The 288,358-nt window shown below is 32.6% G+C and overlaps 13 protein-coding genes and 1 long non-coding RNA gene across 18 annotated transcripts; 3 read left to right on the forward strand and 11 right to left on the reverse strand.

Annotated features, from left to right (window-relative positions):
- Positions 1-6,040: 6,040 nt before the first annotated feature.
- LOC132720506 (uncharacterized) lies at positions 6,041-14,029 on the reverse strand. Its single transcript, XR_009624357.1, has 3 exons — positions 13,901-14,029; positions 13,427-13,673; positions 6,041-6,107 (listed from the first exon to the last, which is right to left on the reverse strand). It is a non-coding gene; the product is annotated as an uncharacterized LOC132720506 (long non-coding RNA).
- A 3,961-nt stretch (positions 14,030-17,990) lies between these two features.
- On the reverse strand, positions 17,991-34,822 carry LOC132720523 (uncharacterized). Its single transcript, XM_060704676.1, has 21 exons — positions 34,325-34,822; positions 33,824-33,951; positions 33,185-33,274; positions 32,627-32,810; positions 29,274-29,404; positions 28,728-28,918; positions 27,779-28,043; positions 27,136-27,286; positions 26,613-26,654; positions 25,906-26,019; positions 25,251-25,456; positions 24,819-24,966; positions 24,010-24,210; positions 23,505-23,617; positions 22,768-22,996; positions 22,328-22,443; positions 21,518-21,670; positions 21,115-21,211; positions 20,447-20,640; positions 19,471-19,633; positions 17,991-18,777 (listed from the first exon to the last, which is right to left on the reverse strand). The coding sequence occupies exons 1-21, from the start codon at positions 34,530-34,532 to the stop codon at positions 18,068-18,070; spliced, it is 3,834 nt and encodes a 1,277-aa protein (XP_060560659.1). The 5' UTR covers positions 34,533-34,822; the 3' UTR covers positions 17,991-18,067.
- A 2,248-nt stretch (positions 34,823-37,070) lies between these two features.
- LOC132720514 (serine/threonine-protein phosphatase 6 regulatory ankyrin repeat subunit C-like) lies at positions 37,071-37,715 on the reverse strand. Its single transcript, XM_060704668.1, has one exon. It carries the CDS (start codon positions 37,713-37,715, stop codon positions 37,071-37,073), a length of 645 nt encoding a protein of 214 aa, XP_060560651.1.
- On the reverse strand, positions 37,636-52,432 carry LOC132720516 (uncharacterized). The gene is made up of 18 exons (XM_060704669.1): positions 51,983-52,432; positions 51,139-51,283; positions 50,457-50,638; positions 49,829-50,022; positions 49,054-49,315; positions 47,660-47,819; positions 47,056-47,097; positions 46,289-46,402; positions 45,711-45,916; positions 44,165-44,363; positions 43,744-43,932; positions 41,625-41,737; positions 41,013-41,241; positions 40,245-40,513; positions 39,464-39,551; positions 38,881-39,074; positions 38,190-38,351; positions 37,636-37,774 (listed from the first exon to the last, which is right to left on the reverse strand). The coding sequence occupies exons 1-17, from the start codon at positions 52,430-52,432 to the stop codon at positions 38,229-38,231; spliced, it is 3,159 nt and encodes a 1,052-aa protein (XP_060560652.1). The 3' UTR covers positions 37,636-37,774; positions 38,190-38,228.
- Positions 52,433-56,031: 3,599 nt separating this feature from the next.
- On the forward strand, positions 56,032-81,407 carry LOC132720524 (caspase-8-like). Its single transcript, XM_060704677.1, has 13 exons — positions 56,032-56,160; positions 57,183-57,433; positions 58,228-58,429; positions 66,336-66,571; positions 67,070-67,141; positions 67,515-67,613; positions 68,273-68,460; positions 68,664-68,829; positions 71,780-72,298; positions 75,378-75,476; positions 76,467-76,769; positions 77,073-77,262; positions 78,735-81,407. The coding sequence occupies exons 2-13, from the start codon at positions 57,211-57,213 to the stop codon at positions 78,865-78,867; spliced, it is 2,430 nt and encodes an 809-aa protein (XP_060560660.1). The 5' UTR covers positions 56,032-56,160; positions 57,183-57,210; the 3' UTR covers positions 78,868-81,407.
- A 2,477-nt stretch (positions 81,408-83,884) lies between these two features.
- Positions 83,885-92,026, reverse strand: LOC132720525 (uncharacterized). Of its 5 annotated transcripts, none has more exons than XM_060704679.1 (3): positions 91,666-92,026; positions 85,849-86,066; positions 83,885-85,553 (listed from the first exon to the last, which is right to left on the reverse strand). In XM_060704679.1, the coding sequence occupies exons 2-3, from the start codon at positions 86,064-86,066 to the stop codon at positions 84,581-84,583; spliced, it is 1,191 nt and encodes a 396-aa protein (XP_060560662.1). In that variant the 5' UTR covers positions 91,666-92,026; the 3' UTR covers positions 83,885-84,580. The 5 variants fall into 5 exon arrangements, with proteins under 5 accessions (XP_060560662.1, XP_060560664.1, XP_060560661.1 ...); XM_060704681.1 differs by having other exon boundaries at positions 91,662-92,026; XM_060704678.1 differs by lacking the exon at positions 91,666-92,026 and adding an exon at positions 91,120-91,220.
- Positions 92,027-94,323: 2,297 nt separating this feature from the next.
- On the reverse strand, positions 94,324-97,739 carry LOC132720527 (uncharacterized). Its single transcript, XM_060704684.1, has 2 exons — positions 97,420-97,739; positions 94,324-96,896 (listed from the first exon to the last, which is right to left on the reverse strand). The coding sequence occupies exons 1-2, from the start codon at positions 97,635-97,637 to the stop codon at positions 95,987-95,989; spliced, it is 1,128 nt and encodes a 375-aa protein (XP_060560667.1). The 5' UTR covers positions 97,638-97,739; the 3' UTR covers positions 94,324-95,986.
- Positions 97,740-100,976: 3,237 nt separating this feature from the next.
- On the reverse strand, positions 100,977-108,080 carry LOC132720507 (uncharacterized). The gene is made up of 6 exons (XM_060704662.1): positions 108,069-108,080; positions 107,539-107,612; positions 106,548-106,607; positions 105,539-105,595; positions 104,837-105,040; positions 100,977-101,433 (listed from the first exon to the last, which is right to left on the reverse strand). Exons 4-6 carry the CDS (start codon positions 105,591-105,593, stop codon positions 101,243-101,245), a joined length of 450 nt encoding a protein of 149 aa, XP_060560645.1. The 5' UTR covers positions 105,594-105,595; positions 106,548-106,607; positions 107,539-107,612; positions 108,069-108,080; the 3' UTR covers positions 100,977-101,242.
- A 31-nt stretch (positions 108,081-108,111) lies between these two features.
- Positions 108,112-110,991, reverse strand: LOC132720517 (E3 ubiquitin-protein ligase SH3RF1-like). The gene is made up of 3 exons (XM_060704670.1): positions 110,618-110,991; positions 108,987-109,156; positions 108,112-108,320 (listed from the first exon to the last, which is right to left on the reverse strand). The coding sequence occupies exons 1-3, from the start codon at positions 110,740-110,742 to the stop codon at positions 108,112-108,114; spliced, it is 504 nt and encodes a 167-aa protein (XP_060560653.1). The 5' UTR covers positions 110,743-110,991.
- Positions 110,992-114,431: 3,440 nt separating this feature from the next.
- On the reverse strand, positions 114,432-134,369 carry LOC132720518 (uncharacterized). The gene is made up of 5 exons (XM_060704671.1): positions 134,225-134,369; positions 133,386-133,439; positions 132,512-132,568; positions 120,613-120,816; positions 114,432-115,216 (listed from the first exon to the last, which is right to left on the reverse strand). Exons 1-5 carry the CDS (start codon positions 134,367-134,369, stop codon positions 115,026-115,028), a joined length of 651 nt encoding a protein of 216 aa, XP_060560654.1. The 3' UTR covers positions 114,432-115,025.
- Positions 134,370-164,417: 30,048 nt separating this feature from the next.
- On the reverse strand, positions 164,418-166,929 carry LOC132720509 (tripartite motif-containing protein 59-like). The gene is made up of 2 exons (XM_060704663.1): positions 166,592-166,929; positions 164,418-164,707 (listed from the first exon to the last, which is right to left on the reverse strand). The coding sequence occupies exons 1-2, from the start codon at positions 166,714-166,716 to the stop codon at positions 164,596-164,598; spliced, it is 237 nt and encodes a 78-aa protein (XP_060560646.1). The 5' UTR covers positions 166,717-166,929; the 3' UTR covers positions 164,418-164,595.
- A 15,431-nt stretch (positions 166,930-182,360) lies between these two features.
- On the forward strand, positions 182,361-183,843 carry LOC132720519 (uncharacterized). Its single transcript, XM_060704673.1, has 5 exons — positions 182,361-182,451; positions 182,655-182,847; positions 183,010-183,242; positions 183,426-183,583; positions 183,787-183,843. Exons 1-5 carry the CDS (start codon positions 182,361-182,363, stop codon positions 183,841-183,843), a joined length of 732 nt encoding a protein of 243 aa, XP_060560656.1.
- A 4,387-nt stretch (positions 183,844-188,230) lies between these two features.
- On the reverse strand, positions 188,231-192,898 carry LOC132720510 (uncharacterized). The gene is made up of 3 exons (XM_060704664.1): positions 192,790-192,898; positions 191,588-192,292; positions 188,231-188,880 (listed from the first exon to the last, which is right to left on the reverse strand). Exons 1-3 carry the CDS (start codon positions 192,836-192,838, stop codon positions 188,603-188,605), a joined length of 1,032 nt encoding a protein of 343 aa, XP_060560647.1. The 5' UTR covers positions 192,839-192,898; the 3' UTR covers positions 188,231-188,602.
- A 31,910-nt stretch (positions 192,899-224,808) lies between these two features.
- Positions 224,809-227,733, forward strand: LOC132720511 (uncharacterized). Its single transcript, XM_060704665.1, has 4 exons — positions 224,809-224,873; positions 225,450-225,719; positions 226,597-226,748; positions 227,138-227,733. Exons 1-4 carry the CDS (start codon positions 224,813-224,815, stop codon positions 227,468-227,470), a joined length of 816 nt encoding a protein of 271 aa, XP_060560648.1. The 5' UTR covers positions 224,809-224,812; the 3' UTR covers positions 227,471-227,733.
- The last annotated feature ends 60,625 nt before the right edge of the window (positions 227,734-288,358 follow it).

Consider the following 288,358-nt stretch of genomic DNA (forward strand, 5'->3'; position numbering starts at 1 on the left):
ACCTTGAAATCACACAAAAGATCCTCGAAAAAGGCCATACTCAAATGGAGGTGGATTCAGTACACAGCGTAGTGGAGAGGAAAATAAAAGAACAAGAATGTTTATGTGCCACAACAGTTATGTTGACTTCATCAAGGAAGCCTGTCCCTCTAACCCATATATCGTTGAATACGTTGGCTACGATTTTTTCAAAGCATACTCGGAGTTGGGCTACTATGTTTCAATTAGACCTGGGACTAGGGTTGGAGACCCAGTGGTTAGTGACATTAGAGTTCTTCACTACGAAGCAGATGGTTCTGTACGCTATAAATTGAATTATAGAGACTCATTTAAGGAACTTCCAAGAAAATCTAGAAAATCTTATGTTAAACATACAGAGATAATACCAAAGTTGCACGGTGGTCCTTTGAAGATAAAGAAAACGAAGTTCGACCATTTACAGGCACTTAAAAGTGTTCTTCCAATGGATTATCATGGGTTTTATGACCACCTGAAACATGATTCTTAAAAACATGAGAAAACGAAATGTATACAGTGTTTCGTTATGGGACCTTAGTTAAACTATAATTTTCTCTTGACAGTAATATGAAAGTGCCATTTTATTCATTTGAAGTAAAAAGTACTAAATTCATAAATAGTGAATTTAAAGACTGAGAAAGATTGATGTTTCAGTCAATAATGAAGTTAATTAATTTTGTTTGTTTTATTTGTTCAAGTTGAATTTCAAAGTTTTAAAGATTTGAGTGAGTGAGTGCGTGTGCGTCTGTGCGTGTGCGCGTCGCGAGTGTGCGTGCGTACGTGTGCGGTGCGTGCGTGCGTATGTGCGTGTGTGTGTGTGTGTGTGTGTGTGTGAATGCATAAAAAGACTGAGGAAAGTTGATGTTTAATTCAATTGTTATGTCAAAAGTTAACAGTTTATTAACCAACTCTGTTTAATTTGTTCAAGTTAAATATCAATACTTCAAGGTTTCAAGTTGGTTAAAAAAAAACAATGTTCATGAAAATGATATTATATTGTTATTCTACTTCTAAATAAATGCACTTCTTTGATTATCCCTTATGGTCAAAATGTCGTATATGCTATTTTTTAAGGTCAAATTGTCGTACACTCTATATGTCAAAACTGATCAAACCAACTCATAAAAATCAATTATATATTAAAACGTACTATTCATGTTACCACTATACAGGAATTGTTTCCACAGAAGGTTCTTTTAGAAAGAAAGAAATCAAAAAAATGTTCCTCCTGAAAAGTAGCAAAAACTGTTATACGAGATTTTGACCCCCCAACGACGATATAATTGTTTATTTATTTGAATTGTTGGATATGGAAAAAATAAATAATAAAAACTAGAACTGCCACTATCATGGCGTGAATACCCCCGCATACCACTTTGTCAGAATCAACAGTGGCCATTTAGAGCTCAAGGACAACCTCCCTGCCAAATCTGAGGTTACTAAGCCAGTGCATTGCTTAGTTATGTATTCTACATGCTTCAAATGTGAAAATGTCAAAATCATTACATTGCGGACAGGACATTCTTTAGCAATTGAGAAGAAAAGCTTTTTTTGTCAAGGTCCCTGTGACCTTGACCTTTGACCCAGTGACCTCAAAATCAATAGGGGTCACCTTATAGTCATGATCAACATCCATGCCAAATATGAAGACTGTGGGTCAAAGGAATCTTAAGTTATGGGTGGACAAACTTTTTTGAAGTCAAAAGTCCCTATGACCTTGACCTTTGATCCACAGTGACCTCAAAATCAAAAGGGGTCATCTACTAATCATGACTAACCTCCATTCCAAATATGAAGACTGTGGGTCATAGAATCTTAAGTTATTGGGCGGACAAGCTTTTTGAAGTCAAAGCCCCTGTGACATTGACCTTTGACCCAGCGACCTAAAAATCAAAAGGGGTCACTTACTAATCATGACTAACCTCCATACCAAATATGAAGACTGTGGGTCAAAGGAATCTTAAGTTATTGGTCGGACAAGCTTTTTGAAGTCAAGGCCCCTGTGACCTTGACCTTTGACCTGGTGACCTCAAAGTCAATAGGGGTCATCTACTTATCATGACTAAGCTCCATGCCAAATATGAAAACTGTGGGTCAAAGGAATCTAAAGTTATTGGGCGGACAAGCTTTTTGAAGTCAAGGCCTCTGTGACCTTGACCTGGTGACCTCAAAGTCAATAGGGGTCATCTACTTATCATGACTAGCCTCCATGCCAAATATGAAGACTGTGGGTCAAAGGAATCTCAAGTTATTGGTCGGACAAGCTTTTTGAAGTCAAGGTCCCTGTGACCTTGACCTTTGACCTGGTGACCTCAAAGTCAATAGGGGTCATCTACTAATCACGACTAACCTCAATGCCAAATATGAAGACTATGGGTCAAAGGAATCTTAAGTTATTTGGCGGACAAGCTTTTTGAAGTCAAGGCCCCTGTGACCTTGACCTTTGACCTGGTGACCTAAAAATCAATAGGGGTCACCTACTAATCACGACTAACCTCAATGCCAAATATGAAGACTATGGGTCAAAGGAATCTTAAGTTATTGGGCGGACAAGAAAAAACCGACGGACAGCCGGACGGATGGACGGACAAGCTGATTCCAGTATACCCCCTTACAACTTTGTTGTGCGGGGGTATAATTAAGAAAATTTTTATCAAGTGAAAAGCTTCCATAATTTGTTTTAAAACAGCCCACAGCAGTATCTTGACACCTAAACTGGCAAAAATTTTCGACATGCAGTGTGGGGGTCAAGACCCCCTCCCGCACCCACCCCTGTCTAATTCATTAAATGTAGCGCTTAAAAAAAATCCTGGGGAATTCCCTGTATTGTAAAAAATATTAAATTCTGTTGTTGGACATTATGTACCGGAGGGATTATGCCAGACTCTTACGAAATTATTCAAGGAATTCAGTGCTGAAATAGTTGAGTAACGGCGTCCGTTTTCAAAAGGACTGAAATGCAGATTATTTATTTGAATCGCTAGATTTCACTGACATTCTCCCTTATTAAGATCGAAATCCTGATCATTAAAATAATACATTTGATTATGCTTACATGTATACATGTGTTTTATTTTTTGTGACATTAAAAATCTCAGTGATTTATTCTTATCTGTTATAATCAATAATGTTTTTGCAGGGAAAAAGGTATGAAAATTGTGCACAATTAATTTTACAACAATTTTCTTTCAGGCAAAGAGCAAGGGGTCAATATATTGTGCGACCTTGACCAGGGAGAAAACAAAAACGACCAGTCTCAGCTGTTCATCCAGGAGGCTGTGTTGACTATTGGACAGTGTCTGAGGGACAACCTGCTAGAAGATGTACATGCATCACCATGGTACAGCATAATGGTGGATGAGACAACAGATGTTGCATTCCGTAGTGGGATGATAGTTTATATGATATGTAAAGAATGAGATAATATGAAATATAAATTCTTTCAAAGTAAACATTAAACTAGTACTTGCAATGTATGTTTATGTGTGTTCTCTCCTTTTCTTGATTTACTTGTTGATAGTACTTGCAAAGTTTAAAAAAAAACATTAAAATACTACTTGAAAAGATTTTTTGACATACAATTTTCAAAATATTTCATTAGATATCTAAAAGATGGGTGCAGCCAGACAGAGTTTCTGTCGAGCGTACCTCTAAAAGATGGCAAGGCAGATGCCCATTTCGATAGCCATCCTCCAGCGGCTTTCATCGTAAATCCTTACTGTTTGGATGCTAGGACCGCCAATAGAGATAGTTGACATTAACTTCATAGTAAAAATCTGGCACAAGGAGCAACCTAGGCGTAGCCAGCTCTAGGCATGTAACATTTCATGAAAAGTCAAAAGATAACTAATTTACTAATATTAAGAAGCATTTATGTATGATTTTTTTTCTGTTCAAGTTATAGAAATGATAATCAAAATATGTTAATCAACTGAACACCTTTTGTTTGCTTAGTTTAAACTTCCATTAAACATGCACCAAAATACACCATTCCATTGTAAGGTATCAAAAAAACTTCTCACACCTACCCCCTCTAAGTTACTCTAAAAATAATTTCAGAGGAAGGCCTTGGTCATGGCTATGAACAAATATAATGGTGAATATGGCCATGTGTCACACTGGGAATATTCAGGGTCCATCTGTTAACACAGAAAGGTTATGTGAGAGTGAGAGGTGCATGTAATATCCCTTTATTCCAGAATCTTCCATTTCCAAGGACTACAGAACCTTTGCTGTCAAATACTTCAACACTAAGTCAATGACTCACAGGAAAGGAAAAACAGTGAAAGGGACAAAAAGTGTATCTCATCTTGACAAGATATATGACCCAGTCAACTCTGTAGTACAACGCTATATGCAATGCAGCATGGAATTCTCTTTGGGAGCAGAAAAGTTTCTAGCTTTATGGTATACCAAAGATTCCTCCAAACAGGCCTACACTCTACATGTACTACCTTACACAGGTCATTAACGTGAAGATGTGACTCCATTGATTTGTACCATAAAGAGACCATAAAGAACTAATTGGAAAGAAATGCCCAAAAGTATGCCCTAAATTTATAGTAATACAATGAACTTAACTGAAAGTGACAGAAAAGTTATATTTAACAAATAACATTACTTGGGCAAAGTGAAGTATTTATGTGTAAATTTAAACTACTGGTGTTGCTACTTCATACCTTATTTTCTAAAACACAAGCCATTTAAATATTCTTTCCACACTTCAAAATACTCGAGTATCATTTAAAGAAGCGTGCCTTTAAATTCATTCTAAATTTCATGAAAAATCTTAAAACTGTGAATGTAATCAAATTTACACATTCGTGACATTGCAAACAGCACTTAAAATCTATGAAAATTACCAAAAATAGGTCAGATTTAGTCACTGAAAAAACAGCCCTTACCATGTTAATAACACAGTAGAAACTGGTGATGAGTACTGCAAAATTGGTCATTAACTGCATATGCAGCATATCACATGTAACTTATTTCTTGAATTGAAAATATTTTTACTTGTCTGTAAACCTTTTCTCTATGCTAATTTTCTTGAAATATATTGACTTATTTTAAGGCATACAGATTCAAATAATCCACCTAAACGAGTTAAACTAAATACATATTCTATAACAGTCATACCAGATTAACTTTTTTTTTTCGATTATCCTGTTTGGTTTACCTAAAAGTAAGTAATCATGTTTTCCCTCCTTTATGCAATCTAATATGTCTTACCAAATTGCTCTTCTGATTGCACAAGTACTTACAAAAGACAAAGTTCAATTGACTGTCACCAGTATGTATTGACATATGTCATTTCGAACTGCATTTCTGTGTCATTTTATACTGCATTTCTGATCACACCAGTAACCACAAACCCCACATTTAAATTTGTTCCCTTCTGTATGTTTCCTCATGCAAGTATGTCCATCACATCAATGATTTCATTGGTCGAGTAATTACAGACATCACATTTTCATCACTTCTCCCTAAAATGTAATGTCATATGGCGTTTAAGGTTACTATTTCGATAGCTTGAGAACTCAAGCTACACGCGTAATCACAGTCCTCATATTTATTATATTCGGTTTCTTGCCAGTATGTTTTCTCACCTGCATTTTCAGATCACCCTTTCACTTACTTGCATAATCACACATCACATTTAAATGTAAACTTTCTTTTGTTGTTTTTTTTCATGCTGTGTATTATCAAAAGTTTTTAATTGAAATATTTTGTGTGCAGAAATAACCACACAATTTACAATGTAACGCCAGCTCACCTTTTTTAGAATAGGAATAAATACCATTGTTGTATGGTGCCTTATCCAAGAGGAAACTTAGGGGAGTCCTCAGATCTTCTAATAAAGTTCACATGTAGCAACACATTTCATCCCCTGCGTCTGCCAAACTTTTGAATTTTCAATCAGTACTGTTTTCAATTTCATGAAAAGTTGTCTTCCCTGGTGGTTCTGCAAGTGTTGTATTTCTTGCATAATTAAAACCAGTTACCTGTCTTTATTGGCCACACAATATCGTTTTCTGCAGACAAACTGATGATTTATGAATGCAATCCCCTAGCATTATTCTTCAAAAGTTCTGTAACAGAAAACAAGTATTATAATCCTAACATCAAGTTAAATCTCATAGAAGCTTTTAGTTTTACTGTGTCCAAAAATGTGTAATTGTTTACAAGTAAATACTTTTCCTAGAACATGCGATTTGTTATGGCTAAATTACAGACAAAAGTACAGTAGTTGCTTGAAAATATGTGACGCAATTTTATGTTTCTTAGATTATTGTAAAACTATATAGAGTAACAACTAACGAAATTGAACTTCAATAAATTTTTCTTCAGTCAGAATGTTTTACCGATTTGTCATTTTTAAAAATTCAAAATCATCATAAGTATTTCACCGTTCCGGTATAACTTTATGATTTGCAAATAGTGCCTGCCTTGCGTCTTTTACTACAAAACTTGTTTTTTTTACAATTAAACAATGTTATAAACATTAAAATAAATTTATGAAAAGTTATTATTATCTTGTTAGAATAGTGTTCATATTTATTTATTTGAAAAAAGCTATCCAAATTAAGTTTGAGTGCATAGGACAAGTAAGTTATATTGCAGGTTTTTACAAGTACAAGGCAAGGGCAAGTACATTTTTTAAACAAGAGGGCCATGATGGCCCTGAGGTCGCTCACCTGTATATAGGCCCCCGGAGCGAGGCCAGTTTAAACCCCAAGGGCTTTTATTTGAACAAACTTGGAAGACACCCATTAGAAGATGTTTCATGATGTTAAGTTTTTACTATACATATATAATGAAAAACAATGACCTCCCCCCCCCCCCGGCAGGGCTAATTTTAACCCAAGGGCTTTTATTTGAACAAACTTGGTAGACACCTATAAGAAGATGTTACATGCTTAACATCTAAGCTCTAGCTCATTGGGTTTTTTAAAACAAGATTTTTTAATTTTTTACTATACATATATAGTTAAAAACAATGACACCCCTGGGGCGGGGCCAGTTTTGACCCCAGGGCTTTTATTTGAACAAACTTTGTAGACACTTAGTAGAAGATGTTTCTAGCTTAATATCTAAACAGTAGCTATTTGGGTTTTTTCAAAGAAGATTTTTAAGTTTTTGCTATACACAATTAAGGAAAATCAATGACCCCCGCGGCGGGGCCAACTTTGACCCTAGGGCTTTTATTTGAACAAACTTTGTAGACACTCACTAGAAGATGTTTCATGCTTAATATCTAAACTGTAGCTTTTTTCGTTTTTTCAAAGAAGATTTTTTAAGTTTTTGCTATACACATATAAGGAAAATCAATGACCCCCAGGGCGGAGCCAATATTGACCCCAGGGCTTTTATTTGAACAAACTTGGTATACAACCATCAGAACATGTTTCATGCTAAATATCTTAGCTCTAGCTCTTTGAGTTCTTTAAAAGAAGATTTTTTAAAGTTTTTACTATATGCATAAAGGGAAAATCAATGACCCCTGGGGCGGGGCCAATTTTGACCCCAGGGCTTTTATTTGAACAACCTTGATAGACATTCATGAGAAGATGTTTCCAGGGTTAGAATTTAGCAAGATTTTCTACTTGCAGATTTTTGCAAGTGATCAAATGTTTAACTGGCAATATGTGGTAGTCAACTGGCATTTCCATGATCACGTATCTTATTATTATTATTATTATTATTGTATAATAATACACAATGACAATGTATTTTGAACATCTGGTTTGACAAAAGATAATAAACTTGAATGTCTATTGAATATCAGAAACATCTTTATCACTGGTTAACACAGATGTCTTCTTGTAACGAAACAAAAACATTTCAACACATTAATTTATAAATGATAAACAATTGTTTAGGGATCAGATTAGATATACCAGAGGAACACCCACTGGTGACAACGTGCAGTTATAAACTTGTTCATGTTATGTAATTTCTTAGGACCTTCATTAATTTTCGCATATTTTGTACTTGATTACACCAACAGCCTGAAAACTCAGAGGTACTGATCTACTTTAAATAAATAAATATTTCAGCTTAAAAGTAAACACTTTACAGAGGAGTGCTACGCATTTACAATGGACCCTGATTACATCTTGGATGCTCTAACCAATAGTGTTTGGCTGTTATAAATAGTCCATCAAAATATAATCACAGAAAAAATAAATAGAGCAACCAAAAATTTGTTTTTAAGTTTTTTAAGGTAAACTTCATCAATTACTGCATCTGACACAGTCAACATCATCAGTTTCTGCAGTGGGCAGTTGCCAAACATCATCATCAGCCCAGAAGATAACAATTATGTAAACGTCCAAAAGGAACAGTCACTTGCAAATAAATGCCAGCTAGAGTAATTTTTACTGGCATTATTAGATTTTAACTGGCATTTTGCCAGTATGCCAGCTTAAATTCGAACCCTGGTTTCATGCTAAATATCTTAGCTCTAGCTCTTTGGGTTCTTTAAAAGAAGATTTTTAAGTTTTTACTATATGCATATAGGGAAAATCAATGACTCCCTGGGGCGGGGCCAATTTTGACCCCAGGGCTTTTATTTGAACAAACTTGGTAGACACTCATGAGAAGATGTTTCATGCTAAATATCTTAGCTCTAGCTCTTTGGGTTCTTTAAAAGAAGATTTTTTAAGTTTTTACTATATGCATATAGGGAAAATCAATGACCCCCTGGGGCGGGGCCAATTTTGACCCCAGGGCATTTATTTGAACAAACTTGGTAGACACTCACTTGAAGATGTTATATGCCAAATATCTAAGCTCTAGCTCTTTGGGTTTTTTAAAAGAAGATATTTAAAGTTTTTTTCTTTCGGTTGCCATGGCAACCAGAGTTCTGCATGGAATTAAATTCTTTGAACAATTTTTAAAGGTGACCACCAAAGGAACATTCCTGTGAAGTTTGGATGAAATTGGCTTGGTGGTTTATGAGGAGATGTCATTTAAAGTAAAAGTTTACGTACGGACGGACGGACGCCGGACGAAAAGCGATCACAAAAGCTCACCCTGTCACTTTGTGACAGGTGAGCTAAAAACTAGAAATGTGTCATCATGCCACGGATGCCCCCGCATGCAGCCAAAATTTCAGATGTTATAATATTTAGTTCCAAATTTGTTTGCACAAATTATTTTTTTCATTTGCAGTTCAAAGCCCTTAAAACTTTTCATTGTTAACACAAACCATTTTCATACAATGTTCAAGGCACTGAAATTATTCAGTCTTGACCTTTTGAAAATAGCATATTTCATATTTGTAGCCAAAATAATGGCTACATAAATTTCCACAAAAGTATGAGTGCTGAGACTGAAAGTTCAAAATTTTTCCAACATTCAAGAAAGATAAGTTTGTCCAAAATCATTGAACCACGACCAAATTCAAACTTTTTTTTTTAAACTGCTTATTCCTAAGATGTATCTATATTATTTTCAAAGTGAAAGGGATATAACCATGACCAAATTCCAACCTGCCCATTCCTTTGACATATCCATATGTCAAATTTGAGTTGAATGTGTGCAACCGTTACTAAAATAATGAACGGAAACTGATGATGAAGGAATGACAGAATGACGGAACAGGGTAACACTATATGCCCCGGCCATTACATGGCGGGGGCATAAAAATCCAGCCCTGACCTATAGTTCAGGTAAAAATTTACAAATAGTTATGACTTGTTAACAGCCTTAGGCTTGGTACATTAAAATATATATTAGTGGTGACATGGCAGAGTGGTTAATACATTGGATTTGGACTAGTAATCTAATGATTGCTAGCCGCATGGGTTCCAACCGCATAAGGGGCAAGTTGTTGTTTCCTCGAAAAAAAAACTTCACACTCCTATAGTCATTGCCCAGTGGGGGTGTAACAGTATGTCAAAAACCATATTGCAATATATTGCCATTTTGCTGAAGCAGGGTTTTTTTCCAGTATTTTGGGAACATGACCCATACCCTTGAGATTGGGAATTTTAGCGGCATTTTGCCCAAAATTGGGAAAAAGCCCACAACATTTTCAAGTTTTCTGAGGCAATATATTCCTTTTCTTATATTATAGGATTAAGTTCACAAAAGTAGGTCTCTGATTTTCAAATTTTTGAACTGTGTTATTGTATGGTGTTTTGACTTTACACCTCCTGGATGTTTCACCCCTGGATGTTTCACTCTCAAAACCCTGGTGTTTTCATCACCACTTTTTAAATTTGATAAATATATGAAATAAATACCATTATGGGTTAATATTATATATAATATAACACATACTTGCAAACAATTACATTCATGAAGAAGATTTTTTTGACATAAATATAGTGAAATTTCCCTGGGAAAATAATTATAAATATGAGTTCTGAAAGAATTATCAGCTATAAGTCTACATGTATATATTATTTCATTTTTTTTTTGTTATCCAAAATTTAAAAACCATAAAAATATTGATTAAATAAAATATGTTTTTATATAACAGATAAGAACAATTAGAAGTGTGAAACAATTTTGAATAAAGCATTATAAACACAGGTTTATTAATTACTAAATTAGCACCTTTAGAAGTGTGTAACTAATAGTTCTTTTTAGTTTTTATAAAATAGGAAATAAAATTATATGATGAAAATAACAGTGTTTATTTTAATGTTATGTTATTGTATTGTGCATACATTATAGATATAGTAATTGACTCTGAATAAAATTTAGTAAATCTTATCATTTTGTTTTTTATCTGTTTTTCATACATTGATACATATTTGGTAAATTTTATTTGAACAAGAATGTCATTTTTAAATAAATTTCTTAATTATAAATTTCAAAAAACAAATATTCTCTCAATGTCTATCATGCAAATTTATATGATAATGAGTTATCTGTCATCTGTAGCTGAAAAAAACTCGCACAATTTGCAAAAATACCAAACTTTTGCACCACTATAAAACAACAATGCATACTTCAACTCGTATTTGTTGGAACTTAATAACATTTGATCATTGACAGGGACAACTGTATCTGATTTAAACTCGTCGCTAGAACTTTTAAAACCCCGAGAAGTAACATCATTGTGGTAACTCACGGTCACCGTTGAAGGATTTCCCATTAGTACTTGCAGTTTCATTCGCCGTTACCGTTTCAGAAGTACAACTCTTTTCCGAGAGAGTCGCTTGCGTAAACATTAAATCATTTTTTTTGTTTTTATCAGTGCTTTTTTTTAACGTGTGAATCATTTTGATTTACTTTCACTTTCGAAGGCCGTCGGTATCGTAAGACGCTCGATAAACTTATACTAAGAAATCAAGCGTCTACTTAACACGTGGGTTGTTTAGACGCCGGCTATTTGCTTAATTTTACGTTCCCCCAAAGATCGATTTTTAAAAAATTTTTCTTTAAGTTTTGGATTGGGAATTTTTGTATCAAAATTGGGAAAAAAACATACTATTTTCAATTGGGAATATGACCGAATAACGGCTATAAAATCGGCCAAAAAAAAACCCTGTGAAGGGTTTTGCAATATATTGCAATACGTATTGTTGTGTATCTGTTTTGATAACATTGAGTCAGGGCTCTAGCTAGACCAAAATTTTAGGGAGAAGTGACTTCTCCCTCAGGTCCTATCAGAGAGAAGTTTGACAACATAAGGAGAAGTGAAAAAGGGCTTAGCACATTGATTTGATCTATAAAAAGGAGTTTTACATATTTATTGATAATGATATTTGAAGTATAAATTCTAAAACCCTCTATCATCAGACCATTATAATGTTTTCTTCCTGATTAATTCCACACACCCCCCTCCCTTAAGAAAATTATCATTGTACAACACATACTGGCAACATTCTCAATCAAAATTAATGTAAACAATACCTTAAGGAATTTTCATTAATAAACTACATTTTAAGTGCTATTGGACACATTTTAACAAAACAAATTTTCCTTTTGGTAACTTTATTTTTTCATCGTAAAAATCGGCATCGCGAAAATATGTGACAAATGAAAATTTGTCTTTTTCCTGCAGAAACACTTGTAATTCTAGTTGTTGTCGATTTTAATTAAATTAAATTAAATATTCAATGATCATTTTAAGATTATTATTCATCCGCTATTGCAACAGGCATTGTAAAACAAAATTTTCAAATTTGTAGTTTACCGCATAATTTACCGACGTTTATGTAACTTTTTGAAGACAAAGTTTACTTGTTTTCGACTTGTCCAAAATTGGTCTAATGTGGGTCAATAAGTTCTTGAACAAATTTCATTTTTACTATCAAACAGGTATCAAACCATTTACTTGTGCTTCTGTGTGTATTAATTTATATGCAAGTAAATTTACACGGTCTGTGTGAGGTTGCGTGTATTTACTGTCACATATGGTAAGAGCAATTCCTGGTGTAATCTTCTTACACTCGCTGATTAAATAGTGACAGGTGTTAAAAAATGTGATGTTTACATCGGCGAATTAAATGGCAATAATGTCCGATGTATCTGCATATCATGTCACTTCAAAAATGTGTAAATTGATGTCAATTATCGGCAGTAACTGTGCGTCACCAATTCAATTTGATTTATGCCTGGAGGCGAGGATTAACTTAATTTAAATGCGCTGTATGATAGCTACAGTATATGTACATGTGGTCAGTAAAAAAGCGCGGCGAAGTTGTTTTCGCTTTGATGTTCAAACTCGGCGAAGTTCTGAAACTTTAGGCGACTAAGTCGCCCAAATCGCCCAGTTGCTAGAGCCCTGTGAGTAACATTATAAATGATTATATGTTATTATGATATCAGAGACATAGATATCTATTTCTCTGTTGTTATTATTATATATGTAAATATTCTAAGTAGAAACTTAATAAAAATGTAAGGACTAAATTGAAAGTAAAGTGTCATGCAATTTGATAAACAAAACTAGTCTTGCGTGACCTTTCTTATCTGGACCGCTGATGTAAATTATGCAGCTGCTTTTTGACTTTTAAGTGTACTAGTTATCGAATATTTTTAACTTATGTTGGCGCCAATAAAATCGCCAATTAAAGATTTTAGGTGAAATTTGTACGAAATTAGAAGGCAATTAATTGAAAATTATGATTTTTATAAAATACCGGGTTTCCAAATATCATACCGCGGTACGATTTTTATTTTTTCATGTTGAAAGGTATCGGTATAACCACCCTAATTGCTCAGTACTGGTTGATTCTAGTAACAGATTTGAAAATGTGTCTATTAGCGTATAACAGTATAAGTTCTTACACAATCAAAAAAAAAATGGTTTAAGTTCCTACACAATCAAGCTAAAAAAACTGTATTAATTAATAAGTAAATATTGAAAAGAAACATTATACATACTATTTTTTTAAGAATATCATATGATATTTTAATTTATTTAAATACAAAATGTATAGACTACCATAGGCTGACAATTTGGTCAGCTGACTGAACCATCTTCACACCTGGAATTCAAAGATTAGCCATGAAGCCAAGTCCATATCTGGCAGTGACACTCAACAGCTCAATGGCTCGTGTTATGCTCCAACTTTGAAATGGAATAGAAATGCTTGCTACTTCCTGAGCCACTGTTCCTGACCTTCAACACGTGGCCCACACTGTCACATGGCCAGTATTTCTGCCAAATCAAGTCATGCTTTCAAGACTCTCTGAAAATAATTTGAATAAAAACTTTGTTTGACCAAGTAAACTAATATTAATAATTTGAAAACAAAAAACAGTCATGATTATGGACGAAAGAACTTCGGGACGTATCGACGACCAAAGAGTAAACCATGATTTAACTTCAAAACGCCAATAATAAAACTTGCAGAAGATTCAATCTTAATTGAGAATCTAATGCAAAAGAAATTACGTCGGGAACAAATCAACTTACCAAGACATTAACACGAAAACAAAATTATCGTGGAAATCGTGCGCTTGCTTTGCAGCCAATCAAATTCTGTCACTTTCGCAACATTTTGGGGGTTTCCGCCAAATTTTCGAAACGATCGCATCATCTCGGTCTTTTTCGTCAAATTCCGGCAATCGGACTATCTCGGCTATTATTGACATTGTCGGGTTAAGCGAAAATAAGATAAATCACGGAAAAAGCAGTGAGTAAATGAATAGATTGTCAATATTTTTCATATCTCCTTGATGAAAAATTCATTTCAAAAATTTGTTTGATTTGATTTGATTCTTTACAGTAAAGATAAGCATTTTTACAAATATACAAAGTTCTATAGGCTGTCCCACCAAATTTGAATATTCAATTTTTTATGTAAATCTTTTTAATTAATTTGCTGACGTCAATATATCTGTACAGTAGGCATGTTTTTATTTTTTTCAGCCAGTAATATGGTCAAAATGTTGAAATTATATTTTTCCCGTTGACTGACGTTGTAACTTGATTTATCCTGTCACTTGTATCAATTTCGGCCCGATAACAAGGTGCCGTATATTTTTACTGATCTACGGCACTTGATCACGTGGTATGCATAGTTTGCCGGACTACTTTTCAAGAAAAAATATAATTATTATTATAATGTTGGACTTTATGTTCTGTGTGTAGAATAACGAATTTTGGAAACGTTGATAAAACTTTGTTTGTTTATTTTATTTCACTCTATAATTTTTCAAGCGAAATAAAAATTATTAAAAGTGAAATAAATGTAAAACTTAACTCGTTTGCGACATTAAAATAGCGTACATGATTTGATTGTTTTGCACGTGCTGTTTGGCGCTACATTGTGACGTCACGTAAACAATACTTTAAACGTCTGTACAGCGTTAACGACTGAATAAAAGATATTGGTGTTCGAATTCATTTTCTTAGTTAGACCATTTTCTTTCATTCTAGATAGTCTACACAACAAAATTCGACAAAAAAATGTTTTTATTTATCACATTTTTCAAACAAAATGGCGCCCTCAATGTGAAAATACACAGGGAGATAATAAGAACGGCTAGTGCATTGTTGTAGAATAATGCACACTTCGGGCCTTCTTTGTTTATAAAGAAACATTTCCGATATTGTGATTAAAGGTAGTTTGCCTAATAAAATTCTTTAAAAAAAAAAACGGTGACAGGATAAATAGAATAATAGATTTATGCCGTAGATGGAGAAAGTTTATCTGGCTCTGCTCCGGAATTTATTGGGTTCGCCTTCGGCTCACCCAATAAATTCCTCCGCCTCGCCAGATAAACTTTCTCCATCCACGGCACCAACCTATTATTCTCTATGTGACGTCCAAATCACTTCATTGGTCTTTTTCTCTTAAAATGAAAATAAAATACAACAGTATATCATATATATTTAAAATGGCGTCGGATGTCATTTAAGGTTCGTCTCACAATAAGCGTGAAATGTACTCGTTAATTTTAAAAAATTGATTATTCTTATCTACTTAATGACCAATAGCTAAATGTTATCATTAAAATGAAAAGTACGTGAGAACAACGTTGGTGTCAAAAAGGCAATTTTATCAGAAAACCATTGTTTAAAATAATTAAAATCATTTGAAGTGAAATACCAGTAACTATGGTATCATCATGGTAAACTGTTGTGTTTTATTTTCATTTTAAGAGAAAAAGACCAAAGAAGTGATTTGATTAGATAGTTTATAAATCAAGTGCGCGTATCTTGAATAACGCGTCGTAGGGATACGGGAACACTAGCTAGAGACTAAAAAAAAGAGGTTCTTCCCTAATGTTTAATTTACATAATTCTGTAGTTGTCTGAATTGTGTGACTTGTGTCCATTAGTGGATACTCAGTCCATTCAAAATAATTAAATTGACCAGGTCCGATGGGATACAATAATATGTTTTTTAATAATAAGCATTTTCTATGTATTGGACTCGTACCTTTAATTATAATATTTTTCTATATCTTAAAAAGTTGGTGAAAAAAAAGGTATGACTAAATCATGAATACTTTCATTATTGGTTTAATAGCAAAAGAAAGACAGAGAGAAAATAGGCCATTCAGACAAAAAACATTGGATGCTGATTAAAAGTAATTTTCTTTTCAAATATATGAAATGTAAGATTTCTTCATATTTTCAAGGCTTATAAATAATTGTTGACCCATGCAAAACATTATGCTGCTTTGACCTACCGGTATCTTATCAACAACATATCCATAACTGCACTATTGAATGCATGCAACTGCAAGCCAGATGCTATCATAAATACACAGAGGTGGGCTTATCGGTTATAGGCCACTGCGCATCACAGGTTTTTTATGCATACATTATTGACATGCGCTATTATATAATAAAATACTATGCTACTGAGATATCAATTAATTTCTTTGCCGTGATATAATTATTTTATAGATTATCTAGGGAAATGATATTGCTAATTTGCCAAGAAATGGAAATGAAATAATAATCTTGACCAACGAATTAAACTTGTCAAAGCGACATGAGATCATTTTTAACTGGCATTGTCTTTCTCGATGTCCAGTCAAACTGTTCTCGCCTAATCAATCAATTAGGCTATTAATGATTAATATGTTATCAACTACATGTATATTTATTTTAGTGGAAAATGTATGAAATATATTGTATGCTTTATCATTATTTCAATATTTTGAATGCAGGACTTGTGGTTTTCAATAATATATTGAACAGCAGATGATGATCAGACTAAAAAAAGTCAAAGTATGGCATGCAACTTTTAACAAAATAAGCTAAATCATCTTTTCCACTGGATACCAAGATGAAACTGTATGCATTACACTTAAAACCAATTTGAACTATTAATATCAGAGGTTTATACAATCAAGATGTAACGTTGGACCCTTTTAACATAAAATAATCTGGTATAAAAATTGAACGATTAAATATTTTGTATAGAGTTTCAGTATTTAGATCATTTTTTTTGTTTGCGCTTCAATAAATTTGTGATAAAATGCAATTTTAATGACACTTGTATTATTTCCCACAACGATATATTACGATATTCACCCATTATTTACAGAGAACGACAACAGATATGCCTCTCATACATTAGTTTAGACATTAAACATCATCGGAATCCACTGTTCACATTCTGTATATACTAATTAAATACTGATATACAGTAAATTAACTGGGTTACCGAGGATGGACATTATTTATTGTGCAATTCAATAAAAAAAAAACTAACGACTTTGAATTAACTAGGTAATATAATTATAAGCTTTATTCATACAAAAGGATTTAACTCTTTATATTAATTTGTACTTACACTGGCGAGGGGCTAGGGAACAAAAGCTAACCAGTTAATTAAACAGGTAGTCAATTATGCTGCTATAAAAGATTTGTATAAACAAATGCAAAATAATATACAATTTAAAAACACAACATCTTTCATCACTTTATTTCTATAATTCAACTAGTAGAATGAACAGCATTGCAAATATATCAACCTGTGTATGTAGATAATACAATTAAGTCGTAAACGTAGTGATGCATGGACTAAACTATATCATGCACAATTCTACAGTGATAAGTTTAACAACAATCTATACATTTTATGTCCATGAACTACTTTCAGATTAGGTCATCCTTTTAAATCCACGGAATCGTTTTTTTAACATCAAAAGAAAATAATTAAGTGAATATTTTAAAAATAAATAAGTTTTCATGCACAATTATTCTACAATGATAAGTTTAACAACAAACTATGCATTTATGTATATGAACTTCTTTCTTATTAAATCATCCTTTTAAATCAACGGAATCGTTTTCAACATTAAAAGAAAAAAGATGAAGTGAATATTTTAATCAGAAGGATCTACATTGCACATATAAAGAGTACCGCAATTTAACATGTTTGATTTTACCACAAAATACCTTCTTATCCATTTAAATTCAATATCACAGTACAACATTATTTTGTTAATCCTTCGCCCCAGCAGATGATATTGCCTTGTAGCTGAGCCTTTATACTATGATGGTTTCTCTTAAGCATAACGGTGGCCAAATGCAACGAATTTGGTCAAATTTACGTTTGGAACAATCAACCCAACACCACCAGTCCTCTTGCTTGTTCTACATACGCTCAGCATTTACTTAATTCTTAGCAAGGTATTGTCTAAGTTTATTTTCATATTTCATTGAAAATAGTCTAACTTCCTCATACTCGTCCCGGTTTCCGGCTTGAATGAACCAGTTACATCGCGGCATCTGAAAACAGGTTTTACCCGTTCCTTCTTTCAGAAACCGGTACTGATATTTTTCGTCCACGTTAAAATCATCAAGTTTTACAACAAAGAAACGAGTGTGAACGAAGGTTCTCTGTTGGGTTTTCAAGATGGTTGGCTTCACTTGTAACACTGTTTGGATAAGTAACTTTGTAGCATTTAGGTGACCACATCGTAGGGCAAAATCTAGAGGGGTCCAGCCATGTCTGTTCCGTGCTATAAGAATAGAATGCATCTCCTTCGGAAACGCTGTTAAAAGTTTACTTATGATGTTTGCTTTTCCATTTGCTGCACATATGTGAAGAACGTTATTTTCTTGATCGTCCATGGCTAGCGGATCCACCTTCTTTGCCAGCAGTAAATCAATAATTGTCTCCCTTCCCCAGCCCGCTGCAATGAGTAGTGGTGTGAAACCTAACGTGTCTTTAGCATTGACGTCAGCTTGTCTTTTGAGCAATATTTTGACGACCTCTATATTGTTCCAGTCACAGGCATGATGAAGGGGCGTCTGTTGTGTTGCGTCCCTGTCATTAACGCTCGCACCACTTGTCAACAAAAGCATGACTGTCTTCAATTTACCTAAATGAAAAGATAAATCAAATTAAACCTGTATACAATACATCCCGATTGTAAAACGAATCATTCATACACTTTCTTTACGTTTCTTACTTTTACTGTTAATGTCTGAATAGTTCATAATTGAGGCGAGATCATGAACTAATAAGTAAAGTACATCCGCTAAATTTGTATTTGTATATTATAATCAAATTTAGATTTATACACTTAATCTTCATTTTCATACATTTTGACAATATATAACCGTACCAACTGAGCAACTGGCACCCGAGTGTCTGGCCAAACGTGTACAGATAGATGTTCGGCTTGGCTGCTATGGCTCAGTGCCAATGGCAATGTGACAAAATACTTCTAAATTACATTACATTACCAGACCATATTGTTACATTAATTCAGTTAATTTGTCTTTGTTTGTTGTTGTTGTTGTTGCTGTTTTGAAATCAAACGTTGTTTTCAAATACATTTCACAGTAGCTAAAAATTACAAATATTTCTAAACATTTCCTAGGAATATTTTGAGAACAAAAGGTCGTTTTTATTAAACTGTATCGAAACTTTAGCAAACAAAAATGACTTTATAATTTAAAAGAACCGACAATGAAAAGTTATTGTGATAGTCATTATCAACAAGTTTATTTACTCCTTGAAAACAATCTCGGACACATATCAGAGTTAATATAAATTTCAACAACAGAACCTGCTTTCACGGCCTCACACAATGGTGTTGTGCCAGCCCTGATTGAGTTTACAGCCACATTGTCCTGCAGTAATAATGTTACAATCTCCTGAGTTTCTGTCCGGATGCCTCTACTAGCTCGAACCAATGCCATGTCCTTCTGTTCATTGCTCCATTGCCGCCTCTATATATTACATCAATGTGGTATTTAACATAAGTATGTATAAGATTGAATGTGAAAGAAATTATTTCGGCATAATTCCTGTCGTGTCTGATTGCTAGTCATCAATTCAGATGTCATCTCGAGATCATCAAGATGGTGAGCTAATTCAAACACGAGCACATTTAAGCCTGGAATGTTTTTGGCGCAGATATTTGACCCTCTGCATAACATAGCATTTGTCTGCACTAAAAATACTTTAAACTGGATTTTGCCATTCATGAAATGTGCATAAAACTTTGCAACAGAAAATGTAGCACATTACATTCAAGGTAAATATTGTTATCATTTTTATTTTCGTTTATAATAGTCCTTACAATATAGACCTTTCCCAACCATTTTAACTTTAGTAAACACCAGTATATAGCGTTATTCGAACTGTTGTCAAAGCTAGACTGAACTGATTTACACATGTATTGCATCAACTGAGAACTTACACAACCATCTGTGCGATGCATGTACATGGTTCGTGCAAAACGTGATTAAAAGCGATATATTGGCCTAGCTGCATTCATATTTGAACAAGCCTCGTAATTCAAGACAACTAAAGACTCACAACTATAGCATATTTCATAACATGTCGTGTTTCATTAAAAACATTTTTTTACTTTGGTAACTATGTAATAAATATAATACAGTAAACTCTTGTGTATTTCACTAAAAGTCATGTTTCATAAAAAATGTTTTTTTTTTGTTTACTTTTATAGCTCTATAATAAATCTAAATATAAAACAGTCATATATAAATATAAAACAGTTAAAAAGGGAAAAGCCGTACATTAAGAAGATCTCGCATGACGTCAACTGAGGTTATATACTCTTCCTCCTCCATCAGTTCATCCGGCGGTTCTATACCTGTCTTGATAAGCTGTTTGTAAATGTCAAAACTTCCACGTTTAACTGCCATACATATTGCCGCCTTCAACTCGTCTTCACACCATTTCTTCTTAATTGGTTTCTGTGCATGCACGTCTACGAACGTTTGAGAAAAATAACAACATAAAACTGTTCAATTATACATCTATAATGTATATATACAATATTATTGGTCCAGAAGGCGTAACCTTGTACATATTGAAGTCATTATGACATTGTCACTTTTCGCGTAATTTCATTATCACAATTTCATTATCACTTTTTCGTTTTTAGCGATTCCACCATTCTGCGTTTTTAAAATCATCATTTTTTAGGTATATATATATGGCATACTAACACTTATGACGTTTTTATCCTAATTTTCTCTATATGAACAATAATTGAAGATGCGTTGAAGACTAACAGTAGAATTGTCGTCTGGAACAAGTATACATTGCTAAAATTGTGGAAGGAATATATATGCTAATACGTTAGGGCTATTATTGTTTAAATTGATATTTTATGCCAATAAGTATATCGACTTATTCAGGGCAATTATATTGAAGTTTTTTTTGTTCACAATTCTTTTACCTGTTGCTAATATGGTCGCCACAAGCTCTACATTCGGAACCTCTTGGTCTATTGCACCAAACAATAATCCAACATGTCTGCGAGAGCCTTTTCCCTCCTGGCGATGATATTGAAAAAATAAATGTATAAGTATGAAGACGAAGACATATGATTTTATAACAATTGTATATGTATCCATTTTCGGTTTAAATAGATGGAATTGAAAGCAAAGTTATATATGTCTCTTTTTTCCATGAAAAAAAAACAAACACATGTATTACGTATATCTTTAAATATAAGAAAATGACTCATTAAAATCACCTAAAACAAGAAATAAATCAAGACTAAAAAATCATATTTCATATATGAAGTGTGAATCTTATTTTCAAACATTTACTGAGGAAAGTAAAACTCAAGACAATACCAGCATAGTCCTGTCTTCACTTAAAATCAACTTCTCACAATCGTCTTTTTGTTGGATATAATTGAAAAAGAACTGAATGAATCTCAGATCCTTCATAACTCTATGCTGGGATATCTTCTTAACTTCACCACTTGTAATGTAATGCTCAAAAACCTGCAAATACGAAAAAACATTGTAGAATAGGAATTATGACCGCTATTTGTACCGAGGAATAGTTCGTAACTTTCAGTGATGCTTCGTTATTTTAGCAAAAGAAGTAATTTTGTCCAAGAGGTAGCTATTGTTCTTTTCTTTTTATTGTTTTTTATTTTCTACAAGCATATAAAAAGACCAAAGAGGTAATATCTAATGAAGATCTCCTTTCAGAAGCGATAGTGACTTTATTCCTTTATCAATATCAACAAAATACACAGAAGCAAATGTATTTACCATCAACTAGTTTAAAAGTGTTTATATTTGGATCTGTTACATTCTACTTACAGTCTTTTTCAACATATGTATAGACTATTTCAACATATTTATGGTATATTTCAACATATTTATAGTCTATTTCAAAATATTCAATTCAAATGTTGTATTAGAGAATTTAAGGACCTGAATTGATACGACGGCTTTTAGCCGTATACTCCAGGGCTGAATGAGCAGGTGGGCATGCATGCTGTCAGAACTCTATTACCTCAGAGTCATTACCTCAGAGTCATTAGAATTACATCGGTGTAATTAGAATTACGTAAGTGTTATAAGATTTACATCAGAGTAATATTAATATTATAATTATACACTTGATACAGATAAGTACAATATCATTACCTTTGCTAACACTAGGAAGTTTTCTTTCTTAACTCTCATCATGAAGATCTCGTCTGGACGTTCCTCAACGTTCTCATCCGTGGCAACAAAATCCATCAAAAATGGTAAGGTACATCCTTAAACAACAAAACAAGAAACAATTAACACGAATAAAATTTGTCAAGTAAAAGACACAAACATGTTATACATTACATATGATGGAGTGTAATTTGAAATAAACCAAATATGCTAGCGCTTAAATGTTAAACATCAGTCTTGAAAACATTTTGAAGGATGATCGGACATATTAACAAATATATGTCTGATCAATAAATGGTCACTGTCATAGGCTAAGTATGGGAATTTGTGGATTTTAAACTAGCGAAATAATGAGTACATTAATGCCTCTGTTTGTATATTACTAAACGTTGAATACTAGTATACTGGCAAAAAGTATATACCTTCAAGTACTTCCTGCGGATGTCTCTCTCCAAACGAGGCCATGACAGCTTCCATGATGCTCTCGTGTGAAAACGTGTAACACTTCCGGTCATTATAAAAGTTTATATACGGTCGTACCTGATTTTCTAATGCGTTAAGAGTAAACTTATTCAGGTGATCTGATATAGGAACTCTTATCAGAAAGGCCAGGTCTAAAACCTTTGTTTTGAAGGGTCCATCGGTAAAATTCTGAAATATGAAAGAAGGCTATTTAACGGCTAGGTATTGCTGGTAAAGATGTCAAAGATATTTGCAAATATGGATGCTATATTTCAGCCGGATTTGCTTTCGCATCCTGTTGCCTTCAGATACATACTTAAGATACCATTGTAAGTCCCAGCTTCAGAGCTGAAAATGCGTGAAGAGCATGATAGACAGCGCATAAGACTTTGGTATCTTAGCTATACATGTAGTCTAAAAACTGTGCGCTATTTAAACAAAGCTTTTTACACCAAAGCAAATATAAAGTCTAATAATAAAACGATGCACACTTCAAGGTGTGACACAACAATTATTGAATATATAAAATATAGATACCGTTAAAACACAATAATATATAATGTAGCATACAATTACCGAATGACAGTGTATTTACATTGGATACGAACAAATGCGCATGCGTGGCAGAATATAGACTGCTATAAGAGTCGAATTTATGAATTTAATTTTTCCGTTTAACCAATAACATGATGCATACTTGTAACTGGGACTGGAACAGTATTCCGTCTTTCTGGAACAGCAGAACGACCAGTGCGAGATAGCCATATTTGTCCCCATCGTATAACTTGTCAAGTTGATCAAACAGCAATTCTGGTGGAAGCATGCAGAAATTCAGACATTTTATATACGACAAGGTACGACAATGAGAAAACGCGAATAACCTTTAATAAGCCAAATGCATTTAAGGAATCATCACTTTAACACTAATGCCCTACCTCCTAGGGGCGTGGGTTCAAAACTAAGAAGTGTGTGTCAACTTTTTTTCTTGCTTTCTTTTTAATAATGAAGTTTCCAAAATATCAAAAGCAACGGAACCCACAGACCAACCTTAGCATAATGATCTCATGATTTAGATTATTCCTTTAACAGCCGTGGTACATAATTTGTATGAAATAAACTTTAAAATTTCAAAGCAAGGCTAAGAATTAAAGATTTGACAAAGCAAAGGCCATAATAGGTCTTTAACTTCTCGTTTCTTATACCTATTGGTCGTTCGAAAAACTGGGATCCTATTATGAGGAAGGTGTCCTTTTTCACGAAAAGAGCACAGCACTGAGGATAACCGAGTTTGGAATCGTGATTTTTAGCGCCTTTGTCTATCTCTGACTTTGACACCATTTGTACTTTGTCTTCTGCCATCAAATGTTTGCCGCAAATGTTTCGCTTCTCGGTCATTAAAAGTTCTGTGAATGTTAAATCATAGTTAAATAGAATGCAGGTTATAGAAAAGGAAATAGAGATATTTATTGTAAATATGTGTATTGTTGATATTTTTTTAATTGAAACGATTAGCAAAACGAATGACAACCATCAGAGGATGATAAGGTATCGGATTTTTAGGTAATAAGATGTTTTAAGTTCATGCAAGATACTTGAAAAATGAACGCTTTCCACACATGACATTTTGTTATATTATTCTTTTTATTAAACATCAGTCAATTCAATTCCTTCCATGTATGCTACATTTGATAAAAGATTTTTTAACACCAAAAAATGTACCCATGACATGCATCGGTACGTATACCTTGTTCTGTTTAAAAAACCGTACATGGTATAGATACTTATTGCCGTCACAGATGGACGGGTATTGATTGAACTATTCAAGATCAATGTAATGATAATTTCTGTCTTAAACTTTTATTCCAGTGTGGTAGACCAGGAAAAAGTAAATCTGAAGACAGATAACATGGAAGAAAGAATCGTGTTTATATCTTTTCTGCGTGTAAGAACGTTAAAGGGGAATACTAGAATATCTAGCGTTACTATGTACAGCAGTGGTAAACCTTCTTACCAACAGAACTGCAGTCCACAATTTTATCCTTAGCAAACAATTTGTATTTACTCAGCTTCGAGTAACATTGATCCAGGATGTTGTGACGTATTGTGATGATGACGCGCACGCCAGTTCGTTCGTTTGTATCCATACAGTTCTCATAGATCTGCAGAAAAGAACAACAACATTCAATGCGTTCATCTAACGTCATTAATGGGTCTTATGTGAATAAATGCAAGACATCACATAAATCTACAAGGTTGAAATCCACTTAACTAATATGGCATCGTTCAAGTGGAAAAAATCATATCTAAACCAATAATAAACGGTATTTTTGACGCTTTTCTCAAAAGCTATCGGCGGAACTCAAAACCTTACAAACCCACTAAGCAAAATAGAAATAAAGCAGAATAAATAAGAAAAAAAATAACAAAGAAAGTTAAAGAAAACCTGGTCAAACATTGACTCCCATTCACTCAGTAATTTCTCATCTAAAGCACCGCTGCCAAAAATATCATCCAATAATAAAGCGCTAACAGTCCTTGGTTCAACGTACTGCCATTGATCCGGGTTTGTAATCAGCAAGCAATCGTCTTCGTCAAAGTTTGAAACCATCATACCAATAGCCGTCGTCGTTTTCCCATCGCCTATATTTCCTGTAAGGTACATATGCACGTGAAAACATTATATTTCACAATTTATCATGTTTTATAAAACTAATAAGCGTCTATGTGACATAGATCTTCGTGCCATTGTATTTTCATGTTCACACCATCGTGTTTTTACCATAGTGCCACCGATAGCGTTTTCACAATTACCGCATCATGTCACGATCATTGTCCAAACTTAAAAGCGTAGTCAGACATCTAGTAAGAAAATTTAAAATAATGACAAGATTATGTACGATGTTCGGTGACTGCATTTGATAGATTAAACACCACAGAAAAAGCAAGCGATTTTATTGCAAATTGCGTTGGCCCGAAAGGCTTATTCCGTCATCCTACTGGCTTTTTCAGTTCGACAAAATATTTTAATATAAATAATACAAAGCCTCAAAGCAGCATGCTTTATTTCAAGCATATTATGGGACATTTCTTACAATTACCTTTAAGGATGACGAATCCATTTTTCATGAGCTTCTCTTGAGCTTTCAGATATATCTTTGTTCTCACAAAGATTGAAGGAATTCTGTGAGTTTGCAGAAATCTTCTTGTCATTTCTAAAATAAGAATTACATTACAAAATTTATCATTTATTTCAATGACCAGTTAGTTATTTCTTCCGAAAAATCGTGGATACCATATACATGTGCATGCTAGGTGAACAATTTGGATTAAAAAATTGACATATGTTCATACATGTACTAAATTACAAAAACATTTAATATTTTGATATAACACAGTTATACCATCATTCGCAATATACCTCTGACGTTATAAGCCGACATATTGACACATTGAACTACTTTCAGTCACGTGGTAAAAAAATGGCGACCTCTATCTGCTTCCTTTGTGGCAAAAATGATAGTCTTAGAGATATGTTTCTTTTATACAGTTAAAGAAAAATTGAAAACAGTCAAATACCCTTCTAAACCAATAATAGACAAATTTGCAGAAGTTTGAAGCTGGGTTCTTCTTTTCTCGCGAACGAACACTGCCTTGTGACCCGTGTGGATTGCAAAGGTGTATTCATGTTCTACGTACGAGGCCTCTTGTCTGAAGCTTACGGTAAGAGCCGATGTATTACGATTGAAATATTTAGCGTTCGTCACAATCGAGCTGAAGCTAAAACTAATAAGAAAAACATGCTTACCTTTTCTCTGCTTTAAAGATTCACCGGACTGTTTTGCAGGGGCTGCAATGTAGATAATTTAATGTAAAAATTTGCTGAAAGTTTAAAATATATGGTGGAATTTTTGTGCCATTTTTGAAAAGTATGCAAAAAGGGCCTAATGTCGAAATACTGAAAACGCGAGAAGGCAAAATATGTATTTCACGTTTTAACTGTTGGCTTCAGCTAGGCGAACAAGCAAACAGAAAGGCAACAATTAAAAAGAGAAGAATTCTGTTAAAAGGCGAAAAGATAAAACCTATCGCGGTCTGTTCTTTCAAAACAAAAACATAAATAAATAAATAAATAAATAAAATTAGTACATAATGTGCATTTTTCTTTAAAAATACCTACACACCTACCTTAAAGTCACCTAAGCCGGTATCAGGGTTAAACTATCGATAAAGCTGATTAATACATATGAACAGGATCTTGAATTAAAACTAGCAAAGTTTGACAAATGTTATCATACACTTTAAAAAACCCTTTTACTATGTACATATACCTATCTGACTATCCCCGGTCTCCTCTGCCCACTGTGTAAGCATATCCAAGTACTGCTCCCTCTCAGAATATCTGACCACACCCACTTTCATGTCATCTATTATTGCAACCATTTCCTCTCCCTGGCGCTCCCCACATATTCTTAGCGTGACCTGATATATCAAAATTTATTATTTCCATGAAGGGTTATCTACAGAAATAAAGTTTCAACAAAATCAGCAGCAACCTTTATGAAAGATTGTGCATGTAGATGATTTAGTAGTTGACGTCATGTTATGAAATTCCATGTAAATGTAATATATATATATTTCACCTTTAATTATTTAACGTTTATAATTATACGCTTTGATTTTCCTCTAGTTTTTCGGCAAATTGTGAATCTATATTATTTTTGATTTTTTAAGAATCATTTCTATTCTAATTGCACACTCACAGACATTTGGACTATGGAGCTTCAAGCGCCTTTAAATCCTTATTAATTATATATTTTTCAGTCCAAGGTTCCAAGCAAATAAACTTATTAAAAATGTTGATTTTTTCAAAACAGTTAATTGATGCAAATGATAAATATATGTGTTGGGATTGACAAATACAATGTGTATGTACAATTTATTACCCAAGTTGTCTCTTTTGGGCTCACTTACCTCTTTTAATTCTCTAACTTTGCGGTCATATTCGTCGTCATAAAGCGCCGGCGACGACAGGTTGATGAGAAAGTTGCGATAGTCTCGTAATCTCGCGATATCTGCTGTTTCGCTGAGATCAGTTGAGAGTGGTTTCCGTTTCCATATGAAATCATTCGGGCGCTTGAGAACGCATATAAAACGAAGGAACCAGAACACCAAGGCTGAGTCTAATTCCTCCAAATTTGCCTTCGTTTCGTCATCGTCCGGATACATTATATCCCATCTAAATAATAAATTGACTTGTAAATTCTAAAACAATCAACAGTTTTAGCCAACTTTGAGTAAATGCATTCAGAAGCGATGTTTGAATCCTCCTTCACTCAGGGGTAGGTAAGAATCTTAAAAAGGGTTGAATTTGTTCATTTGAGGAAGTGATCTGGCTCATTTGTGGAAAACATTTATCAAACCCTATTAAATGAATGCAGTGAAAGGCAACTGAAGCATCTCTTCACCAACAAAACATTGGAAGGCTCATTGACCATCACATATAACTGAAATTACAACGTACTTTCACATCAAATGACGCTGTTCTTTTAAATTTGTTGCACTGTGAGTTTTATATGACACATTTCCAGCAGCTTTACTGCCGGATGGGGATCTCAGATGCCCCTCTGTGCATTTGTTTTAGCTACGAGTGGGCAAAGGCTATGCTCATATAGTTTTAAATAATCCATGACAAGTAACATACATCATTTTTGATTGAGACTCTTGTATTGTCGTGTAAGCATGAAAAGACAATTCTTGAACGTTCTTTAAAATAGATTGCATTTTTCTCATACAAACTTCATCTGACAATTTATAATGACTCAGTTCTTGTTTAAAGATACGAAAGATCAAAATTAATTTTAGATCTATTTAATGCAAATTCTAAAATAAGATAAATAAGATAAAATAAATGTAAAATAACCTTCTTGTGATTAGTTTATATGATGATGCAAAACTTTTCAGTCTTCTCCGGTTAGCTGCTAGGAACTGATGAAGTTTCTTAGGCGGCTGCTGTTTTTCTAGATGGTTGTAAAACGCCAACCTTAACAAGTCCGAGCCCACTTTAACAATCATTTTGGCGAGCCTGATGTAATTAGTTTCAGACTTTGAGAGCTGCAAATATAACAAAGATATCCAAAAAGTAACGTGGACAGAATGTAAATAAAATTAATGTCATTTGCAGGTTTACTTTTTGGGTATTGAGAGCACATGAACTTATCAGTACGTGTGGTGTCGAGGCCGAGTACCAGTGATACAGCAAAAGAAATAGGTGTCCGCATATTCTCATCATATACATGAACTTATATGAACTAATATACAAAATGTAGCTTCAAGTACGTAAGATCACATTAATGGGCGATATTTACGGACATCACACATCATCATTGGTATTGTGAGTATAGTCTCAATAATATTTGCTTATCTTTGTATATTAATTTTAAGAAATTTGAAAAAGCTAATTTTTAACCTTTTGCTTTGGTTTCTTGATATTAGCGCCAGGCTTTTTGACTAATTCTTCAGCTTTGAAAGTCGTCTGCACAAGAGGTTTAGACGATCCGGGCTTTCCTTTTCGTGATATTACCGGAAGTCTTCTTGAACCTTATGGGTAATAAAGTAGTTTTAAGTTAGTAAAAAATACAAATTTAAAGTTGCGTGACATTGCATTACACGAAACAGTGGGTATATGTATATGTGAACTTAAAACTAGACAGGACTGATTTTGAGAATTTGGCTCCCTATAAGATGCTAGAGGCATTTTGTAGTACAAGTGGTATCTTGGTGTATTTTACCTATTTAAGGTTTGCTGAATCCGATAAAGGTGGATACCAAATTGAAAAACTTGATCTTGACCATTGAAATGGCAATTTAAAATGGCCGCCAAATTTCTTTATCATAAATGGATGATATAGCAAATAAAACTTTAAAAAATTAAGGAATGGAAAAGCCTGAAATTTGTCACAAAGCATGTTCTGGTAAAAACAAATTAGACACCAAAACAGAATTAAAACAAAACAATCCAATATTGCCGAAAAATCCAAGATGGCGGACATATTTTATAGGCCAATAGAAGTTATATTAAAGATAGTACTGAAAATGTTTAAGCTGATCACTACACTCGTCCCTGCCCTATCTGCTAGATATAGAGCTTGAAAAATCATGTATTTTATCTGGCACTCTATGCAAGCATATAGTGTAACTACTCAGATTCGTATTAATGGGTCTTGGTGTTCGTTTTCTTGTTCAGTCGTCGTCTTCGTTCTTTTGTTATCGTCACAGTTCTCTTGTTGTGAGTTCTTCTGTTATTTTTGCTCGTGATCTTCGTTGTTCTGTAATCGGTAATGGTCTCAGTTGTTGTCTAGTTGTCAGTTTTTCTGTTATCGGTCCCTGTCCTGTTCTGTTACCGGTTCTCGTCTCTGTTATTCTGTTAACAAGTCCTCCTATTTTTTTTTGTTATCAATCCTTGTCTCCGTTGTCTTGTTGTCAGTTTTGTTATCGGTCCCTGTCTCTGTTCTTCTGTTATCGGTCCATGTCTCAGTTCTTCTGTGATCGGTCCCTGTCTTTGTTTGTTTGTTGTCAGTTCTTCTGTTATCGGTCCCTGTCCCTGTGCGCTTGTTGTCAGTTCTCCTGTTAGCGGTCCCTGTCTATGTTCTTCTGTTATATGTTCCTGTCTCTGTTCGTTTGTTGTCAGTTTGTTATCGACCCCTGTCTCCGTTCTTCTGTTATCGGTCCCTGTCTCTGTTCGTTTGTTGTCAGTCCCTCTGTTATCGGTTCCTGTCCTATTCTTCTGTTATCGGTCCCTGTATCTGTTCGTTTGTTGTTAGTTCTACTGTTATCGGTCCTTGTCTCTGTTCTTCTGTTATCGGTCCTCGTCTCTCTTCGCTTGTTGTCAGTTCTTGTCTCCGTTCTTCCTTCTGTTATCGGTCGTCGTCTTCGGTCTTGTACTTTCGGTACTTGTTTCCTGATCTGTTAAGGTCTTCTCTTGTATCTATCGTTGACGTCATTCTGTGTCGATGTCCTGGTTTTGTCATTCTTGTAGTCATTTATTCGTTCAGTGGAGTAGCGGGGGATCGAACTCACGACCCCTTGACTTGTAGACAGACAGTGTTACCACTGCACCATAGCGCCCGCTCTGAATAATAACCATTTTTGAAAGTCCTTTATACATTAAATACTATTTCAATGGCTAACAAAGGATGTATTACAATTATATTTTAACACCTCTACTATGTAGCCAACCCACGTGACTTTTATATATGGTCAAAGAAAATATTACTCGATTTATTACAAGTAATATTTTTATAGATAACTTTGCTGTTATAAGATTTTATGCTGATTTTGCGCAAACTTAATCCCGCTTTTGCATGTTGGAACAACAATATTTTATTTATTTGTATACAGAGCCTAATTGCTTATTTTGTATAGTCTTATTTTTTTGACCTGTCAATTATGAATACATTACAGCACTCATTGAAATATGAGATTCCACTTCGATTTCATTAGTAAAGTTTACGAGAATTAATATGGAGTATATAGAGAATATTTGTTTGTTTGTGTGTAAGATGAAATTTTATTTCATCGAGTGGGCTTTAAAAACAGTATTTCCACGAGTGGCGAGTCAAATATGTCGAGGTGATGGTGGAGGCAAGACATGTCGATTTTTTTTATAGCTTATTGTGAAGTTGCAGTACATGAAAATCGGGCACATGACAAATCAGCACATAAATAAAACATTCTAGTGTTCCGTGGTATACATCTTTGATACGTGTCATACCTCCTTTCCTTATTACAATGAAATTTTACTAGATTGATATCCATCGCTGGTTTGTTTTTAGCAGAGAATGACCTGTGCATGTTCAAAGAGGTTACCGTTTGAGCAGATTTTGCAAAGAGGGTACCGATAGGGATATGCACCGTGAGTAAGTTTTCTCCTTTTTATTACTTTTGACATTTAAGTTATTTATCAATTTCAGCTTTGCTTTTCTCTAAACAGCCTGACATTGTCAGAATTGTCAGCAAAAATAAAATTGAGGTACTTCAAAGGGAAAATCTTAAGAAAGTAGTTTCGTCATTGAATGTGTGAAATTATATTTTGATAATTTTCACTGTAAAATTATCAAATATAATCTCACGGATAAATCAGCAATCCACTGAAAAGCATAAAATAAAAAACTATAAAACTAAAGTTAGTGAAAGTCATCGTTACTTCGGCAGTAGCACAGCCGGTTACGTGATTGACTGATGTGTGAGAGGTCTATGGTTCGATTCCTTCTGTTGCCTTTTTGAATTGACATTTTGAAGGTCAAGGTCAATTTTACTTTCTTGGTATCCACCCACGTCGTCTTCAGCACACCCATTTTAGGTTGAAAGACTCAAGGTATTACTTATACTATAAAATGCCTCTAGCATTCATATTTTCTTAAAATCAGTCCTGCCTAAACCGTTTTAATGGGTTTCTCTCGTGCGATAAGGCAACTGGTTCAACGAAAGTTTCTTGCCAAGCCAATAAAGCGGACGATTTAGAAATATAACGAAAATGCATTACTTTTTGCTTATGAATAAAAAAATGTATTACTTGAGATATTCGAGGAAACTGAAAACTCCGAGTTGAAATACTAGTAACACGCCGAATTTTTCATTTTCACCTACATAGAATCCGGCAACAAACATATACAAAATACCCTTCCCAAGATAAATTCGCGTTTTGCTGCTGACTTTGTATGGAATGCATTCCGATTTTGTGTAAGGACAATCGCAACTTTTTCGGGCATTTCCGCCAGTCTTAGCCGAGGGCGTTCCGATTGGTTATTGATTGAAACTTACCTCTGGTAGAAGACCCTCTCGGTGTTCTTATTTCCTTGAAAAGCGTTGACTGTTGCCTAGCAGCAGGGATCCTGCCGTTTCTCAGAACGAGGTTATTAGACATGGGCTCTGGTAGTGTCTTTATATTTCTGCTGTTAGTGCGGGGCGTGCCCTGAAGTATCGCTCTCTGTGGCCGACGTGATGTCTATAGAAATACAAACAAATATAAAATATTGTTATATTTCATTGTCAAAAAGTTAAACCGCTTGAATTACTGATTTTTTAAACACGCAGTTCCACTTTATGAGAAAAATATTTCTTCCCACTATGCCACATTATCATTAACTGGATCGTCTTTTGCACCACGCAGATCACAAACAGTCACGTGACGTGGTATAGGAACTGTGTTGTGGGTAAGTCTACAATTAGCCAAAAACAAGCCAATCAAACGTTTTCATCATAAAAGATAAAAGATGCACAAAGTAAATTTTAGCTAGTCAATGAGAGAAGAGCCTAGCGAAGCTTAATCAGCAAAATGAATACCAACCAGTGAAATTAGAAACTAAAGTCAATACGTACGAGGGATTGTTCGGCACCACTTCGTCCGCCTCCCTTGCCCCTCCATCCTCCATCGTCTTCATCACTTGATTCAGCGCCATCTAGTGGCACCTGTTCAATAAATACATCTGTTCATTATATTAAATACAGTTGTAATAGTCAAGTTTGACAAGAGAAGCTAAGTTTCGCTGGTAATGGAATGTAAGCATTTAAATATATGTGAATTGATAAATTCCCTAGATAATATCGTGAGTGACCAAATTTGACCAGGTTAATTGACTATTCTTGACTGTGAGTTGTGTGTGTGTGTGTTTTTTTTTTCAAGCACATCAAGCATCTCTTGGGTTTCAAAAGCTTCAGAAAATAAAGCTATTAAAGTGATATATTTCGACTGACGTTGATAAGGAATTTACTTCCATGGACTTTGGTTTATGCTATTGCATTTGAATTAATCATTTTGAATAATTATTTTTTTAGCAACTTCTATTGACAAGACCGAAAAATAACTGCGAACATGAAGATGTAGGCATACCTTTATTAGCAACCTAGATGTTAAAACGTGTTCACCTCGTTAGAATAAAACCAATAAAATCATAAACTTCATAGTTTTTTTACATAACATGTTTAATGGAAATATAGTAAAAGTTTATACATCTGTACCTCTTTCTTTGTAGAAATATCCGGTAATGGAGTTGTCGTCCCTGCACGACCATCCGGGGACTGTCGTATAGCAGTCGATACTGTAAGCGTTCCTACGTTACCACCACTCTGTCTACCCGGATCATTCCCTTGATATAAATATTAAATAATTATATTTCTCATAACTTAAGTGTTAAATTTATCTTTTTTTTTTTAATAGAACAAACTTGAGATTTTAAGTACAAGTAATTCGATTTCCACGCTTTAGCACTAAAAGTCTTGCAATTGAATCGCAGACATCTAAGCACATTGTAAAAGTCCAAAACTGTGTTTATTGCTTGTTTGTTTGGATTTTTTGCTGTACTGGAATCAATTGTAGAAATATTTATTTTTTATTTAATTTAGTTTATTTATCTATTTTGCTTTTTTTTCTATTTTTTATTATAAGCTTATTATTATTATTATTATTTATTTTATTTGTATGATATTACCCACTGAGTAAGATATATGTAAAATCATTACCAGGTGAACCAATCTGATTCGTGTATCCGTCCGTGTCTGCGTTGTTTGGGGTTTGAGAAAGTCCCCTCCCGCCATTTTCAGTATCATCATAGAGAATATCTGCTGATTTCCGCGTGCCAACATCCTCGCGATCAGTGAAACCATCAGCTGTATTTGACGCGCCAGATGCTACTTCACGATTGGCTAATTGTTGGTCTGTTGACGTCATCTTTAATTGAAGCAATTACACCAGTATCCGCTATCGCAATCCCAATTATACAGTATCCAAACATTTAAGAATCTATTTGCACAAAGTATATTATGCAAGAAAATGCTTCCGAATTTTTTATTTCGTGCATACGATATTATTTAATTCCATTTACTAGTACCTCATGAACTCACATTTAACTTTATTCGTTACATTTTTGTGTTAACATTTAATTTTGTTTCACTATTCCTGCCAAGCTAATTCATTACAATATTAAGTACTTAAATCAATGTGGAAATAAAAACTAACGGTTATAAAAAATATTTGAAACGCACTTAGAGTAAAGTCAACTGTTTTATCGCTATTTTTACAATAAAAAATTGAAAGTAATCTTTCTGATCAGTCAGTAGAATAATAGTTAATTGTTCGCTTCATTGCTTCTTCTCATAACGGTACCGCAATCAAATAGATCTTTCACGGCGTTTGTTCATTACACTTACATACTTTCCGTATGTCTTTATTGATTTAATACTTTATTCATTAAAGTTATTAGTACTCCACGTTTTAAATGTTGTTTTTAACTGGACAATTTATTATTGTTTATTTGTGACCAAAGCACGAAAATGTGCAGTATTATAAACTTGTCACTAAGACTATTATAACGGTTATATGGTTTAAACATATTTATTTAAGTTCGATTGCGAAACAAGTTCTTGCAACTTATATTAATCACTTTCGAGTCCGCTTCCTGAAAGCAAAACGTACTGGTGTCATATGAAAAAAACATGGTCGTCACCCAATTAGAGCTCAAAAACCCATGATTCCTGCGTTGAGCGGCAGACACCATAACCAACAAGCCACCGCTCCCCCATACTGTTATATGGCCTCGTCTTTAAGCAGTTACTAGCTATATAACAAGCAAATGTGGTTCTATAATCGTATAAGCTTTAAACATGTCTTAAGAAGTTATGTTGGAATGTTTAATTGACTAATACATTTGTACATGATTTCTACATGATTTCTACGAGTTTAAATATATTCTTACATTGCATTTATTCAAATTACCCGCATACAAAAAGTACCCAACATGTACCAAACTGTGCAAAAATAGTCTTTCCTTCGTTATTATTGGAGTTAAATTGTGTTTCATGTTCACTCTTATTATACGCATTACTTATAAAGCAGTCAATAGACTACCACATTTTTATGGAAATACTATTTGATGTTGATTCTTTAAACAAATAAAACTATATAGTTTTCACTCTTTTTAAATTACAGTCAAACCTGTGAACAAAGGACAAACAAAGGAGAAACTGAACATGACCTTTATAGACATGTGGTCTTTATTCGAAGGTTATTTTTATCGGTGAAGGATTGTCGAAAAAATGCCCCGATTTACAGGGTGACCTTTATTCGAAGGTGGTCTTTAACACAAGTTTGACTGTATATTGTTGTTATATAAACAGTCACTTTCAGTGAATAACAGTTAATACTTGCTTTTCTGTTGATTTATCATTCCAATCAATCACTACCAGTCCTATAATCATGATAGTTTATCACATTTTCTTTTGAAACAGGAATGAACATTATGCCATGTACGGTAGAGGTTAGATTACTGTATTGTAACATGGCCAGCGATTGGCTGCAAAAAGTGCAGGGGGGAAACCGTAAAATTCAATGGGACATCAGGTGATTGGATGAATATATGAAAATGTATGGAAAAAATTAAGAAACTAACACTGAATTATTTTCTTAAGAGAATGAACTGTTTCATAACTGTTTAGGGTAATTTTTTCATTTGGATATTTGCATTTAAAAAAAAAAGAGTATACGTCAGGCCTGTGAGCAACAGAAAATTTCAGTTAAAAGAGGGGAAATATCTTTGAAGACATTTTGCGAAAAATTTGGCCCGTCAACTCTATAAAACAAGATCAGTTAATGTGTCAGGCATCTAATTCTTCTTAAAAAAAATCACGTTTTTAACATGAATACTCAATTTTAAGATTGGTTAATGGTCATTTCATAAATACATGTAATGTATGTCTATGGGAAAATTAATACAGTAGTCTGACCTAGATAAATTCTTTTATTTCCTCCAATAATGTAGAATATCCAACATATACAACATGTACAGGACATGTAATATTATATTGAAAAAATACATTTGTATAGCATAATACAAATATTATTATAATACTGCAAACATATGCAATGTCTGACTTTTTCCACAATACGAAAACTGAATACTATTGTATATTTTAGAAAAACAACGGTTATATTAATTTCGGGTATCCATGCGTACTCGTTAGGATCACACTTCATGTGATGAATGTAGTTCAGCGGAATCAGTTACCCATGGGTTGTTTATACACAGGTGAAATATGAAGGAACACATAATTGTTAAAATACATTGTATTCATAGTACAAAATGTACATATAAAGCCATGCACTTGCAAGACTCGAACACAATAAGTACTATTTTTGAATCTTTTTTTGCTTTATTACAACAACGTAGACTGTGATGCAAATTTCATTTTACAAAAATGCTCAATTCATTTATCAATTCTTTGCAAAACGTAATTTCAGCCTGTCTTCATACTTTGATACAAAATGTACAACTTTGTCGTAATCGTCTTGAGTCCCAGCCTCAATGTACCACTTTCCTCGGGGGATCTGAAAGCAAACCTTCTCCAGATCAATGTCAACAAATCTTTGCAAGAATTTTTCATTTTGGCCCAAGTCTTCAGGTTTTACTATATTGAACCGTGTATGAACGAACGCTTTGTGTCCGGGTTTTTGTTTATCGATCTGCAGAATTGTGCGGACCAAAAGCTTTGTAACGCCAAGATGGCCGCATTTTATCGCAAAGTCCAGCGGCGTCCAGCCATATTTGTTTCTTGCTATCAAAATTGGTTTGATTTCATTTGGAAAACGGCTCATTACGGCGTTCATAACGCCAGTGCGTCCGTTCGCCGCACAAATATGCAGAAAATTGTGTTCAAATTCATCAACAGACAACGGGTCAACCCTCTTTGCAAGGATCATTTGCATAATTTCGTCTCTACCCCATCCAGCGGCTACTAGGAAAGGAGATAAACCGGAAGTGTCCTTGGTATTCACGTCTGCTCCTTTTTGCAACAACAATTTTACGGTCTCTACACGGTTCCAGTCACAGGCATGATGTAATGGCGACTGGTCATTCATGTCGCGGTCATAGATGCTGGCACCACATAGCAACAAGATTGAGACAGTTTTTGCATTACCTGAAAATATAACAAATGACACTGATAATATCAAATTTAAAATCTCTGAGGCAATATGCAAATACTTGAAAAATCATAATATTTTGTCACCAAACTCATATAAAACGTCCAGTCTGACTAATGTTCAGATCTATTACTTAGATTACCACCGTATATGTTTCGCCTTCATTTTTATTCGGAAATCCCGAGAAAGCTATTTTTCGCCATGCAATCAAACTGTTCTTTGCAGATAGGCATTGGACGAAATATCAAATATATTGGTGATCATCAGATCCGAATACGTTGCGTTATTTGGGAGCTGATTTAATCAGATTGATAAAACGTCATACCGGAAGTTGGTAACTCAATGTTAGATGTTAGATATAATGTTAGCTTTATATCAGTCTTATCAAAACGAAACCACGACTAAGCTCACCTGCTTTGACAGCTTCACATAGAGCCGTTGTTCCACACCTTATGAGCTGACAGACGCATCGTGTTGCAGCAGAAGAGACACAATTTCGGATCCGTCATGTGACGTCAGTCGCGAGGCCTTCACAAGAGCAATATCCTTCTGCTCTTTGCTCCATGGGCGCTTCTGAAAGATATTAGAAAAAGCATTCTTACAATTCATTTATTTCATTATTTTGAAATGTTCATTCAAAACTAACTTATTACTTTTGTGAAATGCATCATTCAAGATGTAATAAAATTTAAACATATAACACGTTTAAAGGCACATCATACCTAAGAAACAAATAATTTTTTACTTCTTTAGAAAGGGCAAACATAAATTTTGTTATGTTAAAATACTTGTTTTAAAGAATGTTTGATGCTTGTTTCCTGAAGAAAGTAAAGAAACACGTAAAATAATCTGTCATAAAAGTAAAAAATGTAAAGTAGTATTTTGACTTCCTTACAAAATACTAATTCACTATTACTGTACTTACTGCCAAAAAGCAACAGATGAAAAATATAATTCAGGTAAGTGGACAATGAGTAACTTTTTGGATAATGTAGAAGTTGGCCAAAACTAAAAAAGTAATTAAGAAATAAAAGTAAAGGCATGTCGTGACACCTCTCCGTCAGGATATAAAACAGAGACCTGCAAAAATCGGGAATCTTACCCACAAAATGTCGGACACTATGTCAATCGACGTCAGATATTCTCGGTCGGTGAGCAGTTTATCGGGAATGTCAATCTTTGTGGCTACTAGAGCTGCGTATATAGAAAAGTTCCCTCTTTTTACAGCAACGCACAGAGATGACCTTAATTCCGACAGACACCATTCAGCTTTTACAGAACCGTCCACATGGCATCCTGTATTTAAATAAAAAAAACAAGTTTAATTTCATACGTTTCTATTCTTCAAGATTAGGGTCGTTGAAGTACTTAGAATCACTTGGCTCCTGGTCATTCTGGTTTTGAATCCCGCTCGCTAAGGGCTCAATTGTTGCACGACTACGTAACATTCGAAAAGTGGTTTTACTCGGGTTTCCGCTTGTGCTTGAAGTATAGCACAGAGTAGCACCTTTGGTAAATCTTTACAAATTACGCTAGAAACCATTATGGAGTACGGACATAAACTCAAGTATCAGTTCGCTTAAATTTTTTTATCCAAAACATGTTTATAATCTGTTAAAAAGTGACCAAGCCAGTTGTTAGTATGGCTAAATATTTGCCATTAGGGTATTTTTATGTAATCTTACCCAACTTCAGAATGGCTATTGCAAGCTCAGCGTTTGGTTTTTCTTGGTCAATGGCACCATATAGAAATCCTACATGCCGTAAATCTTCCTTAAAATATAAAGATAACCTACATCAAGTCTATAATTGCTGAATACTTCGCAAAGTTTGCATTTGATATTAATCACGCCAACTGCAAAATACTCTTATCTCGAATTTCACTCTACCGAATACTGTTTTTCACATATACCGTTTATCACGTAAAAATATCTACCCTGTAACTATAATAATTCTCATATGGGAACACGAACGTATTATACTGTGAACATTTTACCCACAAGACGCATCGAATCCTTTTCAGTGGATATATTTAATTCTATATGACGAATCTAACTGGTGGTACTAAAATTTACATTGGAAAACAAAATGGTAGACATAAATTTGAGTTTCATTAAAAAAGATGAATTAAGCTAGTTCTCACTGGCAAAATAAGAAATATTGGAAGAACATTTAATGGGCGGCTCTATAACGTTGTTATTAATGAAAAACTTTGAGTCGAGAAAAAATACTTGTTCATCTTATATTTCATTGGGTTTTCCACCTTCAATTCTCTTCTAAATCAAAATTCAATTCATTTGAAATAAAATTAATGATAAAATCAAAGTGTGACTCACGCAGTTGGGAAGTACGTTTCAAAGCATTTGATAAAAACCGATTGATTAAAAAATTTAGTTATATTACATAGCCGTAATGTTTGCTCAAGCATAATTTGAGATAAGTATAATTTGAGAAAACAAAACTTGCCTTTTCTGAATTATCTAAACGTAAAATAATCTCATGGACAGAATCTTTCTGTTTTACGTAATTAAAAAAGAATGCCCGAAACTGGGGATCCCTGAACGCTCTGTGTTGGGCGATTTTCACAACGTAACCGTAGCCCATGTAATGGTCAAACAGCTGTGCCAGCAGCATGAATCGGGGCTTCTTCATCCTCATCATAAATATTTGATCACGTGGTACGCCAATTTTCTCTGACGTCGACACATAGTCCATGATAAACTGAATGGCACAAGCTGAAACATTTTTAGGTAGGAAATTATTTAAAAATACCTATCAAATATGCGACAGAAGCTAATGACGCTGATTATCGGAAACTAACGTTGACTAAAATTAAACATAGTTTTCGAAACAAGATCTATGAGTGTAATTTTTACAGGACATAATTTTCTTGAACAAACTGATATTACGGAATTCTTTTGACGTTATCCTTATTTTTATTTGATGAAATTTGTTTTTCTCTTAACCTAAACTGCGGAATTTCATGAATGGACTTGCCAGGCGTCCATTTGTCGAACGTTCCATTATCAATTTCGATTCGGGGAAATCCAGATTTAACTATACAAGCAATAGGTCAGACTGTACGGTCCTCTGGAGTTCCTTCCCCTTACATTACATTATCTACTTTCCGTATTTTGTAGGCACGGAACCAGACTAACAGAACGGTGGTAAAATCATATCACTTCCGGTTTCAACATTTATCTTACACAACACTAATGATACAAATGTAAATACTTTCGAGGACATGCTGCGGATGTCGCTCAACAAATGTTGACATCATTATCTCAAGAACGCTCTCGTGCACGAATGTGTAGCAGCCGATATCGTCATAGTAATACACGTACGGTTTCAAAGTGTTTTCTAGTGACATTAAACATAAGGCGGGTAGATTTGCTGATATCGGTATATCACACACACCAGCCATGTCAATGACTTGTTTCTTGAAGTCTCCGTTCACGAACTCCTTTAAAAATAAACATTGAGAGTTATTCCCCTTTTATAAAATTTCGGCCATGCTAAACCATAAACAGATTAAATCTCTTTTTGTTGTGGTTAAACATTTTGTTGCCATTAAAACATTGAATTCAATTGATGTTTAAAGCGCAATTGCTATTACGAAGTTATTTACCAAACAAATAAATGGAAAAAAGTATCTTTAATGGGAGATAACAATTGAAGACATAAACAGAATGGTAGCCTCATTTTCATTATTTTTCATTATTTGTCTAAATCTTATCCAGCAATCTGATTATAGTGCAATGGAATATGTTCTACGGTATTCAAAAATATTTTCATTTTATTTATCACTTTATTAAGATTGTCTCAGAAAAATATGAGTTACCGTACCTGAAGTCTCTTGACGAAAAGAGCGCCACCTGGTTGAAACATCATTACGACAAGTGTAAGGTACCCGTACATGTCTTTGTTAAACAAGTCATCCAATGAGCGTTGTAATATTTCTATAAATAGAATAACTCTATGCGAGAAAGTCACGAGAAAAAAACAAAAAGACAAACACATTTTTCTGAATGGAATCTTTTGATGATATATCTCTCTTTATTTCTTTTTGTTAAGGAAGGCTTGAAAATTAAAAAAAAAAACTACATTGTTTGAACCTACCGTCACATTTACAAACGCCGCAGAGAATGGCGAAGACAGGCGGAAATCCACGATTTAATGACGTACGGAATAGCTTAACTGTATAAAATTATTGCAATTTTTGTGACAGTTATCAACATTTTATGTGTTGATAAAGGATCGAATTCTTAAAACAAATACATTGTATCGATAACAAATTTTATTTACATAGAGGATATTTCTTTGTTTGTGTGTAAGATGAAATTTTATTTCATCGAGTGGGCTTTAAAAACAGTATTCTCACGAGTGGCGTAGCCACGAGTGAGAATACTGTTTTTAATGTTCACGAGATGAAATAAAATTACATCTTACACAACAAACAAACAAATTTTCCTTTTATTTTATGCTTAAAAACAAGTTAAAACGAAATTTCCATAATATTAACGTCTGTTTTCCCCATTGAGAGCCCCATTTAGTAGGAATTTCTCATTAAATACAAGAAGTCTTGAGCTGAAAAATAAGTTCGGCAATCAACGTTAAATGACGGTGATATTATTCATTTTATTAAAAAAATATGAATGTTCGCTTGTTTTAATAATAAAAACAAACAATTCTTGTAGGAGAAAAAGTCCAACCATCCATCCAAATTTCTGTTACTTACTGCGAATTTATATTAGACCTGGCTTTGTTAAATGTAAGCGGCAGCCATTTTTTAAAGTTGTGTATTTCACGGGAGGAAAATAATTGTGTTTGATTCAGAGGGATATCATTTGGATTTGTTAGTCATACACCTTTTTAAAAGAAAGAAAACTTATTTGAGGATTGTAACAGACAAAAAATAAGTGTTGACAGATGTGAAAACATTCAAAAATGCAGATAGGAAAATGGAAAACTTGGAGGCTGGCTCAGGAACGCTGGGTAGTTTACTTATTCTACGAGCATACGACAGTTATTGCTCTTAGGATACTTTAATGTGCCCAGATGTCATCAAGAGCAGTTTTGCATGTGGAAGGAATGTATTTTTCAGACTGTAAAAATTGAAACAAAAAAATTTAAAGACGAAATTTGGTGATTGGAATTTGAATGAATAGAAGTAAGTTTTCTTCTTTTTATTACTTTTGACATTTAAGTTATTTATCAATTTCAGCTTTGCTTTTTCTTTAAACAGCCTGACATTGTCAGAATTGTCAGCAAAAATAAAATTGAGGTACCACATGGGGAAAATCTTTAAAAAGTAGTTTCGTCATTGAAAAGTGTGAAATTATATTTTGATAATTTTTACTGTGAAATTATCAAATATAATTTTCACGGATAAATCAGTAATCCACTGAAAAGCATAAAATAAAAGTATCTATTCTATTTATTGAAACAATAAATTTGAAGCACTTGCTCCTATTGCGAATGTTCATTCAAATTTTTTAAGGCTACGGTCATGCCTCCAGATTAACCAAACTATTTCAAGAAGATCATACTGGAGAAAAATGTATATTAAGATTTAAAGAAAGACTGATTTTTTCAGAATTTATCACCATATTTCTACTGCATGATGAACGTAATAAAGGCTATTTTTGCATATTTTGAACTCTCTTTGGTAATTGTTAGTGCCATTTGCAATGTGTTAATTATTTTACTTGTTCAATTTACAATATTTAACTTTTAAGTACATTGTAAAAATAAATCATGGAAATTAGCATAAATTTGGATAGTATGCTGCGGGGAATCGACGGAAATAGCTAATAGAGTGTTCTAGTTAGTGTCCGTCCTTGTCAATCCCAATCCATCAATTATTACCAAGTTTCTCCAACATATGACTAAAACGATTTATAACTCAAAAACCTAATATATATATACCTTTGCTGACTACTAAATTGTTTTAAACTTAAATTACCTATAGGCCGCTCAAAGAACTGTGACCCTAGATCGAGAAATGGTTCTTGACTGACAAAGAGCGCACAACTTTCTGGAAAGCCCAGTTTGGATATGGGTAGTTTAGCACTTTTGTCCACTTCTGTCCGAATCTTGTGATCTGCGACAATGTGTTTGGATAAAATTGCCCGTTTCTCCGAAAATGTAAGTTCTGAAAAAAGTTAAATATTTTACATTTTACCATATTGTAAACAGAAAGTAGCACATTGAAGAATAAAACTGTTCTCATATATACAGAAAACGGAACCTCTCTATGATATTTAATATTGAAAGGTTTTAGTAAGTTTAAAGTAGTATAGAAAATTCATAATGAATCCTTGGTTTCCTTTCATTTTTTACACTGTTCTTCTTTTGGGCCAAGAACGCTTTAAACCCACACTTACCTATTGAATTGCATTCAACAACATTTTCTTGTGCAAACAATTTGTATTTCGATAACGTCGGCCAGCAATGATCGAAAACGTGTTTTCGCATAGTTATCACCACTTTTGCGCATACACGGTCTTTTCTGTCAGAAGCGCAAATCTCGCAATTTCTCGGGGTAGTAGAGGTTCCTTTCTTGCCGCTACAACCACGGTACATCTGTAACAACAAACGTTTGACAATAATGTTATATAAATGGTTCGATATAACACGGTAATCGGCAATGTTCGGGCATTTACGTGTTGTCCTTTCGAAGCCGACAATTTCGATTATCAGGCATCAATAAGGAACCGAAATGTCTGCTTAATGAGGGGAACAAATGATATCACAACACAAGTGTAACCATGTATATTATTAAAGACCATTAATGCCACAGAAACGCATTTGTTCTATTTCTCAAAAGCTTTATATTTTTGATCTTATGTAATAGTTTTCAAAAAGTAAGTAACAATGTGCCTTTAAAGAAGTGCCGATAGATCTTGACGAAATCAAAATTTTAGTAAAATTTATCATAAATGAATCAAATTATTCTGTACACGATATGCTCGTTTTCTACTAATAGAATTTCAATTTATGTTTTCATTTTTTATGATATTGAAACGTTTTCAGAAAATTCTATTATGAAGTTGATTATGAGTCCGAGTAATCTCCCCTTTACGTGATTTTTCTGGTAGTCATCAGATATGAAGGGTCCTGCATTGAACAATGAATAAAAGATGTATACCATAATTATAATAAATTTGCATTCAAATTTCTTATATTTGGTGAAGAATAATATTCAAAAATATAATATATTAGGTCTTTTTCTATGGTGGCAATTACTATCATACCACTGCTATACAAATCAAAGCACAGAAGGCGCTGAATTTGTTAGGTCTCAGAATGTCAGAAAGGTGAAGGTTGTGAGATTATAAACCAATTTGTTTTTGTATAGTGCCACCAATGCTTTCCAGTGTTTTAACTGTAGTAAATTGGCTATAAGACTAATTGCAACACTGATAGTCAATTCAATGTTTATTTGACTTTAAAAAATAAAATTTAAAAAAAAAGTTGCCTCAACTGGGATTTGAACTCGAGACCTCTCGATTCATAAGCGAGCGTGCAAACCCTATCTTAACGGCCCGAAGAAAACCATATCATTCTAAATTAGGGTTTGTAACTCTTATTATTTCGACGCTAAACACGGATAATAAATAAATAATAAACACGGTAAATAATCATGGAGCTTACTGTAAGCATGTATATCTATAAAGAATGAAACAATATTCGACCATTCGGGAACTACTTTGCTTGAAAATTAATGCGCCTGTCATTTGACAATCTTTACGCATTGATCTCCCCTGAATTTTTCTGCGTTAGTGTACATAAAAAGGGAAGTAACCGCTTCAAAAAAGTGGACTACTTTAGGCATTTGCAATTAACAGCATTCGGCTCTGAAATTTCGCTGCCATTATTTGTTTGGTCTGACGACCCAAACAAATAAAAACAACAACGAAGGGTTCTCACCTCATCAAAATAACCTTGCCAATCACTTAATTGTTTCTCTTCAAAATGCATGCTACCCAGTAAATCATCAAACAGTACGACGCCCACTGCATGTTTGTTAATGTATTTCCATTGTTCCGGTGACGTTACAAGTAACACCTCGTCTTCTTCGTGCAATGCCGCCATTAGCGCCAGTGCCGTTGTCGTCTTCCCCTCACCAGTGTTTCCTGTTGAAAATATATTCACACTTTTAAATAAAGCAATTTACAATGAAACCTCTTCAGAATGGCCATTTGCAAGGCCAATAACAATTTTACACAACAGTATCAATTCCTGTATAGGTAAGCAATACATATACTTAATAAAGCTGTCAAGAGCAACACTTCTCAGCAATGACCAGAGTCGTTGTCTCCGACCAGAAACAATAACGAAAATAAGTGGAAATACGGAGATTACCAAAATCACCCGAAGTATTGACAGACGTGTTTTAGCTTGAATGCAAAATTAAACCATGGGCATTTTCATTCATAGGTAATTTTTATTCACAGGTTTGTGAAGGAAGCAAAAGGTAATAAAACGCTGGGGTAAATAATGTTTACCTTTAATAATTACAAATCCATTCTTTTGAAGCTTCTGCTTTGCCTGCTGATAGAATTTTGTTTTTACAAAAACTTTTGATCTGTTAAATCTTTTGAGATACCGCCGGGTCATTGCTGAAATAAATGTGATTAAATGAACGAGTGAGGTAAAAAATGGGCGGTTGTATTTACTTTGAAACTTCTCTTTACTTTCTGATTTTTCTTAACATAGAATGCACATTTTGCCCCAGAAACCAATAGGTTTTTCCTTCTTTAGAAAGGGCAAATATGAGTTACATAGTGTGTAAATAATGGTTTCAGAGCATTTTATATGCTTGTCACCAGAAGAAAGTAGATCTCAATGTGAAGTTATTTGTTATGAAGGTAGCAAAACATAAACAAAGTAGTAATTTGACTTCCATACAAATATATTAAACCACTATTATACCTCTACTAGTCTAATGCCAAAAGGCAACAGAAGCAAAAGATCATTCATGTATATGGCCAATGAGTAACTTTTCGAAACTATATAACAGGACTCCTAAAATAAGAAGATTTTGAGAAATAAAAATAAAAGCATTTAGAGGCATGATTCATATAATAAAAATGCACCGATTTGAATTTCAAATTTTAAGTAAAAGTAAAACATCGCAAAGGAAAACATTTGTGCATGCTTCGATACCAAAGTTGCTTACTTTTTTTATGTCACACGTTTTTTCATGCGAATACATGTATGTAATTAATGACATTATACAATTTACTAGAAAATACAGTCATAATTTATATACCTTTACATTCTTTAACTGTTTCCCAGTCTTGTTTATTCGGTGCTATTAAATGATAAAAAAGAACATACTGAATCAAAAAGTATATTATTTCATTTCTAATTAAAAATCCAATTTTTTTTTTAAAATGTGACCAATAATATGAACACATTTGCGGATGTTTCTAAATTCAAAATTTCACCATTTTTCATATTTGAATTTTGAATTCTGCTTAAACCGGTGCTAGGGGGCGTGGAAGGTAACTTGCATGTTCCACATTGCCGTCCATGAACAGTTCTAATTAAACCGAGCCAACATTTTCTATTTTGTCGTTTTGGACTTTTTTAGGGATTCCGTTTTTTTTTTTATTTTAATTTCATCTTTCACCGTAGATGTGTTTTTGTTAAGAACTATTCATAATTTGATAACAAAAAAACAAAAACAAAAAAACAAAAACAAACAAACAAACAAAAAAAAACAACAAAAAACAAAAAAGAAAGAAAGAAAGAAAACCAACAACAAAAAGCAATAATGTATTAATTTTAACAATGTGTATAAGATATATGCACCTCTACTGAAATAGTTATAATAATAATAATCTAAATTTCAATAATTATTATATTTATACCAATTTTATCGATGTATCGATCACGTGTTTCCTCCGCCCATTTTCTAAGTATATCAAGATTCTCGTCACGGTCTGTCACTTTCACGGTAAAAGACTGTAGTTCGCTCAGAATCCCATTCATCTCTGACAGTCTTTTTCCCGTACTTAGCCGTTCCATAACCTGAAGGTATTGAAAGTGTCATTAACTCAAAAAAAACAACTTTTGTAATGGACTCTAATTTTGTTTTTCAAATACCTATTAAAGCACGATTTCAAATTTCGCTTAGTTAGTCGCTTTAAATGCGAAACAATAATAAAATGAAATCATGACAGTCATCCAAAGTTCGTGCTGAAGTAAAAGCCAAAACAATAAATGCAATTTTCAGTTTACCGAAGAAAGTGTGTGGCGCCGTTATATGTCGCAACGACATCTAGTATAATACCCTTAAGGTCGATAAAACCGCCGGCAAACATGCTTGTAGGTGACAGACCGACACAAAATATATATATAAAAAATCTGATCTGAGATTTAATTTTAATTGAATCTCTCTAGAATAAACTTCTCAGTGTGTTAGATCCATCTCAAGCTTGTGTCGTAGCTCAAAATATCGACATCTGGGTTGTTATGAAAAACGTATACATGCACATGTGTTTTATCACAAATGGGGCTTTTTGACATGAATTGTGGTCGTCAATTTATAATACCGACTAAGATGACTTTAATTTCAACCATTAACTTTGTACATCACAGCAGATCCTTTCCTGTTTTATAAGGCTAATATTGAGTTGAAAACAGTTGTTATACATAAATTTAGATATTGTGACATTAAACGGTAGTGCTATGAGCCTATGACATTTAACGGTAAAGGATAATGATGCGACATTTAACGTCATCATTGCGACATTTAACAGCAAAATATTTTGAGACAATTATCGGCGGTTGCGACATTTAGCGGCAATGGTAAGACATTAAGCTTCGTTATGACATATAACGGCGCCACAAAGTGTATATTGAAGAATTACTTGTGAATTCCGTAAGATAAATGCCGATGTATGACTTATGGTCCATGTGTATTTCAAAGCTGTACTAATATAAGCAGTAGAACTTATTTTGTTCGTAATATGAATGTATATCGTATTTCACCATGTATTTTTTTATAACCCACATGTAATTAATTTTATCACCCAAACACATGTCAATCAAATATTGCGGAACAGACCGTGTAAAGACTACGCAAATTATTCTCATAATTCATCGAGGCGGTGGCCCTGTGCAACTACTACATTATCCGAGCAACCGGAGCCTCAATATTGTTTATCATGTTAAAAATACAATTTGTATTATCTTTGTAATGATTAAAGAAAATCTTCGGCAGTTTATATGCCTTACAAATATAACAATAGCTCTACTGTACCGATTTAAATTCTTCTACTTTCCGCTCATATTCTTCGTCATAAAGAGAAAATTCTGTAGCGTTTATCAGCCCATTTCTCATGTCACGGATTCTAGTGATGTCGGCTGCTACACTTGTATCATTCACGGCTGGTTTCCATTTCCAAATTAGGTCCGTCTGCTTCTTGAAATGACATACATAACGCAGGAACCAGAATACGAGAGCGGGATCCAGGTCTTTAAGTTCCACTTCATAACTTTCGTAATCAAAAAGAACGTGCCATCTGTAAATTATACAAAAATGTAGACTTGTAATGATAAAAAAATGATACTTTAATACTTGCAAAAGGAAAGGATTTACTAAAGAGAATTTATTTTATCTTGGAACCAAGTTAATATATCAACATATGAAAGGCCCGAAAATATGATAAACCCTCTGTGATATTTTAAATTTTACCATTTCACTGACAAATGCAAAAACAAACCAAAACAAAAACACGTCAACGAAAACATAAAACAAAAGAAAAAAATACCATAAATTCTACAAAATGAATGCAATTTACTATTCTGATATTAAGAATGCAATCCATGTGTGTAACATCTCATCAATGAACATTTATAAAAAGTGCATGCCACAAGAATTTGAACACGCGCGGACAAAGGTCATTTTTCCGCCAAATTTTAGGGTAGATAGTGTTTTCTTGCCATCACCAATTAAATAAACGATGGTGTGGAAAAAAGTGGCTCACATTCAATGTGTCAGTGAACATACAGTCACCCTTGTGCAAAATCTTAACCTATTCTGGAGAAGTTTCTGGGTGGATGCGAAACTGATAAGCCTGCGTTTATAGTGCTGTAGAAACTGTTGCAAGTCTTTCGGTGGGTACAACCGATCTATATACGCTTTCAAGACATCTCGTAACAACATCGTCCCCAATACGACTATTACCCTGCTCATCCGAATAAAGTTTGTCTCACTTTTCAGTAACTGCTGTAACGTAAATAATTTTAGAAAAAAAGTAAATGGTCAAACTTTTCTTTTTGAGATTTAATTGGACAATCTCCTTACAAATTACGGTAAGGTGTTCTAAGCCGATGCTATGGAGTGAGCAAAAGTAGCAAGTACATCATGTGATTCGTGAATAGACCTATTCAAACCGAGTTTTCACATTTTTTCTATATATTGTTTCATTAACAAATAAACATAACAAAAGATTTTATCAAGAAAACAACAATCGTGGGTTTCCTCGAATAAATCCTAAGCTACAAAGACAAACGTGTAACGTTATACCCTCACTGGGCACTTTTTGTGCTTATTTCCCGATATAACTGTTATATAAAACTTCTTTATATCCTCAGATAAACTGGAACAAACCCCAAATTACTCACGAGAAGCTCTATGAAAAAGAAAAGAAATATAATTACAGCAAATTTTGGAGGTCTTGTGTAGATTTTGGTAAGCCTTATCCTGTTGTTAAGAATGTATCGGTATTCATAGTAATGTTTGGGTGGCGAGTTCGATATGCGCTTTCTTACTGGACGTCTCTTTCTGGTTTTACGAACATCACGTGATGTTATATTCGGAAGCTTGACAATTTCTCTTTTTCCTGAAATAAAACAAAAGAGGGGTTTAGATATTTACAGAACAAGAAAACAAACAGTCAGTATAGAATCTGGTCAGACTGCACAAATATATTGGCTTGTATGGCTCCATAAGGATGGCAAAAGCAATCGAAACATCTTGGCTTTTATCAATAATATCCGAAGACTGACTGAAATGTCCGAAAAGTTGCGATTGTCACAAAAGCTAATCTTTTCGGTTCCAGCAATGCTATGAACCAATAGTTAAAATAAACAAAAGGCCATTTCCTTTTTAGGGAGGTCTTTGAATTTTTCAATGTTTCTGAAACTTTTTTATAGACTTTAATTAAATTCTTATTTTACTGGCAGGACTTTTAAAAACTTGTGCCTTAAATTCTACCATTCATGATCATAAGGTCCAAACAAACCAGTTCGGATTCATCTGTTTCTTTTGAATTCTAATTCTTTTACAATACACAATAAAGCGAGATTTCAGTAAAAAACTAACTGGTAAACCCTAACTCACTTTTTGAACGCACGGGCATGGAACGTTGAGACGATACGACTGGTTCGTCCCAGGCGGGTGTGAATCCTGGTGACGTCTTAGTAGGCTCAAACTCAACATCGTTCAATATGCCTGTTATTGACACAGGTGGCGACACTGTGTTCGGCTGAAACATAATTATGCAATGTATTGTATATTTCAATATTAATTAAGTATAATTGGTAGTATTGCCTAAAATGTGGTTTCTACAGCTATTCTGGTTAAACGCATGTAAAATGTGAGCAGGTTTCATCGTAATTATACATGTATCTCGACGTGTACTTGAACAAAAATAATATCAAATTGAATATAACGATTATCAAGTGCATGTAGTATACAGTTCTGAAATGCCCTAAAAATAGCTTTATTAAATTTCATTGAATTTATTGAAATGTTTTAGAATCTTATCATAACTTTACGCACAGTTAGCATTAACTCTATTTGAAAGACCCTGGCATTAATAAGCTAACTATGCGTAAAGTTATAGTAAGATTAAAACATATAATTATTTACGCCACTTGGACTTTTAAGGGTTAAATGTGAGTCGACTACTTTGACTATCCAGTACTGGAATCATAATAATGATACTAAGAAACATGATCGTGACCCGTCTCGAACCAACGATTCATGGGTTGAAAGGCAGGTACCTTAACAGCAATGTTAAACCTCACCTCTGGCTGACTTTGTTTTTATCTAAATCTAAACCTTTGGGTCGAATGATGTTATTTTATTGAATTTTAATATTGTCAAGTAATATACGGTTATAAATGCACCAAACAGTGATTTTAAATCCTTTAAAATTGTTGAAAGGTTTTTAAAAACTTACTATCACTGGAAGAGACAGGGTACTTATTTCCTCACGTTCTTTGCTTGTTTTCGGCGGATCGGTGTATCGAAAATTCAGTCCATTATCTTTAGAGCGAGTGTGACCAACATTCTTTGACATATCATTCGCGTCGTCCTGTTCCTGTTCAACGGCGTGCGGTTTAAGTCCTGCTTCAATTTCCTGATCACTTTCTTTATTAATTTCTATTTCAGTTCCTTCATCAACTGTTTTTTCAATTGCCGTATCAATTTCTACATCATTTACGTGACCGGTTTCTGTTTCTTTAACTATTCCAATATCAGCTTGTTGATCAATTTCGTTATCGATTTCTTGGCTAATTTCTTTACTACTGTCTTTATCAACTCCTTTATCAATATCTTTATCAACTTCTTTTGGATCAGGATCAGGTTCTGCAACTAAGTCCACTACATGCAGTTCAGTCTCGGCCATAGCTGGAAGTGTAAATTAAATACTTTGATCTTACAGATTGTACTTTATAGCTTCCAAGCTCTACAGGACGGCATGGGCTATGTTCCGACATATAAACTCTTCAATCACCGTAACTATGATATTGTACGATATCATGAATATTGACTATTACCATGCTAAAAAAGATATGTTTACATTTTTCATTTCAACTTAAAAAATAACAATTATTAACTATTGAATTTCTGGAAAAAAGGGGAAATTACTTGCCTGAAAATATTCCGCGATTCCATGAAATAATATTGAGCTTAATGTTGTGACTAAACTAAGAAAACAATAAGTTCACTAGGCGAAGTCAGTTTAAAGTTCTATCATTCTTTTAAGGATATTATTTTCTTGAGCGTGTATAATTAGTGTTGACATTTCAACTATTACTTTTGTTCTATGTGTATTGATATCAGTATGAAAGTAGTGCAAAACAATACGCTGTAATTTAATAGCTATGTTTTACAGGTTGTATCCATAATACGCCGGTTTAGTTTAACTGGTTCCCTGATTACTTACATCAGGCCATGACTTTTTAAATGTACTCTAAAATGAAAGGGAACCAGGCTGAATATTTGAATTTAAAAGTGCTACAGGTGTTTTAATTTTTAATATCATAAAGTCTAGTCAACTTGTAACAAAATATGTCAAAATATTTAAAAAAAAAAAAAAAAGGAAATCAAGCACCCAACTTGGCCAAATGCTCGTTAAAACATGAGATACATTTTGACCATGGGACCATTCATATATGCCGAGATGGTCGTCATGGCAGCCGTTTTCACACGATACAAAGTTAATACCTCGTGTCTTTAAGATCTTATTATACTGACACTTATATATAAAGAAACGTATCCCACCTTCAGTTTAACATAGGAAATTGTACAGTACTACTTACAAATAAAAGATACCAGTTAATTCTTGTCAATATATTTTTTTTCTATTACCATGGAAACAGTGATAGCAGTTTCAATGTATTATTTTCTCATATCCGGATTATTTTGATTCTAAGTAGACTATATATAACTTAAATATTAAATGTTTTGTAACCAAAGGAATTGAATTCAAGTTATAGTTGACAAACAATATGTTTCTTCAGAAACTTTCTTGTCAAGTTCGGATCGTTACTTATACTAGGCAATTGATACGCCATAAGCATTTTTATGAAAGTGCATTACGTACATGTGTGGTAAGAGAAATTGCTAGCAATCATTTTATTGATGGACTAGAAGACAAAATGTCAAATAACCACGAGATACGCATTAAAATGCCAACAACATGAGCAAAAATGTTTCCATTTACCGTATAAGAAGTATTCAAGGTCCATTTTTTCGCGAAAAGAAGTTAATAAGCTACATTCACACTAGTTCCTAGCCTGGTGTTCTACGTTCTCAACTCAGAACAACTCTTCTGAAGATGACATACAAAAAAGAGAGGGAAAATGGGAACAGGTATTAGCTTTTTATTCCAAAACAGAATTTTGCCATAATAACAAAAATGATGTCTACACACTTATTCCTGTAAAATGCGTGGCCAGTTGGAAGCTACAATAACTATATTCTGCTAGCACCAAAATAAATGTTACTTATCCCATGATACAGTTCTACTGAAAAACAAGAATGCCTGTATATCCACAGTCCTTATTACAAATCGTGTTGGAATTTAAGTTGGTATTTACCAACCTTACTCACAGTTTTATTTCCCTTCTTAAAGTTTGGGCCTTATTTTTCCTAATATATTTCTTAATCATTATGTTCGTTTTAGGTATTCGTTCTTTAACTCTATGTTCCTATACTTCTGTAAATTACTCTTACTATTTCCTTGGCATCTATCGTTGGTTATGTTTTCTGTTTACTATTGTGCTCTTTTTTCCCGACACCACAGGTGTTGATTGGTCACTACCCCAACCCTCCTCCTATCCATTCTACAACCCTTCTACCTCTCCAAAACAATTCCCCGCAAAAAATATAAATGATACATTGTAACATATATATTTGTATCATTTCTTATTTTGCGGGAAATGACGAAAATTGAACTAAAAGCATATGCATGTATCAAATATTAAAACATATTCTTAATGAAAAATACTTCAGTTTAAATTGTTTTTGAGAGGTAGGCCTAAGAGGGTTGTAGGGTGGGTAAAAGGATGGGGTGGCAGTAGTGCCAAACACCTGTGTCCGCAACTATGCAAAGATTAATCCAGGCAAGTTCTGGCTTTAAATGTAATTTAAACCAGTTACGCTATACATACCCTGGTTTAAATTTGCATAAATAACCAATCGGGCCTGTTCTTGGGTTCCATACCAAAACCAATACTTAAATGCACTCGAGATGATATGTGTTTTCAATATGATTTTGCCTGGTGTTTCTTTTTAGAAGTTTTAACTTTAAGAACAGTGTACTATCTTTAGGAATACCGGTGTTAGAATCCTCCAGCATATTATTCTAATTCTCTCTCTAAAAGCTACATGTACTTTAAACAGTCTTTGATCATAATAAGCGGTTTTCTTTGTTTATGTTTAATTTACGATGTATCTGTTCTTTTATTCAAGTCAGTTATGGTTAACATGTCTTTGTGAATTTCAATTTTGAAATAACTTTATGCATATATGCATAATGCTTCAAAGTTTGACGGAATACAAACAAACAAAATGGAACGAACGAACGAACGAACAAACAAGAGCCTTATATTATGTCCAAGCAAGAACAAACGAACAAACAAACAGAACAGAACAGATAAATGAATGAATGAATGAATGAATGAATGAATGAGAATGAATGAATGAATGAATGAATGAATGAATGAATGAATGAATGAATGAATGAATGAAACTAAATAAATAAATAAATAAATAAATAAATAAATTACATGCACCTCAATTCAGGACATGTTTCCCCCTGTGTTATATAGTGATGCCTTATCTAAGCATTGTAAAGTTTTTAATAAAATTTGTAAATAGTTGGTATAGCAATTCATTTTGTTATGGTGAAAATGATTGATTTAACCTACCATGGTTCCGTATCGCAGACTTTGAATTACGTATGTGTTTTTTTGTTTGTTTTTGTTCATGTTAAATTAGATTAATGTATTTGTAACTGCGAAGCTTAACCAGTTATTCATTAATTAGATTTAAACAGATCAGTATGCGAGGTTAAAATGATAAATTCTATCATTTCTGTTACTGTAAAAATATATTATGTCGATAGTTTTGTAAAACTGGAGTTAATATTTTATGGATTTTACGCAGAATTTTTTTAAAAAAAAACAAAAAATACTTAACCTAAAATATTTTTCCAATGAAACTGGTATAGGACAAGTTTTCATGATAATTATAAAAAATGGAACGAATTGTTAAAGTTTATGATGGCAAATCATCATTAAAGAAGGGCGAATGTTAATGGTGGCGAATTTTTATTCATTCGGAAATTCTCGTTGATTATCAAACTCCTCACACTGATAACCTCCCTTGGCAGAATCTGTACTGATAAGGGGAGATCACTGCGTAGGTTTCAAGGAGATTGGTTGATTATGCGTTGCAAGTAAGACGGATATGGCCGAGAAGTTGCAAAATCTAATGTCTCTTGAATATCTATTTTTAGATTTGGAATTTCCCTCGGACATTTCATAGAAAATTTATTTGGTTTATATATAAAACAGAACTAGTATTTCTTGTTACTTATAGAATATTAAAGATATTTTCGTTACACTGGTAAGTGTCTTTATTAGATGATTCAAATATATTGTTTTATTTTTATGATTAAACATTAGAGGAAAGGAACATAACGTTCAAAGTGAAAGTTTTGCTATTTGATCACTGTTGATAAAGTCAAAATAGATTCTATATTTACCTGCCAAAGCATATTTTCGTTCTGGCCCGAATTTCGCTTTTACTACGTAGAGGCGAGATATTGCCCAGACACAAAATAGCACAATATCTCGTGACACAGTCTACTATTTGATAGATCTACTTAACTTGTTTACAGTGTTTCCTATCTTCATTGATATATAATACCCAATTCATATCCTCCTCGCCTTTAGGCCTTATAATCATATCCTCCTCGCCTTCGGGATAATAAGGTGTTTAAGCATCAACTTGGTAATTTCTGTAATTCTTATATGTTCAGTTTCACATATTTGGATTTCCCTGTTGATGTGGTCAGGGTCTTTGAAAGATCAGATGTTTTACTCATTTTTTTTGTCAGAGTTTAAAGTCTGTATATAGTTACTGTACATGACCTTATTTATGGACACATTTAATTTAATTTTTCAACAGATTTTTTTTTCAAACTTGTCTGTTGTTAAAATTTTAAAGTGACATAAGTTTATTAATTTGGTTTGTTAACAGGGAATAAAACTGATATTTGATGTAGGAATATTTTACTTGTTTTTACAAGTAGAACTACTTGAAATTTGTATCATGTGACTTTGATGATGTTGTTTTTTTCTTTCTATTTTATAACAACTGTTATTTTAACAATTTTTTGACTTTTAGACCTTGTTATTTATGTTGTAAGTAAAAACAATTTACCATCTATTTATCTATTGATATGATTATCATCAAGATCATTTTTCAGAAAATGAAATCAAAAGTTGACTCAAGATATATGGAAATATAAACATCAAATGCTACTTTAACTTATTTATCATGTTAAGCTATGCAATAAGAATATAAGAAGACTTTCTTTACAATTGTTAGATAATAACAAAACTGTAGCTTTCTTATTCTTTCAGTTAAAGTAGACAAAAACAAAACTCAAGAATGAGTGCAACTGTTTTACCAAACTTGGAATCCTTACATACGGAGGACCCGCCAGGTGATGAGGACACTGAAGATGTTCAGTGTGATTCGCTACGATTATTCTCACAGGAGCCATCAATTACAGCCATAACAGATTTACACCAGCGTCTGATCGACATAGATGAAGAAGTAGGTGATGACGAACTGGAAGGACTCAAGTTTCTTTGCCGTGATCACATCCCAGGTATTTAATATCAGTTAAATTAAATTTTAATTCAAATTGTCAATTGTTTTTATTTCAATTGTGTTTTTTTTTTGTAATCAAAGTGCTAAATGGACTCTTGCAGTTTTACGAAGATAAAAAGTTATTACCACCTATTCAATTACTCACAAATAGTGTTACAAACAAAACCATGTGTTCATTTGTGTAAACCAGTGCCTATGTATTATCTTAGTGCCAGTCAGCCAATTTGCATCAAACTGCCAGTCAGCCAATTTGCATAAGACTGTCCGTATAACTGTTAGTCAGCCAATTTGCATAAAACTGCCAGTCAGCCAAAATGCATAAGACTGTCCGTCAGGCAATTTGCATAAAACTGCCAGTCAGCCAATTTGCATAAGACTGTCCGTCAGCCAATTTGCATAAAACTGTTAGTCAGCCAATTTGCATAAATCTGCCAGTCAGCCAATTTGCATAAGACTGTTCTTCAGCCAATTTGCATAAAACTGTTAGTCAGCCAATTTGCATAAAACTGCCAGTCAGCCAATTTGCAAACTGTAAACACTGGCATGTTCATCATTTTTTGATTGCTTGATTTATTTGTGTATCATGCAGCCTACAGTACAAAGTTTTTACTGGCAGCAAACTAACTGTAAGGGATTTTATGATTTAAAAAGTTCAAGAAAATGTTCAAGAGTATTTTTTTTTATAAATATAGTAACATTAAATAACAATTGACTGTAATTGTCCAGTCTTTAAATTAGGAAAAAAATTATGTCAATTTACAGAAGAGTGTATATTAAAATATTTTGTTTCAGTCTCCAAACTAGAAAAATCACAAACAGCATTGGAAGTATTTGATATAATGAAAAAGATGGTACTGATAGAGTCAAACAATGTAGATTATCTGCTAGAGTGCCTCGGACGCGTCCACAGATTGGATCTTGTCAGAAAACTCGGTTTCCAGCCTGATGCTGTCAGGAACCATTTACAAAACTTTAAAAAACTTTTACCATTCAGGTAATGAATTTGGTGAACAATTAATGTTATTTCTTAATTATTTAAAAAGTAATACTTAAGGCTTTTTTGATAATAATATTCTTTTTTCCAAAATAATGTAAAAAGTAATATTGAAGGCTTTTTAACAAGGCACTTTTTGTATGCCATTTATAAAGAAGTGATTGTATTATATACATGTATGAGTTGAAGTTTTGATTACAGAAGAAATATGTTATTCAAGGTAGAAATTTGTTATTCAAGGTACAGTAGAAATATGTTATTCAAGTTAGAAATCTGTTATTCAAGGTTGAAATATGTTATTCAAGTTAGAAATATGTTATTCAAGGTAGAAATATGTTATTCAAGGTAGAAATATGTTATTCAAGGTAGAAATATGTTATTCAAGGTAGAAATATGTTACTCAAGGTAGAAATATGTTATTCAAGGTAGAAATATGTTATTCAAGGTAGAAATATGTTATTCAAGGTAGAAATATGTTATTCAAGGTAGAAATATGTTATTCAAGGTAGAAATATGTTATTCAAGGTAGAAATATGTTATTCAAGTTAGAAATATGTTATTCAAGGTAGAAATATGTTTTTAAGGTAGAAATATGTTATTTAAGGTAGAAATATGTTTAATATTCGAGTTAGAAATATCTTATTTAAGTAAGCAATATGTGTTAGGTAGACATATGTGTTATTCAAGGTAAAAATATGTTATAAAAGGTAGAAATATATGTTATTCAAGTTAGAAATGTGTTACTCAAGGTAGACATATATGTTATTCAAGGTAGAAATATGTTATTCAAAGTAGAGATTTGTTATTAAAGTTACAAATATGTTATTCAAGGTAGAAATATATTATTCAATATAAAAATATGTTATTCATAATATCTGAAACAGACTCAGTCATTGTTACTGTAACTGTTATATTGTCCTTTTTACTCTGCATACTCATTGGCATGTTGCCAATTTGATTCATTTTTTAGTAACAAGATTCTTATAATTAGTAACAAATGTCATGAAGCATAGCCATTTTTTTAGCACTTGAATAGACAAAATTTTGATTCAAATTTTCCTGATGAAGGTCATATAAATGACTGAAACTAGTAGACTCCAATGAAATATTGTAAACTTGCCCAGGTGTTGACGTGTATTACTCTTTATTTTGAATTTACATTGGTTGATCGGCATAATTATGTAATGTTAGTTAATTTTAGTAATAATAGACAGTAAAAGGACATAAACATAGGCATTGGTCATTTAAATAAAATGTAAGACAACAACCTCTGGTGAACCTGTAGAAATGTAATGCAAAATTCCCATGCATGAAATGATTAATCCGGGAAGTTTGTCAAACTGAGGAAAGACATGTCTAAAATATAAATGAGCCGCATCATGACAAAACTAACATAATGGGTTTGCGACCAGCATGGATCCAGACCAGCCTTTGATCTGTGCAGTCTGATCAGGATCCATGCTGTTCGCTTAGAAACCCTATAACAAATAAAGAAACTGATAGCGAACAGTATGGATCCTGATCAGACTGCGCGGATGCGCAGGCTGGTCTGGATCCATGCTGGTCGCAAACACATTATGTTGGTTTTGTCATGACGCGGCTCAAATGTTATTAGTTCTAAGGAAGAATTTATGATGAAAGGGGACATGATATAGGATAGTGTTTTATATATTGCACTGTAAAGAAATATGACACTTTAATAACAATTAAATAACAAAAGGTACTTAGTGCTCGCCAATTTTTTTAAGCCAATCACCGACGAGGATTTTTCAAATTTTCAGGTTTCAAATCTTAATAGAACAGATTTTATATAAACTGGACGTTTTATTTTATAAAACGCAAGTGGGCGGAGCTAAGTTTCGACGAGCGCTAAAGTGAAATATACGCATGTGCAGAGATCTTGAAGTTTACTCCTACTAATCAATATTTATGCATCATGTTTTTTCCGTACACGCACATGTATATCGTCACTACGGCATAGAATTAAAAAAAAAAGGTTAATTGAAATGAAAACAGGCAAAATAACAGTTAAAATGTTTTATTACTTACGGAACCAGTATCATTTTATAATTTCCAAATAAAAAGTGCACTTATTCCAACAAAGTATGTATGTAATATTTCTTACTTTTTATGTAAATATTACAGCCCGTGCCGCTGCAAAACCGAAAGTAGGGTGTTTTTATTAACCAGGTTTTCCGAAGGAAAAAACTGGTTATTAGATTGAGGTATGTCGGCTGGCGGGCGGGCGGGCGGATGGGCGGACGGGCGGGCGTTAACAATTTCTTCTGTGCGCAACTCCTCCTACATTTTTCAACGGATTTTGACCAAACTTTCACAGAAGCTTTGTCATCAAGTGACCTGGCGCATATTGTCGGGGTTTTGTGATTGGATAATATTTGACCTAATTATGGCCCTTTGTTTTTTTTCCTTATATAGAATATATAGTGAATAATTTCTTCTGTGCCCAACTGTTCCTACATTTCTCAATGGATTTTGACCAAACTTTCACAGAGGCTTTGTCATCAAGTGCCCTGGCGCATATTGTCGGGGTTTTGTGATTGGATAATATTTGACCTAATTATGGCCCTTTGTTTTTTTTCCCAATATATAGGATATATAGTGAATAATTTCTTCTGTGCCCAACTGTTCCTACATTTCTCAATGGATTTTTACCAAACTTTCACAGAGGCTTTGTCATCAATTGCCCTGGCGCATATTGTCGGGGTTTGTGATTGGATAATATTTGACCTAATTATGGCCCTTTGTTTTTTTCCCAATATAGGATATATTAGTGAACAATTTTCTGTGGGCAACTCCTCCTACATTTCTCAACGGAATTTGACCAAACTTTCACAGAGGCTTTGTCATCAAGTGCCTTAGGGCATATTGTCAGGTTTTGTGATTGTATAATATTTGACCTAATTATGGCCCTTTGTTTTTTCCTTATAACATATTATATAGTGAACAATTTTTAACATGCGCAACTTCTTCTACATTTCTCAACAGATTTTGACCAAACTTTCACAGTAGCTTTGTTATCAAGTGCCCTGGGGCACATTATCGGGGTTTTGTGATTGGATAATATTTGACCTAATTATGGCCCTTTGTTTTTTTTCCTTATACAGATTACATAGTGAACAATTTTACCATGCGCAACTTCTCCTTCATTTCTCAACAGATTTTGACCAAACTTTCACAGAGGCTTTGTCATTAAGTGCCCTGGCGCACATTATTGGGGTTTTGTGATTGGATAATATTTGACCTAATTATGGCCCTTTGTTATTTTTCCTTATACAGAATTTATAGTGAAAAAATTCTTCTGTGCTGAACTCCTACATTTCTCACAGATTTTGTTCAAACTTTCACAGTAGCTTTGTCATCCAGTGCCCTGGCGCATATTGTCGGGGTTTTGTGATTTAATAATTTTTTATTTAATTATGGCCCTTTGTTTTTTTTTCCTTATACAGAATATAATTACAGTGAACACTTCCTCTGTGGCAATTCCTCCTACATTATTCATGTTTTACATTGCACATAGTTACATTGTTTGTTGCTTGTATTTGTATTTCAGATACAACATATTTATCTATAATGGTGATAATTGAAAACCTGGTTTCATGGCATTGCCATGTTTCTTGTTTACATTTACATTTATTTTTGACAATATAGAGCAACGGTGGGTAATGTCGACCCTCGTATAATATCGACCCCCTCCCGTTAAACTTCATTAATGAGTTTACAATTAAGGTTATGTTTGCTGTCGATCAATTATTATTGATGATGTCATCGATTACGTTTTACGCGGCCATTTTGAATGTTCTCTGAGCAAACAAGATTCACGACATTTTCCATTGTAGAATCGAACAAGTTTTAAACAGCTCCGTTAAGGTGAGTGAGTTATTATTTCATGCTTGTCATATTTGTAAAATATTGTTTGTTTAGATATTTTTAACTCCGGATAACTGTATATAGTCTTTAAATGTGATTTAAAATGATCTCAAGGTTATTGCTTTTACTTACAGAGGATCACGCGGGGGTCGAAATAAACAGAATATTATTTCAAAATCTAGTTATATCGACCCCATCGTAAAATATTACATAAACTTGTAATCGAAAAGATTCTTTGCTGGGGCAAGATGATATTTCTTAGTTGCATGACTAGATCTAAACATGTTTAAAATATACACAGAGTGACATACAATTTATATACTGCATTGACAAAATATAGATTTTTTTCTATTTTCTTTTTTTCTCATTTTCAGGTATATGTTTGAAAAAGAATGTCATCGCAGATTTGTGCTAAGAAAAGGGTGCAGTACAAGCCCGAGGCAATGGCTTTAGCTATACAGATGGTTAGAAGTGGCCAAATGAGTAGGAAAGGAGCGGCAAAGGCTTACGGCATACCTAAGACAACGCTATTGGACAAACTTTCTGGTCGAGTACCTGAGTCTACTTCTCTTGGACGGAAAACTGTACTCACGCCGGCAGAGGAAAACGTACTTGTAGCTTACGCTAATTTGATGTGTGATATTGGTTACCCGCTTACAAAGAAGGAGTTTGTTTATGAAGTCCAGCATATTTTAAACCTCGACGGACGTGAAACACCTTTCCGTGATAATCTACCGGGTAAGGACTGGTTTGTTGGCTTTCAAAGGCGTCATCCTGAGATGGCATTTAGAAAGCCTATGTCTCTCGGGCATGAGCGCGCGGCAGTTACAATAGAAAAAGTAAATAATTGGTATACTGGTGTATATATGTATTTACAAAAGGAGTTTCCTGACACTTATGATGCATTATTAAAAGACCCGCGCCGTCTTTATAATGCTGATGAAAGCGGTTTCCCGCTGTCAGTAAAACCTGGCAAAGTTTTGGCTCCGTCTGGTGCAAAACATGTATATAATGTTGTAGCTAGCACTAAAATGCAAATTACTGTTATGGCTGGCTTCAATGGCTTTGGGGAATACCTGCCACCAATGATTCTTTTTCCTGGGGAAAGACTCCGTGATGTTGGTTTAGCAGGTTTCCCGGAAGCCATTTATACGACAACCCCTAATGGTTGGATGACTTCGGACACTTTTGTTGAGTTTCTAAAAGTCCTTGACCAGTCCTTAATTAAAACAAATATTGCACGTCCTGTACTCCTCTTTGTGGACGGACATTCCACCCACATGACACTAGAGGCTGCTCAATTTTGTAAAGATCATCAAATTATATTGTATTGTCTTTTGCCAAATGCTACACATCTCATGCAGGCAGCCGATGTAGGACTCTTCTCACCCTTGAAGTCCGCCTGGCAAGCGGCTGTGAAAACCTGGCAAATGTCAAACATTGGCCAGGCGGTCACAAAGAAAGACTTTCCAGGCATATTTAAGCAAGCTTGGAGTAAGGTAGCTACCTTCCAAAATGCTGCAAATGGCTTTCGTAGATCAGGTTTGTTCCCCTTTAGTCCCGAAGGTATAGACAAGACAAAACTTGGTCCTGCTAGATTAGTTTCCAACACTCAAACAGTAACTCAAAACACTGTTACTGATTCTGAATCAAACTCTGTTGAAGCTGCAAATTCAAGCCATGTGTCCGATGTGATTGTCAATGTAGTAGGCTCTTTATCAAGCACGGTTCCCCTTTCTACTGTCAACAATGATATTTCAATTACGTCTAGTAACACGTATGTAAAACCCGACGTAAATTCCCGATTTGTTGACACTGCACAACAACTGCCTGTAAGCACTCATTCAGTAGTCTTTCCTGCCAGTTCTATTTCTGCTATAATACAATCAAACACCCTTGTGTCCCCTGAGGTTAATACTTCAGATGCTGTATCATCAGTCGTTTGTCCTTTACTGCCTATTCCCCAACCTTCTTCATCCAAAGGTCTATCAAAAAACCCGGCAACGGTATCTTCTGCATTTCAATACTTACGTGTGCCAGAAGTAAAACCAAAAAAGAAAATTGTTCAGCTCCGGCATAAGTTGCCGAAAGCGTTATCAGGGGATGAAGCATTAAGTATGTTGAAAGAAAGAGAAGATCGTAAGAAAGAATTAGCGAGGTTGAAGGAAGAAAGAAAGTGTCAGAGAGAACTTAAAAGAAAACAGAAAGAAGAAGAGAAAGAAAGACGCAAGCGAGAAAAACAGGAAAACCTTAAAAAGAAATTATCATCAAAACCAAAGAAGCAAAACTCAAAGAGTAAAAAGGTAACTTATAGCTCTGAATCTGATACAGATATGTCAGATAACGATATTCCATACATGGATCACGACAGTGATGATTTTGAGGAGAGCTTTGTCGATGTTTGTCCTGTATGCAAAACCTGGAGATCTTCTGAAGAATTACAAGAAGCATGGATTTCTTGTGAATCATGTTGTCGGCAATGGCATGTAGTGTGTGCCGGCTACACAGATTCAGAGGTCAATGAAAGCACGTTTGTCTTTGTGTGCAATGCGTGTGAGTGAAATGTACTCGTGCATATGCAACTGTTGTTTTTGTTGTTGTTGCTTGAAACTGTTATATTTAAGATAAATTGAAATTGAAAAGAAAAAAAGAGAATGAAATAGATATCTTCAAGTGTAATTTGCGTTTGTATTCTTATTTTTAAAAAAAAGTTATTCATCATGTTTTAGAGGTTTATATTTAAACTGCCTGATATGTGTTAAGGTCTTGTTTATATTTAATAAACATAAATTATGTACATGTAGTATAATTATAATGAAATTGTTGGGTTGATAATCGCACTGTGTTATTAACGATACATTTTCTTTTAAATCTTATAGCCTTGAATTGTGTTTATTTTTAAAAAATTGAAAGGGGGTCGATATTAGCCGAAAGGGGTCGATACTGACAGTGTCACGTGTATATTGGAAACATATGCCACTGACATTAAGAAGGTAAAACGGACGACCGTATTGGTTGGAAACAACCAATAGAAAAAGCTGGTTCATATGCTTAGGTCATATGCTACTAAATTCTTAAATCAACATTTCATTGAATAGTATCGCGTTAAAGGGTCGATATTACCCACCGTTGCTCTACTGCCATTTGTCCGAAGATGATATGTATATGAAATATTAAATATGTATGATGCATATATAATCAAGCTACAGGGTCATTTCAGCCCGAAAAATATGTCGAGGTGACGGGCGAGGCAAGACATGTCGACTTTTTGTAGCTTTTTGTAGCTTATTGTGAAGTTGCAGTACATGAAAATCGGGCACATGACAAATCAGCACATAAATAAAACATTCTAGTGTTTCGTGGTATACATCTTTTCTACGTGTCATATCTCCTTTCCTTATTACAATGAATTTTACTGCATTGTTATCCATCGCTGGTTTGTTTTTAGCAGAGAATGACCTGTGTATGTTCAAAGAGGGTACCGTTTGAGAATATTTCGCAAAGAGGGTACCGATATGGATATGCACCGTGATATTGTCTGATTTACCTAGACAGAATGCGGGAATAAGCTATGACCCGAAAATGTGTACCGCTACCTCTTCCAAATTTGGTTATGTATACACATTTAGGCTATCGTGTGACGTCATGCAGTGTGTTGGGCGGAAAAAAATGGGCGGAGCACTAAGCCGGTTAGAGTGCATATTGGATGTTCGCAAGCTCCGCTCCTTTTTAGCTTTCTTATTTACGAAGAACACCCAATATGCACTCTAACCTATACATGTAACAGGTGATTATCCGAAGCTGAAACCTGAAATTCACTTAAAAGAACTGCTTCACGGGTTAGATGATCTAAGGGGGCTAGTTGATGTCCGGCATGAACTGATGGGGTTAATTGAATCACCAGAACAACTAAGTGGGTTAGTTTATGTAAAGGGGTTAGTTGGTGCAGTTTTGTACTTAGTTGACCTTTTTTTACACTAAGTTGATCTATTTTTAAAAGAAGTTTATCTATTTTTAGAACATTACTAATGGACATCATAGAGGACCTCGATGACAAGGAAACAGAACAAATCAGATTCTATCTTAGAGGAAAAATTCGCAAGAAAATTCTGAATGACAAAAGGTCGCTTCTTCAATTATTTGTTTTTATGGAACAGGAGGGGTTATTGTCACATGATAACCTTGACCTTTTAACAAAGGTCATGGAGTCGGTGAGAAGGGGAGATCTGGTAGATAAGATAAGAATATATCAAGGTATGTTTTTACACCATTGTGTTTGTCATATAAAATCATTTTTGTTTGTTTTAGCTTGTATGTAAGTCAGTCAGTTACCATGGTTACAACATGATAACTCTTAAATAAGGCAATAGATTGTAATGATTTTAAGTTAGCAGATGAAATAATTTTTGAAATGGGGCCGTGGCCGAGTGGTTAAAGAATCAGACTAAAAATCTAAGGATTGCTTATCGCCAGGGTTCAAACCATGTCAGGGGAAAGCCGTTGTTTCCTTGAGCAAGAATCTGTACATTCATTGCTAAGAAACTGGTTGGTTCCAGGAAAGGATTCGAGAGTGTTTTAATAAGCTTAAAACTTCCAACACAGTCAAATTAAAATGAACTAAAGTAGGTGAAATAATTTGGCTTCAGACCACTTATTTTTCACTTTATTAAGATGTCAGGTTGGGGTATGAATGCCTTTATGTGATAGCTCTAGTTGGAAGTTGTATATTAGTTATTATAATTATATTTTTAGGATTGGAACCACTTCAAAGACAAGGTCCAGGATTGAACCCAACCGTACCTTCACAACAATCTCAGCCTACAGGTAATATTTACCACTGTGTCATTATTTAATATAAAGATACATTTGTCTTTCAGTATACTAAAGGAAATAAAATTGGTATAATTCATAAAAAATATACATGTACTATGTTTAATCGCAGGACTGGCAAAATCTGATTTTGTCTTACTAAATGTCCGTTTTTATGAGAATCAGTTCTTAACTTGCCCGAATGATATTTATAGAGTTAATTATTCAAAATTTCCACTTGTCCATACAGGCTGCGGGACAACCTGGGCAACATGGACAATTGATTTTGCCGCCCCTGAACCATGGAATATTTCAGTAATAATAAGATTTTTTAAAGTTGTACTATTTTGAAGCTTTTTCAAAACTTAAGAGTTTCATTTTTTTCTAGTACCAAGTGGGCAGCCAAGTAACATTGCACGGTCGGTGAGTGCTGGCACCATAAGCTTTAATAGTGAAGAAAATGAAACTACGGAAGTACCAGATAGAAGTTAGTATTGTGTTTGATTTTGATCTGAAAGCCCCAATATGTATTTATATTTTTATTTTTCTCTATATTGAAAGTATATTGTGACTGGATATCAGCATTTCTGGTCTTTTATGAGTAGAAAATACTGATACAAATTATTTTATAAAATGTTTTGTTCTAAAGCCGTTCTCAATTATCAGTTTAACATTTTCTGTTGATATAAGTGTTTTTTGGTTTGTTAGGGTGCAGACTTTAAATTACTTCCCCTTGTCCTCATGCTGAAGGCTTTAATGCTATGATAAATGTAATATCCTTACATTCATGCTTACAAAAACAGATAGGTGGCCTATACTTTGAGTGCAGGTTCCTGCTTATGTCTGAATAATACACTGCAATCTCCTGGATTAGACCCCTATTATGTATATTTCAGTAGTAAAACTTGTTTTAAACAGACCAAAATTAAACAGAATGAACCTTATATTATACTCCTGGTTAAGACACTAGGGTTTGTTTCAAAATATAGCCCAATACTACGACTTGCATCATCAGTTTTTCAATAAAGACAAGGCTGAAAATTTGCCATATGCCCGTTCTAGTATCGCCTGACGTAAAGCTCAATATAAAATAAAACAAAATAAGAATTTTAGAATAATTTTTTTTTTTATTTTTCATTTCAACAGGAAACATCCCTCAGCACCTCCTGGATCAGATAGTCACAGATCTGACTCCCCAGGTAGAAGATTTGGGTATTGAACTTGGCTTTACAAATCACCAACTGGTACAGTATCAGCGCCAAATACCAGAACCAAGGGAGCGAACTCTGAAGTTAATTCAGGAATGGGAAACTAATGTTCAAGATAAAGGAAAAGTAAGTATATCTGTCATAGATATGCCTCAATTACCTCCCTTTGCCAATATAACAATATTTTCATGCGCTTACTGATGTCTGTGTTTCTATTTTTAGATTGTTGCTATATTGTGCTATTCACTGACAAATTTCTTAATTTTTATTTTTAGATTGTAGCTTTTGTTTTGCCATATATCAATTGATGTCTTTTTTTGTCTATTTAGATTGTGCCTGCATTATGCTATACACTAACAAAACTTGGGTGTAAGAAAAGTGCTGAAGATTTGAAAAGATGGACGAACAGCTTAAATGAACCAACTGTCAGACCGGGGTCAACTGAATATCAACCAACTGGTCCCCCTGGTGACGGTGATAACGTTTGTGTCAGTTGTACGTTGTCATTTAGTTATATTTTGAACTTTCTGCAAAATTTATATCAAAGACTTTTTCAATTTACCATTTGAGCTTTTTCATGTTTTCCAACTGATCTTGTTTTATCTGCTATGACATCTTTAAACCGCTGCCACACCATAATGCAACAAATGGCAACCATCATCTTTTGCCCTTGACCAGAAGGTATATAAAGATGAGTACAGAAATACAGGTCGCATAACTCAGAGACTTGTAATCTTAATGTTGGGGGTTTGATTCCCGGGCTGGCCAACTAAAATTACTTTTAAAGAGACTTAAAATCAAGGTCCCGTTTATGAGTGCTTAAGTACTTGGCACGCTAAAGAATGAGGAGAACCTTCTGGAATTCAGGCATCTTTCTGTATCTGTATCTTGCACCATCCTCCAAAATCTAAAATGACTGATGCACTAATAGAGGACTTGCCCATATGGGCAACAGGTGGCGAGTATAATTAAACACATATAAACAAACACAGGCAGGTCAGTGATCTGATGAGTACAATAGATTCGAATCTGGTAATCAAAACACAATCATTGCTTTTATTTTGTTTAAAAGTCAGTTTACTGTTTAAACTGCTTAGAATTTAGAAACTGTTAATGGTTATTAAAGCAGTTTAAGCAGATTTTTCTGATTCTAAATTTCAGTATTTACATATTTTGTACTTTGATTGTGTTATACAGTTGGATTGTGTAGGAAACTATATGCTTATAGGCACACTTTCTAATCCGTCCCTGGAACCAACCAGTACTGAGCAATGAGTGTAAAGTTTCTTGCTCAAGGAAACAACGACTTGCCCCTGACAGGGTTTGAACCCATGTGGCTAGCGATCATTAGATTACTAGTCCGATGCATTAACCACTTGGCCATGTTGTCACATGTATTTTTAGCTCACCTGTCACAGAGTGACAGGGTGAGCTTTTGTGATCGCTTTTCGTCCGTCGTCCGTCAGTCGTCTGTCCGCCATCCGTCCTTAAACTTTTACTTTAAATGACATCTCCTCATAAACCACTAAGCCAATTTCATCCAAACTTCACAGGAATGTTCCTTTGGTGGTCACCTTTAAAAATTGTTCAAAGAATTTAATTCCATGCAGAACTCTGGTTGCCATGGCAACCGAAAGAAAAAACTTTAAATATCTTCTTTTAAAAAACCCTAAGAGCTAGAGCTTAGATATTTGGCATGAAACATCTTCTAGTGAGTGTCTACTAAGTTTGTTCAAATAAAAGCCCTGGGGTCAAAATTGGCCCCGCCCTGGGGGGTCATTGATTTTCCCTATATGCATATAGTAAAAACTTAAAAAATCTTCTTTTAAAGAACCCAAAGAGCTAGAGCTAAGATATTTAGCATGAAATATGTTCTAATGGGTGTCTACCAAGTTTGTTCAAATAAAAGCCCTGGGGTCAAAATTGGCCCCGCCCCGGGGGGTCATTGATTTTCCTTATATGCATATAGTAAAAACTTAAAAAATCTTCTTTTAAAGAACTCAAAGAGCTATGGCTAAGATATTGAGCATCAAACATGTTCTAATAGGTGTCTACCAAGTTTGTTCAAATAAAAGCCCTGGGGTCAAAATTGGCCCCGCCCCAGGGGGTTATTGATTTTCCCTATATGCATATAGTAAAAACTTAAAAAATCTTCTTTTAAAGAACCAAAAGAGTTAGAGCTAAGATATTTAGCATGAAACATGTTCTAATAAGTGTCTACCAAGTTTGTTCAAATAAAAGCCCTGGGGTCAAAATTGGCCCCGCCCCGGGGGGTCATTGATTTTCCCTACATGCATATAGTAAAAACTTAAAAAATCTTCTTTTAAAGAACTCAAAGAGCTATGGCTAAGATATTTAGCATCAAACATGTTCTAATAGGTGTCTACCAAGTTTGTTCAAATAAAAGCCCTGGGGTCAAAATTGGCACTGCCCCGGGGGTCATTGATTTTCCTTATATGTGTATAGCAAAAATCTTCTTTGAAAAAACCCAAATAGCTAGAGTTAAGATATTAAGCATGAAACATCTTTTAGTGAGTGTCTACAAAGTTTGTTCAAATAAAAGACCTGGGGTCAAAATTGGCCCCGCCCCGGGGGTCATTGATTTTCTTTATAATTATGTGTATAGCAAAAACTTAAAATCTTCTTTGAAAAAACCCAAATAGCTACAGTTTAGATATTAAGCATGAAACATCTTCTAGTAAGTGTCTACAAAGTTTGTTCAAATAAAAGCCCTGGCCCGGCCCCAGGGGTGTCATTGTTTTTAACTATATGTGTATAGTAAAAACTTTAAAAAAATCTTCTTTTAAAAAGCCCAATGAGCTAGAGCTTAGATGTTTAGCATGAAACATCTTCTTATGGGTGTCTACCAAGTTTGTGCAAATAAAAGTCCTTGGGTTAAATTGGCCCTGCAACGTTTGGGGGGGGGGGGTGTGGGGGCCTTTATACAGGTGAGCGACCTCAGGGCCATCATGGCCCTCTTGTTAATTAAATGACAGAATTCAAGAAGATTAATGTATAATAAGGTAGTACTTTACAGAACAAGTTTGAAATATATTTAAAGTCTTACTGTAAATCAAAAGAAATGTCAATGCTGATGACAAAATGGGCGTTGGTTTTATAGCCATTAAAAGGTTGGGTTAAATGGGTCATTAAGTCATGTGTGAATGATTGTAAAAGTAATAATTTATAGACTTTATGTGTACATGTTTCAGGGTTTTCATTACTAATAGATTAGTGATCAATATTATCGTTGGAAATGTAGTTAAGATTGGTTGTATTTTCAGCCTGTTGATTTAAATTTCCCCTTTGTTCCTTGGCCAAAATTGGTTGTTTTCTGTGGCACATCTGAAGCCTCATATAAAAATGGAAACCTTGCAGATGAATTAAGTACATGTGGTGCATAGTCTGTAATTTTGGATGTATTTTTTTATCTTCTTTTTTTCAGTAAGAGAAGCCCAGCTAGACTCTGTACGACAGCAAGTGGCATTGTCTCGTCTGCAGCAAAGGGAACCTGATGTGAGACAAGCTCCGCCCCTTCCACAAGGTCCTGCCTTTGCCAATGTACCTGAATTAAGACAAGTACTGCCCCAAACACAGGTTCCAGTCCCTGGACAAGTACTGCCCCCAACACAAGTTCCAACCCCTGGAAATATGACGGAATTTAGACAAATGAATGGGCATCAGCAAATATTGTCGAATGTGATCCCAGCACAAAATGATGTTAATATCATAAATGGTGGAATTGCTGTTTATAAACAAGGTGATAATTATCTTGTTAATGCAGGAATCAGTAGAGAATTGGCTCCACAGATGGTGCCATTGGAAAATTTTATAAAAGGTCAAGGTCAAAGTCAACAGATTCAAGGTGTAGGTAACAGTCGGCAGATGGCACTTCCGGTTGTTCATCAGCCTAGCCGGCAAATACCGGAACTCCCCGTGTACCCTATGAACAGAAGACCAAGAGGTTTGTATACGTAATTATTATATCTGTTTTAAAAATACCTGGATTGTCAATTAATGTGATATGAGCCACACCATTACACAACCAACATAGTGCGTTTGTGACCAGCATGGATCCAGATCAGCCTGTGCATTCACCCAGACTGATAAGGATCCATGATGTTAGTTTACAAACCCTAGTACTAATAGAGAAACTGATACCGAAACTGATAGCGAACATCATGGATCCTGATCAGACTGGGCAGATGCGCAGGCAGGTCTTGATCCATGCTGGTTGCAAACGCACTGTGTTGGTTTTGTCATGGCGCGGCTCATATATTGATAATTTGTAGGATTTAAGAAAATTTGATGAATTTTTCTGTTCTTTTGGATGAAGTAATAATTTTTTGCTGCATATTTTAGTGATTTCCTTAAACATAATGTATTTTAGAAAACAATGTACATTTTTGTGTACCATTCAATTTTCAATTGCCATTATAATTATACTAGTCCTGATGTCTGTAGTGTTTTTTTCCCCTACATTGGGAATGGTGCCGTTTCCGGACAGATTAGGAAAAAATCCATCGGTTTGACTCAAATTGGGAATTTTATATTAGATGCAAAATATTTATTGGGAATTTCTTTTATCCAGGAAGACATGAAAATTTTGCATAATATACACTTGAAAACCATGTATTATTAACTTTAATGGTTATTTTTGCTACTTGAGGTCAAAAAATAAAGATAATTCTGTACTTTTCAAACTACTTCTGTTTCAAGCTCAGCTCAAATGTTTTTTCAAAACTAATGATTAATTGCACTACATAATGTCCTGTGTCATAGAGATCTCAGGTTTGGGTATTTTTAGCAGCTCTTGTTGATTTTAAATCAAATGCTTAGTGGTTGTTTTTACAATTTCATGTTAAATTTACATTGTTTAATAATCTAACATTGATTATTTATTGGTTTTTAATCTTTTATACTGGACTTTCATTCATATATTACCTTGACCTTCAAGGTCAAATGTTGAAGGTCAAATGTCTAAATTTTATGCCACCACAGCATCTGCGATTCACCTGTGTGTGTGTGTGTGTTTGTATGTATGTGTGTTATATAGATTATTTAGTGAACTTAAAAAATCTTCTTGTGAAAAACCACTAGTCCAATTTCAACCAAACTTGGCAGGATTGATCCTTGGGTGAAGGGCTTCCAAAGTTGGTTAAAGAATTTTATTCCATGCAGAAATCTGGTTGCCATGGCAACCAAAAGGAATTGTAAGAATAAATTTAAAAAATCTTCTTGTAAAGAACCACAAGGCCTAGAACATAGATATTTTGCATAAGGCATTGTCCTATAGGCCTCTACCAAGATTGCTCAAATTATAGCCCTTGGGTCAAAATTGGCCCGGCTCCCGGGGTTATTGAATTTTTACTATATGTACATATAGTAAAAACTAAAATATCTTCTTGTCTGAAGGAACAAGGCTTAGAGCTTTGATATTTGGTATATGATATCATCTATAGGTACTCTACCAAAGTTGTTCAAATTTTGCCTCTAGTGTCAAAATTAGCCCCGCCCCGGGGGTTATTGATTTTCAGTCACTTATATATATAAATAATGTACATAAAGTAAAAATTTAAAATCATTTTGCCTGAAGGTACAAGGCTTAGAGCTTTGATATTTTGTATATAATCATCTATGGGTCCTCTACCAAAGTTGTTTAAATTATGCCTCTAGTGTTAAAATTGCCCTGCCCCAGAGGCGATAGTTTTCCTTATATATACATGTATATAGTAAAAACTTGAAAAAATCTTCTTCTCTGAATTGACAACGGCTAGAGGATAGATATTTGGCATGAGACTTTCTACCAAGATTGTTAAGATTATAGCCCTGGGGTCCAAATTGGTCCCTCCCTGGGGGTCATTTATTTTCACTATGTACATATAGTAAAAAATTAAAAAATCTTATTGTCTGAAGGTACAAGGCTTAGAGCTTTGATGTTTGCTTTATAATATCATCCATAGGTCCTCTACCAAAGTTGTTCAAATTTTGCCCCTGGTGTCAAAATTGGCCCTGCCAGGGGGCATTGACTTTCATTATGTACACAAAGTAAAAACAGAAACTTAAACAAATGTTTTTTGAATTGGAGAAAGCTACAGCTTAGATATTTGACATGAAATGTTGTTTGGTGGACCTGTATCAAGATTGTTTGAATTAAACACTTGGGTCAAAATTTTGCCTTGCCCAAGGGGACAGTGACCTACTTTCTTGTCCTTTGATGTACAGCGTCAAAATTTTGCCTTGCCCAAGGGGACAGTGACCTACTTTCTTGTCCTTTGATGTACAGCCATGAAATTTGGACTATATGCACATTTTTATTTGTCAGATTGAACTTTGATATCAGGTGACCTAGATTTTGATGATGTGACCTACTTTTTTGTCCTTTAATGTGCAGCTATGAAATTTGAACCATATCATATGCACAGATTAAGATGTAAAGTGAACTTTGATATCAGCTGGCCTAGATTTTGACAAAGTGTCTTACTGTGTTGTCCTTTGATGTACAGTCATGGAATTTTAGCCATGTGAAATATGACCTTCACCACCAAATTCACTAGACTCAACTGCATTGATAGATTCCTACTCTTTTAATCTTTTATTTGAATAACAATAGATTTAACCACTAATCTAATAATAAGAATTAGATAGGTCAGTGATCTACGCATTATGGCAATCTTCATTTGTATAGAAACAAAAAAAAATCTGCTCCTACATTACTATTTTATTTTAGTGTTGTATTAATGCGGTGGCATAGCATTTTTCACAAATGCAATCTTGTTCATTTTCTTGTTTTGGTGATTTTTGCTAGTAGTAGTAGCTATAACTTTGTTATTTTTGAATGAATTGTCTCCAAACTTGGTCATAATAATTTTTTAGGATAGACCTTTAAGTTAACCAGACAGACTTTCACCTTTAGTCATAAATGACCTTGACCCTAAAGGTCAAATTATTTTAATTGCGTAACCTTGACCCTGAAGGTCAAATTATTGAAATTTTCATTTTTTGTGTACCACTGGCTATAACTTTAATAATCTTTTATACAGGATGGTGTGTAATTATAAACAATAAAGAATTCCATGTAATTCAAGGAGATAACACAAGTAAGGAGATGCCAGCTAGGAATGGTACTGACAAAGATGCAGGTAAAACAGCTTTTATTACATGCTTTTTGGTTGTTTATAGAAATATATCAGTGAAACTGATATTTTCACTGTTTGAAACAGCGAAATTATCAATTTGATATTTTCACTGTTTTTAATTTAAGCCCCTTAGGTTGTTTCAGTGAAATACCAGGTGCAAAGTACTGCCTACTGGAAACCAACTAAATGACGTGATATCGTAAATGACGTTACGTTGTATTATAAATTGGAAAGCTTTTCATTTAGTATTAGGTTAAAATGTCTTTTTAAACATTTCTTTGCATATAATAGAAAGAAAATTTGTTTAGCTTAGTGTAAGATCGAATTATATTTCACCTGCGCCACTGGTGAAATATACCTTTTGGTGCTCACTAGGTGAAATATATTCTGATCTTACACTGAACTAAACAAATATCCTCTATATCATAACTCCCTTAAATTCCTACACAAATTGTTTCTGACACTTTACCATGGATACATAGTTGGTGCACAACCTTTTTAGTGAATTAGATTTCAGGGCGGGCATAATTATTTGTCCATATTGCCCAGGATGTCCCACAGCCTGTATGGAAAAGCAGAAATTATCAAGAATTAACTATCTAAATATCATATGGACAAGTATGTCAAATTCAAGTTTTGCTGCCCCTTGATTTGATTTTTGTTGCATGATACAATGTTGAATGTGATTATGTATGCTTGTTATATAGGTAATGTTAAAAAGTTAATTAGAAATTAAATTAGAAAAAGGAATTAGTTAATTAGAATGAAATAGGTACTGATTTTCTTCATACACTTCTGGAATAATAGGTTTTACAAGTTTTATACTCAGTTCTACACTAATTTCATTGTAATGTGCATTCAGTTTTGTAAAGTCAGTTTTTGTCTTATTGATATTTTTAGAATCATTACAGCACACATTCTATATTTTCAGAATCATTACAGTAAGTATTCTATATTTTCAGGATCATTAGAGTATGTATTCTATATTTTCAGAATCATTACAGCACACATTTTCGAAGCTTGGTTTTATTGTGCGACGTCGAGACAACCTCACTGAAACTGAAATGATGACCTATTTAATTGACATCGCACACAATGTAGATCATACTGACTTTGACTGTTTTGTTTGTTGTATTCTAACACACGGAGTGCTAAATTATCTTTATGGAAGCAACGGAAAACTTGTGTCCATTAAGGATCTTACGGAAACTTTCCAGACGAACAGATGCCAGACGTTGGCGGGAAAACCAAAACTTTTCTTCTTGCAGGCTTGTCAGGGTAGAGATAAAATGTTAGGTGAGTCATCAGTTAGTAGTTATTGTTGACTGGTTAAGATCACTGAATTAAGATTCGCTCAACCCTGACTGCTGGGGGTTTGAATCCTGACAGGGATTCTACATATTCAATGAACCTCATTTACATGTGGCTACACAGATTCAATACCCTAATAGTTTATGAAAGTTGGTATTAGAAAATATTGCTTTGAAATGAAAAGACCATTCCAAATAGTTAACATGAATATGATATGCAAACATTATTTTATGCTTGTGCAAAAACTTCATATTTATTTTTATTTCGTTAATTTTTTATTTTCGTTAGGTGGCTCTGAATTGGAGAGAGATATGCCCCGACTTGAATCTGATCAGGGAGATCGGGAAATGATCCCTAACGAGGCTGATTTTCTCCTAGGATACGCAACGGTTCCCGGCTATGTGTCATTCAGAAGTAGGAACCATGGTTCCTGGTACATCAGAAAGCTTTGTGAATTACTTGAAAAATATGCAAACAAGTAAGCCTTTTTTTTGTTAGCATTTTTATGTCGTTGATATTCGCCCGCTAAGCTTGACAGTGAGAGAATCAGATAAGTAATCTAGGAGCCACTGGTATTATACTCTAGCTAGGCAAATATCTGAGTAAGACTAAAAAAAAAGGATTGGAGCGCCACACTCAATACCGTATTCCAGTATATACTGAGGCTCTTGAATGATTAAATGCCCTTGAATGATTAAATGCTAAAATCTTGCCTTTTCACCCAATGGTATGAAATTTGAAAGATCTAATTCATCTTTTCACACTGATTCAAATATGATAATGAATGAAAAATGTAAGAATCAGCAAAAATTGTCTTTTTTGTGATAATGATTTCTGCAAGCGTCTGGAGGTACTGCTTCAGTCCTGCATTGAGTTAAATCCCAAATATTCTGTTATTCATCTAGGACATTGTGTATATTGTGTATATTAAATGGTCATTTATCTCTAAGCGCTTATTCAGAAATAATAAGGGATTAGTAGCCGATCACTTGTGGAGAAATTGGTAATGACTGGTTAGTTATCCAGTTATCCAGGAAAGTCAGTGAGGTAGATGGAATGCTGAGTTATGACAAAAAATGTGTTAAAATTGGCATAAAGAAACAGAAAAAAAGTCATTATTGAGAAAAAATGGTCATTTAAGTATTGTTGACTCTGATAGAAAATATAAAATTACATTTTATTGTTGTCATGGACATTTTATTGTTGTCATGGAAGGATGGCCTACTTGTATAAAATATTGATATGGAAACAAGGTTTAATCCTGTCTGGTATGAATAAGTATAATTGGTTGGCCAGTTTTTATACTCTGATGTTATGTTTTTTAATGATATAAAAAGAACATTTCCAAATTCAATGCTGAAAATAAATTTTGCAAAACATACATACAGCAGGGTAAGTTCAATTTGGAAGCTATACATGTATTTATTACATGAAATCACTGTAATTCTTCATAAAGTGTACCCTCTTACATAAAACATGATGACCCCATAAACCCTATACATGTTACAGGCATTTCACAAAATGACCAGCCACTTCAGTCCTTTTTATACAAAATTCTTAAATTTCATAAATTTTAGAAAAATGCCTGCTTTTAGAAAATGCCTGTAACATATATATTGAATGGATGACATCATTTTTAATGTGTGACATCATTTTAGATTGGTGACATCATTTTAAATGGATGACATCATTTTAAATTGGTGACATCATTTTAAATTGGTGACATCAATTTAAAGTGGTAACATCATTTTAAATTGTTGACATCATTTTAAATGGATTTATGACATCATTTTAAATGGATTTATGACATCATTTTAAATATTAATGGATGATATCATTTTTAATTGATGATATCATTTTAAATGGATGACATCATTTTGAAAAGTTTAAGCGGGTTAGTTAGTGTAAGTCTATTTGAAATGACAATTCATGTGTGATCCTGTGTTTCAGGTATGACTTGATGAGCATCTTAGTAGAGGTTAACAGGGAAGTGGCTGGAGCTAACGCGGCAATGGATGGAGGCTTATACAAACAGATCCCAGCTCCATTAGTTACCTTAAGAAAGCAGCTCTACTTTAAATGAACTTTACAAAATGGAGCAGTAGTTGCCATGCAAGAGTCCATGGAAACCATGGATGTTGGACATAAGGAAATGAATCCATGAACTTTTTCTTGTTTTCAAAGACAACAGACTAATGTTTTTTTAGTGAAGAAAGGATGTGCTCAGTATGTTGCGTATTTTCGGTATGAAATTTAAAGGAACTCCACTGAGGTCCAAAAGCCTAAAAATATGAAAATTTAATTTCTGAAATATATCAGCAGGGGGGGACTTAAAACAGTTACATGTATATATTAAAGATAGTAATGAAATTTTGTCAGAAAATAGTTGTAAAAGTGTATTTTTGTGCTATTGTAAGCATGATATGAGTGATAGGTGAGTAAACAGTGAGTGAAAATTGAGTGAAAAGCGTTGCAATGCTTTTCAATTTTTGGTCAATTTTCACAATATTGAATTAGAAGAAGTATTATGGAAAAACGGAGGGAGGGAATGATTAGTGATTTTGGACACAAGTTACTGGTCTAGACCAACATCAAATGTAACATTAATCTCAAAAAATTATATCCAGTCCCATCATTTCAGTGGAGTCCCTTTAAGACACTTTACTGATTTATGGTATTTTGTTTTGTATATAACGAGTACTTGCAACTTTTTATCTTTTCTCTTTGTACATACAGTCTGCCCTTTCATGCACCACTTTAGCATAAAACAGAGCAGACCTGTGATAAGTATCAAAAATTAGAAACACTTTTGAAAATTAATTTTGCAAAAATGGAGCTAGTGTCATGATACACATGTTGGTGCCTTCCTTGGTTAACCTTTTTGTTTTGGTCAATTTCTAAGAAACTTTCAAGGCTGTTTACCATATTTACTTGTCTATTAGACAGATCACTTATAAGATGGGGTCCTTATTTTAACTCAAATGGCACTTTTTGTTAAGACATTCTTATAAGACAGGTAGTATTTTTTATAAGAAAAATTCTACTGTACCTCAGTTTTTAATAGAAAAATTGTCAAAAATCATGAAAATGAATAGACAGATTGGTTGGAGTGATAACCATTTTCTAAAAGGACTCGGGGGTCTAATAATTACTTAAGTTACTTAAGGTACATCAGTTTTATATATCAATTGAGCTGATAATTCTAAAACTGATTTTTGCAAAATTATGTCCAAATTTAGACTGATTTTTTTATTGCCCTAGTTAAACTTTTTGTTAAGGTCCATTTCTCAAAACCTATTATAGATATTTACTTTAAGCTTGTTCACTATAAACACTTGCAGAAATATTCCTTCTTTCTTATATTACTTAAATTATACTATCTAGCGCTGGGAAAAGTGGAGTGTGCTTAATACAAACAAGCCATGTTAGAGCAATATTTATGCATGAATAGTGCTATATGTTTTTTTTTCTCATGAAATTATTTATAAGAATATTGAATAACCTACATTGCCTATCTCCCTTGATTTGCTGCTGATTTAACTTCCTAAGCTTGTAAAAAAACCTTGACATTTCTGTCAGAAAGTTCAATAAAACACCAAAGTTAGTTGAAGGATCCAACAGCTTTGGCTTTCTCTATTTTTACAATGAACATATTTTGTGATAAAGATAAAAAAAACATCATTATGATCTTGATAAATATTGATTGTTGAGCATGTTTTGTGACCAAGATTAATAAAGTATCGGTATGATCTGGATCAAGAAAATATATTGTCTGCTCTATGTTTGCAATGAGCATGTTTTATGACCAAGATCAATAAAGCATCAGTATGATCTAGATCAAGAAAATATATTGTCTACTCTATGTTTGCAAAGAGCATGTTTCGTGACCAAGATCAATAAAGCATTAGTATGATCTAGATCAAGAAAATATATTGTTTGCTCTATGTTATCATGGATTTATATTTGTAATATAAATCCATGATGTTATCAATGAACATGTTTTGTGACCAAGATCAATAAAGCATCAGTATGATCTGGATCAAGAAAATATATTGTCTTCTCTATGTTTTCAATGAGCATGTTTCTTGCAACAATGATCTTGATTAATAAATATATATTGTAGGTCTTTGTTTGCAATGAGCTTATTTCGTCATTAAGACCAATAAAGCATCGGTATGATCTGGATCTAGTAATTATAAACATTGTGTGTATTTTTTGATTAACATTAAGAGTAATCTCATATTTTCAATGCAGAAAATAGTTTTATAATTATTTTTATAACTATGATATGTTTTCCTTTCTTTACATAGTTCTCTTGTTGCGTCATTTACACGTTCATTTCAAACTTACCTAATATGACAAAGCCATGTAAACTATAATATTCAAAATCATTGTTGATTGTCATATGTCTTTTTGTTGCTATATAAGTTACATGATATGACTTAAAGATTGATTGCAGTGATAATTAAGATGCTGTTTTTATCTGTGATTGTAGATGTAGCTGTACATGTTTTTGATATAATCATGGCTGTAAATAACGCCGTGATATAACTAATGAAAATTGTGTATATATTTATTGAATAAAAAACTGTACAAAAACATAAAATGAGTTCATACATATTATTTGAGTTTGAGTTAATTCATTTACCAACTTGGCAATATTTTATTTAGACAAAGGAGATGGGGACTGATTTTTGTTGTTGATTTGTACGCCGCACCAACACAGTAGAGGTTACATTTCAGCTTTACTGGTGGAGGAAGACTTAAGGTGCCCCTCCGTGCATTATTTCAGGCACGAATGAGTACTTGAGTAGAACCGCCGACGTTCCTTTAGCTAGCTTGATAGCTTCGTCACATGAACGAATCCAAAGTCCCTGGTGGTATTCGGACACACAGCGGCGAGAAGCAAGTAATTTGAAGTCAACGACCTTAACCACTCGACCATGGATGACCCTTTAAATAAATTGTCGTATATGATAATAATGCACACGTTTCGAGTAACATAAACTCAAAGGACATCTAATCTGGCCGATTAACAGTACTTTGTACGATACTGGGAAAAACTTATTTCTGTTCTTAAGGAAATTTGTTCAATAGCAGATTAGTATTTTCTTAATATGATGTGACAATACTCATTTTTTATCACTATGTGAATTGTATATATAATATATTGACCATTCGAGAGCTTTATCAGGAAATATTGGGAATGGGAATTTTTAAGTAAGTTTTTTGTTTTCTTTATGTAACCACATTGTAGGGTTAACAATATATAGCATCAGTCTCGTATGTAGACAGAAGTCAACATGTAATCTTGAAAATGGTGTTCACTAAAGTGTCTGGAAGCTTCTACAGATGCGTTCATACAGCGGTTATCGTTGGGACACTTTGGTGCCATCCAATAAACGATTGCCATATTTATTACATAAAAACTGTCAGTCGTATTTATTTTCCTGTACAATAACAAAACGTATCGATCAGCTAGTCAACTTTCCAAGAACGGTTTCAAATAGGTGCATTTCAATTAAAAAAGTCATCCATCACCATTTAAAAAGTAAATAAATGAAATCTGACTGAAAAGTGACTGCACGATTACGTTTTAATATTTTATTTGTGTCCTGAAAATAGAAATACCATTTGTGTAGCTACATTTGCTGAATATTCTCTTAGGTTATTAATGATACATGTGTACGACTGTCATATAACAAATAGTGACATTAATTAAAACATGCCTGTGTTTTCAATGCGATGTAATAGATATCCCCGTACTGCCTCTTTCCGATCAGCTAACAGATTTTTCAACAATAACTGACAGTGAAATTATATATAAAAAAATTCTCTTTCAATTCTGCAAATATTATCATTTCAGCTAATAAATGCACCAACTTTTTAAAATTTTACTTGAATTATTACTATGAATCGAGGACAAATCATAACTGACCCATTTTCCTATTCTTCAAAATTTCACAACCACTTTTCAATCAGTTAACAAAATATAAACTGTACCACATAAAAAATGTCATACAATGTTAAAATATAATTAGTTCTGTATTTTGGAAAATTTTTGACAAACTCAACTTCAGATAAATGGTAATAAACAATTTTAACCTAATTATAATGCCGTTTTTCACTCTAGATATTTATTTGCAGTGGTAAAGCTGTCACAATTGGGGTATGAATGTACATTTCAATTTGCATAACAGAAAAAGCATGTTCTTGTGAAATTTTTAGGATCTTAGGGTCTATATGACCCCATTCTAGTGACTGCTTACTGAAAAGTTATCACAGAGAATGCTTTTCCTTGGTTAAGTGACTGTTACTTTACTGATGTATTACCTTCAAATTAAGAACTGTATGGTAAAATATGTACATATTAAAATTACAGCTTTTGAAGTGCAGTATACATTATGACTTCATGATATTAAAACAGTTGTCCAACTTAATATCCATTTCTGCAGACTGACAAAAAATTGAGTCTGTATATCAATTATTTTTAGAAAATTATTGCGATTTGAAACTGTGTAAATAAAGGATTAGTGGAAAACACACGTTTTACATATTTTGAACTAAAATGCTAGCATTTTCTTTTTTTATCGCCTAAATTGACATTGCTGCTGATAAATTTAGTCAAGGGGAATACAAGATGTGCTTACAGTTTGGTTCCATGACAAATAAGGTCAAAAATAAAAAAAATTCTAGGGGTGATTGAAAAGTGGTTGTGATTGAAAACTGGCAGTGTGTGGATATAGCGACAAACGCAAAGTTCCTTTAGATAATTATGCTCTTTCGCCTTGAAGCTTATGTTGAATGCTCTATTTTATGTACTTTTTTATTTCATACCCGGTTCTCTACACCATGTATTCCGTTCATTTTTCGACGGAATTTAATAACGCTATCGTTTGCCGCACTGATAGGGTATAGACTTTTTACAATACGAGCTGTCCATAGAAACGGATGTTTCATTTGGCGCATGCGCATTCTGCGTACGGCAGAAACGCAATAACGATGATCACAATTTATCATACTTAAAAGCTTTTGATCAAGCAAAAGTAATGTTTCAGATTTATGTGAACACTTTTTTTATAAAGTATACATTCTTGAAACAATTTAAACTTTTTTTATTATAAATACATATTTGCTTTTGTAATCAAAATGAATGCATATTTCAACAGAAACATACCGATTATGAAATATTTTATCATAATCACGATATCTATATCAACCTTGATAACGTGGTTAACTGTCTATAGCGGTAATTATTGCTCAGTCGCCTGACCCTCCACTAGAATGTAAATCCCTCTTTTTATATGCATCCTCAGAAACTCAGACTATTAACCGTATCAGTATTAAATGTAGTATATACGGAATGTGTACCGTGGGTTCCGACGATGTTTTATATATTCAGTTACTATAGTTAATACTTTCAAATAGTGGACCTCCATATCATTGTGGTCAAGTTCGGTGACTTCCAGTCTTGTGTGCATCACCGTTTAAATAGTAAATGTAATGGCATATCTACCACTTGGTTTCCCGATCTTGCCTAATTTAATGAAGGGAGGGACATCGTGGTTTTTACCAGTGTAGACTGTGAAATTACAATATTAATATGAAAGCAATGGCATGAATTATAAAGGTTAATCAAAATACAAAAGAAAAATAAAACTATCCCAACAACATTTTTTGCCTTCTGTAGATAATTCACATTGCCAAATATAATATTATATTTAGTTTCTATACTATTCGTATCAATGTTAATATACTTCTGAAAAGGCATTAATGCTAAAGTTAAAAATCTGTCATTACATCCACGTGCTGGCTGGCACGTGCTTTTTATGAATCTTATCTGCAACCGGCATTGACCTTTCACGGTTTAGATTCGGCTTCTGTAAGAAGTCTACTTCTTGCGCGTCCTCGGCAGTAGAACTCTTTCTCTGTTTTTGACTTTTATTCACCGGCATACTTACTTCAGTATAATACGGATTAAATAGTATTTTGTTTTGATTCTTATAGAATTTGGAATCCTTCGGATCAGCCGCTTCCTCGTCATATAGAAAAAGCGCGGGCTCACTGCACCGCCTTGGTTCACTGTAGAATGTAGACGCATAACTGCTTCCGTTACTCAAAGGAACCGAATTTCCGGTCTTCTTGCGAGTAAGGATACCTAGTTTCTTTTTCTTTGATTTTGTCGACTTCGTGATTGTTTTATTCATTACTATTTCATCTTTTATTGCCATGTTTGTGATAGGTTTTAATACAGGAGGTTTATTAGCAACGATTTGCCTATTAGAACTTTCTGAAATTGTCATACTATCTTCAGATTGCATCCGTGAAACTCTACCATCTATTTGCAGCAAATTTCTGTTTTTTAAAGTATGCTCTTCTGATAACTCCTTTATGCCATCTTTGCGTTCCTCCTCAATTACATCGTGATTCATATCTTTTCTAATAGAATTAATTGTTTTGAACACTTCTAGATCAGATTCTCTATACATTTCTTCTGAATGAACATCTGCGAGTAAAACTTGTCTCCTTGCTTGCACGGAGCGCAAATATAAATCACAGTCCTCGTTTTGATTATCTACCATTACACCATTTTGCCGGACAGCTACCTCAGTATAGGTTTTTTCTTGTAGCCTTTCGTTGTCTTCAAAGTCATCACCTTCATCATAATCATCCTCATTGTCAGCATCGTCTCTTACAAAAGCCTCATTATAATATGCACAGCTTGCAGTAAAATCAAGATCCGGGTTATGGGTGTTAGTAAGTATAGATCTGAAAGGAAAAAAAACCCCTGAAACATTTTAAATCAGAAAGCATTACTGGAATATATTATTTAGTGATTTTACATGTTTAATGCACTTTAATTATACAGAATGCATAGTACAAAATAGTAATACATGTATATTCCATGTAAGAAAAATCATATTAAAATTATACTTCAATATGAAATGCAACAGTGACATTGAATTATGTTACATAGATGGTACTCCGGCGTTGAGTTTTTCAATCCTTATTAACAAAAGCTGAAAAAAAAAATCTAAAAGCTTTAAAAAACTAATACAGATACCTAGCTCTTGTGATCTTTTTGTCAGTTACTTCAAGGTCGGGTCGAAGTAGCCTGAAGAATCGGTTGTATTCGGCTTCCTTCCTTTTCCTCAACATGAGTCTTCGATGGTAGAATGCAAAAGACATGGCAAGGAATACAAGTAATCCAAATGCGGTGACTGTTGGAAATAACCAACCAAAGGAAGACTTTGCTGTGACGTCACCATTGTCGTCAGACATCTTTTAAAAAGAAAACACTCGAAAATGAGAAAATGGAAACAAAAAATGATTTTGATCAACGTGAGGGCTTACAAACCAATGGTTCTTAGTTTGACTTGCTTTTAATATGGAAGCTAGTATGGGTCAAATTATAAATTCATTTATTTCAGTTTCAATACTTTTTGTTAAAATATTCATCCGGTCTAGATCAGTTGATTCTTTTCATTTGTTCTAGTTTTCTAAAAGAGTGCATTAAATCAACTGAGTGTTTTAAATGTGTGATGAATAATTGATAAGTTAAAAACTTCGTTTAGAATAAGCAGACATGTTATATGTATGTTGGCTTTTTAAAATTTGTTTACTATTTTTTACGTTTATATATAAACTATAAATATTTTGGAATACAGTCAGATAATGATTGGTGATCACTCGGAGGCAATGGAAACCAGAATATTATATTAGAATTGCAAACTCGGTTTGATTGAGTCTGTACATAAGAGATAATGTTACTATGCAACATCTGCCTCACGCCCCTCTAGCACCGCCTTAAGCGGTATCCAATCTTCAAAACGGACATGCTGAAGTCAATGATCCCGAAGAACAAGTAAAATATAACAACAGTGAAGTGATTGATGTACGGGGCACCCATTTTATACAGCTGCCACAATTGTATAACCTGCTGGCACTCCTCAATACAGTCTTTTGCCACCAGTATAGAGCCAGCACGGTACACCCTTCATAATGACCATGCAGGTCAACGGTTTTGGTAGCATTTTTTTTGTAATAGAAAACGCAGCTTCCCATACATAGTTTATTCATTCTTTTATCCAAATTAGAGATATTCAGTAACAATTTCATCCATTTCAATGAATATTTTACTCAAAGATGAGCACAGTAAACTTAAAGCTACATTAAATAAATATGTAAAAAATACTTTGCCGTCGGCCTAAAAACCAAGCATTCTACAGTTTCATTAACCTTTTTAACAGTATTGTTGTAAATCTCATCAAACATTGTTCTTAAATTACGATTTTAAACGGAAAACTCCACGATAACACTAAAGTTCGTATACGAATTTTAACATGCACTAGGCATGGCGTTCAGAAAAGAGTTATCATCTCATAAAAATATCAAATTTGTATGAAAACATCCGTTACAATGCGGAAATATACCGTTATTAAGTGATAAATAAGTGATATCTTAATAACGTTAATTACAAATAAAGCAAGTGGACCAGATGAAATTAGTCATAAAATGCTAAAAGAAACAAGATATTCTGTCTGTGCTCCACTAGGTATTTTATTTAACAGATCTCTAGTCGAAAATATTTACCCTAATTCATGGAAATCAGCAGTTGTAATGCCAATATATAAAAAGGGCAGTAAAAACATGCCTATGAATTATAGACCCATTTCTCTAATAAGTTGTGTAGGTAAAGTATTTGAGCGAATTGTTTTTAAGCACATTTATAATCATTTACATGTTAATAATCTTATATATCACCAACAGTCTGGGTTTTTACCGGGGTCATTCCACCGTTTTTCAACTTATTGATATTTATCATCAAATTACTCAAGCCTTTGACAAAAAACAATCTACATGTATGATATTTTGTGACATTTCGAAAGCATTCGATAGGGTATGGCACAAAGGGCTTATATTTAAATTGCCGGCAATACGGTATTGATGGCGATATATTAAATTGGTTGAGCAACTATCTTTTAAATCGGCACCAAAAAGTTTTTGTAAATTCAACTTTCTCAAGTGAGAAAATAACTACTGCGGGCGTTCCCCAGGGATCAGTCCTGGGTCCGTTGCTATTTCTAATCTACGTTAATGATATTGCGGATAATCTATTAAGCATAACCCGCCTCTTTGCAGATGATAGTTCGCTGTCGATTTCCTCTAGCAATATGAATTTTATAGAAAAACACATTAAATACCGATCTACATACTCTTCAAGAATGGTCCCATAAGTGGTTAATTAAAATTTAATCCAGATAAAACAGAAGTAATGTTTTTTTCCTTAAATGATGAACAACGCCCTTCTCTATCTTTGAAAATACCCAACTTACTTATGTAAAAATGCATAAAACATCTTGGACTTACATTGAGTGAAGATGGAAAATGGCACGAACACATTAATAATATTATGACATCAGCTTCTAAAGTTCTAAGCTCAATGCAATCATTGAAATTTAAACTCAAACGAAATACATTAAATCAAATTTATTTATCATATATGCGACCAATCCTCGAATTATGCCTCCACTGTTTGGGATGGCTGTAATGAAAATGATAAACATTCTCTTGAAAAGATGCAATATGAAGCAGCGCGTGTTGTCACAGGCCTAACTAGATCGGTATCTATAGACCGTTTACTTAGAGAAATTGCTGGGTATCTTTGTCAGATAGAAGAATTATGCAAAAATTAATAATAGTTTACAAAGCCCATCAAAACAATGTACCAAGCTACTTACTAAATCTTTTCCCAAATAGTGTCGCTAATTCTACTCCATACTTCCTCCGAAAATGATAACAACTATGTGACAATCGCACGGAGAACACAAAATATTCGCAAAATCTTTCATTCCTTCATCCATAGAGTTATGGAACAATTTGGATGATCATATTAGACATGCGGCTTCTCTTAATATTTTTTAAATCTCGTCTCAAAGAAATTTATAAACCACATACTGTTCCTAAATATTTTGTATACGGAGATCGAAGTTTATCTGTTATACCATGCACGTATTAGAAACGAATGTAGTAATCTTAATGCGGATCTTTGTAAAAATCATCTACGAGATAACTCACTTTGTAGCTACTGTACATCCAGTATTGAAGATGCCGAACATTACTTTTTTAAATGTCCCAAATATAACGAAATAAAGAGTGCAGTTATTCCGCTCAACTCGCAGTTTCCATCCTTTGAGCGTAAAGACCCTTTGTTTGGAAAAAGAATCTCTTTCTGATGAGAATAACTTATTTATTTTTGATAAGGTACAATTATTTATTAAATTATCGTGTAGATTTGAATCTTAATTTTTTATATTATCTGTACTACTTGCCACGATCAATTGATATCCCTACTTACTGAACTCTATCCCCCTTTTTTTTTTTTTTCTTTTCCTTTTATGTAATGCTTTTCTTCTTCTTTCTCCTTGTGCATTTTTCCCTAATTGCTCTACTATCATACATTTTGGTTTGTAACTGTCTTATTATTATTAGATAATTCAATATATCAGGGAAGAACCGTTTGCTGATGTTGTAAGAACTCGTGGTTCAACCCTTTTGCTACTTTTGTATTTATACTATGATAATATAATGTTATAAATGTGTAAAAAAAAGAGCAATAAAATATGTTTAAATCAATACCGTTATTCCCTGCGGTCTGGAGACCGCAGGGTATTGGTACGCGTTTAACTTTTGAGGCATGGAGGAGCACGTGACCTGTTTTCGGTACATGGAGGAGCATGTGATCTGTAAACCGTACATGATTGGTTAATTGACCTTTTCGAAAACCTAGCTAAATAACGTTTGCCGGTACGTTACGGATTTAATATTCGTTTATGTTTGTTGATTTAATATTGATGTTCGGATGATCCGAAGGCGGAGTTTCTTATGCTAACAGAAATTGTACTTCCGATTTCGCCACAATGAGGTCGCAGATATTTATGCTTATAAAACTCATTTTGGTTGTCTTGACGCCATAATAAGATCTGGAGTCGATATGAAACCCAATTTATTAATGAAATTTCGCTATTTCTTTTTTTATGAAATTTATTTAATTTAGCTTTAAAAAGGATTGTTCTAAATTGAAAGCCCGACAAATCGTTACACAAATTCAGCAAGTTAAAGGATAATAAATAAATGTTGAACAATGTTTAAACAATGATACAGTAATTATATTGATTTTAAAACGGAATTATTACTTCCGAGTTTTTGAAACGCTTTGTGATAAAATAATGCTTTGTACACGAGACACGTGAGAATATAATTCTTTGTACACCAGACAAGTGATTATAAATTATGAAAAAGAAAATTCCCCTCCACCAATTAAAAAGATTAAAATCCGTTTTATCTAAAGAGTATTATATCTTTGTAGTGCTGTTGTAGCAAAATCGAGTAATTTCTTAGTTTCTAAGCATTCCTTTAATATCTCTCTCTCTCTGCGACGCACTTTTCCCTTTTTCATGTGTCCTGCCACAGTTCCCTATGAGTACTAAAAACGCTGCTCTATCTAACATTACAATAGTAAAAATAAGACTTGATATTAAGTCTGTTATTTCAAAGCTATTGGACTTGCGTTTCCGAATTAAAAGGCATTTTTGGGTTTGACTCTCGGCGTTCGATTCACCAACTCGCCTTTCCTGGATAATCAGCCATAACAAATTTCTCCGCAAGTGACTGATGATTTCTAATCAGTGGTGAAAGACATATGACCATGCGACTAATATCCGAGATCAGTTGACATGGAGAAATAACACAGCTTGGCTTGATACATTTTTTCCATATATCCAAAAACCGTCCCAAAATTCAATAAAAGTTGTTTTTTTAAATGATAATAATAGTTACATATATTCTTTTTTATATCCATAAACCTTCCCAAAATTCAATAAAATCTGTTTATTCTTCAAATGATATTAAGTTATAGTTTCCATTTCTCCTTATTATTTTCAACATTATCCGAAAATAAGTTCATTTCAATCGTTACTGAGTATTGACTGAACATTACGCTATGTTGTATTATATCATTATAGTAATTTTTATATAATTTTTATAATATAATATATTAAAATTGAAAAAAAAAATCATACGTGTTATTATTTTAAGTAAAATTAAATAACCAAACACACATATATACCTTTGTTTTTATCCATTTATATTATTAAATAATCGAAATAAATCCTATTTTGTTTGAAACGTTATTCTCGAACTGTTTGTTTAAAGAACCAGGAAAAAGCTTTAAATCAAAACATAATTCTACCACCTGTATAAAATAAACATCGAAATACCATAGCTACCTAGTAACAAAACAAGAATCGATATATAAACTTTATATATTAATTACCACCGTGCCGTTCTCGGATCCCATTACCCCCCGCATTGATACAGACTGAAAGTCAGTTTTCACCGTTTCCAGTCGACTGCTCAGATGAACTAAGTTCTATTGTTTATTTAAAACCTACTTTATCTATAATGCATGACGGCATGGGAAAAGCTATCGGTTTAAATAGAATTTATAAATGATATATGAAGAAAACGTGATACTATCTTTAAAAAAAGCGTGAATTTCAAAACCTTTAACAAAGGTGTACATGTGCTTTGGTTTGTACTTGTTGTTGATATTACGTTCTGCGTATCTATTCATCCAACAGTTTTATGTTGAATTTTAGAGATATGTTAAATAATACGGTCAAATGGTCAGGTATAAAGGTTAAAAGAATATATGATATATTTATATCAGAAAATGTAGAAAAGCTACTTTCAGAATAAATAAATAAATAAATGTATAAATAAATGAATAAATAAATAAATAAATAGAACAGTATTTTGTCGACTCCTTGACAACCATGCTCCTTTGCAAATTAAAAAAAACATGCAAGTACTCACTTACGTTTATTTCACTTCCAGTGAGTTATCTTCACTGCAGTTTTCAATGTTTCTAATGAAAAATCCATGCTAAAAGATTTAATCACGACAAATGACTCAGCAATATTCACTATTTATTTTGCATGTGGCAGAATCACATAAATTTATAATCTAGGAAAAACGCAGATAAACTATACGTAGTTTTAAAGTAAAATTCATAATACGTTCTGATGTAGGTATTCTTGATCGAGTGACAATAGAGGCTAAAACTGTGTCGCGGAGTGCCATAAAAAAGCGTTTAATGGATACGATTGAACGCTCCGTCGACTTCCTTAACAACGGAAGTAACATTCTAATCTAGAATATTTACGAACTATTGCTTCGCAAACAATTACTATTTGCGCACTGCAATATACTGTAAGGCCCTTTTTCCTGATTTCGATCATATGTTTTTAACCAATAGTGAATTCTGCAATGATTTAACCAGAAGCTATCGGGCCATTTCATGCAGAACAAATCAAATACTACTTCAACGGCGGTAAGAAAATCAGTTGAGTCAAGGTCACCAGTACTAGAAATAGATTTTTACACTTTAAATAAAATATAACGACATAATCATAAGAAGCTTCAACAGACAAACAATTCGTAAAAGTTTTCGTAAAAGTCAAATTTTCAAGTTTCGTATTTAATATTCATTTAAGATTACCAGATGTTTGTTAGGTCACAGAAATTATTACTTTTAAACAATCATATTCTAATAATACAATGTCAGCTTTATGAAGTGAAAAGATCGTTTTTTTTAATGGAGTCGATACTTCAGTTACCAAGACCATTGCAAATGTGGTAAACAGACTATCCCATCCAAAATGAACATCAATTTCTGCGTTGTATAAAACAAATTAAAAAAAAACGAGATCGAATGATAAAAAATACGTTTAAGTAAACAGCGAAGTCATTTTCATAGATTGTCCTACAAATTTGCTAGTTTTCTAGTAAACGTAAATTTTCACTTCACTATGGCATGTCACTGTTGTTTCCTCTTGGTAGCCATCGCTGAAATAGTCCCCCTTTTTTAGAGATTTGTTCGGAAAAGCGCGTGCATGAGATCGGCAGGATCGTTTCGTTATTACTTTTTTTTTTAAACTATTATGATCTACATGTATATCATTTTAATTGTATAAAGCAAAACTAAACGAATACCAGATAAAAAGTATCAAATTAAATCCGGGATAGTTGAATTTCATTAGATTTCAACTCTGGGACAGATGGTAGCGTTTGAAGTCAACGACCTTAACCACTCGGCCTCGAACGCCCCAATTAGAATATATTGTGTCCGAAAACTGGTAAAATGCCAAACAGAAAAGCGCACCACTTGGCAAATATTGAACAAAATAATTAAAATTGGGTTTTTCACAATACATTGGGACTGTCTATAATCAATCGAATTTAAACTACAAAATTTTCCCTTTAAAAATTGGGATTGTCTTGCATATTCGATTTTTGGGGGATAATCTTTTTTTCTCCGGGTGGCAGTTTTTGCAACGGTTAAACATTTTCAAAGGGTTTTTGGGAAATTCCGTTTTTTTTTTCGTTTAAAACCCAAATAAAATTTTAAAACAAAACAAAGCTAAAAAAAAAAGGTTTTTGAAATTAAAAAATTTCAAAGTAGGGCTTTGTATTAGGGCAAAATTATAGGATAAATTTTTAAAAGTTTATCAGTTTATTTTTAGTTTTATCAGTTTTTTATATTTCTGTTTTTATAAGTTTTAGATCTTGACCATTGTGTTAAAACGTTTTAATAAAGTACTACAAAGAGTAGAATATTTTTTTATGATCAAGAAATAAAAGTGGGCCCTTCCCAATGTGACTACAGCACCGCTGACCTAGATGCAGCAATTGTCGCGGCCCTCATCAATAAACAAACTTTATTGAATTTAAAAGTTAACATTTGTATAAATGAAACATAGTCAGTGTCGAATAAAAATATATGCCTCACTTATCAATTTTAGGTATTTTCTACCACTAGTAAATTAAAGCTGAAAAAAGTGGCCATAACTACGGTAGTGATCACAAATGCAACACAACAAAACAGACTTGTAGGCCTAATAAGAGTCAACATCCGGTGATATCATAATATTGTATTTTTACAGCTGGCAAAGAAAACTAAATGAGGCGTAGAATGAAGACGTGTGGTCCAGTTAAATATTTTATTAGGACGTTGAACATGTATCATAAAACGTTATTGAAGTGCGCTATTATTTTGTTACTAAAATGACTTGTTGTAATGTATTTTACAGGAGAGAGATTTATATAAGCTTTAAGCTTTTTACTCAAATCCTGGTTGTAATTTATGCAATGAAATTTTGTTTTGAAGTAATAAATATTGTCAAACCAATGTGCACGATTTTACATAAAAATAAATTTTATCGATCGTCTTTTTAAATTATTAATCATTTTATCTTCAATAAAGTTGTTTTTCCGAGTTGTAAAATCGATAACAGACGCTTACTTTATCTGATAATAGCTGCAGCAATACTTAACTTCTTTTTTTTTGGTGTGGGGGAAAAGGGGCGAGAGGGGGTTGGGGTTTACGTCGCACCAACACAGTATAGGTCATATGGCGACTTTCCACCTAAAGTTACTGGTAGAGGAAGACCTAGGCGTCCTTCCGTGTAATATTTCATGCACCGACGTTCCTTAGGTAAGCTGGATAGCTCCTCACATGAAAGAAGAATACAAAGTTCCTGTCTATGTGTATTTTACATAAAATAAAATACATCTTTTGTAATTTTATTACAAATATACGAATAGTCCTTTTGTTCTTTGTAAATATTTAACTGAGTACATGCATATTATAATACTTAAGAATAGATGGCTAAATGAATTGCTAAGAAAAAAAGTAACTGTCGATATCTTCCGGCACTTAATGTTAATAAGTTGTTTCCCTTTGATTCATTGCATGCATAACTCTATTAGAATCAAAGCACAGAAGGCGTTGAATTTGTTTGGGTCTCAGAATGTCAGAAAGGTGAAGGTTGTGAGATTATAAACCACAGTGCCACTAATGCTTTCCAGCGTTTTAATTGTAGTAAATTGTCTATAAGACTAATTGCAACACTGATATTCAATCCCATGTTTATTTGACTTAAACAATTTGAAAAAAAATGAGTTGCCTTAACTAGGATTTGAACTCCAGACCTCTCGCCTTCTAAGCGAGCGCGCAAACCCCTCGGCCACGGTGAATTTTAAATTATGTTAACGGCCTGAAGAAAACCATATTATTCTAAATTAGGGTTTGTAACGACGCTAACTGTTGTTTAACACAGATGTAAATAATCATGGAGCTTACTATAAGTATGTATATCTATAAAGAATAAAACAATATTAGAAATCTTCGACCATTCGGGAATTATTTTGCTTGAAAATTAATGCGCCTGTCATTTGACCAGCTTGACGCAGTGATCTCCCCTGAATTTTTCCCCTGAAGGCACTGAAAGGGAAGTAACCGCTTCAAAAAAAGCGGACTACTTTCGGGATTTGCAAATTAACAGCATAAGAGTCTGAAATTTCGCTACCATTATTTGTTTGGTCTGACGACCCAAACAAATAAAAAATCATATGGCAATATTCCAAGTGACAGTTTCGAACATTTCACGGTAGAATAATCTGTACATTTATCTTATGATACATGATTCCTTCCTCCTCAACAGTCTGTTTTCGTGTAAATTCCAAAATAGGCAAATATGTACAAATGTACTTTGACAAAATTCCAATAGGTCGAACTCAGTATAAGAGGTCTTTGAAGATGTCCCATCCTATATAAAATCAAAGTTCTGAAGGCACTGAATGCGATGGACATGAATGTTGTTTTGTGACAGGAAGATGAAGGTAAGCCTATCCCTTCCGAGGCGTCGCGGAGATGGCATGTGCCAGGTCAAGCTCAAGTCCATTAAAGACTGCACCAGTGATGTCGGCTTGATTTGTCGTGACTAAGTTGGGAGTGTTACAGATAGCTTCCTGGAAGGTCAATGCCTAGGACTGTCAACTCTCCTAATTGGTCGAATTTATCTGGATTCAGTCAAATGATTGCTCATTTCAATTCTAATCTACGAGTATGTATGTGATGTTGCAAAAAAACCGGATTACCACTATAACAATTTATTATTCATCAACTGATGAATCTTGAATATCGTTGTAAAATGCTGTAAATTAGTATATTCACTTGATGTTTGATGAATAAACGGTTTTTTGTTTGCTCTGGGATAACATTTAGTGTACAATATAACATGACTCATTTCTTCAACGCAAGATATATTAGAGAATCTGTTATACGTTTCCATTCGAATTTACATCCATGAGTTCGTTAGCATGTGCGGTTTAGCACTATAATTTGCAGGCAACGATGTTTCTTGATAATTATAATTACATTCTTTGTAAATATCTATTTCACTCCCATTTTCGACGGTTCGTGCTTTTCCCTTTTTAGTTCTTTTTATAGGCATATCTATGTCAGTATAATATGGATTATATATTTGTTTACTCTGATTTGTAACACGTTTTGCATCCACATGATCAGCGGTAGCTTCATTACATAGAACAACAAAGGGTTCAGCATATCTCCTTGACTCACCGCAGTAAAAAGATGTATTGATATTACCTTCAACTAAAGAAGTAGTGTTTCTTGTATTTGAAATTCGGCTAAGCAATCCGCGCTTCTTTTTCTTCCGTTTGACTGACTTTTGTTTCAATGCTGTTATTGACTTGATCTCCTGGCTGTGTTGCGTATTCTTCTCGGTAAAATCATCCCGAGTTTTCAAAACATTTGTTCTATCATTTTGATTCATATTCGGTGTGCTTTTATAATGATTATCTATACCTTTATCAGTGTTCTTAGATATCTGCAACTGTTTTCCTTCATGAACTTCTCGAAAAGAATCTGCCAGATGCATTCTTGTGTTATTCTCATCGGTGTTAGACTCTCCGACTATTTCTGATTGTGTGTTATCTTGCTTAATCAGATGGACCGGGGTCATGCATTTATTACACAATCCTGGTTGCATTTTTACATAACAATCATCCTTTTGTTGTCTCACGGTTAATCTGGCATAGGATATTTGCTGTTTATTTTCATTGTTTTCATAACTTTTCTTCACAGGATCAGCAGAGTTATCTCTAACCGCTTCATTGTATTGATCAGTCTTTCCCTCTTTATAAGACGAATAGGTGTCAAATGTATTGCTCGTAGTAACGGTCAACCTGAACATGGAGAGAGAAAAATATGCTGAAAAGTTAAGGACAAAAACACTGATTGTAATCATCTTCGAACTTTATATGCAAGGTCATATAACTACGGTGTCCCTTTTTTTTTATAGAAAAACATAAATGCAATTGTGTATTATTATTCCATATACATAATCATAAATAAGGGTCTTTCATGAAATAGGTAGAAAATATCCGAATAAAACATTGCCGAATAGGATAATACAAGACATAAACAATAGCCTATTTTTGTTATTTTTTAAAACTTTGCAGGAAAAGTTTGAATCTATATTCTACCATTCAATTTGAACTTCAAATACCGGAATATGATAATTGACAGCCCTACTTAAAACCACAAAGTAGTAAGGCCGGGCGATATACATCCGATAGATAAAAAAATGTTATTTTCTTAATTTTTGGGGATATTTTCATTTTTTCGAAGAAGACAAAATGTCGAAAGCTAAAGAAAAGTGTTTGTTTATATTAAACTGATTATACAAGTTGCCCATGGCTACAGTACCTTGGTCTTATTCTCTTATTGTGAGGCACGTCAAGATCCGGTCGAAGAGATTTGAAAAACCGCCTGTATTCTGCTTCTTTCCTTCTCCTTATCATAATCCGTCGGTGAAAGAGAGCAAACGAAAAGGCGAGAAATAGAAGTAATCCGAATGCGGTAACAGCCGAAAATAACCAACCGTAAGAATACTTGCTCATTACGTCATCTCCATCAAGCGTCATCTATGAATAAGTAAGAAATATATCGTCTTCCTGGAATTGTGAACAGTGTACAAGAATAAAATCCAAATTGTAAACTTTGCACATTGATATTTCTATAAAATAATAGATCTATATACTAACATATTAAATATTAATGTTATGTGAAGTAGCGATTACCGAACGTTTCATTATGTTTTGTAGAGCAATTCCATGTCAGTTTCGTTGTTTACCCAAAATGTAGATCCTAAACTGTTTGCTTTATTTATTAGTGCCAATTCTCGCGATTCTTTAAATTTACAGACATATAGATCCTTACGAAGAGTTTTTGTTATCAACAGTGGGGGGAAGGTGAGAGAGTTCGTAGATCCACCGAATCAATAGTTTGGCATTATTAAACGACTCAAGTGTTAAATACATACCAAACAAAGTCAGCATGAGTTAAAGAAGAAAATGAAAGAAATGTTTACGGGATATGAGGAGAAATGTAATGCAATGTTTCGTCTTTATTGTACAATTGTTAATAAATAGTTAATTTGAGTTTTTAAATTTAGTTATTGCTCAACATTGTTGAAAAGAAATTAAAAAAAAATGTTCTTAGCTCCAGGAATTATCTAATCACTATTCATATTTGCAATGTTGAAATAAACAGAGCATACGAGATGTATACGACGTAGACAACTTAATATATTATTCTTGTTTTATTGACTTTCTAAAATAATTTTCTTTTCAACGAAAGTTGTTTCCCTTTGTAACAAATATCCATTTGCATACTGTTATTAATCAAAAGTTCTTTCCCTTGATAAGATATTGTCAAAAAATTATGTAATATTGGAAACGTTGATAGTATGACATTATAAAATTATGCACTTTGATAATGATTAGCAAAATTTAAAACTACAGTTTATCTTTACAACATGCATCTTTTCTTTTCTTGTTATCATAGTGCATTTATTTCTTAAAAGCTTACACTACCCTTTCTAGTTTGGAAAAACACGTCGATATCTGTAGCTAGTGATTGTCCGTAAATAAATAAATAAATAAATAAAGAAAGAAAGAAAGAAAGAAAGAAAGAAATAAAGAAAGAAAGAAAGAAAGAAAGAAAAAAGTTGAGGGACGCATCGTACGTATAACACCAATGTAAACAGGAGCTTATTATTCTATAAAAAAGTTACAACAAATCAGATAACGATTTTACATACGATTTCGATTTCATATAGACAGATTGAAATCGGTCTTAATATGTAAGTTAAAACATATTCGTTACAACAACATAGTTACACATTTTGAAAGAGGTAAAAACAACTATTTTTACACAAAGGTCAGAAAAATGATAATAATAATTTAAATGGAAATAACTTTTATGTCAGATATTATTTGGCGTTTTAGATAATGAATCCTATCTTAACATGATATTAAAAGAAAAAAAAACATGAAATATAATGATAATTGTATCATACCATATTATTGTTGCTCACTACTTTCGTATTATCCAGAATTAAAGTGTCAACGTTCTCGTGGCTGTTTCGAAACTGTAAACTTTCCTCCTTCAGATCATTTGTTCATAAGAAACTACTTATCTCAATCTATCTTGAATAGCTCTGTCACTTTATTTAACGATTTTTGTAATGATCTGAAAGCTTCGTGATTAAACATCAAACATAACTGGCCATTAAATCTAAGTAAGTTTCTAAATTGCATCTTCTTAAATGTTGGCTACGAATATCGCCGAAGTGTATCGATTGGTAAATAATAAAATATGGAACGCCAATTCTATCTCGTATACAAATATAGTTTATTAAAAACAACACAATGTTATACTAGTATTATGTGCATTTTTATACGTCCGTTATAGAGCACGTAAGATAATGCATGTGGTAAAATAGGTCTAAATATAAGAATATATTACATGTATTCATACACACCTTGTTTTATTTTTTACTTCGCGAAAAACTCTCGCCTAAGGCACGTGTTATATATACAAAAAGCCGTTCATATAGAACCATACAAGTATAACCTGTCAAAAATCTTTGTAACAAATAATATATCCGTAACGTAATGACATCAAAGAGTATACCGATATACAAAACGAATTTTCTTCTGGGGCATTTAATACTTGCAGTTAAAATAGTAAAATATGAAACAGTTAAATAAAGCATGCGCAAAATATGGAAGGTATATGATGTACAAACCAGGAAAGGCGGTTTTGGGCTTCCATACAAAAATAAAATACGCAAATCGTGATTGCGTATAGGAATGAGATGTTCACCGTATTAACAGAAAGCCGATAAAACGTTTTATCAAAGTAGTTCTTTAACTTTTAATCACGTGACCATCAATCACGTGATTTTGCAATGATAGCTTAATTAGTAGTAATCAGCTATTGTCAACAAACTTGAACTAGTCAGCTAATTACGTTTCTATGGTAACATGGAAATGAACTCGAATGACATCTTGATCCTTTGCTGATAGTTCTCCTGCTAATGTTTGCATACTAGATCAAGTGTCGTCTGTTCAATGTCGTCAGCTTCAATATCGTCTGCTTTATTCACGTCTAACTTGACCAAATAAAAGTTACTGACTCTCTGGTCTGGCGCGAAGCATGAAATATGCAAATTTCTACTCATTCACAAACAAAAACAATAGTAAAAGGGACGTGTCTTGTATAGGTAACAAAAATGACCCAAACCCATGGTATGTAAGCTCTTACCTAGGACAGTGTTTATGTATTGTGGGTCTAATGATTCCTAGGACAGTGCATTTTTTGTGGGTCTCAAGATACCTAGGACAGTGTATCTTCCTGTGTGGGTCTAATGATCCTAGGACAGTGTATATTTTTGGTGGGTCTCATGTTACTTAGGACAGTGAATCTTTTTATTGGCAAAAATATACATGTACCTAGGACAACGAATTTTTTGTGTGGGTCTAATGATACCTAGGAGTGGGTCTAATGATACCTAAGACAGAGTACTAGTATCTTCTCTTGTGGGCCTAATGATACCTAGGACAATGTATCATTTTTGTGGGTCTAATGATACCTATGACGATGTATCATTTTTGTAATTCTAGTGATACCTAGGACGATGTATCATTTTTGTGGATCTAATGATACCAAGGACGATGTATCATTTTGTGGATCTAATAATACCTAGGTCAGTGTATCGTTTTGTGGGTCAAATAATACCTAGGAGTAGGACGATGTATCATTTTTGTGGATCTAATTATACATAGATTATACTGAAACACGCAGTTGACGCTTCAAGTTAATTAATAATTGTTTAAATAATTTATCACTGAAAATATACAGATGGCATATTTCAACAAGAGAAAGATCAAAAAAGAAAAAAGACAACAAAGTATTAAAAGATATATTTGATTATTTGAAAAATCATATCACAGAAAAAATAATCACAAATTCGGTCTATGAATAAGACAAATTAATGTAAAACATTATTCTAAATCATCACAATCATCACAACTGTTTCAAATACGATTGTTTCGTTGAGTATCGGTTTATTTCTGTAGATATCATGCCCGCTTTCCTATTTTTAGAACATAATTGTCGCGTGAGAGGATGTTTTCCACTGTGACGTAATCATTGAAAAAATGGCGACTTTTAAAAATGCTTATTATTGATGTATGTTCTCGTCGGATCTGTCAAACTGGACATAACATATATAAAATCCAAATGCAACCAGACCTATCCAGTCTATTGCTGTAAGAAATAAAGCGAAGTTTATGAAATGTTTGTTCCAGTCGTTCACATAAAAGGGACATTCGTCGATCATATCGTTCCTTGAGCCAAATATCCACACACTTCCTGGAATATTACAGAAAAAAACAAATGTTATATTATTTTTTCTTTCGTGATAAAATAAAGACCTTGACAATAAATGGAAGTAATTGATTTTGACAATAAAAGGAAGTAATTGATTTTAACAATATAGGGAAGAAATTAATTTTGACAATAAAGGGAAGTAATTGATTTTGACAATAAAGGGAAGTAATCGATTTTGACAATAAAGGGACGTAATTGATTTTGACAATAAAGTGTAGTACTTGATCCTGACACTTAAATAAAGTCATTGATCTTGCCAATAAGGGGTGGTTGTAAATAATACAATTTTCAACTTTGAAAATTAGACAGGACTGATTTTTAGAATTTGGTTCCCTATAAGATGCTAGAGGCATTTTGTTGTACATGTGGTTTCTTGGTGTATTTTACCTATTTAAGGTATGCTGAATCCGATAAAGGTGGATACCAAATTGAAAAACTTGATCTTGACCATTGAAATGGCCATTTAAAATGACCACTAAAATGGCCGCCAAATTTCTTTATCATAAATGGATGATATATCAAATAAAACTTTTAAGGAAAGGAAAAACCTTAAATTTGTCACAAAGCATGTTTAGGTAAAAACAAATTAGAAACAGAATTAAAAAAACAAAACAATCCAATATGGCCGAAAAATCCAAGATGGCGGACATTTTTCTATGGGCCAAAATAATAGTAATATAGAAGTAATATTAGTGCTGAAAATTTTAAGGTTTACACAACTTTTCCCTGCCCTATCTGCTAGATAAGAGTTTCAGTATTTTTTCTGGGGCCTATGCAGCCTCGATTTTTGAGGGGGGTACATTTGTAAAAAGTGGCATGCAAAATATACCTTTCTCTGCACTCTTGGGGGTTTTTTGTTACCGGCCGTTTTGTGTTACGGGTTTAACAGTCCTCGTCTTGTTATTCTGTCATCAGTCCTCGTCTATGTTACTCTGTCATCAGTCCTCGTCTATGTTATTCCGTCCATCAGTCCTCGTCTATGTTATTCTGTCATCAGTCCTCGTCTATGTTATTTTGTCATCAGTCCTCGTCTCATCAGTCCTCGTCTATGTTAATCTGTCATCAGTCCTCGTCTATGTTATTCTCGTCTATGTTATTCTGTCATCAGTCCTCGTCTATGTTATTCTGTCATCGGTCCTCGTCTATGTTATTCTGTCATCAGTCCTCGTCTCATCAGTCCTCGTCTATGTTATTCTGTCATCAGTCCTCGTCCATGTTAGTCTGTCATCAGTCCTCGTCTATGTTATTCTGTCATGAGTTCTCGTCTCATCAGTCCTCGTCTATGTTATTCTGTCATCAGTCCTCGTCTATGTTATTCTGTCATCAGTCCTCGTCTATGTTAGTCTGTCATCAGTCCTCGTCTATGTTATTCTGTCATCCGTTCACGTCTATGTTATTCTGTCATCGGTTCTCGTCCATGTTAGTCTGTCATCCGTCCCCGTCTATGTTATTCTGTCATCAGTTCTCGTCTCATCAGTTGTCGTCTATGTTATTCTGTCATCCGTCCTCGTCTATGTTATTCTGTTATCCGTCCACGTCTATGTTATTCTGTCATCGGTTCTCGTCTATGTTATTCTGTCATCGGTCCTCCTCTCTATTATCAATCCTTGTCTTCGTTGTCTTGTCAGTACTTCTGTTATCGGTCCCTATCTCAGTTCTTCTGTTATCGGTCGACGTCTCTTTGTCAGTTCTTGTCTCCGTTCTTCCTTCTGTTATCGGTCGTCGACTTCGGTCTTGTACTTTCGGTACTTGTTTCCTGTTTCGTTTAGGTCTTTTCTTGTATCTATCGTTGCCGTCATTCTGTGTCGATGTCCTGGTTTTTTCAGTCTTGTAGTCGTTTATTCGATCAGTGGAGTAGCGGGGGATCGAACTCACGACCCCTTGATTTGTAGGCAGACAGTGTTACCACTGCACCATAGCGCCCGCTCTGAATAATAACCATTTTTGAAAGTCCTTTATACATTAAATACCATTTCAATGGCTAACAAAGGGTGTATTACAATTATATTTTAACACCTCTACTATGTAGCCAACCCATGTGACTTTTATATATGGTCAAAGAAAATATTACTCGATTTATTAAAAGTAATATTTTTATAGACTTAGTTTATTGTTAAATATAAGTCAAGTAAACAAAACATAAAAAGTGATTTTTTCAATCTTAGTTTAATACCTTAACGCGCTAGAGAAACAGTACTGTATGTAACTGTTAATTGAGCCATAAGGCTTATAATCGTTATATTTGGTGGCCAATCTCATTAAAATCAGATCATATTGAATAATCATTGGATTTTGACAAGAATAATTAATTGCATCATATTGTATCATAGTTTTAATGACCTATTTTAGTACTTTTAAACGGCCATTTTGAATTGACCTTTTTGAAGGTCAAGGTCAATTTAATTTTCTTGGTATCCACCCTCATCGTCTTCAGCATACCCATATTAGGTTAAAACACTCGAGATATTACCTGTTTTATCAAATGCCTCGAGCATTCATATTTTTTTAAAATCAGTCCTGTCTAAATTGTGAAATGTAGAATGTCATAAAAACATCTTAGACAAAAATAACCGTTAATTTATTTATTATGTTTTAGTTTAGTCTTTTTTTTGCTTTTCTGTCAATGGAATAATACCATTTACGGTTTGCTCATAATGAGAAGTTCTTTAAACAACAAATACCAGAGGTCCACAAATGTACATTGCAAACGTAAACATAGTTTTAACTTCCATTAAAACAAAAAGTTTTTTGGAGTGATATTTTTCTAGTTCATGTGTCTGCCTGTAACAGGTTGTGGGTCCGAGCACGTCTTGGATCGCAACTATGCATCATTCTATGACAAAAGTAATAGTAATTTCCAGGTAGCGGACTTTTTTTTCAAAAAATATGAATGCATTTTTAAAATCGAGTTTAAATCAATATCTAATAAAAACAAACTTTTTAGTATTTTTTTTGAAATTAAACTGATTTAAAGGGACATGACAGGACTGAAATATTTTTTCGAGATAAATGTTCCATTTGTTATTGCGATAGACCATTAACTTGTGTCCGAAAAAATTCAGATGAATCGCTCACTACTTTTTTCCTGAATAATAATTTAATTTTGAAAAAAATGACCCAACGCTTTCTACCCAAATCGAGCGCACAAAATAGGATTTTTAATTTATTTTTGAGTACATTTCTTAATCATCTTTTGCATATTTTCCTGTTCTAAGTGCCCTGGCTCTTTTATATAAGAAATTCAAATTTTATGAATTTAGGTATTTGGACATCAGCCGTATTCCATTTCCTTTAATGTCACATTTTTAAAATAAAAAGTCCTATATGCTTCGCTATGATTAGAACGGACGGGGCTTTTAATAGAAACACTATATCGTTAACTTACCAACTATCAGCCAAATAAGCGAAAATAAGGACTCTAAGACGAGGTATACTTCAACGAAATGATTGTCCATGGCATTTGTCAATTGCTTCTTACATCCCAGTAGTAACAGCATGAACCAAAATATGAATCCAAGAATTGATTTCACGAACAAGTACTCGGCTACTCTTCTTTCATCTGGACAATCAGATGTCAACTTCGCAGCGCCTGTAAAATTTATGTACATGTCCTTTAAAAATGCTATTTCTGCTTTTCCGGAGATTTACGGAAAAGGTCGAATTGAGCTGAAATAAGAATATTGTATTTGCAAAAATTTCTACCGTTACAAATTACATGTGCTGTTTATATTCTATATTACAAAATATGAAACGTAACTTATCACTTTCTTTACTTAATGGACTTATTATGGAAGTGTAGTCTTGGTCGCTTATATAAACATTGAAAGTCACGGGAATTGACGAACTTTGCCGAATTTTAACGAGTTTAAAATGTATCAAACTGAGCATTACATACATCTGTCTTTTTTTAGACATATTTTTGTTTGAGGGCATTGTGACAGAGTAAAAATTTGGAAAAGTTAATTCTTTAAACATATCATCATTTGTGTCCTCACACATAGCCGCATAGAGAGAGTAAACCGTTCGTAACGGTACAAAGAAATCCGTTCCGTGTTATATTCATAAATGATTTAAACATGTTACTCACCTGCAACAAATCTAGAAAATGTTATGACCAGGAAAATAAACGTAGTTATAAGCATAACTGGAAAACAACAAAAAATACAAGTTAAACAACATGTAAAGATAACACAGTGTATGTAATATATTGTATGAGATTTAGTTTCATTGAAAATAGTGATCATAATATACAGTCAATATATATTAAGTAGCAAAATTCTTCCTGCAGTATTTCGCGACATCTTCGTATAATGACGTTGCACTATTATGATGTAATAAGATGATTTTTTAATGGTACCAACTCTGCATCATTAACATTTTGTAGCTACTTTACCCTTCAAAGATTTCTTTTTGATAGTTTCAAATTGATACACAATGTCATGCTTTTATTTATTAAATTTTAAATGAATTTCCACTACTGTACTCCATGTTTCACTTTTTCCCAAAACCATTTGCATTTGAGAACGCTGTGAACAAAACAAATTTTAAATAGTTTAACCCATTTTAATCTTAAAGGCACTTTTTTTCCTGAAAAAATACATTTTTCATAAAATTTTCTTTAGAAATTCAAACTTTGTTTTTTTTATTTTTTGTTTAAGGAAATTTAGATCTTTTTATAATGTTTAACGGGTGAGGAAAATAGGCTAAAATTTCAGTAAAGTATTGAAAAGGGTTTAGAAAAATGCAAATAAAAGTGGGTTTTTTTGACTTCCTTTAAAAAAATACAATTCTCTTTTATTATCCCAAATTTTTAAAACAAAAGCAAAAAAAGAAAAAGGTAGTTAAATCTTTATGACAAATAAAGTTTTTTGGGAAAACTGGGGACAAAATAAAAAATTTTAAAAAATTTTTTGGGAAAATAACATGATAGCATTTCTGAGGCATAATGGGCCTTTAAACATAAAAATAAAGCATATGTAAATAGCAGAGCCCATTTAACTTCAATCAATGATTGAATCAAAACGTCATATGATTATCTATACACGTATAATGGGTGCCTTGAAACATATTTTAGGAGATTTAAAATTCAGACTTACAATTCTTGTATTTATTGATAAAATTACCAATCACTTTCCTGATTCCTTCTCTGGTCAATTCTGGAAATAAAATAAGTTTATTACTATGCTTTTCAGTGATTTATAGAAATATATCAGTGAAATATAAAACTGATATTTCACTGTTTGAAACAGTGAAATTATCAATTTGATATTTTTCACTGTTTTGAATTTAAGCCCGTTACGTTGTTTCAGTAAAATACCAGCGTGCATAGTACTGGAAACCAACTTAATGACGTGACGTCGATTTTTATTTGGCGCGTTTTTCATTCACTTCTTTTTAAACGTTTCTTTGCATACAATAAAAAAGACAATTTGTTTATTTTAGTGTAAGATCGAAATATCTTTCACCTCGTTAACACCAAAAATTCATATATCACTCGTGGCTGCCCCACTCGTGAAATATACCTTTTGGTGCTCACTCGGTGAAATATATTCCGATCTTACACTGAACTAAACAAATATCCTCTATTTAATTTACAAAAAGTAAGTTTCCTTGTCTTTAAAACACTTTTTGTTTTCCGACCGTTGTTTTGAATTTCCAGTCATTATAACACTTTATGAAGAAATTAATTTTGCTTTTGCTTTTATAATACATATCGGTCGAAGTAGGAATCAATATATTCTGTGTCAAATACATATTTCGTCATTTTATTAAAATGCATTTAAGAGCAAATTTTGAATTTTTCTTTCAATTATGTTACTTTCATGTAGTCAACGAATGTAAGTGGTATTTATGTATCATGCTATTTTAATACATTATTAATTACACATGTATTATGAAACAAATGAAATCATTTATTTATTTATTTAAATTCAAATTATTAAATGCACGGACGGACGAATGGAAAGACGGAAGGAAGGCGAAAAGCATATTCTTGAAAAATTACGGACAAAACAAATTGGAATAAGTCGTTTGTTATTACCCATTATTTCGATGTATATAAATGCTAGAAGTATAACATATACTTACTAAAATATTTTATAGAAACAGTTTTGCACTTTTGGAAATCATCCTCTTCGTTTTCGCTCGGTATCACTCTCGGTTCCTAGTGTAACAAAAGAACGTGTTTAGTGCAAAACAACTGGCCCCGAACAAATTCTGTCTACAAAGAACACATGTAATTTTGGCTAAATAAGGTCAGGTCATTAGGCCCAGCGCCATACTAAGACTCCTGTAGAACTGGAAGGTCTATTCAGAGGCACTTCATGGCTCCGTGAAATCAATGTTATCTCTGTTTTTGGACGGATAAAGGTCATATTGCAATACCATACCGCATTTAAAACGACAACAGATTTTCCAGGGATCGTGGGTGCGAGCCCACTGCGGTCAGGACACTGTTTTCCTCAAATTAACCCCCAGGGTCTAACGAACGACCGCCGATAATTATACAATCACTTAATCTATCATCAAAAATCCGAGCTAAAAAAATAAATAGATAAATACTAAATAAGATAACCTTAATTTAAATGAACGCATTATTTTAAAAAAAAATGAAGGTGTCCTGACAACTGCTGGTTGTGTTGTGGTCCGCTGTACCAGTGGTCAATTTATTCTAAGGTAGTGCAGCTTTGGGAATGAAGGAGGGAACCATGCTCCAGGTGGTAGGTTCCCTGGAGGTTGTGAAGGTTGTTGATATTGTGCAGGTTGGCTTGGTATTGGTTGGTGCGGCTGTGACGGAGGATAAACGGGCGGAAGTCTTGTCGGTGGAGGATCTAAGGGTGGAGCGCTTGGGTGAAGTGGTTGGTTCGAGCCTGTAAAAGAAACAAGTATTAATGTTGATGTTTTAATTAATAAACAAGAAAAATTCATATTAAAAACCGTGATAAATGTAATGAAACAACGGCGGCTACTTCGGGAATTACAGTGCCCCGTTCTCGCTACTTGAATTTCTATTTTTTATGAACAGAAAAAGCACTTAGATTTGTTATGCATGTTTGCCCATCACAGATCACATGCGAGTCATGTTCAAAAGTTCATGAACAACTAACTAACTAACTAACTAACTAACTAACTAACTAACTAACTAACTAACTAACTAACTAACTAACTAACTAACTAACTAACTAACTAACTAACTAACTAACTAACTAACTAACTAACTAACTAACTAACCAACTAACCAACCAACCAACCAACCAACCAACTAACTAACTAGCTTGGATACCTAACTAAGTAACTTGGATATCAAACTAACTAACTTGGATACAAGCGGGATTTTACAGCTGTAATCAATTAATAAAGGGACAAAATACATACTGTAAGATATAGATAGGACTTTAGAGGTTGTTCCCCCTTTTCACGGACTCTATAGCTGCCGCGCTTCTGTAATATAATGCAATAAGCGTTGTCAATAAATAATGCGGCAGCATGTTATATTATAAACAATCAATTTTAAATGGGGATGATCTCACTCATACCTGGAGCATTTGCTGGCACGTTAACTGTTGGAACATTTGCTGGCAAGTTATCTGTTGGAACATTTGGCGGCTGGGATGCCGACAGAAGTCTTTGCATAGTAATGTTGATAGGGAATCCATTGGGAGGAACGGGGTGGACTGCCCGACATTCTGGGCAAGGCACACTTCCCCTGAAACCAAATAAAAAAATTATTGACAAACAACAAGAATTCATATAATTACTTATTATGTAATTACGTGTAAAATAGAACAAATTATTAATAATACATTCAGTTGGACACAGACGGATTTGTATCGGGTGTGCTGTGATAAAATAAGGTTAAATCATGAAGGAGTCTATAAAAACCGATTGAGGATACACAAAAGTTATATTCTATAACAACAATGTCTGTCATTTTATAGTTTTGTTCGTGTATAAAATATAAATGTTTGTAATGTTCACGTAGGGTATTCCTGTAAATGAATCTCTTACAAAAACATTCATTTTCACGTTGATTTTATCATGTAGTTTTTGTTCTAAGATTAGCTGGCGTAGTTTCTATGTTTGGTAAACTTTTACTGCTCCCTATAACAAACATGTATATGGTCGCATATTTCTATAGGTTTTGTGTAAACACGATAAATAAAAGATATCTTTTAGCCTAACAAGATATTTTTATGTGAGATGGGTAAATAACGAATTATCAAATAGCCCATTCTTTCGTTTAACCACGGATCTTTAGTATAAATCTGTGATTTAACATAGCACATAACATAACTTTTCAATGAACACAGCGTAACTCAAATATTTACTTTAACGCATTTTATGAATGAAATTGCCGTGTTTTTCGGTATTTTTCTTAAATCATACACGTGTTAATACACATTTTAAGAGGCAGATTAAACTAAAAAGAACCATTAAAACAAAAGATCAAAAATGCTCGTCTGGTTTATTAACAGTTCGATGACCTCTTACTGGAGCTATAAGTAAATAAACTTTGATCAATAAATTTGATATCGTATGAATCATCGTGTTATAAAGTATAGGTAGCGGTAGTGTCAACTTTTCAGGTAGAAGTTCGGGTATTTCCGCAACGCACACCCGTAACATATTTTGTAATACAATAGCCCAGTGATAGATAAAAAGATATAATCGGGTTTACTTCATTTACATACGGGTATTAGTTTTAAGTATTGGTTATTTCTAAATGCAAAATGTGTCAACTGAACTTTAAAAATGCACCATTGTTATAGACTTGGCCGTTCAGAAAAAACCCATATCGGGTTAACCTATCTATCAATATATTGAAATCTCTAGACTAGGACTCCCGTTTTGAATAATATCTAATCAATACTAATTTATAAATAGAGAGACGCACGTAATCCATTAAAGTAAATAAAAATCTTTATATAGACGCTCACTGAATGAATTCATTAAAATTGATATCTTTCCTTTCAAAACGACACCATGTTGATCTTTATTTACACAATACCTAAATATTTAATTAGAAATTATAACTGCAACTGCTGGTTATATTAATTCTTCCAGTCACGTGTGAACATGTAAATACGCCTTAACAAAACTTGTATGAATCCAATGAATAATAATTGTTAAGCGGCCTAAATATAAATTGTTCAAAGTTTAAACTTACCTTTGTGTAATGTTTATAAGACAAGCAGCACAAAATGTATGTTGACATGGCAACACTTTCGGTGTATCAAACCTGTCCAGACAAATCGGGCATTCTAGTTCCTGTTCCAATCGTTGTGACGTCATTTTCAAAAACAACAACCAACAAAAAATGTCTGATTTACATCCAATATATCTCTACAATTTAGTTGTATGTCCTAAATTTTCAATTCCAATGTAAATTATAAACAGTAATACAATTATGTTAATACCCAAGTTTCAGATAAATGTGAATGTTTTTTGTTAAATCTTTACTCCGAGAAAGCAGATAAATGTAAATAGTGTCAAATGAATTGTATAGTCGGACGAGTTCGACTGGTTTTGATAATCGATCAATCGGTTTATAATAAACACTACAATCTATGGCATTTCTAAAGTTTAACAATAGCGCAAGAGTAATTAAAATTGGTAATACGATCAATCCGTTTAATGTATTAATACAAAGAGGAAGTAAATTTTTTTACGATGAAAAAAAAATCTTTACAAAAACTGCACAAAACCAGACTATGTTTAATTCAGTCAAACGGTCAGAATCAAAGGGTAATACACAGATGAATTATTGATATGTTAGCAGAAAACTTATGAACATTGACGAATACGGCACTTGAAAATCAGAATAAAGTGATTCCCAAGAAGTATTAATCACAACAAAATTTACATGAAAATTGCAGACTCGCTTTGATTGAGTCTGTACATGAGGGATAATTAAAAAGTGCAACATCCCAAACGCGCCATAGCACCGGCTTGAGGGGTACTAAATTTTCAACATTAAAATGTGCTGGAATCAATGAAGTCTACATCTAAGGGCCATGCTAACAAACTGCTGACCCTGTTAAGAATTTGGATTTAAAATGACGACAATTTTCTATGGGCGCAATATCTCACAAAACATACGTTTTCTAGTGAAATTATTTCAACTTATGCTCCATGTTGTCATTTATTTGCCAAAACCTGGCCAAGCGGCGGCTTGAAAGGCAGGCCCTTTGCTTGGCGACAACATCTGTTATCAGAACTACCTCCTTCATTATTATCACTGGTTACTTACGTTTGAAATGGTACCGATTGCCTGCCCTACAGTGTTCTTCTTTAGGCGCAAAATTTATATATTTTGCCTAAAATCGGAGAAAATGATCACAACTGTGTTTTTCAAAATCAAACATGTTTGGCATGTCTGGTGACATGTCCGGGTCTGTACCCAATAGCGTAAGCTACATTTTATGCCTGGCGGACTGATGGATCCTCATTAAACATACTAAATATAAATAATACAAGAACTGGAAACAGAGTCAACAACGTCCACCATCTAAATGAAGTTTTACATGAAGAACAAACTTTTAAAGTGCAAAATCTTGATCAATGCTGGATCTGCAATTGCAACAACAAAATAAATAGAATGAAATAATTCCCGTGTTATGTGTCAACAGAAATACATTTGTATAGTAACTGTTGTTATCTCTAATTTAAAACCACAAAATGTGACAAATACACGATCAATACCGAGTATGGTCTGTTACAGGGTACATTTCGTGTCTGGTCCGTAACTTTTTCATTGATCAAGCTGCTTGGACCTGACTTGGCAATACTCTCTGTAACAGACAATGTTAAGCTTTGACCTCCAAGTGTGATCTTGTCCTTTGAGGTAGGGGAAATGTTGTCTTATTATTGTAAGCATTTGTGCCAAGTTATTTCAAAATTCCTTGATTGATATAAACGCTATGGACTGGACACAAAATATGACATATACCAGACCATGTCAATATTTGATCTCCAAGAGCGATCCTGACCTTGAGGGTATGGGTCCGGGTGTTGTCCCGTTATTGTGAAATTTTGTGCCAATTCATTTGAAAATCCCTTGAAAGTTATTTCAAAATCTCCTGAGCGATGAAAATAAATATGGACCGGCAAGACCGTGATAAACTTTGTCCTTCAAGTTTGACATTGACCTTTAAACTAGGCGTCTGGGTGTTGCGAACGACACATCGTCTCATTATTATAACAATTATTCCAAGTATTTTCAAAATCCCTTCATGGATGAGAAAAGTTATGGACCAGACACGACATATACCCTCCAACAGACAATGTTGACCTTAAATTACAACCTTGACCTTGGAGGTAGGGGTATGGATGTCAGGCATGACACATCGTCTTATTATAATAAACATTTGTGCCAAGCTATTTCAAATTCATTGATGAATGGCTTAGTAATGGACCTGACACGGAAGTGTGACTGACGGACAGACGGATGAACGGACGTCCATTTCTACATTCCCCCTTTTTTTCTTCTAAAAGACGGAGGACAAAAAAGGAAAAAAAATATGACCAGATGATATAAATTTATTTTCTTCGCTAGATATTTTCACATTTCTAACTAAATCATGCAAAGTTTAAGAAAATTCTGTCCATTAGTTTGAATATTTATTCTTTGCACGTGTAAAAAATATATAATGTACAGAAAATCAAGATAACACATCTATACGTTTCGACTTCAATATGTTTTCATTGGGTTGGGTTTCATGTCGAACCAACAGAGTATAGATCACATGGCTTTACAGGTAAAGGAAGAACTCAAATGCCCTTCCGTGCCATTCAGACTCGAATGGGCACCTGAGTAGAACACCAACGTTCCGTAAACTAGCTGGATATCTTCCTTACATGAGGGATTCCAAAGTCCCTGTTGAGATTTGAACCCACATTGATGAGGGACCTTTGCAACGATAATTTCTGAACTGTTTGAAACATACTGCAGTAATATCGTTAAACTCACAATTATGTGATGATTGTCAAATGAATCAAATCAGCAGATTATAATGATATCTTTATTTTAAGGCCCACTATGCCTCAGAAATGTTATCAGTTTATTTTCTAAAAAATGTTTTATTTTTGGTCTCTTGTTAGTTTCCAAAAATATTCATTTGTCATAAAAATGAATTATCTTTTGCTTTTGTAGGTCTGTTAGCATTTTTTATTGGTATAATTGTAGTGAATTAGTAATTTGTATGGAAGTCAAAGATTAATACAAAGAGGAAGTAAATTTTTTTTACGATAAAAAAAAAATCTTTACAAAAACTGCACAAAACAAGTCTATGTTAAATTTCAGTCAAACGGTCTGAATCAAAGGGTAATACACAGAAATTTTTTTTATGTGAGCAGAAAACTAATGAACATTGACGAATACGGCACTTTAAAATCAGAATAAATTGATTCCCCGGAAGCATTGATTACAACAAAATTTACATGAAAATTGTAGACTCGCTTTGATTGAGTCTCTACATGAGGGATAATTAAAAAGTGCAACATCCCAAACGCAATATAGCACTTGCTTGAGGGATACTAAATTTTCAACACTTAAATGTGCTGAAATCAATGAAGTCTACATCTAAGGGTCTTGCTAACAAAATGCTGACCCTATTGAAAATGACGACAATTTTCTATGGGATGAAGAAGTTCTACTTTGTTTACATTTTGCTACATTAACGACACATTACTGTATGTATAGGACTACCTTCTTTACTTGTGTAACATCTAACATGCTATGAATCCTTGACCCAAACATTATAAAGTTCACGTTTGATACTTATATTATAACGAATACAAATAAATGGATATTTGAGGCATAATGTGCCTTTAAAAGAAAGTAACACATGAAGATATACCTATACTATTGTAAAAAGCAAATAATCTATGTTATAATTGATATATAAAACACATACACAAAAAACAACACAACATCATTAAACAATAGCGGCAATTCAATTGTGTCATTAATTGTGTGTAGTAAACTTAATTTGTTTTGAAATAACACCCCTTTTAGATACAAAGTCATAGAATTTTTATTTACAAATTATTTACCAACTAAACATGCATTATATGAGGGTCAATTTGGTAGGTAGTTTGATATTCGAATAAACAACTACCTACTAGATGGTAGTTGGGTATTCGCGCGAATAACAAACCGAGTCCCCTGATAGACACAGGGAGACATAGGGTGTTTCAATGTTAAAGAACACATATCTTGCTATAAATGTATATCCGTTATATTAAAGTACTTTCTGTTTTGTGGGGAAACATGCAAAGTTCGAATTACCAACTACCTTCTTGTAGGTAGTTGGGGATTCGCGCGAATAACCAACCAGCTTGGTACCATACTTTATTCTTTGTTTAAAAATGTATGATATGTTCGTTTCAACATTTCATGCTGGTGATAGTGGATTGAGTTACCAACTACCAGCTGTTAAATATTTGAGAACTACTAATAACCAACTACCAGCTAGTAGGCAGTTGGTTATTCAAATATCCAACTACCAGCTACCTCATGATAATTATAATCAGCACATTATTTACAGATGTTGGTAAATGTTCTTCAACGAAAATCAGACGGTTGGTTGAACTTCCGTACGGTCCCAATAAACATAACCACAGTATAAAACAAATACAAGAACACAAAACCAATCAAGTCCGACAAGAAATGCAGCAAAATTGATAAAATGGTAGTCCCAGTCATCTACACGAAATGGACATTCGTCAATCATATCATTCCGGGCACCAAATGTCCACTTACTTCCTGGAATATCAAAAGCATATTAAACGAATTAGACCTTCCTAGTATGAACAATTATGAATTAACAATCGAATGAGCGGACGGACGGACGAACGAAAAAACAAAATAAATATAATTATAATTGGAATGAATAAATGAATGAATGAATGAATGAATGAATGAATGAATGAATGAATGAATAAATAAATAAATAAATAAATAAATAAATTAATGAATGAATGAATGTACGAATATTAAATGAGTGAGTAAGTAAGGAAGTGAGTGATTGTTTAAAAACTTAAGAGCCAATAGATGCTTTTCATGAAGCAATTATTACCTCCCCTGGCCGCTATTTTGAGGGTCATTCCCAATATAAATTATTTTATGCCTCTGATAATTCTAACATTTGCATGAAAACTGAGGGAAAAATCTTTTTCTACGTGTAAAAAGCCTTAAAGGTGAAATATAAAAGTTGCAGTTCCTGCAATTGCAACGATCTCAAACGACAATGCGAAACGACATTTTCCTAATGTCATATCGTATGTCGCATGTCGCGGTTTTGTTTGAGGGTCGACGCGCGACAATTGCAAACGACATGCAACAATCTCAATGACGCTCGACAATGCGAAGCGACATTTGAAATAATATCGTATCGCATATCCCCCTTTCTACTCTTGGAAGGTAAAAAATATCCTCTTCACCGCCTGTTTCCCCGGTAGACGGGCGACATGCGAAATGTCGCTTCGCATTGTCGTTTGAGATTGTCGCGTGTCGTTAGATAATGTCGCCGTCGCATTGGCAGGGTCGACACAAGACAACACGAGGTGACATCGCGACGAAATGAAGTGACATAGCGACAATGCGATACGACACTGGACAATGCGAAGCAACATCGCGATATATCACGATTTTATAGGCGACATTTTCAAGAGGATATCACGACATTGTTCAATGTTGAATGAAATTGTTGCCGTAGTTTGCGATTGTCGCTTTGTAATATCGCTATGTCATTTCGCGTTGTCTCAATTACATGTTTTAAGCAACCGCAGACAATTATATATAGTTGGGCTTCCCTCAAGAAGCGGCTAAGTAATTTATATCATTTAATACCATAAACAACAAGTATGTAACCGGGATACCATTCACAGCCATGCATCCGAAATGTATGATCTTTTTATACATAAAAAATCAACCTATTACTACCGATCTCTTCAACATATTTGCACGTGCCCTGCGGGTTCGAGCGAAAGAAGTTCGACAATATATTTCTGTTATCAATAACAGCAAATGTCTTTGACATATAACGAATATTTTATCTATCGAACCAATGTAAAACTTTTCTTGTTTCTCTTATACTAAACGAGTACTGGCCGCCAAAGTAACAAAAAACTATTCATTTGCACGAGGTCGACATCGATCTTGGCTACGCAGAAAATACAAAGTTACTGTTGCAATCGTTAGAGATAATATAGTTCGATAGATAGGTAGATAATTTGACTACATATTGCATAAATCCTTTTTATTAATGCGGTATCTTTTAAAAACCTGCGAGGCGATAACCCTGATTGGGCACAGACACCTTTTTATGGGAGTTGTTACCCTTGTTTATATATTAGTATAGTGTAATGGAATGGACTTAGAATTAATTTCTGTGACTTAGGATAAATGTTTTCTACCATCAAACAAATATTTTTAAGAACATTCAATGAGCCGTACCCCTTTGTTTCATTTCGAAAACAACCCATTATCCATATCGGAATTATGGCGGCGACAGCTTGGTAGTATACCACAATAGTTATTGCCACAGCCTCGAATGGGAAGGTTAGAATGATGAATATTCTGAAATTAATGGTTCCTTGTCTTTAACCTGTCTTTTCAGCCTCAAATAATATGTTGTGGTTTCTAATATGAATTTATGTTAGAAAATGTGGCTAGAATTAACATGTCGTAAATTTTCTTTTTTATCATATGAATTTTTTCACTTTCTTATATGTTGTGCAGTTTTGGAGACGAATTGTCCACGTGACTTTTATGGTAACGCGTACAGACAATATGGCGACCTAAACACCTCGCTTCAAACGTGTTTTTTAGGTAATTCTTTATTATGTTCCTTTAATTTACATACGAGACCTGTTGCAGCCTACGCGGAATAAAGAATTGCTGTCGCTTATACATGTACCTTATTTTCCACCTCTGCACACCTTATTGTTTTTACAAACACTCAAATATTCAACAGGAAATTTCAATGTTGTCAATTTTTTTGCTGGGTATCATTCACGCAAATATGTATTTTTTGAGAAATTGATGAAACAACGTGTTAACAAGGAGAAAATGTTAATAAAATGTCTTTATTTGAAAAAATAATTATTACTCATGTTGAATGTTGACTGGTCATTTTCTTTTCCAGTCAACGAGGATAAAATTATTTGGGTAACGGGCACGGGTACTTTTTATTGTTGAAAACTCCCACAAAATATTTTAATTGCAAGCAATAGCTTTGCTGGTTATAGCCTAGATATTTATTTAGCAAAATCATGATTGATACATTTATAATATCGGGGAATTTTAAATAATATTAAAAATACACGTACCGTCAAAGGGTCCTGGATATAATTAAGCACCTTTAGGTAGCAAAATACATACTAAATGAAATTTCGATATACATGTTGTCATGTAAATGAATTAATCGCAGAAATTAAAACAAAGTCTCAAATATTAGTAGGACTTCTTGTATTTCAAATTTAGCACAATTACAGTTGTCATTGTTTCATATTTTACAGATATGGAATGTTCCAGCTCGATATTGTTTGTGACAAATGTAGGACACGGACATGTCTTAATGACCACATAAACAGGCTTCTTGGCACTGGAATTAAAATTATATATGTTGTGGTAAAACATTTTACAGCCGAGCAAATCGGAAACGTCACCGGAATGGCGTTTTACTGTTAGTATTAAGATTTTAAAGACATTCAAATCATTTTATCACATAGTTTGTAAAATAAAATACTCATTCTAATATTCTGTTGGTTATTTTCTTTTTTGCTTTAGGTAAAGAAAAAATATTGTTTTGAGACATTGTGTTGAATACCAATAAGATACACGCAGTACCGCGTAGCCTATTATTTCAGCCTATTTCAGGGGTCCTTAGTTTCACGTCTGTCAAGGCTGGATAGAATGGTAGGATACTACATCACCGTTCACCTGCAAATGCACCTGGCTGTTTTGTTTTGGTTTTCTTTTTTTGTTTTTTTTGTCGACTCGAAGATAAAATTTTTTTTTTATTCTAAGAAATCGTTAGAATATAAAAAATAATGTAGCGCGCCAAAGATTGGCTTGATATAATTAAAAACAAACGTTTAAAAACCTACTGTCTGATTTTAGAGGACTAAACTACTCATGTCAGTCTTTGGTGCGCTACATTACTTTTTGATGTTCGAACGAGTCGGCGGGATGTTAACATCCGATTGCGAGCATTTTACAGGTGCGTAATGACGTAGTATTCTACCGTTGGTACATGTATGATTTGGTGTCGGCCCACAGAAATTTCGTACTCTTTGTTCTATAGTTAATCAGCTTTATTCTGGATTCCACTTTTTTTTGATGAATTATATACTGTCTTAATATTTAAACATCAACACTATCTCAGTCAAATGAGGCCCGATTTATAACATGTTCACCATCTTCTTTTACTAATCATCTACTCTTTTGTAACACTGTTGAATTTCACCACTTTAGAAACACCACCTGACTGCTGGCGGTAGTACATCTTTAATCCTTCCGCCAACAAATGAGGTCCTGGAGGAATACACAAACACTACTTTTTAGAAAAACTACGCAGATGTAATAAATACACTTTAAATATGACATATCAAACTAGAGATGACTTAAATTGGGCCACTTTAGAATTGAAAAGAACTACTTTCTAGGACTGGGATTAATTCCGTTCCGGGGTGAGTGAGATCATTTATCCTTGCGTTAATGTTGCATAGGACGGAAAATAAAACATGCATTAACGGATAAAATCACGCGAGCTGAGCCTTTCTATAATGGTTGACCCAGGGCGCCATGTATAATAGCCGGCTGCTATTATAATTTTTTTATGTTCACGTATACACATCTTTATTGTTCAACTGAAATAGCCAATTTAGAATATCAACACACTATGTGTCCAAACATTAATTAGTCTTTTATGTAACAAGTTATTTCTAAAATTAGTGTATGTGTATTTTTTTAAATATATTTTTTCTAAATCTAAAGCAAAAAAGAAAACTTAATGATATCAAAATGGGTCTTTATTTTACAAACAGAGCGATAGTATCTAGTGGACGTATAATTGAATGTTATTGAATTTTAATATTAACAGTAAAACGCCATACCTGTAACGTTTCCGATTTGCTCGGCTGTAAAATGTTTTACCACACAATTTTGTAAGGTCCTGTGCCGAGTAGCCTGTTTATTTGGTCATAAAGACCTGTTAATTCATCAATATCGAAACTGCATTTAACATAGTCCCGTGCTTAATTCTATTAAGGGCATTTTGGTAGTATTTTTTTTATATATTTCAAAATTCTATGAAAGTTTAAGACTAAATGCATCATGATTTTGTTAAATCAATATCTAGGCTAAAACCAGCAAAGCTATTGCTTGTACGTAAAACATTGCACGGGAGTTATCAACAGTAAAAGTACCCGTGTCCGTTACTCAAATCATTTTCCCCTCGTGGACTGCAATAGAAAATGACCAGTCAACATTCAACATGACTTATATATACATTTTCAAATAAAGACATTTTATTAACCTTTTCTCCTTGTTAACCCGACGTTGTTTCATCAATTTCTCAAAAAATACAAATTTTGCGTGAATGTTACCCAGCAAAATAATTGACAACATTGAAAATTCCTGTTGAATATTTGAGTGTTTGTAAAAACAATAAGCGCGGAGGTGGAAAATAAGGTATAGGCGACAACAATTCTTTATTCCGCGTAGGCTGCAACAGGTCTGGTATGTAAGTTAATGGAATAGAATTACCTGACAAAAACGTTCGAAGCGAGGTGTTTAGACCACCATATTGTCTGTACGCGTTACCATAAAAGTCACGTGATTCCCTACCGTGTTGTTGGTAAGACATTGACGGCCCAAACTTGTAATTTAGTGTGGATTACTACTTTTATGTCACAAAATGAAACCAGATGGATGAACACGTGACACATTAATATCATCACCACGGATGCACAGCGAAAAATGCCCAACCGTGCAAATTCAATACTGCAATTTAGCCACGAATCAAAATACACAAAAAACTGTTTATTATAAGGTACGAAATTTCACTTCAAAATAAATACGCATTGGAATGAAACAAGAACTAAAAATATAAAATAACAAAAATAAAAAAGAAACTAAAAAGCAGGTAACCATACCGATAATGAGCCAAATAAGCGAAAACAGGGATTCAACATCCAGACTTATTTCCACAAAAAGATTTTCCATGGCATCCTTCAATTTTTCCACGCAACCCAGTACTGCCAAGGTAATCCAGACTAATAATCCAAAAAGAGATTTCACCAACAAAAACACGGCTACATATTTTTCGTCTGGACAATCGGATGTAATCTTGACAACTCCTATAGGAAAACAAAACATCATTTAGAACATCTCTGTCAGATAATTCAATATATAAAACTGTACACTCATTCTTTAGGTTCTTTAGTTTGATATTGTTTCAAGTTCGGATTTTCTCGAACATGTTAATATCAACAGCCGATTAATTTTGAAATTAAAGTTTTAAAAGTGATTCCAAATTTTAAGTTTATTACACCCCCCAAAAAAAGTACAACAACAACAACAACAACAACAAAACACAAAAACTAAAACAAAGAAAACAACAAGAAAATAAAAGAAAAGGGTCATGATGGCCCTAAACTCGCTCACCTGAATTTAGGAACTCTCCATGACAAAGAACAAGTAATATTGTTAAGAATAAACGAAAGCAGATTTAAAATCTAAATCTAAAACTGATATCAAGTTTATATTTGTATCTGAAGTTGTGCATGTGTAAGATCATCACTGGTTACTGTTGCGAAGGGAAAACAACAGGTTCAAAAGATATGTAAATATAAGGAAAATCAATAATCCCCTTGGGGGACAATTTGACCAATTTTATCAAACTTGGTAGACACTCACCAGAAGATGTTTCATGCTAAATCTCTAAACTCTAGCTTTTTGGGCTTTTTAAAATAAGATTTTTAAGTTTTTACTATATACATATAATAAAAATCAATGACCGCCCGGGACAGGGTCAATTTTCACCGCAGGGCTTTTATTTGAACAAACGTGGTGGACACCCATTAGAAGATGTTTCATGCTAAATATAAGTCATGGTCGCACTTTTATCAGTAATTATTCTTTCTGAATCATGGTCTGTGACTCTGGATAAGACAATGACGATCACTATTGCTATTATTATTATAGAAAGTTAAGGCATAGAAGAGCTAGAAGAAATAGTGGTGGTTTAGTTATTTATATAAAGAAAAGCTACACTAATGGTATATCTGTTGTCAAAAATACCCATGACACAATTGTATAGCTAGAAATTGATCATTCTTATTTTTCACTTGATACATATATTTATTTGTTTGGAGTTTACCTTTGATGACTTGTTTGATTTATTATTTGATGATGTATTATATTTATGATTCCTAGTGATTAGAACTTATGAGTTGGTATTTCCTTTGTAGTTTGAAATGATCAGCTAGATTTTTATAACCCTGGTATTTCTTCAAGACGGGCCCCAGAAGATAATGTATGCAATGCTTGTGGGTTTCGCATGCTTGATTTAGAATTAATGATACAAGTTTGTTCACACTTTTTAAGCAATATTGAATTAGAACTGGTTTTGAATGATGAAGATTTTAGGCGGATTAATATATTTCAACTGTTACCGTTGAACGATTCACCGCTCTTCCTTTTAATTGATATTAATTCTAAGATAGGTAATCAAAATATAAATGATTATGAAAATACCTCGGAGTGTACATTTTATAAATGGTCAGTTAATGACAAGATAAACTTTAGATATGATATCACTTCAAAGCTTCCCGAGTTTAATGCTCTTTTACAAAATAAGGGTACTTTGGGGACCTTTCTATCGATAATTTAGTTGAGGGTTTTTTCTCATTGACTGAAAGAGGGGCCGAACCGTACTTTAAACAATCGCGGTTGTCATGCAATATGCATTCTACATCATGCAATAAAGAGTGGTTTGATCGCGAGTGTGTAGAATCAAATAAACTGTATATTTTAGAGCTTAATTCATTTAATGGAAACAAATCAATAGAAAACAGACAATTACTTTTTGAGCGTAAACGTTCTAATAAACTTTTAATGCGCAAGAAATAAAGAGCGTTGAAGACTAAAAAGGCGTGTGAATTATGCGAAATTCGTAAATCTAAACCAAGGAAAGTTTGGAAACATTTTAAGTCAAAACTTTAAAAGTGTTCCAACGATGTAGAACCTGAAGAATTTTGTCAGATTTTTTCTAGTTTGTTCAATGACATTTGTGATTATAAGATCTACTCGTATAGAAGAGGTAGACAGTTTTATCTCTGAAACAGACTTTAATGTAAATAACCCGTCTATCGAATGCTTGAATATGCCTATAACGTTTAATGAAATACTAATGATTAAGCGAAATAAGGTGCCATGTCCTACCGGTACTTAATTAAATGAGATTTTCATCATACTAATCGGCCATATCACGGACTATTTTAACACTTTATTTGATTTCGGTCATTTCCCAAAAGTATTTTCTTATTGTTATAACGTACCATTATATAAAAAGGGAAATTAAAGGGTTCCGAATAAGGTTTACTGAGGTATAACATTTAATAGTAATTTTGGTAAATTATTTACAAAGGTATTAACGGGTTGAAAAATGGGCGCCTGATAACAATATATAGTCTGTTAAAAAATGGGCGCGTGATAACAATACATAGTCTGTTGAAAAATGGGCGCGTGATAACAATATATAGTCTGTTGAAAAATGGGCGCGTGGTAACAATATATAGTCTGTTGACAAAATGGGCGCGTGATAACAATATATAGTCTGTTGAAAAATGGGCGCGTGATAACAAGACATAGTCTGTTGAAAAATGGGCGAGTGATAACAATATATAGTCTGTTGAAAAATGGGCGCGTGATAACAATACATAGTCTGTTGAAAAATGGGCGCGTGATAACAATAAATAGTCGTTGAAAAATGGCGGCGCGTGATAACAATACATAGTCTGTTGAAAAATGGGGGCGCGTGATAACAATATATAGTCTGTTGACAAAATGGGCGCGTGATAACAATATATAGTCTGTGTTGAAAAATGGGAGCGTGATAACAAGACATAGTCTGTTGAAAAATGGCGAGTGATAACAATATATAGTCTGTTGAAAAATGGGCGCGTGATAACAATACATAGTCTGTTGAAAAATGGGCGCGTGATAACAATATATAGTCTGTTGAAAAATGGGCGCGTGATAACAATATACAGTCTGATGCCCAATTCAGTTTTCGTTCAGGTGTAAGCACCGTTGATGCAATTTTGTTTGCACTCTTAAGTGGAACAAATACTATCCCAAAATTCACGTTTTTGTTGTTGTTTTATAGACATCAAAAAAGCTTTCGATTCAATCTAGCGTAATGCACTTTGATCTAAACTTTTACATCCTGGACTAGATGGTAAATTGAAAGAATCTGTTTATATTTACATGGTAAATACGCTCCTGTAGATATATCGATAAATAACTACAAATGTCTGTTTACATTTGGATTCAAAATATTCCGGATATCGATCACTCGATAGTGATTGGTTATTGATTTGTTATTGTCAGAGAGGAGGTTAATCGAAATAAATACAGTAAAGAACGAAAGTACATTCAGAAAAAATAAAAACCTGACAATGTTTATTTTATTATTATTTTCAGGAAATCGATGACGGAAATGTAAAAACGAATGTTGGGCATAAAAAAAAGAGATGCATGCACAACATTGATATGCATTTTGTTGTTTATTAATTATGTTTAAGTTGTTAAATTACGCAAGTTCTATGGAAATAGTCAAATTCAATTTATCATTTTTGTGGCTATAACGTTTTGACTACGTGTAGATTTTTCATTTGATTCAATATCGGTTGTGGCCACCTCTGCCTCTAAGTAGTGTGTCAACGCGTCAACGAATAGAATTGACGAAACGTTGAACAAGGTTATTCGGAAGATTGTTCCATTCCGCTATCAATGCATTTGTCAGTTAGAGGATATTCTGTGGGGCGTTTTGTCGTTGGACATTTCTGCCAAGCACACCCCAGATACGCTCTATCGGATTCATATCTGGAGACATTCCTGGTCATTGCATGGTATTGACGTTGGCTGAAGCTAAGCTAGCGCGAGTTATCCTCGCCGTGTGAGGACGGACGTTGTCTTGTTGAAACACAGGGGGACCGTTTCTTTGCATAAACGGAATAGCCTCGGCATTCAAGACCTCGTTGATGTATCTCTGGGGGTTTAAGTTGCCGTGTATAACAATAAGCCGGGTCTTTTGTCCCCCCATTATCCCGCCCCATACCAGGACGCTTCCACCACCGAAACGATCATGCGTCTAACACAGACAGGTGCAAACCTTTCGCCCTTTCGACGATAAATTCTTACACGGCCGTCGGAATGACTGAGATTGTAACGACACTTGTCTGAAAACAGGACAGTATTCCAGTCACGTCGCCGCCAGTGACGGTGCGTACGTGCTCACCTAATACGGGCCTGACGATGGTGTAAGGCTTAAGTGAGAATATCGCCTGTATATGGTTATTGCGCTCAATCGGGCGTTGTTGTTCGCGGAACCGATTGTGAATGCTTTGTGCAGTTACGTTAAACGCGGACGCGGTCAAGGTCGTCGGTCTGAACCTGTCACGTAAGCGAGTAAAAACAATTGCACGGTAGTTCCTTTGGGTAGTTACCCTTGGCCTGACTGGCCTTGGACGATCGTGAACATAACCTGTAAGTCAAGAGCGTCTTAAAAGTTCATCAACTGTGTTAAGACTGCAGTTAAACGTTCTTCTCACGTCAACAACAGATGCCACACCCAGCAGCATTCCTTTTGCTTGATTTCTCTCAGCTTCTGATAAATGTGGCATTGTGAAAGCTATGAACTTTAGGTGTGAATAACACTAAATTGTTACTGAACACATGTATAGTGTCTTACATCATAATTTTACATTATAACAGCAGCAGTAGCAATCAAGCACTGTGTTATATTAACTGTATTAATCAAATAAAATAAAATTTCGATCAGCCGAAATCTTTTAAGAAAATAAAATTAAAAAAATGTAATAAGGTTTAATGAAGAGTAAAAAGATTTAAGTAATATTTAACAAATATGAGTGATTAATGACTGTTTTTGTCTACTTATCTACTATTTTGTCTACTGCGTTACTAACACATTAAGGGCATATTTTAGTCTCTTTTTGGTAATTAACATGGATTGTAAGTGCCGTTTTTCAATGTGTAAATTATGTTTTTTGTTCACGTCACAATATTTTCCTTTGTAATACATTTTCGAAATTTTCATGAAAATTAACATTAAATTGGAGACATGCTGCTTAAAGTTGCGGTTATATTTTATAACAACAGTAAAGATTTATTATTGTAACACTATTGATAGATAAACATTAACCTCTCGTTTTTCTTTGAAACTTACATATTGGAAAACGAGGACGACAACAAAAACAAAATAATATATGCTTACATGAAACAAACAGAAGAAAATCCAAATAAACAAATATTGATAACTAAATCTGTGTAAATATGTGTGCGTGTGTCTGTGTTGAAAGTAAGTGGAAGTATATGAGTAGTGTAGATGATGAAAAAAAACAACAACAACAAAAAAAACAACATAAATTAGATATCAGGACATGTACATTTACAACAACAACTGTAGTTTTGGAAACACTTGTGCTCAAATCTCTGTGATATACATACATGGCCTTTTAGTAAGGTCTTAACTTACCAGAACTTTGAAGAAAAAAAATTATTGCAAAACTCGTTGCGTTGACATGATTTTATTGCAGTTTGATCACAACCGGTGTACAGTGAGGTGATGCCAGGTGAATTTAGGCGGGGCTTATCAGCTAGTGGCTAATACTAGCTGACCAATAGCGAGTTAATATATTACATCCGGTTATGCAATAAAAACGAGTTTGCAATTAAACATTTTTTTCTATCGGATTTTATTGAGATTATACAAAAGGCTTTATAAAATGTATCTATGTATATTAGGATTGACATGCAGGGATTATATTAGGGAATAATAAATATATAATGCTCAAACAATAATTTACATTCTAAATTTCATTAGTTTTTTTTATTTTTATATATATATATATGATGAAAGAATGATCATCATGAAATATAAGGATATGCTCATATATGACAACAACTGTAGTTTTGGAAACTCTTGTGCTCAAATCTCTGTGATATACTTACATGACCTTTTAATAAGGTCTTAACTTACAAGTACTTTGAAGAAGGAACAAAAAAAACGAGTTTCGCAATAATTTTATTGCAAGCTCGTTGCGTTGACATGATTTTAATGCAATTTGATCACAACCGGTTTTGCAATAAAAAAGTGTTTCGCAATAAAACTTTTTTTTTCTATCGGATATTTTTTTATATTATACAATAGACATTATAGAATTTATCTATGTATATTAGGATTGACAGGCAGGGATTATATTCGGGAATAATGAATATATATATATATGCATATGATCAAACAATTATTTACATTCTCAATTTCATTAGTCTTTTTTTCTTTTAATATATATGATGAAAGAATGATTATCGTGAATTATCAGGACATTATCATATTTTCAACAACAACTGTAGGTTTGCAAATCTCTGTGATACACATAAATGACCTTGTTATAAGGTCGAAACCTACCAGTGTTTTAAAGAAAAAGTTTAGTTAATAATTTGATTGCAAAACTCGCTGCGATGACATAACTTTGTTGCATTTTTTTCACAACCGGTTTGGCAGGGATCTTCAGGGATTATATTCAGAATTATGAAAACATGCATATGATATTACAAAAATCTTACATTTTAAAAGTCATTTATTTGAATTACATTTTATATGATAATGGAATGGTAATTATGCACATTTGCATTATCAAAAACAACTGTAATTATGCAAATACTTGAACTCAAATATCTGTGATGCAAACACATGACCTTGTTATAACTTCAAAACTTACATGTACTTATCAGAAAATGTTGCAAAAGTCGTTGCGATTGCATACTTTTGTTGAATTTTTTTTTTCACTCGTAGTTTCACAATTTTATTGCAAAACCGGTTGCGTTGACTTAATTTTATTGCAATTTTATCACAACCGATTTTGCAATAAAAAACGAGTTTAAAATATTGTTATATCGGATTTTATTGAAAATATAGTGTAGACATTATTAAAATAATCTTTCCATTTAAGGACCAACATGCAGGCATTATATTCGGCAATAATATATACATGTATATGTCACAACAAAAATTTACATTCCAAAAGTAATTTTTTTACTTTTAATATATATGATTATTAAATGGTCATCGTGAATTATTAGGACAACAACTGTAGTTTTAGCCCCTAGCACCGGTGTAAAGACAACATGATTATACGTAAATCTATCTCACACGTGAATATGTAAAACCTAGAATTATTCTAAAAATTAGGGACTTTGCGATTCTAATTTGAAAGACATAGTTTCCATACGTATTTTTATGCCAATTGCAAACCGGTGCTAGGGGCTAGAACAGTAGTAATATTTGAGATGGTTATTAAATTTTATACATTGTCCTTTTACAGATGCCGAAAAGATAAAGAAATTAAGTTATAATGTTATAAAAAGAAAGAAAGTGTGCTAAATATACTTTTCACCGAGCCCCTAGCACCGGTTTTCGATGAGCATACGCATAGTACTTTCATGCTTTTCTTGTGCTCAAATCTCTGTGATGTACATAAATGACCTTTTAATAATGTCTTAACTTACCAATACTTTGATGAAAGAACAAAAAAACAAAACTTTACTTATCAGTACTTTGAAGAAATAAATCAATACAACATTCGAAATAATTTTATTGCAAAACTCGCTGCGTTGACATGATTTTATTGCAAATTGATCAGAACCGGATTTCCAGAACCACAGTTGTTGTTGAAAATGTAAATGTCACGATGATCTTTTTATGATCATATTCACTTAAGAAAAGCATATATGACTTTAGGAATGTAAATTATTGTAAAACATATACATGTATACATTATTCTCAAATTGTTGTAAATGTCCTGGTATTACATGATGATTATTCTTTCATCATATATATTAAGGTATTACCATCCTAATGTATTACCTCCGCTTTGAAGAGTATTCAAATAGGCTAGCACTACTGTTAACAACATTGAAAATGTTGGCCCTGGGTTCAATACCAAGAAAGGTCAACTTTTTTTTTCTTTTTTCTTTTAACATTATTTATGTACCTCTCATGACCCATTTGGAAAGAAAAGTGTTTGATTTTAATTTTTTAATTTATATAGGTATTTATTGGCTAAATTAAGCTAAATCTAGTAATAAATATGGTACCTGATATTTTCAAAGTGTGAACAAATCAAAACTAGGAAAATGGTCAGACACGTGATAAAAATGGGTGGGGTAGGGTAACATTTTTATACAGATTTCATAAATTTTAGTAGAAACCATAATTTTGCTTATGTGGATTATTAGCTGAATGGTGCTATTTGTTTCTTACCAAAAAATAATGGGAAAACATTTTTCATTAGAATGTTATTGCAGATTATTTAAAGGTTCCTTATTTCAAAAAGGGCCTTCATAACATCCTAGCTTGAGTTCAGAAAAGTGGGCATAACTTGGTTTTCCGTACGGTAAACTTTGTTTAAATTTTGCATACAGGTGTACTTAAAGGTATATATATGACATATGTCAATAAAATCCGAAAGAAAAAATATTTTATTGCAAAACTCGTTTTTATTGCAAAACCGGTTGTGATCAAATTGCAATAAAATCATGTCAACGCAACGAGTTTTGCAATAAAATTATTGCGAAACTCGTTTATTTTTTATTTTTTCAAAGTACCGGTAAGTTAAGACCTTCTTAAATGGTCATGTATGTATATCACAGAGATTTGAGCACATGAGTTTCCAAAACTACAGTTGTTGATGTAAATGTAAATGGCCTGATATTTCATGATGATCATTCTTTCATCATATGTATTAAAAGAAAAAAAATCTAATGAAATTTAGAATGTAAATTATTGTTTGACCATATGCATATCATGTATTCATTAGTCTCGAATATAATTCCTGCATGTCAATCATAATATACGTAGATAAATTTTATAATGTCTTTTGTCTAATCTGAATAAGATCCGATAGAAAAATATTTTTTTGCAAAACTCGTTTTTATTGCAAAACTGGTTGTGATCAAATTGCAATAAAATCATGTCAACGCAACGAGTTTTGCAATACAATTATTGCGAAACTCGTTTTTTTGTTCTTTTTTCAAAGTACTGATAAGTTAAGACCTTACTAAAAGGTTATGTATGTATATCACAGAGAATTAAGCACAAGAGTTTCCAAAACTACAGTTGTTGTTGTAAATTTACATGTCCTGATATTTCATGATGATCATTTTTTCATCATATATATTAAAAGAAAAAAACTAATGAAATTGAGAATGTAAATTATTGTTTGACCATATGCATATATATTCATTATTTCCGAATATAATCCCTGCCTGTCAATCCTAATATACATCGATAAATTTTATCATGTCTTTTGTATAATCTCAATAAAATCTGATAGAAAAAATTATTTTATTGCAAAACTCGTTTTTATTGCAAAACCGGTTTTAATCAAATTGCAATAAAATCATATCAACGCAATGAGTTTTGCAATAAAATTATTGCGAAAGTCATATTTATTTATTTCTTCAAAGTACTTGTAAGTTAAGACCTTATTAAATGGTCATGTATGTATATCACTGAGATTTGAGCACACGAGTGTCCAAAACTACAGTTGTTATTGTAAATGTACATGTCCTAATATTTCATTAGGTATGGTCATATTTGGAAAGTCAGTCGAAGACTTGCAATCGAATCTGAATAATTTACAGTTTTATTGTGATAAATAGGGCTTAGTGGGCAACACAGATAAAACTAAAACAATGGTTTTTAGGAAGAGAGGAAGAATCAGAGAAAATGAAAAATGGTCATACGATAATACTTTATTAGAGACAGTTGATAACTTCAACTATTTTGGTGTAGTCTTTAATTATACTGGGCCTTTTCAACTTCATAATCAGCATGCTAAAGGAAAAGCTATGAAAGCCCAAAATGTTTTATTTCTTTATATTAACAAATATGATGTGACCCCTTCCGTTTCACTTCAACTCTTTGATACATTTATTGCCTCAAAGTTAAATTATTCTTGTGCAATATGGGGTTTTATATAATCTAAGGATATATAAAGGATTTAATTTGAAATTTTGCAAGTCATTTTTAGGCGTAAAAACACAGTACATGTACTGCAGCAGTTTGTTCGGAGTTAGGGCGATATCCTCTTTATATTCAAAGATATGTTCAAATAATAAGATTCTGGATACATATTCTTCATTCAAATAATAATATCTTAAAATCTGTTCAATATTCAAACGTAGATTAGTTGATGGTTTTATACAAAAGGTAAATGCAGGATTTCAGTCTAGTCAAATATTGTCTAGCCTGTATGTACATTTTATTGAAAAATTTGAACCTGCATTCCATCTTGATAATGTATTTATAAAATCCTACAGACACAATTTATCTCGTATTAGGTTATCTTCTCATAATTTAAAAATAGAGGCAGATTGTTATGGTACTACTTAACATCCACGTTCAGAAAAAAAATGCGAATTATGTAATCGTCAAAAAATTGAGGGTGAATCTCATTTTATTATCATTTGTAATTGTTATACTGCATTACGTAGGGAGGTCATTAAGCCATATTTTTACAGAATGTCGTGTATGTTTTATTTTTTGCAGTATTTGAATTCATAAAATGAATCCGAATTCATTGGACTTGCTTAATACATCATCTTTGCGCCGATATGACTTTATAAATATTACCATTTAAAAACTATTTCTACTAGTATGTGCGTGATAATTTAGCTCCTTAACAGCAACAGTATGGTATTTATTATGTATTTTAAATCGTTGATTTACAACATATTAAAAATATGAAAGTCATTTTTGCAACGTATCAATTAGATTAACGCCAACTTTGTATTGTTTAAATATGAACATTCTCCATATATACTTCTGTTTAAAAATATTTATTTTCAATATGATACTAGTACAATGACTTTTGATTTATGTATTACGTGTTTTGCATTTATGACTATGTATTCGTCAATTAACTATATCAATCTTAATATTTAAGCTCTGGCTCCTTGGGTTCTTTAACAGAGTTTTTTTAAAAAGTTTTTACTATATACATATAAGGATAATCAATGACCTCCGGGGTGAGGCCAATTTTGACCACAGGGCTTTTATTTAAACAATCTTGGTAGACACTCACTAGAAGATGTTTTCGAGCTCTGGCTATTTGGACTTTTTAAAAGAAGATTTTTTAACGTTTTTACTTTAAGGAAAAGCAAAAAGTAAATAAATAAAACCCGGGGCGGGACCAATTTTGACCAATGGCTTTTAATGAACAAACTTAGTAGACACTCACTAGAAAATGTTTTATGTCAAATATCAAAGCTGTAGCTCCTTGGTTTCTTTTAAAGGATATTTTTTAATTTTTTCCTGCGGTTGCCATGGTAACCAGAGTTCTCCATGGAATTAAATTCTTTGAACAATATCATAAGGTGACCACCAAAGGAAAACTCCTATGAAATTTGGATGAAATTGGCTTAGTTGTTTATTTGGAGATGTCGTTTTAAGTAAGAGTTTACGGACGGATGGATGCCGGACGAATTGTGATCACAAAAGCTCACCTTTACAATTTGTAATAGGTGAACTAAAAACGATTAAATTTTACTTGCAAGAAAATTGTATTCATGTATTCATGACTTCATCAATTCTATGCAGTCAGAACAGTTACTGTTTAAGATTTCCAATACATGTGTAGACTTTCATAAATATTTTAGAGAAGGCATTTCCAACGTCTATAATTATTTTGGAAAACATTACTTCTGCTATACGCAAATGTTCTTTGGTAAAAAAAATGGACATACCTGCTATAAATCTAGCAACATGTATGCCAATGAATATGAAAATAATTAGACCAATCTCTGAAAAAGAATATAAATATATTAAAATAAGTTGAAAAGACGTTTTATTTAGAACTCAAATTATAATAACTATTGTATAATATGTATTGCAGAAAATTAAAGATACTGCACTTGAAAACAATACTGACCACATAATCCATGCTCTGGTCATACGCGAAAATGGTACACTTTTGCTTATCACCGTGGGTTCAATTTCAGACCATTTATTTCAAAAGAAGAATCGTTTTACAAACTAATACGAAAAGAATTGTTCGAAGCATCACATCGAGCTGTATAAAGTATACCAAAGGTTTTACATAACAAACCGTTCGGTGACTACAAACACTCCGTTCGATATGCCGACTCTATAGTAGAATAACTTTTGTATACGTATCTTGTAAGACCGATTTTGAAAATAAAATCAATATGGTTTTCAATCGGAATACATTGTATCTTAGTTATTTTTCATAATCCGCAGTTTGACGGAAAGAGCCGAGAAGATGCGATTGCATGGTTTGTACAACATGGTCAGATTTACGTCCAACTAGTATAATAATAATAATAAATATGAAAGTTACTAAGGAAATCGAGCATGCAAATCGTCATTTACAGGCAGCGACAATAGTACTCATGGATCATTTTTTCCAAATGAACAATTACATTAAAAGATTCTAGTACTTAAGTAGTGAAAAAATCATGCTATGAACGACACCGTCTACATATTCTTAACAAAAGTAATGCTGAAAATGGCGGAATTTATTTTCATAAGAAGAACATAGAAATACCTAAGTAGACGATTTGACTGAAATAGTTTCGTTCTATTTATTTTTAGACTTACTTTTTCTCTTGAAAATACTGCTGACAACTTTCACAATGCCACTTCTAGCTATCTCTGTAAACGCAAAAATATTGGACAAAATGTTTTTTTGTGCTGTTATGATACATTTGTTTCAAAGCTATTTTTGTTAAGGTTTAAGTCACATCGACACGTTTTTATTGTCATATGGTGAATTTCCAGCTTTCCCGGTGAAGGAAGACCATAGGTGCCCCTTCGTGCATTATTTCAGACACGGACCTGATCCTGATGACAGCTCCCTGGATATCATCCTCACATGAAGAATCCAAGGTCCGTGGCGGGACTCGATTCGAGTTCAGTGCAGTGAGGAGTATGTTGTCCGAAACTGCCGGCCTAAACCACTGGACAGCAGAGCATCATACCGGCAATAAAACTTAGCGTGTTTCATAATTTATTCTCTTTCTTTATAAAAACTCAAAGTTACGTCCTCTTAAAAATAATCTAAACTGTTAAAGTTGGTCGATGAAATACTTTGTATTCTTATTATTTTAGTACTTTTTAAAAGAAGAAGTAAGATAAGACTTGCATCATGTAGGTCTAACCAGTGTCAGAATTTTCGGCTGCTAAAGTTTAATCATTTTTTCATGCAGCCCATCACATTACCTTTTTCAAGTAGAATAAGTCGATTAAAGAATGTAAATGCGTACTTTGGTAGAAAAACAATGTTTGAAATATATATCTCAAACATTTAATGCTAATAAAACCTTTTGAAAAATTGAAATAATTTTGTTATATACATAGAATGAAAAGTATAAAATACTTGAAACTCTCTCATTTACGCCGTGCTATCAAACATAAGATTAAATGTAAGAAATACTTACGGAAATAGATTTCGCACTGTCCGCAATCAGATTGGTTTGGTTGATGCTGATGTTGAAGATTATGTGTAGATCGCTGTGGTGGAGCTCTTGGTTGAACTGGTGTGTTCGACAAAATATGTAACATAAATATATAAGTAAGATACATAATAAACCAAGGACTATATATATTTCACACATAATAACCCGTAAATCAATCAATTAGATAAAACTATATCACTTCGCCTTAAAGTGACGTAATGCCCATCAAAACTAAAATGTTGTGGGAACAGGTAAAGTTAAAATAAGTTTACATTTTGCCATATTTGGTTCGAATTTTATATTTTATTTTCATGAATATTCAATAACGCACGTTTCACGCAGAAATTATATAAATATCCTTCAGAACGTATCGGTTATGCTCAGTTGATAATCAACTCAATCTTTTTACATTTAAGGCAGTTTGTATATGTTATCCTAAACGTTTTGTTCAATCACCAGTAAAATAGTCAATCTTTTGAAATAAACAATTATGTAAATTTTATGACGTCATTTTACATTTATTGAACAGCCATGTGTCGCAACGACGCTAAATGTCGCACTTGCTGCTAAATGTCGTACTATTGTCAATAAATGTCGCAACCGCCGCTAAATGTTTCAAAAAAGTTTGCCGTAATATATCGCCATGACGAGGTTAAATATCGCACCATTTTTCCTTACTGTTAATGTCAAACTCTACAGTAAAATGTCAGATAGGAAAGGATTTGCTGTAATGTACAAAGAAATTGGTTAAAACTGAAGCCATCTTAATATAAATTATCGGCAACAATTTATGCCAAAGATCCCCTTTGTAATAAAACACATTTGTTAAACTTGATTCAAGCTACGACATCAGCAGCTTCAGATGGATATTATACACCGAATAGTTTATTCTAGAAATATTCTATTGAAATTAACTCTAAGATTATAATTTTCTATATTTTGTTTCGGCTTTTCACATACAAGCATGTTTGCCTGCATTGTTTTCGCTATTATATAAAAGCTATTATACTATATTTGCTATTAGTTTGCCGCAATCAGATTACAATTTTGTAAAATTCATTAATGCAATCATCATTTAAGGTGATAAACCCACTGTGTCTTTTCTTGAGAATGTTAAAGATGTTCGAAGTGTAAATGCTGCCGTTGTAACAGAAATGCATTTTCGAGTCTGCCTATATATAATAACGTAAAATGCTCTTAAATTTGCTGCTAACTCAGACAGAAAATCAAGCGCACTGTTTTATTTCTTTATTTATATTGTACTTATATCCATATTGAGGCTTTTAAACTATCATTTGTAAAAGTTTTCTGATGACAGAAAAATGCTAATGTGAAAGGGCAAAAAGATTTTTTATTGACGCAGTTACCGGATTAAACAATTTCTAATACGACCAAATTTTTTATTTTTATTTCAGTAATCTCATATGTCATTCACTGTTGAGTTCATATACGTAGGGTTATTCGTTGTATTTCAGGCAATGTGAAATGGCACTGAATTGAGTGACTCCGTCTGATTTATATTAATGTTTACTGTATGTCATTAAAAAGTGTTTCTTCGATGCACCTATGCATTGATAACTTTTCAATCTTGAGAAAATATAGCAATTGAAAGTTTAAAGGTATATGCTTCAGTAACATAGACATAAAGGCAGATTGAAAACTGTATAATATTATCTGTTTAAACTTTGAAAGAGCTTAGATCAAAAGTAATTTTTTTAAATACATGTTTGACCACTGCTTAAAACATTGCAGTGATTTTACAAGTATAGAGATACATGTATGCCAGACTGGACATCCGTGGCATCCTTACTTTAGACATTGTTCTCTTGATATTCCTGATTGACAGACAGTTTAAAAAAACAGCGGAAGGTTAAAAAGTGCATTTTACAAATTTAACAGATACAATAAAAAGAAGAAGTAAGATAAGACTTGCATCATGTAGGTCTAACCAGTGTCAGAATTTTCGGCTGCTAAAGTTTAATTATTTTTTCATGCATCCCATCACATTACCTTTTTCAAGTAGAATAAGTCGATTAAAGAATGTATATGCGTACTTTGGTAGAAATTCCCCTAGAGTTATATTTGAAAAACAATGTTTGAAATATATATCTCAAACATTTAATGCTAATAAAACCTTTTGAAAAATTGAAATAATTTTGTTATATACATAGAATGAAAAGTATAAAATACTTGAAACTCTAAATTTTCAGAGAATTATACATCATCCTTTTAACATTTCATAGCGGACTTTAAAGGTTGCAAACCGATACCCCGCTTGGTTTGAGTTACTATTGTTATATATTTACCAATTCAAAACATATCTGTGAAAATAGCCTCCTTATAAATAACAATAAGGCAATGGAATATTTTTTTAAAGTCTGCCCTTTAATAAAAGGGCGGACAGCTCTATGTCCCTCTCTCGTAAGAGAATGGGAATCCTGTGATGCGTATATGTGGTGGCCAAAGACATTCCTTACAACATGTCCTCGATGCATGTTTGTGGTCGCATGGTCGAAAATCGCTAATTAAATGACAAAGTTTGGTAAGGAACAGCCTGGAACAAAATCTTAATCTTCTTAAAAACTACTGAAATCGTAATAGAAGTTTTAAAAGCCGAATTAAGACTTTGATTCTCTCTTAAATAGGGTAGTTTACAATTTTTTACTACCAATTACAACTAAATTGGAATTTTTATTCATAATTAGGAGAAATAAACCCAGTAAAACTTTTAAATTTTTACAATTAGAAGATCTTAGAAGTTTTAATGCCTAATTGGGAGAAATAAAAACACTATTAGGAGTTACGAAAAAAATCTTTATTAGAAGAAGCACCAAAAGACTTATAATGAAAAACACCCTAATTTGAACTTTGTACCCTTCAATTACATTTTCTCTATAAAGAACAAATAAGTAATTTACTGCTCCTGATAAGTTTGTAAAACTAATAAATTCTTATTAGGATATGCGAAGTCCTAATTAGTTTTTAAACAATGAAACATCACACCAACACAGTAAGCCAAGATAAATAATTTTCCAGAACACCTTTCGTGCCCCTCCGTGACGTTATATAGCTCTATAGCTTCTTCACATAAACTAATCCTTTGGGATTAATAACCTTTTGGTTATTCAAACCCACAATGGCAAGGGGCAAGCAGATGGAAACTAGTTTAATCACTTATTTGCAAAGTTCGCAAAGTAGAATATCTAAATTATGAGTATAATATGCACATATCTTGTATCGTAGTTGCATAATCTAATTAAATAAATGGTTTTTACATTTTAATTGCCGAAAAAGACATTTAAAGTGTATTTGTCTATTCTTGAAAGTATGCAATACCATAAATATTTATGGTGATAGTATTAGGTATGATAACAAACCATGAAAGAATTATGTGTGGATGTTGATTGAACAATTTTTTAGAAATTCATCATATAAATGTCATGTAGAATAAGATTAACAGTTCTTTTTTTGTTTAAGAAATATTCTGTTCGAATATCCAAATGAAACGTTTCTATTGTTTTATCTATATTTGAAATACATGTTTTTCTTGACAATGTGCCGATTGCAAACCAAGACCAATCCATTTAAAAAGCATTTGTCATCTTTAGTCGGCAGATGTATCGGGACATTCCTTTATGTCCAAAAAAATAATAAATATGTACAGATTAAAATCGTGCGAATTAAATGTTACCATTGCGACATTGAGCGGCAGAATATTTTTCGACAATGAGCGGCAATGATGCGCCATTTAGAGGCATTTGTGGCGTTAAGTGGCGTTGCAACATATAACGGCGCCACAGCGTATAAAATTGAAATTTTCCTTCTCATTTGAAGGTTTGAATCAGAACAACCAGACTACAAAATATAATGGGCATTCTCCGCTTCAAAATTCGACTGAACTCAAACATTCTTACTTTCCAACCATTTGAACAACCACAACTCGTATGCATTTTCTTTAAGAAGGAGACTTGTATTTTAATTCCACTACATTTTAATTTTTTTAAACGACTAAAATGAATTATTGATAATTGATTTGGTCGTTGCCATGTTTTTGATAATCGTGACTTTAAAGATATAATATGCTCATCTTTGCGTAAACTATTTTTATCACAGAAATGTATTATAATCTATGTCATTCTTACCAAATACGTCCAATTTGAATTACAGAAAGATTAAATTATGTATTAGAAGCTGCGGTTCCTATTGAAAGTAAAATGGGTATTTTCTAAAAAAAATTGTCAGTTTTTTAATGACACTATATATTCATATTGTAACCACCTATAGTGTGTAGAATTTTAAACACAACATATCTACTTTGTGTGTAGTTAGAGCATGTTTTTTATATTTACAAAGAGACTGTGTAGCAATTATAAATATTTTCAAATATGAAATTCGAGCATAGTATATCTTTAATATCTTCATATACATTACACGACAGGCATTATTTCATTAATCCTAATAATTTTGACAGATTGCATTTCATTTATAAACAGTTCTTTTACTTTCATCTAATAAACGTTCTATTTATAAATGCCAGTAGGATAGGGGCAACTTTAGGGATACTTACTGCACATGCGCGGCGGCCATTTTGGACAATAGTTTGAATGCCATTACGCAATCTATTTTTGTGTTGGCTTCATAGTAATTACGTGGATTCGTAATCAAGTAGTATGAATTATAAATTTAATATTGTAAGGCGCGTTCTATAACACAGGCTATTAGAATACGACAAAGGTGTAATGTTAGTCAGATTACTTATAGAAAACGTCTATTATAATTATGACAAAGGGAATTATTTAGGAATGTATAGATAATGATTGCATTGGAAGAAAAAAAGTGGGTTTTTTGGACTAGCAAATTTATATAAAAAAGTATTCCTTATGTCAAAGTTGAATAAAATATAAGCGTTATAATAATTTGAAGAATAAATAAACATGGATGAATTTGTGATTTTGGTGTAAACTGAATATTGATAAATATTTGTTTGCTATAAAGAATAAAGATATCCCTTTTGAATAGATTCCTATAAGATAAAAATTAATATGCTAAAATACTATACTTATAATCATTGCGTTCGATAAGAAAATATTTAGTTCTGACAACGTTATATTTAAGCAAATATATAAACGTTATAAAAATGTTTAAATGAAAGACAGAGTTATGATTTTGGTCAAATTTTCAGTAATAAATGCTGTTTGTTTAACAGAATAAAGATATCACTTTTGAAAATATTAGAATAGGGTAAAATAATAATACTGATGTATACTTATACTAGAAACATAACTCGAATACAGAAATAAATAACGGTCTACATCGTCCAAAAACTTAAATCTAAATGAATGTGATACATTTTTTGTGATATAGATATCTTAGTCACAAGCCTATATTTCGGTATGTCTTATATAATAAAGTATATGAGCAATAATTTATTATTAAAAGCATGGGCAATTTAACTAGATTCTCTAGATATAGATGTAATGATTTAATAATTCATCAGAATGTCCTTAATGTTTGCATGTATATGTACACATTTTAACGTAAGTTATAATGTGTGCGAGCATTTTGATATTGGTAAAGGAATGACGCTTTTTTATTTGTAAATCAAACAGTTTTAAAACAGAATGAAAAAGGAAACGGCGTTTCTGAACGTTTAGGCTTCAAAATGAAAACTACTCATGCTATTGAAAGGCGCTGTGTTAAACAGTGTTAAAGTTCGCCGGTTATATCAGCTAAATGTGGTTAGCGTTTTGAACTAACAAAAAGTTTTTCCTTCTATATTGGACTGTCACAGTTTAGAAAACGTATGGATAATACGATAAAAGTCGTTTACACAAAACCGAAAAACACGAATTATCCAGTTCCGTGTTAAACAATACGGAAGCTCCTTTAAATTGCTAAGCAATCAATTGCTAGCAGGAATTGACCAATCAGTGAAGACTTTGGTTGCTTAAATAAAAAAGAGTTTTGGTTGAATGAATAAATTAATGAATGGCTAAATGAATTAATGAATGAATGAAGAACGTTATACAATAAGAGTTTAAATGTATATTTATATTTTCAAATTAATGAAAGATTATGGTTAGGTAAATGTGACCACCCAATGTTTTTTCTGGTCCATGTTGATATTTAGAATATCATGTGATTCCATTCAATCTTACGCTTTTTACCGTTCGGAACCTGTCAATTGGAATCTTGTAATCGCTCAACCTCCGACTTTGCAATTTCATTTGCGTGCCTTACGGGGCTTACTATAATGACCATATGACTTAGTGCGCATCAAAGATTTTCTTGCGTTTCTATGAGCGTTCTTTCCACTTCTTTGCTTGTGACGTACCGAGTCAATTACGCGACACACTGCTTCTCACATGGTTAAATGTAACCGCCTCTTAATTCTTTAAAATGATGATGATTTCATTTCTCTGGCTCCGGTATGTAAGACACTCATTTTTGCTGTTTATGATTGTGAAAACTTCTTTCGATCACACTTTGGATTTGAAATGATATGTTAATCGTTTTTATGACGTTGTTTTACAGTATATTCTTTATCAGATATCTGATTTTCACATAAAACATCTTTTCTATGAACGTCTATATTAACATAATTAAGTTTATGATTTAGCCGTACAATCTTAAAAATGTGTTTTTCTTAGTTTAATCGCTTGTTGAATAGACTCTGTGATATTCATGTCGTGTTGATGTCTTAATTTTTTTGTCAACTGGAGGATTAATTCCTGAGTACAGTCGTCCTGCAATACTTAATAGTCAATTAAAAACTCGGCATAATTCTTTCATAATGTCTTTCTTAGATACGACAACTTGTCATTAGCAGCGTAAGTATAAGCTTCTTCAAAAGAGTAGTTTTGATCCGTGTAATTGTTCAGGCTTTTATACGAGACTGGCTTAATGGTTTCTGAAAATTTCTATCAAATACGTCGCGGCGTCTGTGTTCTTCCTCGAGGTCTTCAATCAGGCGATTTTCAGGAGACCCCATCAAGAAAGATTTTCTCTTTACGAAGCCCTGTTCATTATTATAATAACGTACATAATCATCATCATCATCATTATCATCACAATTAGACTCATCGTTACCAGTATCGGATTAGTCATTTGTTCTCCCGAATTTTATCCATATTCTTTTGTTTTCCTTAGCAAAATTTCGTGACTGCTACCCTAAAAATGTCACTACGTAAACGATCTTTTTCCAAAGTGCTCGATTTCAGGTCTATCAATAAATAACCGTATGATCTAGGTGTCGCTTGTTCAAATCATGTCTTTTAGGTTTTTCACAATGATCAGTTTTACAATCAAACAGAGTCTTGCAATAAATTATTCCTATATTAGATTTGATATCAAGATTATCATCATTATTATGTTAATCTTTTTATGTTTATCTTTTTACATAACGATACACGTGCAATGAGTGTATTCATTAGATTTGAATATGTGATTTAGCCTCAATTTCCATTCTAAACTCATCTATTTATTATTCCAAAATACTTAATAATTTATTGTTCTTTTTATAAATTTAATATAAGCACATTTACATTATCGACAACAATTGAAGTTTGGCAATTTTTTTGGCTCAAAACTCTGTGATATTAATTTGATCTTGTAACAATGTCGAAAGTTACAAGTTGTTTCCGAAAATGTTAACAATATTATTCCAAACTCGTTGTGAAGACATAATAGAAGGAGATAAAAAGAAGAAAAAAGCTTTGCATAAAAATATTTAATATCAGAATATACATGTATATAAAACTATCTGTTGATATGATTAAACATCAATTTCCATTCTGAAAGTATATATTATTATTGCAAAATATAATATAATTTGAAAGCTTTTGTTATCAGTTATCTGCACATTATCAACAACAATTGCAGTTTTGTAATAAACACCACAGTCTGTGGCCTTTTTTAAAGTTTAACAATAACGCAAGACAAATCAAAATTTGTAACACGATAAATCCGTTGAATGAACAAATACAAAGAGAAAGTCATTTTTTATGATAAAAAATCTTTGACAAAACTTAGCTTAGTGGTTATGGTGTCTGGCTCTGGGTTCGTGCCCTATTTGGGTCACAACTATGTTTCTTCATATGACATTAGTACTATTTAGTTTCAGGAAGCGGACTCAAAAGTGATTCATATTAGTTGCAAGACTTGTTTCGAATTCGAGCTTATATAAATATGTTTAAACCAAACCAAACCAAAACGGCACAAAACCACAGTATTTCAAAAACAATCAAACGGTCAGAAAACAGAAAAATGATTGATACGTAAGCAGAAAACTTATATGGCACTTAAGACTCATAAGTCGACAGCTTAGGAGTATGATAAAGAACTGCAGACCCAGTTAAGAATTTGAAATTAAATTGACAGTTTTCGATTGGATGAGGAATTTGGCGAAATCTGTCACAAAGCATACGTTTTCTAGTCAAAGCAAATGATTTCAACCAATGCGCCATAAACTTTGTCTTTTGTCCTTGGTTCTATGGGTGGTAAGTTATGAAATGAATTACCTGTACTGTCTGCTAACATAAAAGTAATTTAACTTATCCAATCTATTTTGGACTATTATCACATTGAACAACGGCCATAAAAAAGGAACAGTGACAATGCACCGACCATCTCAATAATGTAGCTAAAGTTTCTTTCCGTCCAAATTTACTTCTGGCATTTTAGTCTAGTAGAACTTCAAATACACATGACGATCTTATCTACTCAAAAGACCTTGTTTGTAAACTAAGCATTCACATGTCCGTGTTATCTGTTCTTGTGCATAACTTTGTTCTCGGTTTTTCGCTTACACCGGCGTATCGTATGTCGGAGAATCCGCTGAAAATCTTGCAACGCCCCTTTCTTTGATCGAATAATCCTTCCAACTTTACAAGCCAGTGTATGTTTCCTAAGAACTTTTAACTCAAAACGAATACTATATCTGTACCACATTTTGGGCTTTCTTTGGGGGTATTTTTGACCATTTTTTGTCGAGCCAGACTGCAAAGATCTCGACATAGTTGTAAAGATGGCGGTTTTGTGTAAGTGCGTGCATCCGTCCGTTTGTCTGTAGGTCCGTCCGAATTATTCTTGTCCGGGGCGTTTCTCAGTCATTAAATGGCAGAGTGTCAAATGACTTCGCACAAATGTTCATTATAATGAGACGGAGTGTTATGTACAAAGGTTAATGCCAAATATTGTCAAGAACATATCTTTTATATGCATGGAGAGATTTTATTGAAACTTCAAAAAATGTGAACCACTATGTGCCTCGCAAAAGAATACCGTCTCTACGTCAAAGTCACACTGAGAGGTCATTAAAAACGCTTGTTCGGAGTAAAACTTCTACATGCATAGAAGGATTTCATTATAACTTGGCACACATGCTTACCATCTTAAGGCAAATTATCGCGATCATAATTCAGGTCCCTGTGGCTTAAGAAATATTCACAACTATCAAATGTGTTTGGCAAAGCACCATATCTCTAGGTCAAAGGTCCACGTCACACTCAAAAAAACTGTTTAAAAATGCTTATCCGGAGCAAAACGTTTACAAGCATAGAGATATTTGAATATAACTTGGCACAAATGATGATGCACAGTGTCAGGTGCAAAAGTCAGGTCCCTATGACCAAAGTCAATGTAAGACACACAGGTCAAAGTTTATATATACAAATTTAATGAATAAACTCACTGCATGCCAATCCTTATATAACAAGATAAACATAATTATGTTTAGAGAGTAATCTTTATATCAAATCTGATATATGAATAATTTATTGCAAAACTCGCTTTTATTGCTAAAACTGGTTATGAAAAAGTTTCATGGCAACGAGTGTTGCAATAAATTGTTGCAAAACTCGTTTTATTGCTGCAAAACTGGTTGTAATACAGCGGCCTGTTTGCTAATAACAACGCGTCAGTGATTTTCGTTTCTAAAATAGAAGATCTGGAAACGAATTGTCCGCTGTACGTAATTAACATAGCGGACCGGTAGCTTAGAAACATCAAGGGTTTTTCCTGTTTAGGTATTTTTGAAATGTCATGTTATTACGAATTACAAAACAATGCAAAAATGGATATCATTAAATTCTTGTATTTGTTCCATCTAATTAAGACAATATAATAATTATAAATGATAAAAAAAATAAATAGATGCTTTTCACATATCAATTAATACCTCCCCTGGCCGCCATTTATACATATTGGTACTATAATAATATTTTCCTTCATATTTATAAAGGAATTTGATAATTCATGTAAATCATCTGTTAATATTGATGTTTTCATATTTATATTTAGTACAACATTGACACCCAAAATGGCTAACTAACTTACTAACTTTGATATAATAAACGGAAAGTTAAAGCGTTTATCAATTATTAAAGGGACGCAATACATACTATGAAATATCAGATTCAGTAGGACTTGTTTCCCTTTTCAGCTACAGCGCTCCCATAATGTTAAAATGTAAAAAAGATATATAATGCGGCAATATGTTATATGCACAATCGATTTTCAAGGAAGGTAATCTAATTTGCGTGTGTTAAATCTCACACCTACCTCGGACAATTTCGTTAACTGTTGGAACATTTTGCGGCTGGAATGCCGACAGAAGTCTTTGCATAGTAACGTTGGTGGGAAATCCATTGGGAGGAACGGGATGGACATCCCTACATTCTGGGCAACACACGCTTCCCCTGAAACCAAATAAAAATTGACAACCACATATTAAGCAATTTAATAAGTTCGCAAAGTATAGAGAGGTGTAAAATAGCAAAATAATATTAATAATACTTGTACATGGACAAGGAGTCTATAGAATCGGTTGGAGATACGTACCAAATTAAATTTTATAACTCCAATGTCTATCATTTTTCATAGATTTGTAACTCTTTTAAAAACAATGTTTGTAATGTTCATTCACATGTAGGGTATTCCGGTAGGAGACAGCGGATGAGATTATTTGATTTTACCGTGTAGTTTTTATACGCTCAGCCGGCGAGGTTTTATTCGGTACCATTCCCTATAAGAAAGCTTCAGAGAAAAAAGGATTTACTTCCAGCAATATGTATGAAAATATGATTCAAATCAATAAACCCATGCCTTCGTTTAACTTGGTCTATTACAAAATCATTCATTCTTGCATTGATTTTACCGTGTAGTTTTTATATGGGTTTTGTTTGGTATCATTCGCTATAAAAAGCTTCAAAGGAAAAGATTAAATACCGGCATTATGTATGAAAACAGTTATGATTCAAATCAATATACCCATACCTTCGTTTAACTAAACGTTTCTTTGAACCAAAACTGTTGTCACTGCGAAATTAAAGTATTTACTGAGCGGGCTAACAGTCTAGCGGGATAACAGTGTGAACTGGGCGGGCTAGCAGTCTAGCGGGCAAAGAGTGTGAGCTGGGCGGGCTAGCAGTCTAGCGGGATAACAGTGTGAACTGGGCGGGCTAGCGGTCTAGCAGTGTGAAATAAGCGGCTTGGCGGATCAGCGGGATTAACTTTTAAACTTAATTGAATGAACATGAAAACGTTATGAAACATTTACTAGCATTATGAAGTGGGCGGGCTTACAGTCTAGCGGGTTAGCAGTGTGAACTAGGCGGGCTGGCGGGCCAGCGAGCTAAACTTTAATACTTAATTGAATGAACATGAAAACGTTATGATACATTTCCTAGCGATGTGAAGTGGGCGGACTAACAGTAGGGCGGGTTAGCAGTGTGAACTGAGCGGGCTGGCGGGCCAGCAGGCTAAACTTTTATACTTATTTGAATCAACATGGAAACGTTATAAAACATTTCATAGCAGTGTGAAGTGGGCGGGGTAACAGTGTAGCGGGCTAGCAGTGTGAAATGGGCGGGCTAGCGGAATAGCGGACCAGCGGTATAAACTTTAATACTTAATTGAATCAATATTAAAACCTCATGATACATTTCAAAGCAGTGTGAAGTGGGCGGGCTGACAGTGTAGCGAGCTAGCATTGTGAAATGAGCAGGCTGGCGGAACAGCGGACTTAACTCTAATACTTAATTGAATGAACATGAAAACGTTATGATACATTTCCTAGCAGTGGGAAGTGGGCGGGCTGACAGTGTAGCGTGCTAGCAGTGTGAAAGAGTGGGATGGCGGGCCAATGTGCTAAACTTTAATACTTAATTGAATGAACATGAAAACGTTATGATACATTTCCTAGCAGTGTGAAGTGGGCGGGCTAACAGTGTAGCGGGCTAGCAGTGTGAAATGGGCGGGCTAGCGGAATAGCGGAACAGCGGTATAAACTTTAATGCTTAATTGAATCCACAATAAAACCCCATGATAGATTTCCTAGCAGTGTGAAGTGGGCGGGCTAACAGTGTAGCGGGCTAGCAATGTGAACTGGGCGGGCTGGAGGACCAGCGGACTTAACTCTAATACTTAATTGAATGAACATAAAAACGTTATGATACATTTCCTAGCAGTGGGAAGTGGGCTGGCTGACAGTATAGCTGGATAGCAGTGTGAAATGAGCGGGATGGCGGGCCAACGGGCTAAACTTTAATACTTAATTGAATGAACATGAAAACGTTATGAAACATTTCCTAGCAGTGTGAAGTGGGCGGGCTAACAGTGTAGCGGGATAGCAGTGTGAAATGGACGGGCTGGCGGACCAGCGGTATAAACTTTAATACTTAATTGAATTAACATTAAAACCTCATGATACATTTCCAAGCAGCGTAAAGTAGGCGGGATGACAGTGTAGCGGGCTAGCGGTGTGAATTGGGCGGGCTAGCTGGTCAGCGGACTTAACTCTAAAACTTAACGGTTTGAACATTAAAACGTTATGATACATTACCTGGCAGTGTGAAGTGGGCGGGCTAACAGTGTAGCTGGCTAGCAGTGTGAACTGAGCGGACTGGCTGGTCAGCGGATCAATTTTAATACTTAATTGAATCAACATGAAAACCTCATGATACCATTTCCTAGCAGAGTGAACTGGGCGGGCTGGCGGGCTTAACTTTTATACTTAATTGAATCCATATTGAAACCTCATGGTTCATTTCCTAGCAGTGTGAAATGGGCGGGCTGACAGTGTAGCGGAGTAGCAGTGTGAACTGGGCGGGCTGGCGGGCCAGCTTGATAAACTGTGAAACTTAATTGATTCAACATGAAAACGTTATGATACATTTCCTAGCAGTGTGAAGATGGCGGTCTAAAAGTGTAGCGGGATAGCATTGTTAACTGGACGGGCTGGCGGGCTAAACGTTATTTCTTAACTGAATAAACATTAAAACCTTATGATACATTCCCTAGCAGTGTAAGCTCGGCGAGCTAACAGTGTAGCGGGCTAGCGGCACAAATTCAGCGTGCTTGAAGTTGCAGTCTAGTGGTCTAAATTCCATACTTAATTATTTTAACACTAAAACGTTATGATGCATTTGGTAGCAGTGTGAACTCGGCGGGCTAACAATGCTTGTTTCATATGGTATACACGATCCTTGAGAACTGTCACAAATATGTACACTGAATGTTTTAAATCAGTATTGATATTCAAATGATGTATTATGTACAGAAAAAAACGACAATCTTAACTGAAACAGAAAAAAAAACACCGCAACATAAGATTTTAGTAGGGCAATCAAATGTAGAACCTAGAATACTAGAGGGCCATGATGGCCCTGAGTCGCTCACCAGAAACAACTGTTTTTCAGTGTTATTTTTCAAATGAACTTGCTGAAAGACCAGTCCAGCTCAACTTGTAATTGCCCTTCTAATTATTGAAATATTTTGCCCTATTATTTTGGAGGCTTTGTAAAAAATATCTATGTTGCAAGTGTGTTCCCATGAGACTATGTAGAATAAAATAATGCAGAATAAACAGGTCTAGGATTTCATGATATTTACGGACAGTCTGTAAATTTTTGGACGATCCATGACTTTACAGATTTTTGTATCTGAATTTACAGACATTAAGTAAGAAAATAGTAGAAGTTGCCTTGAAATTCAAAACCACAGGTTAAAGTTAATAAGGTTACATAATATAATATGATTAAAAAATGTAACAGTATGGTAAGATTCAAAACAATATGATGACTTTCAAATTTCACTTTTATCAACTATTTCAAAATCATCATACAAAGATGAAACTCACCTAATTACCTTTGTCAATATAAACAATCAATAAAACAACTACATGTAGTCAGAAGCTGCGGACTTTAGTGTAAAACTAAAAACAGCAAATTTGACATTGAATATAGATTTGTAAATTTACGGATTGAAAAATCTTTAAATTTCTATACTATCCATAAATTTATGGACAGTCCATGAATATCATGCACCTGTCTTTATTTTGCCCGCCCGGGGGGCGGCGGGCTGACCCAAAGGAATTTGACATCTTAAAATGTTTGAAGTCTAAATCCCCACCCTAAAGACAACCATTTTTGTCTAAATCCCCACCCTTGAGTCTGCTTGGTGCATCAAATGCCCCGGGGCTAGGAGAGAGGGTAAATATCTAAGAGATCAATCAATAGATAAAACTGTTATCAGAAAAACAATGAAAAAATATAAGTACAAAGGCTTATCATTAGGAAAAAAATGAATCCAGATAAATGGGCCTCTGCACTAAGGTGGGTATAGTCCAAATGATTATATATGTATCAATTTCAGTTAAATAACTTTGATAGTATTCAAATGATTAGACCTAGAAGAAACTTATAAAATGGGTATTTTCAAGTAATAAAGGGGCATAATTCTGAAAATAATGCATCCAGGGTTATAGGCCTTCTTAGTATGTTATGGTAGTCCCACTAAATACCCGTACCTAGTTTCAGTTGAATATCTTTCATAGTATAGAATTTTTGACTTTTAAAATAATTAAACCACTGCGCATACGGACACAGAATCGATCGTATAAGCTCTTTAATATTTTTCTAGAAAAGTTTAGCTACAAAATAAACCTAGTAACCTAGTTTCTGACCCCACATGACCCAGTTTCTATAGGGATGGTAAGCATGCTGACCAAGTTTAATTATGATTGAACCATATCTGTGGCCTCATAGAGTGTTAAAACACTAAAAGTTGAGGACATCAGACATCATTTAAATTGGACCAAAAATGTTCTAAGACTTGACCTTGTGACTTAATTTTTGACCCCTCATGACCTAATTTCGAACATGTTCTAGATTTTATAGAGATGAACATTTACACTAAGTTTCATGAAGAATGGGCCAAAAATGTGGCCTCTAATGTGTTCACATTCTTTTTCTAAGATTTGACCTAGTGACATAGTTTTTGACCCCACATGACCCAGCTTTGAACTTTGCCAAGATTTCAGCCATACATTATGACCAAGTTTCATGGAGAAACGACAATTATAGCTCACCATGAACACAAAGCTACAAAAAGAACTGACAAAATGTTTTTAAGCTGGGTTGCATGGTGTACTCACAATCTGCATGGTGCACTCTCAAGAGCCTGGATAGGAGCAGGAGCCTGGGTGGGAGCTTGAGTCGGGATAGGAGCTTGAGACTTGATATGAGCTTGAGCCTGGATAGGAGCTTGAGCCTAGATAGGAGCTTGAGCCTGGATTTTTTAAAAACTAATAATTAAGTAGCGCAGCTTAACAAAGATTTCCAACATATATTTTGATAGATAAAACAATAAGTTGTTTTTAATTCTATTGGACTGAATTTTGTTTTTCGTTTTTGTTGAAAACACATTATTTTCTCAAAAATCTGCTAGAAGTCTATCAAACTAATCTTGCAATTATGGTGGGGAATCACGTGATATGGAGACCACATGACATGGTATCGCAGCAATTGATAATCTTTCAGATTCAGGTGTCCACGTGAGACTTTTTGTCAATATCTTTTGTTTAACAGGAAATATTTTGTTGAGAGCATGCAGAGTATGCGTGCGTAACTGACTTGAAGTAGCCACCAGTGACATAATAAACAATATTGTACTTTTTCAGGAAAATCCACCAATTTTAAGTTTAAAGGAACATAATGCTTTTGTGAGTAAAATTTCAATTACTGGATAAACAGATCATACTCATCCTCTTATTGAAAAAAAAATGGCTCATTTCCGCATTACTATTCTTCAGATATTATTTTTTCATCCAAACATACCTCCAATTATTACATTTGCGCTACATGAGCGTATTTCGAAGATTTTCATTCATGTCTTTAAGAAATCAAATGCAAATTTTTACAACAGAATTCTACTTGATGTCATTGGAGTAATAAATAAAGTTTACAAATGCATAATGGGACTTTAAGATACCATGTTACGTGTCACCATATCAATGATTCCTCACCATGTCAATGATAAAACACACATATTTATACCACAGAAGTGCAATACCCCTTAAGTTTTGTATGGCTTTCAGAAAAAAAAAGAGTTTTTTTTTTTGCCTCAGACTCATTTAATGTTGAGGCAATCATTTATGAAATTCCACTCATTAATGTCATTGTGCCCGAATACCTTTTTCGAAGACCGTGTCTCGGCCGCCTTTGCATCAAAAAAGAAAGTACACATGTATAAACGGATGCATTCGTATGGAGTATTTTATTTGGTCGTGTGTAAACCTTAGACTGAATGAAAATACTCCGTACACAAAATATAAGAGAAGAGCACTCTGCAGACCATTACTTGCATTTGACATATCGGAAAAAACTATTTGTTATAGTTTTTTTAATGTGATGTTTTGATTGAACAGTTATTACAAATAATAATATAATTGAATTATATTTATATGCGCAATACAAAAAATATCCATTCATTTCGAATAAACTGCCGTTTAGTCGGGTAATTTTGAAATCAGGTCTCTGTCGAGTTACACTTGCGGTGACTTCGAGATTGCATAACTTGAAAAACACTTCAAAACACGAATAAAAATATCGCCGTCATCTCTAGACCTTTCGCGGTTACTCCCCTTTTTTATTTTGTAGCGTCGAAATTCCCGAGTCCCGGGATGTAAAAACCGGCCAAAGTCTATTACCTGGGACCCGGATACCGTTACGTAAGTTTGTCAAATTCCCGCTTGTCAGGAATGGTCTTCTGTATAAAGCCCCGTGTATGCCCGCCGCCCCCCCCCCCCCCCCGGACGAGCAAAATATTGACAGGTGCATCATGAAAACCTAGACCTGATAAATGACCACTACAGCAGGGTTAATTTTGATGGAACATTTTTTCTTTATAACTTTTGTGAATGAAATACACAAAATGTCACATGCTAAATATGTAAGGTGTTTACAGTATTTACAGTATAGGACAACAAACATTTTATTTGAGGGCAAATTCGTGCCCAATCGGTAAAATTATGGAGCTTTGGTAGCGTCTATCTTTCGGAACGGAATTAAAAAAAAAATTACCGCTGCCACCAATATAGAACTCACGCCCGTTTAACTCACAACGAGTGAAAAATTTCCATCGGTAAAAATGTTGTGAGCCACTTCCGTTCCTCGTTGTGAGCACCCATCTAAGACGTGTGACACGATAAACAAGGTGAGTTTTTCATAATTTTTGAAGATTACAGACATTTATGTAAAAATATCGGAATGCAGTTAGCTAGCGATGTGTTTTCCGAGTATGCACATGTAAAGATATTGCCTGTTGGTGGACAATTTGATGGAAAAATACCGTGCGACGCAGTCACTCGGGGTAGCTGGAAAACTGGAGACAACTTCTCTTTGGACCTAATTTAACATTGAAAACGTCGATTCTGGTGAGGTTTTGTGCATTCTAACCTAAAACAGATGCCCACAAGTCTTCAGCGTAAATTATTATCTGAAAGTCTTCATAGAAACGAAGATATACCCTTTTTTGCTTTAATCCTCGTTGTGAGCACAATAACCCCGTTGTGAGCAAGACAAGCGCAGTGCTTGTCTGGTTTTAATATGTAATTCAAATGGCGAGAATACAATTTTCAATCTACCAAAAGCAATCAAAACGTTTTTGTACAATAGTTTTTCTTTGCAATAGTTCTTCTTTTTCTTTTTTTTGAAAATTATTCTTCATATTCACAAGTCATCAGATTAACAGAAGAACTAATCAGTGGAGGTAAATCAGGTATTTTATTTCGTATACTCTAGTGTGGCACGAGTGAACATCACGGGGAGTTTTATGAATATTTCAACAATTTCACAATCTGTGTGATTCACACATACATGTGTTTATCCTGAGCTGAAGACTGACCAAGGTATGTAAAACAAGAACTATCACGGTAAGTTTGACAATGCCCCCGAAGTGGTGCTTTGTCCTTTTGATTTATGGACCAGATAGATTATTTGTTTTTGGACAATTAGATCTTCAATGTGAAGTCATTCAAGGTCAAGTGAAATAAATATAGGTCAGTTGGAAGTTCTTGTCCAAAGGGGCATTGTTTCCAAATATGTATTAATTCCATTTACTAATAAATAAGTTATGGCCGATGTTAAAGTTTTTGGATGTTCTAGAAGGTCATTCAGGGTACCAGGTAAAAAAAAATACAAATCAGTTTGAAGGTCTTGCCTAAAGGGTTGTTGTGTCAAAATATGAGTAGAATCCGTATACTAATAAGGAAGTTATGACCAATTTTTAAGTTTTTGGACAATTTGACCTTCAAGGTGAAGGTCATTCAGGGGTCAAGGTCAAAAGAATATAGGATAGTTGGAAGGCCTTGTCCAAAGAGGTGTTGTGTCTAAACATTATGCCAGGACATTATGGTCAATCTTAAATGTTTTTGGACAATTTGACCTTCAAGGTAAAGGTAAACGTTTTGATTAATTTTGGTAGATTGAAAATTGTATTCTCGCCATTTGAATTACATATTAAAACCAGACAAGCACTGCGCTTGTCTTGCTCACAACGGGGTTATGGTGCTCACAACGAGGATTAAAGCAAAAAAGGGTATATCTTCGTTTCTATTAAGACTTTCAGATAATAATTTACGCTGAAGACTTGTGGGCATCTGTTTTAGGTTAGAATGCACAAAACGTCACCAGAATCGACGTTTTCAATGTTAAATTAGGTCCAAAGAGAAGTTGTCTCCAGTTTTCCAGCTACCCCGAATGACTGCGTCGCACGGTATTTCCATCAAATTGTCCACCAACAGGCAATATCTTTACATGTGCATACTCGGAAAACACATCGCTAGCTAACTGCATTCCGATATTTTTACATAAATGTCTGTAATCTTCAAAAATTATGAAAAACTCGCCTTGCTCACAACATTTTTACCGATGGACATTTTTCACTCGTTGTGAGTTAAACTGGCGTGATAGAACTGTCGCTATTGATTATAAAGGGATTGACAATACAAACAATGGACTTACCTTCCACGTCTGGATCGTAGCCAAGCTAGGATTTGCCTACTTCTTCTAGTTATAAATTACACTAATATTGCGCCGAACTGTCAAGCCTAACACACTAGTTCAAGTCCCGTAACCAGTACCATACGGTACTACAAAACTCTAAAGTTTGTGCATCCCGATGTGAATGGATTGTCTTTATTTTCAGTTATACAAACTGTGCAAGTCATTTTATTACCATTCATACCCAACCAAAAATTGGCTTTCAAGCCACTCTTACGAAAACTAGCTTCGGAGCATTATTCATTTTGCATGGATTTCTCAGTTGTTTCAGCATTCGCCGATTGATTTGGTTGGGAAACCTATCTATCTATCTATCTCTGGATACTGCCAACCCCTCTTACGAGTGTTAAAGGCAGGAATTTAGTGCACTTCGGATTGTTAGTAAAAGGTGAAAAGAAAAACTAAAAAAGAAAAGTCCAAACATTGATATAGGCGCAGAGTTGTGTACGGTAGATTCTGTGGCCCCATCAACGTTAACATTGTCTTTATTGAAGAATGAAGTCAATCGTCGCTGCTTTTTTTTCGAAGCAGACATTGTGAATTTACCCGGATGATGACGTCACAATCTGAAGCGTCTGAGCGCTTTTAACATGTAATATTCAGCGTCAAAGATAAATCATGTGACCGATCAGCTGATGAAATTCATGCTATTTATAGAAAACAATATATACTACGACGCTCGCAAAAATATGTGTCACGGAAAGCGCACGGCTATAATATTACCGCGTCAAATGCAAAAGTACTGCCTCAAAAAAGCAGAAAACGCTCTCTAGAGAAAACACTGCGTGTAGTGATGTAATTAAGTGAATATGAATGAAACCAAATAAACTTAAATATCCTGTATAATGTGCTCAAGTTATTTCATAAGAGGTCATGACCTCAAATAATTTCATCAGCAAACAGGTCATTGACATTCCAATATGAGTAGTTTCCCTTTCATTAAACTATAATTTGAAGAAATGCCATGGTCTGGGGTACTTTAGCTTTAACAGTCCCTAAAAGGGGCCAATCAAATAAATATGAGCAATTTTTATAAAATATTACTATAAGAATGCTAATAACAAAGTTGATGATCATCCATCAATAAGGTCTGTAGAAAAAGCTGTCTAAAGGCTTATATTATTTTTAGCTCCCTTGACCACTAAAGGGGCCTATCAAATTAATATGAGCAAATTTGATAAAAGACTACCTAAGAATGCTACAGACAAAGTTTGGTGATCATCCATCAATTGGTTCTGTAGAAGAAGATGTCAAAAAGATTTTCTATTTTAGGTATAGAGACCCCTAAAAGGGGCCAATCAAATCAATATGAGCAAATTTGATAATACACTACCTAAGAATGCTACAAACAAAGTTTGGTGATCATCCACCAATTGGTTCTGTAGAAGAAGATGTCAAAAGGTTTTTCTATTTTTAGCTCCCTTGACCCCTAAAAGGGGCCAATTGAAATCATATAAGCAAATTTAGGTGTGACTGTCACAAGGATGCTACAGACCAAATTTGAAGTAAATCTGTCTAGCGGTTTCAGAGAAGAAGATGATTGTTGACGCATGACGACGGACGACGGAAGACGGGCGCCGGGGTATTCCCCTTTGATACTAATAGCTCACCCTGAGCCTTCGGCTCTGGTGAGCTAATAAGGACATCTAGGAATCTGGCGATTTATTTAGGAGCGGATCTGTGGTCTGGTGGTTAATACATATATATAATCCAGGGGTCTTGAGTTCGATCCCCTGCTCCTCCCTAACATTACCAACAGTCGTTCGAATGGGACTTTAAACCAAGGTCCCGTGTATCGGTGCTTTACACCGGGCACATAAAAGATCCATGTATGCTTCTGAAATGGGCCATCTTCTGTACTTCCTGCACAAATCTAATTACGAATGTCAACTTGTGAAAAACCACAAAGCGACGGCATACCGATATCGACACATGTACCATCAGAGTTTCCTCACTATATGGGGATTTTACGTGGAATTGGCTGGGCTTGAAGTATAACAGTTTTGGTTTCAGTAATATAAAAGTAAAATGACCTTACACTGTCAGGGAACTGACAGTTATAGAGGAATGTAAAAAATCAATTGTAAAACTTCTTTAAAAGCTCAATGACTGTGACTAACAAATTACAAAGACATACAGAATTATTGAATAAAAGCTATTCACATTTAGTTCATAAGGATTTCATTTAAATTATACATTTTCATATGTATCTGTTCATGACATTTTATATGAGATACATGTAGTTTGTAAAATAATTATTGTATCAAATTACAATGTTTATTATTTGATTTTTAAGTCAGATTATTCTCTGTGATGTTTCAGACTGCTGCTGAATGATGGAAGGTTTACAGCTAAACAATCATATGATTGGAATCAATTTCCAAGGACAGCTCTCCCTTACAGGGGCCAAGTGTTGTGACCTTCTTATATGTCTAACACAGGACATATAAGTCGTAGAAAGTTATATAAACTATTAAACATTTCATCAATTTACCAATATCTGCAAGGTCTTTATATTGAATAAGGTACATTATGTATAATTTAATACATTTCATAATAACTTTGTTTCTACATGCACATGAATAAAAAAACACGTAAGTATTGTCACAAAGGGACAGTCAGTGATCTACAATTACTACCCTGAATGCATGTAAGAAGCTTTATGTGAATGCTTTTAATGATTAATGAAGAAATAAACATAGGTTATGGTCTTTAAGTTGTTTCTGAATATATACCTTGGCTGGTACATGTATGTACTGACTGTATATTCACTTGCCTGAAGTGTCAAACCTATAGCTATACATGTATGTCAAAATCATTTATCTATATTTCTTGATTTATTATTATTTGAAGGCATTAAAAATTGTTGGGATGAATATTAAAAACACAAAGAAAATAACACACAAGGGACAATAATGAAAATAAATAATCTTAATGTAAAGCTGTGAAACTTTCTACAGAATTCCCTGGAAGTGACATTTTATCTTTAATGTGCTAAATTTATAATCATCTTTATCTTAAGTTAACTGCTCATGTCTGAATAGTACCCTGTGCCTGTTAAAGCATATTGTTTTTATATTGTTATCTAGTTTCAAGATTGTTTTCTAGTAGATATGTACATTAATTCTAAACAGGTATTGTTAAAAATTAATATGAATTAGAAAAAGTTGTAACATGTCATTTCAATATCATAATTTACTGTGCTATATGTATTCATTGTCATACTTGAATAATAATAATAAATAACTTTTACACATTTGGCTTCTAAACTGCATTCAATTATTGATCACTTAGGTCTTACAAATATTCGCTTAAATTACGACTTTAATGCAAATTATTTAGATTTGTTTAAAAGTAGGATTCGGGACCAGTTTATTCAAGATTGGAATCCTACAATTAATACTTCACCGAAATTACACTATTATTGTAAGTTTAAACAATTTTTTGAGTTTGAAGATTATTAATTTTAATAAGCAATGGGGCTACAAGAAAATCTCTTACTCGCTTTAGACTTAGTTCACATAATTTGGAAATTGAACAAGGGAGATTTAATGGGATTGATAGACAGAATAGGTTATGTAAATTATGTAATCAAAATATTAATAAATCTGAGTACCATTTTTTGCTATGTTGTAATGATGATTAAAGAAGACAATACTTAGGAAATATCCCATGGCCAAATTTATAGATGAGTCAATGAAATGTCGAAACAATTATTTATAATTTCTCAAAGCTTCTTAACGAATTGTTAAATCATTGTCTCTTAAGTATAAAATTGGTTGATTATTAACTTGTATTTTTTTCTATACATTTGTTTGATTGTATCAGTGTAAAATGTAAACATGTTTATAGTTATATTGATGTTAAATATCTTTGCCATATAGTGTATGTGTGCAATTGGCCAAAGACAATGTACATTGTCGATTTGCCAATAAACTTGAAACTTATAATCAGAAATAATCTCGCGCATGCGTAGTGAGTGAAGCTAAAGTGACCCATATGCTGCTAATGAAGATCATGATACTGAAAAAAAGACGTGAAATGGTCTTAATATAGGCTACCGATTCATTTCCGATGGTTTTCATGTTTGTACTATCCTGAGTTTTCTTTAGGCTGCCAGGCTGCTAGGCTGCTAACTACACAAATTTCGGAGAGTCAAAATGAAAAAAAAGTTCATTATTTAAGAAAATAAAGATTGCGATATTAAAAAAAGACGTGTAATGGTCTAAGTAAGTGCTGCCGATTCATTTCCGATGGTTTTCTTTTTTGTACTATCCTTAGTTTTCTTTAGACTGATAGGCTGCCAACTTCAGGCTGCTGCTAGGCTGCTAGTCTGCTAACTTCACAAATTTCGAAGAGTCAGAATGAAAAAAAAGTTCATTATTTAAGAAAATAAGGATCGCGATATTAAAATAAGACGTGAAATGGTTAAGGTAAGTGCTGCCGATTCATTTTCGACGGTTTTCATGTTGGTACTATCCTTTTTTTTCTTTAGGCTACTATGCTGCCAACTATAGGCTGTTAGGCTGTTTGTCTGCTAAATTCACAAATTTCGAAGCGTCAGAATAAAAAATAATAAAAAATAAAGTTCATTATTTAAGAATATAAATATCGCGATATTAAAATAAGACATGGAATGGTCTAAGTAAGTGCTGCCGATTCATTTCCGATGGGTTTCATGTTTGTACTATCCTTAGTTTTCTTCAGGCTGCTAGGCTGTCAGGCACTTATGTGTCACATTGAATGTTCCATGATAACCGCCATATGAGCACATCTGCGGATGTTTCAAAATTCCAAATTGTACCAGTTCATGTTTAATGTTGAATTCTGCTTAAGCCGGTGCTAGGGGGCGTGGACGGTAGTTTGCACTTGACAGTACCGTCCATGAACATGCTCAATTAAACTGAGCCTGCAACATTTTCAATTTTGCCGATTTGGGCTTTCTTTAGGGATTCTTATTTTCTCTATTTTTTTTCAGACTGTTAGGCTGATAACTTCACCAAATTTCGAAGCGTCAGAATGAAAAAAAGTTCATTATTTAAGAAAATAAAGATTGCGATATTAAAATAAGACGTGTAAGTAAGTGCTGCCGATTCATATCCGACGGTTTCATGTTTGTACTATCCTACTTTCTTTAGGCTGTTAGGCTGCCAACTTCAGGCTGCTAGATTGCCAACTTTAGGCTGTTAGGTTGTTAGGCTGCCAACTTCAGGCTGTTAGACTGCAAGGCTACTAGGCTATTACTTCACAAACATTTACAAACATTGATATAAAAATCCATGACCTTAGCTCTAATTGTTTTTTCAACAATATGCATGACAAGTTGAAAATTGCTGATTTTGACTAAGTAAAGGGCAATAACTCTGGTATTACTGCAGGAATCAACATGCTAAACCTCAGGTGAACAACTACATTCATGTTAAAGTTCATGACCATGCCCCTAGTTTAAATACTGTTGATGCTACACGCGACAAAAGTTTACTGTTTCCGTTTTGACTAAGTCAAGGACAATAATTCTGGCATGACTGCCCGAGTCGACAAGTGAAATCACAGGTGTACAGTTACATAATACTGACCAACGTTCATGTAAACATAATACTGACCAACGTTCATGTAAAATTTCATGACCCTAACTGAATTATTTATTGAGCAACTCCAGTTACGGTCAGACGCACGCATTCAGACACATTTGCACGGACAAGTAAAAAGTTTAAATCCCACCTCAGTGTGGGTGTATAAAAGTCGATAGCAATAAATATTAATGTCCAAATAATTAGCACAAATTTTCGACAAAGCCAGTCACTGTGTATTGACTCAGTTGTCATCTTACGGGTAAAATGATAAGCGAGGCGGTGTGGACTTAAACATATATATTGCTGATTTACGATGATGATGTATCATTGATGATAATGATGTTGTTGTTGTTGATGATATATAATAAACGTTGATGAAGGTAGATTAAAACGACGATGTTATTGTGTAAAATGCGTAACATATTTTGTCAGGCATTTATTACCAAATTGCAGAAACGTATATGGCACATAAAGACATCTGTGATTATTTGGCCGAATATGTCCCACACGTGTGGCATATACGTTTCGTGACATATACGGTCCGACACGGCTCAACAAAACTTGAAAACAGTATAAATCCACTAAATTTATTCAAAATTTTAGTTGATAATAACATGTATGACATGTCCGGGGTTCGTACTTTCAGTGCCTAAAAGGGCAGATGGAACCTCATTAAGCCTAGAATACCAACATGTTACGCGGTCTGAATTTAGATCATTCAAAATTTAAACTTACCTTTCTGTAATTCGTACAATACAACCAGCACAAAATGTATGTTGACATGGCAACACTTTCGGCGTATTAAACGATGTAAACCTGTCGAAACAAACCGGACATTCTTGTTCCTGTTGCATTTTCAAAAAACAATATTTGTCTGATTTTTATCCAAATATCTGTATAACTTAGTTGTATGTCCTTAACTTTTCAATTCTGATTTAAATTCTGGATATAATAGTAGTTATATTAAAGTTAAAAAAATGTGAATGTGTTTTGTTAGATCTATCCATGAAAGCAGATACATGTAAATGTAAAAAGTGTCAAATGAATTCTATAGTCGGACGAGTTCGACTGGTTTTGATAATCGATCAATCGGTCTATAATAAATACGAAAATCTATGGCTTTTCAAAAGTTTAACAATAACACAAGAGTATTTAAAATTGGTTATACGATAAATACGTTGAATAGACAAGGAGGAAGTAAATTTTAATGATAAAAAAAATATTGAACAAAACTGAACAGGGGTGTAGTGGCCTAGTGGTTAAGGTGTCTGGCTCTGGGTTCGCGCCCTACTTGGGTCACGAGTATGTTTCTTCATATGACACCAGTACTGGTTGGTTCAAAGAAGCGAATACAAATGTGATTTATAAGTTGCAAGACTTTTACAAAACCAGTCTATTTTAAAATCAATCAAACGGTCAGAACACAGAACAAAAGGGCAATGATGGCCGTAGATCGCTCACCTGACCAATCGAACTCATCCGAACAATTACCTAGACAAGCATTCTGACCAAGTTTCATGACAGGTGAGTCAAAAATGTGACCACTAGAGTGTTAACAAGGATTATCCATATTTGAGCAGTGTGACCTAGTTTTTTACCCAGGTGACCCATATTCGAACTTGACCTAGAAATCATCAAAACAAACTTTCAGACCAATTTCCAGGATACTTGGATCAAAACAGTAGCCACTAGAGTGTTAACAAGATTTTTCTATTTTTAGCTCCGGTGACCTAGTTTTTCATGCGAGATGACCCATGTTCGAACTCATCCGAGCAATTACCTAGACAAGCATCCTGACCAAGTTTGATGATAATTGAGTCAAAAATGTGACCACTAGAGTGTTAACAAGGTTTTTCCATATTTGGGCGGTGTGACCTAGTTTTTCATCCGAGATGACCCATGTTCAAACTTGACCTAGAAATCATCAAAACAAACTTTCAGACCAATTTACAGGATATTTGGATCAAAACAGTAGCCACTAGAGTGTTAACAAGATTTTTCTATTTTTAGCTCCTGTGACCTAGTTTTTCATTCGAGATGACCCATGTTCAAACTCATCTGAGCAATTACCTAGACAAGCATCCTGACCAAGTTTGATGATAATTGAGTCAAAAATGTGACCACTAGAGTGTTAACAAGGTTTTTCCATATTTGGGCGGTGTGACCTAGTTTTTGACCCCAGGTGACCCATATTCGAACTTGACCTAGAAATCATCAAAACAAACTTTCAGACCAATTTCCAGGATATTTGGATCAAAACAGTAGCCACTAGAGTGTTAACAAGATTTTTCTATTTTTAGCTCCTGTGACCTAGTTTTTCATCCGAGATGACCCATGTTCGAACTCATCCGAGCAATTACCTAGACAAGCATCCTGACCAAGTTTGATGACAATTGAGTCAAAAATGTGACCACTAGAGTGTTAACAAGATTTTTCTATTTTTAGCTCCTGTGACCTAGTTTTTCATTCGAGATGACCCATGTTCAAACTCATCCGTGCAATTATCTAGACAAGCATCCAGGCCAAGTTTGATGACACTTGAGTCAAAAATGTGACCGCTAGAGCGTTAACAAGATTTGTCTATTTTTAGCTCCTATGACCTAGTTTTTCATCCGAGATGACCCATATTAAAATTCATTCGAGGTATCACTTAAACAAGCATCCTGGCCAAGTTTGATGACACTTGAGTCAAAAATGTGATTGCTAGAGTGTAAACAAGGTTTTTCTATTTTTAGCTCCGGTGACCTAGTTTTTCATCCGGGATGACCCATGTTCGAACTCATTCGAGCTATCAACTAGATAAGCATCCTGACTAAGTTTGATGATGATTGATCCGCTAGAGTGTTAACAAGGTACTCCTATTTTTAGCTCTGGTGACCTAGTTTTTCATCCGAGATTACCCATGTTCAAACTCATCCGAGCTATAAACTAGATAAGCATCCTGACCAAGTTTGATGATGATTGAGGCAAAAATGGGACCGCTAGAGTGTTAACGAACAAGTGTGGACGGACGACGGACATTCAACGATCCTAAAAATGATTGATACGTAAGCAGAAAACTTAAAAACATTGACGAATAAGGCACTTGAGTCTCCAAAGTCTACATCTACTGATCATGATAACGAACTGCTGACTCTGTTAAGAATTTTGATATTAAATGACAACTGTTACAATTTTCGATGGGATGAGGAATTTGGCGCAATACGTCACAAAAATAAATTTTCAAGTCAAACTATTATTTCAACCTATGCGCCATTAACTTTCTCATATACAGAGTAAATCAAACCGAGTCTGCAATTTTCATGTAATATTTTTGTGATTTAATGCTTCCGAGGGATCACCCTTTGTCATTTATTCGTCAAAACAAGGCCCGGTGACGGATTGAAAGGCAGGCCCTTTGCATGGCACCAACAGCCGTAACAAGGGCTACCTCCTTTATTATTTTCACAGGTTATTTGCGCTAAGACTGCCCGCTGTACAGTTATCCTCTTTCGGCTCAAAGTTCCTATATTTTCAGGAAATGGCACGGAGGTAAAACATACCACATCTGTGTGTTTCAATTTTATTTCGGCATCGTGAATTCTGTCATACTGGACTTCAATCTATATTCTAGATAAATACGATCGTACTGGTTGTTAACCAAGGTATTCAACTACTGTTTAGCTATAAGAGTAAGATATGTCTCAAATTGAACATTTTTATAGAGAAACAAAATTGAGTTGACCATTTATTTATGAGATTTTTCCATGTTAATTAGGCTAATATGGTAATAACTGGCATGGATCCACCGGGGAGCCCCCGAGAAACCCTGGCCTGATTTTTTTGTCAATCAAAAAGGCACATTAAATGTAAAATATTAGATAAATCTAAGTCCTTGTTTATTGGAACCTGGACCCTAACTGAGCTTTCTGTCATAGTCATAACGTTCTTGCTCAATGTTTTCATGCAATATCATTGAAGATTTATGATCACGTATACTGAAGGTATTCATTTGAAACTAAATACATGTCCACGGGATCATAACTGAATATCACTTTCCAAAACAAAATTCATCAAAAACCAGAATTATGGTTTTTACTTTATCTAAATGCATGTAGTCGTGACCAAAAACACAGGTCACTATCAACAGACTCTGACATTGATTTTAATTGATCTCTGTGAGCTCGGAAAATTCTTGGTCAAAGTAACTCCACTGAGAACCAAAAGCCTAAAAAATGAAGAAAAAATGATTTTTTTCATAGATCAGCTGGGGCACTTAAAACAGAAATATAAAGAAATATACTAAGAAATAAATTAAAAATCATACTTTGTGCTTTTCTTACCCTGATTTGAGTGAACAGCGTTGAAATGCTTTTTAAGTTTGGGTAATTTTCCACAATTAGAATAATTTATTCTGGGAAAACAGAGATAGCGCATGACCTGTAACTTTACATTTTAATTTCTGAGCTAGACCTTCATCTAATGGAACATTAATCGAAACAATATTTCCAGTCCTGTCATGCCAAATTTCCTCGATAGAGTCCTTGAAGTTTTAGTGTGTAACAGCAGATTTTAAAGTTGAAGGCATTAATTTGAACCAAATACAAATGTATATGTTTTCGGGATTATAAATGGAGGTTACTCTCCGAGCCCAATGAATCTACTTTAGATTTAGACTGAGTAATGGCCTTTTTTGAGGTTAGAAAATTCTTGTTCAAAGCTTTGCAAGCAAATTCTGGAGGTATTCATTTGGAACCTAAACACATAACACCAGTTATCGAAAGAAAAAAGAACATATTTACATGAAACGTTATATATGTCTTTGGATCATAATTGGAGGTCTATATCAAAGCTCAATAAAACTCGCGAGTAGAATTTTACTGCCCTTTGAAAATATAGAAATTTCTTTGTGCAACATGACTCAAAATATTTTTTATTCGTCATTTCAATAATGGTTGTTGCTGTTTTTTTTTAAATTCCTTTTACTTTCTACAGCGGTACTTATAATTTGTTTTTTACAAGAAAACATTTCTTTATTTTCAGCAGTTTTGTTACCATTGAATTGCGATACTGCATTTTCATATGCAATTTATTTTTGTTTACAACTTTCATTAAACCATTTATAGTTTATGTTGTTATTACTATCGTTGAAAATCGTGTTAGATAAAGTCGAACAAAATAAAACAAACAATAACAAAATATGACAAATGATTAAAAAACACCTTTAATAATAATTCAATTATGTTAATAAATATGAAAATTTCATTTGTGGTGCGCAGTGTTAAATCGGAAAGAAAAACTTATTATAATGTTTTTACTGTCTAAACAGATAACTGAAAGTAAATTATTATAAATGATATTTTATGTGGTGTAGTGTACGTGCCATCTGAATCTTGTGATTTTTATACTGACTCCCACGCTTTCTCGTGGAACATTTTTTGGCACGTTAACTGTTGGAACATTATTTTGACGGCTTGGACGTTGATAGAAGTCTTTGAATAGCGATGTTGATAGGTAATCCATTGGGAGGAACGGGATGGACTACCCGACATTCTGGGCAACACACGCTTCCCCTGAAACCAAATAAAAAATAATTGGCACACAACAAGAATTTACACAAAATTAATATACGATAATTTCTTTTGTTAGATAGAAAAATAACGAATAAGTATTTAACTTCTAAAAACACTAAAGTGCCCAGAACTGCCAACACTTACCAGTTAAATAACAGATAATTATCTGTCCATCTATGAAACTTTTGTGTTTAACTTAACTTAACTGTTTTAACTTAAGTATCTGTATAACTAGAAAAGTTTTCAGTTAAATATATGTTATGTATCATGTTAACACAAAACCTAACTAGTTAGTCAGATAGTTAACGCGATGATTATATGGTTAACTGTTGTTAGAAATAAGCCACCATAATTACATTAAAACTTCAGAAGATTATCTTCAGAATTAAAACTTCATATTGACCTCATGCAATATGTATGAAAAATATAATTCAAATCATAAGTTTAACCTCGGATCTCTAGTATAAATCTGTGATCTAACTTAGCACATAACTATGGTGGCTGGTTTGTGTCATTCGTGTTTTCGCCCCGCGATCCCACCGAGCGAAAAGTCGAGAATTAACAAGTCAAAATGACAGGAGCGAAGTTAGTTAAATACAAAAAAAAGTTGATTTAAGAAATGAAACGACGGGGCGCAAAGCGAAAACACGCTGATTAGCGCCCCTGCTATTAATTGATTAGTTTTAAGTATTGGTTATTTATAAATGCAAAATGTGTCAACTGAACCATTGTTATAGACCTGAACGTTTTAAAAACCTTGCATGTTACAATGTATGTGATATCAGGTTAACATATACATCAATATATTGAACCTCTAAGACTCCCGTTTTTATCATATCTAAGCAACCTACACTTAATCTAGAAATGTGTCCATAGGACACGGGTACCCCAACACTCCACTGTTTTGCCAATGACTCTATGTCAAATATTTTTTGTGCTACATGAGCCTGAAGATAAAAAACTAAACAATTTTTACTAAGTAAAGGGAAACTTTCAGGCCTACAGGACAAATACCTTTGACCTACTATGCATGAACAAGTTGAAAATTGCAAATTTATACTAAGTCAAGGGCAAAAACTCTAAAAATACTAAATAAATCAACACGAAAATACACAGGGGCACAACTTTACATACTGAGCAACATTCCTGTAAGGTTTTATAACCCTAGGTCAAATGACTTTTGAGTTACGTGCGACACAAGTTGAAAATTGCGAATTTTTACTAAGTCAGGGGCAATTACTCTAAAAAACTAACAAAACCCACAGGAAAATTTCCAGGTGCACAACTTCACATGCTGAGCAACAATCCTGTAACGTTTCATGACTTTAGGACCAATACTTTTTGAATTATGTGCATCACAACTTGAAAATTGCAAATTTTTACTTAGTCAAGGGCAATAACTCTAAGAATGGTAAATAAATCCACACAAAAATACCTAGGTGCACAACTTCACATGCTGAGCAACATTCCTGTAAGGTTTTATGACTGCAGGTCAAATAATTTTTGAGCTACGTGCGACCCAAAATCAGAACGGACGGACGAACAAGGGTAAATCTACCCCCCGCCCCCAAAGAGGCGGCACAAAAAGATATAGATATACTCATTTATAAATAGAGGGATGCACGTTATCAATTAAAGTAAATAAACATAGTCGAAATTAATGAATTAATTCAGTGAATAGCAACCACAAGAATTAATATCTTTTTCTTTCAAAACGACACCATGTTGCATTTTATTTACACAACAGCTAAATTAATTTAGAAATTAGTAACCGTCGATTAATTATTTAGTCACGTTTGTACATGTAAATACGGCTCAACAAAACTAATAAACGGTATAAATAAAAAATGGTCTAAATATAGATCGATTCAAAGTTAAACTTACCTTTGTGTAATGTTTATAAGACAATCAGCACAAAATGTATGTTGACATGGCAACACTTTTGGTGTATCAAACCTTTCCAGACAGATCGGACATTCTAGTTCCTGTTCTAATCGTTGTGACGACATTTTCAAAAAACAATATTTGTCTTGATTCAATCCAAATATCTTTATAACTTAGTTGTATGTCCTTAACTTTTCAGTTTAGATTTTAAACAAAAATACAATTATTATAGTTATACCAAAGTTTAAATAAATATGAATGCTTTTTGTTAAATCTGCTCCATGAAAGCAGAGACAAATGAATTGTAAACTCGGACGAGTTCGACTAGTTTTAATAATCGATCGATCGGTTTATAAACTCTACAAATTACGGTTTTTAAAAAAAGTTTAATTAAATTTGGTTATACGATCAATCCGTTGAATGGATTGATACAACGAGGAAGTATTTTTATGATAATTCACAGAGAGTGGTGGCTTAGTGCTTAAGGTATTTGCCTCTCAACCCAGGGATCATGGGTCCTCGCCCTACTTGGGTCACGACTATGTTTCTTCATATGACACCAGTACCGGTTAGTTCCAGGAAGCGGACTGGAACGTGGTTAGTATAAGTTGCAAGACTTGTTCCGCAATTGCGCTAAAATTAAATATGCTTAAACTAAACCAAAAGCTGCACAAAACCACATTTCGTGTATTTTAAAATCAATCAAACGGTCAGAACATAGAGAAATGATCGATACGTAAGCAGATGAACATTGACGAGTATTGCACTTGAGACTCCAAAGTCTACATCTAATGATCATGATAAGGAACTGCTGACTCTGTTAAAAATTTGGATTTTAAATGATAACAATTTTCGATGGGATTAGGGATATGGCGCAGTATGTCACAAAAATAAGTTTTCCAGTTAAAGTATATTATTTCAACCAATGCGCCATTATCTTTCTCATATACAGAGTAAATCAAACCGAGTCTGCAATTTTCATGTAAATTAATATTGTTGTGATTAATGCTTCCGAGGGATCACCTTTTGTCATTTATTCGTCAAAACAATCTGACCCAGTGACGGATAAATAGTGTAAAAATAATGTACAAAATATAAAAAAAATCAAGATAACACATTCTATTAGTATCGACTTTTCATCGTTTTTCAATCTATTATGGTTTTGTTTTACGTCGAACCAACACGGTATAGGTCATATGGCGACTTTCCAGCTTTACTGATGGAGGAAGACGTCAGGTGCCCTTCCGTGCATTATTTTACACGAACGGGCACCTGAGTAGAAGCACCGACGTTCCGCTAGCTGAAAAGCTTCCTTACATGAAATTTTCCAAAGCCTCTTTTGAGATTTGAACCCACAACGGTAAGGGGGGGGGTTTGAAGTCAACAACCTTTACCACTCAGCTAATCAGCAAATACTAAAAAGATCTTTATTTAGAAGAAGGTAACACATGAAGATGTATTATCGTAAACATCAAATAACTTATCTTAAATGTTAAATCACAATATGGCTTACTAAACAATATATAAAACACACATACTTACACAACATGATTAAACAATAATTACTATTCCATTGTCTCAATAAGAGTTAGTCCAACAGCAAACATGATTTAATTTGTTTCAAATATCATTTAACAAGTAATTTAACAAATATACATGCATTATAATCAACACATCATATGTGTTTGTCAATTTTCAACTTTTATTCAGAACTAGGCCCGGTTCGGCATGAATTAAACATTAACAACAAACACAATGCAACAACATGACAAAGATAAATGTAAGAATAAACTGGCAAAGCCTACAGTATATACAACGTATAAGAATATCAGATTGGGCCATTTAAATCACAAAATATTACTGGCCAGGTACAAATTGTAGACATAGAATGACATGGATACAGATATTTATTGAAGACAGTATGAAGACTAATACAAAGTAAATAAAGTTGGAAGGTGGATGATAGTGCCTTCACATCGGAGATGCGTCCTTAAGTAATTTGCTGCTGCGGAGACGAAAAATGGACCCGGAGCGTGTTAAGGTCTCCATAAGCGTGGCATTGTAGCGATCTGAAATTTGCAACTATAACTGTCACATAACTGAACTGCATGAACTCAACTCCTTACCTTAATTGACTTGAACTTGAGAAGTATTTTTTCTTCTAATCTTTAATAATGATGACAGCCATAAAGCATATTATATTATACTGAGCTGTGTTTTACTAAAAGTCAAAACACCAACTCATGTCCAACATTTTTTTCATTGTTTATCATCCATTTTCACGATGTGCAGCTCAATCTAACTTCTAAGCTAAAGGGGAAATGTCACATGTGATTATTATTATGTAACAAGGTCGATTATTCAGTTGTCTTGATATATCTTTGGTTGTTCGAGTTGTTTCCCTTGTTGATGAAGACGGAAGATACATATCTACATGCATGACCTGCTATAGACAACATCCGATTGAAATTGACCAGAACCTCAGAGGCAAAAAAAAACACACCGTTTTGTTGATTCACTTGAGAGGAAAATTGCCGATTAAATTATGTAATCATTTGAATACCGCGAAGCAGGAAGAAATGGCCATATAACAAAACGTAAACCAAGACGAAATGCAGAAAGTTCCTATGAAACTCACGTGATTACTATTGAAAGGGAAAAACTTAAAATAGAAACTACAAGACTAGTAACAGAGGAAAAACGACTGAGAACAGCAGAGACTGACGATTGTGCAGGAAAGGTTGCAAGTGGAAATCAGATATTTTAAACACTTTACTCAGCCAAAGCTAATATTCCGGCCGAGGTTCTTCTCAATACCCTCCCTCATTTTTTCAGGTTACAATACTCTCAAGATTCAAACTTGAAAATGTTACTTTCATGGACGAAATATTGAAATTGCAAATATCTAAATGAATGTAAATAACGAACATTCAGTCGTCATAGTATCTATTTTGAATACTAGTAGTCTGTTTATTTATTTAAACACATATAAGGACAATAAATTAAGATTCAAGTTAGTCCATAACTTTGCTTAGTATACAATGTAAACGCTTAATAAATGGATTATGTACTCGTACATGTATATATGTAAATGGTCTCATCATAAATAATCTAGAATTATTTTTTTCTAATGTAAGTTAAAAGAAAACGATCGATATATACCAGTGACAATGATTACATGTATTACTATCATGATAATGATTATGATATTACAACGACAGCGACGATGGGTTTAGTTTTAAAGAAATATTAAGAAAATGTTTTTCGATTGAGTGAAATATGGACTATTTTCACGAAACATGATCAAATTCGATATATTTTCACGAGCTGGAAATCTTACTTTTACTCTTTAAAAAGGAAGTTCAAAACATTATAAATTCGTTATAAATATTCCTGACAGGTTAATTGGTCGTAAATAAACGGTTGTTTGCAATTTAACCCTCGCCTGGCGGCTGGGTAATATTTACAAACAACCGTTTAAATAAGGCCATGCAACCTGTCTTATATAAAACAAGAAGTATCTTTTAAAAAGATACTCGGCCGAAGTAAAACTGGTTAACATGCAAAATTATGTTATTTCTAAGTTTTTAAAACAAAAAGAAAACTTTCATAACAATGACATAATAGTTATTTCTTGTAGCTAAGGATAAACCCATTTTGTAAGTATTGAAATTAAATTATAGCATATTTATATTGATGATTTTGCAAAGTAGGACAGCTTCTATTTTAGGTGTCCCTTTAACTTGTTTTATGCTAGACTTTATAAATTTTGAAATCATTGACAATTTAACCAAAACGTTAAGAACTATCCTCATTCCTATACATTTTATTTTAGAACTATTCTTTATATTATATTTTATAGTAGCAAAACTATCTCTTACATTTTATTTTAGAGTTATCCTTAAAATTTTATTTTAGAATGGTTACAACTATCCTTAACGTTTTACTTTAAGATGGTTAGAACTATCCTTTACATTTTATTTAAGAATGACTAATGACTTTTACCGATTTCAAATTGTAGCAAGCTCGAAAAGCTGGCCCGAAGGGCCTGCTAGCAAAGCTAGCTTTACGGTAACGCAAGTACCTGCTAGATAGTGATGGCTTTGAAAACTTTCGTCATTGACACATCGCAATTTTTCGAATTACAAGATAACGATAAAAGCCGAGGTATTCTGATTGAAAACGGACTCGTAGACTGGTGTCCTGCGAACTCATGTAAAACCATTATAGGTCAGGGAACCAGAATAAACGGAAGCAGTGTATAAAATACCGAATGAGAATTTTAAAACAAAAAATGTAAAATAAAAATGAACGATACTATTTAATTAAAAGTGAATCGAGCTCGCTTTGTAGCTGTGCCTTTTTCATATATAATCTAAAATGACCAATGAAAATTCTTTTCATATTCAGTCCTTCCCTGTTTATGTTACAGGTAGTCAAACTAATAACAGACTGATTTCGTTCGAAAAAAACTGTCAGTTTTTAATGGCACTATGAATATGAAATTAGGTGCTACCTATGGCGCGGAAAGCTCTTCTGATTTATGATTTAAGCATAACATGATAACCAGATATATCATGCAATTCGTTAATAAGTAAATGCAGGTATTTTGTACAGTAAACAGAAAGGAATAAATTGGTGGTGTTCAACCTATCATCGGAAGAGCGTCCACTGCGCATGCGTCGGCGTTTGGAAAATCCCGTCCGCCATTTTTTAATAATCTCTTATCACGTCTGTTGTTTTACGTTAGTTTAATGTGCTAATTTATCAAAAAGGATTTAAAAGTATTTACATTTACCATCGTTACTATAGTTCTTATGAATGAAATGAATGTTTATTTTCTGATTTTGTACATCATTCTTTTACCGGAAGTGTTATTAAGCATGCGTCTGCTAGCAATAGTCTGAATTATGTAGACGCTCATTAAAAGCGCTGATATATCTATATTTAGCTCAAAAAGATTTCAAATTGGCGGCGCCAAGTTAACTAAGGATTTTTTCACATTTCATTAGGTATAGGATATATATTTTTTGAAATTTTCATTTACTTTTAATTTGATTTCATTTGAATTGATACGCGTCATACATGTTATCTAAGAGCGCTACAGCCCTCGCGGGGCCTTTGGCCCCGCTCGGACTTTCTGCGTATTTATATTGTTACCACCTATAGTGTATAGAACTTTAAACAGGACATATCTACTTTGTATCAAGTCAAAACAAAAGTTGAATAGAGTAACCTCCCCTAACAACATTGCAAATGGCGTATGGGTTCAAAAGGGAGGTTATTGTTGGGCTCCAAAAAAAGAGTCGCTTAGAGTGACCTCCCCTGAAAACATTGCAAATGGCGTAAGGGTTCAAAGGGAGGTTACTGTTGGGCTCCAAAAAAGAGTCGCTTAGAGTGACCTCCCCTGAAAACATTGCAAATGGTGTTAAGGTTCGTAAGGGAGGTAACAGTTGAGCGCTCAAAAAGGCGTTACTTAGAGTGACCTCCCCTGAAAACATTGCAAATGGCGTAAGGGTTCAAAGGGAGATAACTGTTGCGCTCCTAAAAAGAGTCCTTTAGAGTGATCTCCCCTGAAACCATTGCAAATGACGTTAAGGTTCTAAAGGGAGGTGACTGCTGCACTAAAAAAATGTTGATAAGAGTGACCTCCCCTGAAAACATTGCAAATGACGTTAAGGTTCTAAAGGGAGGTAACAGTTGCACAAACAAAAGGTAAATAAGAGTAAGCTCCCCCTGATAACATTGCAAATGGCGTAAGAGTTCAATGGGAAGTAACTGTTTGGCTCCAAAAAAGGGTCGCTTATAGTGACCTCCCCTGAAAACATGCAAATGGCGTAAAGGTGCTAAAGGGAGGTAACAGTTGCGCTCAAAAAAGAGTCCGTTAGAATGACCTCCCCTGAAAACATTGCAAATGTTTTCAGGGATAAAAGGGAGGTAATTGTTGCGCTAAAAAAGGTTGATTAGAGTGTCCTCCCCTGAAATTATTGCAAATGGCGAAAAGAATAATTTTTTATTTCTCCATATTTTGATTTTAAAATCTGGATAAAAACGCTTTGTTAACGTTGTCATTATATTAAAGATTTTCGACCATGAGACCACATACATGCATCGAGGAGATGTTTGTCAGAAAGTGACCGTGCGACCATATACACGCACCACAGGATTCCCTTTCTCGTAGAGAAAGGGACAAAGTGTTGTCCGCCCTATTAAAGGGCAGACGTTAAAAATGCCTTTGCCTTATGTTATTGATAAGGAGGCTTATTTTCACAGATATTTCTTGAATCTGGTTTATATACAACATTTGTAACGCAAACCAAGCGGGTTATCAATTTACGCCTTTTTAAGTCCGCTATGAAATTTTAAAAAGATCATATATAACTTCTTGGAAAATTTTGAGTTTAAAGTTTTTTCTACTTCTCATTTTATGTATATAGCAAAATTATTATAGTTTTGCAAAAAATGAACGTTTCAAAAACGTTTTATATGCGTTAAATATTGGAGATATATTTTACACTGTTTTCACATATTAACCTGGGGGCATTTTGCCGAAGTACTGTCCAAGGAAAATAACTTGAGCTTATGTTTACATAGAAATTAATATTAGGTAAAGCAGACTGAAGCCTAATAAATGAAACACAAAGTAAAACGTCATATTTTCATGTGCCTTGATAGCGCAGTAGGCAGAGCGTTTGTGTCAGTGTTGTTTCATGCATTTAGATGCTCTTATCATAGTTAGGTACCATTATATTTTAGTGTTTTATCTTTTTCTTATTTGACCTGTTTTGTTTCAAATAGTTACAAATGCATGAGATAAAATATTTTTGTACACAGGTTAATATGCAGTTGTATTAAGTTTGGGGAAAACGTCAAACATCAGGAAAAAGCAGTATCAGAAATGGAATGACAGACTATTCTCTCCCTTACCAGTTCCTCCACCTGGCCGTTCCCCCCAAACCGTTTCCTCCCCTGACGGTTCTCTCCCAAATTTGAAATATGCAGACAGTTCTCCCCCAATTTTTTTTGGTTAAATTTTTGTCTTACTCTCATAATATTTCTTAAGGAAGATTATAGAAGAATGTGTTTGATATTTAGTTCATTTTATGTTTTATGTTTATTCAAACTGTTTGTAATTTTAAGACCTATTTCAGGTATTTTAATCCTATCAACACCTTCATTGTGAGAGGTTAAGATTATTGGACAGTGATTGATATACAACTGTAATTATGTTAAGGTTTAGTGATATTCATTCATTTATTAAATAGCGAATAAGGTGATAACGAGTATCTTCTAGAAAATAAATAAGTAACAACTGGAGTAACAAATGCAGTCACATTTCACGTTTACTTTTATATAATAATAATTAACTAATATGCTAAAAATATACGTTTTTCTAATTTATATCAATTAATAATAAACTTATCCATTTATGAAACATCTAAATACTTCAATAAAATATTATTTTCTCTAACTTATATCAATTAATAATAAACTTACCATTTATTTAACATCTAACCAATATCTAATCAATAATAATGTATTAATGAAAATAAAAATGCGGAGGAACTGTCTGCTTATTTGCAAATAAGCAGACGGTTCTCCCCCAAAATAGGGAGAGAACTGTCAGAGAGGAAACGTCAGGGGCGGAACTGGTAAGGGAGAGAATAGTCTGACTACCTCAGAAATGTAAGAAACATAATGAAATGAAGTGTGTTATATATTGATCCATATATTCACAATAATTAATATTTCGTAATCGTAGTGTGTTTAAAATTGATTGATTCTTAAAATGTTAAATATTTTTTTAAAAAATCACTTGAAATGTAGTTAGTTTTTTTAAGAATGGAACAAATATGAAATAAAAATGAAACATAAAATAGGAGAACCAAATACATGCATATTGAAATGATCATACAAAAGACAGACAAAGTGAAAAAGGGAGAAAAAACAACAACAACAACATCATAGTAACATGACAGAGCGAAGGATTCAAACATATAAGTGCAAATCATTAAAAATTACTGTGAGTGAGCTTCTATACGACGGTTCACATTTTTTTAGAATTAAACTGTATAGAGATGTTGATACTTTTAATCAGACTTACCTTTTAGTGGAATTTTCCAAGTACCGTTAAGACCAAATTATCATCACAGGACAATTAATATGGAATTACACATTTAATTTCTAAATTCGACTTATTCTACTTGAAAAAGAAAAGGTAATGTGATGGGTTGCAATAAAAAAAAATAGATTAATCTTGAGCAGCACGCAAATATGACAATGGTAAGACTACATGCACGTATTTGCAAATCTTATCATACCTGCTGAATTTGATCGTTACAAAAGTATGAAGTAGGCAGAAAAGTTTAGATCACGCAGTCACGCAAACCTTCATCCGCGTGACGTCAATTAACGATCTTCTCCCAAAAGAGATACCTTATTTTCAGCTACATCTACCCTTCATAACGTAACGCAAAACATATACAATGCATACGTAGATTCTATCTTTTTTTTTTCTTTTTTTTTTGTTTAACTTCAGAAATCCTGATGATAAGATTTAATACAGTGCTACATGACTATCTAGATCTAGTTCAACGACAGAGATCCAGGCTTTTATACCTAAATTGACATTACGCCACATGCCGGTCAAGCTGGTAGGGGTCTTACATATCAGCAAATCAGCGATAGATGAGTTTCCCATTGAGGTCACATTTAAAATGTGCAATTATTCTATTATTAATTAATAAATTAACAAATATCTAATATAAATCTTAAACTTATGGTAATGTTGTTTCATTACCTAGTATGTAAATTGTAAGCATTATTTAATAAAGTAAGTTTTCACCAAATACGAAAAGTGTCCATGACAGAGCTTTATCTATATTCTGTATTGTAATTCTCCCTATTCTCATTCTTCCTACGCAGTGACCCCCTTGATCAGTAAAATATGCCAAGGGAGGTAATCACTGTGAGGAGATTGAAGTTAACTGGAATTTCATCGCTTCAAAATATGGTAATTTATTTAAATCTACTAAAACCTCTGTAGGAATATATAGGTTTGCAGACCTGTTTGTGTCTCTTCAAGTAGGTTATGAAGAAAAGATAAAGACTAAGTCTTTACTCAATATAGATTCATTATAAGATTTAGTCATTTGTAAAACGGAAATATTTGGTTTGATTCTACTATTTGTGAGTAGCTATATGAGTGATAACTGTAATACATGGAATCTTGTTGTAAATAAAGCTAAGACTATAATAGTGGTTTTTAGTAAGTAAAAACCTAAGGATGATTTTGATTTTATGTACAATGGTATAAAGCTTGATTTAGTAGATAACTTTACTTACCTTAGAGTACTTTTTAAATATAATGATAAATTTTTTAAATAAAAAAAAAACAATCTTGTTGATTTACTAATTAAAAAAGGCAGAATTTTGGCAATAGATCATAATAATAGGCTATGTTCCTTATGTCCGTATCAAGCTATTGGTGATGAATTTCACTACTTATTTGAATGTTCGTACTTTAATGACATAAGACGTTAATTAAATCTCTCCTTCCCAGTTTTTATATTCATCCCAATTTTTTCAAACTTGACAGATTTATGAAAAGTTGTGATAAAAACATTCTACTAAAATCATCTTTATTTTGTATAAACATTATGTTTAAATTTAAATAATTAATACATGCACTTCTCATTCTACGTTCCCATTTGTTACAATGTAAAATACATGTTGTACTGAATTCATTACTTAAAATGAACAATATGATATCCTTTTTTTGTTTATTTAGCTAGTCATAATTGTATTCTTTAATTGTGATATTAGTGATTTTTGACTGTTATTTTTCTGTTTGTTTGTTACAACCAGTTGCATATTATATGCCTTTGTTAAATAAAAACTGAAACTAGTTTGTGTTTGAAGGTTAGTAAGATACTTTGAAAATTAATCTAAACACTACTCTTTTGGTGTTATACATATATAATTTGATAAGCCTTTTAATTGTGTAAGCGCCATTGATATTGATGTAATAGGCTAGTTTGGCAAAGTTCCAATTTTATTTTAACATGATGTTTTTTAATGTTTTAAAGGGCGGAACTTATACTATAGGACGTTACCTGAATTTATATTTGTGTGTTGAATATGTAATAGAAAGAGCACCGAAACACGAGGCTATCTGATTTGTACGAGGGGGCGTAGCCCCCGAGTATTAATCAGATTGCCTAGTGTTTTGGTGTTCTTTCTCTTTTGTATCATAGTCAAACATAAAAGCACTTTCCCTGTTGTCACAATATGAAACCCCGGCAAAAATGAACCAATGAACGAACCTCTGAATATGACATTTCTGTCGCTTTCCCTTTCTCTGCCGTCACAATATGTAAACCCCAGCAAAAATGAGCCAATCAATGGGCATGACTGGAGTGCGGGTAACTAATACCCGCACTCCAGTTAACGCACTGTGCATGTTTATGTATACGATTTAACCCTGACACATTTTCAACAGAAAGGTCTCCAAACTATGATACAAGAATAAGTTGAATAATTTAGTAAGACACCATTTTCAAAGCATTTGTATGGTAATTTTGTTACCAGACACGGAACATTTTTTGTACAACCCCCTTTTTAATTAGTGATTTTTGGTATGTGATAATCAATGTTTTATAAAATATGACGTCCCCTTAACGAATAAAAATGGTCAAAATGTGTAAAAAATATTATTAAACACGACAGAAACAACACATTCAGCCAACGAAGAGAAACAAAACAGTGTAACTGTAAAAAACCAACAAAAAGTTATAAATAATTATAAATACTAGTAGCTTGGTCACATAAATATAAAAAGAAAAAAATATATTTAAGTAATTGAAGATTCAATTAATTGACTTTGTATAGAGTTCAAGCCAGATCATGTTTTTATTCGATAGCATCTGGAAACTCAATATTACTGTTTCAATATTCTATACTGCAGTCAATTTAACGAGTATTTCAAAAAATGATTTCTTTATTGCTCATCTATCAGCTTGCTTAGCAATACACAGATGAAATATCACATCTTCCTTGTCTCATAAATAACATTGGAAGAAAAAATTCTTGGTGCATGTGAGTCACTTGTTAGGGACATTGACCTTGGTCAGAAGATGACCCCTTTGTTTTTGAGGTCAGTAGGTTAAAATCAACATGGCCTTGATGACAAAAAAAGGTTTATATTATCAAGCAATGTATACTTCAGTACTTTCGGTGATTTGATTTTGTTATTCGGTATATCTTAGACATTTGCGAAACTACTAGTGTCATAAGATGTTAGAAGGAAGCAGATAAAATATGATCCAGGTACCTTTTATGTGTTAACAAGCATTGATTCAGTGCATAATTTACGAAATCGGCGTTACCTCGTAAAAATTGTCAGTTAAATTTTATCTGGTAATTTTACAAGAGTAAAATACAACAAATGTCTTTGGTATATCAAACATAAATAACAATCGTTTAATTGTATTAATGCGGATGAACGAAACAAAAGTTGTCTTTAAAACGCTAATAAGGACATGGTCTGTTTCATGAATGATCTTAAAAAAAACAAACATTTTTGTCTGAAATATTTAAATCAGATTGAAAAGAAAATACATTAGCAATCAAATGCGCTAATTCATTTATTTCAATTTAACTTCTATTAAATTAATAAGTTTTTCTTATTTAACGTGGTGCTCGTTTCGTCTTTAGAATTGCACAATTCTGCGGTATTATTATACTATTCATATTCTTGCATTACTTGTCATACACGGTGTTTCATAGCGAGTTTAAAGCCTCTTTTTAAACATTTTATTCTTTTATCTGAGGCAGCCCCGGCTTTGTTACAAGTCATACCAGAATAACAGGCATTCGAGGAACTTCAATGGCAGTCATAAATTTTCGCTTTGAGGTCTTATCTTATTCATAATAAAAGTGTGCTCTTAGCTGGTTTTTTTTTTTTTTTTGTTAATAATTTTTCATCGCAAAATCCCGACAGAGATGACTTTCTACAGACGAATCGTGAAGAGAAAATTCACAAGCAGAAGAAAAATTGATTTTTCATGATCAATAAAAAGGATTAGATATACACTCTATTGTTCATTTAGTGAAAACGTTAACTTCAAACAAATTAATTACACGGGCCTGTCTCGAAAAAAGCTTATTGATCATACAAATAGAATAGGTTGAAATGTGTGATCTGTGAAAACTATTACATGTATATATATATATCCATATTTATGTTTCACGCATCTAAACTGCGCAGTGGTAGTTTAAACATTTAAAGCTGCATGCCTCCAGATGAGTCAAAATATTTCAATAAAATCAAATTTGAGAAGTATGTACTACGATTTTAGGAAAAGTAAAATGATTCAAGATTCAAGTAGTATTTTCAATGTTTTGTGCGGCTAATGACTGATTATTGAGTATTTTAAACTATATTTCTACTGCGTCACTAACGCAGTAAGGGCTATTTGTGCATATTTTGACCACTTTTTGGTAATTTACGTGGAATGTGAGTTCCATTGATAATGTATTTATTGTTTCCTTTTGGTTATTTAACGTCATTATACATTCAAATAAATTTTCAAAATATTTATGAAAATTAGCGTGAATCTGGAGGCGTGCTGCCTTAAAAGTAAACGAATAATCGCTCAGCCTATATGTTTGTAAATTAAGAGTTATTTCGGACGAATAAATAGCCTGTATTATTATTGTATAATTCATTACTTTATGTTTATATATTGACCTTTGTTTAACTGTATTCAATTCCTTATCATTAACAAATATGTTCTTTTATTAATAAACATATCAATAGTAGGCACGTTTTCACTTCAAATGTAAGGCTAATATGAAGTTCACAACTATATTATGAACATAAAACAAGGCCATTATGCCAAGTTGGTCCTAAAAGAGAAAACTTAGCTATTATGAAATTGGTGAATTTCGATTGGCTCTCTAGCTCGACCATTATGAATCTGCTTTTTTTTCATTGAAAAAAAAATGCCATTTTGAGTTGCTGAAAGATAGGTTTCCTAGACATTTTTTTTAAACTTGCAATACCTCACAACGACGGAATTTCGCATTAGTTATTTTTTGTTTACTTAGTTTACGCACTTAACATTTTTTTAGATAATGTGAAGTTAATTAATAAAATTGTCAATAATTGTTTTCATAATGGTCTTGTTTTTGGGCTTCACCACCTCCACCACAAAATAAGACTATGTACATGTATATATTCCTTCATTTTATTCGTGACTTTGATCAGTTCCATGTCTTGAAATATTCAAGTGTTCATTAAATAAACTTTCTTTTTTTTTATAAATATTTATCTATAAACTATCAAAATTAAATTGAAGTATTATTATCTGAAACAGAACGTGGTAAACCAGTTAACAAAAATAAGGAGTATATCTATATGATATCTTCGCATCACAAAATAACTGCCACCTTTACGATATTACTTCACTATATGTTAAATTGCTAACTAGATGAGCAAAAAACTTTACAATTATTGTTAAGTACTGGTTGGTTCCAGAACTGATTCTACTGTTTCAATAATTTAATTGCTTCGAATACAATTGAGCAAAAATAATTTCTGTATTAACTAAGGCCAAGTAGTTCACAAAATGTGTTCCCCTACATTTAAGACTGTATAACCTCAGTAAGTTGATTTGGTAAAAAGAATAACTCTTGTGGTTTGAATTAATACAACTATATATATATGCATATAATTAGATTTATCCTTTTGATATTTTGAAACTCCCTGTGCCCTACAACTTTTAAAGAGGTTCATCTAAGGATCATTCATTACAGAAATAAGGAAAGTGGATAAGGAAGAAATGTTGTTTAAATTAAAGCCCATTATGTCCCAGAAATGTTTTTCTTTTAATTTCTTAAAAGCTTTTTATATTTTGTCTGGTTTTAGTTTCCAAAAAGTTACCTGAATCATCTTTTGCCATTTTGTTATTAATTGTAGTACGGTTGTGATTAAGATTTTTTTGTATGGCAGTCAAAATACTTAAACGATCAATGATCAAGGTTATAAGTGTGCTTACAAGCTCTAAAACCATATTTCAATGCTATAAACATATGTTAAATGAAGATGATTCATTTGTATGGCATAGTATGATTTTAAAGTAATTGTTCGTCACATATCATACGATGCACACCATGATACCACTAAGGCTCACGATTGAGCCCTTATGCGTTAGTGAGCTAAGCTCAGACGAGTTTTTAAAATATAATACAAAGGTAATACACATCGTTTATGATAAACTTGGTAATAGAAACCAAATTCAAATAACGCCGAAGCAGTATCTGTTTGATTAGACTCATCAAAACGATATGATGCTCAAAAGGTTTTCTCATTCAACCATTACTCCAGCTAACCAAATTGAAGTTATATGAGCCGCGTCACGACAAAACCAACATAATGTTTTTGCGACCAGTATGGATCTAGACCAGCCTGCAAATCCGCGTAGAGAAACTGATAGCGAACAGCAAGGATCCTGATCAGAATGCGCGGATGCTCAGGCTGGTCTGGATCTATTCTGGTCGCAAACCCATTATATTGATTTTGTCGTGACACGGCTCATTTCTCTAATAATAATAACCTTATCCGAAGTTTGTCGGAAAAGGCCGAGAAGATTGCTCCAGCTTCCTGATAGATCATCATGTATTTTTTGATACTATTTGAAAACTGTTACAAAGTAAAAATGGTTTTATTATTTTATTATTAGACACGTTAATAATAATAATAATAATAATAATAATAATAATAATAATAATAATAATAATAATAATAATAATAATAATAATAATATATAATAATAATAATAGATTAATACAGTTTTTGGACCAGAATTATACAGACATATGATATTTATAAGTAGAATTTATAACGAAAAATAAGATTATCCGATGTACTTGTCAATAGTAGTCAATAGTAAAGTTTGTTTAAGAAATATATCCCCATACCTTTTTATAATGATGAATTTCTTTAATCAGACTTTACAGTAACTGCTACAATTCTGAAGGGGCATTTCTTTCCATCTGTTATATTCACTGAGCAAAATAGCGTATACTTCGACCAGGAACCTAAATGTACCTCCCTGTCTTCACTTATGTAAGGCCTGCACCGAATTTCAAATATTTTTGGTAATTTATTGATAAGATATTGCACAGATATATACTCGTATATATATTTAGCTCCATGAATATTGAAACAAATTTAGACTGCATCAGAGACACTTTATAAACATATTATCTTTATATATATGTATTTTGCTGCATGTTGACATAAACTTTATAACTGTAATTATTGCGTGCATTATTGGCAATAAAGTGGTAAAATTAAATACTTAATATCCTTAAATTTCTACAATCAAATTTCTAAATGGCATTAGATTTTAACTAGAATTTAAGACAACAAACCTGCGAAAAACATGCTTTTTATATCATGGTTGTTTAATATATTTTAATGTCATTAAAATTTACAAACAAAAAGTCAAACCAACTGTTTTTCACACTTTTAAGCGTCAGATTTATTCTAAGATCTCCCAGTAACTAATAAGATCAATATATCATGAAGTGACAAGAATTGCTCTGTCAGGGCAATAAAAAAGCTGTCAGAGCCATAAAAAAGTGATCAAGGTAAGCTGAGACATTAAAACGTATATAAAACACACAAAATCAGTATCTTAAATTCTATCATTTACGATCTTGCCATTAAAGAACAACAGTACAATAAATCTAATAATAGAACATGTATTCATCATATACAACCCTACCATTGATGGACACTGCTGGAAACGATGATTTGTTCGCCAATAAAGCCTTTGATTACGATTATGAAGGTACGTAACACTATTTTTATAGTGTTTATAAGATTAAAATTATTTTTCGATATGATCATTTTTGATTGAGTTTTAAGTAGACATACATATCTTAATGAATATCTTACGTGTTTTTCTGAGATATTTATATACATGTATGGTGTTTACACTGAATTAGTTTAATTACTATTCTAAATAAGTGGTTTCTATTATTATTTTTTCAGATTCCTCATCGGGCTATGAATCTTCAGATATGGAGTCAGTCAGTTCTTGGGGGTCACGTGACAGCCTTGACAGCAGATTACAGGACAGTCATAATAACTTCTTACCAATGAACAAAGATGAAGAAATCATGAACTTTAGAAGCACACATTCGCTCTCAGAACACCTGAAACTAATTTTAGCAATGCCCGAGATGTGCGACGTCACATTTGTTGTTGGACCACGTGGGATGAATTCATGTTGGTAAAGATGACATTTTTGCCTAGCCCTTAATCCAATATTGAAAAGTAATATAATCATGAACGATTTGAAACTCGTTTTGAATGATTAATCTAATGTATCCATATATTATTTCAGAGTTATGTATCAACTGATTTTAAAACATATGTCTATGGAAGCTGCTGACAAAAAAAGAAACGCCAAAAGTAACAAGAAGTCAAAGAAAGGCACGTGCAAGGCTGTTGGAAGGGGTCGGTCATTATCTCAAAGACTTGTTATCCCTGTCAAGAAATACGATTCTGAGGTGTTCCGAATGTTGGTCCAATTTATTCACTGTGGAATTGTGAATATCACCGAGGAAACAGTTGCTGGTAAATATCTATGCGTTTCTTGAATATACGTAAATAAATCTAATCAAATCACAATATCGACAAAAGGGAAAATCCATTCCTAAACGTTTTGAAAAGAGCTGCATCTGTACTGTAATCGACTGGATTTGCTATATTTTAAATACTTTTGCTTGTTTACAAAGACATTTATTGAATGAATTTCAGGTTTATTTTGTGCTGCCTCCCATTTTGAGCTACCAGATTTGAGCAAAGCATGTTTAGATTTTATTGAGAGATGTATGAAGGTCGGTAGAGCTGAGAAACTGCTCTTTTCTACAAGATGTTACAGTCAACATAAAGCTTCAAAAACATTATTTGATAGGGTAAGTTCACTTTTAATGAATTTTAAACGGTTCTTGTGTGATTTTTAGCCGAGTTTTTTGTTTTAAAAGATCTATGTTTTGTGTTTTACATTTACAATTATTCGAATCTTAAACATGTATGTGTGTTATTACATACATTTCTGTTTTATGTCACTCATGGTTTTGTGCTCACTTTAATTATCATTCTTTGCTTTATATTTCAGATTTATTCAGTGGTGGACAAACGATGTATCGGCAAACTTGAAGAAACTCCAGTTTAAACTCAGACAGGATGTCAACAAAACAACGTGATTGGTGATTAGTTTTCAAAATGTGCTAAATTAATTATTAATTAAATTATTGATTGTTATATTTTTTTTGTTAGTGTATAATTTATTTGTTATGGATTGTTTTTGTGAAATAAAAATTCTAAAACCAACATCGATGTTTTCCTTTTGTATTGTGGCTGCGTTCTTTAGACACTCTTTATTTCTCTCTATTTTGCCGAATCCATCAATTGTATGGTAATACATACGAATCATTAAAGTCATTTAAAGTATCAATTCTTTTTCAACACACCGTATTCTTTAAAGCTTGAACAAATGTAGTAGAACTTCAGTGCTCAGTGTACATCATTACAAAGAACAGATAATCATTCACGACCATTTTATTGCATTGGTCAAGGACCAGTTTCAACACATGCATGACATACCTTTTACCAAATAATTTCGATGCACGTGGACGAAGTAAAGAAGACAGAATGAAAATCTTAACTTGATAATAAACTTGAAATTTAACTTGTGTTATCCTTGCAAAGCATTACTAGTTACATTCTTGGGAAAAATTTATGAATTAAAGTCAAATTTTGTAAGGAGTACGTTTCGCTCAAAATTGTTAAAAAGTATTCTCAGCGTTTTCGTCTGAGAAATTGAAATAGACAAAGGTCGTTTTTATACGTCACTTCATGCCTTCTCGAACTAGATAGAATATGAACTTATGGTGTTTGCGACGAGTTAACCCTTTACAAGCTGATTCTTTTCAAATCATCTTTTGAGATTTGAACCTACAACGGTGAGGGGAAAGTGGTTAAGAGTCAACAACCTTTACCACTCAGCCATCAGCAAATACTGAAAAAATCTTTATTTAGAAGAAGGTAACACATGAAGATATATAAATATATTATCGTAAACAGCAAATAACCTATCTTAAATGTTAGATCATAAAATGGCTTACTAAACAATATATAAAACACCAATGCACACCAACACAATAGCATTAAACAATAACAACTATTCCATTGTCTCAATAAGAGTTGGTCCAATAGCAAGCATAATTTAGTTTGTTTCAAATATCATTCATACAATTTTCATTTACAAGTAATGTAACAAATATACATGCATTATAATCAGCACATCATGTGTGATTGTCAACTTTCAACTTTTATTAAGAACTAGGCCCGGTTCGGCATGAATTAAACATTAACAACAAGCATAATGCAACAACATGACAAAGATAAATTTAACTGGCAAAGTGTACAGTATATACAACGTTTAAGAAGATCAGATTGGGCCATTTAAATCACAAAATATTACTGGCCAGGTACAAATTGTGGCAATGAAATGACTAGAATCTGTTTATAATGATACAGATATTTATTGAAGACAATATGAAGACCTAAAACAAAGTACAATGTAAATAGTGCCGTTACGTTGGAGAGGCGTCCTAAAGTACTGCGCTGATGCGGCGACGACAAATGGACCTGGAGCGTGTTAAGGTCACCATAAGCGTGGTATTGTAGTGATTTGAAATTTGCAACTATAACTGTCACAACTGAACTGCATGAACTTAACTCCTTACCTTAATTGACTTGAATTTAAGAAGTAATTTTTCTTCTTATCTTTAATAATGAGGACAGGTTGACATTCATTAGCCATAAAGCATATACTGAGCTGTGTTTTACATAAAGTCAAAACACCAGCCCATGTCCAACATGTTTTCCTTGTTTATCCTCCATTTTCACGATGTGCAGCTCAATCTAACTTCTAAGGGGAATTGTCACCTGTGAGTATTATTTATTAGGGTCGATTATTCAGGTGTCTTGTTTTATCTTCGGTTGTTCGAGTTGTTTCCCTTGTTGATGGAGACCTACATGATGTATAACGTCCTATTGAAATTGACCAGAACTTCAGAGGCAAAAAAAACAAAAAAAAAACGTTTTGCTGATGGAAAATGTTTAAGTTTCGTCTGCAGCATTACGTATAAAATTAAATAAACTATTCTTTAATCTATTAGCAAATAGATTATTAAACTGATCGTTGAAGTTAGTGACGGTTCGTTGGTACGCTAGTTTTCCATGTTGACTTATAAAAAGAAACATGCGTAAAAGCAATATATGAGCCGCGTCATGACAAAACCAACATAGTGCGTTTGCGACTAGCATGGATCCAGACCAGCCTACGCATCCGCGCAGTCTGATCAGGATCTTTGCTGTTCGCTTACCAACTCTATAACAAGAAACTGATAGCGAACAGCATGGATCCTAATCAGACTGCGCGGATGCGCAGGCTGGTCTGGATCCATGCTGGTCGCAAACGCACTATGTTGTTTTGTCGTGACGCGGCTCATATAATGCATTACATTAAAGGAGCTATAATTTAGAAAACGGTTGAACATAAACTGGGCTTGAAAAGTCTTGATAATTTCTACTTCAAACTTGTACGTATTTACATTATCATATTAAATCTGATGCTGAATGATAAATGCATTGTGCTTATTAATTGTTGACAATTCATTATTTTGTTATTGTAACCTTGTTAACCAAAATAGAAAAAATAAATAAAAAATACCCCCCTAAAAAAAAAATGACTTTATTCATCAGGATAACATGTACAATGTATAAAGAATATGCTTTTATATCCATTTACGCAGGAATGTGAAAAGAACGCATATATTGTTGTTCTAAATTAAATTAAAAAAAATAAATAAAATAAAGAATAAGCGCATACGGCGTCTATGGCATTATACTTCAACCGTCATTACAAATATATAGAGGACTATGTTGACTTTCAAGGATCATTCGTGAGAATGACGATCTAACTTCCGTTCTGATAGCAACCTTTTTAATTTCGTCTATATTTATAAAAACAATAATACATTTTAAACTTAATTATTTAGATATTCGGTATACCTTAGACATTTGCGAAACATCTAGTGTCATAGGATGTTAGAAGGAAGCAGATAAAATATGATTCAGGTACTTTTTATGTGTTAACCAGCATTGATTCAGTGCATAATTTACGAAATCGGCATTGCCTCGTAAATATTTTCAGTTACATTTTATCTGCTAATTTTACAAGTGAAGAGGCAAATATCTCGTGTATACCAAACATATAAAACAATCGTATATTTGTATTTTAATGCGGATGAACGAAACAAAAGTTGTCTTCAACACACTTACAAGGTCAAGGTCAGTCTCGTGAATGATCTTAAAAAAACAAACATTTTTGTCTGAAATATTTTAATTGAAAAGAAAATACATTAGCAATCAAATGCGCTAATTCATTTATTTCAATTTTATTTCTATTAAATGAATAAGTTTTTTTTTACTTAACGTGGTGCTCGTTTCGTCCCTAGAATTGCACGATTCTGCGTTATTATTATACAATTCATATTCCTGCATTTCTGGCCATACACAGTGTTTCATAGCGAGTTTAAAGCCTCTTTTTTAACCATTTTATTCTTTTATCTGATGCAGCCTCGGCTTTGTTACAAGTCATACCAGAATAACACGCATTCGTGTAACTTCTATGACAATAATAAATTCTGCTTTGAGGTGTTGTCTTATCTATGATAATAGTGTGCTCTTAGCTGCCTTTTTGTTAAGAATTAGTCATTGCAAAATTCTGACAGAGATCCCTATCTTCAGAGGAATCATGAAGAGAAAATTCACAAGCAGAAGAAAAAATTGATTTTTTATGATCAATAAAAATGATTAGATATACACCCCATTGTTCCCTTAGGGAAAACGTAAACTTCAAACAAATTAATTGCATGGGCCTGTCTACCACCGCTTATTGATCATACAAATGGAATAAGTGAAAATTTGTGATCTGTGAAAACTTTTACATATATCCATATTTCTGTTTCACGCATCTAAACTGCGCAGTGGTAGTGTAAACATTTAAAGCTGCATGCCTCCAGATGAGTCAAAATATTTCAATAAAATCAAATTTGAGAAGTATGTACTACGATTTTAGAAAAAAGTATAATGATTCAATATTCAAGTAGTATTTTCCATGTTTTGTGCGGTTAATGACTGATTTTTTAGTATTTAAAACTATATTTCTACTGCGCCACTAACGCAGTAAGGGCTATTTGTGCATATTTTGAATATATAATGATATATTTCATTGAAAAAAAAATCGCCATTTTGAATTGCTGCAAGGTAGGTATCCCAGACATTTTTTTAAACAAGAATGTCATTTGCAATACCTTACAACAACGGAATTTCACATTAGTTATTTTTTGTTTACTTAGTATACGCACTTAACATTTTTTTAGATAATGTAAAGTTAATTAATAAAATTGTCAATAATTGTTTTCATAATGGCTACACCACCTCCACCACAAGATAAGATTATGTACATTTTATTTGTGACTTTGATCAGTTCAGTGACTTGAAATATTCAAGTGTTCATTAAATAAACTTTCTTTTTTTATATAAATATTTATCTATAAACTATCAAAATTAAATTGAAGTATTATGTGGACGTGGTAAACCAGTTAACAAAAGAAAGGAGTATATATAATATCTTCGAATCACAAAATAACTGCAACCTTTACACGATACTACATATATTCATATATTTCGTCTGATGAAACTGAATAATGTTCACTGCACGTGCTCATTGCACGAGTCCAAAGATTGGAAACAGATTCTGACATTCTTTCAGTCAGTTTTCTAAAACTTTCATTCCAGCCGAAACAAAGCAGGTACTTGGTTTTTTGCTGTTATTTGAAATGATATAAGCAAGAATAAATTCAACAACAACCAATCAGCGCGTTTGAGACATAATACAAGCTATTTTTGTCACCAATCAAATATGACGATGCATCTACGTCATACAGACTGCAGGTGTTATCCAGTTTATTTATAGCAAATGACACACATGCGTTGGTAGGCAACGAACAGAATTGTGCACATTTTATTTTAGTAGTACTGGTCATGTTTGCTATTGGGTTGATTGCAGCCGGCGGTGTCCCTCTTGATATGACTTTGTAGAATCCTTCCTTAGATTCACATGAAGGAAACGTATTATCTAAAAAGAGAAAAACAAATATAAAAAATAGCTTTATGGTGGCACTGAGTCACCTATCTCAGATACATTGCTAGCAAACGTCACTTTTTTTCCGATGCAAATGTTTGTTTCTTGGTCACATTTGTTTGTCATTTTTTACCCAAGCTGCATTTTTAAAAAAAAATTGCACAAGTACTTTTGCACACGTTCGCTTGGAAATAATACATACCAAATATTAAAGCTCTGGGCATCAAGTTAAGTGAAAACAAGGCCCCAGTGGCGTGATTTAATGACACAAGGCAACACCACTAAGTGAAGCTCGGGGAGGGGGCACTTTTTGAACCAAGGGAGGTAACTTATATCACTTTACTAAAAGACCAAAACGTGAGGCTACATGCCGAATATTTATGCTCTGTTCAATGGACGTTAGAGGAAAGATTTTGAAGTCAAAATTGAAATATCAGTCTATATAAAATACATGACCCGAGGGCAGGTTTATTTTGAACCAAGGAACATGAATTAGATACCCTTTTTAAAGATCTACTATGAAATGCTGGTTGCAAAATAACATAAAATTTAACCCTAGGAGCATGTTTTATATGACTTTTGTATAATGGAACAGTGTGATGCCACATGGCAAATATATAGGTTCTGAGCTAAAATAAAATAAAAAAAAATCTCCGTATTTTTTTAAAAATATTTATTAAATTAAATATGCCCAGGGACTAGAGTTATTTTGACAATGTCATGCTTCCTGCCAAATAATTTAACCATATATTTTGTAGTTTCCGAATGTAAAAATGTAATTGCAAAAACATTTCATTCAAATTAAATTTTGCTATTAGGATAAAATAGAAAAGACTGATATTTAACCGATCATTGACATTATGAATAGTCGCAAGCAACATATTTTGATGCTTCTACCCTGCAGCTAAATAAACACCCAAACTATTGTTAAAATTATTATTGCAGAAAGGGCAATAACTCTATAGTAAATGTATCAATATTGGCGACTTTCGAATATGACATAAGCGCCCTATTATTTTCAAGGGAGGGCTTTTGTCCGCCCTGTCATTTTCACGGGAGGGCTTTTGTCCGCCTTGTCATTTTTGACGGGAGGGCTTTTGTCCGGAAGGGCTTTTGTCCGTTTCCCATGACAAAATCCTAGCCATGCTAGTGTGATCATGCTGTAAACACCTACGAGTGATACAAGACAATAAACTTTATTAAAGAATAAATAAATAAATAATTCTTAAAGGCTTTTAAAGATATAAGAGGATATTCAAGTTTTTTTCTATAAATACATGATATATTTTCATCGAGTGGTATGAAAATAAATATTTCATAAGTGGCGATAATTTTAATGCCACAAGATGAAAATAAATCATGTATTTATAGAAAAAAATTAGAATTTTCTGTTTATTATGTACATGCTTTCTCTTTTCTGACATTACAAATTGAAAGACTTTCCCTTACATCTTCTGTACTGGCAGAAATTGAAAGAAAGTAGTCCGGTTAGAGACCAGTGTAAATACGGAAAATATGTTTTACTGCAGTGAAAATAATTTTTTTCAGTGAAAATACGGAAAAATGAAAATACACATTTAATTTCATCAACATTTCTCAATATTTCATTTTCAAGTATATAATAAATACTATGCTTATCGTTGAGTAAAATATCTTAATCAAAGAAATTTATTAAAGTACTATATATTTCTAATTTGAGTAAAAAGAATTCATTCACTATGTATGGGAAGCTGCGGTCCCTATTACAGATCAAATAAATTTTTTTCTTAAAAAAAAAACAACAAAAAAACGGCCAGTTTTTTTATGATGACACTATTGTGACCACCTATAGTGTGAGTTCAAAACATAACATATCTACTTTGTGTAAAGTCTAAACATTTTTATTTTATCTTTATAAGGTGACTGTGTATAGCAATTATCAATATTTTTAAAATCAAATTTGAGCATAGTATATATTTGACATGGAGAATCTGTATGTGCACTGAAATCGTTTTTGTTTGGAAATAGATATGTTGTTTTTTTTTCTCTCAAAAATATTAGGGCTGATTAAAGGCACATAATAATTTTTTTTTCATTATTCAGAAAGGGCACATATTTATAAGATAATGTTATACAAGATGCTCCTCACTTGATTTAAATAATGTTGAATGTGAATTTAATTCTAATAAATGTAGCAAAATATAAACAAGGTAATATTTTGACTTCCGTACAAAATACAACTTTATTAATTTAATCAGGTACGTATATTAAAGTAAATATACGTACCTGATTTAATATATTCACCAAAATGCAAAGGAAACAAAGTATGACTAAACAATATGCCCAATGAGATATTAACAGGACAAAAAAACTAAAAAGCTTTGGAAAAATAAAAACAATATAATTCATTAAGCTAAATGTGCCTTTAAAGTAATATTCAAATTGAAGCAATTTTTGCTGCGTGATTAAATCCAAAATATCTATTTTATGCGTTATTACATAACGAGATAACATTTAACAAACGCTTCATCTTATAGATATCAATATTAGAATAAAAGTAATGATAATGATTATGAGGATGATGATGATGATGATGACGACGACGACGACGACGATGATGATGATGATGATGATGACGATGATGACGATGATGATAATGATGACGATGACGACGACGACGACGATGATGATGATGATGATAATGATGTGAAAAAAATCATACCAGCTGATAAAGAAGACGGCCATAAATTTGACATACATCTCAGTAATGCATCGCCAAAGTCATTGTCAGATGTTTTGTCTTCGTAAAAATGCAAGCATGTCATCCGTCCAAGGTACGCGCCATCTTGATTAAAAGTGCCACCTACTTTAACTTTTCCCGGAAGTCCAAGTAACGGCTTCTCTCGGACATGGCTTTGCTTAATGGAAACATTTCCCGCAAAAATTTCAAATTCCTCCGATCCTTGATCATAGGATACTATAATAGGCGTCCAGTCGTTGGACTGAATGTACGTTACTAAAGAAATAGTAAGTAAAGTGTCAGTAGAGTTTTCTCCTTTTGCATCTAAATAAAGTGTTGAGTCATTGTAGAAAAGCGTTATCATCTTTATTTCCCCGCTCCCAGAATTCATGTCTTGCTTTTCGTATTGAAACAGAGTACCAGAAACTCCCTCAGGTAAAACAAATAACATGAATGAAAAATCCTGAATTATCTCGCTGGTTTCTAACGTGAATTCCACATAAGAATTTGGAGATCCACTCAGTTTCAGGGCAGCGTAATCGAGTGATGGATGCCCGGAAGTGCCCAATAGACAACCAGTAGTGCCTGCAGATGATTGATCTAAACTTGCAATTTCAGCGGCAGCCTGACCTGGTGCTAACGGCCAGACATAGAAAGGGTCGGGGTAAGCGAAATTCCTCTGGAATCCTGAAACATTAAAATTTCAATAGAGAAGGCATGTAATAGAAATTGCATGAACTTAAAATTATATAGGTCGTTTTGTTTGGTTTTACGCTGATCTTATCCCGATTTTTTGGTCATTTCTCGGTTTGTCGGCCGCCGGTTTTCCTAAACGTTTTTTCCTTGATAACAATAAATCGATATACAATTTTGTTTCGTAGGTAACCTACTGGTTGTAAAAACAACAACAACAACAGCAGCAGCAACGACAGCAACAACAACAATAAAATAAATAAATACAGAAAATAAAAATAAATAAATAGCGGTAACTGTACCTTATGATACTATCATAATTCTTTCAACTGGTAATTCAAGCGGCACGGAAAATGACATTTGCAAAATTATTATTAAAGTATTGCTTAAAGATCCATTCCTTAGTGCTCATAAAAACTATATATATTTGTCTTTTATTTCATTTTTTTTTGTTACTGTTAAAAATGTTTGTTACATAAATTTAAATATACCTATTACAAGGACGAGAGAGCAAACAAGTGTCTTATCCATTATTGCCATATGACATCTTTCGCAGACTGAGGTTTTTCCTGCGAATACGAATTGATTATGTGCGAAGAATGGTTCTGTTTTTCACCCATCAATATTTCTTTTTTATTCAACCAGCCTTGTCACTTCCGTTTCCAATAATTTATGCCAAGCGAATAGTTGTATTAGTTTTTCTTCCTATATCTACCAAGTCAACTGATACGAAGTCGCAACTATGGAGGCCTTGTTTTGCCATCATTGTACATGTCAACTGATATTTCGATCAAAAGCGAAGTCGCAAATATGGAGGCCTTGTTTTGCCATCATTGTACATGTCAACTGATATTTCGATCAAAAGCGAAGTCGCAAATATGGAGGCCTTGTTTTGCCATCATTGTATATGTCAACTGATATTTCAGTCAGAAACGAAGTTGCAACTATGGAGGCCTTGTTTTGCCATCATTGTATATGTCAACTGATATTTCAGTAAAAATCAAAGTTGCAACTATGGAGACCTTGTTTTGCCATCATTGTATATGTCAACTAATATTTCAGTCAGAAACGAAGTCACAACTATGGAGGCCTTGTTTTGCCATCATTGTATATGTCAACTGATATTTCCGTCAAAAACGAAGTCGCAACTATGGAGGCCTTGTTTTGCCATCATTGTATATGTCAGCTGATATTTCGGTCAAAAATGAAGTCGCAACTATGGAGGCCTTGTTTTGCCATCATTGTATATGTCAACTGATATTTCAGTCAAAAACGAAGTCACAACTATGGAGGCCTTGTTTTGCCATCATTGTATATGTCAACTGATATTTCAGTCAGAAACGAAGTCGCAACTATGGATGCCTTGTTTTTGCCATCATTGTATATGTTAACTGATATTTCAGTCAAAAACGAAGTCGCAACTATGGAGGCCTTAATTTGCCATCATTGTATATGTCAACTGATATTTCAGTAAAAAACAAAGTCGCAACTATGGAGGCCTTGTTTTGCCATCATTGTATATGTCAACTGATATTTCAGTAAAAAAACAAAGTCGCAACTATGGAGGCCTTGTTTTGCCATCATTGTATATGTCAACTGATATTTCAGTAAAAACAAAGTCGCAACTATGGAGGCCTTGTTTTGCCATCATTGTATATGTCAACTAATATTTCAGTCAAAAACGAAGTCACAACTATGGATGCCTTGTTTTGCCATCATTGTATATGTTAACTGATATTTAAGTAAAAAACAAAGTTGCAACTATGGAGTCCTTGTTTTGCCATCATTGTATAGGTTGTCTTTCTCGTGATAATGGATGACAAAGTGTCATTATTCCATCATAATCTTTGTCAAGGAAGGTCCAACAAAAACCCCATCAACAAAATAGCAACGAAACATCGCAATTTGAAAAAGAAAATGGACAAAGTTACCATTATCTTCCATACCCCTCTTTATACTTTTCAAGAAAGATTAAGCATGACAAAATATTTTAAAAGATATAGACAATTGATTAAAAAAAATCCTTTTTTCTAAATGTTTAAATAGGTAACAAAGTGTTACTTGGTAATATTGTATTTTTCGCTAAATGGCCAAACAAGTGTTCAGAAGTTTCTCTTAATGTTCAAAAAAAAAAAAAAAAAACAAAAAAAAAACACCACGTCTTAAGAGCAAAAAAATAAAATGTTTTAGTGGTTAAAACAAGTTACAACATGCTTCTGTTGTTATTGATTCCATGATACAATGTATATTAAAACGTCCTTATTCTAGACCACACGTAGTCACGTGAAGATTTGTTTAAAATCCAACCCGTCAGACGCTTGTTTTGTAATGTCTGATACAGCAATATTAAAGGCACATATCCAACAGAAACGAATACATTTTTACTTTAAAAAAAAGTTAACATGAGCTTTATAACGTTTAAATAATGTTTTCAGAGCATGTTAGACGCGTATGACCTGAAAAATGTAGCACTTCATATGAAAGATTTTGTCATTAAAGTAGTAAATTGTTAACAAAGAAGTATTTTAAACAAAATACTTAATCATTATAACTGTACAAATTGCCAAAAAGAAACAAGTTAGATGTTGATGCTGCACATCAAAGACGCCGCCAAATGATGTAAACAGTCAATCAGCATTGAAAATTGTTCTCTATTACAGATGAATATCCGAAGCACAAATCAACTTTTGCTACATGTTCTTGGTATGTGCTCGTTGTTTATAATCAAGTTACATATTTTTGTGAAGATGTTGAACCTAATGCATAAATTCACAAAGTTATGCCATGTCGTAAATTCTGAAATGATTGTCTGTTGCGACAAAGATTGGATAGACTGGTCGAAGCAAAATATATTGTATAACAAGTATAATTGAAATGATTGGTATACTTAAAATAAATTCAAGACAATATGTGCCGAGAATATGTCCATTTAAATATTGGTACGAATTACATCATGTTCGAAAAATTTCGAGGACGAACTGTTCCACAGTGATCTCCCCTAACTGACCGTAGCGTAACCGGTGCGCAAAGTTTGGCGTACTTTCTTAAAGGTTGAGGGAGAACCGCCTCTCTGATAGTGGGCGTTCGTGATTTAGGCTTTGTTACTTGTTATTTAATGATTCGACAAGTTATGTGATCAGAAGTTGGCCTGGTTCCCTTCGCCCCGTCAACACAGAATAAATGCTAGCATACGGAGCATCATATTAAATTTGGCAAAAATTTAAGGCGGAGCCGAACTTCAACAGAGGCGGAGCAAATGAAGTGAGTGACACTGCCTCAGTCGTTACCTCTCTCAACGGTTAATTTTTAGAACGATCGACTCTAGACTGGCTCATTTGCACGTTATTAATTATGTAGATAAAATTAGATAATGAAAAAAAAGTATATGCTATTCAAACATGGCACTATCACTTCAGTTAAACGTTTATTCTAAACCCTTAAAGCTCTTGGACATGTTGTACACCAGGAAAGCTATTTTTATTAGAAAACTTAAAAACATCAATTGAGATTTTTTTAAAACAAAAAATACACAAAATCAAGTATAAAACTTCGCCCATTGCCGTACGGACAAATGCATAACTACTAGACGTGCACGCGGCGTCTAATGATAGTTCAGGTAATTTTACAATAAATAGTAAAAGTTCCAAAAAAGAAGAAAAAGAGAGAAATTTTTTGAAGCACAATGGGCCTTTAATATTAAACGGCTTCATAGAAAAAAAATGACTATTGTATAATACAAAAATTACTCGGTAGTTTTTTTTTTTAATATGTCAGTGACCTAAAAATAATTATGAGGCCAACGTCCGTTAACTAAATACAAACACGACTTCTCCATTTGGTATTTGAATATTTCCTTTCAAAGTAGTCAAAACGCTTTCTTAAGAAGCGAGATCTATATATTGATTTTTTTTTTGTCTTCTTAAAAGTTATTATATATTGTTGAATGGAAAGTGATGTTAAGATAAATAAGTTATTAAATATATATGTGGGTCTAAAACGTTTCCGAGAACATTAAAGCGGCCTTCAGCATTTTCAAAAAGTTAAATATGTTATTTTTGGATAAATCGTTTCAAATAATTGTTAAATCAAAAGAATTAAGGTGGTAAATGAAATTTGACTTAGTTAAAATGGGAGACTACGCGATACCTCTAATACACAGGTTTGCTCTTTATCTTTCTTCTTATTTTAACGTCACTGCCGCGAACAGTGATGGACACTCATTAAGCAAATAGTGATGTGATTTTCCAACGAAAAGTTAAAGCGTTAGGCCGCTTTAAACTTAACGCATATCGCTGATCAAATTATATGTTTTTATTTTATGTTTTTTTTTTATACTAAACATAACTGATTTTACACACTTTTATAACAATATGTAAATTTCAAACCTGCACGTGTGATATATTTCCCTTCAATCTTTATAATCCAATATTAGTCTATCTGCACTTTTAAGGGACTATATAAGGGATTGCCGGGTTGGTGGGGGGATGTTTTCCCAATAAGGGACATTGGACTTTTTTTTCGCACACGCATTTCAATAATCAAGCGACGTAAATTTTGGATTGTAACAGCCTTTTTCATGCTAATATTATTTCATTTGAGTACACTCGACAAAATAATTTCTGTTTCATTCATTTTATAAAATTAATACCATTAGCCCAAGAGATGCGTGAATGGCTTTTAAACTTTCTAGCGCATTCAATGACGTGTGTTCATTAATCATTTAACCGTCGTGATTTAATCAACTTTAGTTTTAATGCAAACTGATTCAAAATGTATCAATTTGGATGACACTGACAACTTTTGCGTGTCTTTTGAAATATATCTTTTGTTTTTTTAATCTTCATATTTTTTTCAATTTCTACATGTTCAATCCATTAAACAGTTTTATAAGATTTGATGATAACATATATGGTAAAACTAGAGGCGTAAGCCGAAGGTAATACAAAATTCTGTATTACTAATACATGTTATAAAATTGCATAAATAACGTGCCGAATCTCCATTTTATTTCTCCTGATTATGTAAACGCTTATTTGTTAAAGAATGTGACGAAAATTGCCGAACTTCCATTTAGTGCTCGTGGTAATCTAGACGCTTATTTGATAAAGAATATGACTTTAAATGAACTAACAATCTTAAAGTAAATTACACTGAAATAAATAAATTAGCACATCAAAATTTTAAAACTGATTTAATTCATTTTCAGAAAAAAGTGTTTGTTTTTTAAAATCATGATTGAGAATGGCTATCTTGTTACCGTATTCAAAACGGTAGTCAGGCTATAATTTTCATGAATGATCTATAACAAGCAAACAAATTTCTGGAAAAAAAATGAAATGCAAATAAAAATATAATGCCACAGCAGACGTATTTGATTATCCATCTGTTAAACTTTGATCTACATGTATCATAAAATATTTCGGCCCGTTTATTTACCGTATTACTCGCTGGACCATTAGACAGTCCGGCAAAAATATCCCTTCGTCCGAGAATGGAACAAGTAGCCCCTTGTTTAAAGAATCGATGCATTCCGAAACTGGCTTAACGAGATAAGGACTTGGGCCCGTTTTACTAACATTCTTATGTTTAAGATTTGCGTAATTTTTAACATACGTCTGGGTTTTTTTTTTGCGTAAAGGCGTTCGTAAGGAATTCGTAAGTTTTACGTAAGTTTCACTTAAAATTTGCTGACTTTAAACTTACGTAAAGAAGACTGAAATCATCTTTAAAAGATGGCAGAGAAGGAAAGAGAGAATTTTAGAGACGGGCGTGACTGGTTACATATCTTAAAAAGTGAAAGCGGCTATGGGAAAGTAGAGGTTCAGGTATAAATATTTACAATTTTTACGACAAAAACAACGCTTATTAAAACAACAACAACAACAACAAAAAGAAATACAATAACAAATATTGACACTGATCGGACACCATACATATTTACAAAGGATACAAACGTTCTTTATCCCGTCACGTCAGAACCTTTTAAACTAATTAAAAAAGTAATACCCATTGATACTAACAGTTTATTAGTGATATTGGCTCGAGATTTTACGTCATATAATGTACAACAGGAAACGCGAGGTCAGACTTTTGAATTTATTTCCTATTCAATAAAAAAACAGCAATATTTCCGGTAAATCATCTGCCAGTACTGAGGCGTGTTTTGTAAAATCGGTATATTGTAAGGATCGTTTTAAGGTGAATTAAATGATTAATGGGCGGTCTTTTTTTATTTTATGCTATAATCACTTTACGCGAACAAAAGGTAGTTTTTTTCGGAATAATTTATAACTAAGTTATAGAAAAAGTTAAAATCTGGTCTTTCAATATTGATATTACAAATCATAGCAAATATAAAAGATATTTTTTTTTTTGAAATAATTTATAACAAGTTTGAACATATGGTCAAAAACTTGCCTTTCGATATTACAAATCAGGACAAATATGTTGAGATTTAAAATTTAGAAAAAAAATCCCGAAACGCAAGACCAAATTAATCCCCCCCCCAAAAGAAACAATAATAAAATAAATATATATATAAATAAAATAATAGAAATACAAAAATAAAGAAAGAAATAAAAAAATAACCAAAAAGATAAATAGATAAATAAACGAATGAACGCACCAACGAATGAACCAACGAACGAACGAACGAACCAACCAACCAACGAACGAACGATTCAACCAACCAACGAACGAACGAACCAACAAACCAACCGACCATCCATCCATCCATCCAACCATCCATCCAACCAACCAACCAACCAACCAACCAACCAACCAACCAACCAACCAACAAATAAACAAATAATTAATAAACACAAGAACACAAAAAAACACAATAAATAAAAAACCTGTCAACACAAGCATATCGACATTTAATACCACCCATTCTAGGGATGAAAACACATTAATGGATTAATAGAACATGATGATATTTAGCTGACTTATTTTCCTTTGTATTATCATATAAATTGTATACATCCGAGAAAAGAGACAATACGATTTAATTGCCATTGCAATGCTTTGTGCCGTGTAATAGCATGGTTCTAATATTCTTTCTTTGTTCCCACGCAAGCCTCCTGGCGCCAGTGTTGTCGATAATACCGGCCCATTTTAACTTCTTTTGAGAATTTTCCTGGCATTTCTCGTATTACTCAGCTTAGGGATTTGATTCTAATACGGATGATATATTTATGTTTTGTTATGAAAGAAATCTAAAAGGAATTGTCATAAAACGAAATGCATTAAACTAAAAAATTTACGATTCTTTTTTTGTCAATGTCCCACGCATATGTCAATATGTTTACTGGGTTTAACGTCGCTCCAAAACAGTGGGGTCATTTGGAGAATTTCAAGCTTATATGGCGGGGGAGGCCCTTCTGTAAATTATTTCAAGGATAAATGGGCAGTTGTGAGGCCCGACCGACGTTCCATAAGCCAGCAGGATAGCTGTCTCACATAAAATCCAAAGCTGGTGGGCAGGTGATCTGAATTTATTGACCTTAACCAGTCGGCCAAGGACGCCCCGCATATGTGAGTGATAAACTCATAATCGCGTTATCTCGGTAACTCCAGTTTGAACAGCCTATTAAAAACATACCCCTTGTATGGGAACCATGTGGGAATGTATTGATTAAATAAAATATTAATCTTCGAGAGGTACATAACATACGGAAAATCGGTTATTAGATAAGAAAGGGTAACATGCACGGACAAAAATCATTGAAGGGTGAATGTTACATGCACGAACAATGTCGTCAAATAAAAAGAAAGAGTAAAAAACATGCGCGGAAAAAAATAATTGTTTAAAGAGGAAAGGGTAACATGAACGGACAAAAATCATTAATTAAATAATACATGTAAGAAATGAACGGGTAATATGCACAGACAAACATCTTTGATTAAATAAGAAAGAAATGGGTAACTTGCAAAGACAAAATTCGTGGGTAAATAAGTAATAGAAAGAGCACCAAAACACGAGGCTATCTGATTTGTACGAGGGGGCGTAGCCCCCGAGTATAAATCAGACTGCCGAGTGTTTTTGGTGTTCTTTCTCTTTTGTATCATAGTCAAACATGACAGCACATTCCCTGTTGTCATAATACGAAACCCCAGAAAAAAAGAACCAATGAACGAGCATTTGAATATGATATTTCGGCCCCTTTCCCTTTCTCTGCCGTCCCAATATGTAAACCCCAGCAAAAATGAACCAATCAACGGGCATTATCTGGAGTGCGGGTAACTGATACCTGCACTCCAGTTACCGCACTGTGCATGTATATGTATACGATTTAACTCTAACACTTTTTCTACAGAAAGGTCCCCAAACTATGATACAAAGGGTATTTACAGCATTGATATTAAAGGTTTATAGCACTGTTGTCTGTTTGTGAGTTTTTATTACATACTTTTTGTATGGGAACCTTGTGGGAACATATATTAATCATTACTTATAATTTATTTCTTATCATTTATTATTTACTATTTATCTGTAATAACTTATATTTATCACTTATATCAACGCAAATGAACATGTTCTACTCGTTCGTTTATTATCGCCCAGTGTTTTCATCATTTTGTAAGATTAAGATTTTTAAGGGATTGGTTAAGATTCTTCAAACAATTAGAAGCCTATTCAGTGTAAATGTTTGTTGCAGTGAAGTAGCCAGACCTATAAACTTATAAACCTATAAGCATTGTTTAGGGACCTATATGGAAATAAGGGTTTACCCTTTTTTGTGTTATCCCTGGTGTTGGTGTGCATGTCATGTTTTTTTGTGATCATGTATGTATTATGTTCCATTCCACTCCATGTGTTATATTACCATGTATGTACATTATGCCAAAATGAATCTTATTTTTTATGTTAACCTTACCTTAACTTAACCTTACCTTAACCTTAATATTTATTACCTTAACCTTAAACGTGGTTGGTATATTAACATAGCACAAACAGGACAGTTTTATTGCTATAGACTTACTGCCCATTGCCTGGGAATACTATACGGTAATTTTGGACATGATTCTCCATATCATGAAATATTCTGACCGGGTTAAAATGGCAGCATCGGAACAATTCGTGGAAATGGTTATTCATTTTCTAGGGTCAAATTTTCTCAAATTTGAAAACACATAGATTGATTACGTCATAATGATCTTCTCTTTTTTTTCTCGAAGTGATTGGATGCAGGATGTTAATTGATTATTGCAGCGAAAGTAGACAATGAAAAAAATCGCATTTTACACATCAAAAATAACAATATGGTTCAGTGGCATATAGGCAATTCAGAACAAACAATACAAAATACATGTATGTAGTCATTTTGGTGTTTCATAATGAAATACTATAGATTTTATCTTTTAAAAGCATTTTACAAAAGTATTGTGACTAACGTGCATGAATACTTGATCACTGATAGCCATGGAAGTGTAGCTTGACGAAGGCAATGTATGGTTGGGACGTGTGTTGGAGGGGAGGGGCATGCGGTGGAGGAGGGAGGGACAGAAGGTACACTCAATCTGTACCTTAAAGCGTCTTCACATGGACACTTTTTTCTTAAGAATGTGGTTTTAACAAATGACAACAAAAACGTTTGATTTATTTTATTATAAACATTTTTTTTTGAAAATCTTCGGTATTCAGCAATATTTACCGTTTATAAACGGAATTTAGTACATATCGATAAATGATGATTGACTGTAACTATTCAAATGCCCATATTTTTGAGAGAAACAAACCTATTTGCTACGATATAGCCGATGCAAGATGTTTTTTAAATGGCAACTGAAATTACCCATGCTTCCAGTGCAGACATAGATCTGCCTGCAAATCCGTGCCGTCTGATCACGGTATGCGCTGTTCGCTATTTGATCAGTATATATTGTTTAAAAATATGTCCCTTTAAAATGGTTTATCCAGAATGACAGACAAATTACTTTATTTCATATTGTTAGCATATCAATGGTAAAATGCTACAAAAAAAAAGAAAAAAAAAAGAAAAGAAAAAAAAGGATATTGTTGAAATAAAATGCACATTTTCATTTGTCGTAATCTTATTGTAAAAAACATTATTTTTTTTTCACTGCAGCGAAACATATTTTCTCTATTTTTACTGGTGTCGTCATGGACTACTTTCTTTTATATTGAGCCAATACACAAAATTAAATGGAAAGTCTTTTGAATTGTAAGGTAAAAAACATATTGTGGCGTCGTTATATTATAACGACGCAACAATATTTTTTTACCTTACAATTCAAAAGACGTGGACGGGCCTGAACCCACTATTCCTCGGTTGAGAGGCGGAGATCTGGACCATTATGTCAACATTCCCTTATTTTATTTAGAATTTCATAGTTAATTTAAGAAATAATATATCCCAAACTGTGATTTTATTGCTCAATAACATCACTGTTTGGAGTTCGGATGCGGGGACTTATATCACGAGGGCGTAGCCCGAGTGATATAATGATGCGCATCCGAACGACAAACAGTGATGTTATCAAGCAATAAAAGCACTGATTTGGATATATTATTTCGATTCTAACACGACATCAACAAATAAATGCTGAAGTACATGATAATAAGCTAAATTACGCCTGATTTGTTTCCGTACTTATTGTCAGCGCGTCACATTTTTAGTGGTTACGTCACGTGTTTAATGATTACGTCACATGTCTAAATATAGAACGCCAAACAGTGATTTTATAGCATAATAACACACACTTTCGGTTCTTCTATGTTCAATAGGGAAAAATGCGGGTCGTGTTAGAATATTAAATTTTCATTTAACAACATTTCTAGAAGAATATTTGTAATATACTGGTGAAATCACTGGTGAAATTTAAGCTAAACATTCTCTCATAATCAAAAATGTGTGAGTCCATTTACGAGATCATTTTGGTTCAGTTTTTATTGGCTGTTAGTTATAGCTTATAAAAGTGTAATAATTCCTTATTAGATGTTATGTTATGCGTAAGCCATTTATGTTAAGTTGATTGCAACTCTTGATAGTTTCTGTTGCAAAGATATGTTCTTTGAAGGTTAATTGTAGAATCAATTTTATTCCAGTACAGTATCTGACAGAAACCTTTCAATGGAGGAACAGCCTATACTTTCATTGACTTCATAGACAAGTAACAGAACCAATACAGCTGTATGAAAATATTGAAATTACAGTAGAAGAGGAAAAGGACTACATAAATGTATTTGTTCTTATAGACGAGTTTAACTGGCTTCCTTCTGAAAGCATGAACAAAGCAAACTTGGCTGTATTCATATTGTTTCAAAAAAGTTCAATATTTCAATGACATAAAGAGTGCAAACATGAAGTGATAAATTACAGTTTAGATCAGCTTATTTTACTTTTATGAAAAGCCATTGTGCTATTGAAAAACTCTGAAAAATGATAGATTCTTAACAATTTAAATTTACTTAAAAATTTCTGATAGACAAAATGATCACGTTAATGTTACAATATACCTTTTGACGTGTTTGTTTAAAATCCATCTTTTATATAATTTTTATAATTATCTTGTTAACAAACACATTTAAAAGTGAACTTTAAGGTTTGTTATTTTTTTCTATTTCTTTTTGCAATTACCACAATTAAAACCAATGAGCAAATCTGCCTTCGTATTTGCCAGAATCATCCAATGAAAGTCATTACTATTTCTATCAAGGTTCTAGAAGTTTGACAACTATGGTATCTAAGACATCGTGATAGTGTAGAGCTTTTATGGTATTATGTGAAGCATTTTAAGTTACCTTTCTTACAACGTGTATATCACGTTATATTTCCATTAATATGATTAATCTCATAACAATAATATAATTCATAAGAGAACTTTGAATTATAATTCTGCTTTTTTGTAATTACTTTCCCCGAAACTTTACAAATATTTATATAGATTTTGATTTTTTTACAGGTGTGTCATAATTTTTATTTTTAAATAACGGTGTATACAAGAAAATATTAGCTTACTGGTCTCATTATTGAGACTAAACATACTTATTATGTGGTGTTATAATCAATAAGTGTATTTTGTTTTTCATTTTAATTGTAAATAAAAAAGCTTTTTGAAAATAAAATATCATAATTTTTCTTGTAATTTTGTTTATGCTTAGCTCCCCGGAAAACAAAATTATGACAAAATAAAATGAAAATGGTTATATATATGTTTACCATGAAACAAAGTTTGTTTGTTGAATGTTGTAACATGACCAATTTGGAAATTAAATTCAGCATTGTCCACATTTTAATAGTGTCTTAGTACATCAATTTCAAATGCATATGATCGTGAAAAGTATATTGGGAAGATGAAGATTACGTTATATTATTAGTTCCATAAGAAATACATCTGAAGCTCCAATATCCGGCAAGTAAACTTCAAAACAGCTTTACAAGTTAACCTAAAGACAATGAAATAAAAAGACGGCCGTCCAGCAATATATTGATTAATCTGTTTTCTTTCCTGTGGTTTTAATGCCTTTATCATAAGTTATAAAAACCAGAATGAAACACAGACAAAACTGCAAAAACTTAAGAATTACATGCGGAAGGCCTCAAAATTTAGGATACCGCAGTTCATCATATCTATAAACAAATACTAACAGTCCTTTGTATTAAATAATAATGCCCACATAACTCAAAGATCTTTGAATGATTTTATTATGCATCGACTTTCCAATTACAACACAATAATTGACACGTTAGTCATCATGCTTCTGTCGAATATTTCTTAACATCTACTAATTTAAAATTAACATGTTATTGAGGCTTTGTAGAATTAAGGTATAAATGTACGGTCTAAGAACAGTTTGAACAGTTTATTGAAAATGCTGGGCCTCATAGAGGCATCAGTCACATATACAATTATATATACATATAGTATGACATATCATAAAGAGATATCCACGAAATATGTTGATGTATTACATGGCAAATATAAATCAAAAATGAAAGTGTTACATTATGAAAATAAGCTTAGTTATCATTTACTTAAATGCTGAAATATTTTTTTTACAGAATACTGCAAGTTTTAACAATATACTCCTATCTGTGCTATTCATTAACATAGAAAACTTGATTGAATTAACATTAGTACTATACTCTCTAGTAATATATTTTTTTCTGTCAGTATTAAAGAATTGACAATTAAAAGAATAATGATATTCATCACCAAGTGAGCTATTATTGCCTAAATTACACACTCTAAATTCTCTTGGTATATTACAAAATCTACTAGACTCAATAGGCAATTTATGGTTCATACATCTAAAGCGCAATAGTACCAAAGCTAAATGAGATAGTAAAATATCTAAAAACTTTTCAAATCTGAATTCACTTTTGCACATTCTATAATTCAGACATTTACTTGATTTTGACATTTCACTATGCCAATTTTGAATGAACTGACCTTTCAGTCTATTTTTAACAATTTTCTTAAACAATGGAAGAGAAGTGGCAACATATTAATCCAAAAATTTGATAAACCCAGTGAATCTAGTAATTTACAAACACTATTCATTCTTGGGAGTTTCAACACATTTCTACAATACAAAGAGTGTGACATATCATACAATATATGGCTTATTGATTCTTGTTTGCTACTTAAAATCTTATTCCAAAAGCACAAAACTCTACTTTTTATATGAATAAATAAAGGTAATATCCCTAAATCTCCATAAAGCATACAATTTGGATTACTTTGTTTCAAATTTAATATGAGTTTATGAAATTTTAATTGAAATCTGTCTATGATATTCACATTTTCAATTCCCCACACTTCGCTACCATATAACAATATAGGTGCTTAAATGAATTTGCATACTGATAGGCAAATCCAATTTTCTAGCCTTAACTATAATTGAAAACATAGCCTTCCTTGCCTGTTCGAATAAATGATTCTTTGTTTTAGCAAATTTACCATTATAAGAGAACTTAACACCCACATATGAAAAATCATCTACAGTATTAACTTTTTAGATATAACTTGACGGTTTCATGTATGATTTGGACCGTAAAATGTGTATACTTTCTCAGTACGTTTAACGGTTATCAGAATAAACTACTGGTAATCCGAAACGTGACTGGTATATATAAATTTGTCTGAAAATCGTTTTTAGCAACATTATCTAGATAATTTCAAAATATGATAGCATTATTTTCAAAATGCGAACATAAAACAAACCGTTGTAATTTAAATGTAAAAACAATGACGTTCTTGAAATTACAAGGCCTCCGTTTAAAAATAACATTAAGCACTAAAGTTAAAGGATAGGGTCAATATCATTTAATGAACTAATATTATAATATACATGTTATATGGTAGATGTTTCTAAATGACTATCTTTTACAAGCTTGAACAGGGATATACATGTATAAATAATTCAGCAAGCAGTTTTATGGGGTAGCTCAAAATTACCGAACAAGATTAAATGACAGAAAAAAATTTATTATATTTGGATTGATAACATTTTTATAAAGTTTACAGGTCTATGATTTTGAAAAGTTCCAGATGCCTGCAAAGATATATACTTATATTTCTGCTTAGTATAACGAGAATTATACATGTACATGTATAAATGTAACGAGTCCCAAGGTTTTAGTAAAAGTTTCCATAAATGATACAGAGTACTGTAATTCCTTAACAAATACTGTTTCAAACGGCCTCATTGTAAAATATAAACACATTGGAAGAAGTACGTAAAAAGCCAACATTTACTTTCAGGCTGTTAATCGGGTATTTGACAGGTGTAACAGTTGGCATTCATCAATGAACAGTAAGCATTAAACAGTCGCTGTTAGCATTTAGCAGTTGAAAGTAAGCAGTTGACAGTAGGCAGTTGACAGTAAGCAGTTGACAGTAGACAGTTGGCAGTAAACAGTAGGCTGTCTTATATGGAACTCCGTATTATATCAATATTAACATGCAGGTTATCTGGGGACTAGCAATCTATAAGATAGGAAAGTATCTGCTGTACTGCACAAAGTAATTGAAATTGAAGTCATCTTAGTCGGTATTATAAATTGATGACCGCAGGTTTTGCCAAAGAGCCCTTTGGTGATAAAACACATCTGTATACATTTTTCATTCAGCAACCCAGAAGTCGTGATTTCGAGCCATGACATCAGCTTGAGATGGATCCAACACACCGAGAAGCTTTTTTTTCTAGAAAGGTTCAATCAAAATTAAAATCTCAGATCAGAATGTTTTATATTTTGTGTCGGCCTTTTACCTACAAGCGTATTTTCCTGCGGTTTTATCGATGTTAAAGGTACTGTAATACAATTACGTATTATCATTTAACCACAATCAGTTTACAGTTTTATAATACCGACTAAAGCCTGCGTCACATTACACTGCGATTAGATTTACGATTGGGTACCGTTGAAATTGCTAATCTTTTAAGGTCTCCTGCCGGTAACCCTCCGTGTCAAGTTACCGGTGGGGGCCGTACAGGTTATCGGAGAATTTTAGTGCAGAGTTATTTATTTTCTTCCGGCATCCGGTACATCGCCAGCTCACCGTAGCAGACACGGTAAAATTCCCTCCGATACCGGCCGGACACTTTTTGTTATCGGTTACATAACGGTTAAAATGTTCTTCCAGTTTTCACCCGGTAACCGGGCGAGTACCCTTCGGAAACCGTCCGAAACCTAATGGACTACAGAGGGAGAATGACCGCCCACTTCTTCCCGGACACGATTGAAATGTTTCTCTCCGATCTCAATTTATCAACGGTGTCCCACCGATCCCTCTATATCGGGCGTTCCTCGCTTGTAATGTGACGTAGGTATAAGGTGACCAATTTCAACCAATTACTTTGTACATCATAGTAAACCGTTTCCTATCTGATTGACAGCTGGTCCCTAGATCGTCTTCATAACGTTAATATTGTCATAATTTGAGTTGTTAAGCATGAATTTAGATATTGCGACATTTAACGGTAGTCTTGTGACATTTAACGGTAAGGGAAAACGGTGCTACATAAACGGTAGTGTTGCGACATTTAACGGCAAAATATTTTGAGACATTTAGCATAAAATTTAATTATACAACAGCTATATGACTTAAAGAGAGATAATCATGACACGAGTGAAGAAAATATCATATCGTAGTTGTTTCCCTTACATTAAATGATACATTCAATCTCATTAACCAATTGACGCTCTGATTTTAATATAATTGTGACAGCATTTTAAAGGCAATGATCACGTGTTACCATCAAAACGTGTCATTCAAATTTATATATGAGCCGCGCCATGACAAAATCAACAGAATAGGTTTGCGACCAACATTGATCCAGACCAGCCTGCGCTACCGGGCAGTCTGATCAGGATCCATGCTGTTCGCTATCACTTTCTCTACTTGTAATAGTGATTGTAAGCGAACAGCATGGATCCTGATCAGACTGCGCGGATGCGCGGGCTGGTCTTGATCCATGCTGGTCGCAACTTTTGTAATGACGCGGCTCATATATTAAATCCCTAATAACACACACAACCGGAATATTCTTAAATATTTTTCGTTATCAATTATGAGTCAATCACCGATATAAAAGTCTCTATCTTGAAATATATTAATTATGTTGATAGGCAGATAGTTTAATCATATAAGACGTGCACAAAATGCACATGGTTACAAAATACATGCACTCAGATAAATTTAAACATGACGTGTTCATCCAAGTTTACATTGTTCTGTAAAAGAAGATATGCACCTCAACTGGCTATAGCTTAAAATAGTATACTTTTCAATTTTATCTGTTTTCATTTTTATTGAATTATTTTTGACTCAGGTTTTTTGACTTACTGTTTCGTTTTTTTGAAATTTGTTTTAATTTTTTTTATTAAGACTTTAAAAACTTTTTCTTTTCTCTAATAGTGTAATCTTTGGCATGTTCTTTCCTCATATACTCATAACTATGATCATATTTTAGTTACTCTTAATACACCATAATCCCGGTGATAATAAATCGAAATATGATTATTTGAGCCGCGTCATGACAAAACCAACATAATGGTTTTGCGACCAGCATGGATCCAGACCAACCTGCGCAACCGCGCAGTCTGATCAGGATCCATGCTGTTCGCCTACCAACTCTATAACAAGTAGAGAAACTGATAGCGAACAGCATGGATCCTGATCAGACTGCGCAGATGCGCAGGTTGGTCTGGATCCATGCTGGTCGCAAACCCATTATGTTGGTTTTGTCGTGACGCGGCTCATTTTTTAATGTAATCTTTTCTTAACATGCACGTGATTTTTTTTCTTAAAAATACTGACCTTTTTACGATTACATTACATTACATTTCAAATTGTGTTAATTTCAAATGATATCCTACATGAATGGGATTTTTCTTAAGTGATTTTTTTTCTTTTATGAAATACCTCTCTTTGTCTTGCCAACGACTGTGAAAATAAGAGTTTTGGGAACATGTCATGGTTTACATAATATAGTATTTATTCATTCATTTATTTATTTATTAACTTATTTATTTGTAATAATATGTTTTAATCTATATTGTGTTTGTTTATCATGTAACATGTTTACCTTTTGCCGAAATAAATCTATCTCTCTGACTAAATACCGTCAATCCGGAAAAAAAGAACATTGCAATAAGGTGTGAAAAATACGTTTCATAAAACATGGTTAAAACAAGTCAGTGCATAGGTCGTTTATCTATCAATAAAACTGATGGTCTCTCTCTCTTAACGTAAACCGATTTCACACTTACATAACAATAAAAAATGATACTTATCCTCAAGTTAATCATATTGCTGTCAAACCGACAAACAAACGAACTAAATAAAACTCTTATTCCTTAATCCATGATATATGATGTAATTAAAACTATGACGTATATGATTATACTTGATATTAATGCGCAACGTAGTACGGTGCATTATATATATATAAATCTAAATTAAAAAATACAGATTATTTTATCATCTGTGTTTACGTTACTTTTATGTAACTGGAAAGAAAATCCCGATGTGTCATGTTAAACCCTGTTTGCTAATCCGTTACTTATTGCACCAGCACGTATTTCAAATCTACTTTTTTCTGAAATAACGAGAAAAAAAATAGTCGCGTTATAAGTAACATTGCAAATATACACATCACATATACGAGTGCATATAACGGCATCTTATTACGTTACGCTTATTATCCAAGATAGGGAACTTTATTATTTTTGAGAACGCAGAAAAGGAGATCTAAAATAAAAGATGGATTTATCTGTTTGGATATATGTTTTCATTCATTGGATACTAACAGGTTTGTCCTTGAATAATATACTAAATGATAAAATAAAAAAAGAAATAAAAATAATTTCTACTTTACGTTATCTGTACGAAGCTTAAAGGAGGTACGAAGCAACACTGTTTTATACTTCCAAAGAAAAGAAAACACATTTGATTCAAGAACTTTGTCTGACTCACATAGGCTAGTCTGGGTTCCAGTCTGTCGATTTTTTATGCGCTTCTGTTCGGCAAAAATACTATCAAAAACCAGAGATGCTGTGCGTTATCTATGACGATCGATTAAGAAATAGCGCGTATGTTTTAAATAAGCAAAAAATATCAACGCCTGAATCCCAGGCTACACATAGGCTTAAACCACTTGGACCTTTTCCCTATAATGTTTACTTTAGATATGAAGTAAGGAAATTGGCAAAGGCAAAATTTAACATAAAATTCAGAATAAGTTAAATATAGACATAATTTTTTATTTAATCTGATGTTAGCATGTAGTTGTTTTAGCATGTTTGATAACATGTTTTCAGTCTAAGTAACTATGAACTGTCAAAAATTGTCCATAGACATGGTGGAATATAGGATTTTACCTTAATAACAATACATCTAATGATGAACTATTCTTTCTATGGGTAAAATCTTATTTATTATTTCTTTCCTGTTGCAGGATCAACGCTTGCAAAAGGTTCAAACTTCATCCAAGGTTCAAACTTCAACTACAAGGCAAAGCGTTATGGAAGTTACTACAGCACAGTGTGAGTATAGATAGTTAATCGCATGCTTGACTTGTTTTGCTTGTAAAGTGCCTAGTCAGCATTATTTTGAACAACAAGTTTATTAATCTTTAAACTCACCAAAATTTAAGCAACACGTCTATGATTTTTTCAAACTCATTAAAACTGTAACTGTACTATTATACAATTACGTTACTTTACTTCATTCTAATATTTTGTATATGAGCACGACTGCATGCACGAGGTCTGTTTACCGGGCATACAAAATCCTGCCACGCCATTTCCATCAAAGCAAATGAAATATTTGTATGAAACTTTATATAATGACACAGATGTATATGATCTTGTAAATTTATCTTCCACAAATACTAGTCTTTCAAATCTTCATTCACGAAATATAGTCGATTTTAACCTGTCACTTGTATCATTTTCGGCCCGATAACAAGGTGCCGTATATTTTTACTGATCTACGGCACTTGATCACGTGGTATGCATGTTTGCCGGACTACTTTTCAAGAAAAAATATAAAAACTTCGTTAAATCTTCTGTGTGTAGAATAACGAATTTTGGAAACGTTGATAATACTTTGTTTGTTTATTTTATTTCACTCTATAATTTTTCAAGCGAAATAAAAATTATAAAAAGTGAAATAAATGTAAAACTTAACTCGTTTGCGACATTAAAATAGTGTACTTGATTTGATTGTTTTGCACGTGCTGTTTGGCGCTACATTGTGACGTCACGTAAACAATACTTTAAACGTCTGTACAGCGTTAACGACTGAATAAAAGATATTGGTGTTCGAATTCATTTTCTTAGTTAGACCATTTTCTTTCATTCTAGATAGTTTTCACAACAAAATTCGACAAAAAAATGTTTTTATTTATCACATTTTTCAAACAAAATGGCGCCCTCAATGTAAAAATACACAGGGAGATAATAAGAACGGCGAGTGCATTGTAGTAGAATAATGCACGCTTCGGGCCTTCTTTGTTTATATAGAAACATTTCCGATAGTGTGATTAAAGGTAGTTTCCTATTAAAATTCTAAAAAAAAAACGGTGACAGGATAAATAGAATAATAGATTGGTGCCGTGGACGGAGAAAGTTTATCTGGCTCTGCTCCGGAATTTATTGGGTTCGCCTGCGGCTCACCCAATAAATTCCTCCGCCTCGCCAGATAATCTTTCTCCATCCACGGCACCAACATATTATTCTCTATTTCACAAATTGTATATACATAACAACAAAACAGGGATCAATAACTTGTGTAAGGCAATAACTTAACGTTTATTTTACTCATTAGTATTCAAACCGAGTATCTACAATTTTAAGTTCGAATATCAAATATCTGGAACCATAAGTACAAAACATATCCCATGTATCGATAATAATTGTGTCATAGGTAAATAAGAATAAAGCAATTTATGACATCGGCTTCACTCAGTAATCTTTATTCTTTCAGATAGGCCGGTTCGCATGAAATTAAACATACATATATTTTAAGAACTCATTTGTTCTTGGTTTTAATAATATTTTTTTGATATATTGATATTCTTTTTTAATCTGACCATTTGTGTTCTATTTTTAGATATTTCTCCTACACCGGCGGGAAGGGTTATGCACGTTATAGTCGAGTATATTCAAACACGCCAAATAAATACCCGGCCTTGTATAGCTACATGTTTGATTGGTTCAAGACAGATCAGTTTAAAGTATACAAGAACACACCGTCTGGTTGTAAGTATACACAATTCCAATCTCATTTTCTCGGTCCTTTCCGTCAAACTTCGGATATGGATTTAAAACAATAGCCGAGGTGTACCGATTGAAGATTTTCTCAAAGTCTCACGACAACCAATTTTATATGCCATAAACCAATATGATTGGATCTTACAAACTCGATATATGTAAACATAGTAAATGACATGTCAGTGTTAAAATTAAAATTAGCCACGGACGTTGGTGTTTCTTACTTAGGTGCCCGCTCGTGCTTGAAATAATGCAAGGTAGGGCACCCGAGAAGTCTAACTATACTTCAAAAAGACTGCCTTTTCATATCATTCTCTGACAACACAATTTAACCTTATGCTAATCTAAAAATTCTTAATCGCCTAATGCGCCTAAAAAACGGAAATCGCAAATCTATTGCGAAAAGACGCTTGCATAAAAGTCAAAATTTAATATTAACCTGAAACCTCTTCAAAATCCCCCTAGGATGAAATCAAATTAAACATGTACATGTCAAATTTGTATTAAGCGACCAGGCAAGGGAAACACCAAAAACGGTCGCTTAATGAAACGGTCTCTTAAGACAGTCAGCATGTTATAAAAGTCAAAATTTATAAATGACATCTTTTTTATTCGATGGGATTGTTTTTCAACTTCAATTTTATATAAATGTTGAATAATAAGTACGCTCCAATAATCTAAACGGATGCAAATGTAAAAATAACGTTCTGATATTTATTGACAAAATCAGTTTTGATCCATTACGTACATGTTTGACATTTTTTCCAGAATTTTTTAACTTCTCCGTTGTTATTCCTTGTCTCCAACACGAAAACCCTATTAGTGAAGATGTTTTCTGTTGTGCATTTTTTGGCTTGCAGCCACGGCTGCAAGCCATTTCATTTGGAAAACCTGTTCCGGTTAGGTGGTTTTCTGCTTACATTTATAAGTGCATGATTGAACGGGAAACCAGCTGAAATCGTGCCAATCGCAACTTTTCGGCCTTTTCCGTCACTCTTCGGATTAATGATAATAGCCGATGTACTTCCGATTGCAATCGTGACTGCGGAATCAGACGAAGTAATATTACGGAAATCTAAGCTATTTTAGTTACTTCGGTAATCCCAGTTTGTTTCTATAAATAGGATTCGTATTTTTACTTGATTTATTGATTTAAACCGTAATAAATTATAAACGAAATTGTTCCGTTTCAATTCTTTTTCAAGACGCAAAAGTTAGTTTCTTTTATAATTGTTTTTTGTCTGTATTAGTTTTACACAATAGAGGATGTTGACTGTAGTAGTATTCCGTCTTCAAAGGGTGGTCCAAATCACACAGTGCATGATCGAGTTATATTTAGATCTACTGAACTTGGTGAGGTAATCTAAAAATAGCCCATGCATATCATTAACCTTACCACGTGATGTTTATAGATAGCGCATCGTATCTGGGAACATGCTTATTAATTAAATGAAATGTGCACACTTGTTTCCTTTCAGTATGATAGATCTTCACGTTAGTATTTTTACGATTGATTATTTTCTTTATTAGTTTTATACAATAGAGAATAGATTTCAAATCGTTTTGACAAAAATATTCGTTTTTACAAAAATAAAAACAAATAAATATGTTGGGATGAAGGCACAACTGTGCAAGCCTTTCCTTTTAAAAGGAAACTTTATTTCATTTGAAATAAACAAACTACATCTATTTGTTACGATTAATTTAATGGCTGATCAAGTTCAAGGTCAATTCAATGCAGACTAAATGTCAACAAGCGAAGCGTATACACCATCTCAGTATGGGCGGAGCGTTGCATTGTTTATCCGATATTATTGAATAATACACGTCACGCGTATACTTAACTTCATTTGCATACGCTAAAACGGTATGGGAAATAGAGTTTTTCACACGTTTATTGTTGTGTTTTGATTGCTGACACTTGTGACATAACGAGGTGGCGTTTTCTAAAAGCACAATTACTTGACACGTAAAAGTGGTCGTTTAATGAAAAGATTGATGTCAATTAGGTGACTAATTAGCTGTCGCTGGTCGCGTTGAGCAAAAGTCGCTTAATATATTAAAGATATAGAGAGAAAATGATCGGGGGGAATTTAAAGTGGTCGTTTAAGACAAAAGTCGCTTAATACACGTGGTCGCATGGGCAAGTTAGACTGTATATTATTTTGCAAGATGATATCAAATAAAGTCTAACATAACAAGTTTTAGATTTCTTTGACTTACTTGACGCTATTAAGATATCAAATAAATAAACATTTTGTTTGAATCTTGTCACCCATTGTGTATGAATAATTACTTTTATGCTTTAATGTGTTATTTTTCTTAACATCTTTGCAGCAATCTCTGTTTGTAAGAATTATGAAGCAGACGAGAACGGTACTTACCTAGGAATTTTCACCTGCCCACTTCCGTTCGTGCCAGAAGATCAAGCGTATTGCTGTGGACAGACGAACGCACAGTATTGTTGTACATTCTGGGATGTGTAAGTTTCAATATAAAAACGAATTTTTAAAGTAATATTTATTCAGTTTGTTTATTTTATGCAACGAAATGCCTTATTGAACACATTTGTCAACAACAGACTTTCGTAGTTTTTTGTTGTTGTTGTCTGTCGAATTCAGTGTTGTAAACAATGGTAAAAGGAGTTAACAATGAATTATACAAAGTATACATTAAGATCTGTGTACAAAATTTTCTTACTTATAATAATAATGATTTTATTTTTCATGTTTGGTAATTTCATGAAAGTTCAGAAATATGTGCCAGATTTAAGCCGAATGCAACTCTCTATCTCTCTTCATGGCAGTGAACAAATATATTTTGGTCATCAACTAGTATTCAGAAAGGAAGAATATATCCATGACATAACTTGTTTCAAAATAAGTACTAGGATAAAAAAATGATAACGTGAAGATCATTTCTGTGTATGTAATGACTTATAATGAGTACATCAACACATTTATAGCATGCGTACTAATATCTGCAGAACTATTTTTTTCCAGACCAACAAATTTTGCCGCCGCTTGTATAGGAAGTGTCATCGCCCTTCAAGTGTTTCTTACAATAGTGTACATTATAATACAGTTGTGTATCATGAGAAAAAAACAAAGTACGTACAAGTTTTTTTTTATATTTTTTTTTATTAAGATATATAATGCATTCGATGTAGATTTCTAATTATTAAACATTTTATATATTTCTCTTTTTTCGAGAAAGTCAGACTATTGGGTGTAAATATTTAACACTTTGATAGACGTTTTTTGTTGTTTTCTTGTTTTGTGGTTCACTTGTATTTAGGAATTCTTGTTGTTGTTGTTGTTGTTGTACCTTTTAATGCACGAGTATATTCCGCTGGTGCTGTCTGGAACGGTTATTGCGTGCACAAACACCATATTTTCGTCAAAATACCTTCTTTTCCAAAGTAATTAGAATTTTGCTTTTGTTATAGATGAAGAAAAAGGAACACGAAAAGCTATTCGCCGGGTAGGAGTATTGCGTAGCTTAGGTCGTCGAATAACCTTAGGTTCACTTTGGGCGGATGCGCTGTTCGAGAAAGTGCACGCGCCCAGTGACTACAGGGAAAATGACATTACCGAAGAAGACGAGGAAGAAATTATACAAGCAGAAGTGACACATGAACAGTTTAAAAGCAACAATATAACTGACATGAAAAATCTAATGGATAAGAATGAGTCTGACGACACCGGTGTCAGCGTAAAAAAAGAAACGTGTGGCGAGGGCTTCACTTCTCAGTCTATTTTTGGGAGTAAAAGTGATTCAGAAAACTCTGCTAAAGATATACGTGTTACAGATATCTGGCGGTCGACAAATGGTGAAAAAAGAGATACTAGCTATATAAATAAAGGTTTTATGTTGTCTTCGGTTGGAAATGAGGATTTTAGAGATACAAAACAGGCGGAAATTCCTCTGAAACCGCTTCGAAATACTCCTAGGATAAAATTCAATAGTAATATTGAAGAAAAACTTGGGAAATTTAATTAATTTTATGTTATTTTGATTAAAATATTGAACTCTTCTATTTAAACATTACTGTCTTCGACAAACATTACATTTATATTTTTCCTATATATATTTCATATATATATAGTTTATCAAATAATGAACAGTACAGTTGTAGGTTAAAACATAATTTATTTTAGTAAGATTTTGTGTAGGAAGCTTTATGTTTATAGACACACTTTCATACTCGTATGAACCAACCGGAATTAAGCAATGAGTGTGAAATTTCTTGCTCAAGGAAACAATGACTATGAAAGCTTGAAAATTGAATTAAATTTTTACAAACTCAAACAAATATGTCAAAGATTACCAGTGTCGGAATCGTCGACTGCTCATGTTGAATCTAATTTTTTTTCTTGCAGCCCATCATATAACTTTTGCTATTACAAGTATGATATAATTATACTTTAAAGATCCTGTATGTTGTAATTAAGGTTGTTACCACACTTAAATGAGATTTTATATGTATATAATTATGCTTCTAAAACAAATTTCAAACACCGAATAATATGTAAAATATGTACTGCAAATATTTGTCCACATTAAATGTAATTATTAAAATATATGTATTGATTTCTTATTGAAAAATTTGACTTAGACTTTATAGAAAATACATTTCTATTTACCTCCCTTTAATAACATGAAATGTAAATTCGGTAACATCTTTAAAAATAATGCTTTTTGGAACTTACAATATTGATAAATCTTCATTTGAGCATTATATTTTTGATATAAAACCATAACAAAGTGAGTTACAGGATCTTTAAATGCGTACTTTGACAAAAATGCACCAAGGTTAATATTTGCAAACAAAGTGTGAAATATATCTCCTATATTTAATGCATATAAACGTTTTTGAAACGTTCATGTTTTGCAAAAATGTAATAGTTCTATCATAGACATGAAATAAAGAGTAGAAAAAAAACTGCAAACTCAAAATTTTCCAGAAAATTATATATGATCTTTTTAAAGGACGTAAAATGTTCCGCCGCTTGGTTTGAATAACTATTTTTGTATAATCATCATATTAACCACTTCAAGACATTTGTGTGAAAATAAGCCTCCTTATCAATAAAAATAAGGAAATAAGATGTAGTAAAAGTCTGCCCTTTCCTTAACGGGCGGACAACTCTTTGTCCTGTGGTGCGTGTATGTGGTGGCACGGTGTCTTTAGTTACAAAATGTCTTCGAAGCATGTATGTGATCGCATAGTCGAAAATCTGTAATCAAATGACAATGTCTTCAAAAGTGTTTTAGAACATTATGGTGAAAGGTTTAATATTCTTAGAAAATTTTTAATCTTATAACTATAACAAGTTTTAAAAGTTTAATTAGAACTTGTTACTTCTGCTAAAGAGCCTTATAACGGTGTTCTTCGCATGAATTAAAAGTGATTAAAGCTTAATTAGAATTTTGATATCACTAAATAGAAAATATATAAAAACGTTATTAAAGCTTTGTTACCCAAGTTACAACTAATAAGGACTTTTTACTCATAATAAGGAGAAATAAGCCTAACTTTTTAACTCTTTAACAACGTGCTTTAAAAGTCTAATAATTTAGAGAAATACAAACTTAATTAGAACATTATTAGTCCTAATGTTCACCTTCAAAAGCCTAAATATCAAATAAATTCATAAATAAAATCATTTCTCATAATATTTTTTATAAAATTTCTAGTAAGGACCTAAATAGTTTTTAGACATAAAAAAAACAAAAGTAAAACAAAAAAAACCAACACAGTAAATAGACAGGACTGATTTTGAGAATTTGGCTCCCTATAAGATGCTAGAGGCATTTTGTAGTACAAGTGGTATCTTGGTGTATTTTACCTATTTAAGGCATGCTGAATCCGATAAAGGTGGATACCAAATTGAAAAACTTGATCTTGACCATTGAAATGGCCGCCAAATTTTATTATCTTAAATGGGTGATATATCAAATAAAACTTTTAAGAAAAAAAAGCCTGAAATTTGTAACAAAGCATGTGTAGGTAAAAACAAATTAGACACCAAAACAGAATTTAAAAAACAAAACAATCCAATATGGCAGAAAAATTCAAGATGGCAGACATTTTTCTATAGCCTAATATATTAGTAAATAAATATAGAAGTAATATTAAAGATAGTACTGATAATTTTAAGGCATTTAAAGATATTAAGGGTTTACGCAGCGAACACTACACTCTTTCTTGCCCTATCTGCTAGATTTTATCTGGCTAGATTTTATCTAGCCCTCTATGCAAGCATATAGAGTGGCTACTCAGATGCCTACGTTTGTGTGAGGAGGTTAAAACGTGTGCAAAAGGCACCTTTTTCTGAGTACTCTTGGGTTTTGGTGTTCGTTTTTCTGTTATCGGTCGTCGTCTTCGTTCTTCTGTTATCGGTTCTCGTCGGATTTCTCTGCTGTCAGATCTTCTGTCATCAATCCATGTTATTCTGTTATCGGTCCTCGTCTCTATTGTTCTGTTATCAGTCCTGGTCTCCGTTGTCTTGTTGTCAATTTTTCTGTTATCGCTCCCTGTCCTATTCTGTTTTCGGTTCTCGTCTTCGTTCTTCTCTGTTTTTTCTGTCATCGGTTCTAATCTCGGTTCTTGTCTCTTTTCTAATATCAATCCTCGACTTCTTGTAAATTCTTCTGTTATCGCTCCCTGTCCTATTCTGTTATCGTCTTCGTTCTTCTCTGTTCTTCTGTCATCGGTTCTCATCTCTTTTCTAATGTAATCAGTCCTGGTTTCCTTTTTCTAAGTGTCAATTTTTCTGTAATCGGTACATGTCTCTGTTATCCATTCAAATTCAAATCAATCCTCGTCTATCTTATTTTGTTATTCGTCCTCGTCTCTATTGTTCTGTCATCAATCCTCGTCTCCGTTGTCTTGTTGTCAGTTCTTCTGTTATCGGTCCCTGTCTTATGTTTTTCTGTTATCGGTCGACGTGTCTGTACGCTTGTTGTCAGTTCTTCTACTATCGGTCCCTGTCTCTGTTCTTCTTTAAGCGGTCCTCGTCTTTGTTCGCTTGTTGTCAGTTCTTCTGTTAACGGTCCCTGTCTCTCTTTTAGCGGTTCTTCTGTTATCGGTCCCTGTCTCTGTTCTTCTGTTAGCGGTCCTCGTCTTTGTTCGCTTGTTGTCAGTTCTTCTGTTATCGGTTCCTGTCTCTGTTCGCTTGTTGTCAGTTCTTCTGTTATCGGTCCCTGTCTCTGTTCTTCTTTTAGCGGTCCTCGTCTTTGTTCGCTTGTTGTCAGTTCTTCTGTTATCGGTCCCTGTCTCTGTTCTTCTTTTAGCGGTCCTCGTCTCTGTTCGCTTGTTGTCAGTTCTTGTCTTGTTATCGGTCGTCGTCTTCGATCTTGTACTTTCGGTTCTTGTTTCCTATTCCGTTATGGTCTTCTCTTGTATCTATCGTTGCCGTCATGCTGTGTCGATGTCCTGGTTTTGTCAGTCTTGTAGTCATTTATTCGTTCAGTGGAGTAGCGGGGGATCGAACTCATGACCCCTTGATTTGTAGGCAAACAGTGTTACCACTGCACCATAGCACCCGCTCTGAATAATAACCGTTTTAGAAAATCCTTTATACATAAAATACTATTTTAATGGCTAACAATGGGTGTATGACAATTATATTTTAACACCTCTACTATGTAGCCAACCCACGTGACTTTTATATATGGTCAAAGAAAATATATCTCCATTTTTTACAAGTAATATTTTTATAAATAACTTTGCTGTTACTTTAAGATATCCTGGAAATTTATTGGAGGGTACCCGGAATGGTGTGATAATCTTATTGTAGAATTTTCTCAAAACCTTGACTGAATTCCAAAAATTTCGAGAGCTGCCATGGTATAGCAAAAACACGAAGCAATCTCCCGGTTTCAGACATTTAATGACTCGATGAAAATATGGTGCTGTTATTGTTGTTGTTTTTAACTTTAACTTTAATTTCAAATTAAATAGTCACTTATTTTTAAACAAGATGGTAAACTTAAATATGCCCAAATGTCATCAAGAGCAGTTTTGCATGTGGAAGGAATGTATTTTTCAGAATGTAAAAATGAAACAAAAAAGTTAAGAGACGATATAACTTGATTGGTAATTTTGGATGAATATAAGTAAGTTTTCTTCTTTTTATTACTTTTGACATTTAAGTTATTTATCAATTTGAGCTTTGCTTTTCTCTAAACAGCCTGACATTGTCAGAATTGTTATCAAAAATAAAATTGAGGTACCACATGGGAAAAATCTTAAGAAAGTAGTTTCGTCATTGAAAAGTGTGAAATTATATTTTGATAATTTTCACTGTGAAATTATCAAAAAGAATTTTCACGGATAAATCAGTAATCCACTGAAAAGCATATAATAAAAAAAAAACTATGAAACTAATGTTACTAAAAGTCATATCTGCTAAAAATGTAAACGTCATGGTTACTTCCGCAGTAGCACAGCCGGTTAAGTTATTGACTGATTTGTGAGAGGTCTGAGGTTCGATTCCTACTGTGGCTTTTTTTAAGACCTGTTGTTTTTGTTGTTTTTTTTTTTTTTTTTTTTTATTGGGCGGGGGGGGGGGGGTTGGGGCAGTATATATTTTAAAACACTTGTTGTCTCGGTTTATGTTGTGTTTATGGCATTGAAATGACACTTTTTGACATTTCAAAATGATTTTTAAATACTCATAATAAGTGCAAAATATATGTAAACAAAATGAACAACTTAAACAAAAAAACATAGCTACAAATAATGTTAAAAGTAACGGAACACCTGAAGTGACATTTTCCACACTTTCTCCCGGAATTGAATTCGTTTTTTACAAGATAATAATTCCCAATTAGAAATATTATTTCGTTTTAACGAAATATAAAATCTTAATTACGATATATTGATTCGTTATTACGAAAACTTATTTCGTTATTATAACATATTAATTTGTTATTACGAAATATTTATTCTTTGGTTATATTTATAAACTAAGTTTATTGTTCAATATAAGTCAAGTAAACAAAACATTAAAAATGTTTTTTTTTCAACTTTAGTCTTATACCTTAACGCGCTAAACAGTACTGTATATACTGTTAATTGAGACATTAGGCTTATATTCGCTATATTTGGTGGCCAATCTCATTAAAATCTGATCATATTGAATAATCATTTGATTTTGACAAAAATGATCAAGTGCATCAAATTGTCTCATAGTTTTAATGAACTTTTTTAGTATTTTTAAGAGGCCATTTTGAATTGACCTTTTGAAGGTCAAGGTCAATTTTATTTTCTTGGTATCCACCCTCATCGTCTTCAGCATACCCGTATTAGGTTAAAACACTCAAGATATTACTTGTACTAGAAAAAGCCTCTAGCATTCATATTTTCTTAAAATCAGTCCTGTCTAAAATGGATCGGGACATCCTTAATTTCCTAATGTAACTAACTAATTATATAAAAAAAACATTTACTCAATGTAATGTGTTATTTCATCATGAATATACAATTTGCGGCATTAAACGGTAGTGTTACGACATTTAACGACTAGAGAAAACCGTGCGAAATTTAACGTTACAATTGCGACATTTAATGGCAGAAGATTTTGAGAAATTTAGCGGCGGTTAAGACATTCGGAATAGAATTTACATTTTTGGAGAATATTCACTTTTTTCTATATGTACATGATATATTTTTATCGAGTGATTTGAAAATAAATATTTCATGAATGGCGGTAGCCACAAGTGAAATATGACCATTTTCAAATCATAATTTCTGTTTACTATATACATTTTTTCTTCTCTCTTTTTTTTTACTTCACAATTTGAAAGACTTTTGTCATATACATTGTGTATTGTCTGAATTTAGAAAAAAAGCTGTCCGGCAAAACAACTGTGAAAATACGGAAAAATATGTTTATCTGCAGTTGAAAATGAATTTTTAAAGTAAAAATACGGAAAATGAAAACATCGATATTTCTCAATATTTCATTTATAAGTATATAATAAAGCAAAATATCGGTTAAAATAATTATTCTCGCTATGAAAGGTAAACAGAAGGTGTACACGTGAAGTCATCTAGCGGCACGAGCAGTGTAGCAGAAGACAATAGCGTTAGTGACAGTGTAAAACAAGCCGTGTCAGAAAAATAAATGTTTATAAAGTAAACAGAACTCGGGACTAATTCATGGTTGACCTGGTAAGAAAATGACATCCGTTGATGATAGACATTTTATAGAAAACAAGTTTATTATAATATTGAAGGTCAAACGTATATAAATTAAATGAAATTTCCATTTAGTAAATGCATTCAATTTGAAGTTGTACTTTCGCTAAATATTGTCAGTCTGTTTGAAACAAAATGGAAATTGAGCATTTGTACAAAAGTCAATATTTTTAGTAAAATTAAAGGAACTGTTTATTTTTCAAAAGTTGAATAGTAAACTATATTATTAATTTGTAAATGTTACTGACGCTCTCTATTTTACATAATCGCTGCTGCAAAATTGAACATTTGATTAAATAAGAAATACCATATCCTACACTCCTGTGACATAAGCAAATGTATGAGACAAATATAAGAACGAAGAGAAAACGTTGCCACAGCCTGCAGTAAATATAACAAATATACACTTGATCTGATGAGCAGTACGTGTGGTCAAAGTATTTTCTGCCCATCACCAAAGTACATGTAGTTATTATGCATGAATCGCTATTTATGTATACTAGCTAGTTTTGTTTGATTATACATGTACACTGTATGCCCTTTTTGCACTTAACAGAAACGCACCATGATCTAGACTATTTCAAAACAATTCAATTATATCGCGTTGATAAATTCGGTCGATCTAAAGTCATCAACAAAATGTAGAAAATACGAATATGAAATTTTACGGTAGATTGTGTAAGTAACTTTCACGGTGCGTTGTTTTCACGGTCAGCCTTTTCCCGTATATTTACATGGCCAGACTCAGTTTTATTACAGTTGACCGGATGTTAACTATTTGTTATTTTTCTTTTAATATGATACATACAAAAACTTGAAGGAAATGTCATTTTTTGTCAGACGTATTTGGCACGAATCTCAATTTCTAAAATTTGTATTTTTGGGATTATTTTAAAAACCAATGTTTTGTAAATCTTTCTATAAAAGTGAAGTGGAAACGCGTATTTTCGAGACTCCATAGTAAGTAGTTTATTTCTATTTTCAACTTCTTTCGATACATGTCAAGTTAGAATATATAAATCATGTTTTTCTCGCAATGTACAGGAAAATACGTATCTCACACGAACGCAAGAATTTAAAATAATATATATTCTAAGGAAGAATATGGTATTTCAAACAAATGATCTGAACACAATTTATGACTGTGAGCATTATTACAGCAATTTTTATTACAATATGTATTTTGTTGCAATTGCATTACAAATATCATTTTTATACATTTTAATCATGATTTAATTACAATATAAGTATTTGGCAATTGCTCTATTTTACATGAATTTTGTTTTGCTCTATCGGTCAATGTTATAATACAATCTTTTTAATGTGATAACTGTGTTTTGACTGGGCGCAATTTTATTTTTTCTATTCATGTTTTTCATTGGTCAATGTTTTTTTTAATGTACAATTGTTTTACAGTATTTATAATTTATTGTGTTTTGTACGAACATCTGCATTTAAAATGTTTTCTTTTTAACTTTCTTCATTTTGTTTTAAATATTCCCTATGTGCGCGTTTTCTATTGGACAAATATCTTGTATTTTACAGAATAATAAAATGACTCAAGTGTCCTCAGGAATGTATCTTTTTTTGATTCTACTGTTCTTGTGTAATACAGGTGAGATCATATTAATTTGTATTTTATATTTGATTAAGAAACAATTTAACACAATGCAGGTAACCATTGCAATATTAATTGCGAATATTGGTATCACAGCGAATTTCCTTGAAATGTTTGTTTGATTGGGTTTTACGTCGCACCAAAACTGTAAAGGTCATATGGCGACATTCAACTTTTGTGGGGGAGGAAGACCTCAGGTGCCCTTGCGTGCTTTATTTCAGGCACAAACGTGCACCTGAGTAAAGCCACCTTCGACGTTCCGTAAGCTAGTTGGGAAGCTTCTTTCAGTTAAATGAATCCAAAGTCCCATGTCGGGATTCGAACCAACAGCGGCGAGGGGCAATATGTTTGAAGGCGAAGACCATAACCACTCGGCAACTGACATCCCTTCTTTTAACAGAACATCGTTTTAATACAAATAAATAATAATTATTAAAAGGTACAAAGCTTTATCTAATGAAATATTTTCATATTTCAAAATGATGAAATTATGTTGTTCCCATAATAGATTGATTCTCAAAAAAGTTATTTCTTTTGATATAAATTTTAACCTTACGTTATTCCTTTTCCAAGTGTCTACTAATGCTGCCACAGCTCCTACCACCACCGCCGCAACAACTGAGGCCCCTACAACAAATTCAGCTACAACGACAACCGACGCCGTGGTCGCTAACAATGCGACAACTGACGCCGTGGTCGCTAACAATGCGACAACTGTTGCAGTGGTGACCAACCCCACTACTAAGAATTCAACCAACAACGCTGTGACAACGGATACAATTACAACTAAAAACGTCACCGATGCGGACAGAGAAGATAGTTTGAGTTGGATGTCGGACGCACGTTAGTATAAAACATATAGTTTACAGCGTTACAAGCAGTAACATTTCAAAAAATGCTAGAAAATTCTAGGAACCGCCGCTCAGTCGCGTATTCAAGCATTTGTTTGTGAAATAGACTCCTCTCTGAACCATAGAGCTAATAATTCCTTTTTAAACTATTTTAACTATTTCTAAGTATTTTTTTACACAGTAGGAGCCTAAATACTGGTTACGAGCTTTGTACATGAAGATAGTCGAGAGAGATACCTATCTATATTGTATACATGTTACAGAAATAATTGCAGTTATTTGATTAAAGATTTATGTAATAACCATTTACGCGAAGACCATTTTTGTCAATGTGATATTGTGATTGAAAATGCTGAGCATTTCTTTTTCAAATTTATTCGTTACGTCGAACAACGAATAATACTCTTTCGTGAAACTCGATCTTCTTATCCATTTAACATTGACACACTATAGTTCGGTCGTGACAATTTGGAATATAAGGATAAAGTTGTCATTTTCAAATCAGTTGAAAAATTTATTAAGACGACCATCGTTCTGATAATAATTGACTATGTCATGTGATATCAAATTCTCCGTTTTGATTGGTGAAATATGAAATTGACAATAACGGAATGAGATGTCGTACAAATATTTGTAAACGAGTAAACAAAACATATTCTAAAACCAACACATTTCCTAAAACAACATTACCATTTCAACAGTCATCAGCTGAATGTAATAAAAATCTTTCTACAATGTATTGATGACAATTGCTGGACCATAAGTCTTTTAAACTTAATCACCTAGGCTGAATTACACGATCTTAAAGTTAATAGTTATCAATATTTTATGATAATGAAGATCACTGTGTTATTTTGTTTTTGTTCCAGGAATTGTGATAATCATATTAGCATCTTTGCTGGGATTAGTGTTTCTGTTTCTATTTTTGGCTGCGTGTGCTTGGCTTACGTCCAACTCCGCCAGGAAACATCGATATGGACGATACAGAGGCAGACGTCGCCGCAGACGATATGACTTCGAGGTATGTTGCTGTGAACCATTTTTATTTGCTTAATTAACAATTCTACAGCTTTACAAACTGTTGCTTCTAAAGTATTTGCACAAGAAGCTTTTATCTTTTTCAACGAGATCATGCATATTCTAAAGGAAATTTATTTTGTATTGCATGTTGCAAACTCACAGATGTTTAAGAGGAGCGGTGGCCTTGTGGCTCTCAATCAAGGGATCATGTGTTCGAGCCCTAATCGGGTCACAACCATGTTTCTTCATATGACCACCAGTACTTCACCAGTACTGGTAAGTTCCAGGAAGTGAACTCAAAAGTGATTGATATAAGTTGCAAGAACGTTTTCGCAATCAAGCTTAGATAAATATGTATTAACCAAAAGATGTTTGCCTTCATGATTTCAGGAATATCCCAGCTCAGAGCCTTCGTCATACGCAGACGAAATATACGTACCATTTGACGGACCACCGGAAGTGACGTTATCGTACAAGAAGTCGTCTGCGCTTGAACCATATTACAGCTTGCCCAGAGAAACTAAGTACAGCCCCTACCTATTTGACGATGATATGGGGCAATATATGAAAGGCGATCTTAATCCATACCAAGGCTATGACTTTGACAGGCCATATTTTTCGAGTGCCGGCTTAAGGTCGTCAATTGGCCGCTACCCATCCGACTGGTATAGGTCTATGCCCGTAAACTTGGAGCTGGCATTGCCACGACCTTGGCTAAGATAATAAATATGACGTCAGGAAATGTAAGCCAGTACAAATAATGACGAAAGCTTAACTGTTTCATCTTTCATCGGAGTGTCAGTAAATGTTTAAGTTAGCAAATTGTGTACTGTAAAACTATTACATAAAAGTGATTTGTTTAAACAATATATTAATTCATTCATATACATGTAAAATATATACAAACACAAAGTTAATTCAATCAAATACATAAAAGGATTGTGTAGAAATCTGGAAGAAACACTTTTATTTAATACTGGTGCTTATATCTACAATATTATTGTAATAGCAGTATTTATTTTTTATCAATTTATCCTTATTAAAAACACACTTGAAGATTTCTCAACATTATTTTGTCCTTAATTCTATCATTGATAATTTAATATCTACTATACGGACGAATTATCATTTTAAAATGTGGATTTGGCCTAATTAGTAAATAGTAGTATTTATAAAGACAAAATACCAAATCACTATACATTTATTCATTGTCGAACAAAAAGTAAAAGAAGCATATATGGTTCAGATAATTGCCCAATGAGTAAAATTTGGAAATAAAAACAACAACAAATTTACAGAAATGTGAGAAATAAAATTAAATTGTTCCAAGGGACATAGTGGACCTTTTAGGAGAGAGAGCGAGGGAAAAGGACACCGTTCCTGGATGAAAATGACATATTAAACAAAATAACAAGCAACCCATATACCTTAAACAAAAAGACTAAAAATAAACATTCTAAAATAAACCGACATTGCTTCTAATTATATATGAACCATGTTGTTCATTAAGCAGATAGCAAGAAAATTATAAATCAAATTAGGAAATTTATATTGCTAAAACTTAATTTGTAGCATGTTTCATTAAACCTACATTGGAAATACAGCCTAAATATAGTTTACAAATATGTAAAACAGATCAGACCAAATTAGAGAGAGTACGTGCTCCCGGAATGTTCAACTCATTCTAAAATTGAATGCTCTTAAAATAGAAACATAAAAGCGAAAGGCACAGCCTAACATTGTATCACTCTAAATGAAAGCGACGTTCAGAGAATTATACAATAATAAAAAAACTTTCATTTTGGATATTCAATACTATTTTTAGCTCATATATATCAAATGACGCCTAAAGGCACATTATGCCCCAGAAACGAAAATTATTTTAATTCTTTAGAAAGGGGGATATGAGTTATATAACAATTGAATATTGATTAATGTTTTTAGAGCATGTTAAATGATTATAACCCCCAAAAAGTACATGTAGCTCTAAATATGAAATAATTTGTAACAATGCAGCAAAATGTAAACAAAGTAGTATTTTGACTTCCATACAAAATACTAAATCACTATAATTGTACTTATTGCAAAAAAAACCCCAAAAAGATGGTTCAGGTAAATGGGCAATAAGTAACTTTTTAGAAACCATTAAAGTACACCGAAAATAAAAAGGTTTTGGCAATAAAAATAAAAGCATTTCTGACAATAATGAGCTTTAAAAGCACGCACCTTTATGTGTATTTCTTAAAAACAAACAATTATGCGATTTTTATCGCTTTTGTTCAAAAAAGGTGTAATGAGTTTTAATGTTACATCGAATTCGTATGCTTCGTTTTACATCATTGCATACAAGCGACAACAAAACGCTACACTTTCTGTTGTCATGTTAGTGACAAATTGAAATGATAGAAATAGAAAAGTCATTTATATTTGATCCGCAATCAGTGTAGGGAAACTAACATGCCGTACTATTTCTGTAAAAATCACCACTTAGATTTAGATTTTGACAGATAAAACGTTAAATAAATCAGATCAATGGGCTGAAATAATTAGATTTTTTTAAAGATTGATATATTCTTCCAGATTACTTTAGATTTGTATAAATTGATTACATTGATTTGCAATTTAAGAGTTCTTGAATTGGAAAGGCATTTAAGGCATGAAGAGAACTTTGTCTGTCTAAACTTTAAATCATGCCTGGAAGACAAATCGTTGAATTCTTTATTTCCGAGAACTTTGAGAATTAAATTAAGTCTGAAGTCACTTGGCAAACCAGGAAAGCGGAATTGTCTCTTTCAAAACAGTCAATCGAAAAAGATAATGGTACAGTAGAAGATAACAAAACATGAAATAATTTAACCTTTAGTCTACCGGCGGTAAACTGTTCCTCACTATGTGACAAGTGCAGACCAAGATCAGACGGCACGCTATTCAGTCAAGTCTTATTTTGAAATTTTCCCTGAAATAATTAATGACTTTAACAGCATTATTATGCAAAGTCAAAGTGTTTAATGTTTTGTTGTTGTTCTTGTTTGTTCCCTCAAAGGTTCAAATTAGAAAGTTATTCTTCTTCAAATATTAAATTTAACGTTTATCTTTTACATAAAACGTTACATATATGAGCCGCGCCATTACAAAAGCAACTTTGTGTTTGCGACCAAAATGAATCCAGACTAGCCTGCGCAACTGCACAGTCTGACCAGGTTTCCATGCTGTTCGCTTACAAACCACATTCTGATTAAACTGTGCGGATGCGCAGGCTTGACTAGATCCATGTTGGGTGAAAACGAATTGTGTTGGTTTTGTCATGGCGCGGCACAATTATGATGTTATTCCTTTAGGGCAACCAACATTTGCTATATCATCATCTAGATTTACAAATTGCTTTGAGGCATCTTGGTGGCTATAATGTCTTCATTGGTTTGGAATGAAGGTTTCTATGATGCAGCAGTGTTTATCAATGCAATATGAAATGTATATTTTCATGTCAGTATGTTTTCGTTGAAGGGTTTAAACATTTTCTGAGATTTTTTGACATGAAGTGACAGGAAATATTTTTTTCTGATACATAAACACCATTTGATGTAGGTCTGAACTAAATAACTTGTGTGCAAAAAATGTAATTATTCTCTTATTTCATTTCCCATACCAATTGTTTTTTTAGTATGCAAAATGGCCAAGAAATGGAAAGCGTTGCAACGATTTTCAACCAAACCTACAAATCGTGCAAAAATTAGATTTTCAATTTAACTCTGAGTATATTCTTCATTATATTATACAGATTTTTTTTTTTTTAATTTTAAGTGAAAAATTTGATCTATGCAAGAATATCATATTTTATGTTTTTAGGCTTTTTTACCTTCGTCAAGTTCCTTCAAGATTATTTCAGCATGTACGTCAAGGTGTAAGATGTAATTCCTCATCCTTGTATTCTTCATTTGCCTTACAATGTACAGTCTATTCAATTTGCAAACAATGTAAAGGTTTTTAACGTTAAAACGTGTCCGCGATGATATTAAATAAGAACATTTGGAACTGCTTTATTGTTAATTACATTTTCAGTTAAAAGTAATTACAAATTAATGTCTTGTTCTACTTACCGATATAGCAGCCGTGTCTGGAATACAAATCAATGCATTGCACTTAAAGGGGTTTAAATTGTAAATAATTCGTTATCAATTTTTAGAGAAAATCTCAGACAGTTCACTTTTTGATTTAAAATGATACTGACAAGTAATTTGTGTAAAGTTTCCATGAAAATTGTATCAATACATGTTTAATTTGCTCAAAAGTGCAATAAATGACGTCTAGAAAAATCTTAAAACCCATGAATATCTCTGTAAGGCTATCATTTGAGCCCTACTATTCATTTTAATCAAATTATAATGCGTGTGTCATTATGCAAAACTATGCATTACATACTAGGACAATTTTAAACACTTTTATTAATGAGACGCATCTATATCGTTTATTATGATAATTCTTGTAATTTACTGTTTACACCGGTTCTAGAAATACCTGTTTTACACCCTAATGTAAGACAAGTGGCGTGTTGTAGGACGTCTGATTGATTGAAGCATTTATTCAGTTTATTTAACTGTCTGTGTGCAATAAGATGCAAATGTTAACAGATGTGACAGTGTAATCTGTCCCCTAAGACGACGATCATATCACACAAATGATGTTTGATGCAAAATTGTAAGTGGAAATTTGAGTGATGATCTTTCCGTCCTGTCTACAAACTGTCATGGAAATTTAATTTGCTTACTCGGTCTTTACGGCACTAAAATTCAATTCGTAGCAATATTAATTGTTTTACTTTTTTCTAACATGTCTATATTGATGCATTTTTAGAAATATCAAACATATAAAGCAAATAAAGACGGCTGCCTTGGTATAAAGATATGTTTTTATCATGTATAGCTACGAAGTCCATGACCATAGAATATTTGCAACATTTGTCACTTAATACAAAGAAGTAGCGCCAGGCAAATTCAGTACACAAGCTCATACGTACATGTAAACAAAAGAGCATTTATCATTCACAGACTTCACCATAGAATATGTATTTTCACACGTTATAAAATGTAATGTGAAATAATGTTTTTATCATAATTATAGTATTCGTCGATTTAGGCAAGAATTTACTTTTAGCCCAACCGATTCATATTAAACCCACACTGCATCTAGCTTCATTTTTCTTTTTTCCCATTAAAAATCCATATTGTAACTGCCGTTGTTAAAGATCCTGTATGTTGTAATTGAGGTTGTACTCGTTTACCTTTTTTTTTTTAATGCGTTTATTTAAGGTCGCCGCCGGAAAGCCCATATGGGCGACCGTACACTCAAGTCGGGCCATCCTAGAGCGTCCCGCCGAGATTTTTTCGTCGATTTTTTCCAGCTTTATTGGTGGAGGAAGACCCCAAGTGCCCCTTCGGGCATTATTTCAGGCACGAGAGCGCACCTGGGTAGAACCACCGACCTTCCGTAAGCCAGCTGGATGGCTTCCTCACATGAAAGATTTTGACCCGAGTGAGGATCGAACCTACAGCGGTGAGGGACCTGTGATCGCAAGTCAGCGACCTTAACCACTCGGCCACAGAGGCCCCTCTTCTCGTTTACCACACTTAAGTGAAATTATATATATGTATATGATTATGCTTATAAAACAATTTTCAAACATCGAAGAAAATGTAAAATATGTACTGCAAATATTTGTACATATTATATGTAATCATTGAAATATATGCATTCATTTTTAATTGAAAAATTTGACTTAAATTTTATAGAAAATAAATTTTTTTATTAACTCCCTTTATTTATGAAATGTTAAATTCGGTAATATTTTTTAGAAATAATGCTTTTTTGAACTTACAAAATTGATAAATCTTAATTTGAGCATCATATTTATGATATAATACCATAAAATATTGTGTTACAGGATCTTTAATAACATCTATACGAGCTATCTGAGTCTGTCTCTCTTATATTTTGATTATAGCGTTTTTGTAAAAAGTAGTCTGATTGGATAAAGTACTGCACGTGGGAGGAAAAAAAAAACGAAAAGAGGTTTATCACATTTGTTACCATTTTAAAATATACCGACATTGTCTTGAATGAACAATGCTGTTCATTAAGCAAATAGCAAATAGAAAGAGAATTGTAAATCAAATTAGGAAATTTAGATAGCTAAACCTTATTTGCGCTGTTTCATTAAAATAACATTGGAAATACAGCTTAAACGTAATTTACAAATATGTTAAACAGATCAGGCAAAATAAAAGAGAGCACGTGCCCTCATAATTTTCAACTCATTCTAAAAATGGAATGTTCCTAAAATAGTAACATAAAAAAAAACGAAATGCAAAGCATAACGTCTTATCACTCTAAATGAAAGCGGTGTTCAGAGAATGTTTCCCAGATGCACCATTAAAACTTTCATCTATATGTATAGTCAATGTTATTTATAGCTCATATATCAAATGACGCGTAAAGGCACATTATGCCCCGGAAACGAAAATAATTTTACTTCTTTAGAAAGGAGATTGTAATCCCAAGAAAATACAACTTTATGTGAAATAATTTTTCACAAAGTAGCAAAATGTAACCAAAGTAGTATTTTGACTTCCATACAAAATACTTAATCAGTTAATCACTAAGATTGTTCTTATTGCAAAAAAGGGCCGAAGAGAAAGAAAGTTAAGAAATTTGGACAATTTTAGAGAAATAAAAATAAAAGCATTTATAGGGCATAACTTGCCTTTAGAAGTACGCACTTTAATGTGCATTTCTTAAATGTACAAAAGTATACAGGCATGCGATTTGTATCGCTTTTTGTTCTTTATAAGTGTAATGAGTTTAAAAGTTAAATCGAATTCGTATGCTTCGTTTTACATTGCTGCATAAAACGACAAGAAAATGCCAAGCTTTCACTTTTCATGTAAGTGACAAATTAAAAAAATGAAAATAGTTAAATCATTAACATTCGATCCGAAATCAGTGTAAAAGAACTAACATGCCGTATTTTGTCTGTAAAAACACAACACAAATTTAGATTTTAACAGAATAAACGTTAAAAAAATCAGATCAATGGACGGAAATAATCAAATATTTTTTAAAAGATTTATATATTCTTCCGGATTTGTATAAATTGATTACATTGATTTGCAATTTAAGAGTTCTTGAATTGGAAAGGCATTTAGGGCACAAAGAGAACTTTATCTGTCTAAATTTTTAATCTTGCCTCTGGGACAAATCGTTGAATTCTGTAATTCCGAGAACTTTGAGAATTAAATTAGTCTGAAGTCACATACCATATGAGAGAAATTGTCTCTTTCAATACAGTCAATTGACAATTGTAAAGCATCATGCGTACATTTTAGGATAAAATAAAAAAATGAAAAATTTTCCAAGAACTTATTTTTACCCTTAGTTTTACCGGCCCACAACTGTTTTCCCTGCTAGGGGCCATTTTAACACCCTGGGTTTGAAAGACACGCTATTTAGTCAGTTTTTATTTTTAAATTTTTGAAAAAAGTGAATTTGGTTTTCAATGATATATATTTAATGTGCAAGATGTAACAAGTGATTCCTCGTCCTTGAACTCTTCATTTCCATCATTTTTGAAAAGAAAATCATTCAATTGAAAAACAAAACAAAAACAAACTGTTATGTTTGTGTTTTTTTTTAATGTTTAAACATGTACGCTATGATAATTATTTAGAATATTTAGAACTGTTTTATTGTTCATTTTTTTTATTAAATATTTATTTTATATATAAGATTCATGTCTGTTTCTACTTACCGATATAGCAGCGACGTCTGAAGCATTAATAAATGTTTTTTCACTTAGGAGGGCTTAAACTGTTAATGTTTCGTTATCATTGAATAGAGAAAATCCCAGACAGCTAGCCTTTTTCGATTAGACATGATTTTGACAAGTAATTTGTGTAAAGGCTCCATGAAAAATGTATCAAATATGTTTAATGTGCTTAAAAGTGCATTCTAGCACTATCGGATTTTTTTCTATATAGACAAAGAAGGCCCGAAGCGTGCATTATTCTACAACAATGCACTCGCCGTTCTTATTACCTCCTTGTGTATTTTCACATTGAGGGCGCCATTTTGTTTAAAAAATCTGATAAATAAAAACATTTTTTGTCGAATTTTGTTATGAAAGCTATCTAGAATGAAAGAAAATGGTCTAACTAAGAAAATGAATCCGAACACCAATATCTTTAATTCAGTCGTTAACGCTGTACAGGCGTTTAAAGTGTTGTTTACGTGACGTCACAATATAGCGCCAAACAGCACGTGCAAAACAACCAAATCAAGTACGCTATTTTAATGTCGCAAACAAGTTAAGTTTCACATTTATTTCACTTTTAAAAATTTGTATTTCGCTTGAAAAATTATAGAGTGAAATAAAATAAACAAACAAAGTTTTACCAACGTTTTCAAAATTTGTTTTTCTCAAAATGTTTCTACACACGGTAGATTTATCGACAGCTTTTTTCAACCAACTGGGACAGCCTTTAAAGAACGTTTCTATGGGAAACTCTGAGGCGAAAACAAATTAAACCACCAAACATAGAGTCCAACTTTATAATAATAATTATATTTTTTCTTGACGTGTTAGAATGGAAATAGATATTTATTCTTCGTGCATTATTGTATAATAATGCACGTTTTTCGTTCAAATGCTTTGTAATTAATCACTCAGGCCTATCGGCCTTCGTGATTATATTACTACGCATTTGAACTCAAACCGTGCATTATTCTACAACAATGCACTCAGAATTGATCTCTATTTCCTAAATAGATAACGTCTGTAACAGTCTTCAAACCCGTAAATACCTCAGTAAGCCAATCATTTGAGCCGTATCATTTCTTTTAATCAAATAACAAGACGTATTTCATTCGAAAATGGGAGAGTTCCACCACCCACCTATTAGTTTTTCTCAAAATTGTCAAATTAAAAACAACAACAACAACAACAACAAAAACAAAAACAAAAAAACAAAAAACGTTGACCCAACAATTAAAGTTTCTCACATTTCGTTAACCATTCTAATATACACCGACATTGTGTTTTTTATGTTGTAAGTGCTATGTTGTTCATTAGGCACATAGAAAGAAACTATCAATCAAATTAGGAAGCTTAGACTGCTAAAACTTAATGTGTGCAGTTTCATTACACCTACATTGGAAAAACAGCTTAAACGTATTGTACAAATATATAAAACAGATCAGGCAACCCAAGAGAGACAACGTGCTTTCGCAAGTTGCCACTCATTCTAAAAATGAAATGTTCGTAATTCAAATAGTAACATAAAAAAACGAAACGAGCAGCATAACGTCTTATCATTATAAACGAAAACGGCGTTCAGAGAATGTTTCCTACATTCAAAATGCAATTTTTTCATGTATATTCAAAGTAAGCTCACATGCATGCATATAATGACGCAAAAAAGCATGCACTTTTGTATATCTCTTAAATGTACAAAGATATACATGGTTCTGTACATCGGATTTGTTGCATAAATCAGACAACAAAACGAACTTTTCACTTTTCATTTAAGAATAAAATTAGAATAGTAAAGTTATTTATATTTGATTCGCAATCAGTACGAGGAAACTAATATGTTGTCAATTTGCTGAAAACACAACCAACACAAATTTAGATTTTAACGGTATAAACGTTAAATAAATCAGATCAATGATCTGAAATAATCAGATTTTTAAAAAAAATATATTCTCCGGGATATGTATAAATTGATTACATTGATTTGCAATTTAAGAGTTCTTGAATTGGAAAGGCATTTAAGGCATGCAGAGAACTTTGTCTGTCTAAACTTTTAATCTTGCTTGATGATAAATTGCTGAATTCTGTATTTCCGAGAACTTTGAGAATTAAATTAGTCTTAAGTTACTTGCAAAACTTTATAAGCGGATTTGTCTCTTTCAATACATTCAATTAAACAGAAAAGCCACGCAAATACGAACATTCAGTATATTATTTATTGCATACGTTTCGGCTATATGCCTTCATCTGTGCAAAACATAATTTATTTTAATACATTCAATTGGAAATTGTAAAGCACAATGGTGCATTAGGGTATAATAAAACATGAAACAATATCCAAGAACTAATTTAAGCTTTAGTCTACCGGCGACAAACTGTTCTTCACTATGCGACCAGTGCAGACAAGATCAGACAGCACGTTATTCAGTCAGGATTTTTTTTCGAAATTTTCCCTGAAATACTAAATGACCTTAGCAGCATAATTTTGAAAACTCAAAGTGTTTTATGTTTTGTTGTTGTTCTTGTTTTTCCCTCAAATGTACAAACAAGAAAGTTATTCTTCTTCAAATATTGAACGCACTTTCAATTTTAAAGTTAATCTTTCATTTACAATTTGAAATATTAAGGTACATATTATTCCTTTAGCGCAACCAACATTTGCTATATCATCATCTAGATTTACAAATTGCTGCTTTGAGGCATCTGGCTGGCTATTATGTCTTCATTGGTTTAGAATAAAGGTTTCTATGATGCAGCAGTGTTTATTAATGCAATATGAAATGTATATTTTCATGTCAGTTTGTTTTCGTTGAAGGGTTTAAACATTTTCTGAGATTTTTTGACATGAAGGGACAGGAAATTTTTTTTCTGATACATAAGCACCATTTGATGTAGGTCTGAACTAAATACCTTGAGTGCAAAAATTTAATTATTCTCTTATTTTATTTCCCATACCAATGATCTTTTTAGTGTGCAAAATGGCCAAGAAATGGAAAGCGTTGCAACGATTTTAAACCAAGCCTACAAATCGTGCAAAAATTAGATTTTCAATTTTACTCTGAGTATATTTCTTCATTATATTATACTATACAGATTTATTTTTCAATTTTAAGTGAAACATTTGATCTATGCAAGAATATCAAATTTTATGGTTTTAGGCTTTTTTAACCTTACCTTATTAAAGTTCCTTCAAGATTATTTCTTCATGTACGTAAAGGTGTAAGATGTAATTCCTCATCCTTGTATTCTACATTTGCCTTACATTCTATTCAATTTGCAAAAAATGTATAAGTTTTTTAACGTTAAAACGTGTCCGCGATGATATTAAATAAGAACATTTGGAACTGTTTTATTGTTAATTACATTTTCAGTTAAAAAGTATTTACAGATTAATGTCTTTCTACTTACCGATATAGCAGCGGTGTCTGCAGTAAAAATCAATGCATTGCACTTAAAGGGGTTTAAATTATAAATAATTCGTTATCATTTTTTAGAGAAAATCTCAGACAGTTCACTTTTTGATTTAAAATGATACTGACAAGAAATTTGTATAAAGTTTCCATGAAAATTGTATCAATACATGTTTAATTTGCTCAAAAGTGCAATAAAATACGTCTTGAAAAATCTTAAAACCCGTGAATATCTCTGTAAGGCTATCATTTGAGCCGTACTATTCTATTTAATCAAATAATAATGCGTGTGTCACTATGCAAAACTATGCATTACTAGGACAATTTGAAATTTATTTGATTAAACACTTTAATTTATGAGACACATCTATGTCGTTTATTATGACAATACTTGTACTGTAGAAAAACCTGTTTTACACCCTAATCTAAGACAAGTGGCGTGTTGTAGGACGTCTGATTGAGTGAGGCATTTATTCAGTTTATTTAACTGTCTGTGTGTAATAAGATGCAAATGTTTACAGATGTGACAGGGTAATCTGTCCCTTAAGGCGACGATCATATTACACAAATGCTGTTTGATGCAAAATTGTAAGTGGAAATTTGTGTGATGATCTTTTCGTCCTGTCTTAAACCTGTCATATAAATTTAATTTGCTTACTCGGTCTTTACGGCACTAAAATTCCATTCGTAGCAATATTATATGTTTTACTTTTTTCTAACATGTCTATATTGATGCATTTTGTTAAATATCAAACATATAAAGCAAATAAAGACGGCTGCCTTGGTATAAAGATATGTTTTTATCATGTATAGCTCCAAAGTCCTTGACCATAGAACATTTGCAACATTTGTCACTTAATACAAAGAAGTAGCGCCAGTCAAAGGCAGTACACAAGCTCATACGTAAACAAAAGAGCATTTATCATTCGCAGACTTCACCATAGAAAATGTATTTTCACACATTATAAAATGAAATGTGAAATAATGTTTTTATCATAATAGTTTCATCGATTTAGGCAAGGATTTACTTTTTAGGCCAACCAATTCATATTAAACCCATACTGCATCTAGCCTCATTTTTCTTTTTTCCCATTAAAAAAATCCATATTGTAACTGCCGTTGTTAAAGACCCTGTCTGTTGTAATTGAGGTTGTTTACCACACTTAAGTGAAATTATATATCTGTATATAATTATGCTTATAAAACAATTTTCAAACATCGAAGAAAATGTAAAATATGTACTGCAAATATTTGTACATATTATAAGTAATCATTGAAATATATGCATTCATTTTAATTGGAAAATTTGACTTAAATTGTATAGAAAATAAATTTTTTATTACCCCCCTTTACTTATGAAATGTTAAATTCGGTAATATTATTATAAATAATGCTTTTTGGAACTTACAAAATTGATGAATCTTAATTTGAGCATCATATTAATGATATAAAATCATAAAAAATTGTGTTACAGGATCTTTAATAACATCTATACGAGCTATCTGAGTCTGTCTCTCTTATATTTTGATTATAGCGTTTTTGTAAAAAGTAGTCTGATTGGATAAAGTACTGCACGTGGGAGGAAAAAAAAAACGAAAAGAGGTTTATCACATTTGTTACCATTTTAAAATATACCGACATTGTCTTGAATGAACAATGCTGTTCATTAAGCAAATAGCAAATAGAAAGAAAATTATAAATCAAATTAGGAAATTTAGATAGCTAATCCTAATTTGCGCTGTTTCATTAAAACTATATTGGAAATACGGCTTAAATGTAATTTACAATTATGTAAAACAGATCAGGCAAAATTAAAGAGAGCACGTGCCCTCATAATTTCAACTCATTCTAAAAATGGAATGTTCCTAAAATAGTTACATAAAAAACGAAAGGCAAAGCATAACGTCTTTTCACTCTAAATGAAAGCGGTGTTCAGAGAATGTTTCCCGCACCATTAAGACTTTCATCTATATATATAGTCAATGTTATTTATAGCACATATATCAAATGACGCGTAAAGGCACATTATGCCCCGGAAACGAAAATTATTTTACTTCTTTAGAAAGGAGATTGTAATCCCAAGAAAGAACAACTTTATGTGAAATAATTTTTCACAAAGTAGCAAAATGTAACCAAAGTAGTATTTTTACTTCCATACAAAATACTTAATCAGTTAATCACTAAGATTGTACTTATTGCAAAAAAGGGTCGAAGAGAAAGATAGTTAAGAAATTTGGGCAACTTTTTAGAAACCGTTTAAGTGCACCGGATATAAAAAGCTTTAGAGAAATAAAAACAAAAGCATTTATAGGGCATAATTTGCCTTTTGAAGCACGCACTTTAATGTGCATTTCTTAAATGTAGAAAAGTATACAGGCATGCGATTTGTATCGCTTTTTTCTTTATAAGTGTAATGAGTTTAATGTTAAATCGAATTCGTATGCTTCGTTTAACATTGCTGCATTAAACGACAAGAAAACGCCAAGCTTTCACTTTTAATGTAAGTGGCAAATTGAAATCATGAAAATAGTTAAATCATTAACATTCGATCCAAAATCAGTGTAAAGGCACTAACATGCCGTGATTGTTCTGTAAAAACACAACACAAATTTAGATTTTAACGGGATAAACGTTAAATAAATCAGATCAATGGACGGAAATAATCAAATATATTTTTTTAAAGATTTATATATTCTTCCGGATTTGTATATATTGATTACATTGATTTGCAATTTAAGAGTGCTTGAATTAGAAAGGCATTTAAGGCATGAAAAGAGCTTTCTCTGTCTAAACGTTTAATCTTGCTTGAAGACAAATCGATGAATTCTGTATTTCCGAGAACTTTGAGAACTAAATTAGTTTGAAGTCACTTGGGAAACCAGATGCACGGACTTGTCTCTTTCAATACAGTCAATTGGTACTTTTTATACATAATGATACATTAGGATATGACAAAATATGAAACTGATACTATGTATTTCTCATTTTGTCATAATTAAAAACAACCTATATTACCTAAACTAAAAAAGGTAACCATTCTTAAATATACCGACGTTGCTTCTTATGTTGGATGTACTATGTTGTTCATTAAGCAAATAGAAAGAAACTATAAATCAAATTAGAAAGTTTAGATCGCTGCGGTTTCACAACACCTTCAATAAACATATAAATGTAGTTTACAAATATGTAGAACAGATCAGGTAAAACATTAGAGTGTGTAATCTCGTGCTTTTCAACTCATTCTTAAAATGGAATGTTCTTGAAATAGAAACATAGAAAAACGAAAGTCACAACACAGCATCTTATCACTCTGTATGAAAGCGACATTCACAGAATGTTTTCCAAAATACAACACGAAGACTTTCATGGAAATTCAAGGCTATTTTTAGTTCATATACTTAATGACGCTTAAGAGTATGCACAATTTAGATTCGATCCGCAATCAGTGGTGTAAGGAAAATAACATGTCGTAATTTGGCTGTAAAAACAACACACATTATGATTTTAACGGATTAAGATTAAAAAATCAGATCAAGCGCCTGCAATAATTAGATATTTTTTAAGATTGATATATTCTTCCAAATAACTTGGATTTGTATAAATTGATTTTACTGATTAGCTATTTTATTTTTAGAGTTTTTGAATTGGAAATACATTAAAAGCACGTAGAGAACTTTATCTCTGTTTACTTAAAATCTTGCCTGGAGGACAAATCGTTGAATTCTGTATTTCCGAGAATTTTGAGAATTAAATTAGTCTCAAGTCACATGCGAAACCACATCAGCGAAACTGTTTTTCAAAAGAGTCATTGAGCAATTGTTAAACATAACGATACATTCAGATAACACAAAACATGTGACAATGTCCCAGAACTAATATAACCCTTAGACTACCGGCTCCAAACTGTTCCAGCACACACCAAGATCAGACGCACGCTATACAGTCAGTTCTTGTTCTGGAATACTCCCTGAAATGCGGAATGGTTTTAGAAGCATAATTAGGCTGCTATTCTTGTCCACATTGAAGGATCTACAAGTTTAACAAATAAATAAATAAATAAATAAATAATAATAAAAAAAAGACACACACAGCATCACCATATTCCAACACCCAAACATTACTAAAAGGAGTTCATAACATTTATTACCATTTTAAAATATGCCTACAGTGCTTCTAATGTTGTATGTACCATGTTGTTCATTAAGCAAGTAGAAAGAAACTATAAATAAAATTAGGAAATGTAGATCGCTAAATTAATTTGCGCTGTGTTTCATAAAACCTATATTGGAAATACATCTTAAACGTATTTACAAATATTTAAAACAGATCAAGAAAAATAAGAGATTACGTGCTTTCGAAATTTTAAACTCATTCTGACAATGGACTGTTCTTTAAATAGTAACATTGAAAAAAGAAAGCCAAACACAACGCAAAATCTTATCACTTGTTTAGAGAATATTTCCCATATACAACATAAAAATTTTCATGGATATTCTATGCTATTTTAGCTCATGTATCAAATAACACTTTCTGATAATAATGGGCCTTTAAAAGGACGCACTTTTATGTGTACATGTATTTCTTAAATGTACAAAAATAAACTGTTATGCGATTTTTATCGTTTTTATTCTAAATAAGTATAATAAGTTTAAATGTTAAATCGAATTCGCATGCTTCGTTTTACATTGTTGCATAAAAATGACAAGAAAACGTCAAACTTTCATTTTTCTTGTAAGTGACAAATAAAAATTATGAAAATAGTAAAGTCATTAACATTCGATCCGCAATCAGTGTAAAGAAACTAACATGCCAAAAACACAACACAAATTTAGATTTTAACGGAATAAACGTTAAATAAATCAGATCAATGGTCTGAAATAATTAGATTTAAAAAAAAGAAAAAAGATTAATATATTCTTCCAGATAACTTGGATTTGTATAAATTGATTACACCGATTTGCAATTTAAGAGTTCTTGAATTGGAAATGCATTAAAAGCACGGAGAGAACTTTGTCTGTTAACTTATAACCTTGCATGGAAGACAAATAGTTTAATTTTGTATTTCCGAGAACTTTGAGAATTAAATAAGATTTTAAGTCACTTCCCAAAACCTTAAAAGGGGAATTTGTCCTTTCAATAAGTCAACCAAATAGACATTAGGATAAAAAAAAAATAAAAACAAACCCAAGAACTAATTTAAGCCTTAGTCTTTCGGCGGCAAAATGTTCCTTACTGTGCGACTAGTGCAGACCAAGATCAGACGACACGCTATTCACTCAGGTCTTATTTTAAAATTTTCTATGAAAAACTAAATGACCTTAGCATAATTATGCAAATTCAAAGTGTTTTATGTTTTGTTGTTGTTCTTTTTTTTCCCTCAAAGGTTCAAACCAGAAAGTTATTCTTCTTCAAATATCAAATTTAACGACTAACTTTTATTAACACTCTGAAAATAAGGAGACACTTATATGAGCCGCGCCATGACGAGAGCAACATTGTGTGTTTGCGACCAACAGGGATCCAAACCAGCCTGCGCAACTGCACAGTCTGATCAGGATTCATGCTGGTCGCTTACAAACCATATAACAAGTTTAGGCATGGCGCGGCTTTTATGGTTATTTCATTTAGCGCAACCAACATTTTTTGTATCATTATCTAGATTATAAATTGCACTTAGGCATCTGGCTGGCTATACTGTCTTTATTAGTTTGGAATAAAGGTTTCTATGAAGCAGCAGTCTTTATTCATTCAATATGAAATGTATTTTTTTGTCAGTTTGTTTTCGTTGAAGGGTTTAAAAAGTGTCGGAGCTTTTTTGACATGAAGGGGCTGGAAATATTTTTTGCGATACTTAAGCACCATTTGATGTAGGTTTGAACTAAATACCTTGTGTGTAAAAATTTAATAATTCTCATATTTTATTTCCCATACCAATTTTTTTAGTGTGCAAAATGGCCATGAAATGGAAAGCGTTGCACCGCTTTTCAAACAAACCTTGCTACAAATCGTGCAAAAATTAGATTTTCAATTTAACTCTGAGTATATTTCTTCATTATATTATGCAGATATGTTTTTCAATTTTTTGTGAAACACTTGATCTATGCAAGAATATCAAATTTTATGTTTTTAGACTTTTTTACCTTATTGAAGTTCAATCAAGATTATTTATGCATGTACTTTAATATGTAAGATGCAACAAGTGATTCCACATCCTTGAACGTTTGCTTTGCTTTACATTTCCTTCATTTTGAAAACAAAATCCATTCAATTAAAAAAACCCAAAAAAAACCAAAAACTGTTATGTTTGTGGATTTTAATGACAAAACATGTACGCTAGTATGATAATTATTTAGAACATTGAGAAACGTTTTATTGTTGATGACATTTTGAGTTAAAGACTTATATCATATTCATGTTTTTGTTTTGTACTTACCGTTATAACAGCTGCGTCTGCAGTAAAAATTAATGAATATAATTTAAAAGAGAAAATCTTAGACAGTTATCATTTTGATTGAACATGATATTGACAAGTAATTTGTGTAAAGTCTCCATGAGAATTGTATCAAGATATGTTTAATTTGCTCGAAAGTGCAATAAATGGCGTCTGGAACAATCTTCAAACCCATTAACATCTCAGTATGCTAATCATTTGAGACGTTATATTCCCTTTAATAATAATTAAAAAAAAAATAAAAAAATAACGCGTGTTTCATTCGTTAAAAAATGGGTGTAAAAGAAGGGACAATTTTGAAATCTATTTAATTTTAAATCTGATTCATGAGACGCAGCTATCGTGCTTATAATGATAATTCTTGCATATCAGACAAGATTATCTACTGTTTACACCGGTGGCAGAAAATCCTGTCTTTAACCCTAATGTAAGACAAGTCGCGTGTTATACATGACGTCATTCCCGCGTGCCTTTTATGAATGAATTGCGTTCTTAGGATGACGCCATTTTTTCCGTTATGGATGAAGTTTTAAATTTTACGCTACTATAAGAAACAAGTGCTTACAAAAATATAAGATTTAGTATCTTCTTTTTCTTAAATTTGTCACTTTGCAAACCTCATGAGCGGAAATTGTCTCTTTCAATACAGTCAATTTGTAAATTTTATACGTTATGATATGACAAAATATGAAACTGATACTATGTATTTCTCATTTTGTCATAATTAAAAACAACCTATATTCCCTAAACCAAAAAAATAGGTAACCATTCTAAAATATACCGACGTTGCTTTTTATGTTGTATGTACTATGTTGTTCATTAAGCAAATAGAAAGAAACAATAAATCGAATTAGGAAATTTAGATCGCTGCGGTTTCATTAAACCTTCATTGGAAGTATAGCTTATACATAATTTACAAACATGTGGAACAGATCAGGCAAAAAATTAGAGTTTGTAATTTTGTGATTTTCAACTCATTCTTTAAATGGAATGTTCTTGAAATAGAAACATAGAAAAACAGAAGTCACAACACAGCATAGCATCTTATCACTCTATATGAAAGCGTCATTCACAGAGTATTTTCCAAATACAACATAAAGCTTTTCATGGAAATTCAATGCTATTTTTAGATCATGTACTTAATGACGCTTAAGAGCATGCACAATTTAGATTTGATCCGCAATCAGTGTGTAAAGAAACTAACATGTCCTAGTTTTGCTGTAAAAAACAACACACATTTAGATTTTAACGGATTAAGATTAAAAAATCAAATTAAGCGCCTGAAATAATTAGAAAACAAAGATTGATATATTCTTCAAGATAACATGGATTTGTATAAGTTGATTTTACTGATCAGCTGATTTTATTGTAGTGTTCTTGAATTGGAAATGCATTAGAAGCACAAAGAGAACTTTATCTGTTTACTTAAAATCTTGCTTGGAGGACAAATCGTTGAATTCTGTATTTCCGAGAACTTTAAGAATTAAATTAGTCTGAAGTCACATGCGAAACCACATCAGCGAAATTGTCTTTTTCAATAGAGTCAATGAGCAATTGTAAAACATAATGATAATTTAGATAACACAAAACATGTGACAATGTCCCAGAACTAATATAATCCTTAGACTACCGGCTCCAAACTGCTCCTCACTATACGACCAGTACACACCAAGATCAGACGCACGCTTTTCAGTCAGTTCTTGTTCTGTAATACTCCCTGAAATGCGGAATGGTTTAAGAAGCATAATTAGGCTACTACTCTTTTCCACATTGAAGGATCTACAAGTTTAACAAAGAAAAAAACAAAAACAAAAGACAAAACAAACAAAAAAAAACACACACACACACAGCAACACCATATTCCTACACCCAAACATTACTAAAAGGAGTTCGTAACATTTGTAACCATTTTAAAATATGCCTACAGTGCTTCTAATGTTGTATGTACCATGATGTTCATTAAGCAAATAGAAAGAAACTATAAATCAAATTAGGAAATTTAGATCGCTAAACTTAATTTGCGCTGTGTTTCATTAAACCTGCATAGGAAATACATCTTAAACGTATTTACAAATATGTAAAACAGATCAAGAAAAATAAGTGATTACCTGCTCTCGAAATTTAAAACTTATTCTGACAATGAATTGTTCTTAAAATAGTAACATAGAAAAAGGAAAGCAACATCACAACGCAAAATCAGAGAATGTTTCCCATATACAACATAAAGATTTTCATGGATATTCTATGCTATTTTAGCTCATATATCAAATGACGCTTTAAGGTACATTATGCTTCAGAAACGAAAACTATTTCACCTCTTTAGAAAGGGGAATATGAGTTTTATAACATTTAAATATTTATCAATGTTTTGGAGCATGTAAGATGATTGTAACCTCACGAAAGTACAATAAATGTGAAATAATTTGCAACAAAGAAGCAATATGTAAACATAGTAGTATCTTGACTTCCATACAAAATACTAATCACTATACGTGTACTTATTGCAAAAAAAACCCCACAAAAAACACACAAAAAAAACACAAAAAAAGAAGAAAAAAAAGACAGAACAAAAAGATGGTCCAGGTAATTGGGCAATAAGTAACTTTTTAGAAACCATTAAAGTACACCGAAAATAAAAAGGTTTTTGACAATAAAAATAAAAGCATTTCTGTTAATAAAGGGCCTTTAAAAGCACGCACTTTTATGTGTATTTCTTAAATGTACAAAAATAAACAGTTATGCGATTTTTATCGCTTTTGTTCTAAATGAGTATAATAAGTTTAAATGTTTAATCGAATTCGTATGCTTCGTACTACATTGTTGCATAAAAACGACAAGAAATTATTAAGCTTTCATTTTTCTTGTAAGTGACAAATTAAAATCATAAAAATAGTAAAGTCATTAACATTCGATCCGCAATCAGTGTAAAGAAACTAACATGCCATAATTTTTCTGTAAAAACACAACACAAATTCAGATTTTAACGGAATAAACGTTAAATAAATCAGATCAATGGTCTGAAATAATTAGATTTAAAAAAAAAAGGTTAATATATTCTTCCAGATAACTTGGATTTGTATAAATTGATTACACCGATTTGCAACTTAAGAGTTCTTGAATTGGAAATGCATTAAAAGCACGGAGAGAACTTTATCTGTTAACTTATAACCTGGCATTGAAGACAAATAGTTTAATTTTGTATTTCCGAGAACTTTGAGAATTAAATTAGTCTTAAGTCACTTGCCAAACCATGTAAGCGGAATTGTCTCTTTCAATACAGTCAACCATAATAGTACATTAGGATAAAACAAAACATGAAACAATATCCAAGAACTAATTTAAGCCTTAGTCTATCGGCGGCAAAATGCTCCTTAATGTGCAACTAGTGCAGACCAAGATAAGACCACACGCTATTCACTCAGGTCTTATTTTGAAATTTTCTCTGAAATAATAAATGACTTGAACAGCTTAATTATGCAAATTCAAAGTGTTTTATGTTTTGTTCTTGTTTTTTCTCCCTCAAAATTTCAAACAAGACAGATATTAAATTTAACGTTTATCTTTTATTAACACTCTGAAAATAAGGAGACACCTATATGAACCGAGATATGAGAAAAGCAACATTGTGTGTTTGCGACCAACAGGGATCCAAACCAGCCTGCGCAACTGCTCAGTCTGATCAGGATCCATGCTGGTCGCTTACAAACCATATTACAAGTAAAGAAACTGATAGCGAACATCACGGATTCTGATCATTGATTCTGATCAAACTGTGCAGCTTATATGGTTATTCCTTTAGCGCAACCAACATTTTTTATATCATTATCTAGATTACATATTGCACTGAGGCATCTGGCTGGCTATATTCTTCATTGGTTTGGAATAAATGTTTCTATGAAGCAGCAGTGTTTATTCATGCAATATGAAATATATTTTTTCATGTCAGTTTGTTTTCGTCGAGAGTTTAAAGAATTCAGATCTCTAAGATTCTTTGACATAAAGGGACAGGAATATTTTTCCGATACTTAAGCACCAATTGATGTATGTCTGAAAAAGTTTTAATCATTCTCTTATTTTATTTTCCATACCAATTTTTTAGTGTGAAAACTGGCCAAGAGCACCGCTTTTCACCAAAACCTGGCTAAAAATCGTGCAAGAAAATTAGATCTTTCAATTTAACGCTGATTATATTTCTTCATTATACATGTACTATACAGATTTTTTGTTCAATTTTAAGTGAAACACTTGATCTATGCAAGAATATCAAATTTAATGTTTTTAGGCTTTTTTTTACCTCAGTGGAGTTTGTTTATGTACATGGATTCATGTTTTTTTCTTCTTACCGATATAGCTGCTGTGTCTGCAGTACAGATAAATGAATTGTACTTAAGGGGGTTTAAATTGTAAATATTACGTTATCATTTAATAGAGACATTCCTAAACAGTTACTGCAGCTTTTTGATGAAACATAATATTGACAAGTAATTTGTTTAAAGTCTCCATGAAAACTGTATAAACTATGTTTAGTTTGCTCAAAAGAGCAATAAATGACGTCTGGAACAATCTTCAAACCTTAGATACTCCGGTCTGTACCGGCAGCTGGTGTAAGATTCTTATATGATATTAGAAAAAGGAATGTTGATTTATTTCATATTCTTAAAAATTACATTCATTCTTCCCAAAAGTAATAAAATTCTACAGATATACGAATAAAAGTGCAATTATTCTTCGTTAATGTCAGTTTTTTGATTGTCTGACGAATTTTTAGTCTATTTTACTATATGTGTGCATTAAGATGCAAATGTTAACAGATGCGACATGTCCCCTAACACAAAATTATATAACAGAAATGCCTTTTGATGCCCGATTGTAAGTAGAAATTTGGGTGATCTTTACCTTTATTATTTATTTTTTGTCTACACCCTTTTATGGAAATATAATTTTAATTTACTTACTCTGTCTTTTGGGGCACTAAAAGTTATTTCTAGCAATATCAAATATGAAATGGAAATATATTCACTTTTTTATTTGTTTTTTCGTTTTTTAACATTTCTGTATATTATTACATTTTTTTAAAATACATTTGTATCTAAATATAAATCAACTACTGATGGCTTTCTTCATATAAAGAGATGCAATATTATTATTTATATGGTGGCTGATTTGTGCCGAATTATTGCATAATTTGGTCTTTTGTATGAATTCTTGCATCAAAGTGATTGTAAAACGTTCTAAAATTACCTTCGGTAGCATATGCAATCGATTATAAAAGCCATCAAACATTTTGTAACGACATTCAAATACTTGATATCCCATAAATATGTCATAACAAGCAAATGATAATATAAATTTACAGATTTAGACAGACAGAACAAGCATCACACATTTCTCGAATGCTTTATAAAAAAATGATAATGATCTTGTGTAAGAAGAAAGTAATTTGTTCAGCATGATTGAAAGGGATATCTATTTGAAGTATAATTCTTTTTCTTATCTGTCATAATTGATATTTTCGGTAAGATAATTGTTGATGTGTTTCTTTTATCTCGGAAAATAATTTTATCTGTCAGCTTAACATTAATGATAACATTAATATATGTTTTTTTCTTTTCTACATTTAAGATTATTAAATCCATAGACCTACAAGTCCGAGCTTTAAATGCGATCTGGCACTTGTGAAGATGTAAATGGACGAGAAAAGTGCATTAACCCTCTGTTACATTCTTAGCTCATCATAGTAACATATTCATGATGAATCTTTTAAATGCGGGAAGGGTGCTTTTTTCAGTCGGGACACCCTACTCTTCTCTTTAATTAATAGTCTGGTTTACTTTATATAAATTGTTTGTTGCTTCCTTGTTTGACAGTCTAACAGTAATTATTCTGGCAAAATCTTGTGAACTGAATTTTTAGAAAAAGGAAACTTAAATCAATATTTGTTTAGGTTATAAAGTTTAAGTATTTGTATTTGGCATCATTTACAGCTTCATTTAAGATTTAATATTCAATAAGATCAAATTTAGACCTTGTAACCTGTATAATGTATTATGATAACCAAAACATGACTGTCCTTTCTTCTCTAAGATTGCATTATTATATTACATGTATATGAAAACTAAGGTGCTGTGTCACAAGGTGGTAGAGGTGCACTTTACAACCATAGCTTTCACAGGAAACTCATCAGACCTAGCATTTTCCATACGATTTGTTTGTTTAAAAACTGTCACTTCAATATTTTTAGGATGAAACGGTTTAATTATCATTGTTTATCTTATTTAGGTTTTGATCAGTTCAACATTGGCAATTGTTGCTTGGTTGCTAACACTTACAATAAATAAAAAAGATATGAAGATTGCGATGGAAAATTTGCATATGGTTTGTAAAAGAACATTGAATTTACTACAAAAAACAACAAAAATAAACCAAAAAAAATATGAAAGGTTAACAAATGTTACAAATGTTAATAGGCTGTCTAACAAAGAAAACAAAACAAGAGCTAATGCTATTAGAACACAAGTGTTCTTTTGATAAGAATATAAACAAGTGAAGTTATTGCCAGATACAATCAGACTTGTACAAATTGGTATCCTCAGATAATTGTTCTCTGGTATATTGCATTCGGCCGACAAAATTGAATATTCAAAACAATCGTTTGTATAAAAATAATTCTGCTATCATAAGGACGATAAGACAATTGAAGTCAACGTAACCTTGAACAAATCTGTAGTTGGAATTTAGAAAATTTGTTGCTTATTTGTTGTGTCTTATATATGTATTATATAATTGTATGATACGAGGCAAATATTAAATAAAACTTCCAACTCCATGTCGTTATGTGGTCAACCCAGCTGCCCATATCAAGAAACACATTTCATGTAAGAGGTAATTGTAATTAAAATTGTGTAAACAAGACATAAAAAACGAAGTTTTGTTTAACAAGTTATAACTTTTAAAAAAAGGAAATATAGTTCATAGTAAAAGAATGTTTTTTTCGCAACTACTGATTTTTTTGTCAATGAATTTTCCATTACAGCTTATTCTTATTCAAGTCTTCCATAAACACTTACACATAAATGTTCCATATCTCTTCAGTTTATTCTTAAACAAGAGATAGTGCCTGCTCAAGTGCTTACTATACAATCTTTGCCAGTCAGATGATTCAATCCTGAAAGTAAAAGTACTGAAATATCAACCAGCACTTAATAAACAAAAACTCTCAGTTATTGTAAGTTACAATTTATGCCAAATAATGCCTTTTTGTTTATTCAAACGTTTATGAACTTAAAATTCTAATGCCCCGAAAATGCACATGAGTGATATTTCCTCCAACAAGTTCTGGCTTTCAAGCACTGTGTGATATGGAATAAATTTACAATAACTTGAGTATACTTAATATCCATTATGTTTGAATCTTTGACAAATAACCGACGTCAGAACATATAACATTCTTTCCAATATTAACAATAATAGTAATCAATATAATAACCTCATGCTACCTTACAAACGTCCATTACCAATTGAATGTTTCATAGGCAAATATTAGCACTATCTTTTCCATGAGGAAAGAAGTAATTTGTTCAAATGATTGAAGTTGCAATTTGAATCGAAACATGTCGTGCGGTGCTAACGTATCTAACATTATGATTTATCACACAATTCTTGCAGCACTGGCTTCTATGTGGCACGAAAATAAATAGCACCAACTCGTTTTAAGCGAACTGTTACGACATTGTAATGGTAATAATATTTATGTGCATTTCCCTTTCCTCCTTAATTTCATCTAAAGAACTTCTAAATCATCTAAAACTATACATTTGGGTACTTTGAAATGTTATAGACGAAATTTATAAAAAGCTATTCGTTATATGCATATTAACATTTATGCGATTTAAAATAATGATGTTGGTTATTCTTAAATACGGTGTTTTGAACATGTTTGAATAATGCAAAATAGATTTTTCAACTTATAGATAGAAAAATGTTTCACATCGCACATGTTAAACCTCTCGATGTGACGTTACATATTCCAGTAAAGAGAAGCAGAACGCCTCCAGATTCTGAAAATTTTTAAAAATGTAAAAATAAGTAAAATATTGTGAAGTGATAAAAAATTTAAATCTTGTAAACGCCACTAACAACCCGTTTAACTATCTCAAAAGAGGTCAAATATGCATAAATAGCCCAATACTAGGTTAGTAACGCATTGGCTTTATGTGAAAAAATACTCCAAAATCGGTCATAATGGTGCATAACATGGAAATTATTACTTATATCATAAAATCGTTTTACTTTTCTTAAACTCTCAGTTCATTTTTCTCAAATTTGATTTTCTTGAAATATTTTACCTCATCTAAAGGCGTGCAGCTTTAAGCAGTTTTAAAAAGTACTGGAATCAATGATCCCCCAAGGACCACACAAATATAACAGCATTGAGATGGAAAACAGGACAATATTTTACATTACTTATCACCTACGGCTTTTAGTTTAAAATCTAGAAATTTTAAAGCGTAGTTGTGTGTGATTTAAATATCGAATCCAAAAAGCATTCTAAGTGTTAAATACCAGATGTAATATTTTCTGATATTACATTATTTATGATAATTGTATCATTTGTAAGCAAACAACTAAAATTGCAAGTTTATCGTCTGAAAAGCAATAGCATAACAAAGAGGTTTTAGAATATTATGGTCTCAGGAAACCAATTCTAGGTGTCTTGAATCAGACAAAGGCCAATCAATGATCTTAAAGGACCAGAAAAATGTAAAACATAAAGATGGAAATGGAGGCAGTGTTTAACAACTGTCACACAGCACATAACATTTACTTATTTCACTTAAAATTCGGAAAGGCGTAGTTGTTTGCTATTTAAATATCGAAGTCGTGACACATTCTATGTTATAATAACAAAGGTGTTCCTACATTTTTTTTATCGGTACAATGTTTATGGTAATTGTATACTTTGTAAACAAAAAGCTAAATTGCAAGTTTATTGTCTGGGAGCAATATCATAACAAAGAACTTATAGAATATAATTGTCTCAAGAAACCAATTTGGGGTGTCTGGAATCAGGCAATTGCCTGAACATTCGTTAATAGTTTTATGACGAGACAAAAATTTGCCTTGTCTCTTATGACGTTGTCTCTGGTATGCGTACACTTTACTAGTCTTTGCGAAATATGATTTGAAAGATATATATGTATATCCCTTTTCGATTGCAAAAAATGTTTACATTACGATATGTAGGAGTCCATATCATTATCCATTGTTTTAAAACCCAAGCTAAATTGGAAACATTGAAATAAATTGCAATGTAATGATACATATTCACATATTCCATAGTTTGAGAATTTAGTTACATCACTACGTCATGCCTGTTAACTCCATATTCATCTGTTCTTACACGTTTTGTCTACAAAACCAATCAGATTAAGCATTATATATTCGTCATGTTATAAAAATAATAAATAAGAAAGGGTTGTAATGAAGGTGGCTATACAAATCAATTTCCCCTCAATCATGCCAACAAGTTACTTTTCTTCCGGAGAAGATGACAATACATTTTCGATTAAATGGTCGACAGATAAACACGAGGCTGACAAGTATTGCGTTTAAGAGATGTTTAATCACACTTGTCTGTTATTACATTTAGTTTAAGCTGGTGTTGTTGCACTTTTCGTCCGAAACATTTCTGAGCTATGAACGATTATACAATCTTAACAAAAATATCATGATATCAGTCAGTACCGCTACCACAAATAGAGTTAAAAGAAAAAGAAAGTGATAATTTTTCTGTATTTAATTATACTAAGATAAGTAATTCGCATGTGCCAGTTGTAATTAAATTAAAATACTATGCACATACAACCTAAATACACAACACAATTGTGAGCTGATCAAAATACCGTACTAAGATATATTTAATATTGAATGAGTGTAGACTGTAGAGTAAATACTAAATTTGTTGAACGAGTTGAATAAAACCATATATTGCGAGCCTCTGGCTGGTGTTATATTGCTTTAATTAAATGGATTTATCACACTCCAACGACATGGTTAATGTAATAAAATATTTAAGGCTATGGTTAAAACTATAATTCATGATAAAACTCGTATATTTTATAGGAAGATATTTCGTTTCCATCAATAAAATATATTTTTTCTGTGTGCGACTTCCGTGTGAATAATAATGCATCTTGCGCATTGTTGCAGAGCTTTTTTCGTCTGAAAAGAATCTATCACAAGTCACGCATAAAAAAACAGAAATCGTAACGTTTTATTGTACTCAGACATACTGCAAACAGTTTCGTACACATTATGCATGGACAATAAGTAGTTATTTTTCAATGATTTACTGATGCTTTTAAGCCTAAAATAATCTTGTTTCACATTTTGTTAGGCTATTTGATATACATATTCTGTCAATGCGCATATCAATTTCTTCATAATATTAACATATAGAGGATATTGTGAATGAATGTAAGTTTAATACTGAATTCATTGAACGAGTTGAATGAGTTATTTTTTGCGAGCCTCTGGTGAGCATAATTTTTTTTTTTTAACGAGTTTGATTTTAGTAAAGAACTTACACCAATTTAATATTCTATTTATCACATACCCAAAAATATAGACCGTTTGAAGTGCAAAAGAACCATTTTTTATTTACATGCTAATATTTAGCGCCTATAAACGCTATGTTTATATAATGCAAATGATGTCACATCAAAATATATGCACGGACGTGCAATTCCATTTTTATCGAGTCACAAATACGACACGGGTATGTGATACAATCTCTTTATTTCACACCTACTGAAATATAACTCATGCACTTTCAGTGTTTCCACCACGTGATATTGCGATAGGAATCATCATTGTATCCATTCTTAGCTGATTTTGAGTACAATAAGATTCGATTGGCCTCTTACACAGCTGCAAAACCTGTATCAGACTCCACTAGCGACAGGCTTAATACAAATTGACAGCTGTGTACTCGTCCGATAGGATTCAGTATTGTATTTAACAATGTATAATAACTTCATAATACCACAACATATGTTGCCTACAATTTAGAAAATGTGATAAATAATAAGTTAAGCGAATCTCTTAATAGGATGTTTGCTGTGAGCATATTAAATAATTTTATATAGTATCTTTTGTGAAAAATTGTTAAAATTAATTGTATTTAGATGTTAAAAGAAAATCAAAAGATTTATCTAATATCAACAAAGTAACAAAAAACCACAAACAATTTGTATAAATTTACATTAAATATAACTCAATTACGACTGTATTTATGGCAGTGAACTACTTCACCTATTTTGATCATTTTTCAGAATCTATTTGTATATGTAGTGGTTATTGTTGTTCGTTTGTTTGACAGTCATTTAAGATTTTCCTAATTTAAAAACACAAAGTTATTGAATATCCTGATACATATACTATTTGTGTGAAATAGCGTACTGATAAAATCGCACCAATCCTTCAGAATGCAGACACAAGGTTTGTGATTTAAGTTTGGTTATAATGTATATTATAACATCTTATTTCTAGGATTTTTTTTCTGATCATACTTGCACATTATTGCATTGTTGATACGACGAAAGAAAATTAATTCTGTTACACCATGGCGACAACTTTCGTGTATAGCGGATACATAAAGACGAATACAAAAGAAAAAAGCGCCACTCTTACATAACTAGGGGACTACAATTTTGATAAATAGTTTTAAAACTTGGATTGGTTATTATAACAGGATTATGTACTTGATTCTTTTATTATGGGAACGCTATTACAATGGAAATAAATGCTGAATAAAACGAGACATACTTCTGTATGAAAAAGTAACACATTACACAAGACCAACAGAAATGAATAGATAACAGTTAATCAAAAACGGCACCCAAGTTTTTTTTTCTACATACATGAGTTTGATTGCCAAAATTTACCATATGGCGTCTGTTTGAAAAGAATGATTGTATTTTCATATTTATAGAATATAGGTCGTAACATTTTCATCTTCAATATTATTATTAACAATACAGCTTTGTTCTTTTGAAAAGCATTTAGTTTCTAATTTTGTATAACTTACAGAAATTACACAAACCGTATACATAAGCAGAAATATAAATATTAAGAAGGTTGATACAAATATTTGACTGATAATTCATTACGGCTCGAACACCTTAACATGATATTGCTAGATATTATATGATGACATGCAAAATGTTATTGCAGATAACGTTCATGATTTAACCATCACATAATAATAACATAGAATAAATGAATCATATATTAACAATTTAGATATCTGTTCCAGACGGCATTTATTGCATGCAATGGCAAATAAGAATAAATATGATTATTGTATTTTTTTATAAAGCTTTTCCATTTATAACATATTAACCGTTTTTGAATGAATGCATATGCAATAAAGGTACAAGACTATACAAATAAAGGCAGGATAATATCTGCAAGATATACCTGTCATTGTCTCAGAAAATAACAACAAAGACATTTTTAAGCGAAATAAAATTTGAAGTTATCATGTTATGAGATAATATTTTCCTTTGAAACAAATATCATTCCAGCCGTTTTGTTCGATTGTATCCACACAACAACATTGAACTTAGATCGATTGAGAACAATGTTATCAGTTAAAGGGTATATAATTTGATAACTTTTGGAAACTAATGTTAGGTGTCTGAGATCCAACACTTGTTCATATATATGTCTATATTTTGCCATATTTTTTCCATAGTGAACGTGTCTGGAACTTACTAGTTTCCAAATGGACAATTCTTGGTCAAATTTCTATTTCAACAGTAGCTTTCGTGACACGAAGCAGATTCAAACTTCAGCAGTTATTTAAGATACGATGAACATGTCAATTAAAAGAGGCAAAAAAATAAAAATGAAATAACATGGCGACGCACGTATCGGCATATTTTCTGGTGTAAAATATGATCATAGGAAACCATGAACAGAAAGGTCTGTAAAAGATTTTGGTCTTAGTTTTCTGCAATTTCACTGCTTTTGATCAACATGTGTAATGATAGATCTTTGATGGCCATTTATGTTCTTACATGGCGACAGCTTATGCAAGAATCTGTACTATTAACAATGGCTTCAAAACCCCAGATGCAATATGATTTTGCAACTGCAATGTAGTGAATCATTTTTACATATACTAAAGTTCGTTGATTCAATAACGTCTATACGTCATACCTGTTAACTACATATAATTATTTCTCAGTCTAGAAAGAAATCAGGTTAAGTATTTTATATTGGATGTGTTATAAAATGGTATATGAGAAAATGTCGTTATATAAGTTGCTATTCAAAACAATTTCCCCTCCAATCATGCCAACAAATTACTTTTCTCCAAGAAAAGATGATCATAATACATTTACTATTAAATTGTCGACAGATGATGGATGCGCTCTTGGCTGACAAATATTGTGTTAAAGAGTTGTTTTATTACACTACCATGTTGTTAGATATATTTATGAGTTGAAATAAAAAATGTCTTAGATTCCGTCCGAAAACATTCTGAAGCAATGGACTAATTTACAATCTCTACCAATATAAAGACATGAGTCAATAAACTGTGAAATATAAAATTGTCTCTACCTTAAAGTAAAAGAAATTAAATGTTTAAGATACCTCCATTATATAAATTATTACTTGATCAGTAATTCAGCTTTATGAAAATATAATAATTTTATTGACATTAAATAACTAAGAGATTAATACACTGCAAAATAGGACAAGAAGGTGATAATCGGCTTGCATAAATGAATAATGGCCCCAATGGCTTCAGCGTACGGACGTTCAAACACAATACACATGTAGAGGAAAAACAATGGTGAACTAACTACACTTCCTAACATTTCAGTAATGTCATGTTTCAGAATGTCAACAACAATCCAGATTAAAAATGTTACTTTTATAGAAAACTATTTCATGCCTATTTATGAAATATGTATATTGGAGAGCAGTTTTCTTGTTGGTGAATAACTTCCGTATAAAAATAATAAATATAGCGCATTCTTGAAATAATTTATCAGAAGTCACATATATAAGCCAGAGATCATAACGTTATATTGCACCCGGATGATCTGAAAACAGTTTGGCACACTATATGCATAGTCAGTGATATTTTTTCATAACGACCAGCTAGAAGAACTTATTCGGAATTCATTGCTACTTTAAAGCCGTTAGTATTTCGTTAGACATTTTGTGGATATTTTTCTTAATATTAAATATTCTTTATCTTCGTGATATTTGTAAAATTATTATATTCTGAACTTGTCATTCATTTTGTAAAAATTTGTTGTAAAGGATTGTGATTTATAATTAATAAGTATCCTGTGTTTCTATTTATGTACGTTTATTAAAATGTATACTGCTTTGTATTTTTAATGAAAAACATATTATAATAGAGTTATGTTTAGAGATTAAACAAAACGTACTAGTATTTGAAACCCGATCATATTGTAACAAAATAACACGAATTTCAAAACAGTTTACATAAATCACACAAAACGAGAACACATTTATTACCGTATCTGAGGAAATAAACATCCCCGTAATTTTTGGATAATTTGTCCCAAGCACTACAACTGCAAGATGATATATCTGTATGTGTTAGGCAAAGTAAGATAAATTGTTTACCTCACATTCAGTTAGCCATTTTACAAATTTGAAAACACAATTGTGATTGATAATTCTAGTCAATGTATAATTTAGGAACTTGAAATATGGTATAAAACTGAGAGTCGACATTTTGTTCACTAACTATACTTCTTACATTGTCGGTCAGAAAAATATCAACATTTGTATTTCAATATAATTATATTCAGTCATGCCATGCGTTAATCATAAACGTAAGGTAATATTTGCTTACTCGCATATGTAAACACTTGTATGGCCGAGTACGTCGTGGAAGGCGAACTTAATTGAAAAATCGTGCCAATTCTAATATACCTGACACAATAGAAGTAACTGATGTTTTCTTATTGTTGACTCTTTTATCACAGAAGAACGTCTTTCTGTTTACGAGATACCTTATGTCTATTGTCTTGAATCTTAACACGTGTATTAGTTTATCACGAATCCTTAATATAATATTTGTATTCATTATGTGTATATCTTACTTACCAGATGGATTGCAAAACAACAAATTTTGTAAGAATCACATGCGAACACTCAGTCTCTTCAAATCTTAACACTTTTAAAAATAAAATGTCTATAAAAAGAAGAAAAAAATATTTAACGATCCCACACATTCATTTGTTTACTTTATTCTCAAAATTTAAATATTCCATTTTTCGGTATCTTGAAATCTTTCACACAATATAATTACTGCAGAAAGAAATGTGGTTGCTGTTGTTGTTTTGTTGTCGTGTTTTTGTCTAAAAAACAACAACAACAACAACAACAAAAACAACAACAACAAAAACAAAAACAAAACAAAAACCAAGCAAACATATAGATATGCGATTTAATCTTTACTGTGTCAGGGATAATAACTTAAATAAGAAATATTGCTTGTTACGTTAGAACAGTATTGAACAGTATTGTTAAAACGCTATACGGAAAGAGTAACGTTCATGTTGTACAAGGACGACATGGTTCTCGTGAATGAGATACTTAAAGACGAATAAAAACAGAAATAATCCCGACTATTGCGTAACTAGTGAACGGAACTTTGAATTAAGTACATAGTTGTAAAACATGGATTTGCAATTATTTCATGATTATGTACCAAATTCTTTTAAGATGGTTTAAAAACTTAAATGGAAATACATTCCAAAACAGCGAGACAAGATTCTGTACGAGAATGTAATATATTACTCTAAAATTAACAAAGCAAGAAGAAGAAAAAAGAAAAAAAGGAATAACAGTTATTCAAAAGTGTGTATACACTTGTACGCCGACATTTAGCATAGGACGACTGTTTGAAAGTAAATAAGTTCATGTTTACATAGAATAGATCGTAGCATGTTCAATGTTCAGCGTCATTACCAGAAGTGCATTTTTCTCATTTTGAAGTGTATTTATATTCTTTGTAAAATCTTACTTACGAATTATCACAATTAACATGGTATGTACAGATGTATTAGTTCCAAGTTATGCAGTACTTTTCAAGGTTTTTGTAGAAATATAGAGCTTTAAAGCATAACAAAATAAGATAAATATTCATCCGATATCCAATATGTGGATCTCATTTTTTTTTGTAAATAACACAATACCTTGAATAATGTGCTTTTGACATAATAGTAAACCACAATTGTTCTCATCTTTATTATATAGGCTAAGTAATAGATATTAATCAATATGTTTTCAACAATTACAAACTTTTATTGGTATTTATTGGTATTGTAATGGCACATTTGTATAAGCATTTGAAAGTAGCTTTACTTGATGTGACACTGTTTGAAAATACATGACTTTATTTTTTAACGTTCAGATAACGGTACTCAAGTTGCTATGTGAATCATGTGATTATACATAAGATTTTTGTATATATTTTGAGATCGGATTCATGAATGGTTTTCAATATTTAGATACCATAGATGTGTTATTATTTCAGCTTGTCATATTGTTTGAACGTGTAATATGAGAGCTGAATAATTTGTATTTGTATATTTAGTATGATCTATGTATTCCATTTATAATATTTTCTTCTCTTCTTAATTAATACATCTACAGGTCTTGTGCAAACTTATAAAATAGTATATAGCTCATGTTTTCTTCTTCAAAAAATATCATTCTTATTATTACATGCATGTTACTGTTAAGAAACTATAACGTCTTTAAACTTAAATATATATTGACACAAAGAATATATTCTAATATATCAGTGTATCACAATCATGCTGGTAAATATCTGTTTTCTACAAATTCTAATTTTCCTCTTTATTATTTAATCATATAATTGACATCTCATCCAGATGTAGGTTAAACCTATAGCACAAACGTGCAATTCACTATATGTGAAACTTTCTCGTATTATTTTAAATTTTACTTAAGAAAATTCAAAACTGAAGTAAGATTTAGAATAAAATTATAAAATTATTTTTTAAATTTAAAAATCTGCTTTCAACTTCCATTTTTCTTATCTAACATGTTGTATGGTATTAAATTCTCAATGTACAGAAGAGATTAAAACTATAAAACAAAGCATTTAATAATATATATTGTTTTTATTGATATTGTAGAGATTTCGTCATTTTTCATTATAAATTCTGTCTCAAAGATAAGAAAGAACTGTAATACAGCTGTCTTTTGAAATAACAATCCCTTTCAATCATGCCAACAAATCTCTTTTCTCGTAGACGATAGGACTTTTTAAATAAAGTTTTGTGAAATAACGTTTATTTTATTGTTCTAAAATTGTATAATACATTTGTCGGTTGAAGCCGAAATCATAATGATAATATGAAACTATTATAAGTTCTAACAATCATAGTATGCAGTCAAGATTAAATTCTTATAATACAGTATTATGTTATCATTTCAATAAAAACAAACGCATTTCTTAGCTTTCAAATGTTGACTTCTTAAAAATTTATTTGTTATGGCGTTGTTATTCTTTTTTTTTTTTCAATACTGTATTAAAAAATAAAATACCTTTTTACTGAAATAACTGCAAGTTGTTATAACTGTCTCTCACAAATTATTTTTGTCTTACATTTGAATCTAGTAGCCAGTAAGATTGAACGATACATAATGACTATGTTGTAATAAAGTTTGTTTTGAACATCAATTTTTCCGATCTGTCACGCTTAACAATCACATTTCTCAACTTGACAGATTATCGAGGCGCTTTAGGCAGAGAAGTTACTGATTGAATGTTGAAGAGTTGTTTTTGATTTCAATTGCCTGTTTTGATTTTTTGTATGTCTAGCTGAAAGATGTTCATTCATATGTATTGCAAGCACGATTGGTTAGATCATTATACATGTAAATGAGCATATCCGATGAAAAAATATCGGTACAGTATTGTCTGATAAAGTCTGAAAACTAAAATAGGCTAATTATCAAGTAAGAAAATAAAAAAATAAGATCGACAGGAAAAACTTTCGTAATGATGGGTGTTGCATTAATTAATGAAATATATTTTAGCAAGACGTTTGCAGGTTTGAATACGTTTATTGTTTTCACAACTACACATAACTATAACTATTTATTTTCTCTTCAAGTATAATCATGATTGCATCAAACTGGCTTAGGAAATTGCTCTTTTGTATGACGTTCTTGTAACAAAACAGTTCTAACACATTATTTCCAAAATTACCTTTGGAAGCATATACAATCATTTATAAAAGCCATCCAACATTTTGATCAACATCCGTATACTTGATATCCCATGAATATGTCATAACAAGCAAATGGTATTACACATTTACAAACTTGGACAGACAAAACAAGCATCACTCATTTCTCGAATGTTTTATACGAAATGATACTCATCTTGTGTAAGAGGAAAGTAATTTGTTTAGCATGATTAAAAGGGATATCTATTTGAAGTATAGTTCTTTTTCTTATCTGTAAGAATGGATGTTTTCGCTAAGATATTGGCTGACGGGTGTCTTTCATCTCTAAATATAATTTAATATGTCAGCTTAACATCAATATATGTTTCTTCTTTACAAAATTTAAGATTATTAATTTCATAGACCTACAAGTCCGAGCTTTAAATGCGATCTGGCACTTGCGAAGATGTAATTGGACGAGAAGAGTGCATACCCTCTGTTACATGTTCGCTTGATTTCTTAGCTCATCACACTAACATATTCTGGATGAATTTTCAATGCGGGAAGGATGTTTTTATTGTTTCATGCCGTTGATATTGTTAGAAAAAATGTTTCATCTTATATCAATGAAGTATATAACAAGGAAACAAAAGCATGCTACGACTGTATCTTAGGAAATGAATCTCCAAATAACATCCTGAAATTATCTGCTAGATATTACATGATGACGTGTAAAATGTTATTGTCGATAATGATCGTGATTATACCATCACATAATAAGAATATAGAATAAATAAAAGATATATTTACTGTTTAAATATGTGTTCCAGACGACATTTATTGTACTCAATGACAAATTAGAATATTGTATACTTCTTTTTTCACTGTTGTACAGCGTCCACCGGATATAGCCCCTAAAAACACCGAAAACGAAAGTAGAAAGCTGCACACCGAGTACACCTAAGGTAATGTTTTAACTTATTTCTTCATCATAACTTCATCGATTTTCCCAAACTAAACAATTTTGTGAAGCTAAATGGTTCTTGTTTAAGAGCAATATTTGCTTTTGTCTGCAAATTGAATACTTTGTGTTAACTTGGCGATAAAATGTAGCGTATTTGTTGATATGTGCGAACGATGTTGATATTTACCACTAAATCAAGCCCAAAACGCATTTGCTGTATCAAAATTCGCCATTTAACACAAACTATAGTCCTCCCTCTACTTAGATTTGAGTTTACACCCTTCAACTCGAGCTGCTTTTAACAAAATTTGCAAAAAACGGCCTTGCCTTGTGTACAGAGTCTAGCCATGAAAACAAATTTAAGTGAACGGGGTGTAGTAGTTTAATGTACAGGATTTAGTAAATGCGTACGGTGTCTAGCAGTCAAATATTTTTAAAGTATATTAGTCTTTTATATTATTTTTAATTTAAAATAATCTCATTTCAGACTAAACATGCGTAGATTAAAGGACGACACAGAGGTATTTGGTAAATAATGTAATTTTTTTGTGTTTTTGAGCCTAACAGTATAGCTGCGTTTAATTTTTATTGTCATGCCATCAGCTGAATAGTGTATGTCGGTATTTTTAGACATGTTGAGAAGTCTTCTGACAAACTCGCTGAATGGAAATGGTCCGGATGGGGATTTATATATATACATGTATAACTAGCCTACACTTGCACATAAGACATGAGGATGATAATTTATCAGACAATTAAAAAAAATTATGCACGAGTGTCATTTTCTACAAAACGGCATTAGCACTGTCTTCTATAAAACAGTTTTAGACGCCTTATATAAGCTATTAATCGACTCCAAAGATACCGATAATAATATGCCGAATAGACTCTTTAAATGTTTCATATCACTCTGCACACTCTGTACATTGGTATGGCATTGTTGAACTGAAAACATAAAATACCATTATTATCATCATCGTCATCATCATTGAATAGTCATCATTATCATTATAATTTTTAGAAAAAGCAGCAACATAAGCGGCAGCATTGTATTTATTAAACAATATCGAAATCACAAGTGAGGCCACCCGAGTTTGACTGCAAAAAATATGAAAGACTTTATAGCCAGTAAAGATAAATCAGTTCTAATGATTAACCTAAACTAATCAAGGCGGATATTTTACCAAAGCTCATTAATACGTTTGTTTTTCAATGAAGTCTTAAGACCAGTGAAATAATAACCCAATATAACAAGTTTAGATCAAGCATAACCCAAACATGGTTTGAAATTGTTTAAGACAAATTTTAGAATTTGCTGTACATAATGTTCTACCACTATGGAATGAAATTGTGGTCTTTTGAGTTTTACGATTTCCCTATTAACTTTTAGTCACGAATAAAAAGAGGAATAGCAGGACGGAAACTGTTTACTGCAATTGATATACATGTTGCGAAACATGTTTACAATATAAACATTTTCATCTTTTATAAAATTAATATCAGTCACTTCACAATCCCTGCTCCCGACATTAATCGTTATTTCTTCATCAGCGTACGTGTATAGGCTCTGGTACTGAATTTATTTTGCAGAAAAAATGACATTCGTTTTCCTACTTCACCCCGTACAATCGCTAACAGTTTTCTATCTACACCCCGTACACATCCGTGCTAGACTCTGTACACAAGGCAAGGTCGTTTTTCGCAAATTTTGTTAAAAGCAGCTCAAGTTGAAGGATGAAAACTCATATATAAGTAGAGGGATGGCTATAGTTTGTATTAACGGCGGAATTCGATACAGCAAATGCGTTTTGGACTGGTTTTAATGGTAAATATCAACATCGTTCGCAAATGTCAACAAATACGCTACAGTTCATCACCAATTAAATAAAAAGTACTCAATTTGCAGACAAAAGCAAATATTGCTCTTAAACAAGAACTATTTAGCTTCACAAAATTGTTTAGTTTGGAAAAATCAATGAAGTTATGATGAAGAAATAAGTTAAAACATTATCTTGGGTGTACTCAGTCTGAAGCTTTCTACTTTCGTTTTCGTTGTTTCTAGGGGCTATATCCGGTGGACGCTGTACAACAGTGTTTATGAAGAATTTTCATTTATAACCTGTCAACATGTAGTGTAATTAAAGGCATATACTTACAAAGTTACATGAATACGTATAGACAGAATAACAACCGCATTACCGTATATACGTTTCATTGTTTAAGACTATGAATATGTTTATACAAATAATTTTAAGCGAACAAAAAATTAGGATATCAAGTTCTAAAGTTTTGCAAGGTTAAAAAAAATCTATGAAGGATTTGACATTCTGGCCAAAATGTTTATGTATAATTTAGTTAAAGTGTATCTTACTTCTGCAATCTGCAATGTTTAAATTTTGAAAAATAATTATTCCTAAACGCCTGTATGACAAAAATAATGCTGATATATTTCCGAGTAATGAATGTATTTCAAAAGATTGGATATTGAAATGGTGATTGGAAATAATTAATGGTGAACTATGTTAATAAAACAATATATAAACAACCTAAATTATAAAAAGGTTGTCCCACTATTTTTAAGATTTGAAATAAACTGATTAACTCTGAACGATATTTAAAGAAATTTCTGTTGTTGACGTTGATTATAGAACCTTTTTTCATAGTCAAATATAAAGTTGACCACAATTACTGCAAAATTCCAAGTTATTTTTAGTTTTCATGTACAGACTCAATCAAATCGAGTCTGCAATTCTCTTGTAATTTTGTTGTGATTAATGCTTCTATGGGATCACTTTGTTTCCAGATCTTTTTAACTGTTTACTGACCATTTACACGTGGGTGCGCGTAATGTCACTTTAAGTATATACTCAAGTCAAAACATCAAAAAGAGACAGAGAAAGGATTGTAATAAAAATTGCTATTCAAATGAATTTCAGTTGATGATATATTTTCCATTAAATAGTCGACAAATGATCGATGTGCTCTAGACTGACAAGTATTGTGTTGAAGAGGTGTTTGATTACACTTGCCTGTCGCAACATATAGTTATGAGTTAAACAAAAAAAACTTTGCGCTTTTTGTCTAAAACTTTCAAAAGCTAAGAACAATTATACAAGCTCAACCTATTAAAAGACATCAGTCAGTAAACTATGATGTCAATTAACTATGAACATATAATTGTTTGTACGTAACAGGTAATGAAAAGGTTAAGACAATTTCTTCTTATTTAAGATATATTGATTAGTTATTTGTAAGTGTCATTAACAGTAAGATTAAAATGCTTTACATAAAAGTATACAAACTAAATGCAGAAAATAATATAGTCCTCTGATGTTTTGATAATCAAAATTATATGTAAAAGTATAATTTTCTTTTATAGAAAAATTATGTAATAAAATATAGACAAAATGATGAGCAGTTTCCGTGTGAGTACATAATTTCCGTGTGAGATGTAAATTGATCGGGAATTTTTCGTCTTCACAGAATATATCACAAGTAACGCATAAAACTTAGAAATAATAACGTTATATTGCACTTAGACATGGGCGCATACAGTATAACATATGAGGTAAGTATTCAAAATATCGAGCTTCAGAAAATAATTTATTGATACTGCAAAACCGTAAATGATTATGTTTAAAAAGTTTGCAAGACTATTTGGTACTAATTATTCTTTCAATGCACATACAATTTTCATTATGTTAATACAATTACATATCACCACTTTAAAATGTTTCATTTGTTTCGTGCAGTTCATAATTATTAGATCAATTGTTACATCTTACACCAATGAAATATATTAGAAAGGAACCAAAGCAAACAGAAAGCATAATTTTGTCTATATCTGAGGAAATGAACCTCCGACTTACATCCTAGGCTTAAATGATCTGCCAGATATTTCATGATGACGTGTAAAATGTTAAATGTCTATTATGGTCACGATTTAACCATCTCATAATAAGAATATAGAATAAATGAATGATATATTTACAGTTTAAAAACATGTTCCAGACGACATTTATTGTACTCAATGACAAATTAGAATACTGAATACTCTTTTATGAGAGTTTCGATTTAAAACTTGGCAATATGTAGTGTTATTTTAACGTATGCTTATAAAGTTTCAAAGATTAATACATATAGACAGAACAAAAACCGTATTTTACAATTCATTTATACGTTTCACGGTATGAGAATATGATACAAGCGAAGATGAATTTGGGTTCCAAGAACGTGCAAAATTTAAATCAATTCTATGAATAAGTTTTCATTCTGCCTACATGTTTATGTATTATTATAGCACAATCCTTTAAGATATCTTTATTTTCATATTTGCTTTTATACAATTACTTCTTTATTCCTAAACAACTCATGCTATAACTTAAAGAAAATATTTTTCTTACACAGGTTCTAAAACGCACAAATAAACAAAACATGATAGAAAATATACAAATACCGAGCAAAATATCTAAATCTCTGACAAGAAAACGAACATTGAAACAGTCATCAATAAACGTCTTTTTCCTTAAAATAGCTCGTGTAAAATTTATTGTTCCTCTGTTGTTGATAATGTTATCTAACATGATCTATTACCAAAACAATACTTGTACGTGTCAGCTTTTGTTTATGACTACAGATACTTGCAGTTGTAAAATGATTTGTAAACATTGTTTAAAATAACGTTCACACCAGAATGAGCATAAAATATAAACTTAGTTTGATCTGATTATTCACACGCAAGCAGTTATAATATGAACGAATATAGATTGAAGGTTATTCTCATTTTCCGCTGTCAAAATGAGCTGAATTTGCTATTATTTATAATGGTGATATTTACGAGTGCCTTTATTGATAATGATACATATTAAGACTAACACATAAACTATAAAAGACTGTTCCCTTTTCATATCTCTCCATATTTAAGTGTATCTTATCCCTGCTGCCTGCAGTGTAAAATGTTTCGTTTGAATTTTGATAAATTATTATTCCAAAATGTGTGTATAAATAATATGTTGGTATATTTCATTTTGAGCGAATAGCACATGCCCAAATTTATTGTTAAACCATGAAAAACTTAAAGCAGCGGCATACTATTTAATTTCGCACAGTGCTCATGCTGTTAAATAACAGAAACATTTTTATATTACAACTCTTTCAACAATTGACCAGAGGTTTAATGAAACAACATAATTTACTGTTTTTATTTCATTTTAAAATTTCATTAGATATAGCTTAAAATCATTCATTAGATATAGCTTTCAATCATTATCCTTTTATAATAGATTTACTTTTACCTGTACACTCACTACTTATTCTTGAATGGGAAAATGTCACTTCAATGTCTACGTATGTATAAATGGTATTTTAGTATATTATAACATCCTAGAAAGCAGATATTAAAGACCTGAAATATGGTCAGAAATTCATTTAACTTTCAGTCATGCCCATTTGTCTTAGATACGGACATAATAAATGTTATATTGATACTTGTAGATAAACGACGTTTGTTCTGTTGACAATGATTTAGATCAAGGGGTTCATTATTAGATTCTCAGGATGTTACACTTCTGGTATTCCTATTGCTATTCAAAACGTATAAGAAATATAAGAAAACTTTTGTTGTAAACAATATTTTAAACGACTTTGTTTACTGCAAATGGTCAATGTAGTAAAGGAAAAGGTAGTAAATAAATAATATTAATATTATAAATTGAAATTGTTTCAAAAACAAATTAAGCAAACATCGTGGATTCTGGTCTGGGTCCATGTTGGACGCAAACGGATTGTTTTGGTTTTGGCTCATATGCGCAACCAACATTTGTTATATCATTATCTAGATTACAAATTGCACTGAGGCATCTGGCTGGCTATAATGTCTTCATTGGTTTAGATGAAGAACAGTGTTTAACAATGCAATATGAAATATATATTTTCATGTCTGTTTGTTTTCGTTGAAGGGTTTAAAAATTTCACATCTCTGAGATGAAGGGATAGGAAATATTTTTTGCAATACTTAAGCACCATTTGATGTTGGTCTGAACTCAATAACTTGTGTGCAAAATTTTAATCATTCTCTCATTTCATTTCCCATACCAATTATTTTTTGTGTGTGCAAAATGGCCAAGAAATGAAAAGCGTTGCAACGCTTTTCATCCAAACCTGGCCACAAATCGTGCAAAAATTAGATTTTCAATTTAACTTTAGAGTATATTTCTTCATTATTTTAGGAAGACTTTTCCATTTCAAGTGCAACATTTGATGAATTCAAGAATTTCAAATTATATATTTTTAGGTTTTTTTTCCACAGTGAAGTTCCTTCAAAATCATTTGTGCATGCACTTTTATTTGCAAGATATAACTAGTAATTACTTATCCTTTTATTCTGTACTTTATTTAGATTCCATTCAATGTGGGCAAAAACTGTTACGTTAGTGGTTTTTAATGTAAAACATGCACGCTTTTGATAACTGCTTAAAACATTTAGAACGGTTTTATTGCTTATTACAATTTCAGTTAAAAGCAGTTACAGATCAATGTCTTTTTATATTTACCGATATAGCAGCGGCGTCTGAAGCATTAATAAAAGAATTACACATGCGATGTCTCAAACTGTAAATGTTTCGTTATCATTGCATAGATTTTTTTTATTAAATATAATATTGACAAGCAATTTGTATAAAGTCTCCATGAGAATTGTATCAAGATAAATTATATGATTAATTTGCTCAAAAGTGCAATAGATGACGTCTGGAACTTTTAACTCGTTAATATCTCAGCCGCCAATCATTTGAGCCGTATCATTTGTTTTAATCGAATAATATCGCGTAATGTTTTCTTAAAAATTGGAATATCACTTTTTAAAACCCATAATTACATGCTTAATTGATTATACAGCCTTTTTATGAGAGGTAGCTATGCTTCTTAAAATAATAATTGTTGCATAACAAACAGGATTAACTACTGTTTACACCGGTATTCGAAAACGCTGTCTTACACACACAGTGTTAGACAAGTCGCGTGTTGTTAATGATATAATTCCCATGCGCATTTTATGGATGACTTGCGTTCTTAAAATGACGTCATTTTGTCGTTTTGAATAAAGATGTAAATTCATACGCTACTATTTTTAAGAAACAAGTGCTAACTGAAAATATTAGTTTTCGTTACTTCTTTCCTAAGTAGTATGCAAAAATAAGAATGAAACACAAGCTGTCGCCACATATAGGAATATGTAGCTCTCGGGTATCTGTTTAGCGTTAAATACTGTTGCCCTTGAGCTAGATATTCCGGTCTGTACCGACAGCCGGTGTAAGATTCTTATATGATATAAGGAATAGGAATGTTAATTTATTTCATATTTTTAAAACTTACAAAAATCATTATTCTTTCCAAAACTAACATACATGTATTTCTATGTATGTAGATACACGATAAGATATACAATTATTCTTCGTTAACGTCAGACTTCTGATTGATTGATGCATTTATTGAGTTTATTTAACTGTCTGTGTGCAATAAGATGCAAATGTTAACAGATGTAACTATGTAATCTGTCCCTAAGACGACGATCATATCACATAAATGTTGTTTGATCCAAAATTGCAAGCGGAAATTTGGTTGACGATCTTTCCGTCCTGTCTACAACCTGTCATACTAACTTAATTTGCTTACTCGGTCTTTACGGCACTAAAGTTATTAATTGTAAAATAGCAATATATATATTATTTACTATTTTATCTGTTTATTTTTAAACGTTTGTTTAACATTTAAATATGAAACAAATAAAGACGGCTGTCTTGACATAAAGGAATGCTGTTTATATTTGCTCCTAAGTCTCTGATATACAATTTGCCACATTTGTCAGTTAAACTAGTACAAAGGCAAGTTCAGTCACACAACATTTCAACACAAACACATGTAAGCAGACGTTTATCATTCGCCGGCTTCATTGCAGAAAATGTATGTTGCACACCTAATAAAATTTAATGTGATATAAATGTTTTTATCCGAACTTAAAATCCAAATTTGTCGATTTAACCTAGTATTTATATGTTGAGCCCAACCAATCTATATCTAAATCCATACTGTACTTCAATTAGCCTTTTTAACAGTAAAAATCCGAATGACATCCATATAGTACCTGCCGTTGTCAATAAGTTCTGTACGAGCTATCTGTCTTACATTTATGATTATAGCGTATTTAATATATAAAAAATAATCTGATTGGATAAAAGACTGCACCTGTGAGAGAAAATGTATTCTTTAATGATAGCTCTATAAGTCTAAAGTCTATAAGTCTATCTACTAAAAACTACTAAAAATACCCAAACAATCCATATGTATTGCAAGCACGTTTGGTTATATCATTACGTACGAGCATATCCGATGAAGAAATAAATATTCGCACAGTATTGTCTAATTAGTTTGAAACTGTAAAAAGGCTAATTATCAATTAAGGAAAAGAAAAATAAGGCCGACAGGGAAAATTGTCGTAATTTCGTAATGATGGGTGATGAATATATTATTAAGATTTAGTTTAGAAAGAAGTTTGCAGGTTTTGAATATGTCAAACATATTTTTTTAACAACTACAATTAACGATAACTGTTGTTTTTTTCTATTGCATTTATCTGGTTTAGAAAATTGCTCTTTTGTATCTCATTCTTTTGATAAAACGATTCTAAAACATAATTCCAAAATTACCTTTGGTGGCATATACTATCAATTATAAAAGCCATCAAACATTTTGAAACAACATTCAAATACTTGTTATCCAATAAATATGTCATAACAAACAAATGGTAATACAGATTTACAGACTTAGACAGACAAAACATGCATCAATCATTTCTCGAATGTTTAATAAAAAAATGATACTCATCTTGTGTAAGAGGAAAGTAATTTGTTTAGCATGATTGAAAGGGATATTTATTTCAATAGAAAGCTTTAATATTGTTCTTATTTCTTATCTGTAAGAATTGATGTTTTCGCTAAGATATTGTTTGACGTTTTTTTTTTCATCTATACATATAATTTAATATGTCAGATTAACATCAATATATGTTTTTTTCTTTACAACATTTACGATTAATAAAGCCATAGACCTACAGCCCGAGCTTTAAATGCGTCCTGGCACTTGTGAAGATGTAAATGAACGGGAAAAGTGCATTTACCCTCTGTAACATGTTCACTTGATTTCTTAGCTGATTTCAATGCGGGAAGGGTGTTTGTTTTGTTTTGTGCCGTTCTTACTGTTAAAAAAATAACATCCTTAAATTATCTGCTAGATATTTCATGATGACGTGTAAAATGTTATTGTCGATAATGATCGTGATTTAACCATGACATAATAAGAATATAGAATAAATGAATGATATATTTACGGTTTAAATATGTGCTCCAGACAACATTTATTGTACTCAATGACAAATTAGAATATTGTTTACTTCTTTTGTGAAGATTTTTCATTTATAACCTGTCAACATGTAGTGTAATTAAAGGCATATACTTACAAAGTTACATGAATACGTATAGACTGAATAACAACCGCATTACCGTATATACTTCATTTATACGTTTCATTGTTTAAGACTATGAATATATTTATACAAATATTTTTAAGCGAGCAAAAAATTAGGATATCAAGTTCTAAAGTTTTGCAAGGTTAAAAAAAATCTATGAAGGATTTGACATTCTGGCCAAAATGTTTATGTATAATTTAGTTAAAGTGTATCTTACTTCTGCAATCTGCAATGTTTAAATTTTGAAAAATAATTATTCCTAAACGCCTGTATGACAAAAATAATGCTGATATATTTCCGAGTAATGAATGTATTTCAAAAGATTGGATATTGAAATGGTGATTGGAAATAATTAATGGTGAATTATGTTAATGAAACAATATAGAAACTACCTAAATTTTAAAAAGACTGTCCCACTATTTTCAAGATTTGAAATTAACTGATGAATTCTGAACGATATTTATACAAATTTCCATCGTTGACGTTGATGTTTAAACCTTTTTTCATAGTCAAATATAAAGTTGACCACAATTACTGCAAAATTCCAAGTTATTTTTAGTTTTACCTGTTCACTGACCATTTACACGTGAATGCGCGTAATGTCACTTTAAATATATACTCAAGTCAAAACATCAAAAAGAGACACAGAAAGGGTTGTAATAAAAATTGCTATTCAAGTCAATTTCTTCTCCAATCATGCCTAGAAATTACTTTACTCCTGAGAAAGTTGATAAAATAGTTTCCATTAAATAGTCTACAGATGATCGATGTGCTCTAGACTGACAAATATTGTGTTCAAGTGTTGTTTGATTACACTTGCCTGCCGCAACATATATTTATGAGTTAAATGAGAAACTTTGCGCTTTTTTGTCTGAAACTTTCAAAAGCTAAGAACGATTATACAAGCTCAACCCATTAAAAGACACCAGCCAGTAAACTATGTTGTCAATTAACTATAAACATTTAATTGCTTGTACGTAACAGTTAATGAAAAGGTTAAGACAATTTCGTTTTATTTAAGATATATTGATTAGTTATTTGTTAGTGTCATTAACAGTAAGATTTAAATGCTACACATAAAAGTATACACACTAAATGCAGAAAATAATTTCAGTGATAATTAAAATTATATGTAAAAGTATTTCTTTTATAGAAAATTATGTAATAAAATATAGACAACGTGTGAGTATATAATTTCCGTGTGAGATGTAAATTAAACAAGCGCATCTATGCGGAGAATTTTTCGTCTTCACAGAATATATCACACGTCACGCATAAAACTTACCGTTATATTGCACTCAGACATGGGTGCATACAGTATAACATATTATGCATAGACAATATGAGGTAAGTATTCAAAATATCGAGCTTCAGAAAATAATTTATTAATACTAGAGAGCCGTAAATAATGGTGTTTAAGCATTTTGCAAGACTATTTGGTGCTAAGTATTCTTTCAATGCACATAATAATTATGTTAATACAATTAAATATCACCACTTTAAAATGTTTCATTTGTCTCGTGCAGTTCATAATTGTAAGATCAATTGTTACATGTTACACCAATGAAATATATTAGAAAGGAACCAAAGCAAACAGAAAGCATAATTTTGTGTTTATCTGAGGAAATGAACCTCAAACTTACAACCTAGGCTAAAATGATCTGCCAGATATTACGTGATGACGTGTAAAATGTAAATGTCTATTATGGTCATGATTTAATCATCTCATAATAAGAATATAGAATAAGTGAATGATATATTTACAGTTTAAAAACATGTTCCAGACGGCATTTATTGTACTCAATGACAAATTAGAATACTAAATACTCTTTTATGAGAGTTTCCATTTATAACCTGGCAATATGTAGTGTTATTTTAACGTATTCTTATAAAGTTTCAAAGATAAATACATATAGACAGAACAAAAACCGTATTTTACAATTCATTTATACCTTTCACGGTATGAGAATATGATACAGAAACATTTTAAGCGAAGATGAATTTGGGTTCTAAGAACTTGCAAAATTTAAATAAATTCTATGAATAAGTTTTCATTCTGCCTACATGTTTATGTATTTTTATAGCACAATCCTTTAAGATATCTTTATTTTCATATTTGCTTTTATACAATTACTTCTTTATTCCTAAACAACTCATGCTATAACTTAAAGAAAGTATGTTTCTTACACAGATTCTAAAACAGACAAATATACAAAAAATGATAGAAAATATACAAATGCCGAAAAATGTAAATAAATCTCTGGCAAGAAAACGAACATTGAAACAGTCATCAATAAACGAGTTTTTCCTGTAAATAGCTCGTGTAAAATTTATTATTCCTCTGTTGTTGACAATGTTATCTTACATGATATATTTACTAGAACAATACTTGTACGTGTCAGCTTTTGTTTATGAATACCAATACTTGCAGTTGTAAAATGGTTTGCAAACATTGTTTAAAATAACGTTCATATCAGAATAAGCATAAAATATAAACATAGTTTGATCAACATGTCTTGAAAATCACACGCAACCAGTTATAATAAGAACGAATATAGATTGAAGGTTATTCTCATTTTTTCGCTGTTAAAATACGCTAAATTTGATAATGGTGATATTTATTGATAGTGATGCATATTAATACTAAAACATAAATTATAAAAGAATGTTCCCTTTTAATATCTCGCCATATTAAGGTATATCTTATCTCTGCTGCCTGCAGTGAAAAAAAGTTTTGTTTGAATTTTGATAAAAAATTATTCCAAAATGTGTGTATAAAAATATGTTGGTATATTTCATTTTGAGCGAATAGCACATGCCCAAGTTTATTGTTAAACCGTGAAAAACTTAAAACAGCATCATACTATTTAATTTCGTACAGTGTTTATGCTGTTAAATAACAGAAACACTTTTATGTTACAACTCTTTCGAAAATTGACCATAGGTTTAATGAAACAACATGATTTACTGTTTTTATTTCATTTTATAATTTCATTAGATATAGCTTTCAATCATAATCTTTTTATAATAAATTTACTTTTACCTGTAAAATCACTGCTTATTCTTGAATGGTATAATGTCTTTTTAATGTCTACGCATGTATAAAATGTATTTTAGTATATCATAACATCATAGAACGCAAATATTAAAGACCTGTAATATGGACAGAAATTCATTTAACTTTCAGTCATGCTAACACATTAGATTTGTCTTAGATACGGACATAATAAATGTTATATTATACTTGAAGATGAACGATGTTTGTTCTGTAGACAATTATTTAGATCAAGTGGTTCGTTATTAGATTCTCAGGATGTTACACTTCTGGTATTCCTATTGCTATTCAAAACGTTTTATGATGTTATAAGCCGAAAGATATCTACGAGAAAGAAGGAAAAAACTAGTCAGATTAATATGTGTCACTTTTATTAATAAATTACATTAAAACCAAAGATAATGTGCACTCATATCAAACCCAAGATTGTATTTATTTTCTCTCACCTTAATTATGAAGCATAAGAAATAAAAAAATAGACAACTTTTGATGTAAACAATATTTTAAACGACTTTGTTTAATGTATATGGCCAATGAGTAAAGGCAAGGGTAGTAAACAAATCAATATCAATATTGTTTAATTGAAATTGTTTCAAAAACAAATAAATAAATAAATAAAAGCTTGTTCGGATAGATTTAATTAAATTCTAATGTTTACGTATCGCCTCACTCTGGAATCTAGCAGCCAATAAAACTACCTTTAACTTATCTCCCGGAAAATGTTGACACTATGATTTCTTTATAAGAGTCGACATATGATGATTGGTGTGCTCTTGGAGGCTGAAAATTAATTGGTTGTTTAAAAGTTGATTCAATACAATACACTTGTCTGTTTTGTCATATGTATAAAAGTATACCTGAGAGATGTTGCTAACCTTTTTATACATATTTAGATCCATTATACCTATTTAGACCCATTAATACTGCATGGTACCTTCTGTTAGGTACCAGTATAAAATCTAAACTATTGATTGATTTATTTTTTCTTCTTTTTACATGATTCCTTAGAAATCAAGTATTAACGTAATATTTATGACGAAACATAACTCTTCAGAGAATGTACTAGACTTCAAGACAGTCTTAGCATTTCTTTGATAAAATCGTGAAACTACGGAACTTGTTGTCTATGATGTGAAAATTATGAAATTTATGTTTGTTGTGCAAAGACAGCAAAAAAGAAATTGACTGAGACAAAAAATAACCAATTTGTCAGAACGCAGACGAAATGAAATAACCATATTTTTCTTTTGTGACAGGTTGGTCTGAAAAAGTCAAACCATGCTTCAAGATATTACTGTACTATTGTATGTTAAACGTGTTAAATTATTAATATAATTATAAAATATTTTCTCATATCAATTTCATGTTTTATCACATAGATGTATAATATACCAATGAGTTTTTTAATCATTTTTATTATTATATTATTATATAATATCAGAAACTGAAAAATAAGAACACAATCAATAAAATGTTAATTGCAAACCAACCGAACAATATCTTAAATGATATCAATTACATTCTGCGTGTGATGTTAGGGAATCTGACGCTGTGATAAAGAAAAAATAAACTAAAAAGATAAGTATATTCAGTTAATGTTAATGTTCGACAAATCTTTTAAGAAGTAATAATAAAAGTATTATTCTGTAGAAATGTGATTAAACCATAACATATATTTTTCAGACTGATATGCCTCGTTTAGAAAGCATATTCGTGCATAGATTCGATCGATTTTTGGTAGAGAATGATTAATGATTATGTTATATAATGGCGACAAGTATTTCACTCAGTGGAATACATAGAGACGACAACAAACCAATGCGCGCAAATCCTGAATTACTTAGAGATTACAAATATGATCAATAGTTTTAAACAAACGTATTTTTAAATGATATGATGAATGTGTATGAGCTTCTTTTGTTATAGTTACAAATTTACAAACATTATTTTGATATCATGACGGAAAGACAGACAGATGGGAATCTGTATAATATTTTTATGAATTTCATTATCTTAAAAGAAATATATATCTGCTTCAGCTTTTTAAAATGTGAAAACACATCGCTATATTTGGATAAAAAAGTCTGCTCCATAATAATAATAATAATAATAATTTTATGTCTGTAGAGAATAATTGTTATCGTCATTACTCACATTACGGATTCGTCCTACAAACACTGTTTCCTTATTTAGTGTGGTTAAATATAATATAAATAAAACATCATTCCTTCAGGATTTTATGCATATTTTCAATGACATACATATATTTTGGAAGCTGACACAAATTAGTCATTTGACTGGCAAATTGGTCAGGCTGTTATATGTTTAAGTATTATGTGCTGAATATTTTATGACGATATGAACTTGAGTTTCATTTTTTAATTTATTTATTTTATTTTTTTGGAGGGAGTTTAATTGAAATTTACGATGTCTGAGTAGAAACGTCTTTCTGACAGACGGCACTCTGGAGCAATTTAATACTTAATTTTGATACATTTCTTTTTATAAAATATACTGTTTGCTAACCTTAAAAACAAATAAAAATTTTGTGAAGTATAAACTCATTTTTCAACTGGCCTACGAAATTACAATTTAAATGTATGGTTATGATACTTTCAATAAAACCAAACATGTGAATATTTCTTTTTATTTCATTTACATTTATACTGTTTGTCTTGTTGACATTCCTTTGCAAAAATATTCTGCAACCATTTGTCTTTAAATCATGATTACATATATCTGCAGATGGCATTTGAGGCATTTCCGTTTTATTTTGATTCATCATTACACTATTCAAATGCAATCATTTCATTGACACAAAGCTAAGTTCTTTGACAGAATCCATTCTTAAAAAAAACTAATGATTTCAATTCCTTGAGTTGATTTATTAAAAAATGAATTTCTTAAAAATCTGAAAGTGTGATATTTTAGAGAGGAATTTTTGCATGTTTCCTAAAACAGATTGCAATGTCCCAAACTAGATGACAATGTGATAATTTTATATCAAGTTTGCCATGTACATATAAATGTGATCATTTTGGCTTAGTGGATTTCGTAAAGCAACGTATCATATTTTAATATAAATAACTAGGTAAGCTTAGAAACATTCAAAGAAGAAGAAATTGCAGTATTCTAAATGAAATTTTAAAAACAAGAAGAAAAAAGACATTACATGTTGCATATTTGTGCAATGTATTGTATTGTATTGTATTTTATTTTATTTATTGTTTTGTTTTGTTAGAATCTATCGCTATATTCTTGCAAATTACATCTTGGCAAAAAAAACTTAAATAACAATATTGGCTTCTTTTAACAAAATACAGGAAACTAAATGCAGAATTACCGATTTAAGTTTATGCACAAATGGCGTAATGCACCATTGTCCTTGCAGTTATATCTTCAGAAGTCCTTGGACTTACTAAATCCGTCATCATACAGGCTAGATATGTTAATACACGAAACCAGTGCATTTATTATCCGTTGTAAAATTGTAAAAATAAACGCCATAAGTTTATTTGAAATTCTCTTGCATGCTTTAATTTAATCAGTCTAACGTACGAATCAAACTGTTTGTTGTTTAACGAGGTAGGACGAACAAAATTGCTTACTTCTAGGAAATAAATGATTATATCTATTGCTTTATAGGCGTCAATTTCATTTTATTGCTTTTAAATTGTATTTCGGTACATACTTCACGAATATTTGAGGTTGAAATAAAAGGGTTCATTTTGACTGATGATTTATAGGTTTACCTTACAGTGCAATATTTCCCTTTAAAGTATAGCTTTTCACACAAAAATCTTGTAGACACATGAATACCTCCTTCGTTCTTAAATGTTAGTTAGATGTTTTATATCACCAAGGATTGTTTAAGGATTGCTGTACGAACTTCATAATAAATAATGTGCCTAAAATGTTGCTTTGTACCACGACATTCTTACTTTTTACATTTACCCCGGCTTAAAAGCATGATCATCTGGCTATGTAATTACTATATTCCTTTTTTATATAGAGCATTGTAACGGATCTGTACAAGTCATAATAGTATTTTGGCTTCCATACAAGAAACTTATTCAATATAAATATACAAATCGGTAACAGAGCAAAGGAAGCAAAAGATAGTTCCTCTTTATGGTAAATGAGTACTCTTTATGAACATGTAACAAAATACAAAACAAAAATGGTTTTGAGAAACAAGAATTGCATCACTTCTTAGGTATAACGGGCCTTTAAGTACAATCGGTCATTTATAAGTTGCAAACTGACTTTGATCTTGAACTCAGAGTGTACTGTTGCGTGTAATATTCATGAAGTATTTTAGATACGTCATCACAGTGAATCTTATATAAAGAGATCGAACTCTGTTTTTAAATATTAATCATTAAAAGGTTATATCACGTTTACATTACAAAATTCATTAAAAACCTGACATAAAAACCTTATGTCACTGACCAGCTTTAAATCATTTCATTTATAATATGACATCCGTCTCGAGCTATTAAGGTTTTAATATTTGCATGTTCTTCTTTTCTCACAAACGATAACGGCGAACAATTGAACATGGTCATTTATGACACTTTATAAATAAAATTGATATAGCTGACTTATTTAATTTGAAGTCCCTCAAAATTATTAAATGAATCTCAAATTCGACAAAAAATCGACAAAAACTTCATATTTTTATTCATTTGAAAGCAATTCTTTGGCATTTTGTAAAAACAATGTGATAAATACATATTGTCATAGTCTAAAATGTGCTAATGGATACATTTAAACTTGGATAACATTGCTGCCAGTGGAAGGGAGACAGACGTGTATAAATTGGCTGGTTTAAAACCGTCTCACAGATTCATTTAATGGTATTTTATTGATAATGAAAATTATCGAGTGAATAATGTGAACAGTTCTTCTAAGATCGATTCAGTATAAACACATCAGCGGATGTTTCTAAGTTAAAGATTTCACCATTACATTTTAAACGTTGGATACTTTTTAAGACGGTGCCAGGGAGCGTGGACGGAGTTCGCAATTACTACCACCGTCTATTAACAACACAATCAAAACCGGTCCTGCAACAATTCGAATTTTTGAGTTCTTAAGGAATTCCGTTTTTTCTCAATTTTATTATTTCCATTTGCAAAGATGGAAAAAATGGGTGATGTTTGAACGGTCTGTCGAACAACGAAATAGCTTATTTAATTTAAAAATTAAATGTATAATTATATATTTGATAAATAAAGCAAGGACTTACAATTTTAACTGTCTAAGTGCTAAGACTTTTTATATATAATATATTTTTTACAAATTCAAAAAATTCTGTCCGCAATTATTAATCGGAAGAAGAAAAAAAATAAAAGAAATCCGTATATGTGTATATGTTGTCATAACAGATTAAGGACTATCTTACACAACGTTATTTTGTTTATTTTTTGCCGTCAGTTATAAGCAATAAATACAAAGTACAGTCAAATAAGCTTGTAAATATTCCGTTTATAATAATTTGCATTATTTTGTTAAAATAAGTCTTAAAATAAATTTCAGTACGAATAATTTAAAAAAAATTTCCGCCGTCTTACTAAATATACTAGTTGAATAAGTTTATTATGAAATAAAATTCTCCAAGCAATTCATTCATCTTGTATGTGGTACATTCGAAAAGCACTAGTGTAGATTTAATCGGCATTAAAGCATCAATGTAAAGTAAACAATGTGCATTAACGATTTATTTTGGAAGTAATCAATGACCAAAAACGTAAAATTTGTCAAAGAAATAGAGAGAGAGAATAATTAAATTACATCACTTTCAAGGCTTTCGTCTGCTTGATGCAATAAATCTCTGCATACCTTATTTCTAAATTCTGCGTAAGTAGGTGCTATCTGAAAAGGATGAAAATGGTGTAAATGGATATATACAAGACAAATCTAACTGAACGTTTTGTTTAAAATGCTTTTTTCTGTGGTTAGATAAAACTCTGTTTTTTTTGTTGTTGTTTTTTTTTTTTTTTTTTTTTTTTTTTTTTTTGTACGTATAGATATGTATTGTTGCCGTGTATCTTACTTACACACAATTTCCACCTTTTCTTAAGTGTCTCTTTTGAATAATTTTAAACTTATATGTTAGTTATGTAATTAAGGTAGTCTAGTCACGTATTGCACACATAATGTTTTATAACGCAAACGTGTAACGTCGTTTATAAAATCCTGCATGTTAGACTGTATATTATTTATCAAACGTTAGCATAATTATAATAAAACAGATTCTGTAACATAACTTCGTACACTTTATGATTTTGAAGAGTCGTAATAAAAATTACTCAAAATTCATAACCTTTGTCATGAAGGAAAAGCATAGAGTCAATGTCCGAATGTTATTTGTTTACTTATATATGGAGAAAACATCTTTATCGTTAATCGGATTTGTATTATTTAGGTCAAAGTTGCGTGATAACATCGCGTAAAATGACTTTTTTGTACATCTATATAGTTTCGACAAGAACGAATGGTTCAAAATCATAAATATCTCCTTCCAAACGTGTCAAAAGTTCACGAAACCTGTCCACTCAAACTATTTCCATGAAATACTTAATCTTAAATATTTTAAAATATATACGTTTCTGTACATAACACATGGTAAAAGATATCCCCACTAGAGTGTTTCAACAGTATAGTATTGTCCAGATATATCTCCTTAAATAGAGATTTTAAGGGTACACATGCTTGATTTTAAACAACCCCGTGGTCCTAAACAAAAAAGAATGATGTGATCATATTGCCTGGTAAATATTACATTAATACGTTTACCTGAATTATCAAGATAACAATTCAAATTTCCTTTTCTGTTAAATTTGAAGACTAAAGCGCCAATTATTGACAATAAAATAAAAATAAAATGTGAAATAAAATATTTTGGCCAACATCGTTTTTATTTAGAACCAAATTGTGCACAACTACATTTAAATGTTTGATTAATAATGTAAATTCGCTAAATACGCAACACTTTATCATTTTATCAAGACAATGTTAGACAAAAATCGTTTTTATCTAGACCATAATAAAATTAACCAGGCTTCTAATCGACATAAAGACATTTAGATTTCGGATTAATAACGTTAATGCGATAAATACGCAACATTTCATCAATTTATCAGGACCTTGCTACGAAATAGAAATAAGTGCTAGCATTTCCGCAAAATGCATAAATCACAATGCAATACGTGCTCCTAAAAACCAGGCAAAACATTCTTGAAACAGCAATGCAATACGAACTCTTAATAATGCAATACATACTCTTATAAACAATGCAATACATACTCTTATAAACAATGCAATACATACTCTTATAAACAGTGCAATACATACTCTAATATACAATGCAATACTTTCTCGTTTAAACAATGCAATGCGTACTCAAAATATCAAGGCAATACGTTATCGTAACAACAATACAATACAAACCAGCAATAACAATGTTATACGTACCCGAAATTAAAATGCAATTTGTACCTGTTATTTCAAAAAATAGCTACTAATAAAAATCATTATATACCGATAAACTTTGACAAGGTAATTGCTTTAACTTAATCATCTTGTTAAGCTTCCATCTAACTAGTCAATGAACCCGTTTACAACGGTTAACGTGCAAAAATTCTAATGTTAAAGCGATTATAAATCAAACTTTAAGTTAGCGAAAGTCATAAGTTGATAAGCATATAAGCGTATAAATATAGTCAATAAAAGAAATTATAACGCCTCTAAGAACAAAATGTATCCACCAATTTATCATCGGATTAAAAAGCAATTAACGACGCAAAACATGCTGTACCGCCATACTGGTTTACAGCACTTTAGATATTCAGTAAAACAGTTTATTACGCCTCTGATCATGTAAGACCAAAATGCATCCATACATTCATAATAAGAATTAAAAAGTAGTTAATGACGCAAATGGCATTTAGTACCGCCATACTGATTTTCATTTCTTGTTTGCCGTGTGTAAAGATTTTAGAATTCATTCTCACCATCTGATAGATTTATACTTATATCAAAGTTTTTCTATTCCAAACTTCAAATAATTCGATTTCAGGTGGTTGTCCCCAAATAAAAAAGATGAAAAAAGCATAACAGCAACATTTTGAAAGGAAGCAAATGCATTATAATGTTAATTAAATATAAGCACATGATAAAAATGTAAATGATTCGATGGCATTTAACATATAAACAGATAAGTTTGTCTGGAAATGTCCGAATTCTATGAGAAATTTTAATGTCGTTTAGATTATACATGCATTTTTGATTTGTTTGCAACTTTCACAATATGCAAATACATGGACGTCATTAAATTAATCACTTTAAAAAAATTCCATCGATCTTAAACAGACAAATAAATACAACTTAAAAATATGACTCAATATTACAATGATGACGTAAACTTTTTTTCTAATGATTTTTCTCCTATTTTTTTATTCGTTTTTATTTTATGTTCTTCGAAAAATTCAAAATCGATGCCATCAATCTAAATAAAGGCAACACATTTGATGCATGAATTTTATAATTCAAATTAAATCAAATTATTTCTAATGTGTTCGACATTGATTCAGATTACGTCGAATTCTACTTAAACCAACCTCTACATAATTACATAATAATAATTTAATAATAATAAATATTTATAATTTATTAAGTAAACGTCACCTAATTAATCAATAGTCCCTGCGACCAACATGAATATCTATAAATGCCTTTTGTTTCGGTGAAGATTAAATTTCAAAAAGACTGGGCTATCTTTCTATATTTTAGGCAGTTTATATGTTTTATACCTAACATTCGTCATAATAAATTATTGTTCAATCGCCATTAAATTAGTCTTTTGAAATACACAACTAATTTATCTCAGCTTGACAGTGAACATTATGTCTTTTAAATTAAGGGTGTTGTCATGGAGTTTACTTACAAGAAACACTTAAAGATCGATGTATACTGATACTAAGAAATGAATAGAATATTATTATGTCAATGTATGAACGTGCTCTACTCTCGTGACGCGAAAACAACATTTTAAAAATAAATCGGATTCGTTTCGTCAAGGCCATAGATGCGTGATAACGTTGCGTTAAATGTCAACTTATCAGAATATATCATTTATAATAAAAAATAAATTGTGAACAAAAGCTAAACAAATAGTTGTCATGAAATACTTCCTAGAAATCCGGTTAGTGTATCAACAATGTTCTCATTTCCAAGAAAAAAAACCCATTGAACTCTGAAATTTGAAAATCTGAAATTTGATTTTCTAACAGTCACTTAAGTTTTAAAGTATCTGTGATTGACACTTAAGCTTTGCAAATAAACAATGACAAATTAGTATTGTAAATGATACAATTCATGTGAATTGATATATTTTTATTGACGTATACATAAACAACTAAATACCAATACAATAATTATATTATAACTTATATATAAATTATTGTAATGTGAACTTTGTATTTTAAAAAAAAAATATAGAAAATTGTAATATCAAGAATTTGCTGTATAGCGAGAACTCTGTTTTTTACATGGAAGACCACAAAAGTAGTGTAAAGAAGCCCGGGGTTATTTGCCAAAACCCTTCTGTCTCTTTTTGTTAATTTTGTAACAAATTTGTTTTGAGACAATTCTATAAACCTAGCTGTGCAGCTTATTTAAGTAGAATGAAATAGTTGCATGATGCATCAAATGAAAAATGATTTCTTTGTCTTCGAGAAATGGAATTCGACGTCCGCAGATTCAAATAGATTCCGGTCAATATGGCGATCAGTCAATATTTACGTGGCTAACATAAAAAGTTATGTTTTATTAAAAAATAGTGATTTTTGTGGGAGGAATATATGCAGAAGGTACGGGATTTCCATTTTGTCGAATATGATAACCCTGCAAACTTAATAAATAACAATATAGACTGAAAGTTTATGTAGTAATTTACAATCAACTGATAGACTATTTTGATAAATTGCACGTGAAGCGTAGCCGACCAGTCACGTGACGCTCAATGAACTTTCAAGTATACTGCTCAACTTTATAAACGCATACACATGAGTAATACGCCAGCGCAGAGAAATCGTAAGAGAGATCTATCATCACCTGACACAAACCTTGAAAGCAACGAAAAATCTCAAAAGGTATTAGACATATCACCTAATAAATCATTCGAACTGTCTTCAATACCGGAATTAACAATGAGTAAAACCAAGTTGGATGATAATTCTCTAGAACTTCTAGCAGACAAACTTGAATACAGAATTAAACATGCCTTGGAATCTACACTTCATTCATCAATTCAAACAATAGTTGATGGTGTTATATCAGGTCTCACGATTAGAAACTGAAAATGCTACCCTCAGAAAGGATATCGTATGTCTTGAAAAGAGAGTACAAACTCTCGAAACTCAACGTGATGCCGACGACCAGTACAGTAAACGTAATTTTCTTAGAATTTCTGGTGTTGAGGAAAGTACAGGAGAAAATCCAGATTCCCTCGTGATGAACATTTGTAACACTCTTAAGACTGGTCTGAGTCTTGATGATATTGACCGGTGCCATAGAGTAGGTAAACCTAAAGAAAACGGATCACGAGAAATACTTGTAAAATTTATTTCTTACAGAACCCGCCAGAAGCTATACATTAAACGAACCGATCTAAAAAAACCGAGCATGGATTACGCGGCACATACATTAACGAGCATCTGACCCAGAAACGTTCCAAATTGCTTTTTGAAGCCAGAAAACTAGCAGGTAATGGAAAGGTCCTAGGTGCATGGTCAGCGGACGGTACGATACTCGTCAAGAAATTATCATCGGGCGCAAATCCAAGTGATGACAATCCTTGTACTGAACTTATCCGCATCAAAACCAGCGACGACTTAGCAGCTTTTCACTGATAGTTACAAACTTTTGTTAAACAGTGTACTATACGTAGTATATCGTAGTAACTAGTATATACCGACTGTGTCTTTCTCATACCTGATAACTATTGAAGCATATCACTTTAGAAAAGTGTCCACCTAATTATATCATTGTATGCTTCATACTGTACTATGCTGTCAATATTCACTTATTATTATTAGTAAACCGTTTTACTTTTGGTAATGCGTTGATATATCCTTGTTTATAAACATGCGAGAAACAAGATTGTAAATGTTAATTCTTTAACAGAATTTAAAACACCTTGCAATGTATATGTTATGAATGTTTACTAAACTATTTTTCACCACTGTTAATATTCACTGATCAAAGAAAAACACATTTGTATATTAAACTTGAACATTCATGTAAGTATCTTAGTTTAATACTGCGAAAATTATTGCAGATATGTAAACTTCATCTTCCTATTATAAGTAAATATTTAAAATTTACAACTTGAGCTATAGGAAACCTAATTGATTGATACTTTTTTGCGTGATTTTACTATTTCTTGCTACAGTTAAACTTATACGAGTTGTTTTTGCTAGCATCATACATTACTTAATTAAATGATATTTGATAGTGTTGTATGTCAGTAATGTGTGACAACATGTTACTTTAATTGATGCTATTAGATGGTGTATTATTAAAATACATGTACAAGTATTTATAAGTATGCTCTAAGTTAAATATGTAAATATAACCGTCACCTTTCCCGTCGTCAGACTGGCCAAGAGGCTGACTCGGTGTAATTTGGCCTGGCTGTGGAAACGTACTTTTCTATATTTGTACTGTTATATATTTATTTATACGCCTTTGACGCGGCTTAGAGAAGTCTGTTTACTGGTGTTATGTACATAAATGTATGATTGATAATATCGTATTTTTTTTTGTAGCTGTCTCTTTTTTGTAAGTGTATGCATACTAAAAATATTTATATTTATGCAATTTCAACTTGATGTTATAAAGCCTGATATCATTTGTGTAACAGACAAAAATAATTACGGGAAAACATTATACTTTGTACGTGCGTGCATATCAATAATGGTGTACATGTATTTACATAAAATCTGGTGACAGGACCAGTGGCTAAACTTCACACTATATATTTTTGCACCAAAAGATGTAGTTGCCGATCTCAAATTATTTAATGCTTTACAAGACAAATAATTATTGACAGCTTATTGAGATCTCCCTTTTTCTACTTATTTT

This window comes from Ruditapes philippinarum, unplaced genomic scaffold, assembly GCF_026571515.1.
Source record: "Ruditapes philippinarum isolate M1 unplaced genomic scaffold, ASM2657151v2 ctg1183_1_1_1_1, whole genome shotgun sequence".
NCBI classification, from domain to species: domain Eukaryota; kingdom Metazoa; phylum Mollusca; class Bivalvia; order Venerida; family Veneridae; genus Ruditapes; species Ruditapes philippinarum.

Coding starts and splice junctions, on each gene's coding strand:
- LOC132720523 (XM_060704676.1), bottom strand. CDS start 34,532: ATGACGTCAACAGACCAACAATTAGCCAATCGTGAAGTAGCATCTGGC. Junction 32,811..33,184: donor GTGGTGCCGAACAATCCCTC/GTACGTATTGAC, acceptor GTATTTCTATAG/ACATCACGTCGGCCACAGAG. Junction 22,997..23,504: donor TGTTCCAGTCCCAGTTACAA/GTATGCATCATG, acceptor TTCATATTTCAG/AATTTTACCGATGGACCCTT.
- LOC132720514 (XM_060704668.1), bottom strand. CDS start 37,715: ATGAATGACCAGTCGCCATTACATCATGCCTGTGACTGGAACCGTGTA.
- LOC132720516 (XM_060704669.1), bottom strand. CDS start 52,432: ATGGCCGAGACTGAACTGCATGTAGTGGACTTAGTTGCAGAACCTGAT. Junction 45,917..46,288: donor TGGATTTGTAATTATTAAAG/GTAAACATTATT, acceptor TATTTTCAACAG/GAAACACTGGTGAGGGGAAG. Junction 38,352..38,880: donor TAGTGTCCGACATTTTGTGG/GTAAGATTCCCG, acceptor AATATCTTTCAG/AAGCGCCCATGGAGCAAAGA.
- LOC132720524 (XM_060704677.1), top strand. CDS start 57,211: ATGAGTGCAACTGTTTTACCAAACTTGGAATCCTTACATACGGAGGAC. Junction 67,142..67,514: donor ACAACAATCTCAGCCTACAG/GTAATATTTACC, acceptor ATTTTTTTCTAG/TACCAAGTGGGCAGCCAAGT. Junction 68,461..68,663: donor ATGTTCAAGATAAAGGAAAA/GTAAGTATATCT, acceptor TTGTCTATTTAG/ATTGTGCCTGCATTATGCTA.
- LOC132720525 (XM_060704678.1), bottom strand. CDS start 91,155: ATGCGGGGGGTAATGGGATCCGAGAACGGCACGGTG. Junction 86,067..91,119: donor GATCCGAGAACGGCACGGTG/GTAATTAATATA, acceptor TCTTTTTAAAAG/ATGTCTGACGACAATGGTGA. Junction 85,554..85,848: donor AAAAAGATCACAAGAGCTAG/GTATCTGTATTA, acceptor TTTTCCTTTCAG/ATCTATACTTACTAACACCC.
- LOC132720527 (XM_060704684.1), bottom strand. CDS start 97,637: ATGACGCTTGATGGAGATGACGTAATGAGCAAGTATTCTTACGGTTGG. Junction 96,897..97,419: donor AATAAGAGAATAAGACCAAG/GTACTGTAGCCA, acceptor CTCCATGTTCAG/GTTGACCGTTACTACGAGCA.
- LOC132720507 (XM_060704662.1), bottom strand. CDS start 105,593: ATGCTTATAACTACGTTTATTTTCCTGGTCATAACATTTTCTAGATTT. Junction 105,041..105,538: donor ATTTTCTAGATTTGTTGCAG/GTGAGTAACATG, acceptor TAAATTTTACAG/GCGCTGCGAAGTTGACATCT. Junction 101,434..104,836: donor GCTTATTTGGCTGATAGTTG/GTAAGTTAACGA, acceptor GTAATATTCCAG/GAAGTGTGTGGATATTTGGC.
- LOC132720517 (XM_060704670.1), bottom strand. CDS start 110,742: ATGACGTCACAACGATTGGAACAGGAACTAGAATGCCCGATTTGTCTG. Junction 109,157..110,617: donor CTTATAAACATTACACAAAG/GTAAGTTTAAAC, acceptor ATTTGGTTTCAG/GGGAAGTGTGCCTTGCCCAG. Junction 108,321..108,986: donor CGTGCCAGCAAATGCTCCAG/GTATGAGTGAGA, acceptor TTTCTTTTACAG/GCTCGAACCAACCACTTCAC.
- LOC132720518 (XM_060704671.1), bottom strand. CDS start 134,369: ATGTATCTTACTTATATATTTATGTTACATATTTTGTCGAACACACCA. Junction 132,569..133,385: donor CAGTATTTTCAAGAGAAAAA/GTAAGTCTAAAA, acceptor ATTCTTTTTCAG/AGATTGGTCTAATTATTTTC. Junction 120,817..132,511: donor TGTTGCTAGATTTATAGCAG/GTATGTCCATTT, acceptor GTTTTCCTATAG/GAGTTGTCAAGATTACATCC.
- LOC132720509 (XM_060704663.1), bottom strand. CDS start 166,716: ATGTCGTCACAACGATTAGAACAGGAACTAGAATGTCCGATCTGTCTG. Junction 164,708..166,591: donor CTTATAAACATTACACAAAG/GTAAGTTTAACT, acceptor ATTTGGTTTCAG/GGGAAGCGTGTGTTGCCCAG.
- LOC132720519 (XM_060704673.1), top strand. CDS start 182,361: ATGTATTCATCATATACAACCCTACCATTGATGGACACTGCTGGAAAC. Junction 182,452..182,654: donor CTTTGATTACGATTATGAAG/GTACGTAACACT, acceptor TTATTTTTTCAG/ATTCCTCATCGGGCTATGAA. Junction 183,243..183,425: donor CACCGAGGAAACAGTTGCTG/GTAAATATCTAT, acceptor AATGAATTTCAG/GTTTATTTTGTGCTGCCTCC.
- LOC132720510 (XM_060704664.1), bottom strand. CDS start 192,838: ATGGCAATAATGGATAAGACACTTGTTTGCTCTCTCGTCCTTGTAATA. Junction 192,293..192,789: donor CTCTCTCGTCCTTGTAATAG/GTATATTTAAAT, acceptor TTAATGTTTCAG/GATTCCAGAGGAATTTCGCT. Junction 188,881..191,587: donor GCCGTCTTCTTTATCAGCTG/GTATGATTTTTT, acceptor TTCTCTTTTTAG/ATAATACGTTTCCTTCATGT.
- LOC132720511 (XM_060704665.1), top strand. CDS start 224,813: ATGACTCAAGTGTCCTCAGGAATGTATCTTTTTTTGATTCTACTGTTC. Junction 225,720..226,596: donor GAGTTGGATGTCGGACGCAC/GTTAGTATAAAA, acceptor TTTTTGTTCCAG/GAATTGTGATAATCATATTA. Junction 226,749..227,137: donor GCAGACGATATGACTTCGAG/GTATGTTGCTGT, acceptor TCATGATTTCAG/GAATATCCCAGCTCAGAGCC.